The 260,879-nt window shown below is 34.9% G+C and overlaps 1 protein-coding gene across 3 annotated transcripts; it reads left to right on the top strand.

Moving 5' to 3' along the window:
- Window positions 1–30,450: 30,450 nt before the first annotated feature.
- LOC113520463 (somatostatin receptor type 2) lies at window positions 30,451–205,015 on the top strand. Of its 3 annotated transcripts, XM_052894893.1 has the most exons (8): window positions 30,451–30,688; window positions 76,464–76,516; window positions 104,353–104,382; window positions 154,344–154,389; window positions 187,847–187,935; window positions 191,627–191,666; window positions 201,844–201,898; window positions 203,239–205,015. In XM_052894893.1, exons 7-8 carry the CDS (start codon window positions 201,874–201,876, stop codon window positions 204,552–204,554), a joined length of 1,341 nt encoding a protein of 446 aa, XP_052750853.1. In that variant the 5' UTR covers window positions 30,451–30,688; window positions 76,464–76,516; window positions 104,353–104,382; window positions 154,344–154,389; window positions 187,847–187,935; window positions 191,627–191,666; window positions 201,844–201,873; the 3' UTR covers window positions 204,555–205,015. The 3 variants fall into 3 exon arrangements, with proteins under 3 accessions (XP_052750853.1, XP_052750851.1, XP_052750852.1); XM_052894891.1 differs by lacking the exon at window positions 187,847–187,935 and having other exon boundaries at window positions 30,452–30,688; XM_052894892.1 differs by lacking the exons at window positions 76,464–76,516; window positions 187,847–187,935 and having other exon boundaries at window positions 30,452–30,688.
- The last annotated feature ends 55,864 nt before the right edge of the window (window positions 205,016–260,879 follow it).

Raw genomic sequence — 260,879 nt, 5'->3', positions numbered from 1 at the left:
GAAGTAATTAGTTCTATTTAAATCTCAACAAAGCATTAATGAATCCTTAAATATTTTTATGTAGGAAGGAAACTAAAGAGAATTAGGTTCGAGAAAGCTTTGTTTCCAAATTACATTAATTATAACAGAAGATTAGCTACAGAAATCACGGTATCTATGTTGTACATTATTTTGTGAAAATTATTAGCAAAGTGTATACAAAATACAATTATATACAAAATATAATAAATAAATGGTCATACGGCATAGAATAGGCCATCCCTTCCTTTCCCGTAAGTGTCGTAAGAGACGACTAAAGACGGCCAGGTATGGGAAGCAGCGTCCCTCTTAAAATATTTCTAAAAGCTGCGGTTGCCATTCTGCATGCCAAGCGTGGCAAAAGCCGCCAAGGGGGAGGATTATGTTCAGTAGTGGATGGTAAGGGCTGTAACGATAATACAATATAATACAAAAGTAAAAAGATGATTTCTATTTTATAAAAGTGCTTTCCTACCTTTAACGAGCTGCCGGTCCGCCTCATGAAAAGTGGTAACTGTAGCCTGTAGACATGAAAACAAACAATCCTTGAAACAATACTGCATAGCATTGTTTTCTATAATATATACATACAGTTCTATGTAAGCAAATTTTATATTATTATTATTAATTTAGTTTTTTTATGCACCTTAGAATGACAAACAATCTGACAGCCCACCTGATGGAAAGTGGTAGCCGTCACCTATAGACATGAGTAGTACCATGGACATACTGAGTATACTGTTTCGCCCATGATACCTCTCATGCGTTGCCATTCCTGAGGACTCAGGTATTATTCCTCTGTACCTTGTAAATTTACCGTCATATCCCACCCTTCAAGCCGAAACACACCCATGCAAACACAACTTCTTCACAGTAGAAACACGATTGGGACAGAGGTGCCCAAGCAATCTTTTCTACAAAGACTCCCTCTGGTAAAATATTATATGAATATATCAAGTATTGGTTTATTTTTGCTTTATTCAATAATGCACCGCTTACCATATTTCTAGATTTGCCCAATGGCTGACTGGCAGAGAACACCGGCTGGTGTTAAGTCCGCCAAATGCACATAGAATTTTACTGTGCATTATAGTTTAAATAAATAAATAATCAGCGAATAATATGAACTGTATTTGGTTAGAAAAATAAAAAAAAATAGAGATTTCCTATCTATCAATGCGATAGGAAGTCAGGGCAAATCACTAGTCTTACATAAAAATAAAGATAAATTTATTTAACAAAGTATGTTTGTATTGGCACAGAATTTATCATTGCTTCCTACACTAGGCGGAGCCTGTCCTGTAGGAAGCAGTACTCGTGTTATCATGTACATGCATATAGATATTAAACATAGGCTTTTTAACAGTACTGACAATTGTGTAACTAATTTGTATAATGCAATCATTTCATTTAGATCTCACCACCAATACACATGTATAAATAAGTATTATGAATGTGTGTGTGTATACGTGTGAATATAATTTACAAACGTCGATATTAACAGCCAAAATCCAATTCTAGTTAGACGTCACGTCTGCCCAATAATTGTTCTGGCTAAGACGACATACCAACCGCCCCCACTCCGGCCCGGTCCGGCATTGTACCCACTACAGGCTTTCTTAATTAGTTATCTGCTTCTCTATTAAGACTATTTAAAGATGTCTAGTATATTTTTTATGCAACTTAGAATGGCAAACAAGCTGACGGCCCACCTGATGGAAAGTGGTAACCGTCGACTATAGACATGAGCAGTACCATAGACATAACAGAGTATACTGTTTTGTTCATGATACCCTTCATGCGTTGCCATTCCTGAGGACTCGGGTGTTATACTTCTGTACTCTGTAAATTCATTGTCATATCTCACCCTTCAAACCGAAACACAGCTATACTGAATGCTTCACGCTAGAAACATGAATGGGACAAGCATTGACATTTTTACATTAACTTCCTTCTGTCACTAGTAACAGAGTATACTGTTTCGCCCATGATTTTTGATGACGACTTTTGATGACTCATGATGACTTTTGTATGAAGTCACCCTGTGGTGATGGATGTCTTTTTTTATACAACTTAGAATGGCAAACAAGCTGACGGCCCACCTGATGGAAAGTGGTAACCGTCGCCTATAGACATGAGCAGTACTATAGACATAACAGAGTATACTGTTTCGTCCATAATACCCCCATGCGTTGCCATTCCTGAGGACTTAGGTTTTATTCCTCCGTACCCAGTAAATTCACGCCATATTCCACCCTTCAAACCGAAACACAGCCATGCAAACACAACTGCTTTACGGTTGAAACACGAATGGGACACAGGTGTCCAAGAAAATGACTTTAATACATCTCCCTCTGGTAAGGTTATACCGAGTATTGCTTCTAAATCGATATATTACCTCACGAAGTCATCTTTAATTGAAATCCCTAACAAATTCCTAGCGGATCCTTTAATTAATCAATCCCTTTAAAGTACCTCATCTATTTGTTAACTATGCAAATTTGGAGACCCAAGTCATCAGGGGCTATGCTTAAAAACAAAACTACCGAATTAATGGGATATATATATATATATATATATATATATATATATATATATATATATATATATATATATATATATATATATAAATTTATAAATCTTATTTTAAATTAAAAAAATATAACAAACACTAAAATAATTCGTATAATTAAATAGAACAATTTATACAAGATTTCTGTCTAACAATAATATGATAAAGGTATGATATTAATATATTCGGAGACGTGATCGAGCGCGCGTCTAACAACCAAATGGCCGATCCGCGCTTCTGTCTTCTCATGCTCTCCCCTAGGGGGGAGCCGGGGAAACCTGTCCGGGGTTTTTTACCCCTCTCAGGTGGTGTCGGTCCGCCGCCCATTAAAATGAGCGGGTCCTTGGGTTGAACCTTGGTTCTTAGTGTGCCGCCCCGTTCACTCTGCGCGGTCTTCGTCTGTGGCCGATCCGTTGGTTTCCGTCCATTTTTATAGTTGCGGCGAGCGGTGGAGAGTCTTAAGTAGAGGATACCGCTAACAATATATTTACTCATCTTCATGGTAAGGTTGCCTTGAAGAGATTTTTTCAGTGTGACCTTTTGTTATAATTGTGTTCTTACTATGTTTGCTACTGTAAAATGTAAGTATTTATATTTACGTATATTTAACTTTGATATAAATTTTAAATCACTTTGTCTCCTACAAAGTTTTTATATTAGACAGTAATTTTTTTGTCATGTTACGAGATATTTTTTATAAAATTTTAAATGACTTTATATTTGAAACGATCAAGAAAAGAAAGAGCATACGAGTTAGGCCAAATATATTTGAATCCATTCGAATCAGGAAGTCCGAGATAAATGACAATATTGAGGATCAAAAGATGGACCTCATAAAAATCGATCTTGCTCTTTCATGCGTATACCTATTGATGATGAAAAAAGAAAGACGGGACACAAATAAATATTTATTATCTTGTTTTTATTAAAAAAAAAAGTAAATTAAGAAAAATGTATTAACATTTTCCTGAATTAGCACTTGATTTTTTTAAACCTGCAAATGTGCAGTAGTTGACAGTTTTTACAAAAAGTAGATAGATCACGATCTGTTCCTTTTTGTACCGATAAATCGATTTACTTTAAAAAATCGATTCTTGATTAAATCCACTCGTCACCTGAAGCACTATTTCGTATTCATATAGATATTTTAAGTACATTAGCTGTGAATAATTGAAGAGCCAACATTATTAGGTTAATGTAGCGTCTTAAATAACTACGTAACTGAATTATTAAACAGCAATTACTTGAACGATTTGAGAATGCGTAATTTACACAAAACTACCTAGTCAACAAGTGTAAACGTATCAAAGAAATGACGCGGCTAAATAACGTTTTCAGACCTTTTTGGTTTATGCATCCATTTTCTGTGTCTTTCGCGTTAACGTCGCCATATAAAAACTGCCGATTCTCTATTCTATATATCATTTACTTGATCATAACTTGTATAACATTAACCGCTCTATCTTCATATACGCTGTATATTTGGATCCATATTAGAAATAATTCGCTTTCACTGTTTAGCAGTGTTACATCAACGCTAGCTTTTTTAGTGCTTTATTGGATCATTTTCGCGGACAGGATTGTAATTTTTAGAAATAATAAAATCCGTAAACTAATATCAGAATTGGAAACACTGTCCACTGTGTTAAATATAAAAGAGAGTGTTTTATCAAAATCGAAAATTCCTTATGTTTATTATTTAATATTTTTGTTTAGTTACCAAATTTGTACGTGTGTTGTACATTACAATGTTAATAACGATGTCACAGTCACTGTATACAGTTACATAAAGATGATGTGTGACTCGGAATTGATATGTTTGTCCTACATCGTGTCGATGCTGTGCGTTATTGTCGACGATCTAACCAGATACCTCGAGGATCTCAAGAACAGGAGACGTGTTGATATCGATGTTTACATTTGTTACAAGCGAGCGCGTCACATTTTGAAGAGGATTAACGGAATATGGCAGTTTCAGGTAGTGTTCTCTTTTAACTTTCTATTTTACTCTTGCATTCTTTTGCTGGCGCTGTGTAGTCTCGGGATAGAATGGCCTACTTTTTTTTTCCCTTGGGTGTTGTAAGAGGCGACTAAGGGAACTTAATGGTCTTACTTAAAATATCACTAGAGTCTAGAGTCTAGAGTCACCTGCGATTGCGGGAGGGGGGGGGGAAGGGATTGTTAGTAATGGAGACTGAGAAACCCATTGCTTGCAATATACCCGACCAGGTCGACCTCCTCGCGGTTCTCCCTGGAAACTATCACGGTTAATTCATTAATGAATTCATCATGATAGGCTAACTGGCCTGTTTTCATTCTCATCTATCACCGTTCACTGGTGCTCCGCCAGCGTATCCCGTTAGCGCAGGCGGGGTTACCATACCATTTTCACCCATAAAAAAAAGAACCTGCGATTGCTAACCCGCATACTATAGTGGCCTACCAAGGGTGGCAAATGTTTGCAAAATCTCCAATTAAGGGAAGGACAGCAGTGGACATTAATGCTTATGTATGATATATGGTTTTCTTCTGTCGTGGTTCTTTAGCAGTCATACGAAGGACAGTGTTCCTTGTACTTCTCTACATTACAATGAGGGGAAACATCTCTCATGGTGGAAACCATTTGATCTTCCTTTCTCACTACGTGTATGGCAAATAAGCTGACGGCTCACTTCATGGAAAGTGATAACCGTCGCCTATAGATATGAGCAGTACCATGGACATAACAGAGTATACTGTTTCGCTCATGATACCGCCCATGTGTTGCTATTCCTGAGGACTCAGGTGTTATTCCTCTGTACGCTGTAAATTCACGCCATATCCCACCCTTCAAACCGAAACACAACTGCTTCATGGTAGAAACACGAATGGGACAGAGGTACCCAAGCAATCGAGTTTTGTACAAAGTCTCCCTCTGGTAAATAGCGTACATGTCTAAATATGTCTATTTTTTGATATTTACCACATTTGTGGGTTGAAAGTTAAGAATATTTTGGACTTTTACCTTTAAGAGCTGACTAATCTTGGATTTTACTAGAACATTAATGACTTACCGTAGTTTAGGCTTTCATTTATTTATTTATTAAACTTTAATGTATCTAGACTTTATATACTATAAATATATACAAAATATATGTTTCTAATTATAACATAATTAATTAAAGACAACAGACAAAGAAAATAAAATTTTAAATAGTCTTTCATAAATAAACACACCTGCAATGCTGTTAGTGTTGTGGGTGATCATGGGCGGCGGTAGTCACTTACCATCAGGTGAGCCGCACGGTCGTTTGTCCCCTGTGTTGTAAAAAAAAAAATTAATACTAAGCTTAAAATTTCAGATTTTCATCAGTATAATATTCGAATACTACTTCGGTGTGAGAACGTTTATGAAGCTTCTATACGATTACACTACTACAAATGTAAGTTGTTTACTAAACATGCACCTGTAAGCTTTGCATGAAAGAGTAACAAATATCTGTTCATTCATCTATCGATCTACAAATATGAATAATTATGTAATCTATATATCTCGATAGGAGCCCTTATTCATAAGTCATTGAAAAAAAAAACAGTTTGCAAACAGTAATGATATATGCATGACCCTGTCGATGGTATAACCCTCCAATAAGGAGAAACCTATGTTCTGCAGTGGACAGTTAATCGTTGATATTTTTTTTTTATACAACTTAGAATGGCAAACAAGCTGACGGCCCACCTGATGGAAAGTGGTAACCGTCGCCTATAGACATGAGCAGTACCGTGGACATAACAGAGTATACTGTTTCGCGCATGATACCCCCCATGCGTTGCTATTCCTGAGGACTCAGGTGTTATTCCTCTGTACCCTGTAAATTCACGCCTGATATGATATGATTGCCGTATGATCTTGGCATAGAATAGGCCATCCCTTCCTTTCCCGTGGGTGTCGTAAGAGGCTACTAAGGGAGCTTAAAGTGGAGGGATGGGCAGCAGCGTCTCTTTCAAAACATCTCCAAATCCTAACTGCGGTTGTCAATTCGACTGTCAAGCGTGGCAACTACTGGCAAAACCCTCCAGCGAGGAGTTTTATGTTCAGCAGTGGACAGTTACAGGCTGATATGGTGATGAAGGTATAACTCTTGATGACGTGGCGTAGTGATAGAAGGTAGCTGTGGATATCATGATAAACAATTCCTCAGAAGTTGTGATTTCCTTTCAAGCCGTAGAATACAAAAGGGAGGCGAAGCTTCCTCTCTGATTCCGAGATTCGATAGTGCTTGGGATTGTCGTCACATCTTATTATAATTTCCGCTTTTACCATTTTCCAGTTTCAGCTCGGGGTACCGTTTGCAGTTATACTCAATACCTCATTAGCTATCCGTCACATCGGCGTCTCCATCCACTTGGGCGTGATAGGACATTGGGTTGTGACCCGTTTTGATCGAGTAGCCTTGCTGGCCACAATTATTAATGATATGGATCTTGGAGGTGAGAGTATTCTGAGTTTCTTTTCTATTATGCTCACGACATTATTCGCCTGGGTGCTTTTCATATTTTCTTCAGGATATGAAATGTTTTCTCAGAGTAAAAAGTACATCATATATTGACACTAGTCCTAAGTCACCATCGCACTAAATTGATACAATGGAATAATTTCTTGGGTGCATAAATACTTATTAGTTACTTTCACGTTCATAATATTTTCTTATATACTTATTGGTGGAAAGATGGACAACAGCGTCCCACTTAAAACATCATCAAAGCCTAACTGCGGTTTCCAACCCGCCTGCCAAGCGTGGCAACTACTGATAAAACCCCCCTAATGATGCCTATATTCAGCAGCGGACAGTTAACGACTAACACAATATCCCTCAGTGGAGAAATGTTGGTGGGCGTTAACGTTATAAGTGGAACTGGCCATAATGGAAAAATTGTCATAATATAACTTGAGAGGTAATTATACCTCTCAAGTTATATCACGAAAATTTTTGCTTTTCTGATTTGTGGAAATTCACCATGGAGACTTACATACTTTGAGAGAGACATGCAGGTGTTGTGCGACTCCCATCAGCTAAAACCCATTAGTCTCTGCGCCCGATGCTAGGTTTTTGTGAGAAATCTACCATGACTCTTACTGAATTACCTCCCTTTCCAGGTTTTCTTTACAGACTACAATATGGTTTTTGTAAAAAGGCAGTAATAACATTTATTAAGAACCAGCAATTCGTACATAATACTCTTAAATCGCGTGACACAAGCATACGGCTCTGATGGTAAAATGCTTTTATCCATTTATCAATGCTATATATTTTTTGCGTTGCAAGGAGTCAGTGGATGCAGGTGGCTCAGGACCGTTCTTTATGGCCGTCTATGGGGGAGGCTTATGTTCAGTAGTGAACGGATGATGATGAGACACTTTTTACCACCATAGTAGTTTAAAACATTTATTATTTCAGAGGAGACCCATCGTATCAGTTCCCAAGTGAAGACAATGTGCGCAGTAAATCCAGGCAGGCTACGTGCGATGGATACCTTCAAGATAGACGGGCTGTTACCCTTGCGGATGACTGAAGCCGTCGTCACTGCTGCCATACTAACACTACAGCTTAATATTAGCACTGTGTAGTTTCTCTTCATCCTGTAGGACTTTCCCATTTGGGATCGCCACGTCATGCCAGTAATATTGTTTTTGAAGAAAAGGCTATGAAATGAGTTTCTTGCTGAGGGTTTTCTAAGAGACTAAGGAGGTTCTTTTAAAGGGGTAAAGAGGCTTCGTCTGATTTAACAATGTGCGCGTTATGCCCCTGGTTGGGGGGGGGGGGGGGGTTGTTAGTAATGTGGACTAACAGTTTCATTGTTAGCAATGTGCCCTGTCAGATCGACTTCTACGTGGTCACCCCGGGAAACCGTGCTAAATGTATGGTGTATTTATCACGGTGGACTAATTGACCTGCCCTTATATTCTCACCTATCATCACTCACTGGTGCCCCGACAGCGTATACCATTGGAGCAGGCGGGGCTACTATTCCATTTATTTCATAAAAAAATTCCCCTGGTATTGCATCATCGAAATTACATGGGATGGAGGCATAATACCTTAGTCTCCGAGATTAATAACGGATTATGGCTACCATGAATGGGACAGTACGTTTTGAAATGTCCATGAATTATCTTGTATATATTCGACAGTTATCATTTCCCATCGAGAGTGCCATCAGCTTGTTTGGCATTCCCACAAAATTAGATGTTAAGTAACAATATTACAGTATTGATGCTGGTGATACGAAATAGAGTAATTTAAAAGTTTAAAATACAGTTTTCGTGGTGAGTAAATATCGCTTGAATCGTATATCGGGACAAGTACTTTTCTCAACTGGTACACACACACACATACCTACGACTACGTTTGCACAATAAACGGACGCTGCATCAAAGGCGGCAGGATGACATTTAAGGATGGATAATGGAACTTGAGTTGATGTATCTTTTGCTTGTAAGCAGAAAAAGCTGCTTGCAACAGAAGAGACATGTAGTCGGTTTTTTTTTTAGATTAAAAGTTTACAACGAAACGTGACTGTTGTTTTAATGTTTTTTTTTATACACATAAAAAAAAAAACAGATTTTTTTGCAATCGGCAATGAAATACTTATATATTATTTATTTATAGGATTACCAACATAAGATACAGCGAAAAATTTCAATACAATACACTGGTGGATTAGATCTAACTGTTCTTACATTTATAGGCAACCACAGCATGCCTTGGGTTTGATAAATATTAAAATGGAATTAAATTATTAAATGTCATTATATGAGTAAATATATTAACAATATAAGTAAATAATGAAAATTGTGATTAAATTATTTTAAATTATAAATAAATATAATGTAATAGCGAGGTTTCCAGAGGGAGACTTTGTACAATAGTCGATTGCTTGGGTATCTCTGTCCCATTCGTGTTTCCACCGTTTGACTGCATGGCTGTGTTTCGGTTTAAAAATATAGCAAAAAAGAATGACAAAATACCATATAATTGCATAACATGCCACAAAAAATTTAAACGAATTGGGAAAAACTTTCTTTTAGAATTCACTCATTCATTACCCATTCAAAGCAAATAAAGTATTCTACCTATTCCAAACATCGGAAAAAATATTTGAACTAAATAATTTTGTAAAGTAAATTCCATACGTTGTATACATACAATTCTGTCATTTTCCAGCTCGGAGGAGCAGCATAGAAATCCTCTATTATGTGTGACATGGCTCGCCGAAAGAAAAATAACAGTTTCTCCGTGGCCGTTCCGGCGTTGCGTTCTGAAATATACGAGTATTACTTTTTAAGCCGGCCTTACATTTTATGACATAAAATTGCGTCCATGCCGGATGTAGCGTCGAAGATGACAGCGCGCGATTTTAAATAGGAACTAGAATTATTTCTTTTTTAAGAATGGTAACGTTCCGTTACACAAACGTGTGATAACGTCATCACTTTGAATTACATAGATAAAGCATTGCGCCTTAAAAATGGATCAACTATTTGTCATCTAATTGTCAAATAGTTGACTCGTTTTTTTTTAAAATATATCTTGACGTATTATTTAATAAATAAAATGAATGTTTACGCATTTAAAAAGTTGCAGGAATTATAAGACAAAATAAATATAGAAGTTACAAAGGAATCATTCATAACTATTTATCACGTAAAGTTATATAAAAAAGTTGTCCCTTTTTCTTGAAGACAATCTAAGGTTACCACTTAAACTTTACATGGAACAAGGGGCAGAAAATGATAAAAATTTTAAGTGCCCTATACTAATTGATATGAAGAATGCTGGGACATGTCATGTTAGTTACAAATCTAGACGGAGCGTTGAATCTCAAAAAAAAAAAAAATTCGCAAAAACGCTCAACTAACTTTACACTGACGCATTATTATTTTATACTATACCAGAGTCTAAAAAAATTGTATTAGTATTTACTAATGAGTTTATCTTCTACAAATAAAAATCAAATACTTTCTCAGTATAATATTAGATTGGATTAAAAAAAACGTACACTTTTTTAATTTGATATTATTAATCTATACTAGTTAAAATAAAACTACAGGTTGTGTAATGAAAATAACTAATTATTTTTATTAATTACAAGATTAATATTAATTTATTTCATGGCTGCCTATAAATACCAGGTTTAAAAATAACTTGAGTCATATTTTTTTGATGTATTTCTAGAGAGAGGCTCATTATTAAATCTAGTTATTACTGTATGTCCTTGACGTAGCTACCCTGTACTAGTAGGCCGTTTCAAATTTGTAAAAGCTTATAATTAATGCCCTCTATTTAGAATAACAAAACTTTAGCGACAATGGCCGCCATGAATAAGAAATACTTGGGCTTTGTTGGGCTGCTTTAATATTTATTGTTATAAGTTTGGGTGTAATCAAATCTAAATAGTGTTTACCTACAAATTTTCCGACGGAAATGTTTTTCTTTTTTTTCTCTGCTCTTAATATTTTTTTTTCGCAATATTTATCTATTTATTATTTTATATTCATATTTAAATCTAAAATAATTTCAGACTGTGTTTTTTTTTTAATAAAACCGACTTTATTTGCGGTAAAACCATTAATTTTTGTTTAAAAACTAAACTACTGCGCCAATTGTGATAAAATATGTATAAGTCTAATGTGTAAGTAACTTACAGATAAAAAAAGAAACACACGGCATCGTGTGTCAAATAAGAAGTTAACTAACAATTGGCTGATTATTTTTATTTGTTACCCGATGCTTCTATTATATTTGTTCCAGACATATTCATAGTATGGCTGTGAAACCTTAAAACTGGACGGAACAGATACTAAAGCTTCATACACTAAATTGATATTTATATCGACTTAATTCTATTAGAAATTTAATCCATATTGACTTTTAGAATAAAGCTATCTCTGTGACTTTGAAGTTTTTTTTATACAACTTAGAATGGCAAACAAGCTGACGGCCCACCTGATGGAAAGTGGTAACCGTCGCCTATAGACATTGGCAGTACCATGGACATAACAGAGTATACTGTTTCGCCCATGATACCCCCTATGCGTTGCCATTCCTGAGGACTCAGGTGTTATTCCTCTGTACCCAGTAAATTCACGCCATATCCCACCCTTCAAACCGAAACTCAGCTATGCAAACATAACTGCTTCACGGTTGAAACACGAATGGGACAGAGGTGCCCAAGCAATCGACTTTTGTACGAAGTCTTAGTTTTAATTTCTTTCTTTCTTTCTTTACTTTAAACCTACTCGTATCTCCAAAGATACGAGTAGGTTTAAAGAAACGGCGTCGCAGAATTGGTCGCGCTGTATAGCCGTATTTCCAGTTTACGCCACGACTCTCTCAAATGTCAGTACCAGTTGTTGTCGCTAAACAACAATCATAAAGTTTTACTTCATGCTAATTAAACATTTTTAAAGGTCATAAAATTTTTTTTGTTACCAATAAAGTTCATTTTGTCCCAATTGGTGCATTGGTTACGGTTATATCGCCTAAGGACGAAAGAGAATGGATGATATTCGACTCTTAGAGCACTAAATGGGATGAAATATTTTAGATTTTAGGGTTTCATACCAAACAGGTATAAACTCAGAAGGAAATGGATAAACTTAGAGCCTTTGAAATGTGGTGCTGGAGAAGGATGGAGAAAATTAGCTGGAGGGATCGAATTAGTAATGAGGAGGTCCTGCTTTGGGTTAAGGAAAAAAGACAAATTATTAGAACTATTGAGTACAGAATGGGAAAAATGTTGGGACACTTGATACGACACGACGAACTTATGAACATTATAATAATAGTAAGATAGAAGGAAGGTGGGGAAGAGGGAGACCGAGACATAGTTACATCAGGCAGATCAAGGAAGGAGTAGGTGTCGTTTCGTATCAAGAGGTAAAGAGACTCGCTGAAAATCGTAGTGAGTGGCAAGAGCTCCACCGACAAGAGCGCAGCTCTTAAATAGGATAGATAGACCAAACAGGTATATAGGACCCCTTATGATGCGACATTGTCCATCTATATTTCAGCAACTACTAAAGCTATGGCTTAAAATATTTGGAATCATCATTGTCATATCGGCCTTTAACTGGACAGCAGCGTCCTTCTTAAAACATCACCAAAGGCCTAACTGCGGTTGCCAATCTGCATGCCAAATGTGCCAACTACTGGCGAATCCCCTCTCCCCTCTCCTATTAAAGGGAAGGTAATTGGATTTGCTATATGGTATAAATGAATGAATACTGAGAAAACATGTACACGAATATAAACGGAGAATCATGAGTGTTTGTATTCGGGGGGATTTGAACCCGCGACCATTGGAAGAAAAAGCTCATGTTGAACTCCTGCATCATGAAAGCATGAAAGACATCATAGATAAAAATTGTATGAGCATTGTAAAATTCAAAAATATACTTTAAATTATTCATTTTAGTGGTATTATTTATTTTGCGGGTGCTCTCGTTTCAGATTCTATCGAAGAAATCCGAGCAAAACTCTCTTCACAGCGGAGGGAGTACTTTGTTACTTCAACTGTATGAATATTATTATGTGTTACTAATATAACAAAGCAAAAAGTTTGTTTGTTTAAACGCACTAATTTCGGGAACTACCGGTCGGATTTGATTAAATCGTTTTGCATTTGATATCTTGAGAAAGGTTCGACCACAAGCGAAACCTCGGCTTACAGAAGTTAAATAATAATTGAATTTATTCATTCAATTTTTATTTCAAATCCGCCATTTTGGCGAACGCCACAAAATCTCAATTCTAAGATAGCTCTAAAGACTCTGATTAATGAACCAGATTCATTCTTACTCCTACATTCTTGTCAATTTAATTGTATTCCATTAGTTTAACATCCAAGATATATACCACAGTGGATGTATACAATTATTTTTCCCCTCAATGTTTGTATGGGAAATACACGTTTTAGAGATAGAGGCTAAACAAAGTATTGAAAAGTATAATTATACTAAAGTATACTGGTTCAATGTCGTGTTGTCCCGATATAGAACAGGGCATCTTTTCTTGCCTTTACTTTCGTGCGTGTCGTAATTGGCGACTAAGGGAACTTAATAGTCGAGGCAACAGCGTCCCTCTAAAAACATCACCTAAACTTAACTGTGATTGTCAGCTCGCCGGCCAAGTGTCGTAACTACTAGCAAATACATAGATACCCGCAACATAAGAAAAATTGCAGGCGTGTTGCCAGCTAAATACGGCGCAGGTAGAAGAGGAGGGCAGCGACAATAATAAAATAATATTAAGAGAGAGGCTTACCAGTATAATTTCATAAGACAATCACAATATAACAATATGTCAATCAAGAAGAAAAACAAAATTAATATCAAAGACATATTTATAATATAAAAATGTAAATCTAAAAAAGGTAAACTTGTATGAAAGGACGTCTGTCGCCAACACCAGCCTTATAAAAAGGAATTTGCTCTTTCCTTAAAAAATTCAATGTCAGTATTTAGTATTCAATTTACCAGTACTTTTTACCCGTTCCTTTGCTCCTCTAATCGGGGTATATTAATTGTCCGGGAGTAAGTGTAGCCCATATTGTTCTTTATCTTAAATACTATTTATACTACAAAATTTTACAATAACTGGTGAAGCCGTTAAAGCACCAGAAGATATTGAATAAATAACCTCACTTTAACATTTGTAATATTACTAGTGACCCGCCCCGGCTTCGCACGGGTGCACATTACATCACTTCACATTAGAAGCCTCTAAAATTATGAGTGTTTCTTTACTGTATTATGCATGTATTATACATATAAACAATCTTCTTGAATCACTCTATCTATTAAAAAAACCAAATCAAAATCTGTTGCGTAGTGTTAAAGATTTAAGCATATAAATAGGGATAGACAGACGGGAAACGATTTTGTTTTATACAATGTAGTGATGATACTATGACTGTCAAGCACTATTCGTAAAATACTCATTTTAACGCAAAAAAAAATAACTTACAAATTTAAGTTACCAGACTCTATACTATAATGTACTTTTGGCACAATTTACTATCATAACAACATCGGTAAAACGAGAGCTCTTTACATTATGTAAATTTTCGACTATTCAACACTAGGTTATAAATAAATATAAAATAGTAATAAAAAATTGAATTATTAGTAAATTCGTGTCAAGATTTGATAAACTGGATTAATAATACATTTATTTTAATTAATATTCAAGTCAGACAAACCTGTAATAAGTAATTACGGTTTAATTTATTTATCGTTTCACAATAGGACATTCATTACTATGAACTAAGTTTTACGTACATTAACAATCTCGTATTGATGTTCATTCGAGTTTATATCAATCGGACTCTCGAAGAAGGTACGATTTTCGGTATGTTATTAAGTTCAGAAAGATAGAGGGCAAAAGAGGAAGAGGAAGACCGAGGATTAACTACAAGAGACAGATAAAGGAAACACTAGGCGTCATATCGTATAGGGAGATAAAGGATATGGCCTGGGATAGAGCTGGCTGGAGGAGGATGCATGAATTAGTTGCACCGATAAGAGGAAACTCTTAAATGAAAAGAGAAGAGGTATTAAGTTACTACTTGTGTATCAAAGGATGATTCTACCACTTAATGTAAGTTACTAAAAGTTACCAACATGTGCTAAGACAAAATTTGCATGGTTTTAAATAAAGCACGAATTTAGTAATGCGTGCACATAATTAGTAAGTTATAAAATACATGTGTATATTTAAATATCTTTTTTTTTTGTTTGTATTGTATAATTTGTACCGGTGATGTGGTTGTGTCAATGTTGTTTATAATTTAACTTAATTAATAGATATAATGGTCAGCTCCACGTCTCGTCAATATTTGCATGTTTATATACTTTCTCTCTTTATATAGCAATCTGTAGGTAACGTTGTTGGTAGTACTATTAGTCACATTTAAATGTAATCTTATTATAATTATATATTGTATTACTGTTTGTTAACATTAATAAAATAAAAAAAAGCTGAATGTGTTACACTATTATTCGTCAACATCATTGTCAGCTTTTAACTGTCCACTGCTGAGCCTCCCCTAGGGGGGTTTTGCCAGCAGTTGTCACGCTTGACAGGCGGACTGGCAACCGCAGTTAGGCTTTGAAGATTTTTTCAGAGGGACGCTGCTGCCTCGATCATTAAGTTCCCTTAGTCGCCCCTTACAACACCCATGGGAAAGCAAGGGGTGGTCCATTCTGCGTCGGTACCATATGGCAAATATTCTAATTAATAAAGTTTGAAATTTGTTTGTTTAAATTTAAAATTTGTTTATACTATTCATATATTTTCACCTTAGTATCCTTTTGCATGAAAACGGAAATGGATCCATAAAATTTTGTACACAATTCAAAACGGAGCGGAACGAGAAATTATTTTGTACCGTTTTTCCCGCGTTACTCATAAGTATTATTTATTGCACGCTGTGTTGACGAGGGTCAGCCGTGCCGGAACTTTTTGGAAGGGAATTAATATAAAATTATTGTTGATCAAAAGATAGCACAGTATATTCGCTGGGGGAGATCACGGTTAGAAACTCAATAATAAAAATAATATGAAAAAGAAAGTGAGATATGAATTATGCAGTTCTTTATAAAATAACGTCTTTGCTTCTAGTGTTACTGTTTCCCGTGGCTTTCTCCGCATTAGTATGTATATACTATACCTTATGTGTTAAGTTAGGATGTAATCTACCCATGTACTAAATATCGTTCAAATCCGTTTAATTTTTTAAAAGGAATAGAACACTATCTTCATAAGAGGGAGACTTTGTACAAAAGTCGTTTGCTTGGACACCTCTGTTCCATTCGTGATTCTACCGTGAAGCAGTTGTGTTTGCATAGCTGTGTTTCGGTTTGAAGGGTGGGATATGGCGTGAATTTACAGGGTACAGAGGAATAACATCTTAGTCCTCAGGAATGGCAACGCATGGGGGGTATCATGGGCGAAACAGTATACTCTGTTATGTCCATGGTACTGCTCATGTCTATAGGCGACGGTTACCACTTTCCATCAGGTGGGCCGTCAGCTTGTTTGCCATTCTAAGTTGCATAAAAAAAAAATTCATACGGGAAAAGCAACGGAATACTGTTAGTTTTTATAAGTTATCACGATAGGCCTGGCGGGGTACCCTCTTTTGTACCTAGCCACTGGACACCAGTAGCGTGGGCACGGTCACAATTCCATTTTTATTCCTAACAAAAAAACAATTATCAGTTTCTCGGAAGGCTGGTGACGTCAACGGAAAACTAACGACGCGCGATGAACAGAGAGATATAGACTTTTCGTCTAGTCCTACATAACTACTTCGTCCAAAATGTCAACTCAGGGTTACCAGATGCGTTTTTTTTTTATTTTTACCCAAATTGCAAGTTTTTTTTTTTGTGTAAGTAAGTTGTATTTTTAAGAGCTGTGGATTTTTGTATAAAATAAATAAATAAATAAATTTCCTTTAATTATTATTATATCAATCATTGACTGTCCAATCTCTCTCACCTTTTACCAGAGGGAGACTTTTTACAGAGGAATAACACCTGAGTCTTCAGGAATGGCAACGCATGGGGGATATCATGGGCGAAACAGTATACTCTGTTATGTCCATGGTACTGCTCATGTCTATAGGCGACGATTACCACTTTCCATCAGGTGGGCCGTTAGCTTGTTTGCCATTCTAAGTTGTATAAAAAAAACCTTCTCTCCCATAAGGGGATTTTGCCAGTTTTCGTCACGCTTCACAGCATTGAGGGGCATTGACCTACCTTAAAATTAAAGGCCCCAACAAAATTAGACAGATTCTCTTTTTCGAAGTCACTCAATGGCTTCTGCCCTACCAAAAAGTTTTTGCCCTACCTTAAACATTGGTCTAGCTACGGCCCTGCTGTGCGGTTTACAACCACTGAAACTGTTTATAAAAATTAAACACTACACTTTTTTTGTACGAATTTTATATCTCCAAAATTATACGAACAGAATTTTTTTAACTAAAATTGAGGGAAAATAACCAGACTGGCAACACTGTGTCAACTATTAAGTACCTAACCTTTATGTCTGTCCGATACACACGACTGACTTACGCCAGCAGCTTAATCAATCATAAGGTTTTTTTGTTCTGATAGGTGAAAATGGTATGGTAACCCCGCCTGCGCTAACGGGATACGCTGGCGGAGCACCAGTGAAGGGTGATAGATGAGAATGAAAACAGGCCAGTTAGCCCATCATGATGAATTCATCAGGAATTAACCATGATAGTTTCCAGGGGGAACCACGAAGAGTTCTGGTTGGGTATATTGCTAGCAATGGGATTCTCAGTCTCCATTACTAACAATCCCTTTCCCCCTTCAATCATAAGGTTGTCATTATATTTAGATTTAGACGACACCAATCACAAATCATGTGAAATAGAAACCATAATGCATAGTTTTGTACATCAACCTTTAACTGTTCACTTCTGACCATAAGCTTTTTGAAGGGGGTTTTGCCAGTAATGCCAGAATTGGCAATCGCACTTAGTTTTTGATGATGTATTAAGAGGGACACCACTGCCCATCCCTCGCCCTCCCTTAGTCGCCTCTTATGACACACACAGGAAAGGAACGGGTGGCCTATTCTATGCTGGGAACACACGGCGTATTTCGTTTTATATCCATGTAACTCTTTTGGTGTTGCTGGTACTCAGGGCGGTAGTAATTTGCTATCACGTGAGCTGCATGTTCGTTTCACTGCATTATAAAATAAAAAAAAAAATCTTGGCTAATTCCTGTGGAATTCGTCGTGATGTGGCAAACAAGCATACGACCCGTCTGATGGCACTCTCTGTATTTGTATAAGCTTGATAATCATCCCTTTATACGTACTTATATTTAGGTACACGTTGTAATTCGAGTTGCTAACTTGAGTTTATATTAAAATAACTCAGTGGAACCACAAGAATCCCACCGAGTGAAACTTGCAAAACATCGAATTGATAAGAACTCGATTATAAACAAAGTTGTTGGTAAAACTGTCGGATCAATCGAATGTACTCAGTGAATATTGAGCGTTCATAAAACATTCTGAATTATTATTTTTTATATTCCCTTGTTTTAATATTGTAGATAGACTGGTATGGTGAAATGGTTTTTCTTTTCTTTTGCTGCAATTTTTTTTATACAACTTAGAATGGCACACAAGCTGACGGCCCACCTGATGGAAAGTGGTAACCGTCGCCTATAGACATGAGCAGTACCATGGACATAACGGAGTATACTGTTTCGTTTATGTTACCCCCCATGCGTTGCCATTCCTGAGGACTAAGATATTATTCCTCTGTACCTTGTAAATTCACGCCATATCCCACCCTTCAAACCGAAACACAGCCATGCAAACACAACTGTTTCACGGTAGAAACACGAATGGGACAGAGGTACCTAAGCAATCGACTTTTGTACAAAGTCTCCCTCTGCCCATCTATCGAGGTGTCACACTTATTTTTATATTAACAACTAGTTTTGACCGGCGACTTCGTCTGCGTAACGGAGATATGTTTATTGTTGAACATAGGCCTCCCCCTATAGGGGCTTCGCCAGTAGTTGTCAAGCTTGGCAGGGCAGGGCTCCCCTTTGGGGGTAGGGAGGAAGGTTTGCTAATAGTTTCCATGCTTGATAGTCGAAACATAAGCATACACGAACATATATATGGGATAGAAAAGGATCCATCCCATATAGTTTGTTTATACTAAAGTTCAAGTTTGGTTAAGCTGTTAAGGAGTTATAAGGTAACAAACAAACAAACTCACTTTTACATTTATAACATTAGTGAGTTTGAGAAGGATTAATGGTAGTTAATCTCCTCTCCATTTTAATAATCGTGGAACATCTTTATTTTACATTTATTTGGCTTCCTAATTGGCTATCAACGCACCGCCAAAACTATTGAGTTTAGAAAGCTGACACCTTAGACCATAAGTTTATTTTATAACACGAGAAGGATTCATACGCCACTTTAACTTACATAAATCTATGTTATGTTTTATTCAATCTATGTTAGCTGAACCTAAATCAGAAATTTTTTAACATCTCTGTAAATTATTGATGCCCATTAATTCTTATCTTTACGTGTCCAGGGAAAGTAGATAAAGTTTTGTTTGAGAAATCAGTTCAGGGTACGATACAGCTGATATACCTAATAATAATAAGAAAAAACTGTTTTGTTTGTTTTATACAACTTAGAATGGCAAACAAGCTGACGGCCCACCTGATGGAAAGTGGTAACCGTCGCCTATAGACATGAGCAGTACCATGGACATAACAGAGTATACTGTTTCGTCCATGATACCTCCCATGCGTTGCCATTCCTGAGGACTCAGGTGTTATTCCTTTGTACCCAGTAAATTCACGCCATATCCCACCCTTCAAACCGAAACACGGTCATGCAAACACAACTGCTTCACGGTTGAAACACGAATGGGACAGAGCCTGTCTGTCAAACAGAAATCCAGCCTCTAATGAAAGATTTTTAAAATTTTCAAATTATGTATACTTTTCTAGATGTTTAACATCTTGTCACAAGAGTAAGCTGCTACTTACAGTTATACAGCTCCCGACAGAAACACGGGTACTTAAGTTCGATGCTCGTGATAGTTACTCGATTAAGTTAAATGAGGACGCTACCTGAACAAGACATGTTTCAAATCTCAAACAGCCTTGTACTTTTAGTAAATACAATAATTCACGTATCTTCACGTTTTTTTTTTTTTACAACACAGGGGGCAAACGAGCATGCGGCTCACCTGATGGTAAGTGACTACCGCCGCCCATGATCACCCACAACACCAGCGGCATTGCAGGTGTGCTGCCGGCCTTTTAAAAAGGAATATACTCTTTTCTTGAAGGTTATGTTGTCGTATCGGTTCGGAAATACTGCTGCTGGAAGTTGATTCCAAAGAATGGTTGTGCGTGGTAGAAAGTGCCTTGAAAAACGCACGGTGGAAGACCGCCACTCGTCCAGATGATTGGGATGAAACTTTAGTTTGTGGCGGGTTGTACGGTGGTGAAAATCAGCAGCAGGTATCAATTCGTCAGGTCTCTTACAGGGCAAGCAAAGACGGAGCTGTGTGACAGTAACGTGAATTCAAAATTATAAGTGGAAAGTTCTACGGAATATAAAACAAAAAAAAAAGATTAAATATTCATATATATATATATATATATATATATATATACACACAGACAGTGAATTTACAGGGTACAGAGGAATGACACCCGAGTCCTTAAGAACAGCAATGCATGGGGGGGGGGGGGTCTCATGGGCGAAACATTATACCTACTCTGTTATGTCCATGGTACTGCTCATGTCTATAGGCGACGGTTACCACTTTCCATCAGGTGGGCCGTCAGCTTGTTTGCCATTCTAAGTTGTATAAACAAAATATAAGTACACAGTTCAAAATTAATAAGACAAGTCAATTTTACAAAATTATATATCATTATTACATTTAGATTTTAAATATATAAAAAAAAAAATATCAGTCAAAAATAAATGAACGATATCATAATTAAATAATATTAATAAATGTAAATAAATATTCATTTTGTTACGTTTCATCATTCAAGAGTTGTAATAGCATTTATCCATTAAGTTTTTTTTGTTAATTTTGAAATATGGTAGAAATACTAGTGAGACTGAGGTACTCCAGTACTTAGGTACCCAAAAAGATAATTCAACGTCTCCCTCTGGTAAAATGATGATATATTTTTAAGAAATTTAATATTATATTACATAATTTATGTAGAAAAAATAGTGTACGAGCTACTTTGAAAATATATTTCCATACAATATTCAGAGATGCTAGTATATTTTATTACTCGAATATTAAACAAATGACTCTCGCAGGCCCATTCCCTCGCAGCTGCGACCTAAAATAGTTATCGGCACTTTTTATATAGGCATAAAAAAGTTACAACGTTTTTTTATTAAATTTGCAAGCATTTCTGTACCGAATAGCGACACTGCGTCTGTAATATCAATCGTAGGGTCCTGTAAAGCTTCTACTCGTAATGCATTAGCTTGATTTGAAGATATAAAATGTAACGAACAGTACATTGTTATCCATCCATGCTACTGCTCGTGTCTATAGACGACGGTTACCACTTTCCATCAGGTGGGCCGTCAGCTTGTTTGCCATTCTAAGTTGTATATGCGTATCCCCCCATGCGTTCCCATTCCTGAGGACTCAGGTGTTATTCCTCTGTACCCTGTAAATTCATGCCATGTACTATTATATGCAAATAAAATATAATATGTATATATATATATATATATATATATATATATATATATATATATATATATATATTGATTTGTATGTTTGCATATTTATATTCGAAACGTGAACAATATTTGAACTGCCCAAACTTTTTGTTCAAATTGAGGCAATTTTGAATTAGCATCTGTTAACGCCCGTGTCCGCGAGCGCGACTGATTCAACTCCATCGGCTGATGCACAGTAACGATATCCGGCATTAACATATAGAGTGCTTTTAACGCAGTTAATTCACGCGGGGAAACCCGCTGTATACAACTTGTTATAGTGTAATCAAAAAGCTGTTAGTTTTTTTTACTTTGTACTATTTGTTTTACAAAAGTCGTCTACATGAAAGGATGAAAAGCAAAAAAAAGTAATTTTAAATATTTTCATGACTTTATCGCCTATTTGGAACGAAATTACAGCCGAGGACAACGGGCAAGAAATTCAGCTATCGCTTTTTTTAAAAGTTAAATTATATCATGGTGGTGTTCCACTTATATTTTTGCCATGAAACAGTTTTGTTTTCATGGCTGTTTTTCGGTTTCAATGGCAGGATATGGCAGTGAGTTTCCAGAGTATAAAGACAACGTTTTAATTCTCAAGCATGGGAACGCATTGAATTGTCTATAGGCGACGGTTACTACTTTCCATCAGGCGGGCCATCAGCTTGTTTGCCATTCTAAGTTGTATAAAAAAAAAGATATCATGGGTTGCACAGTATACTCAGTAACACCCATGATGCTGTTCATGTCTTAAGGCGATGGTTACCATTTTCCATTAGTTGGGCTGTCTGTTTGTTTGCCATTCAAAGTAGCATAAAAAAATAACAAAAATAAATGTTCGATCGTCTAGTTTAAAAATATCGGCTCTGGGTAATGTTGGTTTTTCGACATATGCTTGATACTGCCTTTGAATTCTCGATAGTTGCCTAATGTCAGTTGACAGACACAATTCTTCTGTTACTTTAGCCGATAAAATCACGAGTAAAGAGCGACCACTATGTTGTATTTTTTTACAACACAGGGGGCAAACGAGTATGCGGCTCACCTGATGGTAAGTGACTACCGCCGCCCATGGTCACCCACAACATCAACGGCATTGCAGGTGTGCTGCTGGCCTTTTAAAAAGGAATATGCTCTTTTCTTGAAGGTTATGTTGTCGTATCGGTTTGGAAATACTACTGCTGGAAGTTGATTCCAAAGAGTGGTTGTGCGTGGGAGAAAGTGCCTTGAAAAACGCACGCTGGAGGACCGCCATTCGTCCAGACGGTTGGGATAAAATTTTAGTTTATGGCGGGTTGTACGATGGTGAAAATCAGCAGCAGGTATCAATCGGAACAATTCCTCAGAGCACTTCCCATGATAAATTCGGTAGAAGATGCACAGAGATGCAACATCTCTACGCAGTTTCAGTGGGTCGAGTCGGTTTTAATTATAACTTAGTGTGTACTGGTATATGTTGAATGACCGGGATAAACATATTCGATGTCCTTTTTCATCCCAAATACTACGTACGTAAAATTTTCATAAGAATCGATTTTTTAATGTGTGTGAATGGAATGGTAGTCCCGCCTGCCCTATCGGTATACACTTAAGGTGCACATGTGAGAGATGATAAGTAAGAATGAGAGAAGAACCAGGTCAGTTTATTTTTTTTTATACAACTTAGAATGGCAAACAAGCTGACAACCCACCTGATGGAAAGTGGTAACCGTCGCCTATAGACATGAGTAGTACCATAAGACATAATACTAGATAATAGAGTATACTGTTTCGCCCATGATACACCCCATGCATTGCAATTCCTGAGGACTCAGGTGTTATTCCTCCGTACCCAGTAAATTCATGCCATATCCCACCCTTCAAACCGAAACACAGCCATGCAAACACAACTGCTTCACGGTAGAAACACGAATGGGACAGAGGTGTCCAAGCAATCAACTTTTGTATAGTCTCCTTCTGGTATATTGAGTAACAATGAGACTAATAGACCCCATTTCCCCACATAACGATCGGTTTTTTTAATGGATGCTTATAAAATGGTATCTCCGCAGTGAGAGATGATAGGTGACGATGACAGCAGATCAGTCAGCCCATCGTGACGAATTCCACTAAACTAACCACGATGATATCCAAGGGGAACAGCGTGGATATCGACCTGATAGGGTGTATTGCCAGCAATGGGCCAGTTAGACGCTATTACTAACAATCCTTTTCCCCCCATAACGATCGGTTGAGCAGTTAAAGTGGGCATGATGTAACAAACAAATAAACAGATTTTTCATTTGTTTATAACATTGTGTGGGGTAGTCAGGTTAAGAATTATATTATCTGAGATATCACTCGTAGTTCTATCTTCTTTTTTGACTTATTTATTTATTTATTCATTAGTACAAATATGTGTACATGGCGGACTTAATGCTAAAAGCATTCTCTCCCAGTCAACTATAGGGAAGTGTCAGAATACTCGAATGCGGTACTACTAATTATTGATATACATACATACTAAAATTACATATATAAACAAATAAATATATATAAATAACAAATATACTTACACATATATGACATATACTATATTATACACAAATTTGGGAATAATATAAAGCATTTACTGCTCGGATAAAGATAAAAAGTGAGCGTGAACGCTTTTTTTGAAAGACGGTTTAGTCGGTAGTCTCTTAATGGCATTATGACTTATTAGAGTCATTGTTTAGTCCTTCAACTATGTGAGAAACTATGCATCGACGATATTGGGATGTATTTTATACTAATATATTTTCTCTTTGTACTAATATTAAATCATATTTATTTTTACTCCACGCAACTACCTTTTACTTTGAATTGTCAATACTTTATTGGGTGGTGACCTGGTGTCTAAGATACAAGTTACGACTTAGTTTAGGCTCCAGATCTCCCACAAATTACGATACTTTTATTTTATATAAAGTAAATAAATAATCTATAACCTGACTCCCAGAACCGAGACAGACGACACGACCGAGAATCGAATCTGGTAACTTACGCAAAGCAACATTCCACTGCACCACGGTGTCAACGTATATACCGTCAACTAGCTATTTTGCGAGGCTTTGTCTGCGAGAAACAACTTAAATTCTATTATTATGGGAATTTTTGGAAAATACCAATGTAAATGTAAATTACATCGAAGTTTTAAATAGTGCTTATAATATAAAATTCTAACTGCAAGCAGACAAAGTCGCAGTCGACAGTTGTATTCGAAAATAACTGTAACATTAATAGAGCGAACTGCGAATCAAAACATCGGGGAATTATTATGGGAATTAGTCACGCGATCACCATAACGTTACGGTGCTTATAATTTATTTCATGTTATTTATTTTTCCTCTAACCTGTTATTTAAATGCCACGTTTATGTGGTTTACTGTATCGTCATCATCGTAGCTGCTCCCGTCACCATAGGTCTCTCCATAGACTGCCATAAGAAATGAATATGAGCTACCTGCATTTATTAACAATCTTTACAACATATTTTGTATCTGAATTGTGAATGGAATGGAAATGGAATGGAATGGAATGGAAATAAATTTGTATTTGCCAGAAACATTGTAGATCAGGTGTTGCATTTTTTTTTATAGGTGATAATGAAATAGTAACCCCACCCGCGCTATCGGTATAAACCGGCGGGGCACCAGTGAGGGGTGATAGATGAGGATGAAGCAAGTCAGTTAGCCCATCGTAACGAATTCAACAAGAATTGTTCACAATGGTTTCCAGGGGGAACCACGTGGATGTTGATCCGATAGGGCATATTGCTAGCAATGGGGCTGTCAAACTCTATTGCTAACATTCCTTCTCCCCCAGATGTTGCATTTGTCAAGTTTATAAAATGTCCGTATTGTTTCGCCACATCAAATGACATGTAATTATTAACTATTGAATTTACCAACAGATAGGTTATTTTATATAGCTAAATTATATATTTATTTAATTTTCGATTACTTACTACATAATACAATACATTTATGCTCTCATTCGCTTTAAAGGTGTTAATTAACCGACTTGAAAAAGGAGGTACTCCTCAATTTGGACGTATTTTTTGTGTTTGTTACTTCATAACTTCCTAATTTCTAAAATGATTTGGATGTTCTGTCCATATGTTATACTCTGTTACGTCCATGGTACTGCTCATGTCTAAAGGCGACGGTTACCACTTTCCATCAGATGGGCCGTCAGCTTGTTTGCCATTCTAAGTTGTATAAAACAAAATCTTAAATTATCTTAAGGGATGTACTTAAGATTGGTCCCATATAGATTTTATCAAAATAGATTCTGAAAATTAGTTTTTAAGTAAAAATAACTTGTTTTACTAGAATTAAAGTTGGTTTTTCTGTGGGATACATTTTTTTATTATGGATTACATAATTTCTTTAAGTGATAATTCCGTATTGGGCCACAACAGAATATCAGTGTTCTGCTCTTTTGAGGGTAAAGCAATAAGCTGATTTGTGACCATTTTGTATTACTATGGCACACGCATGAAAAAAACAAAGGAAATTGTTGTTTGCATGAAAAAAAAAGCAACAAAAAGCATAATATATAATTTTGCTTTTTGTTGCTTTTTTTTGTTTTTTATTCCTTTATCTCTTTTACTGTGTATTATGTGTACGTTTGCATTGTAATTTGTGTGCTGTAAGTAATGTAAATAAATTATCTATCTATCTATCTATTTGCAAGCCACAAATAAGGAATAGCTTGAGACTATATGTATTCGACTATGTATTTGCCGTATTTATAGTTTGTGTTGTTCCCTAAGATTATTGATTAATTTCTGTCAAATTCCTCACAATGGTCTGACATTATCCTAGCCTATGATCTCTCACAGCTACTTACCAGCGTAAACCAATAGCGAAGGCGGGATTACCGTTCCATTTTCAAATATTTAAAAACCGTCTTTAAAAAATTGTATGATAATTTAAATTTATACTTTTTGATAAATTACTTTTTTATAATTTGGCACTTTTTTAGGCGGGCCAGATGTGAATACACGTCTTTATGGGTCCGCTTGGCTGTTATTTAAAATTTATATGATTTTACACACAAAATCTGTACTATAATTTTATAAAGCTGAAGAGTTTGTTTGTTTGAACGCGCTAATCTCAGGAACTACTGGTTCGAATTGAAAAATTCTTCCCGTGTTGGATAGTCCACTTATCGAGGAAGGCTTTAGGCTATATAAAACCATGCTGCTACCAATAGGAGCGAAGTATCAGTGAAAAATGTTGCAAAAACGGGGAAAATTATTCATATCTGAGGGCTTCCGTTGCGTGCGCTGCGTAAACGGTTCAAGTTACCCAAAAAATATGTATGAAAGAATTATTCCTCTTTAAGTGATCTAAACATAGGCTATATATTATTGTTGACAATTCTATCTGCCCGTGCGAAGCCGGGCTGGATTACTAGTTACTAATAAACATAGTACTATTCTACACTAATATTATAAAGAGGAAAAATTTGTATTTTTGTGTGTATGTTTGTATTGAATAAACTCAAAGACTACTTTGTCGATTTCAAAAATTCTTTCACCATTAGAAAGCTACATTCACTCTGAGTAACATAGGCTATATTTATTGCTAGAAAAGATTAGGGGTCCTTACTAAAACTTTAGTAACGTAACTCAAGGTGTGAAAAAAAAATGCTATATCTTTCGTCGCGTGCGCTACGGAACCTAGTGGTGATTGAACAAAAGTATGTTCTACAATATTGAAGAAAATGTCAATAACTACATATATCTTCGCGATACTATATGTCCAACTATTATCGTTATGTCACAATAACCACTTTTTAAAATGTTGTAAAAATGTCCACCCGTGCGAAGCCGGGACGCGCCGCTAGTATTACATAAACTACTTACATAATTATATGTAACCTCGTCTATTGGAAATTTTTAATTACTTCGTTATAATAAATTTAAAATTAGAGTTTGAAACTCGATAATTACTCGCGACTGATGTTGTAAACATTTTCAGATAAATTTGTAAATTGTTACGCAGTTTTTGGGAATCAATTAGTATTTTAGAACTTTTTTGGAGACGGTAGATAGACGGTCTGTGTCTACCTACCGTCTTTTAAAGTCGAATAGTTTTGCAAGAAAATAACTAATTGAATTAAATATACATACTTACTAGTATATTAGAACAGAGAGTGTATGAGATGTACTATTTTAATGCTTTTAGTTACTTTTTATTTTGTTAAATATAATTGACCAGAGGGAGACTTTGTACAAAAGTCGATTGCTTGGGTACCTATGTCCCATTCGTGTTTCAACCGTGAAGCAATTGTATTTGCATGCCTGTTTCGATTTAAAGGGTGGGATATGGCAGTGAATTTACAGGGTACACAGGAATAACACCTGAGTCCTCAGGAATAGCAACGTATGGGGGGTATCGTGGGCGAAACAGTATACTCTGTTATGTCCACGGTACTGCTCATGTCTATAGGCGACGGTTACCACTTTCCGTCAGGTGGACCGTCAGCCTGTTTGCCATTCTAAGTAGTATAAAAAAAGAAAACTTACAGAGGTGAATTATGTGTATTGGCGACGGTTACCACTTTTCATCAGGTGGGCCGTCAGCTTCTAAGTTGCATAAAACATAATCTTACACTATTTAATAGGGCAAGTGTAAAAAAACTATAAAAAAATAGGTTGAAATGGGAGTCTATTTTCATAAAAGCCTATAAATTGGTTTCGAAATGGTATCGTACTCGTTCAACGTAATTAAAAAATACGAGACAAATTGGGAATATCCACATTTTAGAAGTTATTTAAGAGGAAAATTAATAAAGTTGCACGTTTACTCCACTTTTAGATCGCATTCCAAACAGGTGATGAAATAAAAAAAAAGAAACACGTATCATAAACGTGCATGCTTCAACACGAGATATAAACATGTCTGATGTACGTACTCGCTGAACTCTCATTAGCTCCACCATGTAAATGCAGTCTGTTTATCTGTCTGTCAATATCTCGACAGTTGAGCAAGAATGCGCGCGTACTGATACCAGCATACCATCGTTTGTTTGTCATTGAGTAAGTTTATAGGTATCTATGTTTTATTATTAAATAGATTTTGAATATATATTCCATTGTACTGATTTAAGTATTTCTTATTTTAACATTTATTATATAAGTAGGTAGGTATTATATGTATTTATAGTGTATGGATTTATGTAATATTTTATTATATATTTTAATATTTTATTTAACTGTATATTTGTTTATGTATTAATAGTTGTAGCACTTCAGCTGCCCGCTAACGAAATGCTTTCTTACTGTACTGGGTTGACTGGAAGAGATCTCTGTCAGAGATAAGTCCACCCTTGCTCACAATATTTATAAATACATTTTATATGTAATTTACAAGTGCAATAAAGAATATATATATATATATATATATATATATATAGTTATATTTAGATAGATAGATAATTTATTATTATGCATTATTTACAGAACACAAATTACATTGCGTACAACGCGGTTTCAGAGATGTTTCCTCCCACGAACACTCAGATTATGATGATGAGCTCCCTACCGAGGTTTTCCCAAGAGACTACAGCATGGGGTTCTTCAAAAGGGGGGGGGGGGTAAAAAGTTTCCTTGGGGGTCGGCAACGCGCGCGTAATATCTCTGGTATTGCAGGCGTTCATAGGCTACGGTAACCGCTTACCATCAGGTGGGCCGTATGCTTGTTTGCCAACTCAGTGGTATAAAACAAATTACAACAGACATAAATACACATACAGAAAAAACGAGATAAATATATATACAAAAAGATTCATAAAAGTGTGACATAATTTTATTTTATTTATAATTTTATTTATAAAAATAATATGTACTCACGTATGTTCTTTAATATCTTAAAATAGATATAAAGTACTTATTTCTATTTTCTATTTAACATATGATTATTACGTTTATTACTCTGGTTAACCCATTAAAACATCGTTTCTTAACCGTTTGGTCGCGACCTATAGGGGAGGGGGGTCGCATTTGTTATTAAAAGGGGGTCGTAGTCAGTTAAAAAATAATAAGACCTTGTTATTGAACTTCAACAACAAACTAAAATAGAAAAAATTGTTTTTAAACGTATAAATAAACTTTTAATTTAAACATTATTATAATTTCAAAGTGTCGAGGTCACAATAGTTTATTTATTTTTTTCGTGGGGTCGCGACATATAAAATGTTTGAGAAACAATGCATTACAGATTCGAGAGTATATTTTTTGAATTCATAGAGATTACTCCGAAATTGCTCAACCGAATTTACAGATATTTTATAAATGTACTACTCCAATTAGAGAGTTTGAATATTGTTTTATTTTGATGACAGAATCCTGTAGGTGGCGATACTGGGGAAAATAGTTTTCTGGGTCAATTAGTAAATATCTACATATGTATGTTTTTAGTAGCCATTTTTTTATATGTACATTTTTATTTTGCGCATTTGGCCTACACTTGTCATATAGGCCGTGTCGTGTAGGCGCCGGCTACGCTCCGCCACGCGCCTCTACACGAGGTGTATCAAGAACTCGCCTCGTAGCGGTCAGTCTACGCTTAGCGCTCGCGCGTACGACACGTGTCGCGCTGTACTACGGAAACTTTGTGAGTTCACGCGATCTCGTTCTAAACTTTAGTGAGTTCGATTATAAATTGGTTGGTTCGATTCTTAATTTGCGAATGGAGTTTGCGGTGTCTACAGAGTCGGGCCTGCTGTAACTGAAGTAAGTGTATACTTTAGACAGCTTGACGATGATTTGTGTATATTATTAATTTCGTTTAAAAATGTCTAGTTTTTTTGAAAAAATATATCAATTAATACGATCGATTCTAATGTACTATTCTTCACCTTTTAAATAAAAATTTCGGATTCTCTTAAATTATACTTCAGATTTGAAATAACAGCGAAATCCTTATTTCAAAGATTGGCATGTAAAGTTTTTTAAAGATTTGCATTCTAACTCTAGTACTTAATTGCTCTTAATACAACAGTTTCAATAAACTATCAAATTAAAATTTTTACTTTAGAAAATATTTTATTACAAAATCGACTGTAATGTGAGGTACTGAAGATCACAAATAATTATCACTGTGAAATATATCGCACGAGTGAAAAGTTCAGATGTTTCAAATACATGAAAATCATATAATAATAATCATAACCTTCAAGAAAAGAGTATATTCCTTTTTAAAAGGCCGGCAGCACACCTGCAATGCCACTGGTGTTGTGGGTGATCATGGGCGGCGGTAGTCACTTACCATCAGGTGAGCCGCATAAAAGCCACAAAAAATAACATAGCAACAGGTGCGAGCCTGTGAAATTATTCGTGAACAATTGTTATTTATTGTATTAAATTATTATTTTCCTTATCATTTGCATATGTATCTATCTACTTATTATACAAAAGCGAGAAAATATTGAATAAAAAACAAAAGAAATGAAATAATAAGTGCCTTCTTACTTCAGCCCATGATTAGTTTAAAAACGTTTAATTTATATCAGAATTAAAAAGCTTATCTGTATTTTTTTAATATTGTATTAAATTATGAAGTTTTCAACTAAATATATGTAACTATATTAATAAAGTGTAAATTTGTATTTTCTCCATTTAAAAATGCACTTTCACCTTATCGTACTAATGTTGATTATTGCTTTTATTAATAATTAGAATTATAAATAGAAGCAATATAAGGATATGTTAGGAGTTTAGAGAAGAAGATTTACAATTACATTGTATAAGATTTTTTTAAGAACCGTTTTTGATGATTATTTTTTAACTGAATGAATGCCTGTATTATTATACAGTATACAGTACTGTACGAGTAATTTAGTAAAATTTGTATGATATTTATTTTTTACTATTATTTTTACGTTACTTTTTTATATTAACTTTCTCAACTTATAATAGAATTGTTATAAATATTAATGATTTAATACAACTTTTGTTTAAGTCTACTAGTCTAATTTTTTTTTATACTACTTAGAATGGCAAACAAGTTGACGACTCACCTGATAGAAAGTGGTAATCGTCGCCTATAGACATGAGCAGTACCATGGACATAACAGAGTGTACTGCCCATGATACCCCCCATGCGTTGCCATTTCTGAGGACTCAGATGTTATTCCTCTGTACTCTGTAAATTCACGCCATATCTCACCCTTCAAACCGAAACACAGCCATGCAAACACAACTGCTGTACGGTTGAAACACGAATGGAACAGAGGTACCCAAGCAAACGACTTTTGTACAAAGTCTCCCTCTGGTATTACACAACCGTATTACAGTGATATTATAATACGGTTGTTTTGGTGGGAAAGGGATTGTTAGTAATGAGATTTAACAATCTCATTGCTAGCAATACATCCTACCAGGTCGACCTCCGCGCGGTTCTCCATGGAGACCATAGTGGTTAATTCTTGTTCAATTGGTCACTATGGATCAACTGTCATCGTCATCACCTGTCACCCTTCACTGGTGCCACGGCAGCGTATACCGATCGCGCAGGCGGGGTTACCTCTCCATCATTACCTAAAAAAAATTATAGTTTTTTAAATATATTTGAAAAACACAATTTTGTACACGACCGGGCCCAGTACAGGCGGGAGGTGCGTTTGTAATTTGCACACGTGTAGAGTGCTGATAGGTTATCTGCAATGTAATTAACGGCGGCTGTTTGCCGAGTCGATAATCTCTGTTCATATTAGTTCGCCCCGTGATGTTTGCGCCTTTTGCTATAGTTGACAATTGTATTATAATATTAATATAAGGGAAACTTCCATAAATGTTCCATATATATATATATATAAATACTAGCTGACTCGGCACACATTGTTTTACCATATACATTATTTCCAGAACTATATATGAAAATTTTATCGTACTATAATTATTATATTCGATTGCTATCTTGTAACCCTATTGTGGCATATTAAAAATCGCGATTAAAAAACAGGGGTTGATCGTAAAAGCGTGAAAATTTGAATTTGTATGTATTTTTAAATGCTAAGTTAAAAAAAAATTGTCAAAAAAATAAAAATAAAATATTTAGAGGTGGGTCACCCTTATCATTGAGGGGTATGAAAAAAAGATGTTGGCCGATTCTCAGACCTACCTGATATGCACACAAAATTTCATAAAAATCGGTGAAGCCGTTTCGGAGGAGTTTGGTAACAAACACTGTGACACGAGAATTTTATATATTAGATATTCTTTATTGCACTTGAACAATAGATACAGCGGTTAGTTCAACAACTTGTTAGCAAGGGCGGGCTTATGTCTAAAAGACATCTCTTGCAGCCAACCCAGTGCAGTTAGAGAGAAAATAATTAATTGGCGGGTAATCTGGTGCAGGAAATGTACAGGTAAAAATAATGTAAATAAATAAATGATAAATATTTTCTATTTATAATATATGCGTAACTATAATTTTACGAACTTACTATGTTATTTCTGACCATCGTTTCGTTTTCATCTGGAAGTTATCTGGCTCTTACCAGTAGAAGAACGCAGAGTAGGTTACCACACCATTTTTATATTAAAAAAAAAACAATTCTGTTTATAATTACTCCTCTCCATCCAAAGGTTGCCTGGAAGAGATCGCTCTTAGCGATAAGGCCGCCCATTGTTTTCTCATTGTGATTATTTCTTGTAATTGTTTATATTTATAATAAGTTTACTATTGTAATCTTTAAACGAGGAAACAATAAAGAGTATCAATTTACTATTTGTGACCCGTGGCTTTGTATTCAATTGCATAATATGATATATGGGCGTGCTGTTATTATCCCACCTATCCATCTAACGGCCATCTGGCGTTCGTGTGTTAGCGCATTCTTCGTTTGTGTTAATGCATCACGTGAAAACTACGTAACTGATTTTGTTGAAGTTTGAAACATTTTCGTAAGTAGGTGTACCTGCGTTAGTATTGCCACATTTAGTTTACAAATTAGTCGACATACTTGCAAAGTCTCTCTACATGTCTGTACTAATATTATAAAGAAAAAAGATTTGAAGTTTTGTGTGAATGCATGTTTGTAATGAATAAACTCATAAACTACTATGCCGATTTTGAAAATTCTTTTACCATTAGAAAGCTACATTTACCTTGAGTAGTCTATATTTATTGCTAGAAAAGATTAGGGATCCTTACCAAAATTTTAGTAACGTAACTCAAGGTGTAGAAAATGCTATCTTTCGTCGCGTGCGCTGCGAAAACTATTGGTGATAGAACAAATGTATGTTCTACAATATTGAAGAAAATATCAATAACTACAAAAAACTTCGCGATACCATATGTCTAACTATTATTGTTATGTCACAATAATTACTTTTTAAAATGTTGTAAAAATGTCCACCCGTGCGAAGCCGGGACGGATTGCTAGTTTATAATGTAAAGGCTATTCAAATTAGTTCTGATTTCTGGCCAATATAAACCATAAAATAGATTGTAGGCTTGCAGAAACAAATATTTGGATTAAAAAATAATATAAAAAAATATTCCAACACATTATTTTCATGTTAGGAAAATTATCAGATTTGCAGATTTTTTTTGTATTTGTAGATAGCAGGCCTTATAAATATAGGCCAAGAGTCACATGCGACCCTGGGGTCGTGCTTTGAACAACTCTGGTCTTAATAATTGAATAACTATACGTTTTTCAAGGCACTTTCTTCCACATACAACCACGCTTTGGAATCAACTTCCAGCAGCAGTATTTCCGAACCGATACGACAACATAACCTTCAAGAAAAGATTATATTCCTTTTTAAAAGGCCGGAGCTTATAGGCGGCGATAATCACTTACTATCAAGTGAGCCGCATGCTAGTTTACCCCCTGTGTTATATAAAAAAAGTCAGTTAAAAATTAAAACTTAATGAAAAAGGGGGATAGGAAAAAACCTCAAAATAATGATAGGGACAATAACGGGCCATTGTCCATTAAATAAACATTTATACACAATAGGAGCCACAGACAGCCCTCTATGTCGAGGCTGTTTCGACGCCGAAGAAACGGCTGCTCACGTAATCGTGGAACGTGAGGCTGTGGCCCATCAACGTTTAGAAATCCTCGGAACGGTGAGGTCGCTCCGTGAGGCCTGTGAAGAACCCAGGAAGCTTCTGCGCTTCTGGGCGGAGCTAGGTTGGCTGTACTAGCCACGACTCATACGCACAACGGCCCAAATGAGAGGCTAAGCGCGGAAAATAGTCTTTTTCACATTTACATTCACAAGGGGGATAGGATCTATATGGCGTAATAACTGAAAGCAGTAAATTATCTATTTATTATATATCTAATAATATCTACGAGTATATTCTAATAATTAAGATCATTGGGAACAAACATATTTACTATATTTTATTTATAACATTAAACAGAAAGTAAGATAAAATGTATTTAGTTGTAGAGTTGTGTTTAGTAGTACCTAGTAACGTATGCGCTCCATAAATTAATAAATTAATAACCTACTTCATAAAAATTAATACAGTAATAGTACATTACTGCAGCGGCCAGCAACTGAGGCATTGATGGACTAACGTGCAAATGTGGGTCGAGGCGTAGCCGAGGCACACATACGTGAGTCCATTAATGCCTAGTTGTGGCCAAGGCTTGTATAGTTTTTTTCTCAAACAATGCGCGGAAATCAAAAACACAATTTTACTTTTTAAGCTCAGTGACGAATAACGAACAATAATAATTTTTCAAACGCTATAATGTTCCCTTGTTTTTTTTTTTCAATAAACAGCTTTCTATTTTCAAGCCAGTTCGAAATTTAAATAAAACAATTTTATTAGTTACCTCCTTGCTAGCCATGTTTCGAAGTATAATGTCATTCTATTTTTAAATTACAGGACAGATATGAGTTTACATACTCGTAGTAATTTATCTGGCCGTAAAACACGACAGATATGGATTTTCATACAACTTTTGGCCGCTGCCCGCCTGCCAGTACGGCAATTTTGATTTATCTCGAAGAAGATTGTCAAAATAATGCTCACATTTCCAAGCATGTTTGAGAAAACAGTTTTTTCTTATTGTTAGGTAGGCAAAAGAGCAGACGGTCCACCTGATGGGAAGCGGCTACCGTCGACCGTAAACACCTACAACACGAGAGGAGTTGCTTGTGCGTTATTGTCCTTTTAAATGTTTGTAGGCACGTTTTTTGAAATTCGGGAGCTCATTCTAAAACCTAGATGTAGGAGGTAGAAATTAATAGGTAGTAGGAACAGTAGTACTATGGTAATCTATAAAAAGGGCTAGCTGCAATCGCCACTAAATTGCAGAGTTTACTGCAGAAGTATACCCTATCGACAGCAAAAATAACAGTTAAAATATACGATTGATATTTCTGCTTCTTTGCAACAATACGCAACAGGTGTCCGTCCTTGGTGCATAGGATACGGGGCAGTACCAACAGCATACTGGAAACAGTTACGAGATGACTGGACCGAGCGATATAATGATGAAATGATATATATATATAACGTTATAATCTTGGCCACAACAGAATATCAGTGCTTTGCTCTTTTGAGGGCAAAGCGATAAACTGAGTTGTGACCATTTTGTGTTACTATGGCACACGCATGTAAGAAGGAAATTGTTGTTTTATATATTTTGTATTTTTTTGTTGCTCTTTTTTTGGTTTTCATTCTTTTATCTTTTTTACTGTGTACGTCTGTATTATGTGTATGTTTGTATTGTAATTTGTATGCTGTAAGTAATGCAAATAAATTATCTATCTATCTATCGAATAATTATATTAAATTTTATATTATTTTAGCTTGACATTTTTATCTGTCTAAATGAGAACTCATCTTGTAACTCCAATACATTTTTCAATTAACATACAGTTTTTATGTTGGTTAACATATAACTTATATACTTGTACCAACAGACAATATGCTCTTATTGCTTTCAGTATGCTCCGTTGCTAGTTTGACAGCTTGGTTGGAAAACGTTTGACTGCGGTAAGGTTTTAATTTCAACAAACAAGAGCTATCTGAATGTTTCAAATTCAAAATCATTGTTACTTGTTTAATACTTCGATATAGAAAACTAATCGTCTGATAAGCAATGTTAGAGACTTTAGTTTTTTATCATAGAAACACTTGATAATAGAGGGCGCCATCGTAATCAAATTTTTTTGTACAACAAGAGTCAAGCATTTGCCCGTCTAACTGAAATTGGTTACCATATTATATGGACACTTGCAATACCAGGTGTTTTTTTTTTTTTTTTTGTTAGAATGAAATGGTAACCCCATCTCCGCTATCAGTTTAGGCTCGCGGTGGACCAGTGAGTGGTGACAGGTGAGGATGGAAGCAGATCAGTTAGTACATTGAGATGAATTCCACAAGAAATAACCACAATGGTTTTCAAGGGGAACCGCGTGAATGTCGACCAACATACACCCTGTATTGCTAGCAATTAGGTTGTTAGACATCATTATTAACTATCCCTTTCCCCCCAGTAATACCAGAGGTGTAAAAAGCGAGTAATTAATTGTGCGCGCAGCAACACTAAAGAAATCTTAACATAGGTACAATTTTTATCAAATATTCAAAGGTTATAAAAAATCCATTTTATTGAGCAATTCCGCCATTGTATTTATTCCTTTCTTAAAAACTCTATATCCTATAGATTACGATTTTATTATACTATAAAGTGTAACAAACAATTAAACACTTTTTTTAAAAAAAACATACTGTAGTCCATAGGGACCCATAGGGACCTTGGCACGGAGTCGCATTTGATAAAAAAAAAGGATAAACGGCTATAATACTTAAGGAGCTATTTAGTAGTAAAGAAACATTATACGTACTCTCTCTCTGAAACTGTCAAGGGCAAATATGCTAAAATATAAGCCAAAGTGATATTTATAACCTAGTGTTGAATAGTCGATGAGAAAATTTACATAATGTAAAGAGCTCTCGTTTTACCGATGTTGTTATGATAGTAAATTGTGCCAAAAGTACATTACAGTACAGAGTGTGGTAACTTAAACTGAAATAAAAAAAACTTAAAATAAATAACTTAAAATGAGTAACTTACTTTATGAATAGTGCTTGACATGACTGTCCGCCGGTTCGCATCTGTACTGCTCAGTTTGCTCCCACTTATCAGGCTATTTCTCTGCTCAATTCTCTGATTGCTCAGCAGCCAGATATTGACATATTTAATGACAAAATAGATGTATTTTTAAAATGTTGTACAAAATTTTTAAGTTTGTAAAATAAACCTATGGCTCACTACACGTTTTGGGAAACTGTAAGTGTGGTGAGTAATTTATAAATAAATAAACCACTACATAGTATAAAACAATGTCGTTTCCCGTCTGTCTGGCTCTAAAATCATGCTAAAATCTTTAAAAATACACAACGGATTTTGATGCGGTTTTTTTAATAGATAGAATGATTCAAGATAAAGGTTTATTTATATGTATGATACATGCATAATATAGTAGAGGAACACTGATAATTTTAAAGATTTCTAAAGCAATGTGCACCCGCGCGAAACCGGGGCTGGTCGCTAGTATGAAATAAAAGTAATATTCAGATAGTTCAGAAATTAAAGCCATGTTTTGATGGGAGTGTTAATTATGGAAAATGGATGGTTGGATGAAAGATGATATGCATGACTGATATGATGACATATGACTATCGCTTAACATCTATTCTGTATTGAATACGAGTGCTTACCCATCAGCATTGTCTTGCCTTTCCCCATTTATTTGGGGACGGCGCATAACTGAGTATACTGTTTCGCCCATGATACCCCCCCATGCGTTGCCATTCCTGAGGACTCAGGTGTTATTCCTCTGTACCCAGTAAATTCACGCCATATCCGAAACACAGCCATGCAAACACAATTGCTTCACGGTTGAAACACGAATGGGACAGAGGTACCTAAGCAATCGACTTTTGTACAAAGTCTCCCTCTGGTAATAATCAATCAGTAATTTTATCTACCCGTGCGTAACCGGGTCGGATCGCTAGATATAAATAAATAGGTAAGCATCAGATAATGATATTTTCTTTATTTTCAAAGAAACAATAACTGACAGTATAGAAAAAAAATAGACAATCTGTCATAGCGCGCTGCCGGTCTATTCATTCTGTCTTAAGCCTATTTGTTACTACACTGCTATTGCTAGCTCACTATAGAGTTATTTTCCCATCTAATTAATTAGTACTCGTAACAGTTGCTAACCTATTTTCACGGGGGGGGGGGGGCGAAGGGATTGTTAGCAATGGAGTTTGATAGCCCCATTGCAATATGCTCTATTAGGTTGACCTCCACGTGGTTCCCCCTGAAAACCATCGTGAAGAGTTCTTGTTGAATTCGTCACGATGGGCCAACTGACTTACCTTCATCCTCACCTGTCCCACTTCACTGTTACCCTGCCAGCGTATACTGATAGCGCTACCAGGCGTTACTATTTCATCTTTACTCATTAAAAAAAAACCTATATTCACTGACATATCCTAAGGATGGGGGGAAGGATTGTCAGTAATGGAGGCTGAGAATCCCATTGCTAGCAACATACCCAACCAGGTCGACCTCCTTGCGGTTCCCCCTGGAAACTATCATGGTTAATTCCTGATGAATTCATCATGATGGGCTACCTGGCCTGTTTTCATTCTCACCTATCATCCTTCACTGGTGTCCAGCCGGCGTATATCGATAGCGCGGGTGGGGTTACCACTCCATTATCACTCATTAAAAAGAACCTATATTCACTGACATAACTACTAAGGATGGAATATCAAAGCATCGCTTTAGAGATCAATATTTTACAGATTGGATGTGATTAAACTAAGTATAGTATAAAGGAAGACAAACTATTTATTTGCGAACATATTATTCCAATTTGCGAAGCTGAGGGGCGAGACTTTGTTATTATTATGAAGATATTTGTTACTTTATCATCATCATCATCATCATCATCATCATTTAACTGTCCACTGCTAAATATAAGCCTCCCACATAGACTACTATAGGGAACGACCCCGAGCTATCCAACTTCCATTGACTTCCTGCAATGCAGATCGTCGCTCCGCCTAGTGGAGTATCGTGCTGTACTGCATTTGGCTGTACGGTATCGCCACTCAAGAACATTTCTTTGCCATCGGTTCATCGAGCGATGTGACCAGCTCATTGCCACTTCAGCTTGCTTATCCTTCGGGGTATGTCGGTCACTTTTGTTCCTCTGCGGATATCCTTATTGTATCCTTAATGTATTCTATCGCTAGCTCGCTAAGTAACTTGAAGTTTTATCCATATCTCTCTCTCTCTTCAGTCGTACACTATGAGGCTCTCCTTCGCGAGTGAGGTCCTCACAATGCGTCTCCATCTAATTTTGCTCACAGCCAAGCGAGAGCATTCCACGAGACTTTTTCCATATGGGGAACCATGTCAAACCATGTTTCAGTTCCGTAGGTCATAACTGCCTATACTTTGTTTGTTACTTAATCACGATTAATCAAATGAATGGAGTATTAAATATAAATCCCAACCAATTTTTTTTTTATCTATGTATAATTACTAAACAGAGATGGAAAAGGAATGACATCACTGAGTAATGTATTGATTCCGTCGGAAATCCTCCAAATATCAAACGTCTATAGTAACAGAGTTACGAGCGAATAGTAACTTTATGGGAATAAAAGAGCTTCTTTTGGTTAATGTTTCCACGTTATTACGTCACTCGACATTCCGATTCACGCGCTGTAGTCTTGATTAATAATCGCTCGATATCGACTATAAATCGATTAGTACGACTTATCTTAAATTATGACTCACGTGAAGGGTGATAGATGAGAATGAAAACAGGCCAGTTAGTCCATCATGACGAATTCATCAGAAATTAACCATGATAGTTTCCAGGGGGAACCGCGAGGAGGTCGACCTGGTTGGGTATATTGCTAGCAATGGGATTCTCAGTCTCCATTACTAACAATCCCTTTCCCCCAATGTGGGTCAGTTATGAGGCAATATTTTATGTTTTCATCTGTATAATTTGTACTGTTCGAGGTAAGTTTCCTGGTGATTTATAATAGAGATTTAACACCTAGTACAGGCACCAGCTCCCACAAATAATATTGTTAAAATGTTTTGCAAGTTATAGATATTAAGTGCCTAATTGTTTGTGGTGAGAAATAATTTTTTATTTATTTATTCATTTAAGGAACACCAACAGCATATTGCATTATAACATATAGGTATAACAAACATTAAATATAATACAATATTAATGCACATGCCTATTATAGGTATTCACAGCATTCACTTTAACATAATTATACAGTGTAAGAAAATTAAGTAAATAATAAAAATAAACATGTAACCTAAGTTGTGAGCAATATCAGAAAATACGATTATGAGTGAATTGAATTAAAAAATATTAAAAAAAATAGATATATTATGATAATTAGAGTTAATTTTTATTAGATTGTAAAATATTAACGCATGAATCACGGCTTTGAAATGATGACACCTACACATATCGGACACGGAACGCAATTTACGATGACAGTAAACGTCATTAATTTTTTTTTCAGAACAAACACACCCCTTTCAATAAATTGACAAAATTAGCATGGGACCAACGTGGGTGGAAAGGTATCGATTCATTCAGTAAAGAATATCGATTCATAATTAATGAGGTAGAGATGTCACGTGATATATATATATATATATATATATATATATATATATATATATATGTGTGTGTGTATATATATATATATTTATTAGTAATGCGGACTACTAGTCCCATTGTTAGCAATATACCCTGTCAGGTTGACACCATGTGATCCTCCCTGGAAACCATCGTGCTGAATTCCAGGCGTATTCATCACGGTGGGCTACCTTTTCATTTTCACCTATCATTTCTCACTGGTACCGTCAGCATATACCGTTAGCGCAGGCGGGGTTACCATTCCATTATCATCCAATGAAAAAAAGCCTATTGGAAGGTTTTGGAAGTAGTTGTCACGCTTGGCGATTACTGTCGATTATTATTTTTTATTATTATATATATTTTATTATTATTATTATATAAAAAAATCTTGTATTTAGTGCAATCATAATTAACTTTTATTGCTGTATAGCGTGTACTATAAAAAAGAAATTATGACGTTTGCAGAATTCAAACAATGAAAATACAAAAAGACTGTATGATACTTGTTGTAGATTGCTGCATACTGCCAACATTGGAACAATTTCTTATTTAGAACTAATTGCAACTCGCGTGAATTCGAATAAGTATTACGTATGAATGTTAATCCGAAACGAGGTTATCCGTAAAGGGACCAAAGTCACCAATCGAAGGATAAGCAAGCTGAATTGGCAATGGGCTGGCCACATAGCTTGAATCGATAACCGATAAGGCAGAAAGGTTCTTGAGTTGCAATCCCGTATGGGCAAACATAGTGTAAGTCACCCCACTAAATGGAATGACGACCTCAAATGCATTGCAGGGAGTCAATGGATGCAGGTGGTTCAGGACCGTTTTTTATGGCGGTCTATGGCGGAGGTGAATGCTCAGCTGTGAACAGATAGTGGCTGAGACGATGTATTTAGATAGATAGATAGATAATTCATTTGCATTACTTACAGCACATAAATTACAACATATATTAATATAAATAAAAAGCGAGATAACATAATTTATTAAAAAAAAATACATAAAGCTAAATACAATTTTCGTTTGTGCGTGTGCCATAGCAATACAAAATGGTCACAACTCAGTTTATTGCTTCGCCCTCAAAAGAACAAAGCACAATTTGAGGAAAATTTAAACAAATCTCAATGCAATCAAACAATAAGTATCTGATCGATCAGTGGCTACCATCAGGGGTGGTTGTCTTATTTAAAAAAAATCCTTCGACTCTATATTCTTTAAAAAATCGTCGTGTCGTATAAAATTGAAAAGGGTGAAGGAGAAACGAACATTAATAGAAACTAATCCGCTTACAGAACCACAAATATCTTTACTGTTTATTATTTTACAGTTGTTTACATGGCTGTGTTTCGGTTTGAAGGGTGGCATATGGCAATGAATTTACAAGGTACAAGAGGAATAACACCTGAGTCCTCAGGAATTACAACGTGGATGGTATCATATATACGCGTCGATATCTCGATCCTGCTGCGAGAGGCATGGTCACGATATATCGTTACGTCAAACAAATACGAGTAAATAATAACGATAGGAATCCATTAATTAAATGGAAAGATAAACGCGACGATCTAATAAGTTTCACTATGCCTAATGACGCTGAAAGTGATTGAAAAAAATTGCCAACTGATAATATTTCATCTATAGCGTAATTTATTAAAGACGCTTTACCAGAGGGAGACTTTGTACAAAAGTCGATTGCTAGGGTACCTCTGTCCTATTCGTGTTTCTACCGTGAAGCAGTTGTGTTTGCATGGCTGTGTTTCGGTTTGAAGGGCGGGATATGGCAGTGAATTTACAGGGTATACAGAAATAACACCTGAGTCCTCAGGAATAGCACTGCATGGGGGGTATCATGGGCGAAACAGTATACTCTGTTATGTCCATGGTACTGCTCATGTCTATAGGCGACGGTTACCACTTTCCATCAGGTGGGCGGTCAGCTTGTTTGCCATTCTGTGTTGTATAAAGAAAAACTTTGTTATTATGTCTAACAACGTCCATAGATGTCCATATATGGTTAATGACGTCCATATTAATATTCACTTTTATTATAATTGAATGAAAGTGCAATGTTCAATGCAGGCGTCGTAACGCCCGGTGTACACGCGAGCTGGCCGGCTGGGGGTCGTCGTCCCGACACTAGCTCATCGCTGATTACATTTTTACGACTGTGTACACTGAGCTTAGAGTGTATTAGTTCCTGATCTAGGAATCGTGTTTTTTGCGTTTTGTTTACATTCTACTATTGGGTGACTAGGTTTCATACGACATTGGACCATAGAATATTGATGAGATATTTTTATTATTTTTATTGATTTTTTTGCTTTGCAAGAAAAAGCTGATAGTTCAATCAACATGGACGTAAGCCAAATCGTGGAACTTTGTGTGCTAAGAAAAATATCTACGTCAATTGTTTGCTATGAACCAGTTGTTTTGATTTAAAAACTAAACTACTGAACCGATTCTGATGAATTTTTTTTGTATCACTGAGGTGGCAAACAAGCATACGGCCACCTGATGGTAAGCGGTTACCGTAGCCTATGAACGCCTGCAATACCAGTGGTATTACGCGCGCGTTGCCGACCCTGAAGAAACCTCTATAGGACCAATCTGTAAGTACATATATCCTTTTAGATAAAGTGAATATTTGAAGACAGTTTAAAGTGACAGAACTATGAGGTAACAAATATATAAAATGAATGAATGTGGAATGAGCTATAAGGTTTCCCTAGAGACTAAAGTATGAGGTTTTTCGAAAAGGGTATTTTAAGGTTTCTTTAGAGTCGGCAACGCGCACATAATTTCATGTGGAGAGGGAAGGCTCTTCAAAAGGGACGTAAATAGGTTTCTTCAGGGTCGACATCGCGCGCGTAACACCTCTGGTATTGCAGGCGTTCATAGGCTACGGTAACCGCTTACCATCAGGTGGGCCGTACGCTTGTTTGCCACATCAGTGGTATAAAAAAAAAAAAGAAAATAATTATAATTGGACATTAGAAATAAAAAATACAATGTAAGACAAGAAGTCAACGACAGCAAACTCTAATACCATTTTACGTCTCACAGGACCACTAAATCTGAAACGAAAGTAATTGGCGAGTGGTCCTTGTAATTGGGATTAGCAAGATTTATGTTTTGCCGCCAGCAGTTTAGATATATATATTTGTAATGGGTTTGTAATAGATTGGAACGACACGTGACCCTGTTGCCATGGTGGAATATTAAATTTGATAACCCCAATGCGAGATTAATGATGATCCGGGATCGGGCCTCCAGTCAGTGGAAAAGATTCCAACTTATTGGAGAAATGATTGCAGTGAGCAAGATGGTGGCTCGTGGCAATATATTAAGATGGATTTTATACGAGGATAATTAGTAATTTAATAATAATAAATATTTCTTATTATTATTAACATTTTACCAGATGGAGACTTTGTACAAAAGTCGATTGCTTGGGTACCTTTGTCCTATTCGTGTTTCAACCGTGAAGCAGTTGTGTTTGCACGGCTGTGTTTCGGTTTGAAGGGTGGGATATGGCGTGAATTTACTGGGTATAGAGGAATAACACCTGAATCCTTAGGAATGGCAACGCATAGGAGGGATCATGGGCGAAACAGTACTGTTATGTCCATGGTACTACTCATGTCTGTAGGCGACGGTTACCACTTTCCATCAGGTGGTCCGTCAGCTTGTTTGCCATTCTAAGTTGTATAAAAGAAAATTGTTTGAGTAAAGTTAATAATGAGCATTTATGAATGGTAAATTTTTTATGAAACTACCGGAATGCAATTTCAGCTGGAATGAACGGTAAAGAAACACAGCTGTTGCTTTTTTTTTGTTCTAATAAAAGTAAAGTTTACAACAAACAAATTATGAATGGATAAAATGACTAATAATGAAACAAATTTCGTATATTTTTTTTTATATCACTGAGGTGGCAATTAAGCATACGGCCCACCTGATGGTAAGCAGTTACCGTAGCCTATGAATAATACCAGAAGTGTAATACTGTGTGCGCGTTGCCGACCCTGACGAAACATCTTTACCTCCCTTTTGAAAAACCCCGTGCTGTAGTCTCTTGGGAAAACCTCGGCAGGGAGCTCATTCCATAACCTGAGTGTTCGTGGGAGGAAACATCCCTGAAACTTCGTATAGATAAAAAGTAAAAGTAGTAAAAAACTTATAGACATGGGCAGTACCATGGACATAACAGAGTATACTGTCTCGCACATGTTACCTCCCATGCGTTGCCATTCCTGAGGACTCAGGTGTTATTCCTCTGTACCCTATAAATTCACTGCAATATCCCACCCTTCAAACCGAAACATAGCCATTCAAATACAACTACCGAATGACACTGAATATCTACACTCGCCTTTCTCCTGAGAGATGGCTATTATCAGCCACCTATTGCTATGGAGATTAAGTCTCTTGGTATACCAAGCCTATAGGCTTTTATCTCGAGTTTTCCTTTTACCGAGCTGTTTTCCTTACTCGCCTAATGCGACATCCCTGTGTATTGTGTAAGATGGATTGACATGCTATTATTCTTTTTCCGTCACTACACGGAAATTGTATTCATAGTTGGTTACTATTGTTTACTAGATAGATCCTTGGGCTTTTCTCGCTTGAATTCGGCTAAAAAGTACTCTATGTGTTAACTCAGGATATTGTTCACCCGTATATCAAATCCTTTAAGCTGTTTAAGCGTAATGAACAAACAAACATTCAAAAATATTTACAATCTTTTATAATCTTAGCAGGATAAAGGATAAACTCTTTTTGCTTTCTAATACGTTCTATCTGAGATAAGGGACTTTTTTTAATTGATGATAAGGGGGTGGTAACTATGTCTGTGCTAACGGTACACGCTGGCGAGGTACTAGAGTGGGATGATAGGTGGGAATGAAAAGGCAGGTCAGTTAGCCCATCGTGATGAATACACCTGGAATGCAGCACGATAGTTTCCAGAGGGGATCACGTGGAGGTCAACCTGACAGGGTATATTGTTAGCAATGGCAGTGGTTTACCGCAAAAAAGATGCCGTTTGTCGTATCTCCTCACTTTCAGGACACTTCCCTCGATAATAAGTCGAGTCTGGGGATTCTTGGCGTCGATATATCTAGCGACGTTCAGTTTTGCAGTCATCTGGAGGAAAAGCTAAGATAACTTCCAAAAAGTTGGGGATGCTCAATAGGGTGAGACGGTATTTCACGCCGGAAAACCGCCTGAAACTGTATAAAGCTCAAGTGAGGCCACACATGGAATACTGTTCTCACCTGTGGTTCACTCCTTCCGTTAGACTGCATTCAAAGTTGGGCAGCTCGAATTGTTGACGATCGGCGCCTTACTGTCCGGCTCGACCCACTGAAACTGCGTAGAGATGTTGCATCTCTGTGCATCTTCTACCGAATTTATCATGGGGAGTGCTCTGAAGAATTGTTCGGATTGATACCTGCTGCTGATTTTCACCATCGTACAACCCGCCATAAACTAAAATTTCATCCCAACCATCTGCACGAGTGGCGGTCCTCCACCGTGCGTTTTTCAAGGCACTTTCTCCTACAACCACTCTTTAGAATCAACTTCCAGCAGCCGCAAGTTCGTTGCCGGTTAGACCGTAAGTAACTACCGGCGCCCATGATCACCCACAACACTAACGGCATTGCAGGTGAGCTGTCGGCCTTTTAAAAAGGAATATGCTCTTTTGTTGAAGGTTTTGATATCGTATCGAATTTGTTTCTTTTCTTAACTCTAAAAAGGACTGCTTTATTACTAATTCCATTATCATCCATCAAAAAAAAAAACGCCATTTCTATCTTCGCCTATAATTCTCGTGTAACTGACATTTCACTACTATCTCTAAGGTTCGAGACAGCTCATCTAGTTACCTCTAGTTACAATAACTATACAAAGTTTCTCAAACTTTTTTTGTATTATGATTGGACTCTTGTTGAATAAGTATTATATAAATAAAACAAGCATTGCGTGCAGTTCAGTCATGCCCCTTAATCACTGATATTACAGTTAGATTGTAATTGCTCGTTGGGTGGACGACGACGGTGGGGTGGTGTGGTGGCGGGGTTCAGATCCTCGACAGCGACGTTTGCTCTATAATTTATAGCTGTTAATTGTCCAGTGTTGATTTGTATAAAGTCAATTATACTTAACATAAAAGGCTTTGTAATTGAATGGGCAAGTCCCATTTATATGTATAATTTGATTCAGTTTTATGTTTAATCTTAATGACAGTGTATGTAATTGATTTTTTTTCCCTATTTAATACACACACACACACACACACACACACACACACACACACACACACACACACACACACACACACACACACACACACACACATATATATATATATATATATATATATATATATATATATATATATATATATATATATATATATATATGTGTGTGTGTGTGTGTGTGTATTAAAAAAAATAATATTATATCAGCTATTAACTATCCTCTGGTTTCATTCCTTGACTATAGATGCTCTGTTCTATGAAGTATGAATAGTGAGAGATTTTAATCATATTTATAATGATATAGTAACTCTTTAGCTACAATTTGAGGTATTTTTTTTCGATATGTGAAAATGGTGTGGTAATCCCGCCTGCGCTAGCGGGATACGCTGGCGGAGCACCAGTGAAGAGTGATAGATGAGAATGAAAACAGGCCAGTTAGCCCATCATGATGAATTCATCAGGAATTAACCATGATAGTTTCCAGGGGGAACCGTGTGGAGGTCGACCTGATTGAGTATATTGCTAGCAATGGGATTCTTGGTCTCCATTACTAACAATCCCTTTCCCCCAATTTAAGGTATTTATTATACATGCTTATCCACGGAGTTTTAGAAAAAGTATTTATGAAATGGTTTTCTTAGGCGAGTTCCCACTGTGCGATGGTCAGAAATAACATTGTAAGTTCGTAAAATTATAGTTGTGCATATAAATAGAAAACATTTATCATTTATTTATTTACATTATTTTTACCTGTACATTTCCTGCACTAGATTACCCGCTAATTAATTATTTTGTCTCTAACTACACTGGGTTGACTGCAAGAGATGTCTTTTAGACATAAGCATATATTAGATATATTATATATAAATAGATTATTTTATTATTTTAGATATAATAAAATAATGCATTTATAAATGTTGTGAGCAAGGCTGGACTTATCTCTGACAGAGATCTCTTCCAGTCAACCCAATACAGTGAGAAAGCATTTCGTTAGCGGGCAGCTGAAGTGCTACAACTATTAATACGTAAAAAAATTTAGTTATAATATTTAAGAAAGATGGGAAACTCTACAAGTTTAAATGTCATAATGGATTAAGAATTTTTTTTGATGGGTGAAAATGGAACGGTAACCTCGCCTGTGTTAACGGCATACGCTGGTGGAGCACCTGTGAAGGGTGATAGATGAGAATGAAAACAGGCCAGTTAGCCCATCATGATGAATTTATCAGGAATTAACCATGACAGTTTCCAGGGGAATATTGCTAGCAATGGGATTCTTAGTCTCCATTACTAACAATCCCTTTCCCCCCGGATTAAGAAAATTGTGTAAGTATTACTCTATGAACTCAGGATCTTATTCTTTCTTTCTTTATTCTTTATTGTACACAAAAGGTTATTGAAATAGAAAAAACAAACATAATAATGCATAAAGGCGAGCTTATCTCCAAAAGAGATTTCCTCCGACAAACCCAATATGAGAAAAACTGACAGTTTATTAGTAGTTACAGTCATACATGTGTACCAATCGACTTAAATGTTATAGTTAAAGATAAATAAATAAAATGACCTTATCATCATATCAGCTGTTCTCTGTCATGAACAAAGGCTTCCTCCATAGACTGCCATAAGGAACTGCCTCCAGTCACCTGCATCCAATGACTCCCTGCAATGCATTTAAGGTCGTCGTTCCATCTAGTGGGATTCCGTTTCCGGTCTTTGGAAAGTAAGCATCACTGAGTTTCTATCCATAACAAATCATTTACTATAGTGGTCGTTTACCATCAAACAGGCCGTTTGCTTGTTTGCCACCTATGTGGTATAAAACAAAAATTATACATTTTCATTTGATAACCTCTGTGGCACACATTTTCGAGCAAACTTTTATAAATTGGCTTGGGTTTGGATGATCTGGTTTGTGCCCACAGATGTTCGTTGCTTGATTCTTCATAAAACAGGGTGTCATGTAGCTCGAGGATCAGCGGATTGGTGTGGTTGCATGGCTCCTTCAAACCGAAACACAGCCATGCAAATACAACTGCTTCACGGTTGAAACACGAATGGAACAGAGGTACAAAAACGTTTTTTGTGATTTTGTCTTCTTTCGTGATTCAGAGTCTTGGCTGAGTTGATGGAATTAAGGATTATCAAAACCATTCTATCCTTGATTGAAATAAATGATGCTGTAATAATGAATTTGGTGACGTCACTTTATTCCATTATATAGGGTCAGGGCAGCTTCTTGTCCTTTTCCATTTTTCCCCATTAGCCATAAGCTAATGATAGGCATAGCTGATAGTGAATAATGGGAAAACTGTTTGCTCTTCCTACGTATATTATTTTTCACAGAACATTTATATTGTTTTGCGGCTGTGTTTTTTTTTTGTATTTAGGGCCAAATTGTAAGAATAAAAATAATACTATAAAATTTTTTTTATTCAAGTAAACTTAGTTATAAGCATTTTTGATTAGTGTTTATTTTTATAAAACCATCGCCCTGTTCCGAATGCAATTTCAGCTGAGAAGAACGGGCAATAAACATAGCTGTCGCTACCTTTTATTATGAATTTAATAAATGTGACATTTTTTTACAACACAGGGGGCAAAAGAGCATGCGGCTCACCTGATGGTAAGTGACTGTTAAAGCATTAGCAATATGCCATAAATATTTTATATAGATGTTTTCACCGGGCCAGCCATTGGACGACAGTTGAGTTATTCATGAACAACCATCCGCAACATTAACCAGTCACAGGAGTCGTTCATCACGTGATCATGAGAACACCAATTAACGCAGGAGGAAATTACGCGATCTTTCAGTTTCTCAATTGTAACTTACTTGCCAACAAACTGCAATGTAATACGCATCATATTTTTAACTTTTCCTTATATTCAAATACGCTTCAAAATCGTTTATTTTCGAAAAACCCTGGTTAGTTATCGTTTCAAAGACTAGGTGTACTTATTTATCCAATATCAGTTTAAATAAACGCAGAACGCATATTATTAACATTGACAAAAACTATATTTACCGACCTACTTAACCTATGAATTGAAGGCGAGTTATTAGTTATATTATATTAGAAAAAATATGCATTATAATAGAAATTTTGTAGCCGATATCACAATTTCAGATCTCAAGAGAAAAGCTTTTAGACCGTCTTTACGTGACTTCCTCACAAAGCAATCAATTGACGCTCTTTACACAGATCGACAGCATTTTTATTAGTATTTATTTATTCCTTGGAAAATATACAGCCTAATTCAATCAACATATAGTCACGTTACACTTATGTCGAGCTGTAAATAGTTTTTTCTCAAACATGCTTGGAAATGTGAGCATTATTTTGACAATCTTCTTCGAGATAAATCAAAATTGCCGTACTGGCCAGATACATGCGGGCAGCGGCCGGCAAAAGTTGTATGAAAATCCATATCTGTCGTGTTTTGCGGCCAGATAAATTACTATGTAAACTTATATCTGTCCTGTAATTAAAAAATGGAATAACCTTTGACTTCGAAACATGGCTACCAAGGAGGTAACTAATACAAGGTTTTATTTAAATTTCGAACTGGCTTGCAAATAGAAAGCTGTTTATTGAAAAAAAAAAAACACAAACGAACATTATGGCGCGTGAAAAATTATTATTGTTCGTTATTCGTCATTGAACTTAAAAAGTAAATTGTGTTTTAGATTTCCGCGCATTGTTTGAGAAAAGTACTATACAAGCCTTGGCCACAACTAGGCATTGATGTACTCACGTATATGTGCTTCGGCTACGCCTCAGCCCACATTTGCACATTCGTCCATCTATGCTTCAGTTGCTGGCCGTTGCAGTAATGTACTATTACCATCAGTATTTTATAATTTACGGATGGAATTAAAATTACTCAACAGTGAATCTTATATGTAAAACTACTGCTCTCGGAACACCATAACGTCTCCAATGAGAATAATACGGGTAGTAAAAAGTACGTAAAGAAATATGTAAACTAACTTCCCTCCTTGATTGGCTAGCGAGGAAGTAACTTTGAATATATCTCGGGTGAACTAAAGTAAGTGGCGTCCTTTTATTTCGAGAATTCTCGCTAGAAAAATGAGGATGTTCGAGTGGGGTACATTCTTTTTATTTTTTTAAATAGTTATAGATAGCAAGAAAATTTACAAAACCAATGAATTTTAAAACAGTATTTTATTGTACTATATAAAGATAAAATCTGAATTTGGTAAAAGAATGGTTTTTTTTATGCAACTTAGAATGGCGAACAAGCTGACGGTCCACCTGATGGAATGTGGTAACCGTCGCCTATAGACATGAACAATACCATGGATATAACACAGTATACTGTTTCGTCCATAATACTCCCATGCGTTGCCATTTATGAGGACTAAGCTATTGTCTCTGTACTCTATAAATTAACTGTCATATCCCACCTTTTAAACTGAAACACAGCCATGCAAACACAACTGCTTTACAGTAGAAACACGAATGGGACAAAGGAGCCCAACCAAACGACTTTTGTGAAAAGTTTCTCTCTTGTATATCTGACATAACTCTATTTCATCATCATCATACCAGCCTTTAACTGTCCACTGCTGAACATAAACCTCCCCCTTGGGGGGTTTTGCCGGTAGTTGCCAGTAGTTAACAGGCGGATTGGCAACTGAAGTTAGGTTTTAGAGATGTTTTAAAAGGGACGCTGCTGCCCATCCCTCGCCCCCCCCCCCCTTAGTCGCGACATCCACGGGAAAGGAAGGGGTAGCCTATTCTATGCTGGGATCACAGGGCGATTTATTCAGTAATAAATCCAAGTAACGACGGTAGACTCGCGTCCCTGCCACGTTGGATTCTAATATGCTAGACGAAATGTGGTTATGTCGAGTTTTATTTTAACATTATTGTATTTATTATTAATATAATTTCATAAATTTATTGTTCATTACTGATGTTTACCTGTAGACTGCCCTGGGGAAAGGTCCTGAACTGTTTACATATATATAGACATAAAATGAGGGCATGTTTAATACGCGGTGCTCTTATTCGTCACTAGAAAGGTAGATTAGTTTTGGTTTAGTGAATACTCCAAAAATTTTCTTTTTTTTTGCAAAATCCGTACTTTTACCAATTCATATGGGTAAATTCTAAATTTACTGGTTAAACCTAAGATTAAATTTACCAATGTATGGGTTTTTTTAGTAACATATATACCTACTCAAGGTGTAGGCATAGATGAAACTAAACCTACGTCGGCGTCTTTTATATCCTAATGAATTTGCCAATAAAGTCTCTCAAACATAGTAAAATTGGAGTAAAGTTTAGAAACCCGTGGAAAAAGCAGATCGGCTCGTCAATGTACAGGAAGTTTATTACTGGTAACGACAGACAGGAAATTAAGTAAAGAGATATTGAGTTCTCTCTCTTTTATCCACTAGCTACTTATTGATTAAATGTGTTGCTATAATAACAATTTAAAATTTTCTTCTCAGAAAAAATATATCTGACTTAGATTGAAATAAAATTATTATTGATAAGTAATCACTACTGTTCTTATTTTGAATTTTAATTTGAGATTCGTCTGTACTTTAGGTTTAAAAAAAATTAATTTAGAATGCAGAATCGTATTTATAAGTAGATCCGGTTTTGCAACAAACAGTTTTTTCCTCTGTAAGAAAAATAGCAGCAATGTCTGTGGTTATTGTAAAAATTGAAAATTCGGTTAATAATTGACCATTATGGTCAATCGTGTCAAAAGATGAATGAAGTACTCTTTTTCTGATATTATCTATTCTTTAGACCTCGCCTTTCTCAAAGTGAGCGATAACGCCCTCTTGTGAACACTGCAGGTCCAAAAGGGGGGCGGTAAGAGACCCAGAAAAAAAATGGGGGCATTGCGTAGATGCTTGGGGGGTGATTTGTTGATCTTGAAGTAATAGGTGAAAAAATGGGGGCGCTCAATAATAACTTCTCAAAGTTGGCAGTAGACAAAATAAGTTTTGGAACCCCTGATTTGGACTATATAATATTGCGTATTAAGAAACATACATCACTTCTTATCTCAGCCAGTCAATATCAAGCGGTGTCAACTAAGCTAGTTGACTGCGGCCCGTGGGTCTCAAGTTTGAATATTAGCCAAAATTTTTGAATTTTCAAATTTGATTGACGGTTGTTTCATGCTTCGGAGGGTACATAAAGTCATCGTTCAACTATTATATAGGTCTTCATTTATAATGTATCTTCGAAACTCAGCCGTTGTTCTTTGTACGCACCCCAACGCTGCACGCGGTTGCGTGCTTGTCGACTACTATCGGCACCGCCGGTTCGCACCTGTACTGCTCAGTTTGCTCCCACTTATCAGGCTGCTCTGCTCAATTCTCTGATTGCTCAGCAGCCAGATATTGATATATTTAATGACAAAATAGATGTATTTTTAAAATGTTGTTCGAAATTTTTAAGTTTGTAAAATAAACCTATGGCTCACTAATTTATAAATAAATAAATAAAAGCATAAGATAAACATGATTAGTAGTAGTACTCGTAAATTCTCGGTGAAGTAAACGAAGTCGCGAGCACAGCTAGTTTAAACTATATATCTTAAAATTTCTCCGTGCAATAGAACAGCGGGTATACTCTAAGTGGGGCGATGTTACCCCCTCATTTAATAGCACGGTGATTAAGCACGGCCAACGTGTTGCTTTGTTTACACGCCGGCTCTTGACCTCGGAGCTCGGCTGCCTCGTAGAATATTCCAGAATACTGTTCATTATTAAACAAATGTACGGTACGGCATTACACGAAAACTATTTGTAGATCTTGTAACTTGGTTCGTATAAAGTTCAAGTCAGTATTTTTTTATAAAGTACCGTTTGTTTTTTACGCAACATAACTGGGAATACAGCTGTCACAAACAGCCCTCTATTCAGACCTTACAACACTCTAGATAGGGGGGGAAAGGGATTGTTAGTAATGGAGACTGAGAATCCCGTTGCTAGCAATATACCCTACCAGGTCGAGCTCCTCGCGGTTCCCCCTGGAAACTATCATGGTTAATTCCTGATGAATTCATCATGATGGGCTAACTGGCCTGTTTTCATTCTCATCTATCACCCTTCAATGGTGCTCCGCCAGCGTATCCCGTTAGCGCAGGCGGGGTTACCATACTATTTTCACCCATCAAAAAAAAACTCTTCAGAGAAATAGTGTATTCATCTGGAAATAAAATATTTAATTGAAAAAAAAAATCCTCCGATATGGTGCAAATCCCAAATCTCTTTCTTCTATCTAAATCTCTTGAATTTCTTCGGTTATATTATTGAAGACAAGAGCGTTTTTTTTCTTTTTTTTTATACAACTTAAAATGGCAAACAAGCTGACGGCCCACCTGATGGAAAGTGGTAACCATCGCCTATAGACATGAGCAGTACCATGGACATAACAGAATATACTGTTACGCCCATGATACCCCCATACGTTGCCATTCCTGAGGACTCAGATGTTATTCCTCTGTACCCTGTAAATTCACTGCCGTATCCCACCCTTCAAACCGAAACACAGCCATGCAAACACAACTGCTTCACGGTAGAAACACGAATGGGACAGAGGTACCCTAGCAATCGATTTTTTGTACAAAGTCTCCCTCTGGTAAAGCGTCTTTAATAAATTACGCTATAGATGAAGTATTATCAATTGGTAATTTTTTTCAATCACTTTCAGCGTCATTAGGCATAGTGAAACTTATTAGATCGTCGCGTTTATCTTTCCATTTAATTAATGGATTCCTATCGTTATTATTTACTTGTATTTGTTTGACGTAACGATATATCGTGACTATGCCTCTCGCAGCAGGATCGAGATATCGACGCGTTCAAACAAGTAATTAATCTTAATAAAAACGCGTTAATTATATGATGGAGGAACTATAGGCTTGCATTTTAGCAAATAAGAAGCGTCCTTAAGCTGTATGCTACCAATATCGGATGTAATCTATCTAAATAAGAATAAATCTCTAAATGTGTTGCTAAGTGTAAAACGAGAACGGCTGGAACAATCCGCTTAATTTTTTTTACAGATATTTGTTACAATTCGAAAGAAATTCTAATGACGAAGAAAATTGGAAAATTTCCTGGAACGTAAAAATCACACTTTTTTCTAATGCAAACTGTTTTTAATTACCAATTTTGATAGACCTATCTCTCTTTTTGCTTAAGAGTTTCCTCTTGTTGGTGCAACTAATTTATGCATTCTCTTCCAGCCAGTTCTCTTCCAGGCCATATTTTTGACCTCCCTATGTGACATGACACTAGTGTTTACTTTATCTGTCCCATGTAGTTATTGATCGGTTTTCCCCTTCCTCTTCTGCCTTTTTGAAATGTGGACATGGAGGAGAACGGAAAGGATAAGCTGGAAAGAAAAAGTAACGAATGGGGAAGTATTGAAAAGGGTAAATAAGAAACAAAGAATAATGAAAATAATACAGAATAGAAGAGGCTAAATACTGAGCCATCTTATTCGAAATGACGATTTTTATAAAGAGCATAGTAGAAGGAAACAAAATAGATACACCAAGAATACCTAATAAAACACAGTTACAAATTTTGGTTCAACTATATCCTTCGTTAACTTTGTGAGTTAGTTATCCTGGTAGTGTTAGAGATCAACAAACAAGTGAAAGTAAGGGGCATCGCCCAAAAATAAACCGGAGCTAATTTAGAGCATGTTTACCTAATAGAACTTTCAACACTGACATACGACGAGCAAACTGCAGAAGTGCAACTTGAATCCGTGAGAGTCAATCCCTAAATATTTCTAAGAGTAGACTTAAAGGGCATCTTATATTATCGTGTTATTGCTTATAAATAACATTTATATATATCGTGAGCAAGCCCACCCTTGCTCACAATATTGAATTAATCAATAATAAATTTCCAGTCCACACATATGTCTGAAAGAGATCTCTTCAACTCAGTCCAATACAGTTGAAAAGCATGTCGTTAGCGAGCAATTAAAGTGCACGAATGCTGTGCAAACAACTTTTAATACTCCGAAAACGAATAACTATTTATATTAATCAATACATAAGCTACCAATAAACAGTTGTCCAGATGGTTGGGATGAAATTTTAGTTTACGGCGGGTTGTACGATAGTGAAAATCAGAAGCAGGTATCAATCCGAACAATTCCTCCATGATATTATCCATGATAAATTCGGTAGAAGATGCACAGATTTTTGTAAAGCAAGGCGATCTACCCCTCACTACGCTACGGAGTTCGTCTTATAGCAATGTGGTATCTAAATATGATGTCTACAAATACTCCGTTGGTTTTGTTATTGAAACTTGTTGGTAACACGGATTATCCTCATGCTATTGGGTGATAAAGTGCGTTGACCTAAACTAACGTTCGGTGGATGCGGGCGAAAAACATAACCTACTTTATGTAGGGCGCCGTCTCAGGGTTGGAAAATGTGTTTGATAAAGTTATATTATTTTTTCATGTGGAAAATTATGGCGGTATCATTTTATTACATCAATATTACTGTTTTTCTTAGAATGATTCTTACTGTCTGTACGTCCATTCGAGGGTAAAGGTCTCTCTCGATGCTTTTAAATTATTATAATTTAGAACACCGATTAGTGTTTAGTATTTAGTGGGATAGCGTTGGTTGTATCGCAGATAATTGGAATTGTGTTCTACAAGGAAAAAAAAATTGATTTTAATTGTGGCCAAATCTGTTATTTTCATGAAAAACTAAATTACTGTACCAATTTCAATAAATTGTATATGGGACCAATCTGTAGGCATAATCAGATAAAAAAAGAATTTTCCAATTCGGTTTACAATTGATGGAGATATGAGGTAACAAATATTTAAAAAAAAAAAAACGATTTACATATCTATATAATATATAAAAATTAATGCCACTTTTCGTTGTAATTTTATAACTCAAGAACGTGCTCACCTATCCAAACCAAATGTTTAGGCTTTGTTCGGACTATTTAGTAGATGGTTTATGTGAAGTTCGCACAAAATCGGTCGAGCGGTTCTTCATTTATCACTTTTTTTTGTAACAAATGAATTCAATAAATGGCGGATCATTTTGTTAATGGGGATTTTTGTGTCAAATTCAAACTTTTTTCAGTGACAGTACACAGAACTAGACAGTACAAGCATGTCATTATGTCATTCATGCGGTCATTTAAATTTTTTTTTTTATTATTTCACTTTATACGTAGCGAAGCACATACTGGGCCGCTATATATATATATATATATATATATATATATATATATATATATATATATATATATATATATATATATACTACTAGCGGCCCAGTATATATATACTAAACAATAGATAGATGTACAATACAATTAGACGGAGAGAAAAATGGAGTAAAATGATAATGTTTTGGTACACAAAACACAAAAAAAAGAAGAAGAGGAAGACCACATAGAAGATGGGTAGATGACAGTACGGCTGTAGCAGGTGGAATTTGGATAAGAGCCGCTAGCAATAGAGATTATCGGAGGCAGTTGGCTGAGGCCGTTGCTAATAAACAAACAAACAACAGCAATTAAATCTATACTTATAATAAATTTGTAGAGGTCAATTCTGTACATGAAATATATTTACAAAATAACTAGTGATCGATACTGAAGCCAAAAATAAAATCATAAAATTTTTGTCTGTCTGTATGTTCGTTATGGAAACAAAAATTACTCGACGGATTTTAACGAAACTTGGTACAATTATTCTTCACACTCCTGGGCAGGTTATAGTATACTTTTCATCACGCTACGATCAATAGGAGCAGAGCAGTGAAGGGAAATGTTGGGAAAATGGGAGAAGTTACTCCATTTTTAAGCTTCCGTCGCGTGTGCAGCCATAATGGCCACTTTTAAAATGCAAAAATGTACACCGGTGCGAAGTTAGGACGGGCCGCTAGTAAATAATAAGTATATATATATATATATATATATATATATATATATATATATATATATATATATATATATATATATATATATATATATATATAATATTTAATTCAGAGGAGTATCTAGAGAAATAATTACACTAATGTGCAATTACGTCCGACCTATATCGCACGTGGCTCGGGGCGAGGGCGCGAGCGTGCGAGGGTGCCAGCATTTTTAATTTATCTAATAACATGTAATTAAAGGGTGTCTTTGTTACTGGATGATTTACTATCTACTAGGAGCAAATTGTCAGAAATTAATAAATAAATACCGAAGTGAATTTAAAATGTCCTGTTACAGTACATTTATTATTTATTTATTTATTTTTTATACGGTCAATTTTTAAGTGATAATTTATAAATACTTAATTTGTAAATAATAAAAAACTTAAAGGAAAACTGCTCGTGTACCTCTGACCTATTTGTGTTTCTGCCGTGTTTGTATGGCTGTGTTTCGATTTGAAGGGTTGGATATGGCAGTGATTTTACAGGGTACAGAGAAATAACGGCTGAGTTCTCAGATATGTATATGTCAGAAACAGTATACTCTGTTATGTGCATGGTACTGCTCATGTCTATAGGCGACGGTTACCACTTTCCATCAGGTAGGCCGTCAGCTTGTTTGTCATTCTAAGTTGTAAATAAAAAAAAACTTAATTAATGAACTACTAATAATAGCATTAACTTATATTACATACACATCCTTATCTGAATTACTTACCGCTATTGACAGCTTCTGCACTACATTTTATGGATCCAAATATATCCGATCGTGTTTACAAATATGTTTTTTCCATATTCCATTCAAAAAACGCGTCGACAGTCGACGAAATGCGTCGTCAATTTGTCAACGTCATCCGTACTCACCTACCGACCATCCATCAGGCTGTGTTCTTGAGCGAATCACCGCCCGGAGGTCTAACTATTGTTTTAATAATGCGATCGCTATTTGTTTTGTCTGCAGTGAAATTGCTTTTCTAATACATTTCTCTTTTAATCGTCCCCTCATTACCGAGGGTCGTGATTCGTTTTTAGATTGTCAAAGCTTTGCAGCCATTTGTTATGGCCAATAGAGAGGTATATTCAGTTTTTCCGATACTAGATAAGACCATACACTGTTACACAAAAAAATCGAAGTATGTCTATAGGCGACGGTTACCACTTTCCATCAGGTGGGACGTCAGCTTATTTGCCATTCTAAGTTGTATATATATAAGGGAGAATTAATGAGAGCCGCTGTTTTTTCTGATTTATTTCAATATATTTATTTTGCACAGTTGCAATGCACATTATAACATAATATCGTACAGGTATTATAAAACGAGTCGCATTACAATCGAGCCGTGTGGTCCCGGCATAAAATGGGCAGCTCCTTTCTTTCCCGTGGGCGTCGTAAGAGACGACTAAAATAACTTAATGGACGAGGGATGGACAGCAATGTCCCTCTTTAAACATCACCAGAGTCTAACAGCGGTTGCCAATCATTCTGTCAAGCGTGGCAACTATTGGTAAAACTCCCCTTATGGGGGAGGCCTATGTTCAGCAGAGGACATCATTATCATCACCGTTTCAGCCATTATCCGTCCATTGCTAGACATAAGCCTCCCCCATAGACTGTCATAAAGGACGGTCCTGAGCCACCTGCATCCACTGACTCCCTGCAATGCATTTCATGTCGTTACTGCATCTAGTGGGGAGGGGGGGGGTCGTCCTACACTGCGTTTACCCGTACATGGTCGCCACTCAAGAACTTTTCTAGATAGCAGTAGACAGTTAATGGCTAATAACTGATGATTACAAAATACATAACAATAATGATTATTGTTAATTTAATTTATTTGTTATTTTTATTAATAGGAGATGGAGAAAAAAAAAAAAGAAATACGAGATACAGCAGTTCATCCTTTAAATATTTAGCATTGGAATATGCTTTGTAAATTATCGGTCGATTTTCTAATTTAATCTTGTATTATTACAGACAATTAGATAACACATACGTATTTTTGTAAATAATGTAGTAAATTGAATTTTGAACGAAAAAATTTAATAAAAAAAAATATTTAACTCTGTGATTTTTTTATTGGAGTACATCTTTACGATTTTAAGATTTTATTTCGCAAAAAAACAGCTTTCCTCGTGCAAAAAATAATATAAACAACACAGTATGGGGTTCAATATGTCGATGGGAAAGAGTTAAATCGGTTCAACATTGACTTGCGTAATTGCGTAACATATAAAAAAAAGTACAAATTCAGAGCTTTAGATTGAGTTCACTTAAAAAATAAACTGTATTTTATTTTCTCAATATTTGCTAAATCGATGTGTCAATAAGAATCTTCTTGATAAATGTGTGTGCTCGCTTTTGTGACTATTTATAGAGACACGGAACTGATACGACGGAATAATCCCCAGGCCATTTCACAAGCTGTCGCTGTGAAATGGAACATAAATTTATATAATACAACATATAAGTGCAAACGTCTAAGCATTGACGCTATTGACGTTCGAAATGCAAAATTTGCATAAAGCACCATTTAGTAAATGTTAGAGGAGAACATAAAAACGAAAAGATAAAATAAGTGGTAACAAGTGTTTGTTACGGTTAAAAATATATCTAAAAAAAAAAAAAAACTTTATATTTTTGACCCGATTCCGATTCTGAATTTTCTTCGACTACGAAAAGAGTTTTAAAAGTGGACAGCATCGAGAATTTATAATTTAATGCACAATAAAAAGACCTTTTTTTCATATACAACTTAGAATGGCAAACAAGCTGACGGCCCACCTGATGGAAAGTGATAACCGTCGCCTATAGACATGAACAGTACCATGTACATAACAGAGTATACTGTTTCGCCCATGATATCCCCCATGCGTTGCCATTCCTGAGGACTCAGGTGTTATTTCTCTGTACCCAGTAAATTCATGCTATATCCCACCCTTCAAACCGACCACAGCCATGCAAACACAACTGCTTCACTATTAATCTATTACCTTAAAAATCCTATTATACGATTTTTCAAAGCCATGTTAAAGTAATTTTTGATTTTAATTCTGTACCAGAGCCTTGTAGAAAATACATTTAGGTTTCTGACACCCATCGTCGATTTTCTGTGCAACCATTGGTTTCTGAGATGTCGATGAACAAAGAGAAAATTATCCATTTTCATTCAAAGTGCTATAGCTCAGCGAGAAATAGTCGTATCGAGATAAAAACGAAAAACAAAAAACAAGATTAAAGCTAAATGAACAACCTATCTGATTCATAAGGTGGTTACGTTGGATTTTTTTAAAGTAAAAATAAGATGGAAAAATTTTAAGATTTTTTTTTTAATGATATTGAGATTGTGCGATAAGTGAACAATTTTTTTTTCAAAATCCAAAAATTAAAAACACCAAGCTTCAAATCGCTTTTTTTTACTCCAATATGATCATGTTTATCAAAGATACAAGTATTTGAAAAATAGCTTGCGCGTGTTTGTACCGTGATATTAAATAGCAGTATACAATATACCTTCTTCAAGAAATGATCTGTCAAATTTAAAAAAAGAATTTTACAAATTCGACAGGTAGTTCCACGATGAGCGCGTTCAAACTCTTCCGCTAATATCAATAACTTTTCAACTGTGTCATGCAAAATGGTGAAAAATCCACATCTGTGGCGTCCCGTGAGCCGACTTTACATAGGCTAGGTATTTTTAGCGTATAGGTTTGAAAAACCTGATTTTTCCGAAATCTAATTGGAATTATACAAAATTCAGATTAGATTTATATTCCAACTAGATTCCTTATGTAATTTCTTACACTACACTCGACTTGAATTGCATTGCAACTGTTCCATGAGAAAAAAAATGGGGTCACCTATAAATTACCTTTTTTTTTTTCAATTATTAAAAAACTAAGACCTTGCTGGATGTAAAATTATATATTTTTGTACAATATTATATACTTGATAAAATAAAAATAAAATGGCTTATGTTCTAATACATTTTTTTATACAGCACTTGTTTATAAACATGGACCAATAAAGTCCCTCTTCAATTGACACTTAAGTGGGTCTCCTATTTCATTATTTTACGTACATTCTTGGCGTTAGGGACAAGAGGTGGTTTGTTTACAATAATTTAAGCTTATAGCCAAGCTAGTTTAAACAAAACAGTATATATGACCTTATTATCTATATGTCTGCTGAGCGGACGCGACACAGAAGCGCATTTTTTGACACAGTTGAGAGGATATGTTAGTATAGACGTCGGTCAAAGTGGCGCTTGAAACATTTTGCCCTTGCAGCGTCGCCATGTTAAATTATACCAACATTTTCCTTACAAGCCGCGAGCTCCGTAACACAATAGGTTTTATTTTTACACCGCCGCTATTGTACGCTGTTGTGTTTTGTAACAGAAATTAAGAGGCAATTTGTATCTAATCCTTTGTTTGTATTGAGTGAAAAGATATGTTCTTAACGAGACGTAAAGATACGAGTATAATGAATTCTGTTTGTTAATATAGAATCATTCTGGTACATGCGTGAATTAAATCCATATATATATATATATATATATATATATATATATATATATATATATATATATATATATATATATATATATATATATATATAACTATCCCCTAGTAAATATAGACCTTTCCCATAAGGGGTTTTGCCTTGTCACTATTCTTGTTACTTATCACTATTGGCAGGCGCCATGGCAACTGGAGTTTGGTTTTGTTGGTGATGTTTTAAGAGGGACGCTGCTGCCCATCCCTCGATAATTGAGTTCCCTTAATAGTCTGTAACGACATAAACGGGAAAGTAAGGGGTGGCCCATTCCATGCCAAGACAATATGGTCAATATGTACATATATTAAAAATACCCTTTCACGCAAAAACTATTGGACAGATTTGAACAAAATTTGCTTCACCGGTAGGCTATATCTATATCCTACTTAGCAAATAGAATACGTTTTATATTGATTCACAGGGTTGAATTTGCAAGATGTAGTTAGTTTAAAATATGTTTTTTTCATGCAACTTATAATGGCAAATAAGCTGATAGACCAACTAATGGAAAGTGGTAACCGTCGCCTATAGACATGAGCAGTATCATGGACATAACAGAGTATACTGTTTCGCCCATGATACCCCCCATGCGTTGCCATTCCTGAGGACTCAGGTGTTATTCCTCTGTACCATCTAAAATAACTGCCATATCTTACACTTCAAACCGAAACACAACTGCTTCACGGTAGAAACACGAATAGGACAGAGGTGCCCAAGCAAACGACTTTTGGTACAAAGTCTTCCTCTGACATGTTGTATGTATGTCTGGTATGTCTACTTAGAACTTTGAAATAGTTATTAAAAAAAATGGACATAAAATATTATTGGGCTATTTAATTTTACAAGACGTAAATTTTCGATACAGCGTTCAGTAGATTCTTTGATATTTTCTGTCGATTTCGATGCGCTGTCTGCTGGCAGATTGCCAGTGTTTAATCTTGATTACGTAACATATTTCATCAAACTGCCAGCATGGTTTTTTCACTGATCGATGTAAAACTGATGGGCCTTTGATCGTGTTAACATTTTTCCTGTTGCACCGTTGTAACAAGATTGTTTTAAACTTACAATTCACGTGTTATTTCTCATTGTTCTTGGCGTTATTTTTTTTTATTTGTTAGACTTCGAAATTTAAAATAGAAATAACCGTCATGGATTAACAGTTATAAATTATTTCAAATATTCAATTATTGCTAGTAACAACAGTAAACGTTTTTTTGCGTATAAATAGAAATGAAAGGATAAGTGGCAAACCTGTCTTTTTGACAGGTGACTTGACAGGAAGAGAAAAAAACAATGGTTGAAACAAAAAACACCGTACATACTATATCATATATGTACGGTGAGGGAAATAATATGATTATAATCGGTTGGATTGATGTTTGTACCCTTATATTTCATGCATGTATGGTGTGGCATTATACTAGAATATTAATAGTGTTTGTATACCAAAACTCCGCCGTTTCTTTTGCACCTCATCTTCGCCGCGCGGTTTTCGCCGGTTTACCAACTCCAAAGATACAAATTATATATATATAAAAAAAACGTTAATAACAAGAAAGAACGTGAGTTTATAATTATTTATCAAGTTTATGAGTGTACTGGTTTACATTCGGCAGTGCACCGATTTTTTTTTTAATTCAGTATGTGAAGTTGCGTAAACAGAGAAAAATTAGCGATAGAGATTTAGATTAAAAAAAATCCATAAATATGTGTGTAAGGTTATGTTAATTTAGTGTATATTCTACGTACAAATATAAACTTGAATACTGCTTATTTGATTAGAATTATTTTGTTTAATTCCGCTACTATTAGTATGTCGCTACTCTAATATTTTGTTTAATTCCGCTACTATTAGTATGTCGTTACTCTAATATTTTGTTTACTACTTTAATATTTTGTTTAATTCTGCTACTATTAGTATGTCGCTACTCTAATATTTTGTTTAATTTCGCTACTATTAGTATGTCGTTACTCTAATATTTTGTTTACTACTTTAATATTTTGTTTAATTCCGCTACTATTAGTATGTCGCTACTCTAATATTTTGTTTAATTCCGCTACTATTAGTATGTCGCTACTCGAATATTTTGTTTACTACTTTAATATTTTGTTTAATTCTGCTACTATTAGTATGTCGCTACTTTAATATTTTGTTTAATTCCGCTACTATTAGTATGTCGCTACTCTAATATTTTGTTTAATTCCGCTACTATTAGTATGTCGCTACTCTAATATTTTGTTTAATTCCGCTACTATTAGTATGTCGCTACTCTAATATTTTGTTTAATTCCGCTACTATTAGTATGTCGCTACTCTAATATTTTGTTTACTACTTTAATATTTTGTTTAATTCCGCTACTATTAGTATGTCGCTACTCTAATATTTTGTTTACTACTTTAATATTTTATTTCGCTACTATTGCCAACACTAGTGGTGGTCAATCTTCGAGAGTTGGCAGTCACATACATACTATTGATTGCAGAATTAAACAAAATAATTACAATTAAAATAACCAGTGATATTGACTTCTGCAAAATATTATTTACTCCAATAAAACAAACTTTATTAAATTAAATGTCAAATGACAAGCATCAGTTCAACTTTGATACGGAAATAACGTGAAATCGTATGTGAATTTTGTCAAACGAGAAAAGACGATTTGGATTTGCGTGAATTTTACTTTTCGACCTCTCCTTGTCGTTTCATATTCAATCTGTAAATGTTTTCCTCTATCCTGGATGTTAAAGCCAATTCTATTTTATCCTTATTATGCGAATACGCAGAGAAATGTAAGCAGTTTTTGAAGTAGGCAATCTTTTGATAAAATCTAGTGGTGGGTATGTTCTTAGCGATATGATAGATTGGTCGTTGATTGTCTTACATGTATAAATATAAAAAATATCAATAAATATCTATCTATTTCGATAAGTTACCAAAGGAAGATTTTATACAAACGCCTTATTGATAAATGCATTCTTCTCGTGTTCTGATAGCTTTAAATTCCGCCACTGTTTTCTGTAGTTAAAAGACGTTTTAATGAAAATTAAATGAAAGATGAGCTAAAATATAAAATAATGCATCCGGGTTGCTCGCTTCCTTTTAGCCAGTACGTAAAGTTTCCAGCTGGTAACAGTAAAAACTATTTGTTTATTTTTTAACACCAGAGAATAGAGTTTACTTAATTTATCAAAATTATTACCAATTTTTATCCGATACGTCTTTTCACGTTGGTCTTATTTAATTTTGTGATAGTTGAAGTTGCCATTTTCTTATTGTTGCATTTTAAACTAAATAATTTACAACATAGATTATAATTTCCATGAGATATATTGTCGTTTACCTGTACGTGTGTGTGCGCGTATGTATGTATATATATGTTCACGAAGTAATAATAATAATAATAACTAATATAATAATAATTTATGTCAGGTAACATTCTAAGTACACCGCTCGGTCCACTTCCTACGGCCATTTCAAACAAACTATTAGACAACTAAACAAAACTATGTTGGCCTTGTTTCATAGAGAGGATGCCAGCGAGTACTTCTTTGTGTCTGGCGGAGTGCTCGGCCGCTAACGGTGCGGAACGGTCACCATCTATGTTTTTTGGCATACATCCAAACGTTCTATTCCTAAATATGGTAAGCTTTGTTTTAAACCGCTTGTATCAATATTATACTAACAAGTTTTTTAAAAGAAAAAAGGAAAGAAAGAAAAATATTTTATTTAATAACATTTTTTATTTAGTCAAATTTTCACCAGAGGGAGACTTTGTACAAAGGTCGTTTGCGTGGGTACCTCTGTCTTATTCGTGTTTCAACCGTGAAGCAGTTGTGTTTGCATGGCTATGTTTCGGTTTGAAGGGTGAGATATGGCGTGAATTTACAGGGTACAGAGGAATAACACCTAACTCCTCAGAAATGGCAACGCATGGGGGGTATCATGGGCGTAACAGTACACTTTGTTATGTCCATGGTATTGCTCATGTCTATAAGCGACGGTTACCACTTTCCATCAGGTGGGCCGTCACCTTGATTGCCATTCTAAGTTGTATAAAAAAAAAATTACTAACAAATTGGTGTTTATGTGTTATATGTGTATTTCTTATGTATTATTACTGTAAGGTAAAACACCGCAGTGAAAGCGTTTTATAAGGGAAAGATTCTGTTAGTCGAGGAGAACTAACCTGGTATCGATTTCGTGAGTTATCTCTGTTGTAGGTGAACGGCAGTTCTCTCCCAAATTGTATGTGTACACACAAATTCTAAAAGGTCCTTCAGGGCACATACAGTTTAAAATACACAAATTACATTTGTTGCACAGGAGCACGCGTCCGCGCACACGTCTCCGTTCAGTTGGTACTTTTTATTTTTTGAACTAAGGTGCGAGAAAATTAATATTGACGGACTCCAATATTGTAAAACAATCTGTGTTTTATTACAAAGAGATTTAGGCTTTATTTTTGATCAATTATGTATAATTATTTCAGTAAGTTAATATAATTATGTCACATATTTTTCACCACATCTGCCTTTCATACGCTTTCTGTTTTTACCTAATGGTTAGCTGGTAGAGAATGCCATATGGCATTAAGCTCCCCACTTGTACAAAGTTTTACTGTGCAATAAAGAATAAATAAATAAATAAAAATTGGGTTACTGTAGTCTCTAATAAATATATTATATTTGAACAAGTATCGCCATCGGATATCCAGTGAAGCTTGACATTTTCTAAAATGGCCAAAATATTAAAATAAATTAAAAAACGCATAGCTTCAATCGGGGCTTGTGCTAACGGTATACATTAGCGGGGTTGATAGGCAGGGATGATAGGCGAGGATGAGAAAGGCAGGTCAGTTAGCCTATTGTGATAAATACACCTGACATTCAGCACGATGGTTTCCAGGGAGGACCACGCGAAGGTCGAACTGACAGGGTATATTGTTGGAAATGGGAACGCTGGCATGCCCGCATTACTAACAATTCCTTCGCCCCCTCTATTGTCTATTTAAAAAGCTAGTTTTTTTTTATATAATTCGATAGTAGTTTAGTTTACCAACTACAGTACCTATATATTGGTGAATAATTCATAAGTTAACAATTTCCAAGTGCGCATCTACCATTATATAACATTCTTTTTATGTAAAAATAAGTAACGCAAGACTTTCTTTGTGCACAAGGAGTACCTATAATTGGATCAAGCTCCTTTGTGGCAATATTATACTCCGTGTTAAGTAATCCACTATGTTTTCTTTCCAACACTAGCTGTGTTTGTGTCTTCGTTGTGTTACTACTGATATACAGAGTTATGTGTCAAAGGACACTTCTAGTTCTACTACAGAGTAATGGTCAAACTTCATTGCTGACAATCCCTTTCTTCCCTTCCACTGCTCATTAGAGAAGGATAGAGGCTACTTTTATCGTGGTCGATTTTGCATTATATATAGAGGGAGACTTTGTAAAAAAGTCGATTGCTTGGGTACCTCTGTCCCATTCGTGTTTCAACCGTAAAGCAGTTGTGTTTGCATGGCTATGTTTCGGGTTGAAGGGTGGGATATGGAATTTACAGGGTACAGAGAAATAACACCTGAGTCCTCAGGAATGGCAACGCACGGGGGGTATCATGGGCGAAACAGTATACTTTGTTATGTCCATGGTACTGCTCATGTCTATAAGCGACGGTTACCACTTTCCATTAGGTGGGCCCTCAGTTTGTTTGCCATTCTAAGTTGTATTATATATATATATATATCGAACAGTTCACACTAACCTGCGTGTACTAGTGTTACGTACATAAATCGTCATCATTCTACGATTCTTTTGTACGGATATCTCTGCCATAACGGGTCACAGGCTCCCAATAGACTTGCACTTGCCTATCACAATTGGTTTAATTAACCGTGTGTACACATTGTTAATAGAAATCATGTATATTAACTGGTATTGAGGTGAAATCACTTGTGAAAATAATGAATCGTTAGCTGTATCCCGCGGATCCGTTCACGTGAATCAATCAATAGTTTAAAAAAAGTTAAAGTCTCCCTCTGGTTAAGGGCTTTGGCAGGAAGATCATTAACCAAACTGAGTGTTCGCGGGAGGAAGCTCATCTGAAACTGTACTGTGCGTGACCACTCTGAATCTAATGTATGAGGATAGATGCCTGCCGATGGCGAGCGGTACGATGGTAAATATATAATGCAAAATGAACAAATAAAATAATGTTAAAGTTTTGCTACGCAAATAAAAATGATAGGGGGAAAGGGATTGTTAGTAAGGGGGTGTAATAGATAGATAGATAGTTACTCTTTATTGTTTCCTCCAAAAGATTACAATAGTAAACTTATTATAGATACAAACAATTACAACAAATAATCACAGTGAGAAAACAATGGGCAACCTTATCGTAATGAAAACAATTTGGTGGGAGGCACGATGAAAAATTTTGTTAGTTCTAAATATGGGAGATGTGATACATATAATAATGGCCCCATTATTATTATTTTTTTACAACACAGGGGGCAAACGAGCATGCGGCTCACCTGGTGGTAAGTGACTACTTTCTTACCAATTATTATCAATGTAACCTATCAGGTCTATCTCGTTGTGATTCCCCCTGGAAACTATTGTGATTATGTCTTGTTGAATTCGTCCCAATGGGCTAACTGACCTGCTTTCATCCTCACCTATCATCTCTCACTGGTGTATACCGATAGCGCAGGCGGGGATACTATTCCATTATCACCCATAAAATGATAGTCCAACACGGAAACATTACGTTACGTTACATTACATTGCATTACACACTATCAACTCACAGTTTTTAGAAATTAGCCACTAGATTTATACGAGTTATTGCTAAATAATATAATACAAAATCGCTATACCGTATCTATCTGTTTATTAAACTATAGAGGTCAACGAACTCGGCTTGTGTTCAACACAGGGCAATGAACTTTTCAAATGATGTACTATGAAATTTATAACGTTCAAATTAAGTTCAGAATTGGTACAAGTCTTCGCAATTTGTCTTCGAATCTCTAAGGTTTCGCTATCGGGTTTATTCTCGGATGATACGCTTATTAAAGCTAATTATATTATTGTGGAGGTAACAGGATGATTGTAATTATAAGGGAAGCTTTTATTACCAAGAAAAGTAGACGTAGATACTAGAGGGAGACTTTGTACAAAAGTCGATTGCTTGGGTACCTCTGTCCCATTCGTGTTTCAACAGTAAAGCAGTTGTGTTTGCATGGCTGTGTTTCGGTTTGAAGGGTGGGATATGGCGTGAATTTACTGGGTAGAGAGGAATAACATTTGAGTCCTCAGGAATGGCAACGCATGGGGGGTATCATGGGCGAAACAGTATACACTGTTATGTCTACGGTACTGCTCATGTCTATAGGCGACGGTTACCACTTTCCATTAGGTGGGCCGTCAGCTTGCTTTCCATTCTAAGTTGTATAAAAAAAAAGTTACAGAGGTGCATAATTATAGCTTTTGTGAGAGCTTCAGTAAGAAAAGAGGTGGTCGTAAAAAGTCATTTTCTTTGCATAAATGACCTAATTATTATATGTTTTATTGCTTCGAAGTTAGATAGGTAAATGGTGCTCGCTGCAAACAGAATCGAGTTACGAAAGAGCAATCCGTTCGAGCAAATATTTGCTGCGTATGTCCGTTCGTCCGGTTTGGACGCTACAAGTAGAAAGGCTTGCATCGATGGGTCAGATATAGGGGTTCAAAGGACGTTATAAGTACATATATGTGATTCGTAAAATGCGATTTCATTCGTGATCACACACATCGATAAAGACTGTATATTTCGTAGATTTGTTTAACTAACGACCCGGCTTCGCATGGAAACATCCTTCTTAAAACATTCCCAAAAGTCAAACTGCGGTTGCCAATCCGCCTGCCAAGCGTAGCAACTACTGGCAATACTACCCTTATGGGGAAGGGATGGTTCATGTACAGCAGTGGACAGTTTGAAATAATAATAAAGATTCTGTCCGCATTGTACGCCGGTTTCTCTCTCTGGAGCTCTGAACCCTGGCCGTATGTGCTTATATATATATATATATATATATATATATATATATATATATATATATATATATATATATATATATATATATATATATATATATATAACTTATTCTGTAACTTTCTATATTTGTAAGCGATAAGATACTATTATTAGTGCAGCGTTCATTACACCAGCATCCAATCTCCTCCTACAAATATTTGAGCATATCCTAAACAAAGTCACGTGATTGCCTTCATTGGCTTACACGCACTGTTTGTGTGTTACACAAACCATTCTTTTCTATAATTAGAATTATATTATATATTAATGCGGTTCAACGGTGGGCCGCGTGGTCCCGGCATAGAATAGGCCACCATTTCCTGACCCGTTGGTGTCGTAAGAAGTGATTAAGTGAGAGCGAGGGATGGACAGTAGCGTCCCTTTTAAAATATCTCTAAAGCCTAACTGCGGTTGCCAATCCGCTTGCCAAACGTGGCAACTACTGGCAAAACCCCCAAGGGGTGTGGGTTATGTCCAGTAGTGACCACTTAACGGCTGGAATAATAATAGAATGGGTCCATACATATTTAAAACATCAAATATTTTTATATTAGAATACTTTTGTACATTCACTTTTAATATAGACATTTTTTTTATGGGTGAAAATGGTATGGTAACCCCGCCTGCGCTAACGGGATACGCTGGCGGAGCACCAGTGAAGGGTGATCGATGAGAATGAAAACAGGCCAGTTAGCCCATCATGATGAATTCATCAGGAATTAACCATGATAGTTTCCAGGGGGAACTGTGAGGAGGTCGACCTGGTTGGGTATATTGCTAGCAGTGGGATTCTCAGTCTCCATTACTAACAATCCCTTTCCCCCCTAATATAGACATTAGGTTACTTTTTGATGGAATTTGTTTCCAGTTAATCCTAAGAATCCAAAAACTATATTTATTATTATAAATCTAAATATGGCGTCGAATTAGGCCGCCGCTGGTACATTATACTGGGAACGATGTTTCAGACGAATACATGAATAGCCAAGTGCCGTGGCGGGGTAAGCTTCAATACGTGGCAAGTTTAGTGATATATTGTGACACACATGATTTGAATACGCCCGAATAAGTCAATACAAGCACCTAGTGTTGCTATTGGTTGGTATTCACTCGTAAGCCATTTTAAACCAACATGTCAGTGCCAATAAAACGCGACTCTAAAATAAGTTTTTGACAGTTTATGAGGGACATATTTATTTTATTTCATGGTGTCGGATATGGGTGACTTGGGACTGTTCCTCGTGGCGGTCTACGGCGAAGACTTATGTTTAGCAGTCTATTTTTTTTAATGGGTAAAAATGGCATGGTAATCCCGCTTGCGCTATAGGTATACACCGGCGAGGCACCAGGAAGGGATGATAAGTAATGATGAAGCAGGTCAGATAGCCCATCGTGACGAATTCAACGATAAATTCGTTACGATAGTTTCCAAGGGGAACTAAAACAATGTTGCTACACGTCTGTCTACATCACTATTTTATAATATTCTGCGACCTAACTATTGAATGTTGGGGGGAAGGGATTGTTAGTAATAAGGTAAGGAAGGTTAGTCCCGTTGCTATGAACGTACTCTATCAGGTCGACCTCCACGCGGTTCCATATGGAAACTATCGTGACAAATTTATCGTTGAATTCTTCATGATAGGCTAACTGACCTGCCTTTTAATCCTCACCTATCACCTCTCACTGGTGCCCCGCCAGTGTATACCGATAGCGCAGGCGGGGTCACCATGCCTTTTTCAACCATAAAAAAAAAACTGTCGATGTTCAATCGATGCTACCATTAAGGAATGCTGCCTAACACTATTAGATAGATAGATAGATAATTTATTTACATAACTTACAGCACACAAACAGTACAAGGCACAAAAGCAAAGTGAAAAAAGATAAAAAAAAACACATGTACAAAAAATACAAAAAAAAAAAATAAATAATCAAAAACAAAATCAGAATGCATAAAATTAGTAAAAATTTTTTTTTCTTCACGCGTGTGCCACAGTAATACAAAATGGCCACAACACAGCTTTTTGCTTTGCCCTAAAAAAGAGCAAAACACTGATATTCTGTTGTGTGTATTATTCCTGTTTAGATTATCACAGAGTTGTGTTAAATTTGGAGCCATTGACGCAACCATGTGTGTGCTGACGGTGTATTTACACGTGAAATATGTGGTAATCTCCATGACAATGCCAGCAATGTGATCTAAGATTAGCTGTCTGTCTGCCCTCTGTTATTGTTGGTGATGTACTTACTATAACTATACAAGTATTTCTCTATTAACTTTGTGTGTTACGACACAATGATAATACACGGCAAATTGTTACACCGTCTAACATTATAGTCGTTAACACCTTTTTTTAAACTTTTTTTTATATAACGTAGGAGCAAACGAGCATGTGTCTCGTCTGATGGTATATATATGTATGTGTCTATCTATTTCGCCGTCCATAGGCACCCGCAACTTCAAAGAAATCGCCGGTGTGCTGTCGGCCTTTTAAAAAGAAATATTCTCTTTTCCTAAAAGTTTTAATGTGAAGGTTCTCGAATTGTCTGTTTTATTTTTATTTATTTATTTATTCTTTAATGACATTAAAAAAAATGTTTGGTACAAAAGGCGGACTTAATACTATATATACTATATATAAAAGATGTCTCATCAAAATTTATAACTTTTTAATTATTATAGATGTGTGTATGTATGCGTGTGTATGTGTATGTGTGTGTGTATGTATATATGTGTATGTGTATATATATATATATATATGTATATATATATATATATATATACATATATATATATATGTGTATGTATGTATTTTGCATATATAAAAACCGATCATGACTTAACATAGATATAAATTTGATTATGTATTGACTGTAATTCAGCTGTACGTTTTCCAAAAAATAAATAAATATACAGCATTACCTTTGGCAATACAGAAATGTAATGATGTGGTGAAAAAATTAAAAATTGTTGTAGATGGTCATTGACAGTTTATTCTCTGTGATGTCCATGGTGCTGTATTTCTAAGGGTGACGCTTATCATTTATCATTAGGTGGGCCGTCAGCTTGTCTACCGTTCTAGGTAACATAATAAAAACATCCGATATCATAGTGTATTCTGTGATCTCCATCGTACTGCTCATGTCCATCATTATCATTATCCCAGCCGTGAACTGTCCACTGATGAACTTAGGCCTCCTTCATAAGGGGGGCGTTGCCAGTTGATGATGTTTTAAAAGGGATGCTGTTCCCCATCCTTCGACATTTAAGTTCCTTTAGTCGCCTCTTACGACCACCACAGTAAAGGAAAGGATGGCTCATTCTAAGCCGGGATCATACGGTGCATTATGTCTATAGGCGTCAACTTTTTTAATTAAGTAAGCCGTTAGCTAGTTTACCAAGTTTATTCAAAGTTGCATGAACATATTCAACAGAGACCACCAGAGGGAGACTTTGTACAAAATTTGATTGCTTAGGTACCTCTGTTCCATTCGTGTTTCAACCGTGAAGCAGTTGTGTTTGCATGGCTGTGTTTCGGTATGAAGGATGGGATATGGCGTGAATTTACAGGGTACAGAGGAATAATACCTGAGTTGTCAGGAATGGCAACGCATAGGGGGTATCATGAGTGAAACAGTATACTCTGTTATGTCCATGGTACTGCTCATGTCCATAGGCGAGGGTTACCACTTTCCATCAGGTGGGCCGTCAGCTTGTTTACCATTCTAAGTTGTATAAAAAAAAGACGGTCCAAATCTTAGACAAAAGGCAAAAGAATATATTTGTTAGTTCCCTTACGCTCTGTTACATGTCTATTCCTCTTATTACGCGAACATTCTCAAAAGCTTTTACCATTTTTTCTGTTAACGCCGTATAAAATATATTCAGAATATTATAAAATAACAGATTTTCCCTTTTATGCTTACGGAGTGAAGGAAAAAGTCAATCGTTCGGTATCTCGTATCTCAGTTTTTGTGATCTTTTATTTTTTCCGGTTGTCGCTCCACGCTCCGTCATATTTTTGTGAACACACTCGTTCCTTACACGCCCGCCTTCCTGTTCTATAGGTATACACCATTATGTCGTGAGTAAGCATCTTTGCAGAACCCAAATTGTGTACAGATGCTTTGCTAAAGGTACATTCACACACGGGCTTTTAACTTGTCACTTTAAGAGGATATGGACGGGGAATTTTGCGACGTTCCAAGAATTGAAAAGAAAGCGCAATGACTCATGATGAAATAAAGGTGGGATAAAATCAAAATCACACAAAAGAAAACATAAACTTACTTTATATTTGATGTATAGGTATGCGATATGATTTATATTTGATTTCATTTCGATTGAATAAAAGTAAGTCCTCTGTTTTGGGTTGGCTCTTTTTTAAAGTTACGCTGCCATGTTTCAGTGTACTCGTATCTATACAACGGGTTGTTTGTTTTGTTAATAGATGATAATGGAATAGTAACTTTGCCTGCGCTAATGGTATAAACTGGCGTGGCATTAGTGAGGGATGATACATGAGAATGAAAAGGCAGGTCAGTTAGCCTATCGTGATGAATACACTTGGAATTTTGCATGATGGTTTCCAGGGAGACTACGTGGAGGTCGACCTGTAAGAGTAAATTGTTACCAATGGGACTGGTAGTCTGTATTACTAACAAATCCATTCCCTCCTATTGTTATTATGTTAGGTTATATTAAGTACATGGTTCGTACGTAGTTAAGGCTCTGTGAAGTTACTTAATCATGTGCCTTTATTCCTGTAATCAAAAATGACTTGCGAGCGTGACTTTAGCTTTGAATAATATTTAAGAAAATTTTATTAAAAATATCGAAATAATCTACATATAAGGCGGTATAGAATTATTATTTTTTAAATATTTGTGTGTTTAAGTAAGGATATATTTTATTTTCAGGCTATCGAGGTTAACAATCTGTGATAATCTCTAGTGGAAGAGACGGATACACGGTGAGTACTTAGAGAATTATTATCTTTTTGTAATTAGTAATCAGGGCTACGTCTCTCGAGAACCATTTATCATCATATGATGATGAATGATTCTCTTAAACTAATAAAGGTTAATATATCGTCATAGTCGTACAATACTGACGGATCTTTATATGTAATATTCGTCAGATCCGTCAGTATTCTACGAATATGACGATATTGCAGTCCATCGCTGGGATGGAGGATTATTCACAGAAAGTGTATAGTGTATAATTACGTTGTGTTTCGAAAATTTAAAACGTTATTTCTATACCTTTAAATCAAATCATCATCGTTATCATTTCAGCTGTTATTGTCCACTGCTGGACATAGGCGTCTTCCATAAATTGCCATAAGGAACGGGAGTTCCTATGGCAGTTTACCATTAGGATTTTGCCAGTAATTGCCAAGCTTTGCAAACGGATTGGCAGCCGCAGTTTGGCTTTTGTTGATGTTTGATCATAAGCTTCTATAGTCAACTCTTACGACACCTACGAGAAAGCAAGGGATGACCTATTCTATGCCGGGACCAGACGGTAATCTTAGTATTCTTAGTAACGCGGTGGTAGTTCCATTGCTAGCAATATACTCTTTCAGGTCGACTTCCACGTGGTCTGGAAACCATCATGTCGAATTCCAGGCATATTCGTCACAGTATCTTAACTGACCTGCTTTTTCATTATCATCTGTCATCCTTCACTGGTGCCCCGCCAGTGTATACCGTTAACACAAGCAGGTTACCATTCCGTTATCATCTATAAAAAAATTAAAAATAAACCCAAAGCGACCAAAAAACAACTGTATATTTCATCGAACAATTGCTGTCCTTGAAAAAAATTGTCACGTACTTTTTATGCTAACTTTGTGAATAATGATTCATGACAAATCGCGCTTCAGCTCTCCTATCCCGCAGTATATAAATCATTCCGCCGTGTAACTGGCCGGTTATTAATTAGCTTAATTTGTCACAAAAATAATTATTCCCGCCATATTTCTTTGTTAATTTCAGTACAGTATAATGGTTTGTTTTACTACTTTATTATATTTCATCACGCAAATTTGAAATTTCCATTCTGTGCAGCGTAGGCTTATGGCTGTTACAATTTAAAATATTTTAAAACGATTTTTTTTTTCTTTTTTGTACTGACGTGGCTTAATTGCTTAATACGTTGGTTTTTTTAACTTTTAGGATCATGAATTGAAATGTGGCAATTTTTTTTCTTTTTTTTTTAAATTTGTTATGGCAGATAATCTGGCAGATGATTCCTCTTTTTTATCTATGGGCGATAGTTATTAGATAATTATAGATAACCCTGGCAACGCATGGGGCGTATCATGTATGTATGGGGCGAAACAGTATACTCTATTATGTCCATGGTACTGCTCATGTCTATAGGCGACGGTTACAACTTTCCATCAGGTGGGCCGACAGCTTGTTCGCCATTCTAAGTTTAAAAAAAAAGAACTATCGTAATTATGTATAGGTAATGTACCTCAAAGTGGATTTTCTTGTTACAAGAATAAAGCGACAAATGTCGTATCTATGTGGGTATCAAATTGACCCCTTTTGTTGGCTCGAACTTTCAGATCCATCATGTTGATGGATGTAAACATTATGGTCCCCTAATTTTCAAAGTAACCGAACTATCAAGCAATAAACTGTGATACGACATTTACTGACATTATAACATTTAAGAACGGCGCGAAGTCGAAATTATCAGAAGGTACGGTAGTGTTCTCGCCAAGTAAACACGGCTGTACTATCATTTTCTCAAAGCAACTCACGACACTTTTGACTGCCCTGTAACTCTTTGTAACTATAATTGTAAAATAATAATTTAATACAAAATCTACTATTTAATACAAAAACTAACAATGCATTTAAAAATTAAGTATTTTATTAGTACAGTCATTATAATTATTATAGAAATAAACGTGTCTTATATTGATACGGTCGCTAAAAATTTTGATAGATTATTAATCAGATAACAATTTATAACAAATTTGTTGAATAAGGGCTTCCATAGATACTAGCTACGGAAAATAATTGATTTGATTTTATATGTGATCTCACAAGTTTTCGTTGTCAAAATGCCAAGTCTCCTAAGTGCAGTTCACGTTGGGAGACTTGGCATTTTTTTACATTTTATCTTTTTGATGGAATTACATTTCTTCTAAGTAGCAAGAAACAAGGGTCAAAGAACTCAAAGAAGGTCAATAATTTGACATACAGGTATCTGTGGTACAGGATATAATGGTAGGTAGCTGCGAGTTCACAACTCGACTTATTTCACTGTACTGCCACAGAGTTTCGTAGGGTAGTAACAAATTACGCAGAATTACATTTTTTATGTTTATTTTTGTAATACATTTTTTTACAATAATCTATTATTATAATTTTCTATTTTTGTGTGTTAGTGAGTTCAATGGTAAATCTGTAAAGCATAAAAAAATTTGTTATTTTATTTATTTATTGATTAATACATATTTGTGTACACGGTGGACTTAATGCTTTTTTTATACCACTGAGGTGGTAAGTAATTACCGTACCCTATGAACGCCTGCAATACCAGAGGTATTACGCGCGCGTTGCCGACCCTGAAGAAACCACTTTACCCCCCTTTTGAAGAACCCCATGCTGTAGTCTCTTGGGAAAACCTCGGAGCTCATTCCACAACCTGAGTGTTCGTGGAAGGAAACATCTCTGGAACCGCGCAGTACGCGACCATTGATGCTGTAGGACTTGAGGATGAACTCCCTGTCGATGGCGAGCCGTACGATGGTAGAAAGTGGCTGTGGGCATCCTATTGAACAATTTCTCTGAGCACAATCCATTGTACAACGCTAAAAGCATTTTCTGTATATTATATATAGATAAGTAACTATAGATTTAATGTCGTTGCGCATCAAACCTATGTAACACTATTATTTTCACTGTCAACACGAGAGATACCGTGATTTGCCGTCAATAAATTAATTATCTGACAATGAGTTGCAAATTTTAATCAATTATGCGCTCGCACGTTGCCTAACCATTGTTTTGTGGTGTTCAACATTGAAATTGTCCATAAATTGATACAATATCGATTGTTCAACGAGATCCATACACTACATCCTTAATTTATCATTAACAATTAACTGTGATGTATTGAAAATTAACTGTGCAGAATATTTATTGGATATGTGTGGAAACTGTATGAAATTTGATGAATATTGCAACCCGTTTGAATATCGAATTTGAAAGTTTTATTATTGAGCTGCCCGCGTTTCTATTGTTTCGTGATTTTGCCCCATAAATACATATATGCGTAGGTGTATTTGAAATTGTGACATATGTTGTTATTGTCAGAGTTGTTTTTTGTTTATTAGCTGACACTTGCGGTTTTACGCGAATACGAGTATAGTCAACCGTGAAGCAGTTATGTTTGCATGGCTGTGTTTCGGTTTGAAGGGTGGGATATTGCAGTGAATTTACATGGTACAGAGGAATAACCTGAGTTCTCAGGAATGGCAACGCATGGGGCTATCATGGGCGAAACAGTATACTCTGTTATGTCCATGATACTGCTCCTGTCCATAGGCGACGGTTACCACTTTCCATCAGGTGGACCGTCAGCTTGTTTGCCATTCTAAGTCGTATAAAAAAAAACTAATTTAAAAAAATTCACGTTTTTATCTAAAGTTTAAATTTTTAAAAAGGAAATATGTATTTGATTATGGTTTGCAGTGGATAAACTAAAAAATACCAAAGTACTGTTGATATTAAAAAATCTCTCATACGTAGAAAGCTACGAGTAGTAACATGTACAGTATTATTTTATTTTTTTGTGAATCATTCTTTTTATATACAACATATAAAGAAGAAAGTAATGAAATAAAAAATGGCTATTTTACTACATAACCCTAAAATGTAGTCTTGAGTAATAACATATTGGAATTCCGAAGATGGCAGATAAAAGAAACGGACAAATACTAGAAAAAATACTATCGATCTTTATTCTGAGTAAATATAATTTTGAAAATCTTTTTACTTTTAATATTGTATAAAATATGACGTATTAACATAATAAAGTAATTAAATAAAAATAAAGGATTGTTAGTAATGGTGTCTAATTGATCCATTGCTAGCAATACACCCTATCTGGCCGACCTCCACGCGGTTCCCCCTGGAAACCGTCGTGGTTAATTATAGTGGAATTCGTCACGATGGGCTAACTGATCTGCCTTTTCATCCTCACCTGTCATCTCTTACAGATGTCCCGCCAACGTATCCCGATAGCGCAGGCAAGGTTACCATTTCATTATCATCCATTAAAAAAAAAACTAGGGTCGGGGGGGTCGTCTTACACTGCGTTTGCCTGTACAGGGTTGCCACGGTCAGATTTGTCACTGTTGTATAATTAGATATATCCTAAAATTTCTCTATTTTATATATTCTTTATTGCACTTGTAAGTTGCATATAAAATAATGTATTTATAAATGTTGTGAGCAAGGGTGGATAGAGACTTATCTCTGACAGAGATCTCTTCCAGTCAATCCAGTACAGTGAGAAAGCATTTCGTTAGCGGGCAGCTGAAGTGCTACAACTATTAATACATAAACAAATATATAGTTAAATAAAATATTAAAATATATAATAAAATATTACATAAATACATATAATAACTACCTACTTGTATAATAAATGTTAAAATAAATGAATATACTATTTACGTCAGAAATTTTATTTATTTTTTCTAGTTTAGTCAATCATTACAAAACCACGATAAAAATAGAATTCCCTCTCATTGAAGCGTCAGTCAACACTGCACAATAACAGTGATGGAATACTAAGCGGTTGTTTTGCACAAACGTCGCGATGGTGGCGTGACGGCCAGTAATAGAAATTACGTCTCATTGTCACTTTATAATTTAATTGTCTAGTGAATTTGTGTAGCAGGGAACTGTCTCCGATGCTATTAATTTTCATTAGAATTCTTTAAGCAAATAAATAGATAGATAGATAATTTATTTGCATTACTTCAAGCACACAAATATAAACATATATATAATAGTAAAAAGAGATAAAATAATGCATATAGAATTTATTTATTTGTTTATTTAAGGAACACAAACAGCATATTGCATTATAACATATAGGTATAACAAACATTAAATATAATACAATATTAATGCACACGCCTATTATAGGTATTCACAGCATTCACTTTAACATAGTTATACAGTGCGAGAAAATTAAGTAAATAATAAAAATAAACATGTAACCTAAGTTGTGAGCAATATCAGAAAATAAGATTATGAGTGAATTGAATTAAAAAAATATAAAAAAAATATATATTATGACAATTAGAGTTAATTTTCATAAGATTGTTGTACAAAGTGCTTCAGCAATTTATTCCTGTAGGAATTCGAAAATATAGTACAAAAATTATTCGCATATATTGTATTTGTAGGGGAGAAGGGATTGTTAGTAATGCGGAGGTTAGATCCCATTGCTATTAATATACCCTATCGTTGACCTCCACGCGGTTCCTCCTGGAAACCAACGTGATTAATTTATCGTTGAATTCGTCACGATGGGCTAACTGATTTGCCTTTTGATTCTTACCTATCATCCCTCACTGGTATACCGTTACCGTGTATACCGTTATATATATATATATATATAAAGATTTGTATTTTTATGGTATGTTCTAATGAATAAACTCAAAATCTACTATGCCGCTTTCAAAAATTCTTTCACCAATTAGAAAGCTACAAATAAGCTGACAGCCCACCTGATGAAAAGTGGTAACAGTCGCTTATGGATATGAGCAGTATCGTGGACATAATACACTATACTGTTTTACCCATGATACTCCCCCATGCGTTGCTATTTCTGAGGACTCAGGTGTTATTCCTCTGTACCCTGTAAATTCACGCCATATCCCACTCTTCAAACCGAAACACAGCCATGCAAACACAACTGTTTCACGGTTGAAACACGAATGGGACAAAGGTACCTAAGCAAACGAGTTTTGTACAAAGTCTCTCTCTAGTGAAATGGTACATACATAAATAAATACATAAAGTATTACTGTACAAAACAATGTATGTGTAAAAAAAACTGTGAAATATAACTAGTAAATGTATAAAGCAATTCAGCTAAATTAAGGTCACATTAAATCCGTCTAATGAACAACACGAGTCAAGTATTCAGTGGAAATAAGAGAATCAATCTTCGTACAGTTCTCCTCCAGAACGTGGAGGCGTCTTCAATTTCGGTTTATAACCGCCTTTGACTTGCCACGTACGAGTACAATTGCGCCAGTGTTGCCAAATGCTGTTTTCTATTTCTCCCCAAACATTTCTTATTTTCCAAAATGATACAATTACTTTCGCTTTTATTCAGCCTTCAACTTTTGTCTTTTACCGCTACTAGGAGCATTTAAAGAAAAAGTCTCCGCCCTGATCTTACCACTAGATGGCTATAAAGTCACTGAATCGTGCTAGTATAGAAAAAAAGTACGGAACAATCAGTAAATTGAAATTTATATTGTCTGCAAATATTATAATGTATAGGCGATTACCACTTTCCATTAGGTTGGCCGTTAGTTTATTTACCGTTATAATTTTTACAAAAAACAAAAAATAAACTCCCTTTTGTTCGCATAATATCACTAAAAGATTTAGTTGCAAGATGACACAACTTATTGCTAAGGTCTCCCTTGGCTTAAGCATCCAAATCTTTAAACAAAAAAATAACTATTGGACAATAGATACTAGCTGCTCACACCACAATAAGTGATCCGTTCGCCTGGAAACTTGCTCGGGGCGTTCGAATTAAATTCCGCAAATGACGGACTTAACAAGTAACAATTTAAGGGCTTCCTTTTGTAATAACATTGTTCTTTGAAAATCTCGTATCAAAATTTTGTTTGAAATAACATTTTGTTGTGAAACATTATTCGAATGTCGCTGGGGCTTCGTTTCTATCATTCAATGGTATTATTGAATTATATTTAGTAAATGATTTTTGAATTTATAGATAAATATTAAAGATAATTGGATCGGGTAAACCTTGGCGGTGTGGCTCATTAATATTGCCTCGCGTTTCGGTGGTTGCGGATTCAATCTTTGTACTATATAAATACAATATTTGGAATTCATTAGGGGGATAATTTTGTATTGCTATATGTTTGTAGTATGTAACGCCAGTGTCTCTCCCTGGCGCCCTGAACCTTGGCCGACTGTGCTTATGCCGGGGGTTAAATAAAAAAGTAATATATATATATATATATAATGTTGGAAAATGCTTAACTGGAATTTTAAAAAATATGTTTTTCTGAAATCGTAAGTTTATACACAATGTATTATTTTTACTACCAATTATTTTATCTTTAACATTCAGTTTTATACTATATATATATAATAAATACTAAATATAAACATAAATGAAACTATGTATATATATATATATATATATAGACATACGATCAAACTGTTTATAATTACTCCTCTCCATCCAAAGGTTGCCTGGAAGAGATCGCTCTTAGCGATAAGGTCGCCCATTGTTTTCTCACTGTGATTATTTCTTGTAATCGTTTTTATCTAGAATAAGTTTACTTCTATAATTCTTTGGGGGAAACAATAAAGAGTATCTATCTATCTATCTATCCAGTTCTATGGAATGCAACGAGTGGGGCACTATGGGCATCACATTACATTCTCCAATGTTCATGGTGCAATCCATGGTTGTCATTTTCCATCAGTTTTGTCGTTGTTTGCCATAATATGTTGCCATAAAAAAAGTTACAAAAACTATATTACTGTGTCACAGAAAATGCAGTTTACTTTCTCTGACATTTAAAACCGTTGCACGCTATTAGGTCATTGTAATAAATAACTATATAACTATAGCACTAATGTTGGTTGTCTGTGAACGTTGCAGTTTACCAGTAATAAAGTTCCAGGAAATATCTACAAGTTATTTATTATTGAATAGTTTAACTGCAGTCAGTGTCATGCCCCTTTCAATAGTTAAAGATTAATGTTACCTCGAGTGACTGTACATAGCAAAATAAGCTGTTTACCAGATAAAGATACCTTACCTTCATCTCCGTGTTACTATTTGCAGTATTTTTATAGTTATTGGTTTTTTTTATACTACTTAGAACAGTATACTCTGTTATGTCCACGGTACTGCTCATGTTTATAGGCGATGGTTACCACTTTCCATCAGGTAGGCCGTTAGCTTGTTTGCCATTCTAAATTGTGTAAAAAAAAAATTAATTGTTATAAATATAGTCTCAAAAATACACAAAATTTTTGGAAATAAAAGAAAAAAAAAAATCTTAAAGGTAGCGAGTTATTTGTACATTTTTTTCAATCAGGGTTATAGTATGTGTGTGTATATGTGTAAATATGGGATAGATAAAGTCCACGCAGTATCGCGATACCGTCATATTTCACTGAGCTTTGAAATTCAACCTGGCAGAGAGTAAGCCCAGCGTGCCTCTCTTGTTAGCAACACAGGGAGAGTCAGTCGGAAATTTAAAATTATAGCAATTAAAAAGCCGGTCAAGTGTGAGTCGGTCTCGCAAAACTAGGGTTCCGCACAATATCATCAAGTTTTTTTTTGTGAAATAATCACAAATTTAAAGTTTTCGGATTTTCCCTTTTGTTTGTGCTACATGATATTGCTTCTTTCCAAGTTTCATGATTCTAGGTTAATGGGAAGTACTCATAATATGTTTGATTCCCTTTGCCAATGTCAAAATATGCGATATAAATGTAAGTGATTCAAGAGAAAGGTTTATATGCATATTACATACTACATTATGCGAAGGGGGGAAGGGATTGTTAGTAATGGGGTCTAATGAACCCATTGCTAGCAATACACTATCAGGTCGACCTCGACGTGGTTCCCCCTGGAAACCATCGTGAACAATTCTTGTTGAATTCGTCACGATAGGCTAACTGACCTGCTTCATCCTCACCTATCATCCTTCACTGGTGCCCCGCCGGTGTATAACGATAGCGCGGGCGGGGTTACCATTCCATTATCAGCCATTAAAAAAAAAAAACTACATTTTGCGAAAAAACTATTGCATCAAACTGAAAAGTCTAACTTAAAATCTGTGTACATTAGATGACGTATCAAAATATTATATAACAAACTTGACGCGCCATCTATGTAGAAATGTTTTTTTTTTTAAATTAAGTCAATAACAGTATAGCATTGTTTATAAATATGATAAATTTTATTATTACTTACTTGCAACACTAAAGCATACGAAATTACGATAAAAAATGAGTAAACTATATAAAGAGATATAATAAGAAGGAATCTAATCAAATATTTAGTAGATTCAGGTGTTATTTTGCGAAAGTTCACCTTATTACGTCTAGTCTTGAAGGTGGTACGGTCAGCATCAGAAGTTAATTAACACATTAAAATTTTCAATACTCCAACACACTGTTGCTGCATTTTAATAAGCTAATTTTGTCTATTCCCCGAACTGTACTAAAAACTACTATAAAGTCGCTGGTTCTACCATTCCATCCAACTATCTTGGGGTCAAATTTTGCGGTGCCACGATTATTGTAAACTATTTAATGAATTCGGTTTACGTAGACGCTTATTATTCAGATTGCCGTACCTATGTTGTCTAGTTTATTTGTTTGTAAATTGTCACAATATTGTACACCGCTCTGCCCGCTGACATTGATGCTCCTTTCCACTTTGGGTGTTGCTGGAAGAGAACTCTTTTAGAGTTAAGCTCGCCTTTGTACATTTGATTACTTCTGTCATATTTTATTGTGTAATCGACGTGTACAATAAAGTAGTAAATAAAAAAAAATTTAAGATTTTTTTTTTATACAACTTAGAATGGCAAACAAGCTGACGGCCCACCTGATGGAAAGTGGTAACCGTCGCCTATAGACATGAGCAGTACCATGGACATAACAGACCATGGAAAATGTCCTACATGAATAAATGATTTTTGAATTTGAATTTGAATTTAGAGTATACTGTTTCGCCCATGATACCCTCCATGCGTTGCCATTCCTGAAGACTCAGGTGTTATTCCTCTGTACCCAGTAAATTCACGCTATATCTCACCCTTCAAACCGAAACACAGCCATGCAAACACAACTGCTTCACGGTAGAAACACGAATGGGACAGAGGTACCCAAGCAATTGTCTTTTGTACAAAGTCTAAAGGTCTAAGTTTGTTAATGTTATAAGTTTTCTCTCTTTATGACTCAAATGAGTTTTATTTTTAATTACATGTTCAAGTGTTGTTAAATATTAGTTATATTTTTTTTGTATACATTTATTTTCATACATACGTTATTTACCAATAATTATTGATGAAATGCCATACAAAAATATTATTGTAACTAATAACGGTAATCCTAAATAAATATAAAATGCTGTTATGTTTATTTAATCTTAATATATTGTTAAGAGATTTATTTATAAGTATGTACGATTCTTTAAACCATTTTTCAAACAAAATAAAGCTATTTGTATTTGATGGCTGTTTGGGTTTTTATAAATCTGAATATGTTAATTTTTTATATTGTCTGCGCAGTAACACTTTGCTATCAGTAAATTTCATTCATTCATTCATTCATTCATTCAGTAAGTATAAAAAAAGAACTCTTACATTTCTAAATCTCCTAAATATCGTTGCAAACATAAGAATTCAAACAACATTGTTAGAATTGGACGAAAGTATTAAAAAGTAAAAATTGGTTCAATATAATACGTCCGTCGTATGTCGTTGCTGACCGTACCTAGTACTTCGTTAAAATCCGCCACAATTAGTATGCGTGATCGCAAACGCGTGTGCTTGTAAACAAGTCTATTAAAATAAACACCTTTGACTAAAGAAAGACAAACCGCGCTCGCTATAATTTTGTTTTGCATTTGTGCGTATTGCGTACATTTGGTACATTAACACGGGGTTCGGGCTGTGAACTCCATTTCATGTTTTGTTAGCATGTAAATTGAGTTCATCGCTGTATTATGTATTTGATTGTGGCGATGCTCTTTTAGATCCACGCTCGGTACAAACCACAAGTCAACAACACGAACTACAAGTCATTTAGTACTTGTACAGGGGTTTATCATACCAGAGTGAAATTAAAGTTTTTTTTTCCAGTGAAACAGGAGGGAGTTTTGAATGATATTTATTTATTTATTTACTTTTCATTGTACACAAAGGATATTTATGGTAATTAACGCTCCTTTCCACTCAGGGTTTGCTGGAAGAGAACTCTTACAGAGTTAAACTCGCCTGTTGTACATCTTTATTTAACTACATGTAATTTTTTATGTATGTATAATATAGCCTTTATTCAACTTATTTCTTAACTTAGTACATTAAAACAAACACAAAATAAAAAAAAAACTTAAAATAACTTATTCTAATAATTGTTTCTTGGTTATTTTTTTAAGATCTGTTTGCCATTTGGTAAGGCCTCCTCCAACCGTTTCCACTCTCGCCTATCCTGAGCCACTCTGTCCCACATTTTTCCAGCCACTTCCCTGATGTCATCATCCCATCTTATGCAGGGTCTGCCTCTTGTCCGTTTGCCTTTCCTGGAATATTATTTTGTCAATTTCTTACTCCATTTGTCATCTCCTCTGATCATATGCCCTGTCCATCTCCATTTGAGTCTTTTTATTTTCATTATTGTTATATATTGGTGTACATTATATTTGGATGGAAAAACATAAGCAGGCAGAGTGTTACACTTCTTGGTCGTACGCATGATAAAGCAAGCCGCAAACGTTTTGTAGGCATGAAGCGTTTATAAATGGTATGTCTACGACGTAAGGATGGACGCTGTCGCCCCGACTAGTCGTTCAATCTCGAAAGTGTGAAGGAAGAATGCTAATAATTTGAAAACATCTAAAATAAAGCATCTTCTAGAAATTTAAACGGGAATTTAAATTATCTCTGACTGTATCAGGTAAGTATTGTAAACAATGAGCGATAAGGTCGCCCGTTGTTTTCTCATTGTGATTATTTCTTGTAATTGTTTATATTTATAATAAGTTTACTATTGTAATCTTTTGGAGGAAACAATAAAGAGTATCTATCTATCAGGGTTAAATCGTAATAGCGCGATCGAAGCCGCGGGAATCGGCGAGTAACAAACTCTATCACGCGAATGGAGACAAAACAGTGCGCGTGTTGTAAATCGTTTGTTTTCACTTATTTTATCGCAAATTTTTATTGGCAGTACCATCACGTACCATCGCAAGGTCCGGAGTGGCGAACAATGAAATATATCCATCCTTATTACTCCAATTCTCCTGTTACTCGAATGCCAGCGAAGAGATGTCTGTGCGTGTGAGACATTTGTTCTTTTAATTCATATTAGTTTACTTGTTTCATTAAAAATATAAGTTTGATGTTAATATTTCTATTTATTTGATTAATTGTATGGAAAAAATACAAAAATTAAAGTACATTTTCATAGCAATTTTCCTCTTTATAAGAATCTTTTTCAAACTTCATCGAATATTTAAAAGTTTCTAATAGGAATAGTTATAATGGCTTCGAAATATCGGGATCTAACAAATATGCAATCACGCTGAATGTCTCGTTCATTGAAGCTACAAAGTTGTAAATAGCAGTAATGTAAGTTTAAAACAGAATTTGTGTATGGCAACCATTTTTGTTATGCCACTTAGAATAGCAAACAAGCTGACGGCCCACCTGATGGAAAGTGGTAACCGTCGCCTATAGGCATGAGCAGTACCATGGACGTAACAGAGTATGCTGTTTCGCCCATGGTACTCCTCATGCGTTGCCATTCCTAAGGACTCAGGTGTTACTCCTCTGTACCCAGTAAATTCACGCTATATCCCACCCTTTAAACCGAAACACAGCCATGCAAACACAACTGCTTCACGGTAGAAACACGAATGGGACAGAGGTACCCAAGCAAACGACTTTTGTACAAAGTCTCTCTCTGGTAGAGTATAGTAACCATACGAGTATATCCCATTCAGCGCGTCTCAAGCGAATTCTAATCTGTTTTCTCCGCAAACAGAATGTCTTCTCTCTTCTTTCTCATTTCCTACCCAGTTATATATCAATATTTAAAAACGTTTAGTATTTAAGTAACATCATCATCTCTTATTTTTTACTACCTACCTTACCTACTGCCAACTTCATTTTTGTCTTTCTAAAGGTTTTTCATTCGCTTGTATTTCTTTTAATGATATTTGAAACCTTTGTCAGTCTTGTATCGATTTTGATATTTATTTAAGTTTTGTATTTATTTAGTTTTAAAAGGATTGAAATTTTAATATATCACTTCTTCTTATTGAAGTTTCATATTTTATTTATTTATTTATTTAAGGACAACCAACAAAGCATACATTTATATCTACATAAAATACATGATAATATGGTTACATTATAAAATGCTGCCTCAATTAAAGGCCGCCACGACACGCGTATACATAATATATAATTATTATTAAGAAAATTTATAAAAACTACAATACTAGTTATATAATAAATACTCTACAGTAATATTTTAAATTTCAAAGATTTGTACACTTATAATCTATACATATGTGCAATGATACATGCATGAATGAATTTAACAAAAGAATCTATACAAAGTTGATTTGAATTTCTTTAAGGTCGTGTTAATATCATTATTAATACATATTAGGCAATCGTGATTTATTCTAGTTTTGGCAAAATTTGTATTATATAATACTATAATAATATAAATGTAAACTGTATTTATCTATAACAAAAAAGCTGTCTATATATGTGCAGAACGGAAATTTCATGAACTTACAGTGTTTGTCGTTTCCAATAATTTTGTCAACTTAATTAAAAAAAAAAAAATTCGTTAGTTAAAAACGAACACGGTATTTAAAAACAAAAAAAATGTTACAGAAAAAGCGGAACGGAGAAAAATGTCACGTAACATATAAAAAATTATACAGTCAAATTGGGGACCTCCTATCTTTGATGTCGGTTGAAAACAGGGGATCAAACGCATTGCATAATTTCCCCCGAGTACAAACCTTATCAATGCCATGATTAGGGTAATTAATCTGCAAGATGTATTATGCATATTTTCATTTTAAAAAATAATATCTTAATCCCATTGGACACAGAGTTGTTTGTGCTACAAACAAAAGGATAAGATTAACGGATTATATTGTTTAATCCCTTTTAAGCGTGTTTTATTTACAGTATTTTGTTTTTTCTTTATTTTTAAACGTTACTTTGTCTACAATGAGATATATAATACACATTAATCGGGGGGAAGAGGGATTGTTAGCAATGGAGTTTGACAGTCCCATTGCTAGCAATATACCCTATTAGATCGACCTCCATGTGGTTCCCCCTGGAAACCATCGTGGTTAATTTTTGATAAATTCATCATTAAATCTACAAGAATTAACTATGATAGTTTCTAGAGGGAACCGCATGGAGGTCGACCTGAGAGGGTCTATTGCTAGCAACGGAGATATTAGACCTCATTACTAACAATCCCTTTCTCCCCGCAGCCTGAAGCTAGGCTACACGGACGCGTGCAACGAACCTAGATATTATTGGCAGATACCTTAATAGAATGCTAATTTTCAACCTTGAAGCAGTTGTGTTTGCATGGCTGTGTTTCTATTTTGAAGGGTGGGATATGGCGTGAATTTACTGGGTACAGAGGAATTACACCTGAGTCCTCAGGAATGGCAACGCATGAGGGGTATCATGGGCGAAACAGTATACTCTGTTATGTCCATGGTACTGCTCATGTCTATAGGCGACGGTTATCACTTTCCATCAGGTGGACCGTCAGCTTGTTTGCCATTCTAAGTTGTGTAAAAAAAAACATTAAAAATAGTCAAATCAGTCTAGCAGCTCGTAATCGATGGGCGGAATTAAATTTTCGTTTATTATTGTATGCAAAAAGATTTATTAAGCAAGCTTAAAATATTTTGTTAATCTCTAATTTGAATACATCCAAAATCAAATATATCAAATCGCAACTCCTCGTTTTGCCGGAATCAAATGCGCGTAATGCAGATTATACAAATCGTTGCCGTGATAAGTCTTAATAAATAATCATTTTAAAGCATTCTGCTAAAGGCCCTGAGCTGGGCTTCGTTTTCGATTAATTTTGTAATACGTAACATAATTTGTACATGCATTTTTTGTGCTGAGAACTGATAACAAGCTTACAAGCCTACCCGACATGAAATGATAGCTGCCATTTATAAATGGATTTTTTATTATTTAATCCTTACTAATAGTATAAATGTGAAAGTGAGTTTGTTTGTTTGATAACTTATAGCGCCTTAACGGCTTAACCAATCGCTATGAAATTCGATATTTACAATACGTGCTACGTTTGAATGAAAAAGGACATAGTCTAATTTTTATACCAGTACATAAACATTTCCCGCTTTAGGGGGGAAAGGAATTGTTAGTAATGGAGACTGAGAATCCCATTGCTAGCTATATATTGTAGGCGGGGTTACTATACCATTTTCACCCATCAAAAGAAACATTTCCCGCTCACGAGGACGAAGTTCCGGATCGAACTCACAATCTTTGAGCTCTCAAAGTAAGCTAATATACCACTAGGACACGATGCTTTTAGCAAGTATAGAAACCGTTCAAAAACCACTGTTAAATCGCGTCCGGTACTCACTTGGTCGATTTCTCATATCTATTTGGATAACGTATGTATTAGTGCTTTTAAATATAACACATTGTACCCTTCTCAAAGTCAAAATATGTTTGTACATACCTATGTATAGAAAATTATCGGTTTTTTTTTCAAGGCACTTAATACCAAGCGTGTTGACTTGACAGCTACTGTGCTCGATGGAGCCGCCAAGAATATTATGGGCTGTTAAAAACCATTCAATATTTTTAGCATTCCGCGCCATAATTGCTAAAACAGGATAAATAGAAACATTTCGTTGTCTGTCACAAACATTCTTCCTTTTACGTGAAAATGTTCAATATATAGCAAATATAATCGCAGAGAAACCTTAGGTATAATCAAGTTTTAGATTTGATCTAAAATTTCTCAGTACGAATGTTCTGCTAAAAACTTCGATCGGTTTTAATATAATAGATTTAAACTTGAGATAGGCAGGTGTTAAATAAACGTTTAGACGACTTACTACAAAAGCTGTTATATATCTTATTTTTAAAACTTATGTTAATTTTTTTATCATATATATATATATATATATATATATATATATATATATATATATATATATATATATATATATATATATATATATATATATATATATATATATATATATATATATATATATATGTATATATATGTATAAACTTTATTTAACCTAATTAATCACTTATTTATTTACATTTACAGATACAACAGCTACAATTAGGGGGGGAAGGGATTGTTAGTATTGGGGTCTAATTGACCCATTGCTAGCAATACACCTTATCAGGTCGACCTCCACGCGGTTTTCCTTGGAAACTGTCGTGGTTAATTCTAGTGGAATTCGTCACGATGGTCTAACTGACCTGTCTTTTCATTCTCACCTATCATCCTTCACTGGTGCCCCGTCCCGTTATCATTCCATTATCATCCATTAAAAAAGGAACAGGTATAGTTATAAAGGGTCTCGCCGGGTTTCCTTATGAAATCTACACTGGGATCTTTATTGACACTGGTACCTTTAATATATTGTTAGTTATTGGAAATAATGTTTGACCAATTATCAAACCCCTACATTTATCCGTTTTCGAAAAATGAGGGTAGTAACTCCAAACTTTAAACTTATTTTTCTACGAAACTATGATAGATATTTGAATAAAACCAAAGCGTCATCGAAGCTGCTATCTAGCTTTATATTATATATTTTTTATGTATTGTTTCATTATAAGGTTGCAAAAAAATATTGAAAAAACTAGAGGTGGTTTTAGTGGCTATTTCTTAAGGTACGCCGATCAAACAAAATACATATATTCAGTACATATCTAACTATAATACATAATAATTGCATACATCTAAGTAATGGGTGAAACATTTTTTTTATACAACTTAGAATGGCTAACAAGCTGACGGCCCACCTGATGGAAAGTGGTAACCGTCGCCTATAGACATGAGCAGTGTCATGGACATAACAGAGTATACTGTTTAGCCCATGACACCCCCATGCGTTGCCATTCCTGAGGACTCAGGTGTTATTTTGATGTTATATTTGAAAAAAAAAATGTATGTAAGTAGGCATAATATGGTAATATGAGCTAATAAACTCCCCTCTTCAGTTTTCCTCTTGCAATATAATATAATATGGACCAATTATCATATACATATATATATATAAATATATATATATATATATATAAATATATTTTTACTACGTTTTCTGAAAGTGCCTACAAATATTTAAAGGGCGTTATTTTTATTAATTTAAATATAGTAATACAGTACTTTGGAATTTCATTACTACATTCATCAAGTATTTTTTTCGTATTATTTCAGAAAAAAAAAACATTATCGTATTTAAAAAAGGATAGATTATATGAATTAAATATGAAATAAATTTAAATAAAATTTTTAAATTATATTTTGCCATGACTGAAGTTGATTTATTTTTATTGTCGATTTACGGCTACGGCTACCGTAACCGCGTAATCAGGTGGGCCGTATGCTTGTTTGCCACCTCAGTGGTATAAAAAAAAATTATGTACACCCATAAATCGTGTCTTTAATTGTGATTAATATTAACTAATTTCCATGCATATGGCTCAATCCCTTGAGACGTGTAAAACACTACACCGCACTAATTTGATGAGTTGGTACCTTTTTTCGTATTATAAACAGAGTAACTTACTATAAATACAAATATTAATAAAATAATAAATTAACTCTGTCTAGTCCTTAGGGATAAAGTCGTAAGAATATACATCCAACTACGTAAAACTAATTCATTCTAATCATCTTTAAGTAGATGGAATTTCTGCTATTACTTGTAGATTTTATTTATTTAATTTAATTTAATAACTTTATTGACTAAAATAAAATAAGGTATTAAATGCTATTTTTTTTATACCACTGAGTTGGCAAACAAGCATACGGCCCACCTGATGGTAAGTGGTTACCGTAGCATATGAACACCTGCCATACCAGAGGTATTACACGTGCGTCGCCGACCCTGAAGAAACCTCTTTACCCCCTTTTGAAGATTCTCTATTAGATGACCTACCTTCAACCAATAACCTTTGGGATGAACAGTGGATTACGAACGCGGTACTTCATTGTTGGGATAGGTAAAGAAAACAACTGTTAATAATGTATACCTATATACAATAAATAATATAGTCCTCAAGATACAGGTCTGGCCTAGTTTGGGGACTGATGGTAATGCAGATATTTCCTCGTTGTATATAAATTGTAAAAATTGTAAATTGTACCTTATGCAACTGTATCTTTCTTAATACATATATATATATATATATATATATATGAAATATAAGTAATATATAAATGAATAAAATATACTGTATATAAATATATAAAAAATATAGATTTATTAAAAAATCCAATAAAAAAATTTTGTTGGAAGCAAAAATGTATTTTTAAAACTTTATTTAATTATACAAAGCAATTTCCTTTCGAGTATTCGAAATGACTTCCTATTTACAACGAATTAATTTATAAGCTATTTAAAAATTTAATACATTTTGAATGGTTTCACAAAATGTGACATGATGACAACAAATGCAAATACTTCATGAGTTAAATAAATTACATAAAGATACAACAAGTAAATGAAGAAGATTTATTTATTTATTTATTTAAGGACAACCAACAGAGCATACATTTATATCTATTTAAAATTCATGATAATATGGTTACATTATAAAATGCTGCCTCGATTAAAGGCCGCCACGACACGCGTATACATAATATATAATTATTATTAAGAAAATTTATAAAAACTACAATACTAGTTATATAATAAATACTCTACAGTAATATTTTAAATTTCAAAGATTTGTACACTTATAATCTATACATATGTGCAATGATACATGCATGAATGAATTTAACAAAAGAAGATACAAAAAAGAAATGTATGGATGCGAAAAGCAGAGGATTGCACACGGTGAAAGATTTTGGGAACGGTCTATATCAAGCAGTGGATATAACAGGCTGAAATAAAGACGATGGTGTCAAGTATAGCGAGTGAATGATGACTAGTTTCTCATCATCATTACAATCTTCAGAATTCAAAAGACAATGATCTTGTAACTTTATTTTATACCTGTCACCACGAGTCTCTTAAGAGTAGACAGACGGAGCTGAGAATTAAAGATAATTTAGCCTTTCATACATTTCTTGTTTCATCCATTTTCATAACTGGTTACTTTTATGGAGACTGTTGATTCTATCATTTCTTTTATGGTACATAGAAAAAAAAGCTAGTGGCCCATCTGATGAAGGTGGTAATAGTAGTTTATAAACATAAAAAATCCTAAAGACATCAGAGAGAGAATACACTGTGATGCAATTATATCGTCACTGCTTTGCCAGTCCTGAGAACTATGGTGTTATGCCGCCGTACCCTGGATAGAAGCACAGCTCCAGCCATACCAGCTCACCAAGTACTTTGTCGCCTTGCGTTTAAACGATACCAATTTGTAAAATCAAGGTTAGTTTTGCCTTTACCATGACTGATGTTACTTTTCTGCTGAGCAAACTCAAAACAAAGCATGACAATAATGCTTAAGATTATTGTTACAATTTCCATCTATTTTCGAAAGCTGTTGATCAGTGTCATGAGTAGAATACTATGAATGGAAGAGAATAAAGGATACAGAAGAGAAGATTCTAGTTATTCCGTAACCGTGGAGGTCTTTGCGGACCGGAACGATTCTAACTGAAGCGAGGTACGGCGAGTGGGCCGGCAAATTGAAATGTTTGCTACACTAACTGCTTGCAACGATCCAGTGGGCTCGATGCGTGCCAGTTGGAAATATTGTTTTTCTTTTTACAACTAGTGACCTACACATATGACAGTAGTATTTGCAGGCGGGGTATCAGTGAGCTATAATAGAGGAGATCAGTTGGTCTAACGTGGTAAATTTTTTTTTATACAACACAGAATGGCAAACAAGCTGATGGCCTACCTAATAGAAAGTGGTAACCGTTGTCTATATACATGTGCACTACCAGTATACTGTTTCGCCCATGATACCCCCCACGCGTTGCCATCCCTAAGAACTCAGGTGTCATTCCTCTGTACCCTGTAAATTTACTGCCATATCCCATTCTTCAAACTGAAACACAGTTGTGCAAACACAACTGCTTCACGGTTGAAACATAAATTAGCCAAAGTTATTAACAGCTTCACTTGTCTTTAGACAATTAAAGATTGTGCCCCACAAAAACCCAATTACTACCTACTACCCGTGCGAAGTCGGTTCTATATATTGTGAAGAACGTAATATATTTTCAACCGACTCCAAAAACTAGGGGGTAATCAATTTGGTTGTATTTTTTTTATGTTTGTTATTTCATATTGACAGAGTGTTAGTTCTAAACCGACTTGGAAAATTATTTTTTAACTTAAAAGATACTTACAGACTCAGAAATTACTTACTAAATCAGAAGATTAGTTTTCAGATCGAAATAACTGCTTTTGTTAGAGTTAAAGTTGGCTTTTTTATGGGATCATCATCGTTATTATACCAGCCTTTAACTGTCCACTGCAGAACAGTAGTTGCCACGCTTGGCAGGCAGATTGGCAACCGCAGGCTTTGCAGATGTTTAAGAGGGACGTTGCTGCCCATCCTTCGCCAGTCGTTTTTTTTGTTAGCAACCTTTAATTATAAATAATTACATTTATTTTCTATTTTAGTTTTCCTTTATTCTTAACTCGTGACCAAAATAGATTTCAATGCAACTTATATAATTTAGAATGGTCATTCCTGAGGACACAGGTGTTATTCCTCTGTACCCTGTAAATTCACACCATATCCCACCCTTCAAACCGAAACACAGCCATGCAAATACAACTGCTTCACGGTAGAAATACGAATTGAGACAGAGGTACCCAAGCAATCGACTTTTGTACAAAGTCTCCCTCTAGTAATAATAATCTGTTTCTAAAGACTATTTCCAAATCCGATTGAGAACAATATAATAATTTACGTTGGAAACTACACAATTTCAATCAAGTTCATTACGCGCCGCTAATTCGAAATGTAATAACTCAGTGTATACTCGTATACTGCTTGTACTGGATTAACGACGAATTATGGCACAGACGTACTAGTATAATCCACTTTTGTTGTAAGGGATTTAATAATTATTTTTATTTCAAATATCTATGATTGAAATATAGTTTACTGAGTTATATTGAAAAATATCTAAATTCAGTTTTCACAGCAATAAAGTTAAATACTATTATATTTGTGATTGCATTGTTTTCTATTTTTTACACCAGAGGAAGACTTTGTACAAAAGTCGTTTGCTTGGACACCTCTGTCCCATTCGTGTTTCAACCGTGAAGCAGTTGTGTTTGCATGGCTGTGTTTCGGTTTGAAGGGTGGGATATGGCAGTAAATTTACAGGGTAACACTTGAGTCATCAAGAGTAGCGACGCATGGGAGGTATCATGGGCGAGACAGTATACTCTGTTATGTCCATGGTACTGCTCATGTCTATAGGCGACGGTTACCACTTTCATTCAGGTGGGCCGTCAGCTTGTTTACCATTCTAAGTTGCATAACAAAAATTGTTTTGTATATATGTACAATATTATATACATAATTTGAATATTAGATTTCTATATATGTCTATGATGTAATCCTGCAGAATATCAATACACTACATACTATATATTATAACTCTCTTTACCTGGGACACCATGGTTCATGGTAAAAAACAACGCTGTAGTATACTCAGTTTTTTCATTCCTGCTACTTTGTGAGTCGCATGATTCTATGATAAATTCTTTCTTTCCGTCTTTCTATTAAAAAACAATATTTTTAATCAACTTTGAAATGGAAATTTTTAATTTAACTGTATTTTTTGTATACGTGGTTATTTCCCAATTCAGAACTGATTTTTTTTATACCACTGAGGTGGCAAACAAGCATACGGTCCATCTGACGGTAAGTGGTTACCGTAGCCTATAAACACCTGCAATATCAGAGGTATTACGCGCGCGTTGCCGACCCTGAAGAAACTTCAGAACTTAATTTTATTATCTTGTATAAACGAAAATTTTTGTAAGTTATTTCTTTATTTATTAGTTTTCTTTATTTATATAATAGTAATGAAGAGACAAATGTTTTTGTTAAACAACTCCCTAATTTTGACAAACACTGTTTTGTTTCTGTTTCCATGTCTCTGCCAAAAACTTAATGTGATTGTTTAAGAAAATAAAAAAGAGGCAAATCAGCTGTTTTCAAATGACTAACAAACAGCATATAATATTTTTTATATACATTAAAAAGTTACATTTTATCCCTTCCAGCATTCGTAATTTCTTTTATTTTTATTCCTTTTTTAATATGGTATTAAATTTTTTCAATAATAAAAGCTGTATTTTAAATTAAATTTTTATATTTTTGTGTTCACAATTTGCTTGTGCGGATTTTCTAATAAAAGACTACGCGAACCTTTTGTACTTTTAAGTGACTTTCAAAAGAAGAGAGTTTTAAATTTGTCCGTTCTTTTTTTGTTTGTTTGTTACGCGATTATATCGCCAATTCTGAACCGTGTTTGATAATTCTTTTACTCAAATTACTCCAGATTTGGTCCCGTCATAAATTTATTACGATTGCAGAATTGGTATTTTTTTTGTAAAGTGAAGTTTTGATGGCTGCAAAGTAAAATTCATTTATAGAGAGAGAAATGAATCCTAAATTTTTTTTTATACAACTTAGAATGGCAAACAAGCTGACGGCCCACCTGATGGAAAGTGGTAACCGTTGCCTGTAGACATGAGCAGTACCATGGACATAACAGAGTATACTGTTTCGCCCATGATACCCCCATGCGTTGCCATTCTCTGTACCCAGTAAATTCACACCGTATCCCACCCTTCAAACCGAAACACAGCCATGCAAACACAACTGCTTCACGTTTGAAACACGAATAGAACAGAAATTCAAATATTTTATTATGCATTGGTGATTTTTTTAATTTAATAAAAAATTGAAAAGATCGACTTGAAAAGATTGACGAGCAAAATCGCTGTTTTATTACAGGGAGATGCCTAATTTTGCAAGAGTTCTTGCGCATTGGTGTGATTTAGACTCTTATTTATATATTCACAAGGTATATAATAGAGTAAGTAATGCACGATATAACGTGAACTATTCCTTCTAGCACACCGTAAATAATGGGCAGGTGAACACAATGAGTGTTTGCCACACAATTACGACAAACTCTGATGTTTGGCTTCTGATAAACCCGATTCTTGTCAATACGTAAGCATTGTAAATGTGTTAGCTGATGCTATCTCAATAAGATAAGTGTCATCTGTTTGCTCAGATCCTCTGTACTGTATACGAGTACATATTTGCCAACACCGCTGAAAAAAGCAATAATTCTGATGCATCTTTTTATATGTAATCGTAGTAGGCTTGGAATATTTCACATGGTGAAATGAAATATCATATGATATGTGAAATCATACGTCACAACTGTTACATTGCTTTGTATAAATGCTACAAATAACTCGTTAATGAAATTGCAGATAATCCCTATTGTTCGGATTTATTCGTGAGTTATCCGCTCAGTTAGTTTAGACACCCGAATAGGTCGCAAAGTATCTCTTAAAATTAATACCATAATTCACGTTTCACTTTCCAACATACAATCGATTGCGATATTAAGTTGCTGCGAGCATATATAAAAATAAAGTAGTTAAATTAAAAATAAAAACTTTTTTCATGCAACTTAGAATAGCAAAAAAGCCCACCTAAAGGAAAGTGGTAAATTTACGTGTTGACACCCGTAAATGGCTCAAATAAAGTGTATATCTATCTATATAATAATCATAAAACTAGATCCCTTTAATCCGCTCACTAATGCGCAGAGAACTTTCAACAGTAAAGAATACATTTTAGGCCTCCGCCTGCGATCTGTGTTTATTTGCATAAAGCGAATTTGATGGAAAAACAAGGGCACTGAGATGCCGAGATAGACGCCTATCAGACGGATATAACCGCGGGGCGTAATGGCATTTGGACTGTCGCTTATTATATTTTCACTATATAATATTCGTTAACAAATACGAGAGCTTTGCAGTTATCAACTCTATCACAACAGCAGAAGGACTATTTGTGTTTCTATGATTTGGGGACGGAACAGAATGACATTGAAATGGCAAAATTATAGGCGTACCTAATAACTTGTACTTAAGCTTAAGGAGCGGGCCTTTGAATTATAAATTTGACAAGTTTTCCTGTTATTTGAATAATTATAAACAAAACGGCAATTTCCTTATAAAATTTCACAATTCTATCTTCCAATTTATTTATACTAACGTTATAAAGAGGAGAGATTTATTCTTTTGTTTGTATTGAATTAAACATAAATAGTACTTAATTGACTTAAAAAAATTCATCCAATTGTAGAAAACTATATTACCAGAAATTAATTTACAGGATACAGAGGAATAACACCTGAGCCCTCACGAATGGCAACGCATGGGAGGTATCATGGGCGAAACAGTATACTCTGTTATGTCCATGGTACTGCTCATGTCTATAGGCGACGGTTACCACTTTCCATCAGGTGGGCCGTCAGTTTGTTTGCCATTTTCAATAGTATAAAAACAAATACTAGCTGTAACAACGACTTAGTTACTAAGAAAACAATATTGTATCACTCTATTATGTCCAATTGTTTTGACAATATTCTTTATCCACCCATATTAGTAGTGACACAGAAAAAGTAACTCTAGCCAGACAGACATCAAAATCATTAGACCTCCGACCAATCGAGATAAGTAACGCACTATTCTGGCATTATTACCTCTACCGACATTGTCCAGGATACCAGCATTTGTTGTAAATATTAAGATAGTCTTTATTATCATAGTGTAACATCTATTTGGGGTGGGCAGAGACTATAAACTGCAATTTGCTTCTATTTTGATAAGTCTGCCAAGCTTCTTCTATTTCTATACATCTGTAGAAAAATAATTATATATATATATATATATTTTTTTTTTTTTTTTTGTTCGTTATAATACAGTGGGCGTTCTAAAAAACAACAAAATCTAAAAAAACCTTAAAGTTTAGCTGATAAAATAGAGAAATAAAAATAAGAGAAAAAAAAAATTATAAAATCTTTTATACAACGTCCATAGTTTGGACGCGGTTTGGCAGCGGATAATTGACTAGGAAAATCTGTCAATTTTTCTATTTGCATAATCACTACCTTCCGCCTTCAGCTTGTTAATACCTTATTGTTCTTGTTACAAAAAAAAAAAATTGCAGCTCAAAACTTGCTAACATGAAAATAAAAAAGAGGCATTAAAACTGGAATTATCACAGCTCAGTGATGCGAAATTATCTATTGTCGTAAGATTTATACTGGCTGTTACTCGGAACAATGGAGGAGGGTGTTGCTTTAGAAAATTAATCACTAAGTGGCGAAATTGAAAGATAATATAATTTAAATTAAAACAACAGCAACTCGCTGTTGTTATGGACATAACAGAGTATACTGTTTCCCCCATGATACCCCCCATGCGTTGTCATTCCTGAGGACTCGGATGTTATTCCTCTGTACCCTGTAAATTTACGCCATATCCCACCCTTCAAACCGAAACACAGCCTTGCAAACACAACTGCTTCACGATAGAAACACGAATGGGACAGAGGTACCCAAGCAATCGACTTTTGTACAAAGTCTTCCTCTCCCTCTCCTTCCCTCATTTCCTCTACATTCATCAATCTTTTCATACACGCTCGTCGGTTACGGGTACTTTTAATTTGGCCCTTCTTCAGCACGTCGCCTATTTGGTTTACTGTGCTCATATATTTTTTTTTAATTTCGATTTTATCAACTTCACAGACAATTCCCCACAAGAGATTAATTATACAACTTGTTAATTTAATTAGATCGTTACCGAGGGACTGGGGGTTAACGACAAAAATAATACTGAGTCAGGAACCAGGTCATCCGTCATGGGACTTTCGCTTTCTTCTTTACAAAGTTCTGTAATTAATTACGGTGGTAGCAGATAATATTTCAGCACACATAATTGCCTTTTGGAGACAGTTTTATGATTTTAGACAAATCGTAGGTACACAGTTGTAGGTGGGCAAGGAAATGGCCAAGTTTGAGTTGAGTTTATACGTTGTGTTATATTATTTGAAGTGGATTCAGCGATTAAATGATGCTTTGCTAAAGAAACTTCTTTAACCAATATTAAAATATATTTAACTTTTATATAACTAATACATGACGGACTTAATACCGTAAATCTTTATTGGTTAACTATGGTTCAAGTAGAAAAGTTTGTTCAAGAAAAAATTGAAAAATAATGCTAACTGAAAAATTTTATTAAAATATTAAAAAAAAAATTAAATTTTAATAAGACATATATTTTAAAATATATACATATATTATTTAAATTATTGACATTTAATATGTATATATATATATATATATATATATATATATATATATATATATATATATATATATATATATATATATATATATACATAATAATATAATAAAAATATTTGTCATATCCGTCAGTATTCTCCAACTATGACGATATATGCGTGTGTATATTTTATATTATATTATCCATTATTTATATTATATTATTATTCATATTGTTAATATTTTTACTCATTTAATAATTTAATACTATTTTAATGTTTGTCAAATACAAGGCATGCTGTGGTCGCCTATAAATGTAAGAACGGTGAGATCTGAGCTGCCAGTGTATTGTATTAAAACTTAGCTTTATTGTAGCTGTATCTTATGTTGGTAATCCTATAAATAAATAAATAAATAAATATCAAATACATGGTAGTGTGTGTAACGTCTTTTTTTATCGATATAATGTATTTTTATGCGTAATAAAAAATATTTTTATTCTGTACTCTTTCTTTATATAAACTATAAGTACTTCATACTCCTTCGTTCGCGCAATTTTCGTAAAAAGGATTTTGCTTCACGTATTAATATATAGGTATATAAAGAGGTCTATCAAGATAGTAAAAGTTTGTACTCTCTATACTGTATTGGTATTTGTTCAAATGAAATTAGTGTCAAGAACTTCGGAATTATGTTTAGTGGTAGAGGCTTCGCAGACTATTCGCAAGGAACTTGTCGACTTCTCGTGTTGTGGTAAACGTAATTTTCAACTTGCTAACAATTTCTAGTCTTAGCAGGGAGAGTGTCTATGTACTATTTGTATGGTGTTTTTTTTTTATGGGTGAAAATGGTATGGTGACCCCGTTTGCGCTAATGGAATACGCTGGCGGAGCACCAATGAAGGGTGATAGATGAGAATGAAAACAGGCCAGTTAGCCCATCATGATGAATTCATCAGGAATTAACCATGATAGTTTCCAGGGGGAACCGCGAGGAGGTCGACCTGGTTGAGTATATTGCTAGCAATGGGATTTTTAGTCTCCATTACTAACAATCCCTTTCCCCCCTATTTGTATGGTTGTTTCATGATAGAATAACATGTTTGTCCACCATACGAACCCAGAGTATGAACACACCAAAAAAATCATCAGGTTTTTGAGAAGAATTAATTTATAAACTAATTTATACATTTTTGTTTCAGTTCGGTTCCTGATATATATAATACTTATATGTAAGTGTTGTTATTATTTTACTAAATCATCTTAGCTTGTACTTTCATCATCATCATCATACCAGCCGTTAACTATCTACTGCTGAAGTTGCTTTCCCCTGGCAAAATCCGCCGTCTTGCCAGTTTCTCTTGGCAACTGCAGTTAAACGTCAGTAATATTTTAGAAGGGATGCTGCTGAGTATTCTTTGACCATTAAATTCCCTTAGTCACCTCTTAAGGCATTCACGGAAAAGGAAGGGGGTGGCTAATTCTACGCCGAGACCACGCAGCTGACGGCTGACCTTGCACTATCATCATTCCAATCAACATCCGTCCACAGCTGGACGTAAGCCTCCCCCATAGACTGCCATAAACAACGGTCCTGAACCACCTGCATCTACTGACTACCTGCAATGCATTTCAGGTCGTTACTCAATTTAGTGGGGGGTCTTCCTACACTGCGTTTACCCGTACGCGGTTGCCACACAAGAACCTTTTTTCCCCATGCATTCCACATAGTGCAAGTGCACTTTATTTTGTTCCCTTTCTTATTATAATGATTTTTTGTAAACCAAAAACTATTGTTCAAAGATATCGATCGATCGAGGTAGTTATGTATACTAACATTAGATAACAGTCCAAAATTACCTTATTAAATATCAAGATATGACGGTTAATAAGTTAATTTAAGATAATCACGTTACGTATTACCTGTATATAATTTTACTACATAATTACCTCGACTTGATTGAATAACATTCATAGATGTTAATAGATAATCAGCAATAATTAGCTATATAGAATTACTCGGCATGTATAAGCATATATTAAATCTATAGAGAATAGGCATAGAGTTATCTATGTTTCTTTTTTTATACAACTTAGAATGGCAAACAAGTTGACGGCCCACCTGATGGAAAGTGGTAACCGTCGCCTATAGACATAAGCAGTACCATGGACATAACAGAGTATACTGTTTCGCCCACGATACCTCACATATTTGAGGACTCAGGTGTTATTCCTCTGTACCCTGTAAATTCACGCCATATCCCACCCTTTAAACCGAAACATAGCCATACAAACACAAGTGATTCACGGTAGAAACACGAATGGGGCAGATGTGCCAAGCAAACGACTTTTGTACAAAGTCTCCCTCTATTTAATTTTATTATATTAAGTAAAATACCTATGTTATTGTAAAACTAAGTAATACTTCTTTACATAAAACAATTAATTATCGCAACATCTCAGTTAAACTAACTGCAAACTCTTAATTAGTTAAAGTCCTCGGACGCTGATCGATTGTGTTCCAAGTCTCGCTGACCGCAAGCTGTCGATCAGTTGACACTTCGAGACAGAGAGACTTTGGTCCACTTTAAAGCAATTTGTCCAATTTACATAGTTTTCATTAATGATTTAGTTACTTATTTATTTAATACAAAAATACATAGCTCTTAAAAACACAACTTACATGCTATGTCTCTTATAAATACAAATAATAACGGATTTTATTTATACAAACTAAAATTATAATTCTAAAGCGAGGTAGGCAAGTTAGAGTGGGTGTATGCAAGTAATATATGTGTATGTATGAAAGAAACCATGTATAATAATAAGTGTCTATAAAATCAGGTTAATTAATATACAAAATAAATAAAATCCATGTTGCTACAGTTCAGATATTGATAGCAATGATTAAGTTATACAATTTCATGGTAACCGATTGTAAACGGATATAAATGTAAGTTATTTAAAGAAATACATACATATTTAAAAATATATATATCAGAATGCGTGCCCCTACCTCATTTCTGTCGTCAAAGTTACGTGGACTTAGTGGCCATAATTACAGCAGTCGAAATCTTGGCAATATATAAATTACTGTACCTTCATCATTTATAATACTTACAATGGTAAATAAACTGACTGACATCTGATGGAAAGTGGTAACCGTCGCTTGTAGACATAAACTGTATCATAGACATAACAGAGTATAGTGTTTCGTCTATGATGCCCTTCACGCGTTGCTATTCTTGAGGACTAGGATATTATGTATCTGTACCCTGTAATTTCAATTCTATATTTCATCCTTCAAATTGAATTATTTCACCAGAGAGAGACTTTGTTCAAAAGTCGATTGCTTGGGTACCTCTGTCTCATTCGTGTTTCTACCGTGAAGCAGCTGTGTTTGCATGGCTGTGTTTCTGTTTGAAGGGTGGGATATGGCGTGAATTTACAGGGTATAGAGGAATAACACCTGAATCCTCAGGAATGGCAACGCATGGGGGGTATCATGGGCGAAACAGTATACTTTGTTATACTTCTTTATCTCGTGGTATCGTTATTACTTCTTCAGGCGAGTTATATAAGACTCGACCAACGGCAATTAATTAAAAACTAAATGGGATTATTATTATCACTACATAGTATAAAATAAAGTCGCTGTCGCTGTCTGTCCGTCCTTATGTATGCTTAAATCTTTAAAACTACGCAATGGATTTTGAAGCCGCTTTTTAATGGATAGAGTGATTCAATAGGAAGGTTTATATGTACAATACACGCATAATATTGTAGAGAAACATTGATAAATTTAGAGGTCTCTTAAGGATAACCCACAATAACCATTTTTTATTCTTTACATTCTACGGGAAAAAATGACATATTTACGAAGTGATTTTAAGCAATACAGCATAAATTTTTATACAATTAAGTACCTTAAATACATTATCCATTCAATATAGATCAATATGGCAGTTACAGCATGTAATTTAAATGAATATTTCCGAAGATATTACAGATTTAAAATACAGGGACATAGTGGTGCGGCGGTAATGTATTGCACCCGTGCGAAGCCGGGGCGGGGCGCTAGTAACTATTAAAGAATACGGGGTAAATGCATTGAGGCAATAATTAAAATTGATTGGAGGTAACATGGTTTGCCTTTTGCCGACGGTTAGTTAAATGAAGCGATCCGTCGATCTTATATTAAATTAATTGTATCGACTCCTTTGATGTTGGTAAGTATTTTATCGTTTATGACGTGCTCTGTGGGGAAAGTATGTATTAATTACTTACTGCTAATTCTCATATCATATGACTTAATTAAAACGTTCATATTTGACAATGCGGTTACTGAGAGATTGTTCTTCTGTAAAATTGTATCCCCTTGAATCAAATTAATTATGGTTTTTTTTTTAACGCAATATTTGTATATATATATATATATATATATATATATATATATATATATATATATATATATATATATATATATATATATATATATATATATATATATATATATATATATATATATATATATATATATATATATATATATATATATATATATATATATATATATATATATATTTACTAGCTGACTTGGCAAACGTTGTTTTACCATATACGTCATTTCGAGCACTATACATGAAAATTTATCCTACTACAATTATTATATTGGATTGCCATCTTGCAACCTATAAATCTTACCTTATAAAAATCGCGATTAAAAAACAGAGGTTGATCATAAAAACGTGAAAATTTTAATTTGTATGTATTTTTCAATGCTAAATCATAACACAATACAAATGTAAAAATTTGTCAAATAAAATGTTTTGGGAAGGGTCACCCTTATCGTTGAGTGGTATGAAAAATAGATGTTGGCCGATTCTCAGAGCTACCCAATATGCACACTAAATTTCATAAAAATCGGTAAAGCCGTTTCGAAGGAGTTTTGTAACAAACACCGTGACACGAGAATTTTATATATTAGATATTCTTTATTGCACTTGAACAATAGATACAGCGGTTAGTTCAACAACTTGTTAGCAAGGGAGGGCTTATGTCTAAAAGACATCTCTTGCAGCCAACCCAGTGCAGTTAGAGAGAAAATAATTAATTGGCGGGTAATCTGGTGCAGGAAAGGTACAGGTAAAAATAATATGAATAAAAGAAACATACATAAATTGTACATAAATAAACAAATATATATGTACATATACATATGTATAAGTGCATATATGCAAATATACATATAAATAAATTTTTAGCTGAATGTCAGCATAAGGGAGACGCTTGCCACATATTTATTCGGGTTCCGTTTACTTAATCCTTCTGTTGTGCTTGCTAAAGGTGTGTTTCGGTTTGTAGGGTGGGATATGGCAGTGAAATTACACGGTACCGAAGTAAAACATTACTTCTTAGGAGTGAGAAATTTTGAGGGTCACCATATGTGTTATAATGTGTGTGTGTGCAACTTACCCAGTACTGTTGATGTTTATTGTTTAAAATTTCTAGTTCCATAATACATGTAACCCGAGTACCTTATATATATATATATATATATATATATATATATATATATATATATATATATATATATATATATATATATATATATATATATATATATATGGATGATAATGGAATGTAAATAAGGGGCACAGTTATATATATATATATATATAGTTTCCAGGGGGGACCACGTGGACGTCGACCTGCTAGGATATATTGCTAGCAATGGGACTGATAGTCTGCATTAGTAGCAATCCCTTTCCCCCACTTAATGTGGTCAATAAAGAATAAATAAACTTAGATTTATCCAATCTGCAAGGGCAAGCCAACACACACATGTCCAAACAGATGGTTTGTTTATAGACAGTATAGAAGAAAATATTACTGTAAAGTAAAAAATATAATGGATTTTATGAGATAAGTAAATATCTGTTTTCATTGTCGCCTTTTTGTAACGGTATTCTTTGCCATAACCTATAATGACTTGTTTTTATGTTAGCACATGAATTATTCATTCACTGTCATAGAATATGAAGTAGACTAATGAACAAGCTCAAATTTCATGGCGGACAAATTCATGAGATCATTAAATACTACATTCAATACAATGAATTTAAAATTTCATGAGTATTTATAATAATAATTTATTTTACCAGAGGGAGACTTTGTACAAAAGTCGATTGCTTAAATACCTCTGGTCCCATTCGTGTTTCAACGTTTTAGCTTATTTGCCATTCAAATTTGTATAAAAAATTATATTTATTTAGGTGGATACTTTTACCCAACATACTGTATATAACAATATATTGTTTATACTCTCCAGCCCGTAAACCGTGAAGGTACTGCAAAAATACATAACAAAGTAATTAGAGGCGTGAATTTCATGATTATGTACTAATGCAATTGTACAATAATAGCTCCTATAACTATTATTGAGAGGCGATAGTGGGACGAGCCGGGAAGAACAATCAAAATGCAAATTTGATGGTCACATAAGCACAGATAGTCAGTACGTAGATTCAAATAATTCTAGACAGATATGGTTCAGGGAATTCGAATTACCAATATAATTGGATATTGGCCTAACACTCGTATTGGGGGGGAAAAGGATTGTTAGCAATGGAGTTTGACAGCCCCATTGCTACCAATATACCTTATTAGGTCAACCTCCACGTGGTTCCCCCTTGGCAACCATCGTGTACAATTCTTGTTGAATTCGTCACGATGGGCTAACTGACCTACTTCATCCTCACCTATCATCCTTCACTGGTGCCCCGCCGGTGTATACCGATAGCGCGGGTGGGGTTACCATTCCATTATCATCCATTAAAAAGAAAACACTTGTATTGAAATTAGTACCAGTGACCCGATTCTTGTATACAAACCATAGTTGAAGTAGGAAAGTAGTTCGTGCGAAGTTCCATCTAAAGTTTGTTTTTACTTTGTTATCCGAGAAACAGAAACTATGTATTTCTAGTTATACACTTATTTCTAATTAGACACTCGATGATTTATTAATTGCAAATTGTCATGGAAATTAAAAAAAAAACGATCGTATTTTTACAAAGTTATAGTAAACTTAATTAATTACTCATTTCGCTTATTTACTCAATACCCAATATTGCTCTTACAATAGCTCCGGCATGGCTTATAAAGGGGGAGCAATCCTTGGCAATTTAGATATTTTACCAGAGGGAGACTTTGTACAAAAGTCGATTGCTTGGGTACCTCTGTCCCATTCGTGTTTCAACTGTGAAGCAGTTGTGTTTGCATGGCTGTATTTCGGTTTGAAGGGTGGGATATGGCGTGAATTTACAAGGTACAGAGGAATAACACCTGAGTCCTCAGGAATGGCAACGCATGGGGGATATCATGGGCGAAACAGTATACTCTGTTATGTCCATGGTACTGCTCATTTCTATAGGCGACGGTTACCACTTTCCATCAGGTGGATCGTCAGCTTGTTTGCCGTTTTAAGTTGAATAAAAAAAAATTGGGAAAAAATGCAAATTCTAATTTTGAAAATCTTTCAATCCTAACGTCATCGAAATCTTTTTGTATAAAAAATTAATTTACATTTTATATAATTTATCAACAGTTGATGTAATTATAAAATATGTTTAATATTTATATACATTAAATATAATGAACAATTATGTATTTATTTATGTAATATTGAAAGTCATTAAGTCACAAATAATTTATGGTTTTATGCACAAGCCTTCACGAATCACTATATTAGTTAACGATGTCTTCTGTCATGTTCGATTCCGTAACCATGCGTTGCCATTCCTAAGGTGTTATTCTTCATTATTATCATCCTTCAAAGATGAAAATAGGAATGGTTTGCAGTTTTCATTATAAGAATTAAATTACGTGAATATTAGTTTTCGTATATCTTAGTATCAGATATTATTCTCTAGACGTATCAATAATTACAATAGAACATTAATACTGAATATATAGTAACAGTATGTAACAATATACAGAAGCCAGTTTGTCTGAGTTCCACTATCACTTGCCATAAATTATCTTCCAATATAGTTAAAGTGTCAGACATAGTGTCAGTCAGTTGTACGTTATTTATAATATCTCTGCCTTATCTTGTGGAGTATAGAATTCTAGACATAAATTCAATCAAAGAAATCATTAATTTCTTTTTTTTTATTAGTAAAGCTAATAAATTAGTATTTGATATTCAGTTTTTCTATACAACTTAGAATGGCAAACAAGCTGACGGCCCACCTGATGGAAAGTGGTAGCCGCCGCCTATAGACATGAGCAGTGCATGAGTAGCATAGACATAACAGAGTATACAGTTTCGCCCATGATACCCCTCATGCGTTGCCATTCCTGAGGACTCAGATGTTATTCCTCTGTACCCTGTAAATTCGCGCCATAGTTCCCTGAAGAATCAGAGATAAGTCCACCCTTGCTAACAATATTTATAAATGCATTAACAATGTAATTTACAAATGCAAGATATAAGAATCAAATGAGAAAAGACTGTCCAAGTACACTTTTTTAGCTGTTTATTTACATAAAATCAAACTAAGTATTGTTAAAATTTAAGTTTTTCTATTCTACAACTCAAGTTGAGTGAATACAAACAGTGGCTCTCAAAAATAAACGGCGGCCGATACGAGGGCCTCTAACAAAATACCACTACCACGTATATTGCTTTGCAAACACTACACAAAAGCTTTTATTTTCTTGCCTTTATTTTTTTACAATTTCATTTGTCGCCCGCCAAAATAGTTGCTGTTACAAGTGTCAAATATTTTTGTAACTGTATATGTTTACCAATAGACATTACGTCGGTTTGAAACCACTCTGTAACGTTGTCACAGTATTTGAAACTCAATATCACTTGCGACAACGGCTTTTAAACCATACAGCGTATTGTCTATAAAAAAACAATGAATTTTACTATCCTTTATTTTATGCAACTTGGAATGGTAAACAAGCTGACAGCCCACCTGATGGAACATGAACAGTACCATGGACATATTTCATGGAATGTCCATACCACGTGACTGCTTTCTGTGTAGCTCCAATTATGAATCCATTAATAAAATTGCTTAAATTTACTAACTAAATAACGGAGATAATTAAAAAGTCTTATTATACCAGGGGCGCTTATTCTCACCCTGTTATAGCAATTTTCGCATTTTATTATAATTTTTGTTCTACAATTAATTGTTTTTTTAATTATTGAGTATATTTTTATAGTATATGGCCTGGGATAGAGCTGGCTGGAGGAAGATGCATGGATTGCTTGCACCGACAAGAGGAAACTCTTAAATGAAAATGAGTATATTTTTGTTGACAAAATATATGGATATCATTTGTTAATTCACTTACATACATTTTAAAGATAATACATACATACATATCTGTCACGAAAGGATCTGTCTGTCTGTATAAGTTTATCTGTCTGTCATATTTGTCTGTATTTTAAAGATAATATCTTTCTAAAACACTTATTAATATTTCACACGCTAGTATATTTTCATTCTATCCCCTACAGGATTATGGTACGACCTCCTAAGCTACCTTGACTTTCTAAATTCCACGTCAATGTTTATACTGGACTATGCTGGAGTATAAATCTTCTCTAAAGACTCGAAGTAACTCAAAATTTTTACTAATATTATAGGTGTGAAAGTATATAAGTCTATGTTTTTTATATACAACTTAGAATGGCAAACAAGCTGACGGCCCACCTGATAGAAAGTGGTAACCGTCGCCTATAGACATGAGCAGTACCATGAACATAACAGAGTATACTGTTTCGCCTATGATACCCTCCATGCGTTGCCATTCCTGAGGACTCAGGTGTTATTTCTCTGTACCCTGTAAATTCACACCATATCTCACCCTTTAAACCGAAACACAGCTATGCAAATACAACTGCTTTACGGTTGAAACACGAATGGGACAAAGGTACCCAAGTGTTTGTTTGTTTGTTACCTCTTAGTACCTTAACTATAAGATTTTTGGTATAAAAAGAGTTGTATGGGATGAAGAAGGATAAAGGTTACTTTTTATTCAGGTCAGGAAACATACCCTGGTCATGTGGAAGAAGTCGGAGGTAAAAGTTTATTTATTTCTTTATACTTTCATTTATATATTCATCCTCATGTAACTGAATTAAAAAAAATATATATTGTACTTGAATCTTTGATTAAATTCACTTATTATATTACAAGTAGGTACTTAGTAAGTAACACTGCGGAGTGAGGCCCTGGTGGCCTGTGATACAGGTATTCTTATACCTATCTCAGGCACCAGTCTCTCACAGTTATATTTATAATTTGATTACTTTAATATAAGCATGACTCATTGTATCTCACTGTAATGAATTGTGAAGAGAAAATAAATCTATTTATTATTATTATTTATAAAAATAAATCGCAGACAAACCAATTGATACAAAAACCAATTTAAGATGTACAATCTTTAATATTTACACGTCAATGGTCGCTAAAAATAATATAATATCTATTTTTAGAGACAAAGAAATTGCTTTCTCTTGAAAATTAGTTTTTGTAATGTAGAAATACATCGCAGCAGACGAAACTGGTCTGAAAAAAATATATTTAATGAAGTGACCACAGCGGTTAATGTATTAATGAAATGAAATGAAACAATTTGCCAGTGTCGTCACTTGTAGTTGCGCGAGGCAACTTCTATAAACAGCTGTTGAGACTTATTCATTTTATTAAGAAAAATCTAATTTACTTACAGTTAATTTACTTTTTCTTTTATTAATCAGCTCGCAGATTTCCTCTTTCCGTTATTTCTAGACATCAGACTAAGCGATTTTCAAAAGGGATATGTTATTGTAATCGTTGAATTTTTTTTACAACACAGTGGGCAAACGAGCATGCGGCTCACCTGATGGTAAGCGACTACCGCCGCCCATGATCGCCCACAACACCAGCGGCAATGCGGGTGTGCTGCCGGCCTTTTAAAAAGGAATATACTCTTTTCTTGAAGGTTATGTTGTTGTATCGACTCGGAAATACTGCTGCTGGAAGTTGATTCCAAAGAATGGTTGTGCGTGGAAGAAAGTGCCTTGAAAAACACACGGTGGAGGACCACCACTCTTCCAGATGATTGGGATCAAACTTTAGTTTGTGGCGGGTTGTACGGTGGTGAAAATCAGCAGCAGGTATCAATCCGAACAATTTCTCAGACTGTCGTGAGTTATACTGTGTTGTAGTTATTTATGTCAGCTTTACTCACGTTATAAGATGGTCAGTCACTAAACAAAATGGGATACGAATAACTAGATGGCGCTAGAGTCCAAATTTGTGAATTTTGTTGATTATTTTGTAATTAAAAATAAATTGATGCAAAATTTCCAAATTGGCGAGTGGTTTTATTTATTTTTTATCGATATAATAACAATTTATTATAATTTTTGTCTTTATTCTCTTGTATTGTACAACTTTGTAAAAAATCACATACTAGCAAGAGACATTGCGATTGTGTGGGTTATAATTCATTCAAGAAAAGAGAGAGAGTATTCTCTGTAATTTCACAATCTTACGTAATAATAAGAACTACTTGCTAACGTTTTCACTACTATATTATCAGCCTTTAACTGTCCACTGCTGAAGATAAACCTTGGGAAGTTTTGCCAGTAGCTGCCACGCTTGGCAGCCGGATTGACAACCGCAGTTAGGCTTTAGAGATGTTTAAAGAGGGACGCTGCTGTCCATACCTAGCCCTCCCTTAGTCGGCTTTTACGACACCCATGGAAAAGGAAGGAGTGGCCTATTCTATGCTGGGATTACACGACCACTACTATATCCCACCCTCCAAATGGAAACAGCTGTGCAAGTACGCTGCTTCAGAAGTAAAAATACGAATTAGACTTAGGTGCCCAAGCAGACGATTTTGAATTAAACTCCACTAGTAAAAATTATGCAAGAGTTATTTACTAATTGTGCCTAGTGTGGAAAAACCTATTATATCAGCATTATGCGCAGACAAAAGCAATTAGCCCCAGCACCCGAGATGGCATTGCGGCCTGGCATTACTTCGGCAGCATCGCCTTAATTACGTTTTTAAAGACCCTAACGCGGTTTCACTTTGAAATTTTTATATACTAAGCAATAAATGGGCTGAATACTATCATATATAATGACAAATGAGACCGAATATCGAGTTTTGATGTAGAGTATACATATTCTCTGAATTGCTTGAACCTAAATGGTCACGCACAGTGCGGTTTCAGAGATTTTTTTTTTATACCACTGAGGTGGCAAACAAGCATACGGCCCACCTGATGGTAAGCGGTTACCGTAGCCTATGAACGCCATATGCAATACCAGAGGTATTACGCGCGCGTTGCCGACCCTGAAGAAACCTCTTTACCCCCCTTTTGAAGAACCCCATGCTGTAGTCTCTCGGGAAAACCTCGGCAGGGAGCTCATTCCATAACCTGAGTGTTCGTGGGAGAAAGCATCTCTGAAACCGCGTTGTACGCGACCATTTAGGCTGTAAGGTATGAGGGTGAACTCCCTGTCGATGGCGAACTGTACGATGATAGAAAGTGGCCGTAGGCATCATATTGAATAATTCCTCTGAGCACAATCCGTTGTATAAGCGGTAGAACACGCAGAGTGAGGCAAAATCTCTCCTAAGACTTAAGGGTTCAATACCGCTTGCAAGCATGGGATCATCGACAATCCTCATAGCTCGTCGTTGCATCGAGTTAAAGGGTTCAAGCTGGTATCTAGGTGCTCCCGCCCATAAGTGACAGCAATACTCCATATGGGGCCGGATTTGCGATTTGTAAAGCATTAATCGCTGATCCGGCGTGAAGTAATGCTTCGCTCTATTGAGCACACCGAGTTTTTTGGATGCCAGCTTCACCTTATCTTCGAGATGGCCACGGAACTGTACGTCACTAGAGATGTCGATACCAAGGATCCCAATGCTTTTAGAGATGTTAAGAGACGTGCCTTGGAACTGTGGGGCCACAGCAAATGGGGTTTTCTTAGCGGTGAACGCTCAAGCTTGTGTCTTAGAGGGGTTAAATTGGACCAAGTTTTGTCGTCCCCAATCAGAGACTCCAGTTAGTGTTCTCTCGATTTCAGACACAAGCTGTTCACGATTGTTCTCCACGATGGAACGGGAGACATTGGTACGACCCGTATAAAGAGCATCCCCGAACCTTGTCACCTGCGAACACTTAGGCTCTGGATTGAGCTCCCTGCCGAGATTTTCTCTAATGACTACAGTATAGAGTTCTTAAAAAAGGGCATATCAAGGTCCAGGGTCGGTAACGCACACGTGACAACACTAGTGTTGCACTAAACGTGGCGTACTTTAGGCTGCAGTGTCTGTTTACTATCAGACGGGCTGCAAGCTTGTTTGCCACCTTTGTGGTATAAAAAAAATGCAAAAATTTTCCTATTTTTGGTAAAATTATCTACTTTTTGAATCGATACAAATCAGGGGACTCTGACATTTATGCATGTAAAAATCGACATTTAAAAAAGAAAAAAACCCGTAGGAGAAAATAATTTTCTTTTTTCTTGTACAACAAAGAACATTTTTTTTTTACGTGGCACACAGCTGTGTAGTTTATAATATAATACAAGTCTTGACAATGGGATTTGATTCGAACTGTTCGTCTTTCTATATTATATTTTGTATTATTCTTATTTACGGTCGACTGGTAGATAACGCCATATGGTGTTAGGTCCGTTTATACTATTTATGTATTCTCATTCATGTTTCTACCGTGAAGCAGTTGTGTTTGCATGGCTGTGTTTCGGTTTGAAGGGTGGGATGTGGCAGTGAATTTACAAGGTACAGAGAAATAACACCTGAGTCCTCAGGAATAGCAACGCATGGGGGGTATCATGGGCGAAACAATATACTCTGTTATGTCCATGGTACTGCTCATGTCTATAGGCGACGGTTACCACTAACCATCAGGTGGACCGTCAGTTTGTTTGCCATTCTATGTCGTATAAAAAAAAATATATTGAAGTTAATAAATAAACATCGATTAATAGATCATTTACATTATTTTACAAAAATTGATAAAAAAGAGGTCGAATAAGTCCATATTTTCAATATATTTACTTTTTTTTACGATACGACAACATAACCTTCAAGAAAAGAGCATATTCACTTTTAAAAGGCCGGCAGCACACCTGCAATGCCTTTAGTGTTGTGGGTGATCATGGGCGGCGGTAGTCACTTACCACCAGGTGAGCCGCATGCTCGTGTACCCCCTGTGTTGTTTAAAAAGAAAAGAAAAAAAACTTATGCTTTTTGCACCATTTAAAACATTAATAAGAAATGGTACAAAAGGCGACTTTATCGCAAAGCAATCTCTACCAGACTACCTTTGGATAGACGACTTAAAAAATAATACAAACTTTTTTACTTTAACATTTGTTAGTCGTAGTAACCTGAGATAAATGGGGGGAAAGGGATTGTTAGTAATGGAGACTGAAAATCCCATTGCTAGCAATAAACTCAACCAGGTCGACCTCCTTGTGGTTCCCCCTGGAAACTATCATGGTTAATTCCTGATGAATTCGTCATGATGGGCTAACTGGCCTGTTTTCATTCTCATCGATCACCCTTCACTGGTGCTCCGCCAGTATATCCCATTAGCGCAGGCGGGGTTACCATTTCATTTTCATCCACAAAAAAAAAAACCTGAGATAAATAACGCATAAAATATCGCATAAATCTCTGTCCGATCTTTTTTTTTAAATCTTCCAGGACACTTGGATCATAATTATATTCGGTCCATAGAGTCTTAATAATATTTATATTATTTTATATCTCTTTTCCCCTCCATTCCTTTACAACAGGGGAATCCAAATATCAATTATGATGTCTCAAACTTATGAGGTTTCAGCTTCTTTAACGGTTTTATTCTTATTTAAATCTTCAGAGGAGAAATTTCTGGAAATTATTTCCCATTCCTCTAAATCATACCAAGAATTGCTAACTATTGTTAGTATAATTATACTAATTGCCTTTACGCGCGCATCTTTGTATTTGATATCTCGCCTTTACGATGTTTGTCATTATTTCTGTATTATTCATCTTTGTATGTATTTATTCAAAACACAGAATATATGATAAAAAAAATTATAAAATATAACTTAATAACACATTATATTTATTTAATTTAATCATTTCACGTAATTATTTAGAACTAGCGGCCCGTCCCGACGTCGCACGGGTGGACATTTTTACATTTTAAAAAGTGACCGTTAAGGTTGCACACGCGATGGAAGTTTAAAAATGGAGTAATTTCTCCCGTTTTCCTAACATTTCCCTTCAATGCTCTGCTCCTATTGATCGTAGAGTGATGAAAAATATACTGTAACCTGCCCAGGAGTATGAAGAATAATTGTACCACGTTTCGTTAAAATCCGTCGAGTAGTTTTTGTTTCTATAATGAACATACAGACAGACAGACAAAAATTTTACTGATTGCATTTTTGGCATCAGTATCGATCACTAATCACCCCCTGATAGTTCTTTTGGAAATATATTTCATGTACAGAATTGACCTCTTTACAGATTTATTATATATTTATATATATAAAATATATATTATTATATATATAAAATATACATTTGTATAACTATTGTTATTGTATACAACGAGAGGAATAACGAGGAAAATCTCAAAGTAAACCCTTATAATACGTCCATTGTTGGGTTAGCAACTACATTCCAAGTGGATAAACTTAATTCCTTGGAGTTCTGTATTAACAATAGGCAGCGCCACGCAATCCTTCCTTTACAATAAAACTTGCACATATAAATTGATACAAACGGAATTACTTCATTCTCCAACACTACAGATTTAATCTTTCATCTGTAAAGTTTGCAAGTAGTTTGCAAGTGGTTTGCAAGTGGTTTGCAAGAGGTTTGCAAGTGGATAAACAAAGATTAAGGCGGCACTAACTTTCACTCGTCATTTCTCGTTAGCTGTAAGATATTTTTATTCAGGTGTAGTTTTTTTTTTAATATGATTTAATCGATTCAGAACGATTTTTTTTTTAATAAAATAATTAATATTTGCGTATAGAACTAAAGAGCTTTTCATCCAAAAAGCCGCATGTGGCTCGCGAGACGCAGGTCGCAGAGCCGAGTCATCTTTTTTTTTTATACTACTTAGAATGGCAAACAAGCTGACGGTCCACCTGATCGAAAGTGATAACCGTCGCCTATAGACATGAGCAGTACCATGGACATAACAGAGTATACTGTTTCGCCCATGATACCCCCCATGCATTGCCATTCCTGAGGACTCAGGTGTTAATCCTCTGTACTCAATAAATTCACGCCATACCCTATCCTTCATACCGAAACACAGCCATGAAAACAACTGCTTCACGATAGAAACACGAATAGGACAGAGGTGCCCAAGCAATCGACTTTTGTACAAAGTCTCCCTCTGGAAGGTTCTAAATTTGATGAAAGTTTATTAGGACTCCATTACCACACGGAGTATCTACTCCTAACAAACAATACATAATTTTATTAGAACTGTTGCATAAATACACGAATTATTCATAAACAAAAATTCAAATATATGCAGACGGGGTTGAATATTTCATAAGGATTATGTGGTTGTTACCATAGCGTAACAGTGGCTGAGTAAATATCCATATTACGAGTATATGCAATGCGAGCTACAGCCAGTGTGCAAACTTAGGGAGTGCATGCTATACGGGGTCCAATATGTTTGCATTCATAGTTTATTTACGTACCTACGTACCTACTATATATATATATATATACTGCATATCAGTATATTATACTTATAAATTGGCGAACATCATGGTTTTCTATATTTATTCTTATATATTTTGCTTCTCTAAAAACTATTGGCAAAATTAACACTGACCCGGGTAATCTTAATATTTTTACTTTAAAACTGTTCTTTTGTAATACAACACATTCATGCAGCACTACACATACAAATAATACACATTTTTTACACTAATTATTGCTATTATTCTAGTGAATTGACGTTTCAAATAAGCATTTCCATAGATTTTTTTGACGAATTATCCACTCTCCAAAAATGAACATAATATTGTCTGATACACAAATTGGGTATCTATAATTGGCCAATGTGTGGGTAAATGTAATATTTTTTAACCTTTCTAGGTATATGCTGTTGATTCTAAATGTAATATTAAAAAAATAAAATAAAACAAAACGTTGTGTTTCGTACATATTAGATTTAAAAGAGTTCTTTTTTTTTATACAACTTAGAATGGCAAACAAGCTGACGGCCTACCTGATGGAAAGTGGTAACCGTCGCCTATAAACATGAGCAGTACCATGGTAATAACAGAGTATACTGTTTCGCCCATGATACCCCCCATGCGTTGCCATTCCTGAGGACTCAGATGTTATTTCTCTGTACCCTGTAAATTCACGCCATAATGCAGTGTAGAACGACCCTGATGCAGGTGATTCAGGAGCGTTCCTATAAGAGATATAAGCTATAAGAGAGGCCTGTATTCAGCAGTGAACAGAAAATGGCTGAGATAATGATGATGATAACTTTAGCCTGATGAAGTGTGGAACGTCGCAATTCTCTGTCGATTTTTAAAAATATTTATTAAAAAACTTTTGTTTGAGCTCAGTATGTTCTCTTGTTGTCTTTCAAATGTTAATAACAAATGACAATAGCAGTAATATATTCCTACTGCTGGGGTGTTGGATCCATCCGTCCATGAGCCGAGTTCGGATCATTGGATTGCGGTTAGAGCTTAACTGATAACTAACTCTATTCAAGTCGCTGTAAACCCTTTGACTTTGTAACTGAAATATTAATTGTACTAATACACTATTTTTTTTTTTTTTATAAAACTTAGAATGGCAAACAAGCTGACGGCCCACCTGATGGAAAGTGGTAACCGTCGCCTATAGACATGAGCAGTACCATGGACATAACAGAGTATACTGTTTCGCCCATGATACCCCCATGCGTTGCCATTCTTGAGGACTCAGGTGTTATTCCTCTGTACCCAGTAAATTCACGCCATATCCCACCCTTCAAACCGAAACACAGCCATGCAAACACAACTGCTTCACGGTAGAAACACGAATGGGACAGAGGTACCCAAGCAATCGACTTTTGTACAAAGTCTCCCTCTGGTAAATAAATACTTACATCGTATTAATCTTATTAAGGTAACATTGTGAACATTTTTTAATGTCTGTTACTTAATCATGCTTTAATATCTTATTTATTTATTTATTCATTAGTACAAATATGTTACATGGCAGACTTCATGCTAAAAGCATTCTCTCCCAGTCAACCATAGGGAAGTGTCAGAATACTCGAATGCGGTACTAGTAATTATTGATATACATACATACTAAAATTACATATATAAACGAATAAATATATATGAATAACAAGTATACTTACACATATATGATATATACTATATTATACACGAAACTGAGAATAATATAAAGCACTTACTGCTCGGATAAAGTAAAAAAGTGAGTGTGAACGCTTTTTTTTATTCTTAGTAGATAATAAAATTTGATATATTGACAGACTAAATTTCTATATTAATAAATCAAATTTAATTCTGAATAGTAATAACATCGTAGAATAAATAATAAATTAGATTTATTTATGCCAAGGATTATAGTCGTGAGCATATTTATTTTATTTTAAATCGGTTTTAGTTAAAGATAAATTAACTATTGACCCATCAATAAATTATTTGTAAATACAGACAAATAACACATGCTGTAAAATACATTAGGATGGAAATTTCTTGTCGTTTTTCGAATCATGTTCTTTTTTTGTTGAAATTGTTTAGTTTTGTCGATAGAATACTCCATGCAAAGGAAGCTAACAATTTTGATTTCTGTATATACTTATTTTAATATTATTTTAATCCGCCACTTTGTTCGCGTGACCGGGATATATATACATACCATATATAAAAATAAAGATGGTATTATAAAATAATTATAAAATTTAAAAATATACTCTAAGCATCGATATTTCCGACACGATATAGTAACCTTCAAGAAAAGAACCTGTTTTAAAAGGCCGGCAACACTTCTGTAGTACCTCCGATGTTCCAGGTGCTCATGGGCATAAAAACCGTATGCTCGTTTGCTCTCTGTGTTATAAAAAAAAATATTTTTTATATTGTGAATGTTTATAAAAATGCGCCCCCTTTATAAATAAAAATAAATCCAAATTTAATTATAATTATATTATATATATATATATATATATATATATATATATATATATATATATATATATATATATATATATATATATATCTACTAATAATTCATTATGCTTTATATACAAACCCTATAGACACTTTCTACTTTCGGATTCTTAAGATTGGAAGAAATATCTTTAAAGGATAAATCCGCCTGTGTACATTTTGTTATAACCTAATATCTATTCTTTTTCAAGGCACTTTCTCCCACGCACAACCATTCTTTGGAATCAACTTCCAGCAGCAGTATTTCCGAACCGATACGACAACATAACCTTCAAGAAAAGAGCATATTCCTTTTTAAAAGGCCGGCAGCACACCTGCAATGCCGTAGGTGTTGTGGGTGACCATGGGCGGCGGTAGTCACTTACCATCAGGTGAGCCGCATGCTCGCTTGCCCCCTGTGTTGTAAAAAAAAAATTCTATAAGTGAATTTACAAAGGCATATAAATAAATAAATAAGTGAATAAATAATCCATTTAAAGATACAACTCCAAAATTATTCAAATTAATTGCCTTCTTATTGCAATACCAACGTGGGTGTCATTGTTTAAATATTCAACTGTAATGCTCATATAAAAAAATCATATAAAACACTTAGTTTACCGCGCTGCAGAACAAATCTAGGACTGCATCAACCTCTGGCCAGGATTAGTGCGTCATACAATGAAATTAATGTCAAATTACCTGAAATTGATATAGTGCATGATAATTCGAATTACTACAGGAATAAATTGCTGAAGCACTTTGTACAACAATCTTATGAAAATTAACTCTAATTGTCATAATATATATTTTCTTTAGTATTTTTTTAATTCAATTCATTCATAATCTTATTTTCTGATATTGCTCACAACTTAGGTTACATGTTTATTTTTATTATTTACTTCATTTTCTTGCACTGTATAACTATGTTAAAGTGAATGCTGTGAATACCTATAATAGGCGTGTGCATTAATATTGTATTATATTTAATGTTTGTTATACCTATATGTTATGATGCAATATGCTGTTGGTGTTCCTTAAATAAATAAATAAATAAAAAATAACTTACTTCGACTACTGCCGTTGATATTCAACTAGTGTTATGGATCGTATCTCAGCAGCCAATTATCTAGTTTACTGATTCAATTGCTAGAATTGTAGATATTTCTAGTTAGTTCAACAATAACCAGTGTCGCGACAAGTGACTTCTTGATTGGCAAATCACCTATTGTAGTAAGTGGACCAAAGGTTAGAGGTAGGTAATGTAAATAATGCTAAGTGTATTAAGGAAAATAACGATAATGTAAATTTATTTCAATTATATATAATATTATTACAAAGTACACTGGTGAACGACAAGATATCTTGTTGTTTTATTATTATTATTGAAAGACGTGCCTTTTCAGACGGAAAACCCTGTGACACTGCGACATTTACATGACCTTTTGTGCTCGCCCTTTTTAAAGTTCGTTTCTAATTCCTATCAATGATAGGAATTTTAGGATATTTTTTGTAGCGACGGTTTTTTATCTCCTCAGGATATAGAGTGTGTTTTCCAAAACCAGCCAGTGCGTGGGCCAGCCAGTCATAAACGATGTATCTCCTTTGGAAAACACACTCAGAGATATATCGTTTATGTGGCTACAGCCACAAATTGAATGCTGCGGCGTTTCTTCCTCATTGTGACAAAACTTGCAAAAATTTTTTTGGAAACACTTTTTTTGTAGTTCCATTTCATTGAAAATAATTTGGAAAGTAGCAGTGGGTAAAAGAAAAAAAACTTCTGCTTTAGAAGCGGAGATATGACAGCGTTGTATCAGTCTACTCGTAACCACGGTCGGTGTTACCCGCTCGAAACGTCGAAATAATTCAGGTATATTGTCATAGTAAATGACAAAATGACGAAATTTTGACATTTTTTATAAACCACAAAACATGCAGCGCAAAAATCTAAAAGTTAAGGTAGCCTTTAATCGCGTCTTCATCTGCGTGATCGGAAATGTTGATTGACCTAATAATTTATGTCTTTCTTCATTGCACATAATACGTGTATATCAAATTTCATAACAATTGGCTGATCATGCATGGGCTTTTTACGAATCATGTAATATTAGACGTATATATATTTAAACAAATCTGCATAATGTTAACAGACATTTAAAAGAGTAACTGTTAAGTATCTTGCGGGCTCTTCTCAACAGGTAACAACCATCCGAATTCTGCAGTAGATTTGTAAAAAATGACGATTTAAAAGTTCTTGTAAAAAAGTTTATTTGAATAAAGATAACTTGAATTTGATTTTACAGACATTTAACATTTTATCTTGTGTTAATTTTGTCACGACACAACTGTATCTTCAATTATATAGAGCCCAACAACCGAGCCCAACACGTCACTGACTTTCGTAGAAAACTGCCACCTAATTAGATGAATTGCAAACTCTTCACATCGTTTTAGGATACAATTAGAAATAGGAAAAGTAGCAATTTTAGGCCCCTTGTTAATGGTTCGGAACATCCGAATAATATAAAATTAGAGGGATCGTTTCCTAAAACGCACATCCGGGATCAGCAGTTTAACCTTTGCGATTATTCGGTGATTTTTCTTTATTTCGCCTCCAAAACTATTATTATAGATAGATAATTTATTTGCATTACTTACAGCACACAAACAGCAATAGAAATAAATGCACAGTGAAAAAAGATAAAAAAAGATACATGTACAAAAAATAAAAAAAAAAACAAAATTCATAAAATAAGTAACAATTTTGCCCTTCATGTGTGTGCCACAGTAACACAAAATGGTCACAATTCAGCTTATTGCTTTGCCCTAAAAAGAGGAAAACACTGATATTCTGTTGTGGCCAAAAGTGAAGTTATTTAAGACCTGTTTAGCATTTTATTAATATATATATATATATATATATATATATATATATATATATATATATATATATATATATATATATATATATATATATATATATATATATATATATATAATACGTGTAGTAAAATTAACAAATTGCTTTTTAAGCGATTTCCAAACGACTGCTTCGATCTCAATATATTTGATCTAATTGTGATTAGGTAAATACGAGTACGTCGCCAATTTTAATTTCAATCGATTTTATTCGAATTTTGAAATGTACTTTAGTACCACAACTTGATACTCGGTCGCGTACTCGTGTTCAGACTTCAGATAATAAAAACAAAGTGCGATGTAAGCAAAAATAAACTGTAAGTATTAATAGAACTGACGCTTATAATGTAATGTAAATAGGACTCTCTTTTTCGCGCTTAGCCTTTTATTTGGGCCGTTCTGCGTATAAGTGCGTATAAGCTAGTACAGCCAAATCAGCTCCGTCCAGAAGTACAGAAGCTTCCTGGGACCTTCACAGCCCTCATGGAGCAACCTCAACGTTGCGAGGATTTCTAAACGTCGATGGGCCACAGCTTCACATTCCAGGATTATGTGAGTAAACGACTAATCGTACTGCTCATGTCTATAGGCGACGATTACCACTTTCCATCAGGTGGGCCGTCAGCTTTTTTGCCATTCTAAGTTGTATAAAAAAAAAATTACTTACATTTGTGTCGACCTCTCGGTTTTATATTTTATATAGTTTAAAAAATGATCTATACACCTGGTGATGGTGTAAATTGTTAAGTTTCACAATTAGCTCTATACTGATGCCTCAAGGACCACTTTAACGCCGCGTGAGTGAGTAAACCTATAGCGAAGTCCTCGTATGTACTTTGACCTCTGAATGGATACTTATTCCTACGACAGTCGGCGGTAACATGCATCTTTACGACTCCAGCAGTACTGTCAACACTTAGTCTGTTATAGTCTAGCTTCCTTTGCAAGGGTTTATTACTAGAAACCAAAAAAGTTGAAATTCTTAATTCGACTTTTCTGGATAAATATGATATTCAAGATTTGTTTTATTCAGTTTACTTCTATCTTGTTTTTATACTATTTTAACCAAAAGTTCGTGCATTTAAAAAAAATCTATATTATTGTGTGTAGAGTGCTTTCATTTGCACACTTTTGTATTATTATTATTATTAGTATAAATAAATAAAATGGGAGAAAGAGATTGTTAGTAATGTAGTCTGAGAATCCTATTGCTGGCAATATACCCTGTCAGGTCGACACCATGTGGTCTTCCCTGGAAACTATCATGGTTAATTCCTGATGAATTCATCATGATGGGCTAACTGACCTGTTTTCATTTTCATCTATTACTCTTTAGTGGTTATCACAGGCGGGGTTACCATACTATTTTCACCCAAAAAAAAAAAAAACAATAAAATACCCTTAAATTACACAACGCCATCTAGCTCCAAACTAAACAAAGCTTGTAATATGCTTATTAGACAACTAATAGGAATACATATTTTTATTTCGTGAATATGTACATAGAAAACACACAGAGCAATATAAAAAGATGTTACTCATTAATACAGCTATAGGTATTTTTTTTGATGTGTGAAAATGGTACGGTAACCACGCCTGCGCTAACGGGATACGCTGGCGGAGCACCAGCGAAGGGTGATAGATGAGAATGAAAACAGGCCAGTTAGCCTATCATGATGAATTCATCAAGAATTAATCATGATAGTTTACAGGGGGAACCGCGAAGAGGTCGACTTGGTTGGGTATATTGCCAGCAGTGGGATTCTCAGTCTCCATTACTAACAATCCCTTTCCCCCCACAGATATAGGTATTCTACAGGACTTGAACTCATGACATTTGAAAGATAAGGCGATATGTTGAACCGCTATACCAGCACGGTCATAATTTTATAGCTCAAATAAATGTTCTCCTACTAAACAGCTTCAGTGACAGAAATTAGAAGCACTACAATTATTAAATATATAAATACTTCATACACAAGATCATACTTCGAGTCCCAGCCTGCTGTACTAAATTTACTATTTTAAGAATGTTGTAAGGCTTAATATAGTTTTATATTTTATTATTACAAATTAAGCTAAAAAAATGTTTTAACAAAATTTATAACTTTGTAATTATTGTTATTATTATTTTATATATTATATATATAACGACTGTGTAATTACGCAAATGTGAAAACTACAGGGACCACCAGAGGGACACTTTGTATAAAAGTCGTTTGCTTGTGCGCCTCTGTTTCATTCGTGTCTTTATTATGAAGCAGTTATGTTTGCATGGCTGTGTTTCGGTTTGAAGGGTGGGATATTGCGTGAATTTACATGGTACAGAGGAATAACACCTGAGTTCTCAGGAATGGCAACGCATGGGGGGTATCATGGATGAAACTGTATACTCTGTTATGTCCATGGTACTGCTCATGTCTATAGGCGACGGTTACCACTTTCCATCAGGTGGGCCGTCAGCTTGTTTACCATTTTAAGTTGAATAAAAAAAAACTATTTATAGCTCAACATAAATATAATTTGACTATGTATTGATTAATACAGGCTGTATGTTTTCATTAAAAATAAATAAAATAAATTAAAAACATATACAGTATATCCGAAAAATCGGCAAATATCCAAAAATACAATACACATTTTATAGTTTTAAACGTATCGTAAATATCTCACGGGCGTTTATCGTCGGTGCTGCGTGGCGCATCAAAAAGTCATATATCGCACAGATACCGGCCATTGTGGATATTGTCCAGAAATAAAGTTGGAATTCGCGTCGATTGTCCGTATAGAAATGTTTTATAACCTAAGGCCGAATGCGGACAGTCACGATGGCTGTCACGTAATGCTATCGTGAACTGCGACAGCGCTTACCTACTCGTGTTGCACGTAAAATAAATATGTTCACGGCTATAATAGCTAATAGTGTAGTCAGAGCATGTGTCGAATGATTCAAATTATAATAGAATAAAATAAACAATATTTATTGCCAGATAACACACTATACGAGTATAGCAGATTATACAGGAAAAGTTATAATAAATGTCTTAGGGAAAGAGATCTCGCTCAGCTGAGCCCGTGAGTTTCGTAAGAGGTGATTAAGGGAACATTACTCTGTTATGTCCATGGTACTGCTCATGTATATAGGCGACGGTTACCACTTTCCATCAGGTGGGCCGTCAGCTTGTTTGCAATTCTAAGTTGTATAAAAAAAAAAAAAAACATTATTATACCTCCTTATAACAATACAATACTTAACTCTTTAAAACCAGAATGTGAATTATACAAAAACCAAATCATCTTTATTTAAACAGAATTGTTTATAAGGTCATTTAAATAGTATTTTTTGTACAAAAGTCGATTGCTTGGGTACCTCTGTCCCATTCGTGTTTCAACCGTGAAGCAGTTGTGTTTGCATGGCTGTGTTTCGGTTTGAAGGGTGGGATATGGCGTGAATTTACAGGGTACAGAGGAATAACACCTGAGTCCTCAGGAATGGCAACGCATGGGGAGGTATCATGGGCGAAACAGTATACTCTGTTATGTCCATGGTACTGCTCGTGTCTATAGGCGACGGTTACCACTTTCCATCAGGTGGGCTGTCAGCTTGTTTGCTAAGTTGTATAAAAAAAAATTAAAACTACAAGTTACGGGTGAAGTACGATGGGATTTCTGAACGATGTTTCTACAATCTTATAAATATTTATTATTCCGGCGCTAGTCTAGATTGATACATACACATTAACTAGAAGGGAGCCTCGCATCCTTGTCCATGCGGAATCCTTTATTTCCTTTTTCCCGTAGGAATATCGTGTACGAGATAGATTTATGCACAGCCTATATCACTACGGGGTAGTTTAGATTTTAGTAATGGAATTTTAAAGTACAATTTTTCATGAATAAGTAAATTTTGCATCTGATACGCATCTATATATATATATATATATATATATATATATATATATATATATATCTCAAGTGCATTGCAGGGAGACAGTGGATACAGGTGGCTCGGGACCGTTCTTTATGGCGGTCTATGGGGGGGCTTATGTCCAGCAGTGGACGGGTAACGGCTGAAATGACGATGATGAAGTATTCCCACACAAAAAAGAAATAGTAACTATAATTAGTAACATTTTGAAAGTTATTTCAAAATGTTTTCGAATATAAATAAATAAAATATCCGTTTTAAAAAAAACTCTCTATAAATTTAAATAAAAAAAAAAACGACAAATGATACAAACTAAACAAAATCTAGATATAAATTTAGCTTTTTCTTGGTCAAAAATCAAAGAGAAACTATCTCTTTGATTTTTGACAGAATAAAAGGCGGGCGTCTGCCTAGTTTACGTGTTTATTCACAATTGAGCGAATGACGCCGTTTCTTTTTCGCCTGCGAGACGGTCATTGTCTTTGAATTATGATAGAGGACCAATTACTAAATGGAATGGGTACTGCGAGCCTATCCAATTATTTGTAATTGCGGTCGCCGCGCGTTCTTCTATAAAAAGAAGCCATTTTGTTCACAGATTCATTTTGATGAATGAAAGAGAAAGGGACCAAACATTTTAACATAAATCACTGTACTATCAAACTATAACCAGGGGCAAATTTGTCGAAATTTGGAAGTTAAACAATTGATTTTGGTAGATTAAAATTTAAAACTTCCTCAACTGTAAATGTAACAAAGATTCATACAAAACTTATTAAAAAAAAGAATGAAGACAGATTTTCATTTTTTGTTGCTTCGTTCTCGAATTTGTGTGTGATTTCATATTAATTTTGTGATCACTGAAGCAGCCATTTTCTTTATGGATGGCATTTATTCTGACGACGAAGCAAAAATAACTAGAAAATTCCACGTTCCAAATTCAAATACCTTCAATCTAATATGTTTACGAAATACGTTCAATGTACGATGAGATAGGTATTTTAAAGTTTACTAATTTTATATTGCTATTCTAATTTCAAATTAGCAAAGTATTATAATTAAAAGAGAATATTTTTTCATTAATTTAATTAATTTATTACTATTATTTGTTTATTAAAATTATTAAATAACTTCTGTTAATAAAATTTTATTATTTTAGAGTGAAAAAAATATTTTTGTCATTTATGTTTTCGATTACAATTTATCGTAATTACGTTTTGCTGTCACGGATAAAGAACCTTTTCTCTATCTTGAGTTTACAATATTTTATTACATTAAATGTCATTTTTTATTCGAATAAATTTTTTTTTTCAATTACCTTTTCACACTGTACTAATTACATTTTCTTATAAGGTGTTTGTTTATATTTAACAATATAATAATATGTATAAAAACAGTTAATAGCTTGTGTAATTAACGTGTTTTCTTTGAAATATACCCTTTAATTATATCATAATAAATTAGAAATTTGATATTTTAATATAGTTTATTAAGAATATATATATAGTATCAGTAATAATTAAGAATATATTACTTTATCATAAGTATAAACAGATTTGGTTGGACATCAGCGGTCTACCATAAAATGAAATTCCGAAATTTCGGACTCAATTTCGTATATTTTTTATACCAAAATCGGACCAATAAATGGAAATTTCAGCTCTCTACCTCCAACTCATAATTCTCTAATCCTATTCTTCCTCTTTCTTATTCTTTACTCTACTGAAACCTCCTTTTCCTACCTATTCTTCCTCTTTCTACTCCAAATCCTTTTCCGTGTAACATTTCGTTCGTCATACATCCTCTCATAAAAATTCCAAACGACATGTATTATGTAATTTTAACATCAAATTTGTGTTTCAAATTGTTGTTTGGCTCCGAAATTTCGGAAAACATTTCATGGTAGTCCTTCTGATTTTAAGGCGCGAAAGTAGTTATTGAATTCATAGTAGTGCCTATTCTACTTAGATGTTTATTCTTATAGTACCTAATATCTTGTTCGTGGGGGGAAAGGGATTGTTAGTAATGAGGATTCATTGCTAGCAATGTACCCTGTCAGGTCGACCTCCACGTGGTCCTCTCTGGAAACCATCGTGCTGAATTAAAGGTATAATCATCACGATGGGCTAACTGACCTGTCTTTTCATCCTCATCTGTCATCTCTCACTGGTGCTCTGCCAGCGCATACTGTTAGCGCAAACAAGGCTACCATTCCATTATCATCCACTAATAAAATATTATGTTCGTAGGGGGAAAAGGGATTGTTAGTAATGGAAACTGAGAATCCCATTGCTAACGATATACTCAACCAGGTCGACCTTCTCGCGGTTCCCCCTGGAAACTACCATGGTTAATTCCTGAAGAATTCATCATGATGGGCTAATTGGCCTGTTTTCATTCTCATCTATCACCCTTCACTGGTGCTCCGCCAGCGTATCCCGTTAGCGCAGGCGGGGTTACTATACCATTTTCACCCATAAAAAAATATCATGTTCGTACTTGAGTGTATGTGTATGTGCATGCGTGTATGTGTGCGTGCGTGTGTGTGTGTGTGCAAGCATAGCGCGTGTGTGCGTGTAAATTCTATTTAAAACATTCATCTATAAATTAAACTTAAAATATTTGAATTTTGAACAAAGAAATGTGTGTCAAAAATTACACTGACAAATAATGTATTACGAATACGCATTAAAATGGAGCTCTTCAATTATTCTGTAAGGGTAATAAAGGTCGTGACAGATCAAATGTGGAAACGAGTAAATACAGCTCAGTCGATATCAGGAATACAATGGGAGCTATTTGTGATAATGACACCGCCCCGGATGATGGCATTGTCCCCATAATTTGTCATCGTCACGTGCAAAAGACAACGTAATATGACTCTTAAATTTATGATATTAAGACGAATAGCACATTAAATGGTGCTCTGAAATTATATATTCCACTAGCAAAAATGGTGAGGTCACCAGAGGGAGACTTTATATAAAAGTTTGCTTGGGCACGTGTCCCATTTGTGTTGCTACCGTGAAGCAGTTGTTTTTGCATGACTGTGTTTCGGTTTGAAGGATGGGATACAGCAGTGAATTTACAGGGTACAGAGGAATAACACCTGAGTCCTCAGGAATGGCAACGCATGGGGTGTGTCATGGGCAAAACAGTATACTCTGTTATGTCTATGGCACTGCTCATGTCTATAGGTGACGGTTACTACTTTCTATCAGGTGGGCCGTCAGCTTGTTTGCTTTTCTGATTTGCATAAAAGAAGAAAAGAAAAAATGGTGTAGTAGAGTCCAGGTGGGCAACGATGAACTATGATTCGGAGATCCTATGGTTAACCTAAACCTCTTAGCTTAAACCTCTGATTTTTTTAATTATACAGGGTGCTTCAAAAAAATGTATACACACTTTAAACTATTGTAGTTTTCCCGCTCTACAAGGCTAATGTTATATTTCTTCAGTCAGATGGTGCCCCGCCGCACTATCACAGGGACGTACGAGCTTACCTGGATCAAAATTTGTCGGGCCAGTGGATAGGACGCAGGGGGCCAATCGAGTTTCCAGCACGCTCTCCAGACCTTACACCACTGGATTTCTTCTTGTGGGGCACAGTAAAAGATGAGGTGTACAAACGTAAACCACGTAACCTAGACATTCTTTGGAATGAGATTCAAGCAGTGTGTAGAGAAATCTCATTGGACGTTTTGATACGATGTACAGAATCAGTGGTGACTCGTACTCAGAATTGTATTGATGCTGCAGGTCACCAATTTGAACAGTATTAACATTTGTTATTTATGTTTCATTTACATTGGACTTTCAGCTTTCTATTTTCTTGAAATTTAACTTTGTAGAACGGTAAATAAATTTTCTATGGAAGTTCAAAGTGTGTATACATTTTTTTGAAGCAACCTGTATTTAGCTTTTTTTTTGGAATAGTGGGGGTCAGCTCACTTTTTGCTCAGAAATTGTGGAGGGAGGAATTGTTAGCAATGGAGTTTGACAGCCCCATTGCTAGCAATATGCCCTATTAGGTCGGCCTCCACGTGGTTCCCCCTGGAAACCGTCGTTAACAATTCTTGTTGAATTTGTCATGAGGGGCTAACTGACCTACTACTTCATCCTCACCTATCATCCCATGCTTCGGAATAAAATGTTTCCGTCATGTGCTTACCATTATTACATAAGAGACCTATCATTTATCACTGTTTTTTGTATAAAATAAAATAAAAAAATAAATAAATAAAAAATATACACAAAGTTACAAGGGAAACATTGCCCCGCCGGTGTATACCGTTAGCGCGGGTGGGGTTACCATTCCATTATCACCTATTAAAAAAAATGCTCAGAAATTACCACCGCCCATAGCCACTCGCAACGGCACAGAAATAGAAAAGACACCAATACAAACATGAACTAATATTACATAATATATATCCCAACCATCTGGAAGAACAGCCATCTTCCAGCGTGCGTTTCTCAAGGCACTTTCTTCCACGCACAACCATTCTTTGGAATCAACTTCCAGCAGCAGTATTTCCGAACCGATACGACAACATAACCTTCAAGAAAAGAGTATATTCCTTTTTAAAAGGCCGGCAGCACACCTGCAATGCCGCTGGTGTTGTGGGTGATCATGGGCGGCGGTAGTCACTTATCATCAGGTGAGCCGCATGCTCGTTTGCCCCCTGTGTTGTAAAAAAAAATAGAAGAATAATATGATAACAATGGAAAGAAAATGAGTTATATTGTTTTGACTCTATTTTTTTTTTTATTTTACTGTCATTATTATTATGTATGAATAAATGAATAAATAACAAATAATAACATTTGAATAATAATAATGGAATAACACCTGAGTCCTTAGGAATGGCAACGCGTGGGGGGTGTCATGGGCGAAACAGTATACTCTGTTATGTCCATGGTACTTGCTCATGTCTACAGGCAACGGTTAGCATTTTCCATCAGGTGGACCGTCAGCTTGTTTGCCATTCTAAGTTGTATAAAAAAAAAGCATGTATGTTTATGTAAGTGCGCGCGTGTGAACTTATGTTTACAGGTGTTTAAGAGTGTGTGTATACTAAAAACCTAAATTGCTTTTTTTTACCGAGTAACATATACTTGTATTAAGTAAAAGCGTGTCGGTTTGCCTGATGGTAAGTGAAGTATCGATAATTGATGATATAATTAAGTAGAACGGGAGATTAATTACATTTCACTACAAATACTCTGTGAGAGAGCGGAATTGGATCACCGCTTCATATAGTTATAGTGACTTGCATATCAACCTACCTTCTTATTATAAATTAATATTGTTTGACAAAATATTGACGCTGTACATAATTAGGTTCTGTTCATAACGAAATATGGCAATTATTTGTCAATTTACAATAATAAATCGACATTTTTTAATGTTTTTTAAAAAGTGCTCCACTAGTGAGCTATAATGTTAATCATACAATATATACACACTTACACTTTGTTACACTCTAGGTTTGTTGCACGCGTCCGTGTAGCCTAACTTCAGGCTGCAGCTGAAAATCAGTGCTTTGCTTTCAAGCAAAACTATCACTGAGCTGTAGCCTATTTGGGTCACTGCGACACACTTGGTGAAAACATATTTCCATACTTCATCTTTTGTTTTATATTTGAAAAAATGTAAATAATCTGATTGTATAAACTCATTTGTTAATTTACGTGTGTCATAAATGGCTCAAATAAAGTGTTTTCTATCTATCTATCTATACATATTAAATCTACCACTAAAAACTTTTCTACTACTTCATATATTGCTTAGGAATTTTCAACCGACTCCAAGAAGAAGTCCATAGTCTACAGTGTCCATTCACCATCAGGCGGGCTGTATGCTTGTTTGCCACATTTGTAGTATTAAAAAAAAGTTTTTAATTCGGTTGTATTTTCTAAACCGATTAGAAAAAAAATATTCTTCCTATCTGTAATATACTTATGGATTAGTACTTTAGAAATTTTATCAATATCAGTACAGTAGTTTAAATTTTTTTAAAATAACCGAGTTTGTAATAATTGAAGTCCGTTTTTTTAAAGAACACAATCTTGAATTGTTAAATTACATTTTTTGCCATAAGAATCAATTTTTTTAGTAACAGAACTATAATAATGTTATTATAAAATTAAAGTTTTAGTTTTCTAGCAAAGGACTTTTTAAATAACCGAACCATAAGTATTCGTATTTTTTTTGTGATAATTTCAGGTTTTTTACATTATTTAAAAGTGGAAAAATATTTTAACAAGTCTATCTTTTATGCAACTTAGAATGGCAAACAAGCTGACGGCCCAGTTAATGGAAAGTGGTAACCGTTCCCTATAGACATGAGCAGTACCATGGACGTAACAGAGTATGCTGTCTCGCCCATGATACCTCCCAAGCGTTACTATTTCTGAGGACTCAGGTGTTATTCCTCTGTACCCTGTTAATTCACTGTTATATCCCATCCTTCAAACTGAAACACAGCCATGCAAACACAACTGCTTCACGGTGGAAACAAGAATGGGACAAAGCAAACGACTTTTTTACAAAGTCTCTCTTTTACATGATTCGATTATAACAAGAATTACCAAATTGGTTTAACGCACAAAAATGAAATGTAATCGAATTGAAAACATTTTCCCGTTGGAAAACCACTTAAAAACAAATAAACAATATGAATACTCGTAGAAATCAAGACAAATAACTTTCCACTTAAATTATTTCACCGGAGAAATTAAATATTGGTATTTTATATTATTTTTCCAAAAATATATCCTTTGTACATGATCAAGTACTGTTATAATATCAACGGAACAATGTAATGGAAATTTATCGAAAACGAGTTGACGAGAGCAAGTAATCATGATTCTTTTGTAAATGTTTATATCTTTATTGCGCCAAAGGTAACTTGATATATTGTAACATGAATGTTTATATCAGACAATAGAACATTCTCTATGTACCTATTCAGCCTATATAACTTTTATTGTTTCCACGTTAGCTCTTAATTTTATTTATTTCCGCGTATTGTTTTTGTATTCTCTTGACGTGTATTATTACAATAATGTTAAGTACTTGTATATACATAAAAATATATACGGTTGTTTATTAAATATATTGTTGAAATAAATTTAATAATATTACATTACAGGTTATCTACAAAATATACTGTAAATACGAGTATGTGAGAATAAAATATATTTTTGGTCGTATGGTCCCGGCATAGAATAGGCTATCCCTTCCTATTCCATGGGTGTCGTAAGAGGCTACTAAGGGAGGGCGGGGGATAGGCAGCAGCGTCCCGCTTAAAACATCTTTAAAGACTGACTGCGATTGCCAATCCGCCTGCCAAGCGTGGCAACTACTAGCAAGACTCCCGTTATGGGGGAGGCTATATACATAATATATATAATATATCACTTATAATGACATCCCATATATAAAAATTCATCAATGTAGTTAAGCTTTCATTTGAAGAACATTGGATATTGAAGAACCCTTTCTCCTCCACAGTTGAGTAATTTATTTATTTATTTACAAGAAACATGGTAAGTTTATAGATGTTACAATAAGTATAAGTCCTCATATTTCGCCATAATTAGGCATGCAACTAACTGTCAAGTGTTTAATTACATTAAATAAGAAAAGAATAATCTCCCAAACTCCCACAAACTAGCTAGACACTATACACTAGTAGAAAATAACGGCCTTGTAAAGTGCAGTAGCAAGCTGCCTCCGCGCTAAGAGCTCGTTACCGCCGTCGCTGGAGACAACGAATGCAAACCCATAAACACTGGAACTTACTTAGTGCAGTAACCTACTTAGTGCAAATTATGAATTCACGAAAAATCTATGTATGAGCGCGACAATAATTTATTGCTCAATTTACGAACGAATTAACTCACAATCGTACATTCACCGAGAACTTGGCTCTCGGCCCGCGACGCTGCCGAGCAATATTTTACTGGTATAACAACACTACTCCAGTGTAATGTGCATTTTGCAGTTGGCGTGCAGTTACGTTAGTCATAAACGAGTCGTTTTTATCTCTGTGTTGTGGTTTCTTTGGTAATATGCCTTTTTTTCTTGCTGCCCAGCCGGATGCAATACAGCGTGTGTTAGCATAATTTTAATTTAATTAGTCAGACTATAGTTATCTTGCAGAAGTTCATTATATCAAGTGCTAGTTACGATTTTGTCCCAGAAACGTTGTGAGAGAAACTAAGGGCGATAATGTACTGTATTTATTTCAAACATATTATGTTATTGATTAAAAATAGTAACACGTATACAAATAATATGCGTGATTAAGAATAATTAAACTGTCTATATTTTTCTTTTTTATTCTCTTATTGATCATCACTGCTAAATGTGCTTTCTACTTGTTTATTGCTAGTGAGGTTTCATCCTAACTATCCAGAAAAGTGGCGGTCCTCCACCGTGCGTTTTTCAAGGCACTTCCTTCCAAGCATAACCGCTCTTTGTAATTAACTTCCAGCAGCAGTATTTCCGAACCGATACGATATCATAACCTTCAAGAAAAGAGCATATTCCTTTTTAAAAGGTCGGCAGCATATCTGCATGCTTCTCGTGTTGCAGGTGATCATGAACGGCGGTAGTCACTTACCATCAGGTGAGCCGCATACTTATTTACCCACCTGTGTTATATAGAAAAAAAAAGAAGTCTCACATTATTTTAGATTGATTCGAGTATTAAAAAAAAACTGGAAGTATCCAGACTTGGTAATATTTTTTTACGTTTGTTTTTTTACGCGATTTACCTCAAAATTAAAATATGTTAATACTATTTCAGGTTACTAAAGCCTCTTACTTCGTAAGAAAAACGTCGGATCTTGTCCTAAATAGTATGCTACTCTTAAAAATCTCATTTACCTAATGCCTATTAATTACTTTTAAATTCCAGAGGAAGGGAGAAACATCGATGTCCTATAATTATATAAAGGAAATCGTATTACTCCAGTTCCGTGTTATTAGAGGCTTCCTTTTGGACAGAGTTTAATAGTTAATCCATTATGAATAAGGAAATGTTTAATTAAACGAGATTTTTAAAAGTTATAACTTAAGTTTTATGATTAAATTCCTTGTCTAATCTAATAAGGCGCCTATCTACTCTTAGACATGATTTTACGAGATTTTGTTCAAATCTTTGGATGGGCAACAGACAATTCTAAGGTGGACACGCTTCATATGGTTCACGATTGTTAGATAAAGCAGACGCAAGAAGAGAATTTCTCTCCTTTATTGTACGCTTTGGCAGTGTGGTCCCGGCATAGAATAGACCACCCATTATTTTCCCGTTTGTGTCGTAAGAGGTGTCAAAGGGAACACATGGTGTAGGAATGGGCCGTAGCGTCCCTTTTAAAATATCTCTAAAGCTTTACTGCAGTTGTCAACCTGCCTGCCAAGTATGGTAACTACTGGCAAAACTTCCCTTAAGGTGATGTTCAGCAGTGGACAGTTAACGGCTGAAAATGTTAAAAAAATAAAAAAAAAAGGGACGAGATAGGCAGCAGTGTATTTCATTGAAAGAAACACAAACGAAACGAAAATAAAACAAATCTTTTTTTTTTTATTTCGCTTAAAAAGTAAAATACGATATTAAGATCAAAACTACTTTTTTTTAAACGGTTTTATTAAACGGTTTTATTTAGCTCAACCTGTACGGTATTTATTTATTTGGGTCAAAATTAGAAATTGGAATTTAAGCACCTTCCCGTTGTCAGATTGATCTGAAATTTGGTACACACATTTAATTTAGATGACAATACAATATAATAAAATCCATAACATTATAAATCTAAGATGGCCGCCGATACAAAATGGCGGATTACATATTTTCCTTAACCCCCTCAATATGGGTATCAAATGAAAGGGCTACACTAGTAAAACACGATGATTATGTCAAAATTTAAAATTCAAGATGGACGCCGTTCCAATATGGCGGACTAGGTACATATTTTTCCACAACCACCACAATATGGGTATCAAATAATAGGACTACACTGCGACATCTAGACACTAGACACTCGGACACTAGACACTCAGACGCTAGACCCTCAGACACTAGACACTCAGACACCCAGACCCTAGACACACAGACACTAGACACTCGGATACAAGACACTCAGACACTAGACACTCGGACACTAGACACTCAGACACTAGACACTCGGACACTAGACACTCAGACACTAGACACTCGGATACAAGACACTCAGACACTAGACACTCGACACTAGACACTCGACACTCAGACACTAGATACTCGACACTCGACACTCGACACTCGACACTTGACACTCGATACTCAGATACTCAGACACTAGACACTCAGACACTCCGATTTTCGGATACAAGACACTCAGACACTAGACTCTCAGACACTTGACACTCAGACACTAGATACTCGACACTCGACACTCGACACTCGACACTTGACACTCGATACTCAGATACTCAGACACTAGACACTCAGACACTCCGATTTTCGGATACAAGACACTCAGACACTAGACTCTCAGACACTTGACACTCAGACACCCAGACACTAGACACTCAGACACTAGACACTCAGATACTAGACACTCGAAACTCGACACTCGACACCACAATATGGGTATCAAATAATAGGACTACACTGCGACACTAAACACTAGACACTAGACAATCCGATTTTCGGATACAAGACACTCAGACACTAGACTCTCAGACACTTGACACTCAGACACCCAGACACTAGACACTCAGACACTAGACACTCAGATACTAGACACTCAGATACTAGACACTCGAAACTCGACACTCGACACTTGACACTCGACACTCGACACTCGACACTCGACACTCGACACTCGACACTCGACACTCGACACTCGACACTCGACACTTAGACACTGGACACTCAGACACCCAGACACTAGACACTCAGACACTAGACACTCGGATACAAGACACTCAGACACTAGACTCTCAGACACTTGACACTCAGACACCCAGACGTTAGACACTCAGACACTAGACACTCGACACTCGACACTCGACACTTGACACTCGGCACTCGACACTTAGACACTAAACACTAGACACTAGACACTCAGACACTCGACACTCAGACACTTGACACTCGGCACTCAGAGACTCGACACTTAGACACTAAACACTAGACACTAGACACTCAGACACTCGACACTCAGACACTAGACACTCGACACTCGACACTCAGATACTAAACACTAGACACTAGACACTCCGACACTCGGATACAAGACACTCAGACACTAGACTCTTAGACACTAGACACTCAGACACTAGACACTCGGATACAAGACACTCAGACACTAGACTCTCAGACACTTGACACTCAGACACCCAGACACTAGACACTCGACACTCGACACTCGATACTTGACACTTGACACTCGACACTCGACACTCGACACTCAACACTCAGACACTCAGACACTAGACACTCAGACACTCGACACTAGACACTCAGACACTCAGACACTCAGACACTCAGACACTCAGACACTCAGACACTAGACACTCCGACACTAGACACTCAGACACTAGACACTCAGACACTAGACAATCAGACACCCAGACACTAGACATACAGACACTAGACATTCGGATACAAGACACTCAGACACTAGACTCTCAGATACCCAGGCACTAGACACTCGGACACTCGGACACTCGACACTCGACACTCGACACTCGACACTCGACACTCGGCACTCGACACTTAGACACTAAACACTAGACACTAGACACTCAGACACTCAACACTCAGACACTTGACACTCGGCACTCGACACTTAGACACTAAACACTAGACACTAGACACTCAGACACTCGACACTCAGACACTAGACACTCGACACTCGACACTCAGATACTAAACACTAGACACTAGACACTCCGACACTCGGATACAAGACACTCAGACACTAGACTCTCAGACACTTGACACTCAGACACCCAGACACTAGACACTCAGACACTAGACACTCGGATACAAGACACTCAGACACTAGACTCTCAGACACTTGACACTCAGACACCCAGACACTAGACACTCTAACACTAGACACTCGACACTCGACACTCGACACTCGACACTTGACACTCGACACTCGACACTCAACACTCAGACACTCAGACACTAGACACTCAGACACTCGACACTAGACACTCAGACACTCAGACACTCAGACACTCAGACACTCAGACACTCAGACACTCAGACAGTAGACACTCAGACACTAGACACTCAGACACTAGACACTCAGACACTAGACAATCAGACACCCAGACACTAGACATACAGACACTAGACATTCGGATACAAGACACTCAGACACTAGACTCTCAGACACCCAGACACTAGATACTCGGACACTCGACACTCGACACTCGACACTCAGACACTAAACACTAGACACTCAGACACTCAGACACTAGACACACATCTCACCAGATGGATGATGATGATGTGGTCTTAGACGAAGCTTGTAGACTCGCGAATAGCCTATTCACAATTGCTTTAAATTAGTTGTGATTATTTTTATTAAACTTAAGATTGTGTGACATTAGAGGGGCAGATAAAAAAAATAGGTAATTAGATACCTCGTTAGTAAGCGGTAGTTATACTACCCAAGTTAAGGTAATAGGTTAAAACGTGCCGAGGACTGTATGGCATTAGGGTGGATAAAAATGTAATGTCGTACCTGATAAAAACGTAATCTTGCCCCTTTACTGGACTGCGGGGGGGGGGGGGGTCGACCGTCAAAATGCCCCTTAATCGTGGGAACAACATGGTAACAATAAACAAAAAATACCAACAAATATAAATAAGACTGAAGGCTTACCATCAGTATTTGAAATATTTGTAGGTGCAAAAGTAATGTTGCGGTCCAACATTGACGTTACAAAAGGATTGGTAAATGACGCTATAGGCCACATTACAGAAATTTTTTGACCTCAGTTCCGTCGAACCCAAATGTACGAAACAGATATATCATCAGTTTTAATTGACTTTGGCACAGACGGCATGCACGTTATTTACCCTAAAGCCATACAGTTTCCAGCAAAATTCAATTATGGTACGGCTGAAAAAAGGATGTTGCCCTTAGTTTTGTCATGAGCATTCACCGTCCATAAAATGCAGGGCAGCACCGTCGACCATGCAGTAGTATATTTGGGCTCAAAATGGTTTGAGGAAGGACAAGCTTACGTGGCTCTAAGTCGAGTCAAGTCTCTGGAAGGGCTATGTATTGAGGAATTAGATTGTACTAAATTATCAGGTAAGAAACCATGTAATAATGATGCACTGAATGAATTAAATAGAATGAGGAATATTCGGTAAACAATTTCACTAAATACTAAAAACAAGAAAATAAAAATCGGTAAAAAAACTTTTAAGTTAAACGGTTTTATTTTATGTGCACTGAAAACTACAAAATAAATAAATAGTTACTTACCTATCAACCTACGTAGGTGATCTCGGTCATTAATATCTCTGATGGTAGTGGTTGTCATAACATGAACCATGTCAGCGGCCGAAAGGCAGTTCATGAGAGAACACTAACACCAGGGTTTGCTTGGTAGGTAAACTAAGCAGCCCACACTATAACAAGTAGGTATTTTGACCTTCTAGTTCAGAAATATTTTAGTACTAGGCAGAATAGCTTTTAGGCATATTAGACTAAAATAAAAACGTGGGGCCCATTAACTATTTCTGTATTACTTTCTACTATACTAAGTGTGGATTGCATCGACTTATTATAATCGTCATCATCATCATCCTAGCGGTTTATCCCGGTCGCATCCGAAACCTCATAGCTCCGGAGTCCAGGGTCCGCTGAATCGACTTACTATAATCGTAACTGGAGGTTTTGATCATCAATAACCAGCCGTTACGGCTTCACCAGCGAACGCCGAGCTCATGATCTACCAAAGTATAAGATATGCTCTGCTATAGGTATGATTTCAGAGGGGCCCCACGTTTTTATTTTAGTCTAATATGCCTAAAAGCTATTCTGCCTAGTACTAAAATATTTCTGAACTAGAAGGTCAAAATACCTACTTGTTATAGTGTGGGCTGCTTAGTTTACCTACCAAGCAAACCCTGGTGTTAGTGTTCTCTCATGAACTGCCTTTCGGCCGCTGACATGGTTCATGTTATGACAACCACTACCATCAGAGATATTAATGACCGAGATCACCTACGTAGGTTGATAGGTAAGTAACTATTTATTTATTTTGTAGTTTTCAGTGCACATAAAATAAAACCGTTTAACTTAAAAGTTTTTTTACCGATTTTTATTTTTATTCAAATGAACACCGAATGTGAATTTATAATTATTTAGTATCAGTAGTGAGTAAACTGTAAGTTAATTTTTTTTAAACTGTGTGACTGCAACGAATATGACTGATTATTTATTAAAATTTTTGAGATACTAATATTATAAAATGGAAAGATTGTATTTTTCGTATATATATTTCATCATAGTTATATTAATAGAATTTATATATTTCGCTTAAAATTTCGTAATCATATTGAATTTTAAATATTACAAATAGTTTTTATTTTTATATAAAAAACAATACAACAATAAATTAAAGTTAATATAAAATTCCTTAAATACTAATACTAATTATAAGTAATCCCCCAACGCACCACACCGAGGCAGCGTACCCAAGACACTGGCAGCATTACCTCTTTGGATTGCCAAACTTATCTTTTGGGCAAAGTAGCTACCAGCTCTTGGGTCACCAGTAACCTCAATGAGGCCCGCTGCGATCGTCCGATAAAAATTCTTTGCATAGTTATATTAAATGTTCCTCAACATCTTATTGGATTAGAAGGTACGATAAAAAAACTAAACGGGCTGGCCTCATGTGTATTTTCTTTCTCTCTAATGTAAACCTGATTAAATTGCTCACTTGGTAGGTAGAGATAACGGTTCCTGTCCTTACATTATGGCTCTAATTTCGTCCAATTTCACAGTTCAGTTCATGTAAACACACATCGCTTCCGGAGTCTCTTGACTGTGATAGCTGAATAATGTATTGTAATGTTTGTAAATACAGCCTTACACATACATCAATAGCCAACAACTAAAAGTGTATAATCCGTATTGAGTTAAATGCTGTAACTATGGAAACAACAGTAATAATACTCACGTTGACCACTAGATGGAGATGTTATTTTAGTATCTGTGTACTACAACGCGATATTTTTTTTTGATGGGTGAAAATAGTATGGTAACCACGCCTGCGCTAACGGGATACGCTGGCGGAGCACCAGTGAAGGGTGATAGATGAGAATGAAAACAGGCCAGTTAGCCCATCATGATAAATTCATCAGGAATTAACCATGATAGTTTCCAGGGGGAACCGCGTGGAGGTTGACCTGGTTGGGTATATTGCTAGCAATGGGATTCTTAGTCTCCATTACTAACAATCCCTTTCCCCCCACAGCGCGATATTAAGATTTCTAACCTGTCTATATAAGCTTAAGAGTATATTGAATAATAAATTTCATCTGCTACAGTTCAAGGTTATATTTGTTTATTGAAACATAAATTAAAACGTACCTATACACGTGGATATGAATAAGAGTTTGTTCAAAGAGCTTTCAATTGATATTTATTAACTTTAATTATATATAAACAATAAACAGAAAATATACACAGCTGAATTTTTTTATGCAACTTAGAATGCTAAATAAGCTGACAGCCCACCTGAAGCAAAGTGGTAATCGTCGCTTATAGACACGAGCAGTACCATGGACATAACAAAGTATACTGTTTCGTCCATGATACTCTCCATGCTAATACTGAGGGCTTAGGTGTTATCCTTCTGTACCCTGTAAATTCACTGCCCTATCCTACCCTTTAAATCGAAACACAGCCATGCAAATAACTGCTTCACGATAGAAACAAGAATACGACAGAGATGCTTAAGCAAACGACTTTTCTACAAAGTCTCCCTCTAGTTGCAATTATTCGAGTGACGAAGACGTTAATTTAGTATAGTTATAAGTAGACACATCACAATATTATGTATTTTAAATTTTGCATACCCAATTGTGGTAAAATACATAGACTTATTATTATATTTGCATCTGTATACTTGCCATGTTTCATGCAAATTAATAGTCATTCATTCATTCATTGAAATAAAAGAAGAAATAATATTTAGTGAAATAATTTTCATTAGTTTTTAACAGTGATAATAACTACTTTCTACAAATTAAAAAATTAAAGGGGTCTCAATTCGGTTTTTTTTTAACGTTTGTTACCTCATAACTCCGTCAGTTGATAGTCAGCGCCTTACTGTCCGACTCGACCCACTGAAACTGCGCAGAGATGTTGCATCTCTGTGCATCTTCTACCGAATTTATCATGAAGAGTGCTCTGAGGAATTGTTCGGATTGATACCTGCTGCTGATTTTCACCACCGTACAACCCGCCACAAACTAAAGTTTCATCCCAATCATTTGGACGAGTGGCGGTCTTCCACCGTGCGTTTTTCAAGGCACTTTCTTCCACGCACAACCACTCTTTGGAATCAACTTCCAGCAGCAGTATTTCCGATATAACCGATACGACATCATAACCTTCAAGAAAAGAGTATATTCCTTTTTAAAATGCCGGCAGCACACGTGCAATGCACCTGGTGATCATGGGCGGCGGTAGTCACTTACCATCAAGTGAGCTGCATGCTCGTTTGCCCCTGTGTTGTAAAAAAAGTGGTAAACCGATTTGGAAAGTTTTTTTTTTATCTGAAAGGATATATTTACAAATTGTTCTTATAGAAACTTAATCAATATCGATTTAGTAGTTTAGTTTTTAAAACAAAATAACTGGTTTTACTACAATCAAGGTAGTTTTTTTTATGGAACGCAATCATTAATTATCTGGTAATTATAGTCAGTAATTTAAAAGTTGATACCAAAATATTAAGTTAAAAATCTGGTTATAATAATGAAATATTACTAGTAAGTACTTTATATTATTTTCAATTTCGTGTATAATATAGTATATTTTATATATGTGTAGGTATATTTGTTATTTATATATATATTTATTCGTATATATATGTAATTTTAGTATGTGTGTGTATCAGTAATTACTAGTACCGCATTCGAGTATTCTGACACTTCCCTATGGTTGATTGGGAGAGAACGCTTTTAGCATTAAGTCCGCCATGTACACATATTTGTACTAATGAATAAATAAATAAATATAGTTCATAATGGTAAATGATTAAATTAAATCAACAGTGGAGGTATGTGTCAACAAATCGGTGTTTATCTTTATTGATCGATATATTAGAGTTATCTCGCATATCTGCTGGCACCCACTTCATATACGCATCTCTAATTAAAAAGAGATATCTAATCGGAATGCAGGCATGGGGCATACAAAATATTAGACATATGTTTAGGGAAAAAAACACTTCATTCTATTTACTCTCTGTGAAGATAGTAAAGATAAAAACATGGTAAAGATGAAAATTCTTATCATAATTAATAAAGGCTTTTTTTTTACTATGAAAATCTCAGAAAATAAAGTTAAATTTTGAGTCAAGTCGCCTGGCAAGCATCGAAATAGTGGACCAATATTTTCCAGATAACTATATTCAACAGTGTGCCTTACATTGTATATGTATATATATATCTCTCAGTTTCTCTCTGCACGTGTGTAAGGCAGAGCGCGCGCGCGCGCGTGTGTTCGTGGGTGCGTGCGTGCGTGCGTGTGTGCGTGCGTGCGTGCGTGTATGCGTGCGTGCGTGCGTGCGAACGAGCGTGCGTACGTGCGTGCGTGCGTGCGTGGGTGTGTGCGTGCGTCCGTGCGTGTGTGCGTGCGTGTGTGTGTGCGTGTGTGCGTGTGTGCGTGTGTGCGTGTGTGCGTGTGTGCATGTGTGCATGTGTGCGTGTGTGTGTCTTCCTGTTTGTTTCAATTAATATTATAAAGATAATTTTTTCGTTTGCAACGGATAGAATATTTAATCGATATTAAAATTCTATATTACTATATTATATTAAACAAAAATGTGAAAAACTGGAGCCGGTCACTAGTGATGATAGTTCTAATAATTTGAAATGTGACATTAAGTGTTATACAAGAATTATTTTTAATAAACTTAAAAAACAAGGTATCAGTTAAATAATAAAATAATGCGTTTTCTTTGAAATAAAATCATTAGAACATACGCAAAAATTGATCGGTGGAAGACAAAGAAAATTTATTAGTTTATTTAGCTTATGAGTAGTATAACAAGCGCTGTTGATATTAATAACATATTGGCATTATATCTGGACGTCGTAAAATATAAATAAATATTTTATGTTTGGTTTTAGTGTCCAATACGACAGGGTTTCTTTTCATAGCGTTATTATCGTATAGTTATGAGCGATAGACTCTCACAGATTTTTTTACTGGAATAATATGTTGTGAAATATTGCGCGTCATAAGATGTATTATATAATACAATATTATGCAATGATGAGGAAGACCATACACACACGCACACACACACACACACAAGCACACACACGCATGCACGTACGCACGTTAACACGCACGCACACACACGCACGCACGCACGCATGCACGCACGCACTCACTCACGCACATCATACGTCCAATATACTGTGGAATGCACACGAATATGTTAACAATATATTATATGAAATATAGTTACATTTAGATAAAACTATCTTTACACAGAGATCACCAATATTTAATCAAGGAAATGCGTCATAAATTCCTAGAATATTTGTTTTATGTCGATTGAAGTATGTACTATATTATATTTGTGTTTTATTTCCATCGATAAAAAACTTATCCCGTTTGCGCCATGGTTTTGAAATTCAAACTTAACGTTTCGGTACGAGATAACTCGGCAGCTGGTGAACTAAGATAATATAATTTTCCGTTGTTCTTGAGAATATGCTTAACCTAACGGTTCTCAAAGTTTAAAGTTTACTAACCCGCTGAAAGTTTAAAAAGTTTATAGTTTATTCCGCACAAACTAGGTACTAATATTGGTAAATTCATACAATAAATTATTAGAAAGTAAGGTACATAGAGCCTAGATGGTTGCGTACAGCGCAGCTTCTTAGATATTTCCTCCCACGAACGCTCAGGTTATGGGATAAGCTGTCGAGGTTTTTTTTGTAATAGATGATAATGGAATGGTAACCCCGTCTGCACCATCGGTATACACTGGCGGGGCACCAGTAAGGGATGATAAATGAAGATAAAGCAGATCAGTTAGCCCACCGTGACAAATTCAATAATGAATCAATCACTATGGTTTCCATGGGGATCCGAGAGGTCGACTTGATAGGGTATATTGTTAATAATAGGGTTACTAATTCTTATTACTAACAATCTCTTCCCCCTTTGTCGAGGTTTAAATACAGTCTGTCAGATCGACCTCCTCTCGGTTCCTTTTGGAAACTATCGTGTTTATGGGGGAAAGGGGTTATTAGCAATGGAGTTTGACAGCCCCATTGTTAGTAATATGGCCTATTAGGTCGATCTCCACGTAGTTCCCTCTAGAAACCATCGTAAACAATTCTTTTTGAATTCGTCACGATGGGCTAACTGACCTACTTCATCCTCACCTATCATCCTTCACTGGTGCCCCGCTGGTGTATCCCGTTAGCGCAGGCGGGGTTACCATACCATTTTCACCCATCAAAAAAAAAATTATCGTGTTCAATTCTAAATGAATTCATCACAACGGGCTAACTGATCTGCCATTTTATCTTCGCCTGTCACCCCTCACTGATGCCACCGTTAGTGCATGCGGGATTACCATTCCATTATCATCTATTTAAAAAGAAATATAGCAGGTTGTTTTGTCTGATAATAATGATAGTAATCAATTTTCGAGTGTTGGCAGTCACCCACCTACTAATGGTAGCGGAATTAAACAAAATAATTGTAATAAACTAACCAGTGTTTACCAATTTTTTTTTATACAACTTAGAATGGCAAACAAGCTGACGGCCCACCTGATGGAAAGTGGTAACCGTCGCCTATAGACATGAGCAGTACCATGGACATAACAGAGTATACTGTTTCGCCCATGATACCCCCCGTGCGTTGCCATTCCTGAGGACTCAGATGTCATTCCTCTGTACCTAGTAAATTCACGCCATATCCCACCCTTCAAACCGAAACACAGCCATGCAAACACAACTGCTTCACGGTAGAAACACGAATGGGACAGAGGTACCCAAGCAATCGACTTTTGTACAAAGTCTCCCTCTGGTAAGTATGTACATATAAACGTAAATTGCAGTGTTTAATCACAAATTGCTATATAAACAGATTTGGTGTCTATTTTATTGCAATATGTAGAGTTTACGGTCTACCCTTCGTCAACATTGTTTACACGCACTTCAAAGCGAGGGCTATTTGTACAATTAAATTTTGAGGGTTGACAAATATTACCTTATTCATCAATCCGGCGACTACTAAACGATCCATCTCATTATCGGAACAATCCCAACTCAAACTTAATTTAAAGTTTCAAGTGTAATATGACCCCGACACGAGATCCCACTTTGAGAAACCACGACACGAAATCCATCATGTACAAAATATACCGTCGGTTTTATGATGTTGCCTATTTATATTTTTGTGTATTTTCAATTTTATTCGCCGCTATTTTACCTTCGATACATGGTATTCTACAGTCGTAAATATACGAGTGAAGGATACCATCTCTCTGTACAACGAATGTACGGATCTTATATTCTTGTTTCAACATTAAATCTTCATTGGCTCTGGTACATAAGAAAGGGATATATATTACTAGCTCTTGCCCGTGTATTCGCTCGCTCCCATGTAAACTGTCATCCTTAAAGGGGTGAATACTTCAAAAATGTATTATTCAATAAATATATTAAGTTTCGTTTTTAACTAAGAGCCTAAATTAAAAATTTCACTTGTCTAACTTCTAAACTGTTTTCTAGGGGTAGAATTTTCAAAATTCCTTGCGTATTGTTTACTTACGTTATATAAAAAAGTTCATATGTAAAATTTGAAAATTCTAGATCAAGGATTTCGGCTATGCGTTAATATATGTATGTTGCTAAGTCAATCAGCATACTCTTTTATATTTTACCAAAGGGAGACTTTATACAAAAGTCGATTGCTTGGGTACTGTCTGTGCTCTGTCCCATTCGTGTTTCAACCGTGAAGTAGTTGTGTTTGCATGACTGTGTTTCGGTTTTAAGGGTGGGATATGGCGTGAATTTACTGGGTACAGAGGAATAACACCTGAGTCCTGAGGAATGGCAACGCATGGGGGGTATTGATATACAATGATTTACAAGGTTTTTCTTTAATGAGTGATAATGGAATGGTAATCCCACCCGCGCTATCGGTATACACCGACAGGGCACCAGTGAAAGATGATAGATGAGGATGAAGTAGGTCAGTTAGCCCATCGTGACGAATTCAACAAGAATTGTTCACGATGGTTTCCAGGGGAACCACGTGGAGATCGACCTGATAGGGCATATTGCTAGCAATGGGGCTGTCAAACTCCATTGCTAACAATTCCTTTCCCCCCATAATTAATAACTTACATCACGTAATATAAGTTTTTATGTTGTGTAAAATAATAAATACTTGTTTCTCAATTATTAAATGTTTGAAGGAGTGTATATTACTCGCTTAAAGGATTTATAGCTGACTGTAAATTCTAGGCTTACGTACACTGGAATTTATTATAATTGTAATCACTTATGATAAATAAATAACTTAACAAAACAAATATAGGTTTACTATTCCATTTACATCCATTAATACAACCAAGCGATTCCCATAAAATTATCACTGACTCCATATTATTATCTGCATTTACTAAGAAAACCCCGATGAATGATGAGAATTAATTATGTTTACTCTGTGATTTATGGCTGTGTAATCTGTGTGCGTATATGTATATGTGTGTGTGTATCCATACAACATTGATATTGATTTATCTGCAGACCAAGTGAAATTAACTCGAGGTTCAAACTGTGTATTGTTTGCAACAATTCCCGTTTGAAGTATTCAACGAATCACTGAGTTTTTCCTGATAAATTATTCAATTAATTCAGTACAATTAATATTAAAAGGGGAAATAAAATAGGCATAGCCTCGATTGCTCCATTAAATCATGCCAATTCTATGCTTATATCTTACCTAAATATTTTATATTGTTGTTTGTTTGTCGAAAATGATTCGAGAGTTTAGAAGATACTCAATTTCTTAACAAAACGTTATCAAAATTGTTTTTGGTTACATGAAGAGATTAAGTCACAACTCTTAGTGATTTCATTACCATATTTATATACCATATGTATCGCCTCTAGCATGTTTACTACGCTATAAGGAGAAATAGAAATACATCATTGTTACACAGAGTTAGGACAAGCACCGACAGCATTCTAAAAGTAATAGGCGAGAAACATAACTTGCCAATAATTGGGCATTTCATTCAGATGTTGATCTAGTCGGTTGGGTCACATCTGAGTTTATGCTTGAATTAAATGTTTATTGCTTTTACTTTTTTACTAACATATTTTTTAAGAAAATTGTTACATTCAAACCGAAACACAGCTATGCAAACACAACTGCTTCACGGTAGAAACACGAATGGGACAGAGGTACCCAAGCAATCGACTTTTGTACAAAGTCTCCCTCTGGTTACATACATAGACATTACAAAAGCTAACTGTAAAAACAAATTGTAGTCACTAAAAAGGCTCGTACTCAGCATGCGTCGGGAGTCCTTACGATTCACCGACGCTGGTCTTCCGTAAGAGCCTATTTAAAGAGTGCTATGCGTAACAATGAAATTAAGCAAATATTCCTTTGTCTAGACTAGAATACAAATTGACACATTAAGTTTGGCTTCGTCGAATTAGAATTAATAACCTTTCAGGTCTATAAGACGGAGAAGAGCATTCTAATAGCTAGCGTTCTCTCTCTGTCTGGTATTTTCGTCACGATGGGATAAGTAACCTGATATCGTCGGGGGAAAGGGACTGTTAGCAATGGAGTTTAAAAGCCCCATTGATAGCAATATACCCTATCAGGTCGACCTCTACGTGGTTCCTCCTGGAAACCATTGTAAATAATTCTTGTTGAATTCATCACGATGGGCTTATTGACCTGCTTCATCCTCACATATCATCTTTCATTGGTGCTCCACCAGTGTATACCGTTAGCGCAGGTGGGGTAACCATTTCATTATCGCCTATTAAAAAAAATCTGATTACGTCCTCACCAATTGTAATTAACTGGTACTATCAGCGTATTCCGATAGCGCGAGAGGATTACTATAACATTTTCATCCTAAAAAAATATTTCATGTATGGTGGTGAATGCCAAGTGTAGCAAATACTACCAAAACCTTGGGCAAGCATATGTTCAGCAGTGGACAGTTATTGTCTGATATGGTATAATATGAATGGTAAGTAATGATGAGCCTTGACCGTTTTGTCTTTTGACTTCATTATTATTAATTATGAAGCTATTAGATTAGGTTTTTTTATACAACTTAGAACGGCAAACAAGCTGACGTCCTACCTGATGGAAAGTGGTAACCGTCGCCTATAGACATGAGCAGTACCATGGACATAACAGAGTATACTGTTTCGCCCATGATACCCCCATGCGTTGCCATTCCTGAGGACTCAGGTGTTATTGCTCCGTAAAAGGTAAGTTCCTCCGTAGGTATCATATCAACTTTTAATTGTCTGAACATAAGCCTCTTGAGTGGTTTTGCCAGTAGTTACCACGCTTGGCAGGCAGATTAGCAACTGCAGTTAGGCTTTAAAGATGCTTTAAGAGAGGCGCTATTGCTCATCTCTCGCGTTCCCTTAGTCGTCTCTTACGACAACCACGGGAAAGGAAGGGATGGCCTACTCTATGCCAAGACAACACGGCTATGTTTATATGAATTTGTTTTACAAATACACTCGTTTATATGAATAAGGGGGTTAAGATCTTTACTAAGATTATAAATGAGAAGCTGACCTATTTCATCATCACCTCTCGTATCTTCCCTCAACGGTTTCCCGCCATTGTGTGCCAATAGTGCAGGCGGGATCACTATTTCATTTTTACCCATTAAAATAAAAGTTTGGGGAGGGTCTAGGGAGAGGCTAATTTCAGTATATACTTGTCAGAATGAATTGCGTCGTAGCTGATGTGGCCGAATACCGATGATTAATCGAACGACTCGAGTTAAAAGTAGTCAATCGAATACAATCGCAGCAACATCTATCATTCGCCGGCACACAAATGGGCTGCGTTGACATGCTCTGTAGGAAATTGGGAAAGTTGGCTTTAGATTCGATTTAGGCTCTGCGGAGTCAGGTGACGTGGGTAATTCTGTTATAGTGACATGAATGTGCCCGAATAGGGTTTCTACTAAATAAATATCGTTGGAATTTTACGCTGTCAAGTTCCAAACTTAGCCAAGCTCTTATCATTGACAGAAATTTTTTATAAAGAATTTGATGAGATTCGAGAATTGATGGGCGTACTTAGTTGTTTTCTTAACACGTATACATTATGTTTATATTTAACCATAACTATAACCCCCATTGAGTGAGGGCATTACATAAGCAGTAAATTCCAGTACCTTTTTGAAACTCACGATCGTAACCTTCGATCCAGTAATATTCTCTAAATATCTTTCCACTCTCACTGTACTGGTTACGCTTCAAATTCTTTTCTCCTACATTCTTCACTATACTCGTCCATATGTCCTTAAAAATTATATCTTTATAAATTTGCTTTAAAAATATGTATAATTTTTATAAAACTCATGCTACTAGCAATAATTATGGACTAGAATGTATTTTTTAAATCAATGTTTTTTTTATACCACTGAGGTGGCACACAAGCATACGGCCCACCTGATGGTAAGCGGTTATCATAGTCTATGAACGTCGGATTGGTGTTTAAACGTAAATGTGTTTCTTTATATAATGTTTTTTTTTTTTTACAGGAACAAGGAGCAACGATCGTTTTCTATAAAAATTGCTCCAGCAAAGGTACGTTAAAAATATTTGAATATGTAAAAATATTTTATTATAAGTACTATAGTTATAATACGCTACGTTTACATTAGACAATTATTCATTGGGAATAATTTATATAGAAAAAATAAATAAATAAAAAAATTTCGTTAGCACACATTATATTTTATTATAATAACACCTGGTTTAATTTACGTTTAATTAAAACAAAAAGATCGACTAGTTTCGGAATCAATGCACAGTCGCTCATGACTAAGGATCACGAATTGATTTCAAAACTAGTCGAACTCTTTCGATCTAATTACACGTAAATTAAACCGGAAGATGTAATATCTTCCGATTAAAAAGTTTTAGTAAAATCGTAAATATAGAAAATATAATAATATGTCATTACTTTCTTTCCTGTCCATGACATTGTAACAGACAACTGGGGAAACAAAATAGTTCCAGAAAAGGAAAACTTTGGGCGGCGGTAGTCACCAGTTCACCAGAGGGAGACTTTGTACAAAAGTTGATTGCTTGGGTACCTCTGTCCCATTCGTGTTTCAACCGTGAAGCAGTTGTGTTTGCATGGCTGTGTTTCGGTTTGAAGGGTGAGACATGGCGTGAATTTACTGGGTACAGAGGAATAACACCTGAGTCCTCAGGAATGGCAACGCATAGGGGGTATCATGAGCGAAACAGTATACTCTGTTATGTCCATGGTACTGCTCATGTCTATAGGCGACGGTTACCACTTTCCATCAGGTGGGCCGTCAGTTTGTTTGCCATTCTAAGTTGTATAAAAAAAAAAGTCACTTACCATCAGATGAGCCGCGTGCTCGTCTGCCCCCTGTGTTGTAAGAAAAAACTTAACACTTCAGTTTTTAACAAATAACATATATTTCCTCTCCTCAACACACCGCACCGTTTATTTATAATAACATCCGAAACGGCATCAAATTTTATAGCTCTGCAGTTCAATTTGTTCAAAAATTCTGTGGTCCACATAAAACAGCCTAGTGAGGCGCACCGGCGCGGCGGTGCTCGTATTTATTCTGAAACGCCTACGAATCCCGGTATATCCCGCATAAGCGGTATAAATCCCGGCGCACGAAGCCACCGGGGTGTAGACTGTAGGTGGCATTTCATACCAACTGAATTCATAGAGAGGATGAAATGCCACTGACATAGAATTGGGACAGATCAAATTTAATAATAATATTCAATCGCGCCTGAAATAACAACAGATAAGCTGGTGAACATCAAATTTGCTATCTATATATAATAATTTCAAAATTTTAGTACGTACGTAGAATGTTCTCCGTTTAGATAATTTTTTTTTATACAACTTAGAATGGCAAACAAGCTGACGGCCCACCTTGATGGAAAGTGGTAACCGTCGCCTATAGACATGAGCACTACCATGGACATAATAGAGTATACTATTTCGCCCATGATACCACCCATGCGTTGCCATTCCTGAGGACTCAGGTGTTATTCCTCTGTACCCAGTAAATTCACGCTATATCTCACCCTTCAAACCGAAACACAGCCATGCAAACACAACTGCTTCATGGTTGAAACACGAATGGGACAGAGGTACCCAAGCAATCGACTTTTGTACAAAGTCTCCCTCTGGTATAATTCAGAGATGCAGCTTCCAATACTGGCGGTTTGAGATGTCAGTCAGAGGTTAAATTGGAAGGACATAAATTAAATTAGAGGACAAAAGGGGAAGTGGAAGACCGAGGAATAACTACATGGGACAAACAAAGGAAACACAAAGTATCATGTTGTACAGGGAAGTCAAACATATGGCCTTAGATAGAGCTGACTGGAAGAAAATGCATGAATTAGTAGCCTCGACAAGAGGAAACTTTTAAATGAAAAGAGAGCGAATGGAATGTTTTAAATTTAAAGCATTTAAAAATACTATATTATTAATCTATTTATGTCTATTATTTCTTTATGATCCAGTTACAAACGTCCATTTCAGAACAGAAACATTTTCTAAAGATTTCATTTTTAAATTATTCTTTCACAGATTGCTTAAATTAATATTATAATACATTTTTTAATCTTCAGATATTAGGTACTCTGAATTTTTAATCATTCCTCTCTATTATATGTACTACACTATACAGGGAAATATCAATTTATTAATTGGTTACATTCATATTTATTTATTTATTTGCATGCCACATGGTACAGTACATAAGACTACCCCGTAGAGATACTGCAATTTACAAAGGGAGAACCATCCCCTTTTACAACAGCTGAATGTTTTGTATAATGGTTTATTTATTCTTTTTGTTTGTAGATTTTAAATTTTAATACAACTACTTTGGGGGGAAAGGGATTGTTAGTAATGGAGTCTGAGAATCCCATTGCTAGCAATATACCCAACCAGGGCGACCTCTTCGCGGTTGCCCCTGGAAACTATCATGGTTAATTCCTGATAAATTCATCATGATGGGCTAACTGGCCTGTTTTCATTCTCATCTGTCATCCTTCACTGGTGCTCCGCCAGCGTATCCCGTTAGTGCAGGCGGGGTTACCATACCATTTTCAACCATCTAAATTTAAATTACCATTAAATACAACTACATATGAATATGTATTTTAAGCAGTTTTTTTTTTTTATTTTGTAGCTATTTTTCATCATCATATCAGCCTTAAACTGTCCGCTGCTGTATATAAGCCTCCCCCTTGGGGGGTTTTGCCAGTAGTTGCCACGCTTGGCAGGCGGACTGGCAACCGCAGTTAGACTTTAGGGATGTTTTAAGAGGGATGCTGCTGCCCTCCCTTAGTCGATTCTTACGACACCCTACGGGAAAGGAAGCTGGCTTATTCTATGCCGGGAATTTTTATGTATAATTATAGACTATTAGTTGCGTAGATGCATATCATCTAATATGTATTTTTAAAAGTACTTCATCAATCCGGATGAGTTTTATTCGGATGAAATACCACCAAAGTTACATTCTCATTTTGCACTCGAATGCAGTGCCCCGTCTGTACTGTACTGTAGAGATGTCACCTTAAAACACAGCGCATTTACCACACTGTCTTTAACTATTACGTCACAATTACTTGTCTCTACTTGTACTACCTTGTATACCAGAGGGAGACTTGTATACCAGAGGGAGACTTTGTACAAAAGTCGATTGCTTGAGTACCTCTGTCCCATTCGTGTTTCACCCGTAAAGTAGTTGTGTGTGCATGGCTGTGTTTCGGTTTAAAGGGTGGGATATGGCGTGAATTTACTGGGTATGGAGGAATAACATCTGAGTCCTCAGGAATGGCAACGCATGGAGGGTATCATGGACGAAACAGTATACTCTGTTATGTTCATGGTACTGCTCATGTCTATAGGCGATGGTTACCACTTTCGATCAGGTGGGCCATCAGCTTGTTTGCCATTCTAAGTTGTATAAAAAAAAATTATGGCAACTCGGTGTGTTTATTAAAATATAAAGTAGATCTTTACAACAAATGTTTACAAACCCGTAAATTCCCATTATTTATGGCTTTTGGTTAGCTCTAAAAGCTGCCCTTACTTCTAATGGGCATCTGTTTAAGGGACGGAAAGCTCCCCGGGATTAACTTCTCGATTTCCTTGGAATACCATTATTTGATCTTAAGTAGCGTTTTCTTATCTCTTAACTCTTCAACCAACTTCAAGTAAAGAGGCTCACAATTATAATGTATTTTTTGTGTGTAATTTATGCAATATCTTTGACAATTCAAAATCGATTTTCATGATTGTTTTTGTAATTCAAAATATTACTTTCATATTGCTCTTATTTTTACCAATTTAGTGGCGATTGTTGTAAATTTTTCAACTGTCTTCAAAAGACATCCGATTTAGAAAATTATTATCTGAAAGAGGTTCTCTTCTAAATAGGATAGCTAAAATCCTAGACTACTGCCATGAGAATCAAGAACATTCAGACTTATAAAGAAAACTCAACACATATTACCTGTAAACACGTTCGCCTCTCGCAGATGTTAGTTCCTGACTGATGGTGTTCCATCAACCCGCTATTTATTTGAGTTCTCGTCTCCCCCAACTGCTCTCGTCAGGTGCCCGCCTCTAAAGAGTTTGTCAAACTACGCGGAGATGTTACGGACATATTTCGCGATCTAATTTAACTAATACTAGAAATGTGGAAGTTTTTAAAGATGCTTAAATGTTTATCAATCAGCTTAGATTTAGTTTTTTTTTAAAGGAAAGTGGTAATAATAATGCATTGTTAGTACCATTTTCCATCAGGTGGGCCGTTAACTTGTTTGCCATTCTATATTGTGTAAAAAAAAAATTAAACACATTTTATGAGAAATATATTATTTATTAATATCATATTGAAATATAAACTAGTTGATAATATTTCGTTATAAAGTGATAGTTGTCTCGCGGGAACCATACGCTTAAATGTTAGAAGGGAAACACCCGCTTTCATGTGGCTGTGAGACAAATGTCGTAAACAAAATGGCCATTGTGGAGATTTATAAGGGAAAATTGTTAAAGTATTTGACCTGTTAAAGTATTGGATGTATCAATAAATATTTCTTTTTATACCTCTGAGGTGGCAAACAAGCATACGGTACCACCTGATGGTAAGCTGTTACCGTAGGAGGGAAACGGATTGTTAGTAATGGAGCCAAATAGCCCCATTACTAGAATACCCTATCTATATATAAAGGAAGACTGTGGAACTTCTAGTAGTAATAATAATGGTGAATCTACACAGTGTTGGCAGTCAAATATATACTAATGGTAGCGGAATTAAACAAAATAGTTCTATTTAAATAACCTGTGGCATGAGTCATGCCAACCAAAAACTGATTTTTTTCCCGGTTTGATGCCCTGTGTATAATAATAAACATTAAAAATTAAAGTAGTTTTTTTTAATGTTATCCTGGGGGCGGCCATACAGACTGGCACGCAGGCGGCCATATACCCAGGCACGGCCCTGGGCATGACATAAATAAATCATTGAAATTTGTCAATGATGTAATTTCATACTAGTATGAACTCATCTACTAATCTATCTATATAGCGTACACCAACTACCCCGTGCCTTTTATCTCAACGTTCTTCACCTAAAAGTGGTTTGAAAGAAATCTCTTCCAATCACTTCCAACGATTGCTTAGCTGTAAGGCCGTCTTTTGTATCACTTCTTATAAAAATTACTATACTTATTATGTATAAATATATACATACTGTGTGTGTGCGTGTGCGTGTGCGTGTGCGTGTGCGTGTGCGTGTGCGTGTGTGTGTGTGTGTGTGTGTGTGTGTGTGTTCATTGTAAATAAATTAATAATTTTAAACTTAAAATTGATAAAATACAGTTACAAATACCTTCTTACCGTTTTTATTAAAATGTTGTACTAATGAAGTTCCATCAAGCAGTTACAACGTAGACAGTGAACTATAAGTATATCTGATATAGAAATATAAATCATTCCAGCTATTAAGAGTAACTTGGAAAGAACTTAAACATTTGAAAGCGTATTAATTATATAAAGTAATTAATCTTTTTCATGATATGATTTGACCCCAACTGTATGTCAACGTTATAATTGAAGTAGACAAGGTGACATTTACGAAATGAGAGTATAATTAATAATAATAAAACATGTAATCTAATAAGTATAATATAATAAGTCGTTTGGTTGGGTACCTCTGTCACATTCGTGTTCCAACCGTGAAGTAATTGTGTTTACATGGCTGTGTTTCGGTTTGAAGGAACGGATATGGCGTGAATTTACTGGGTACAGAGGCATAACACCCGAGTCCTCAGGAATGGCAACGCATGGGGGGTATCATGAGCGAAACAGTATACTCTGTTATGTCCATGGTACTGCTCATGTCTATAGGCGACGGTTACCACTTTCCATTAGGTTGGCCGTCAGCTTGTTTGCCATTCTAAGTTGTATAAAAATACAACTTTCTTACATTTGTTAATATTGCGAGTCGAGGATTTTTTTATGTATAAAGCGCAAATTTAATAAACTAATGTTAGGTGAAGGTATCTTTTATTCTATTTCGTTTTAATTAAAGCTGCCTAAGCTCGGTGTTAATTATATTAGGACAAAGCTGTATATTTGTTTATTATATTATATTAGAGATTAATTAAGATTAGCAAACATTATTATATATATATAACAGACTGTTAGCGATGCGCTCATATGAGTTTTAATTAGTGGTGGATAATATATAGCAATATCTATATATTTTAGATGTCATATCTATATACCGGTCTAACAGTACCATGGACATAACAAAGTACACTGTTTCGCCCATGATACCCCCCATGCGTTGCCATTCCTGACGACTCAGGTGTTATTCCTCTGTACCCAGTAAATTCACGCCATATCCCACCCTTCAAACCGAAACACAGCCATGCAAACACAACTGCTTTACGGTTGAAACACGAATTATCTATTAACGCTCTTAACAAAGCTTATTACCTGTGGATTATTAAGTTACAATACATTAGGTATTATGTAAATATGCCAACAATTTCCTGAAAATACAAAGCCGTATGTGTGTGATCTAATCAGTACCGTCACGAGACATAATCTACGAAAGGTGAATATTTGATTCGGTTTTGTTTCATTTGAGAAAATGAAATTGTCATAATTCTATTACTCGCTTCAAAATGTTATTACAATCTGGAGTCCATTTTTTTTCCTTCTAACATTTATGGGCTGCTATTGTCTGAAGTTTTTTGTTTTTTATTTATTTTTATTTTATTATTTTTATTATGAGCACTTATAAGGGACTAGCTGTCTGTAATTTTGCACAGGTAGTGTCCTGCTTAGTTTTCAAGTTGAATTCTTTAAAAAAGATGTTAGCAGATGGTTACATTATAAAATAAACCCGTGTTCTACATAAATTGCAGCTTTCTAAATTTTGTAGTTTTTATAAGTACGGATCAAATTAAAGTACCCTGCTAATTGGCGCTAAAAGTGTAAATAGAATAGAGACTTTTTGAAATATAGATAATCATTTATTTGTTTACTACAAAACACCCATGTTTACAATATCAGCAAATGAATATAAGACATTTTTTTATACATCTTGGAATGGCAAACAAGCTGACGGCGCACCTGATGGAAAGTGGTAACCGTCGCCTGTAGACATGAGCAGTACCATGGACATAACAGAGTATACTGTTTCGCCCATGATACCCCCATGCGTTGCCATTCCTGAGGAGTCAGGTGTTATTCCTCTGTACATCTGTGTGTGTATGTGTGTATGTGTGTATATATATATATATATATATATATATACATATATATTAACATTATATATATACATTAACACAATTGCATTACGATTTTGTATTAACGTAAACATATGAAAGTTGTACAAATAAGAATGAAAATATTAAAAAGTATAAAAACATTATGACCACCAAAATGTAACCCAAAAATTCCCTGTATTTCCATAATTCATTCACAGTGTATTTAAAATAGGGTGCAGACATAATTGGAATTAACACAGAATAAATACGGTTATTCATTGATTCGCAGCGTGAAACCCAACCTCTTTTGGCCCAGAGATAAATTTGAGTCGACGCCTCCCGGCAAAGAGCCGGAAATAATTGAAGATATCCAATGAATACAATTTAAATGGTTGCGTGGGAATTTACCTAACTAATATCAGATTTGTTCTATTTATTTTATAGATGTAATTAATTAGATGATATTATTATGCACTTTAGAATGACAAATAAGCTGACGCCCTGCCTAATGGAAAGTGGTGGGGGGTAAGGGATTGTTAGTAATGGAGACTAAAAATCCAATTGCTAGCAATATACCCAACCAGGTCGACCTCCTCGTGGTTCCCCCTGGAAACTATCATGGTTAATTCCTGATGAATTCATCATGATGGGCTAACTGGCCTGTTTTCATTCTCATCGATCACCCTTCACTGGTGCCCTGCCTGCGTATTCCGTTAGCGCAGGCAGGGTTACCATTCCATTTTCATTCACCAAAAAAAAAAAAATGGAAAATGGTAACTGTTACTTCAACATTACATGGTCTCTCCATGCTATATTTTCGTGTATACATATTTGACATAGTTTATTTTCTATTCGTGGTATAGTTAATATTAAACCATTTATTAATCTAACTAATATTATAAAAGGGTAAGATTTTACTTTTGGTATGTATAATCATTTGTTTTTATTTGCTAACTAAACTAAAACTCAAAAAGGACTCGACCAATTTTAAAAATTATATCACTTACAATTTCTATAATGTATCTTAAGGTGTAAAAATAATGCCTGTTAAAGTTAATATTTATTTATTTTTTTATCTATCTACTCGTACGAAGCCGGGGCGAACCGCTAGTTGTATACTTATATATTATATTATATATATAATTTTATTAACCACTTGTTGTGTAAGTATATGGTTTAAAAGACTCACTATTTAATTTAGTTAAAACATTTTTTTTTCAATAAAATCAAGAGGTTAATTAATACGCGTATTTTTTTCTTTATTGTTAGCAAGGCTAAAGAGAAAACGAACCTTATAGAAAGCGGCTACCATCTCCCTTGAATACTTGCAACACGAGGGGAGTTTCCTGTGTATTGCCGACTATTTTCAATTGGATATTGACTAATTTTTTTTTATACAACTTAGAATGGCAATCAGGCTGATGGCCTACCTGATGGTAAGTGGTAACCGTCGTCTATAGACATGAGCAGTACCATGGACATAACAGAGTATACTGTTTCACCCATGATACTGAGGACTCAGGTGTTATTTCTCTGTACCCTGTAAACTCACTGCCATATTCCACCCTTCAAATCGAAATACAGCCATGCAAATACAACTGTTTCACGGTAGAAACCCGAATGGGACAGAGGTGCCCAAGCAAACGACTTTTGTACAAAGTCTCCCTCTAGTGGTCCCTGTAGTTTTCACATTTGCTTAATTACACATGTCTTCAAGGACATAACAGTTTATTGTTAAAATGTTAAATTTTATTTAAATGTTACATGAATATTAATTAATTACAATACAAGGTCACCTTTGTGACCCTGTATTGTTACTGATTACATTTGTTACTTTATCACTCAATTATACCATATGTGTAATTTGAAACGTCAATATTATGTAACGCGATTGCTGTTTTTGAACAGACACGGAGCCCAGCTGCAGTCTGTCTCTCTGTCAGTATGTTACTAGTCTCTTAGGCCAGGAATACGGTTGTATTTTTTTGTATATTACCTTGAACCGATTTTGATAGTTCTTTTTACGAACGATAATTCTGGTTAACTCGTTATTAATTTTATCATGATGAATGGTTTTTTATAGAACAACGTCTTAGATATATTACAAATTGCGTTCCAAAAAAACCGACTTTTATTTTGGTAAAACCGGTTATTATAAATTAAAAACTAAACTACTAAGTTAATAAACTAAAACATTTCTATGGGACCAATCTGTAAGTATATCCTTTCAGATAAAAAAAGAAATATCCAAATCGGTTTACAACTGACTGAGTTTAGAGGTAATACATATTAAACCTAAAAAAACATACAGACGCATTCAGAAACTCTTTCTTTTTTTATATTTAATTGATATTATATATATATATATATATATATATATATATATATAGTCTAATATTAAATAATAAAGACTCTTTTTAAACAGACCTGTTCTGATTAAGTAAAAATGTACAATAAATTTAAAGAAAATCAGCTAATGGTCTATTAAGGTCTCGTTCTCTTAACCTGATATCATCCTCATCTATCAACACCCACTGCTACCTTATCTGAAGTCGCAGAATACTGCTAGTTAAAAATAATACAATAACATAATACTCTCCAACTGTCTTCCCTCGGTTTCGCTTTAAACTCTTTTCTCCTACATTCTTCACGACTCTGGAACGCACTTCCTGATGACTTCCATTAAGAGACTACCGATTAAACCGTCTTTCAAAAAAAAACGTTCACGCTCACATTGTTACTTTATCCGAGCAGTAAGTACTTTATATTATTCTCAATTTCGTGTATAATATAGTATATGTCATATATGTGTAAGTATATTTGTTATTCATATATATTTATTTGTTTATATATGTAATTTTAGTATGTATGTATATCAATAATTAGTAGTACCGCATTCGAGTATTCTGACACTTTCCTATGGTTGACTGGGAGAGAACGCTTTTAGCATTAAGTCCGCCATGTACACATATTTGTACTAATAAATAAATAAAATAAAATAAATAATAAACCAATAAATTTTACTATAATAATTTGTCAAAATAATATACACTGACTAAACAGTATTTAATCTCTTGTGATGGAATTTTGTTAAAGACTGTTTAAATAAACAGTGTTTTAAATCTATTTTCTAGTAAGATAGATAGATACTGTCACCCGGAAAACGTGGCGTTCATCTCGAATAACAATATTAATAGGATTAATCGTTAAAATATTCAATCTATCTAAAATTGATTAGGTCGATATCGATACTAAATCTGTTTCGGATTTCCGTCCAACTCCCCGGTGATCAATGCCTAAATCAAACACGATTAATCCGAGAGACGGCAGTAAACTCCCGCCAACTGGTCCCTTCTGTTCGATCACGCTTGACAAATTTGATTAAGTCACTTTATAATTAGTTAATAAATACAAATACTAGAAATAATAATAATTGTTAAGATCCAATATTATTTCTTAAAATATATTTTTTTTATTGTAAGACCATAAACTAACAATGTAAATTTTATACATGGAAACACTGATTAATGTAGCATTGCAACACAGCGTTCTGTTTCCACGCTTTCCCTCCATCAACTTTTATACTGGGCATTGCGTATTTCTCATTTTTGTAAAATGAATAAATAAATTTAAAAAAATTCCGCGCATTTGATTCCAACAATAATAATAAATTTATTAGCATTTAAATAGTGTAGGTATCGGTGGTCTTATATTGCATAAAGTTTCGAGCCTATTAGCCATTAGAGAATAGCATGCAAATGTCACATTTTGGTAGAAACTGATTAATTTATACATCGACAACAACTATAGTAGATATTTATCTATTTTTTTTTAATACTTTAATTTTTTTGCAAACTAGAATGGCAAACAAGCTGACTTGATGGAAAGCGGTGACCGTCGCCTATAGACATTAGCAGTACCATGGACATATCAGAGTATAATGTTTCGCCCATGATTCCCCCCATGCGTTGCCATTCCTGAGGATTCAGGTGTATTCCTCTGTACTCTATAAATTCACTGCCATATCTCGTTCTTCAAACTGAAACACAGCCATGCAAACACAACTGCTTCACGATTGAAACACGAATGGGACAGAGGTGGCCAAGCAAACGACTTTTGTACAAAGTCTCCCTCAGGTGACTGCCAACACTCAATCTACGAATGCCATTTAAATAGCAGTCGAAGATTGATGGCTAATATAGAAGGTGGTGGAAATTCTGGTATTAATAGAGGCGGACAAATTTTAAATATTGTATATAAATATTAAACACATACCAATAGTAGCGAAATTAAAATAAAATCTAATTAAATAACCAACCTTGTATGTCCTTGCATGTTCATACCAAGACAAATTATTATATATTTATTTATTTATTACTTCTTCTTATTATTATTAATTATTACTTCCCAAAATTATTACTATCTTCTTGACCATGTGTCCATCTCTATGAACATAATAACCTAGTCCTCACAGCGTGGGGGAAAGAGATTGTTAGCAATGGAGTTCGACATTGTTAGCAATATATAATGATAATGATAGGGCATCAGGTCGACCTCCGCGTGGTTCCCCCTGGAAACAATCGTGAACAATTCTTGTTGAATTCGTCACGATGGGCTAACTGACCTGCTTCATCCTCACCTATCATCCTTCACTGGTGCCTCGCCGGTGTATACCAATAGCGACGTAAGATTGCCATTCCATTATCACCCATTAAAAAAAAACGTCCTCAAAGCGTCACAGTATATTCTGAGGTGTTCATGTTACTCTCTTATTATGACTATACATGTCCATTACTACTTTATAACAGTTTGTTAAACAGACACCACTAAATAGGCTGTTATTTTTTATTGTAACCGCAGCTAATCGATACATACACATAGATATGTGTCTACAAGTAATAATAAAATAATACTAGCCGACTCGGCAAACGTTGTTTTACCATATACGTTATTTCTAGAACTATACATGAAAATTTATCCTACTACAATTATTATATTCGCTTGCCATATTGCAACCCTGTTGCTAAATATAAAAAATCGCGATTAAAAAATAGGGGTTGATGGTAAAAGCATGAAAATTTGAATTTGTATGTATTTTTCAATGCTTAATCAATAAAATAAAATAAAAATTAAAAAAGAATTGTTAAAAAAATAAAAAAAAATATTTAGGGGTAAGTCACCCTTATCATTGAGGGGCATGAAAAATAGATGTTGGCCGATTCTCAGACCTACCCGATATGCACGCAAAATTTCATAAAAATCGGTAAAGCCGTTTCGGAGGAGTTGCGGGGCACCAGTGAAGGATGATAGGTGAGGATGAAGCAGGTCAGTTAGCCCATCGTGACGAATTCAACAAGAATTCTTCACGATGGTTTCCAGGGGGAACCACGTGGAGGTCGACCTGATAGTGTATTGCTAGCAATGAGTTCACTAGACCCCATTACTAAGAATCCCTTCCCCCCGAATTTTATATATTAGATTTACATTAAATTTATGTTAAACAAACTTTAATATGCTAAATAGGGATCATAAAGGACCAGTACATCGTTTAAATAACTGCTGTCCATCGTGAATATTCATGCTTGTGAAATGTATGAGTATTTACGATATATTAGAATAAACAATGCTGTGGTTTCAGGTGAGTAGTTTCAGAAAGGTCGTAATTTAATAGTTTTCGACCAATAATAATATTTATGAATTATAATTTGTTATTAAAACGCTTTGTTAGTTCATAGTTCAAAGGTTAGACGTTTAATTTCTGGGTTAAATAAGAATAATAATAATATATTTACCTAAATAAACAATATAATGCATACACAAATCATATACACTTTCTCCCACGCACAACCATTCTTTGGAATCAACTTCCAGTAGAAGTATTTCCGAACCGATACGACAACATAACCTTCAAGAAAAGAGTATATTCCTTTTTAAAAGGCCGGCAGCACACCTGCAATGCCGCTGGTGTTGTGGGTGATCATTGGCGGCGGTAGTCACTTACCATCAGGTGAGCCGCATGCTCGTTTGCCCCCTGTGTTGTAAAAAAAAATGTGGTCCGTCAGCTTGTTTGGCATTCTAAGTTGTATAAAAAAATCAATCTCAATATTAGTCTTATTCAGATCTGGCTTTAATAGTTATTTCTGACCTTTCTCGTATGACAGCAAGCCGACGTTCCCAGAAAAATAATCAGGTACAGTTAATTCAGCTATCAGTACACTGTGTGACGCTATTTATGCACAAATTCTGAGAATTATTCTTGAAGCAGGAAGTAATTTACGTGAACCAGTCGATAGTAAAGTTGATATTTCTAATGAAACCAATTTGGGATCAAATTCAACGACACTGCACTAAGTCTTCCATCGTCATTGTTGGAGCCAATTATTTCATTATAGCCAAAGTTTCAAACTTCAATAATTGCTTGAACCCTGTTTGTATTAGGATTTAATTATTGATGCGATGAATGGTTAACAATCATATATTTTCTTTTCACCGATTCGTAAATTTTATTATTCATTTTTGAAATTTAACTGCCATATTGTAAAATCATTTACCAAAATTTCTAACGTAGGTAGTGTGTTCACAGACTACCACTTATATATATATATATATATATATATATATATATATATATATATATATATATATATATATATATATATATATATATATATATATATATATACTTAAGCTACCAAGTAACTCTTCATGCTCTCTTACTGTAGGGTTTTTTTTAATGGATGATAATGAAATAGTAACCCCGAATGCGTTATCGATATATGCTGGCGGAGCAGCAGTGGAAGGTGATAAGTGAGGATGAAAGCAGGTCAGTCAGCCCATCGTAAAATATTTCATGAGAATTTACCACGATGGTTTCCAGGGGGAACCGCGTGGAGTTCGACCTGATAGGGTATATTGTTAGCAATGAGATTAATAATCCGCATTACTAACAATCCCTTTCCCTTCTTATTACAGAATTAGCTGGAAGAGACCTCTCTTAGAATATATATATAAATGTATCTATATCTATGTAATTTACAAGTGTTATAAAGTATATATGTGAAAAGGGTAAAAATGAACTTTTAGACTGAGATACATTTAACTTTAAACTTTCGTATTACATGATTTATGATTTATAAGAGACGTCAATTAACGTGATCATTTACGTAAACTATTTTAATGAAGGTGTAACCTAGTCGAAACATCAAGCTTACAGAGGTAAATTATTCTAGTTTACCAAAATAATTATATTATTCCCATCTCTTATAAGCCATAAAAAATATTTATTCTCATCTTACTCATTTTTGAACTGCAAAAAAAAAATCGTAAAATATTTATATTTAAAATTAGAACGCGGAATCGTGTGTAATCTACATAAATTTTGCTCCGCGAAAAGCAATTCGCTTGTAAACCATTTCAATAGTAGAAAGAATTATCAAAACCGGTCCAAAATTCGCGACGATACGCGATGTAGAAAAAAATACAGACGAATTGAAATCGAATTTGAGACGAAAGGATAAGACCCTTTGGAATGGCGCTTATAAAGAAAATCCAAACGCACACAATATCATCAGATTACGACATCGATACAAAAGAAAATAGGAAAAGTAAATATAATTTATTCTAAAGACATTTAACTATACTATTTAACTAAAACACACATTTAATAAATAAGTAAAACATAAATAGAGAAATAAAGAAATTCTAAATATAGTAAAAATTAAACGTCGGATCGTCGTCGTTCATTTTTCTTTTAAGAAAAATAAGTAAATAAAAAATATAAAATAGATATTTTTTTGTAGACAATTTATTATATAAACAAATAATAACAATATTAAATAAATAAGCAGCCGTGAAAGATTAAAAATATCTATCTATTCTCATCGTTGGATCTATTTCTAATGTATATCTCTTATCTTTCATCCTGTGTTTATTTTATATATTTATCACTGTTTTATATATTATTCTTATATATTTATACATTACATCTCTTGCACACACGTGTCCGTGAGTTACGTATTTAGGGCCTACTGAAAATCAGTGTCGTAGCTTCAGATTTGAAACTGCGACATATGCTGAGTTAGGTCCTTTGCACAAACACTGCTACATTCATTTTGTTATTTATATGTTTTTTCTTTTTATTCTAAATTAAAAGTAAAATAGTAATGTTATTATATAATTGTGTAGTCTTCATTATTATGTTGTTTTGTTATATGTAACATGTATAATTTATATTATTTTTCTTAAAGAGCGATTGTATTTAACTAATGATATTATTTAAATGAATGGCTTGTTTAGTGTATGTGTAAATAAATAAATAAAATAAATCTACGACCAATAAAATATAATACAATAAATACTATTATGATAAAAGATTATGTACCTACGGTAATAAATTATCCAGCAAAGAGAATTGGATTAAAGACAATTTTCTAATTAAACAATATTCATTTAATCAAAATAAATCTCCTAAAAGTCGATTACAGTCGTATCAGTATTGAATGACAAGTTATTTTTGAAACTTATTTTAGAAATAATAGAATTTCACCGTGCCTCCGATCAAACTGTTTATAATTACTCCTCTCCATCCAAAGGTTGCCTGGAAAAGATCGCTTTTAGCGATAAGGTCGCCCATTGTTTTCTTATTGTGATTATTTGTTGTAATTGTTTATATTCAAAATAAGTTTACTATTGTAATCTTTTGAAGGAAACAATAAAGAGTATCTATCTATCTATTTTGGAGACATCAGTTTGATATTGAAGAGCCATTTTCTATCTTTAAAATTAATTTTTCGTAGATTATAAGTACTCGAGTCTTATTGCAGTTACGTAGAAATGTAATCACGAAACCTTTTCCTTGGGTTTCGTAAGAGGCGACTAAGGGAGCTTATAGTGGAAGGATGGGCAGCAGCGTCCCTCTTAAAATATAACTAAAAGCCAAACTGCGGTTGCCGAACCTTATATCAAGCGTGGAAAGTATTGGCAAAACCTCTCTTATGGAGGAAACTGTATTCGACAGAGGGCTCTCCTCCTTCAGTCGTACACTCTTGACAGAGTGGTCGTGGTTTCAATAATGATAGTGGATCGTCGATGAGTCTCTCCTTCGCGATTGAGGTCCTCGCAATATGTCTCCATTTACTTCTGTTCGCCGCCGAGCGAGAGCATTCAACAATAGACTGCTGTGCGGTCGTTTTGGAGAGGTCAGAGGAGAGTATATATATATATATAAATATATATATATATATATATATATTTTCATTTATATTTATATATTTATTATAATCTTGTAGAAAGCGATAAGTATTTTTTTATAAAATTGCATGTTAAAAATAAAATGATTGGTAGTAAAAATAATTAATTGTGTATAAACTTACGATTTTAGATAAAAATATTTTTAAAAATTCCTTTGAACCTCTGTCCAACTATTCAAATAATAAATGTCTAGGGAAAAGAACTTTCAATGAAATATAAATAGTTTGTACAATATTATTTCTCAAATTATTAGATTGGAATTGTTTAAAATTTTATATTAAACAGAAGACAAAAGAAATACCCTATTCAGTTTCGCTTACTTTCATTTTTTCACGGAAAATAATTTAAATTGAGAATACGAGAAAGAATAATATGAGAATCCTTAATTCGAGACCACAGTTCATATTAAGAGATTGTGTCCTACAAAAAAGACGGCTTCAATTGTAATAATTAATTAAATTTAAAAACTAAACTACTAAACCGATTTTGATAAAATTTCTATGGGTTCAATTCGTAAGTATATCCCTTCAGATAATATAAAGAATTTTCAAATTGATTCACAACTGATAGAGTTGGGGGGAAAGGGCTTGTTAGTAATGGAGACTAAGAATCCCATTGCTAGTAATATACCCAAACAGGTCGACCTCCTCGCGGTTCCCCCCGGAAACTATCATGGTTAATTCCTAATGAATTCATCATGATGGCCTGTTTTCATTCTCATATATTACCCCTCACTGGTGCTCCGCCAGCGTATCCCGTTAGCGCAGGCGGGGTTACAATACCATTATCACACATCAAAAAAAAAACTTCTTTGTACTAGATTATAACACTACATAGTATAAAACAAAGTTGCTTCTCATCTGTCTGACCCTATGTATGCTTAAATCTTTAAAACAACGCAACGGATTTTAAAGCGGTTTTTTTAATAGATAGAGTGATTCAAGAGGAAGGTTTATATATATAATACATGCATAATATAGTAGGGAAACACTGATAATTTTAGAGGTTTCTAATGTGATGTGATGTGTATCCGTGCGAAGCCGGAGCGGGTCGCTATTTAGTCAAATAAAGAAATCGTTTAAATAAAGAAATGAATGAATTAATGTTTTTACTGCTTTTGTAACTTTTATATTTATTTAATTAATGATTTGAAGTTCACTTGAATGATACAGATCACATAATTCATCTACAAACTGAAGATGTTCTAATATTAAAAAGAGTGGGATGTGGCGTGAATTTACAGGGTACAGAGGAATAACATCTGAGTCCTTAGGAATGACAACGCATGGGGAGTATCATGGGCGAAACAGTATACTCTGTTATGTCCATGGTACTGCTCATGTCTATAGGCGACGGTTACTATTTTCAATCATTTTAAATTAATTCCTGAGTTGACCTGATAAGAAAACGAACAGAACTTTATTCAAATTCAAATTCAAATTCAAAAATCATTTATTCATGTAGGACATTTTAGCCGCTTATGAACGTCAAATTTTTACATTATAATTTTATATTTTCCCTACCGTCCAGTTCGGTATATAGATCCAATTGAGAAGAACTGGCAAGAAACTCAATTGAATTACTTTTTTTTTAAAGCCAGTTTATTTACAATGTATATTTATATAGGTGTCTATGTCTAACATTAAATGAAAATTCAGTGCATGAACAACTATTGCCATGCACACTCGTCATTCAAGTAATCGTTTAGTGAGTAATAGGCTTTGCTCAGTAAATATGATTTAACAGATGTTTTGAATTTATTTAAGGGTAATTCCAACATATCCTTTGGTATCTTATTGTAAATTTTTATTCCTATTCCCATAAAAGACCTATTAACTTTTTCTAAACGATACTTGGGGACAGCAAGTTTGTCTTTAAATCTAGTATTAATATTATGAATATTGCTGTTTTTTGGAAATAAGTCAAGATTTTTATGAACATATAGGATATTTGAATATATAAATTGAGAAGCAACGGTGAGAATATTTGCCTCTTTGAATTTCTCTCTTAATGAGTCACGACTCTTCATACAGTAGATCGCTCGAACGGCACGTTTTTGTAATATGAATATATTCTTAATATCTGCCGCTTTTCCCCATAGTAATATTCCATAAGAGAGTAAACTATGAAAATAACTAAAATAGACTAATCTAGCAGTATCAGTATCAGTGTACTGTCTAACTTTACGCACGGCAAAAGCTGCTGAACTTAGTTTCGCTGCAAGGCTTTGAATTTGTGCACCCCATTGTGTTTTATTATCTAGTGTGATTCCTAGAAAGACAGTAGATTCTATAAATTCGAGAGATTCGTCATTTAATTTAATATTGCAATTAATATTAAAACTTTTAGATAGAGAGAAATTAACACATTTTGTTTTTTTAGCGTTTAACATAAGATTGTTAGTTGTAAACCAGTGCAGGAGACGCCGCAAAGCACTATTTACATCGTCATAATTATTAGTCATTCTATTAACTTTAAAAATCAATGAAGTATCGTCTGCAAACAATACTATGCCGCATCTATCCTGCATGGCATATGGGAGATCATTAATGTAAACTAGGAATAAAAATGGACCGAGAATAGATCCTTGAGGTACACCCATTTGCACAAGTGACCCGTCAGACGTAGCGTTGCTAATCTTCACTTTCTGTATTCTATCAGATAGATAAGATTTTATTAAATTTAAAGCATTGTCTTTGACGCCATAAAAAGCAAGTTTTTTTAGCAATGTATTATGATCAACGCAATCAAAAGCCTTAGAAAGGTCACAAAAAACACCTATCACATCCATTTTAGTTTCCCATGCAGCAAATACGTGTCTAAGCAACTCTGCACCTGCGTCTGTAGTTGAACGACCTTTGGAAAAACCGAATTGACTATTGTGGATTAAATTATTTAAATTGAAATAACTGACAAGTTGCATAAGGATTATTTTTTCAAAAATTTTACTGAGTGCTGGGAGTATGGATATAGGTCTATAATTTATTGGGTCACTCCTATCTCCAGATTTAAAAAGCGGTATGATTTTACTAATTTTCATTATGTTAGGAAATTTACCTTCATCTATACATTTATTGAAAATAAAAGCAAGAGAGGGCGCAATAATTTCCATTATACTATCCAGTATTTTAACAGATATACCCCATAGATCCTCTGTTTTTTTATTATTAAGTTGTTTGAATATTTTCATTATTTCTACTGATGATGTATGTCTAAAGTTAAATACAGCTGATGACTTGCTAACATTGTCTGTTAGTAAAGTTTCAGCAGCAGACGGGGAAGATTTTAGAGCCTGTGTCGTAATTAATGGAATATTAGTAAAATAAGATTCGAATGTATGCGCGACCTCTGTGTCGGAATTTACCAATTTGTTATTAATATTTAAAGCTATTTAGCTATTTTGAAAATTAACTTTTCCAGTTTCGCTATTTATTACTTTCCAAGTGGCTTTTATTTTATCTTTAGATTTAGTTATTATTTTACCTAAATAGAGAGACTTAGCTGTATGACAAACCTTTTTAAATATTTTCGAATAAGATTTTACATGTTCATGAAATAAGGGATCGGATATATAGCTTTGTTTTTCGTAAAGTTCGTAAAGATTAGCCCTAGACTTATAAATACCAAACGTGGCCCAGTCACAAAACTTTGATTTTACACTAGTTGAAAATGTTTTTGTTTTAAATTCACTGCTAGCTTCATGTTCAATTAAATTAAAAATATGTTCACATACTCGTACAATGTCCGGGTCATATTGAGGTACTATGACACTAGATATTTTATGTTCAATTTTATTTTTAAAACGTGCCAAATTCTTTTGTGTTATTTGTCTGCATGTAATTGTTTGAGTCCCTTTAGATCCCTTAGTTTCAATTATAACTTTTTGTCCGTAATGATCAGATCCAAGACAGTCGAAATTAATTTTCACCTTTACTTCACAATTACAAAAAACATTATCTATACAAGTGGCAGAATTTCCTGCGACCCTAGTGGGTTCTAAAAAAAGATTGTGCAAATTAAATGATTTAAATAAGTTAATCAATCTTAAGCTTATTGAGCATTCCGATAATAAATCAACATTAAAATCGCCACATACAAATAATGTTTTATTCCTCCGTGCGACTCGTCTCAATGCTTCCTCCATAGCCAGTTCAAAAGAATCAAAACAAGCCGATGGCGGACGATAAACGCAAATTATTATACAAGTAACTAATTCTACGCAAGATAGTTCAATTGTTTGCTCAATAGAAATATTTACAATGTCTTGACGGTTTTTATATTCTACATCATTTTTTAAAATAATAATTGACCCGCCATGAATGGCATTGTTCCTAGCAAAAAAACTAGCTATATTATAATGTTCAAAAGGACAAATTATTTCATATTGTTTAAGCCAATGTTCTGTCAGACATAACACCCGTACATTGTTAGATTCTAAGAAAAGACTTAATTCTAATTCTTTGCTGGAGAAGCCACGAATATTTTGATGAATAATGACCATATCCTGTGGCTTAACCAATGTCGTAGATGTTAGTTTAAATTAACACATGTCACATTATTAGTATAATTACTAATATTACTAATTAAACCCGTTATACTACTTATAATGGGATCATAAATGTTATACGCTAGTAAACTAGCAATAGTCTTTTTTTGTTTTTTAGGAAGATAAAAATTACCTCCCGTCATATAATAATTTGTAACAAATTTGTTACTTTCAAAATAAAATATATCATTACAATGATATGTCATCGAATAAATTAAATTATTTATACTATAAATGAACTTATTCTGTTCATTAGTCAGGGATTGAGAGTAGGGAAATGCGCATAATAATATTTTACCTATTAATTTAATGTTCCCAAGAAACAAAACAGTTTTCGTTTAAAGTAACGTTTTAAGTAATCCAAGTTACTGACAAGTGACATCGGCAAAGTATATAAAAATGGGGAACGTCAATTATAATATTACAGAACTAACTGTATCCAATGATTTTTGCATGCATTAATTAAGCTATCTTTATGCGTAACTATAAACTAACTTTCATCATCATCATCATCACCATTTCAGCCATTTTCTGCCACTGCTGGACATAAACCTCTCCCAAAGATTGCCATAAGGAATGGTCCTGAGCCACCTGCATCCACTGACACCCTGCAATGCATTTCAGGTCATTACTTCATCTAGTGGGGGGGGGGGGGGGTCATCATACACTGCATTTGCCCATACGGGGTCGCCACTCAAGAACCTTTCTTTCCCATCGGTTGTCGGTTCTTCGAGCTATGTCTTTTTTATACAACTTAGAATGGCAAACAAGCTGACGGTTCACCTGATGGAAAGTGGTAACGTCGCCTATAGACAGATGTGATCGGGTCATTGCCACTTCATCTTGCTTATCCTTCGGGTTGTGTCAGTTGCTTTGGTTCTTTTGCGGATACCCTCGTTTCGAATTCTATCACGTTTTATATTTCCGAAATTTATTCCAAATCAAGAAGTTTAAATCTTAATTTATATAGTACTTACATGTATGACTGTAACTACTAATGAACTGTCAGTTTTCTCATATTGGGTTTGCTGGAAGAAATCTCTATTGGAGATAAGCTCGCCTTTGTGCACTATTATGTTTGTTTTTACATTTCAATAACCATTTGTGTACAATAAAGAATAAAGTAAATAAAGTAAAGTACTTTTTTGAGTGAAACTATATTTTTCTAAACGAAACGAGTTAAAATATTACAAAAATATCAACTAACTTAACAGCTAGACTGTGTTAGAGTTAGGAGTTCAAAGACTGCAATTTTATGATACGTACTTCATTATTAATAACTTCAATTTCGACCAATGTAAATAGAAAATTAAAAAAAAAAAGCAAAAATCGTTAAAAGATAAATCATATAGTAGTAGCTATTAATTGCACAACGGACAATAGTCCCTAAACGGTCTGCGGTGGCGATTGGAATTGCTTCTAGACTTACTGCATGTCCCAGTTGGGACCGCGCCGATTTATTGGACACGCTTGAAGAATGGTCTCATTACGGTTTGAAACAGTTACGAGTTAGTATGTTTAATAAGTACATTTTTTTTATCTTGTTCAGTATATTTTTGCAATAAAAACCTTTAAATATAAGTAAGTAATGGGGTACCATGGGCGAAACAGTATACTCTGTTATGTCCATAGTACTGCTCATGTCTATAGGCGACGGTTACCACTTTCCATCAGGTGGGCCATCAGCTTCTTTGCTATTCTAAGTTGTATAAATTTTTTTTTTATATTTTTTTGAGAGTTCTACAAGTATATATTTATTCACACGCACAAACACACCCACACGCACACGCACACGCACGCACACTCACGTGCGCGCTCACACACACACACACACACACACACACACACACACACACACACACACACACACACACACACACACACACACACACACACACACACACACACACACACACACACACACACTAATACAAATCATTATACATACTTATATTAAAATTGTATGTATCCAGTCACTGTAAAAGAAATATAAAAGTTACAATAGTGTATAAGTTATAAGGTAAGTGTAATAAGTTATATGTGTTTAATAGGTCCCTCAAATGGGGCTCGACCCATATGGGGACCATTGTTAAGCAATTTTGTAATTTACTGTTTTAAATAAAGATTTTTTTTTATACAACTTAGAATGGCAAACAAGCTGACGGCCCACCTGATGGAAAGTGGTAACCGTCGCCTATAGACATGAGCAGTACCATGGACATAACAGAGTATACTGTTTCACCCATGATACCCCCCATGCGTTGCCATTCCTGAGGACTCAGGTGTTATTTATTCCTCTGTACTCAGTAAATTCACGCCATATCCCACCCTTCTAACCGAAACATAGCCATGTAAACACAACTGCTTCACGGTTGAAATCCGAATGGGACAGAGGTACCCAAGCAATCGACTTTTGTACAAAGTCTCCCTCTGGAGATTAAAAGATTATTATTTGTTTGGTCTTTATGTTGATGCTTGCAGTACTTTGAAAAAGTAGTTGATCCAACTACGATATTTATTAATTGATATTTTTTCACTACACATTACCCCCTCATTTATGTGCATATTTTTCTATATTTGTTATTTTTATTTGTTACTAGAGGTCCCGGTGTACTCCGTGTCACGTAAAAACGCCATTTATTAATAAAAAAATTCTATAGTAGTAATTCCTATACAAATTTATATATTTTATTTATTTAATTTTTCAATTTACTAGCTCAAAAAAAGTTGGAAAGCCCTAAAATTCATAAGGGATTTACTAAGTTTTTTTCCCTTGAAACACCCTTTATATTACAGCAAACAATACAAAGAAAAAAACATATTCAAATTAGTGATGCAGTTTTGAGTTTTAGCAATACTAACAAACAACAATTGATTTATTAATGGACATTTGTTATATACAATATATATATATATATATATATATATATATATATATATATATATATATATATATATATATATATATATATATATATATATATATATATATATATATATATATATATTTCGCCACTATCAGCATCGTCTTATGAGTACATCCCGCATTCACTTTTATTATCTATATCTCTTATATATAAAATTCTCGTGTCACGGTGTTTGTTACCAAACTCCTCCGAAACGGCTTTACCGATTTTTATGAAATTTTGTGTGCATATTGGGTAGGTCTGAGAATCGGCCAACATCTATTTTTCATACCACTCAATGATAAGGGTGACTTACCCCTAAAATACATACAACCTCAAATTTTTACCGTTTTACGATCGACTCCTGTTTTTTAATCGCGATTTTTATATGTTGCAATATGGCAATCCAATATATTAATTGTAATACGATAAATTTTTATGTATAGTTCTAAAAATAATATATATGGTAAAACAACGTTTGCCGAGTCAGCTAATATCTTTGTATAATCCTTCTATAATCTTTTGAAGGAAACTGTAAAGAGTATCTATCTATCTATTATTTGGCTTCACTTTTATTGTATTAATACATATTCCAGACAGATTAACCTTCAAAGACCTCATAATAAAAATCGTCTTGGCAATAACGCCGGAGGCTGTGACAAAATTATTTGCAGAATGGACAGATAACTGGCAGAAATCATAATAGGAACATTTATTGGGCTTTTTCCTTAAATGGCATGCTTCGCAATATGAGATTTTGGAGACGTCTTTACAGAGCTCGCAACGACGAATCAGAGATAATGAAAATAGTAAAAATATATCTCCGACATTCAAAACTATCTAATCCAGAGATTGCTAAACTTTTAAGATAACGGAACGCCCAACAAATACCTGTTATTTTATGGAACCCCATATCAAATTATTACAAATCAAAAATACTGTAATTTTAATAAAAAACAAAAGCTTTTATTAGAAATACTTTAAAAGTATAGCACTTTGTAGTTTCTTTTAACTTTTAATGTGAAGAATGAATTTGTTTTACTGTATAAATAATTTCGTCGAACCCTGGCTACTTTTTACGGAACCCCCAGATTCTGAGAATCCCACTTCATAAATCGGAATATATTAGAATCTATTTCGAGCATTATGCTCGAATTTGATACTAATCTAACAAACATAGTATATATGATGACAGAGTAAGAATACAATATGACATCCCATATTTTGCAGTCCCAGTATGTTGCAAGAATTTACCAACATGACCAAAATGGGACCAAAACAAAATATACAAATGCAAAACGCGAAAATGTCGTGAGAAAACTGAACAAGAATAGGAAAATTTAAGATTTTGAAAAACTGTCTTGGATATGACTTTATTGCCAAGAGATATATGTACCATCATCGTCATATCAGCCTTTAACTGTCCACTGCTTAGCATAGGCCTCCCCCCTACATTGCCATAAAGAATAGTTCCAAATTACCTGTATATACACTCCTTGCAATGCATTTGAGGTCAATCTAGTGGGGGATCGTCTTATACTGCGTATGAGGTTGCCAGTCAAGAAACTTTCTTCGAGCTATGTAACCAGTCCATTGCCACTTCAGCTTGACAATCCTTTGTGCTATGTCGGTCACTTAGTATGTATGTTAATAGATATGTTGCTTCAAAGTTTATATAAGTGTATGAGGTAAACATGTTAAAACTATGTAACATAATAAAATACCATGTATGTACTAATACAAAATCTATTCAGAGGGCAGTCTACTCCAATAATTTGCAAGAATAATCACTGAATTGGAACTGCAACTCAAAGAGATCCGTGAAATATTATACATTAGTCAGGTCTACAGTAAACCAAACAACTCGACGCTAATGGAAAACTTTAGCGTCTCACCCGTCACCCGTATTAATCAAATTCACTGCGAATTAATCAGCGAGAAGGAAATTTTATCCGGAAAGTCATTCGCATCGGAGTTGGCTTCAATAAATTATTATGAACGGATTAGATTAATTCGAAGCCAATGTCAAATACAGATACAACAGTATTATCATTTATAATAATATTAAAATTTAAATACATACTGTGCCTACCCCAAAATTTATATAATTAGGATGTATATATATATTTATTTATTTATTTATTCTTTATTGTACAATAAAACTTTGTACAAATGCCGAGCTTAATGTCATATGGCATACCAGCTAACCTTTTTTTTAATGGATGATAATGGAATGGTACCCCACCCGTGCTATCGGTATACACCGGCGGGGCACCAGTGAAGGATGATAGGTCAGTTAGCCCATCGTGATGAATTCAACAAGAATTGTTCACGATGGTTTCCAGGGGGAACCACGTGGAGGTCGACCTAATAGGGCATATTGCTAGCAATGGGGCTGTCAAACTCCATTGCTAACAATCCCTTTTCTCCCACCAGCTAATCATTAGGTAAAAATAGAAAGCGTATGAAGGGCAGGTGTGGTGAAAAATATGTGACAATTGTAGTAACACATTAAAGCAAATACACAATACATAAGAAATGCACATATAATACATAAACATTACTTTTAATATATATGGATATACTAATACATAGAGATATAATAACTATTAAGTAACTTGTAACTAGAGCTGGTTTTGTTGACTCAATAAATAATTAAAAAGTCTTCATAATGATGTATCAACATCATTACCATTTCAGCCATTATCAGCCAGTAAAGCATTTGAGATCGTCACTCCATCTAGTGAGGAGTCGTCCTACACTATGTTTAAACAAAAACAAACGTTCTTCAATAATTTTTTGTTTTGTTTTTTGTTTTGTTGCTTTTTTTATTTTCATTCTTTTATCTCTTTTACTGTATATTATATATGTATGTATGTTTTTTTTTTTAATTGTAATTTGTGTGCTGTAAGTAATGTAAATAAATTATCTATCTACCTATCTAATACATTTTTTTTTACTTTTTTACATATTTACTGATATTACCGACTGGATAAGATTTTTTTTATTTTATATATTGACATTCAGTTTTGTTCGTTACGGTCGAATTCGTCTAAATTTTTATTTGTTCCTATGTCACGTGATTACATCACCAATTCTGAACCGATTTTCACAATTCTTTTTGCAACTTAGAATGACAAACAAGCTGATGGAAAATGGTAACCGTCACCTATAGACATGAGCAGTACCATGCATATAACAGAGTATACTGTTTCGCCCATGATATCTCCAATGCGTTGCCAGATTAGAGAAGTCGCGCCTCAGAATAGACGCCAATATTTGTTAAATTACAAAATAAACCATCGTATAGTATCTACAAAATAGTTCGATTTTTATCAATATGTTTACAATTAAATTTGTTTTTATTTTTTTAGCGGAGTAATTTTTATTTATTTTAGACTTCATTGTTCAATAAAATTTTGTACAAATACTCCTTTGAGACATCCTTTATTCACGAAAACTTTGTTTCTATTATGAAGACTGGCAAAGTTAGAATTTCATTACAAATTACTGACGTAATTAACTGTTAACCGTCTCTTATCCAATCCAGTTATTAGTTACCACGGAGCTTCTAAATATAGTAGTGTAGTTTAAATGTCAACATGGCAACTGTAATACTCGTACAGCTTGTTTGCAACTGGCGCCCCCAATGGACGGTTAGCTAATGATGGTAGTTATATCAAATATGGGTCGCTCATCATTAGTGGCTGTTGTTCATGAAACAAGTGATCGGTTATTAATCGTAGCGCATACATAATCATAATTCGATTACGATTATAAAATAAATAAGAAAATTGATCATTGTTTGAACGGTTTAAACGATGAATGTTGTATACAAATTATTAAAATATTGGTAGCGCTAATAATTGCAGTTGTTAAAATATAGCACTGTGAAACATGAAGGAGCATGCAGACGAAGCTATACTATCATAATCATATTTTGGCAAGGAGACTAAAAGAGCTGGTGAGTTACGAAGTGTTCGGCGAACATATTAAATTAAAAAATATTTGAATTTAGAACGCGGAATCTTTTTTTTTATAACACATGGGGTAAATGAGCATGCGGCTCACTTGATGGTAATCACTTACTTATTTTATTATTATCCCACTTATTCGCAACTTCAAGCCTGTTCGGTTAAATATTTATTCCTAAACATCAAAATATTGTAGCCAGTTCGATGCTCGTTTGATGGATGTCGGGGACCACCGACTTGGAAAATAACCCCCGTTCGTGACGAGAAGGCGAGAAACTCGATATTACTGCACTGATCCGATCAATTCTCACTTTGCTTCTGTATTGGGAAGCGCAAAAAGTGTACAAAATGTGTACGATATTTTCTGCTGTAAAATTTTCATGCAACTTGGTGTCAGTGAGTCGTGCTGATAACGTTTTTGTATTTTTCATTATACATTTTGTGAAATAACCTGCACAATGCTTCATTAAGCATGACTTTTTAATTCAACTTTTTAATACAAATAGAAATATGAAATATAAATAAATATTGAACACATAGGGGGTAACTAAGTAAAAGAAGTGTAAAAAGACTTCAAAAAGGTTGCTATAAATTCTTGTTGTATGTGTTATATATACTTACACTGTAATTATAAAAGTCGATTGCTTGGGTACCTCTGCCCCATTCGTGTTTGAACCGTGAAGCAGTTGTGTTTGCATGGCTGTGTTTCGGTTTGAAGGGTGGGATATGGCGTGAATTTACTGGGTACAGAGGAATAACACCTGAGTCCTCAGGAATGGTAACGCATGGGAGGTATCATGGGCGAAACAGTATACTCTGTCATGTCCATGGTACTGCTCATGTCTATAGGCGACGGTTACCACTTTACATCAGGTGGGCCGTCAGCTTGTTTGCCATTCTAAGTTGTAAAAAAAATGTTATTAAATAGAATTCTAATTTGCCAAATTTTAATGTAACTATATTAATTTCCAATATTAGTTATAATAAAAAAAAAAAAATGCTTCTAGCATTAAGTTTGGATTTATTAAAAGTAAATGTTTCGAGTTTCTCTTACGGATCAAAACCGAAACGAAATGCCTAAGGATCAAAATTATCGAGAAAATTCAACGAATTTGCAAGTTGAAGTGGTAATCAACGGTTGCAGCCTTGCTAACGTTGTTAACTTTGTTACAAATCTTTAACTGCCTTGATAACTGATCTTCACGAATTTTGGCATTTAAATAGTATTTTATATAGAGAAAGACAGGCTACCTTTTTATTCTGTTCACGTGGAAGAAGTCGCGGGCATAAATAAAATTTAATAAACTCATATTGCAGAAACGTTGGAGATACCACTGCGGAACTAATCTCATAACGCACATAACGGAAACCAACAAACCGCCAATAACTGGTTATAGTCAGAAAACCAGCACCATAGTGATGTCCCATATCAGCTAACTCGAGTACTGACTCGAGTACATAATAATACTGATTAGTACTCAGTACTAATTGGTATCAATGCCGCTGGTGTTGTGGGTGATCATGGGCGACGGTAGTCACTTACCATCAGGTAAGCTGCATGCACGTTTGCCCCCTGTCTTGTAAAAAAAAAGTATTCGAGTATTGAATACACAAGTATTTAATACTTGCTTTATTCCGCGGCTTCAATCAGAATCAGAGAATCACTACATGACGTTCTTATACTAAGTTGAGTTATAACCTACACGTGTACCAAATTTCATTCAAATCCATTTAGTAGATTTTGCGTGAAAGAGTAATTAACATCTATCTATACATTCATTGTTACACTTTCGCATTTATTATACAATATTAACACGAGTACGATACAGAATTCGGATACACGATATTCGAATAAAGGTACCAAGTACTTAAGGTATTCGAATACTAGTCGCGTCTTCAGAATAAGTTTTTTTTTGTTTATATGTCATCGTTTTATTATTATTTTTCCTGAATTACCACAGAAAAAAAAATATATTAGATGACTAAACATTCATTACCGTTATTAGAAGTATCGAAGCTTCTGTAATCAATTAAAAAACTACTTAAGTATTATGAATACTCGAATACCCATACGAATACTCGAATACTTATCTGACTCGTCCGACTCGGATTCCGAATTCTTTTTAACGATTACTAAACATTCGATTACCATAAAAGTTGGATTCGCCACATCACTCTGGCACCTTCCGTCCAAGCGTTGGGGAAACGACAAAAGTCATAAAGGAAAGTGGAATTTGCCGGAACTAAACCTGTTTCCCAAGTATTGCATGCTTTTAGTGGCGTGAATAAAATATTAGATCCGGGAACGGTTAGAGTGAAGCGGTGCACTGCGGGATTGCACTTGAATTTTTGGCGGGAACGAATCTTGGGTTAGAACGTATATTGCTTGGGGCTCAAGATCTTTTACTTCACTATTTTAGATAGAAGGCTAATGCTTTTTAGAACCTATTTTCCTGTCTGTTCAATGTGATTGAAGCCTTGAAGGGTCTTATCGATTGAAGAGTGCTTTTGGCTTGATATTTTCATATCATTCATACCAGCCGTTTACTATCCACTGTTGAACATTGGTCTTCTACATGAAGTAGTTGCCACATTTGGAAAGTGGGTTGGCAATCTCAGTTCGGCTGATGTTTTAAGAGAGACACTTCTGCTAATCACTCGATCATTGAGTTCCCTTCATCACTTTTTACGAACACCCACAGTAGAAGAGAGTGTCCCATTCTATGTCGGGATCGCATCGCAAATTTATTTATTTAAATATTAATATTTTCTATATAACTTTCTTCTCTGAAATTAGAAATATAAGAAAAAGTACGTTTTTATTTAATTTAAAACATTAGGAGGCAATTTTCTATGAAGTCCATTAATAACTGACTTATTTCATCTGAATTCTAACAAAAAGAATCCAACAAAACTAAGGATAAAATGAAATAAAATATACCAGAGGGAGACTTTGTACAAAAGTCGATTGCAGTTGTGTTTGCATGGCTGTGTTTCGGTTTGAAGGGTGGGATATGACGTGAATTTACAGGGTACAGAGGAATAACACCTGAGTCCTCAGGAATGACAACGCATGGGCGAAACAGTATACTCTGTTATGTCCATGATACTGCTTATGTTTATAGGCGATGGTTACCACTTTCCATCAGGTACGACGTTAGCTTGTTTGCCATTGTAAGTTGTATAAAAAAAGTCTTATTTTGTGCCAAAACGTTGTTGTACAGGAAAACAATCAACTATTTAAATTCCTACAAAATTCTTATGAGACTAACGCTAAGTAAGCTCTATCGATTCTAAAAAGATTATCAAAATCGGTTCTGATTTTGATATTAAAAAAAAAGCATATTAAGAAACTCTTTTCTTTGAAAGCTGCTTAAAAATAGATACCAACGACAACTATTCGGACAGAAGAAACCATGCGCCTCGTTCTAGTACAAGAGGAAAGATAAAACTATGTTATATATAGGTCGACTTTCCACTTGGGCGAATCTAAACATTTATTTACTCGCCTTGTATTAAATAGGATTCGGAATTCAAAATAACTCGGCTGTATAGTGGAACTTCGGCTGTCGCATCTGGAACATTCTCGTTAAACTCGCAAATGTGTGCAACGAGCGTTATCACGCACATGAGTTAAGTGTTGTGTATGGAATTGTTGAACTAGGTAATATATCGTTAGTTTTCAACTGGTTGCAAAAGGAGAACATTGCTCATCCAACCATAGTACTAGCATGTAACATAAACCATAGTGTGCCCCATATAGGCTGAAGTCGAAATCAAAGTATTGGGTATAAAATCGTTGAGCGTTACAATAAATCGATAAAATTTTTAATTGACTACAAAAGGAGATTATCAATTCGACCGTAATATACAGGTAAATTGCCGTATGGACCCGACATATAATATACAACTCGATGCCATGCCAGGCGACTAAGGGAGGGAGAGGGACGGGCAGCAGCGTCCCTCTTAAAACATCTTCAAAGGCGAACTGCGGTTGCCAATCCACCTGTCAAGTGTGACAACTATTAGAAAACCCCTCCAATAGGAAGGCTTATGTTCAGCAATGGACAGTAAAAGGCTGATATGGCTTCTAAGAAAATGTTTCTTAGTCGAAAAACTACTAATAATTTTGAGCTATATTCTTTATTAAAAGAGCTCGTAAAACCAATTATTAAATAGGTAATAGTCAAGTTAGTATAAAAGATTTTTTAAGCAACTTAAAATGGTAAAAAAACTGGCGGTCCACCTGAATGTGGTTATCATCGCCTATGGATATGAATAATAACATAAACACCATAGAATAAACTGTGGTGCTTTTGTTATGCCTCATACGTTGCAATTCCTGAGAACTTGCTTGGGTACCTCTGCCCCATTCGTGTTTCAACCGTGAAGCAGTTGTGTTTGCATGACTGTGTTTCGGTTTGAAGGGTGGGATATGGCGTGAATTTACTGGGTACAGAGGAGTAACACCTGAGTCCTCAGGAATGGCAACGCATGGGGGGTATCATGGGCGAAAAAGTATACTCTGTTATGTCCATGGTACTGCTCATGTCTATAGGCGACGGTTACCACTTTCCATCAGGTGGACCGTCAGCTTGTTTGCCATTCTAAGTTGTATAAAAAAAAAAAATTAAGATGTGCTTACCTTGTAATTTCAATATCATGTTACATTTTTCTAATCGAAAAACAACTGCTTGACAGAAATACGAGTGGAACAGAGATATCCAAGTCTCCTACTAGAAATTGTTAGTAATAGTGTCTAACTACCCCATTATGGGAGGAAGGGATTGTTAGTAATGCGGAGTATTAGTCCCATTGCTAGCAATATACCCCACCAAGTCGACCTCCACGTGTTTCCCACTGGAAACCATCGGGCTGAAGTCCAGGTGTATTCATCACTGTGGGTTAACTGACCTGCTTTCATCCTCACCTATTCACCTTTATGGTGCCTCGTCAGCGTATACCGTTTGCGCAGGCGGGGTTACCATTTCATTATCGTCCATTGAAAAAACTACCCCATTGCTAGCAATATATCCTAATTGCCTATCAGGTTGACTTCTACGTGGTCTCCTATAGTTATAGTTATTTCATTTTTAAATTCATCACGATGGACCAACTAACCTGCTTTCATCCTCACCTGTCATCTCTCACTGGAGCCCCACCAGAGCCATACCGATAGCGCAGGTGGGGTTACTATTTAATTTTCACCCCTTAAAAAAGGTTTTTCCCTTATATACATTACATATTATACTAAATATGTTTACATAGTTATGTAAATGAGTTGTTATCATTGACGGGCGAGTTACATGCACCGTCAGTTGTCGGTACAGATGTCATGTCACCCATACCCCACGGTATGGGTGACATGACATCTGTAACGAGGCGTCGCGCCATACGAGGCGTTTCCTATTTTAAGAATTGCTAATGACCTGTCTACGGGAATATTCATCCTTATTGATATTATTTTAGGGTATAAATCCGCTTATGATTTAACTTTATATGGGTAACGGTTTAATATACCGCAGCGCTTAATTAGAATACATTGTTTTTATTCCTAGGATAAGCAAGCCGAAGTGGCAATGGCCTGGTCACATAGCTCGATGAATCGACAACCGACGGGGAAGAAAGGTTCTTGAGTGACGACCACGTATGGGTAAACGTAGTGTAGGATGACCCCCCACTAGATGGAGTGACGACCTGAAATGTATTGCAGGAAATCAGTGGCTGCAGGTGGCTCAGGACCGTTCTTCATGGCAGTTTATGGGGGAGACTTATGTCCAGCAGTGGACTGATAATGGCTGAAATGATGATGATGGTTTTTATTCTTTAATATATCTATTAGAAAAACTAACGAATGTAGAAGTCCTGAAAAGAATGACACAAAATAAATAAATAAATAAATAAATAAATAAATAAATAAATAAATGAGTGAGAGACGAACATTAATTAAAACAATAGAGAATAGAAGAAAAAAGAAGGCAAAATGCTGGGCCATCTTCTACAACATGACGATTTTTTAAAATGCATAATAGAAGGAAAAATAGAGGGCAAAGGAGGCAGGGGAAGACATGGGACAGATAAAAGAAAAACAAGGTGTGATGTCGTATAGGGAGGACAAGGATATGGCCTGGGATAGAACTGGCTGGAAGAAGATGCATGAACTAGTTGCACTGACAAGAGGAAACTGTTAAATGAAAAGAAGAAGATTATATCTATTGATATTAGTCTGGATATTGTGTATATTTAATTATATATGTATATATTAATGAATAAAAGGTATGACTTGACCTCAATCTGACCATTCATAAGTCACTGGTACCTCGCCAGTGTATAAAATAGATACGACAACATAACCTTTAAGAAAAGAGCATATTGCTTTTTAAAAGGCCGGCAGCACACCTGCAATGCCGCTGGTGTTGTGGGTGACCATGGGCGGCGGTAGTCACTTACCATCAGGTGAGCCACATGCTCCTTTGCCCCCTGTGTTGTAAAAAAAAGATGGGATGGGTTATCATTTTCAATAAAAAAATACTGGAAGAACCTTTACATGGCAACCTTTTTTTCGTAAGAACAAGGACATTGGCTTACTATCACCTTGCTGAGTAGGCAGCCTAGTATAAAATTATATTTCTAGTGATAGTGCTTTATTATCTAATTGTTTTATCGACGCTCCTATCAGTCGTAGCGCTAACTTATAGTCTTTCTCGATAAATGGGCTATCCAAAACTAAAACAATTTTTCATGTTTTTTTAGTGGTTTTATTATATATATACTCGTATATATATATATATATATATATATATATATATATATATATATATATATATATATATATATATATATATATATATTTGCAATAACCTTGCTCTAAAGTTATCCACCCAGACGTTTAGTGGGTACGTAGATTAATCTACCTCATTTCAAATCACTGTTTCTCAATAAATTTGGTTGAATATGCAACTAATTGAAATTGAACCGTAAAATTATTATATCAAAGTTGGGTTTTGGGGATTTTTCAGTAGCATTTTAAGTGGTTTGTCTAAATGAATCCTATTACAATACTATAGAATTTATTTTTGGATGTGAGAACCGAACGACGATTTCAATAGAAGTTCTGAGTTGCATCCCTTGCAATAATATTATCAGAGACATTCGCTCGGGCGCGACTTATTGAATACCCTATCGTATCAGCTGGTTTTTTATGATTCCGCCCGAAATTATACGAAATGAACGAGATATATATATAAAAAAAAAATTGTCTCTCTGCTAAAACTATCCCCTGACCGTTTAGAGAGATCTGAGGAGAATGTATTCGCCCCTATTTTAACCCTCGCATCGTTTTTATATGAAAGAGTGTTATTATCTTTATTTTCCAGAGATTTTGCTTGCATAAATAATAATTTATTATATGTGAAAGATTATTTATTGAAAATAGTTCATTGGTTATTTTTAAGAAATAAAAATTTGCTATTGAAATTTTCACTCAATTTTTACACGACTACAGAAAAGAGGTAGTCTATTATTTTTCCGAGTTGATTTACGTGAACTGTGGAAGTGGGGTGACAGATATGTATGTATGTTGATTTGCGTATGTATTTGAATTTCTTTATTCTATCATAATTTCTAAATATCTGAACAGAGATTTAGATTTATTTTAGACTAATTGTATCTCTCTATTTCGTACATACATAATCCTATGTGCTAAATTGGAATATAGCTTTTGCGTGAAAGACAAACAAACTTCCATCCATCCATCTATCGTTACCAAATTTCCCATTTATTGTATGAGCAGGATTTAATGACGTATGCGGTCTCATTAAAATCCTTACATTATTGAAAACGATTGTATTGCATCGTTTTCAAATGCGATTTTTTTTTAATTATTACAATACTAGCTTTTATCCATGTCTATGTTAAAGTAGATAACCTCAATGGTAAAAAATATTATTTCTTTTTTATTATTGACAGCTTATTAATAAAAACCGATGTCTTTTTGCTGTTATATACTTGTATTATTTTATTAAGCTTTCTCCAACAATCTATGTGCCCGTGGTACTATGTATTAATAAAATTGTCTGCTTTTCGAGATAGTTATATCTATGGTCAATCTATTGCCAGTTCAGGTTACATTTAGAGCTATATAAATCGATGGTTCTACTACGGATATCCTCATTTTATATTCTATTACACAGCGATACTCGGCGTAGAAAAGCAGTCCTCAATACAGCTCAACTGAAAAACGCGGGATCACGATTCAATTTTGTAAAATCATCAGACGAAACATTATTATAAACTAAATAAACACTCTCATGAAGCGCTTCAAAAAAGTTAATCCTAAAAGTATTTGAAAAAATGCAAAATCACGTAACAAATTTTTATTTTGACAACAGCAATTTGTGCTACGCTGTTTTTGTAGTAACGAGAAATTTTTCGAGGGCATCCATAATAATATTCATGGTAAGCTGTACGCGGTATGGGATTTGCATGAGACGAAACGGCGGTGGCGTGAAAAATTACTTGACAAAAGCTCATTTTCATGGTGGTTTACCATCGGGATTAGATGAATTTTTATCACTACTTGTTAATGTTTTGGTTTGAATATGGGTTTGGTTCTTGGGATAACAAAATCATTTACTGGGTGCGAAAAAGCCACGTATATATAGTCTAATATTTCTTGCATTGCTTCAATGTATTAAAATGAATAATGGCTGATATCATAGCCATTGAGTTTTTTTTTTATACAACTTAAAATAGCAAACAAACTGACGGTCCACCTGATGGAAAGTGGTAACCGTCGCCTATAGACATGAGCAGTACCATGAACATAACGGAGTATACTGTTTCGCCCATGATACCCCCCGTGCGTTGCCATTCCTGAGGAGTAGGTGTTATTCCTCTGTACCCTGTAAATTCACGCCATATCCCACCTTTCAAACCGAAACACAGCAATGCAAACACAACTGTTTCACGGTTCAAACACGAATGGGACAGAGGTACACAAGCAATCGACTTTTGTACATAGGCCTCCCCCTTGGGATGTTTTGGCAGTAGTTATCACGCTTGGCAACGGATTAGCAACCGCAGTTAGGCTTTAGAGATGTTTTAAGAGGAACGCTGCTACCTATCCCTTGCTCTCACTTAGTCCCCTCCTTACTTATGACGCCGAGAAAGGAAGGGTTGGCCTATTCTATGCCGGAAACATATAGGAAAGATTAAGGAACATATAGGAGCAATGACTCTGTCATATGTTTCTTGTATTCTATAATTAGTGTACAGTAAAGTTTAAATAGAAATAAAAAATTCCACATAATTATAATTATATTTTTTCATTGTTTCAGTTGCTGATATGGTAACACTTCAAGCGGAATTTATTTACAGGTATATATACACACACATATATAATACTAATGCATTGTAGGGAGTCAGTGGATGCTGGTGGCTCAGGACTATGGTTATAGGACTATATTAGGTGATGATCATCACCATGGTCCTACTATATAAATGTTACTAATTCTACTACATAAATGTTAACGTTTGTAAAAATTTTAATGTTCGCTACTCAAACACGGTTTAATATCTAAACGTATTGGATTAAATATTTAAACAGGTTATATTCTAACTTATACATTGTAATACACGAGCAAAGCCAGGGGAACTAGTTCTAAATAAAATAATTATTTAGATAGGACTCAAATAGGATTCAAAAATTCGCCTGTGGTAGCATTCGCGACAACACGTGTTTATAATTCACTCCGTAAAAATAAATATATGTAGTGGGTTAAAGTTAATTATATATATATATATATATATATATATATATATATATATATATATATATATATATATATATATATATATATATATATATATATATATAGTGAGTTATATATACGTAAATCAAATAAATAATATAATAGTGTTGATGTTTATACCATTACTGGATTTATTGTAATAAATGATTTATTATTATTAGTATATAATTTAAAATTTTGCCTAAAAACAATGGCCTAACCGTGATGATTAAAAAAAGTGATAAAATTGGTTTAAAATTGGCATCATAATCGTGTAACAAAGCCACAAAAAAAACAAATTGAGAATTAATCCTACTTTTGAAATTCGTTTAAAAGTAATTGAAATTTGGATTGTGGATTTGAATCTATCTAGATAGTTCGTCGAATTTTTAAATTATTCTTAGGGTTTTATAGTACTATCGACGTCTATAAACTAAATTAGACTTAAGAATTTAAGGCAGACTGAGCCAGGCTTAGACGTTTGAAGATAATATACTCTATGTTCCATTTATACCTAATTTACGCAGGTTTAAGACTACACAGTATTGATTTAACGAGACATACAAAATTAATTAGTTAAATTATTCAAAATATTACATGAAAGCAAAACGTAAGGCCCAGATGTTTCATGCCTAGATGTCCCCCTAGACATAGTCTACTGAATAGTGCCCAGATTATGTACTTTTTTTTTATACCACTTAGATGGAAAACAAGCATACCTTACCTGATGGTAAGCGGTTACCGAAGCCTATGAACGCCTGCAATACCAAAGGTATTACGCGCGCATTGCCGACCCTGAAGAAACCTCTTTACCCCCCTTTTGAAGAACCCCATGCTGTAGTCTCTAGGGAAAACCTCGGCAGGGAGCTCATTCCATAACCTGAGTGTTCGTTCGTTAATATTAGCTTAAGTTCTCCTAAGTCTATTATATTTACAGGCGAAAATAAATACGTTGTTAAACTGCTACTTAAACTTGATTTAATGACTAGGTAAAGAGTTTGAATTTTTGAGTGTGACGTTACACATTATTATTATTTTTCCATATATGTTCAGTTAAATTTCAATAAAAGAAAAAAAGGAAACAATAGCTGAAAAAAAGCTTTAAAAATCTTTTTATTGTTTACTTTTACAAGTTGCAAACTTAACGTGTCTTTCGACATGGAATTTTGGTAGCAGCGCGTAGTTCTGATGTATGGCAGGATCAAGTTGTATCAAAGAGCATACTATAGTGGTTAGTTGTAAAAAGAATATCGAATCGTATGTTTAAACGAAATTAAAATACTAGTATTGAAATAGCTTGATACTTACAGGTATTGAGAAAAATCTAATTTATTCAATCAGGGGGGAAAGGGTTTATTAGTAAAGGGATCTAACCGCCCCATTGCTAGCAATACAACCTATCAGGTCGATCTCCACTTAGTCCCGTCTGGAAACCATCGTGGTTAATTCTAGTGGAATTCGTCACGATGGGCTAACTGACCTGCTTTCATCGTCACCTATCATCTCTCACTGGTGCCCCGCCGGTGTATAACGATAGCGCACGCGGGGTTACCATTCCATTATCACCCATTAAAAAAAATTACACAATGTTAAATGTTTTATAATCACACATTATATTTTAATGTAACAATTACCGGTTTAACTTACGTGTGATTGATTCGAAAATGCTCGACTAGTATCAGGATCAATTCGTGATCCTTAATCATGAGCGACTGTGACGCGAGCACGACCCTGACTGTGTGCCTCGGCCGCTATCTCAATTACTTAATCAATTGCTTATTCAATCGTGATTAAAAGAGATGGTATACATCTGTGGTTTTTTCAATGGGTGAAAATGGAATGGTAACGCTGTCTGTCCTATCGGTATACACTGGCGGGGCACCAGTCAGGGATGATAGGTGATGATGAAGGCAGATCAGTTGCCCAATCATGACGAAAGCTACAAGGTTTAACCGCGATGGTTTTTCTTTATGAACGATAATGGATAAATAAATAATAAATGTTAACAATATTATAGGAATAATATATTTGGTAAAAAATAGAGAGACGTAGACATAAATCATTGACTTGATTCATAGTCGTAGGTCGTGTATGAATTTGTTCGGTTCACACAAACAAAATTTGTAGATACAAGTATTTTTACTACACTCTAATGTTGCGACGTAGTTTCTTGATTACCAGTTATTTCATCACAGTAATATATAATAGTAAAAGAAAATTAATTATACTTATCAACACTATCTTTATTTACTCCTAAATTAGATTTATGAACATCAAAGAACTCCTTGCTAATATTAACGCATCTACAGATTGCTCTTATTTCATTCATTACTATATTATTTATATGACGCCGGTATTATATCTAAAATACTATTTTATGCGTAGTGTTGGTTGATTAAATATGTTTATCTAAAAATCCATATATATATATATATATATATATATATATATATATATATATATATATATATATATATATATATGTGTGTGTGGGTGTATGTATATAAATATAATAATGAGTAGGGATAATATTTATATTATTATATGTATAACATCTCCCATATTTAGAACTAACAAAATTTTTCATTGTGCCCCCGATCAAACTGTTTTTAATTACTCCTCTCCATCCAAAGGTTGCCTGGAAGAGAGTCGCTCTTAGCGATAAGGCTATATATATATATATATATAATAATCAGCTATATATATATATATATATATATATATATATATAATCAGCTGGTCAGTAGTCTTGCTAAAACTCAAAAAAGGCTTAACCGATTTGTATATATTTTTTTATTCTTTGTAATACAGGGGTGCTTTAAAATAAAATAAAAAACAAACCTGAAAGCTCTAGAATTTAGCTGAAAAATTGGAAATTTTAAATGATACGAAGTTCATCGGATCATGTAGTAATGTGATAAAAATATTGTATGTATACAGGGTAGGTATATATATATATATATATATATATATATATATATATATATATATATATATATATATATATATATATATATATATATATATATATATATATATATATTGGCGACAGACCTCTTTTTATATAATTTACCTTTTTAGCATTATATTTTTATATTATGAATATGTCTTTTTGATACTTATTTTGTTTTTCTATTTGAGTGACATAATATTATTGTTATATTGTAAGAAGTGTGTACGTCTAAGAAAATATATTGGTAAGCCTCTCTCTATATTATTATTTTATTATTGTTGCTGCCCTCCTCTTCTACCATCGCTTTCATTGGTCCTTCTCCCGGTAAAATTATTAGATATATATTTAAAAAAAAATTCGAAATTATAAAAATTTTTTCAAATGGTTCTCATAAGAGGTATGGCAGCGGCACAAAGCGCCCCAGCGGATTTAATCGTTCCTCCTTCAGAGGTATCCGCCGGCGTTTCTCATAATATTAATATTCCTAGTTCGCGTTATAGTCCACATCGCTCATCAACCTCTATTCAAACGCAACGACTTGCCGCGAAAGCATTACATGCACGTCGCTTAGCCGAATTAGAGGCCGATCTTGACCGCGCCGCAACTGAGCGGGAACGCGCTGCAGCTGAGCGGGAACGCGCTGCAGCTGAGCGGGAGCGTATTGTAGCGACTCTAGAACTAGAGGCTAAATTAGCGGCTATTGATGAGGCCGCCAGTACACACTCACAATCATCTAGAAACTCTAGACTAGAAAAATTGGTGACCTACACTAACAATTCTTTCTCTGAGAGACAGGTCAACTTGGTGCTGGCCACAGAACGCGAGCCCGTGGTCTCGCCTGGCGTTTGTGCCACCGGTATGGCTGGTGTCGCAACGCGCGAGCACGTGCCCTCTTTCGCGCCTGTTCAGTCGGCATTGGAGGCGCATACGGTACTGAAATTGGCCGAGCGCGCGCATGAATACTCGCCCGGCACCGCCGGCGTATCAGCCGCGGTGCGCGAGTGTGCGCCTGTTACCGCGCCGGCCCTAACTACCCTTGAAACTTCAAATGTCCACGACATGACATCCTCTCAGCACTACGGCTATGGAACGCAGCAGCCAGACGCTGTTGCTTCGTCGAGCTCTCTCTCTGCTCTCCCTGGAGCCGCTCGTGACGCTGTTATTTCTCTTCTGGCTTTGTCACAAGACCCAGAAGAGATCATGGCGGCTCTGCAAGAGCAATTTGGCCAGCCTGACCTTCTGATACGTCAACTAGTATCACAACCGAAAGGCTTGACCAAGCTGCTTGCATCTGACGGTGGTAAGGAACTACACCAGTTAGCTTGTGCGGTATACAATTGTGTCCACCCCATAAATATATTAGATTCTGTGAAGTTCCTCACCTCCCCAGAGTTGTTCAAATACGTCAACAATGGCGTATGTTATACCACCATCTTCCCAAAAGGTAAGGTAGTGTCATCTATCGTAGCTACTGACCTATTCAAAATTTCTGCTGTAAACGATAGATGGCATTGGGTTAAAAATAATATTTATTTTAGTGGAAATTTTTATCACGAGTTGCCTCGTAGCCGACCTAATTTTATCCAATGCCTTTCGATGCCACCAAGAGGTAAGAAAAAAGTAGAGGGTGAACTTGCCTCTATGACTGTGGCACACGTAGACAATTGGAGCTACAGACGGCTAACATGGCTACTCGATTTTCAACTTATATCGTGGAAGCACACCATCGAAAGTTTTTTGATATAGATGTCATTGGCACTACAAGCCAACGACACTAACATCTCCGGTGGTCGCGAATCCTAATCATTTCGATCGATGAATTCTGTTGATTAGGACAACTGTTCGTGCACATTATTGCCAAGAATTTTCATTTTTTATTAGAAAAGCCTCCAAATTTAAAAATTATAAAGCGCCGCCTCCGAGGATTCTTCCGAAATTTTGTCTCCTCTTTTAAATAAAGAAATTTCGGAGGCTGAAAAGCACTTTTTTACAGCAGGTCTTTTCTCAACCAATCAAGAAGGCTTAAAAACCTAATCTTGATGTTGGGAGAGGATGATTCTATCCATTTGAATCGAAGAATTTGTATAATTTTATTGTAAATGTTTAATATTTTGTTAATGTTTAATATTGTAGGTATAATTTTAGAACCTCCCATGCAGTGTTCTAACATCAGGTCTGTTGCCAAATAATGTAGTTTTTTGCATAGTTATAAAGCTTCTCCCGTCTGCGACACAATTTGGTGACCTTCTCGGTGATAAGTTATCGCATCATCGGCGTTCTTTTTTACCGGTCTCTATAACTTTGCCCCGGTGGAGGTTACTATTAGATGCAAGCGAGAAACGTGCTAGGTAGCTGTGTTTACATGTTTCACCGCCCGAGCTGTTTACCTGGAAATCATGAGATGCCTTTCAGTGGATGCTGTCGACATAATCTTCGAAGATTTATCGCCCGTCGAAGATTGTTTCCGAAACGGTTAACGGTTTTTGTCGGTGCAGCGAACCAACTTGCCAAGGTCTTTGTTTTTACAGCCAACAACAAGATTGATGAATGATGATTGAGTCCAACAGCACTATCAATGAGTGGCTCCTGGGGACGTCTTTTCAGATTTATCAAGGATAGTTTTTCCATAACTTTGCTACAGAAAGCACCAACGAAAGAAGTACACCTAATTCTACTACTAGAAGCAGAGGTGCTAATAAATCCACGTCCAGTCCCAGCAGATTTTGAGAAGCCGCCAGCTCTCACAGTGTTTCATTTGCTGTTGGATACTCCGTCGACTGAAGCTGTTCGCCCCATACCGACACAGATTTGTACCGTCACCACAACAACAAGATGGAAGTCCGATTGACATGGTGATATTGCTTTTGTCGCCTCCTTAGATTGGTGCTCTGCACCGGGGCGTGCCATGTTGGCGACAGACCTCTTTTTATATAATTTACCTTTTTAGCATTATATTTTTATATTATGAATATGTCTTTTTGATACTTATTTTGTTTTTCTATTTGAGTGACATAATATTATTGTTATATTGTAAGAAGTGTGTACGTCTAAGAAAATATATTGGTAAGCCTCTCTCTATATTATTATTTTATTATTGTCGCTGCCCTCCTCCCCTACCGCCGCCGTTTTCATATATATATATATATATATATATATATATATATATATATATATATATATATATATATATATATATATTTATGGGTGACAATGGAATGGTAACCCCGCCTGCGCTATCGGGATACGCTGGCGGAGCACCAGTGAAGTGTGATAGATGAGAATAAAAACAGGCCAGTTAGCCCATCATGATGAATTCATCAGGAATTAACCATGATAGTTTCCAGGGGGAACCACGAGGAGGTCGACCTGGTTGGGTATATTGCTGCAATGGGATTTTTAGTCTCCATTACTAACAATCCCTTTCCCCCCGGGTAGGTATAAATTGTATACGTAAAAAAAATGTGTGTATTTTTTATTTATTCTTTATTGACCACGTTACAAAAAAGGTTTGGTACAAAAGGCGGTATTAATATAGCTTGTATTATGCATAAACGAAAAATACAAACGAATTGAAAAAAAAGCTTTTTCCCTCTTTGAAAGCAGTTTGTTGTTTAAAAAAATCTCTTGATTACGAATTAAGATCATTTTAATTTGTGCAAAAATATTTTTAATGATAAATTTGAACAACAATAGATAAAGAAAATATAATATTTTTAAAAACGTGTTCTAATTTTGGAGCGTACGCGCAGTTTTCCGGCTTGTTTACCTATATATAATAAATACAAAGAATGGAATGTTTCAAGCGTGGTAGCACATAGAATAGACTGCTGCTAAATCTATCGACGATGGTGGATTGATGCTTCTTTAAACAACGTAATATTTTCTATGTGTCCATCCATAGTTTTAAAATAAACAAAGTAAATAATTATAAATTGAAAAACTACTGTCCATAGCGTAAATTACCATTTATGGTTGAGTAAGTAAGGTCGAGTTTTTTTTATACAACTTAAAATGGCAAACAAGCTGACGGCTCACCTGGTGGAAAGTGGTAACCGTCGCCTATAGACATGAGCAGTACCATGGACATAACAGAGTATACTATTTCGCCCATGATACCCCCCTGCGTTGCCATTCCTGAGGACACAGGTGTTATTCCTCTGTACCCAGTAAATTCACGCCATATCCCATCCTTCAAACCAAATACAGCTATGCAAACACAACTGCTTCACGGTAGAAACACGAATGGGACAGAGGTACCTAAGCAATCGACTTTTGTACAAAGTCTCCCTCTGGTAAATTTTTCTATAAAATACCGCAATTATGTATTTAGTGACGGCGAAATAAGTAAAATGAAGTCTGTGTGGTCCCGGTATAGAATAGGTCATCCGGTTCTTTCCCGTGGGTGTCGTAAGAAGCGACTAAGGGCGAGCGAGGGATGGGCAGCAGCGTCCCTCTTAAAATATCTGTCAAACTTAACAGCAGTTGCCAAACCACCTGCCAAGCGTGGCAACTACTGGCAAAACCCCCAAGAGGGAGGCTTATATTCAGCAGTGGACAGTTAAAGGATATGATGATGATGATAAGAAGTGAAATGAGTTTTCCTAGATCATATTTATATTTATATGAGATTTCCTAGATTTCATTAGTTTTATTCCTCGCCTGTACCGTATAATGGGGGAAAACTGTGATTGTTACAGCCTATGCTGTAAATACTATAAACGACGTAGTGAAGTAACTTGAAACAGTCATGCTCGCTATAGAGTTCATACTTGTGGCGACGTGGTGGGCCGAGTCGATGTGCTCCCTCTAATATGGTTGAATGCAATGATGGCTGGCTCATCCGTCATACTCGTGAACGGGTGCTATTTGCGGGGGCTGGTCTGTTTGGGTTACAAACATTAATTAGACTATTTGCTTTTGCAATAGCATATGCTGGTGGTCACTCTATTCTTCCAAATTTAAATATGAATCTATGTTATTGTAAACATGTATAACATTTATTTGAGTTCGAGCCGAGTTCCTTGACAGTTCGTCTCATTTCGAAATCATTCCGAACTGACGGTAGATTTGACATATCATAAGAGTCTGGAATAGACCTACATGAATAGAGATATTTTAAATTTGAATTTAGATCGTTTGGAAATTCGATAAATTTTAATTCAAACGTGTAACAGGGGAACACTTTATTTATTATAAAATTGTGTGTATTACAAGAAAACAGTATTATAATGATGTCACTGGAACACTCATCGCCTTACTACTATATCGTCCGTTAGTCGCGAACTTTCTGGAAGCGCGGGAGGCGCGCTCCTAGTCGGTCGCGCAGTTTCCGCGCGATACGCCTGCGCTGTACGTTTAGATGGGTCTCACGGCGTAGGTACTTACTATACCTACGTAAAATGTATACATTTCGATGTTACAAACGTCTATTTATCGCTAATGTTTCAATAATTTTGATTTGACTTGTTCGATGATGAATTCTGATAATAATATCTTGTTAACTGAAACTAATGATTGAAATTGATTATTGTCATGTCACGATATGACATTTAATTAACTGGACCATAATACCTGTCGACATCAAATATTCTTTGCTTGAGAAAATTTATTTTGTGTAACTTTACATAGTAAAGTAGCTGACCTGATGGATGTTGGTAACCATTACCTATAGACATGAATAGCATCGTGGACATTACAGGATACTTATCAACAAATCGCTTCCCTCTGCCTGTCCCTATGTATGCTTAGATCTTTAAAACTACGTAACGGATTTTGATATGTTTTTTTTAATAGATAGAGTGATTCAAGAGGAAGTTTTGTATGTATAATACATGCATAATACAGGAGAGAAACACTGAAAATTTTAGAGGTTTCTAATGTGCAGTGCTAGTTAGTTTTAGCGTTGCACCCGTGCGAAGCCGAGGCGGGTCACTAGTATATATATATATATATATATATTAGTAACTTAAAATATACATTTATATATTCACATTATTGTACGTATGCATATCTCTATATATATTTAAAAAAACGAACAGAGTTTTGTACCTCCAATCAAACTGTTTCCAATTACTCTTCTCCGTCTAAAGGTTGCTTGGAAGAGGTAGCTCTTAGCGATAAGGCCGCCCATTGTTTTCTTAGTATAACATTTTCTTGGAATTGTTTGTATTTATAACTATCGGCCCGTCCCGGCGTCGCACGGGTGGACATTTTTACATTTTAAAAAGTGGCCATTAAGGCTGCACACGCGACGGAAGCTTAAAAATGGAGTAACTTCTCCCGTTTTCCCAACATTTCCCTTCACTGCTCTGCACCTGCCCAGGAGTATGAAGAATAATTGTACCGAGTTTCGTTAAAATACGTCGAGTAGTTTTTGTTTCTATAACGAACATACAGACAGACAGAAAGACAAAAATTTTACCGATTGCGTTTTTGGCATCAGTATCGATCACTAATCACCCGCTGATAGTTATTTTGTAAATATATTTCATGTACAGAATTGACCTCTCTACAGATTTATTATAAGTATAAATAAGTTATAAGCGTTTATACTGTCTTATGGAGGAAACGATAAAGAGTATCTGTCTATCTACATATGATAGCTTTTGCCCACAACTTCGTCCACGTGATCACGATATGTATACTGACCAGAATAAAAAGTATCTATGTATCCTTCTTCATCCCATATTGTATGTGTGTGTATACCACATTTCATAGTGATTAGATAAGCCGTTAAGGAGCTATAAGATAACAAATAAACACACATTTAATAATCTTAATAAAGATATACAAGATTTTATTATTGTTTCAGATACCCTGCTGATGTCTTGGAGAAAAAGTTATGCAAATAACTATTTACAGACAATGTAAGTATATATATATATATATATATATATATATATATATATATATATATATATATATATATATATATATATATATATATATATATATATATATATATATATATATATATATATATATATATATATATATATATTTATATATATATATATACGACTTACAATGACAAATAAGCTGACGGCCCACCTGATGGAAAGTGGTAACCGTCGCCTATAGACATGAGTAGTATCATGGACATAACAGAGTATACTGTTTCACCAATGATACCCCCCATGCGTTGCCATTCCTGAGGATTCAGGTGTAATTCCTCTGTACCCAGTAAATTCACGCCATATCCCACCCATCAAACCGAAACACAGCCATGCAAACACAACTGCTTCACGGTAGAAACACGAATGGGACAGAGGTACCCAAGCATTCGACTTTTATACAAAGTCTCCCTCTGGTAATATATGATAGATATATATATATATATATATATATATATATATATATATATATAATCATCTTTCTACCCTTGTCCCAATTACTCGTATTTGGCGTCGGCGTAATATGATTTTATCCATATTACAAAAAGATTTGGTTTTTAGTTTTACGACCGGCCACCTGCCTGATGTCAACCCTCTGTGGGCCCCACAATGTGGCAATCATTGCCCCAAAGTGTAAGGCAATGATTGATCAGTCGCACAACGTTTGACTGCGGTCTGGGCACTCTAAGTTCGCAGTCCAGCCTAAACCATTATAGAGAGGAAAATCATTTTTAATAATGCTGGCTGCCAGTCCCGTTACTACCATTACTAGTAATATATCCTGTCAGATCGAGTTCCACGTGATTCCCCTTGGAAACCATCGTGCTGAATTCCAGGTTTATTCATCACCGGTTAACTGACCTGCCTTCTCATTCACACGTATGATTACTCACTGGTGCCCCGCCAGCGTATATCGTTAGCACAGGCGAAGTTACCATTCCTTTATCACTCTTTAAAAAAAAAACAGCAATAGTTAAAACATAGTCGTACTATATGCCAAATAAAATTATTGCCCCTAACGATTTACGATGTTAATTTGGATTACTGAACCAATAAAAATGTACGCTATTCTTGAAGACCTTAATAAATTTTTAAAACCCTTCTATTTGTCCATTTATAACAACCCAATAATGTCCAATAGCTAGTCCCTGCCCATATATCAAGGGGATATAACATTACTATTAACACGCTGGCCAAACAACTTGGAGCATTTCATTTAAACGAAATAAAGTCATAAAACAAATTCTAGTCCAATTTTCTTCTTCAATTTATTGTGTTTACATAAAGAATAAACGTGCTACATTTCTTTTCAGGTAAACGTCGTTTCTGTCTTGAAATCTTTCCTTCTTCAAGAAAACATATTTCTACAACAATGGACTTAGAAGAGGTGGAATTGTACGAAAATAGCAACTCCACTTACTACTTGAATGGAACATACAATGGCACATTCGAGAACTGTCCGAACAATAACCTGCCCATCGTGTACATTGTTACACAGGTGCTATACGCCCTGGTGTGCGTCGTGGGACTACTTGGCAATACACTGGTCATTTATGTCGTACTCCGATACTCAAAAATGCAAACTGTAACAAACATGTACATAGTGAACCTTGCAATCGCAGACGAATGCTTCTTGATTGGCATACCGTTCTTAATCATCACGATGTCTCTTCGCTCGTGGCCGTTTGGTCGCTTCATGTGCAAAGCTTACATGATATCAACAGGCATAAATCAATTCACCAGCAGCATATTTCTTTGTATAATGAGTGCTGACAGATACATAGCTGTGTGTCATCCGATAGCGGCACCTCAATTGCGGACGCCATTTGTCTCACGCGTCGTATCTGCCGCAGCATGGACCGCTTCCGCTCTCGTTATGACACCGATATTCATGTACACCACATTAATACCAACAGAAAATGGATTATCGTGTAATATTGTATGGCCAGAAAAAGAATCAAGTAAAGGGCAAACCACTTTTACATTATATTCCTTCGCGTTAGGGTTTGCCGTTCCATTGGCTCTTATCTTCGTTTTTTACTGTCTCGTCATTCGTAAACTGAAAACTGTGGGACCAAAGAATAAGTCGAAAGAAAAAAAAAGATCTCATAGAAAAGTGACCAAGCTCGTGCTGACTGTGATCGCTGTATATGTCTTATGCTGGTTGCCATACTGGGCCTTCCAGGTGTCACTCATATACTCTCCGCCTACCGAGTGCGCTAGTCGAATTACAATAACGGTCTTCCTGGTAGCAGCCTGTTTCAGCTATAGTAATTCGGCAATGAACCCTATTCTTTACGCTTTTCTGTCTGATAATTTTAAGAAGAGTTTTTTGAAAGCGTGCACATGCGCTGCAGGCAAAGATGTTAACGCTGCTCTTCACGTGGAAAACAGCGTTATACCACGGAAAAGGGGCGGAGGGGCTGCACGAGCTCAAGCCAGAGCCACAGCGGAGAAAGGAGGTTTATCCGTAGCAAATTGTGGCGTTGCAGGTGGGTCGCGATCAGAGGCTTCGACTGCGATGACGTCAAGGTCGATAGCAGCAAGTGAGGCTCTGCCACTTGAAGCTCGTCCGGCGACCCTCGCCCCCCTCATAGCGTCAAATGGCTTGTCTCATTCACGACTCTGAGTGGAGGCTTCGGGCCCTGGTTGCGAGCCCTCCAGCATGTTGCTGGAAGAAGATACTCTTATAGTGTCTATTGATTAAGACTGTCCAAATACAGATTAGGTAGCGTGGCTGACAGCTGAATGAGACACGAGCCCTGTCTCGCTCGAGCTGTCGGAGGTGTATCGTTGACTCGTAAATACCCGTTAAGCTCTAAACGATAAATTATTTCTGGTACGAAATTAGCAGTAATTTTAACGTTTGTCATGTTCTGTACAAAATTTATAAAATATATGGTTAATTCGGTCTAGGGTTGTAACAATGAATTTATTAAAATATAATTTTGTATCGCTTAGCGACTGTAAGTTAACTGTAAGTTTACTGTTTGTATACCAGTAATTATTGTGTAAAAATGTACATATCGTGTAAATATTCATACAAATTGTCATGATGTCGCAGTTGTAATAAAACGTTCGTGAAATGTGTATTTATTTTTCCCATCTCTGAAACGTGACTTGTTACATATTCTCATAAAGTTTTAACAATCCTACGAATACAAATTCAAATTCAAATTCAAATTCAAAAATCATTTATTCATGTAGGACATTTTAGCCGCTTATGAACGTCAAATTTTTACATTATAATTTTATATTTTCCCTACCGTCCAGTTCGGTATATAGATCCAATTGAGAAGAACTGGCAAGAAACTCAATTGAATTACTTTTTTTTTTAAAGCCAGTTTATTTACAATGTATATTTATATAGGTGTCTATGTCTAACATTAAATGAAAATTCAGTGCATGAACAACTATTGCCATGCACACTCGTCATTCAAGTAATCGTTTAGTGAGTAATAGGCTTTGCTCAGTAAATATGATTTAACAGATGTTTTGAATTTATTTAAGGGTAATTCCAACATATCCTTTGGTATCTTATTGTAAATTTTTATACCTATTCCCATAAAAGACCTATTAACTTTTTCTAAACGATACTTGGGGACAGCAAGTTTGTCTTTAAATCTAGTATTAATATTATGAATATTGCTGTTTTTTGGAAATAAGTCAAGATTTTTATGAACATATAGGATATTTGAATATATAAATTGAGAAGCAACGGTGAGAATATTTGCCTCTTTGAATTTCTCTCTTAATGAGTCACGACTCTTCATACAGTAGATCGCTCGAACGGCACGTTTTTGTAATATGAATATATTCTTAATATCTGCCGCTTTTCCCCATAGTAATATTCCATAAGAGAGTAAACTATGAAAATAACTAAAATAGACTAATCTAGCAGTATCAGTATCAGTGTACTGTCTAACCTTACGCACGGCAAAAGCTGCTGAACTTAGTTTCGCTGCAAGGCTTTGAATTTGTGCACCCCATTGTGTTTTATTATCTAGTGTGATTCCTAGAAAGACAGTAGATTCTATAAATTCGAGAGATTCGTCATTTAATTTAATATTGCAATTAGTATTAAAACTTTTAGACAGAGAGAAATTAACACATTTTGTTTTTTTAGCGTTTAACATAAGATTGTTAGTTGTAAACCAGTGCAGGAGACGCCGCAAAGCACTATTTACATCGTCATAATTATTAGTCATTCTATTAACTTTAAAAATCAATGAAGTATCATCTGCAAATAATACTATGCCGCATCTATCCTGCATGGCATATGGGAGATCATTAATGTAAACTAGGAATAAAAATGGACCGAGAATAGATCCTTGAGGTACACCCATTTGCACAAGTGACCCGTCAGACGTAGCGTTGCTAATCTTCACTTTCTGTATTCTATCAGATAGATAAGATTTTATTAAATTTAAAGCATTGTCTTTGACGCCATAAAAAGCAAGTTTTTTTAGCAATGTATTATGATCAACGCAATCAAAAGCCTTAGAAAGGTCACAAAAAACACCTATCACATCCATTTTAGTTTCCCATGCAGCAAATACGTGTCTAAGCAACTCTGCACCTGCGTCTGTAGTTGAACGACCTTTGGAAAAACCGAATTGACTATTGTGGATTAAATTATTTAAATTGAAATAACTGACAAGTTGCATAAGGATTATTTTTTCAAAAATTTTACTGAGTGCTGGGAGTATGGATATAGGTCTATAATTTATTGGGTCACTCCTATCTCCAGATTTAAAAAGCGGTATGATTTTACTAATTTTCATTATGTTAGGAAATTTACCTTCATCTATACATTTATTGAAAATAAAAGCAAGAGAGGGCGCAATAATTTCCATTATACTATCCAGTATTTTAACAGATATACCCCATAGATCCTCTGTTTTTTTATTATTAAGCTGTTTGAATATTTTCATTATTTCTACTGATGATGTATGTCTAAAGTTAAATACAGCTGATGACTTGCTAACATTGTCTGTTAGTAAAGTTTCAGCAGCAGACGGGGAAGATTTTAGAGCCTGTGTCGTAATTAATGGAATATTAGTAAAATAAGATTCGAATGTATGCGCGACCTCTGTGTCGGAATTTACCAATTTGTTATTAATATTTAAAGCTATTTTGCTATTTTGAAAATTAACTTTTCCAGTTTCGCTATTTATTACTTTCCAAGTGGCTTTTATTTTATCTTTAGATTTAGTTATTATTTTACCTAAATAGAGAGACTTAGCTGTATGACAAACCTTTTTAAATATTTTCGAATAAGATTTTACATGTTCATGAAATAAGGGATCGGATATATAGCTTCGTTTTTCGTAAAGTTCGTAAAGATTAGCCCTAGACTTATAAATACCAAACGTGGCCCAGTCACAAAACTTTGATTTTACACTAGTTGAAAATGTTTTTGTTTTAAATTCACTGCTAGCTTCATGTTCAATTAAATTAAAAATATGTTCACATACAATGTCCGGGTCATATTGAGGTACTATGACACTAGATATTTTATGTTCAATTTTATTTTTAAAACGTGCCAAATTCTTTTGTGTTATTTGTCTGCATGTAATTGTTTGAGTCCCTTTGGATCCCTTAGTTTCAATTATAACTTTTTGTCCGTAATGATCAGATCCAAGACAGTCGAAATTCATTTTCACCTTTACTTCACAATTACAAAAAACATTATCTATACAAGTGGCAGAATTTCCTGCGACCCTAGTGGGTTCTAAAAAAAGATTGTGCAAATTAAATGATTTAAATAAGTTAATCAATCTTAAGCTTATTGAGCATTCCGATAATAAATCAACATTAAAATCGCCACATACAAATAATGTTTTATTCCTCCGTGCGACTCGTCTCAATGCTTCCTCCATAGCCAGTTCAAAAGAATCAAAACAAGCCGATGGCGGACGATAAACGCAAATTATTATACAAGTAACAAATTCTACGCAAGATAGTTCAATTGTTTGCTCAATAGAAATATTTACAATGTCTTGACGGTTTTTATATTCTACATCATTTTTTAAAATAATAATTGACCCGCCATGAATGGCATTGTTCCTAGCAAAAAAACTAGCTATATTATAATGTTCAAAAGGACAAATTATTTCATATTGTTTAAGCCAATGTTCTGTCAGACATAACACCCGTACATTGTTAGATTCTAAGAAAAGACTTAATTCTAATTCTTTGCTGGAGAAGCCACGAATATTTTGATGAATAATGACCATATCCTGTGGCTTAACCAATGTCGTAGATGTTAGTTTAAATTAACACATGTCACATTATTAGTATAATTACTAATATTACTAATTAAACCCGTTATACTACTTATAATGGGATCATAAATGTTATACGCTAGTAAACTAGCAATAGTCTTTTTTTGTTTTTTAGGAAGATAAAAATTACCTCCCGTCATATAATAATTTGTAACAAATTTGTTACTTTCAAAATAAAATATATCATTACAATGATATGTCATCGAATTAATTAAATTATTTATACTATAAATGAACTTATTCTGTTCATTAGTCAGGGATTGAGAGTAGGGAAATGCGCATAATAATATTTTACCTATACCAAGCTCCACTATATTATATAATGATTTTATTAAATTAACTATATCAGATTTACGCATATGCAAACAATTCCCTAACGCTATTACTAGGGTCGTGTGAATATCATATTTTTCATTTACTATATTTTTTATAATCTTATATATACCTGATCCCGGAAAACAATTATTTATTACTTGTTGCGAGAGGCAGTTCGATAATAAACTACCTAAATCCTTGCCAAATTCATCTGAATAAACAATTGTTCTCCTGATGGTTTCATGTACAGTGCTGCATTTATTTACTTTTGTACTGTTTCGTGTGGGTAAACATGAAACGTCTGGCCTCGTGACGGATGAGATATCAATGTTCAACTGATTATGGTGGGACGGTTGGATATAGTTATCAGACTCTGGTGAATTACAGTGACATCTGTCCGTAAGAGAAACAAACCGCTCCATGTTGTAGTTACCTAATTTTATTAAATTATCCAACTGATCAGAATATTCATGTATTTCATTCTTAGCTGATTCGTATTTCAAAGATAAATTGGACAACGAGTTCTCTAATAGTTTAATTTTTTGTGATAATTCATCTATTTCTAAATCTTTGTTATATATTTTTTCTTTACAATTATTTAATTCTATTGATAAGTCAATTTTTTGCTTCCTAGTAATAATTGATTTTAAACACTTTTTATGACTTTTCACTAAATTTTCTGATTTTCGAATAAATTTATTTAATTTTACATATTTTTTTAACTTCTTACTACTATTAATACGTACTTTATTAGGACTATAGGAGCTTGGTGTATTTGTCAAATCTATGGTCACAAGGGGCAGAGCAGATGTTTGATCACTAGTAGTATTTAACATTTCTGTATACAGATCCATGGTCTTGTTATAACTACTCAACCGCCTGTGATCCAACAAAGATTTATTTTGTGATTGAATATTTAACAAGATAATGACAAAGTACGTAATATATTATTGGACGAATAATTTCATCATTATTCAGATCGAGTCCAATAATTTTACAGAGTGGTGGACTGGAAGGTGAAATGATGAAAATTTTGTAGGCACGTAACTATGTCACTAATATAATACAATTTTAACTGGACAACGTCTGTGCATGGGAGATATTCAATAAAAAAAAATATGTGATGTAAAAAAAAACTTAATAAAACTAATAGACGCCAAAATAATATTTTTTAAAACACTGTCAATCTGTCTGTCTGTTTGACGAGGTCATGCAAAAACTACTGCAACGAATTCTTTGAATTTTCACGGTTGTACTTCTGAAAGGTTAGCTTAGAAATTTGTGTATATATCATTTTGATACGACATTTAGAAAAGCAGGAAAATCAATCAAATAGAACACCTATTTAATTGATTTTGCTGCTTCTAAAATCCACGCATACGAAGTGGTGGACAAAGGCTAGTAGCACAATTTACTAATATAATATGCAAATAATATAATGCAAATAAAATAAAATGCAAACCAGACTGGTCTGAGATAACAGACAAGGAGCCTTGTCTGTTATCCTATGAACAAAATACAAGATATTCTATAATTATTAAATAGATCTATAAAGACGAGTTAATATCAACCAGTTGCCAACAGGAAGGATTAGAATTCCAACCTTGAATTACTTATACACAGTCAATTTATCAAAACTATTGGATTGAAAAATATGTATGAAAAATAGTATCAACCAATTACAAATGGAATTACCAAAACTGGTACATAATTGGCGACGTAATTATGTTACAAACCAGAATTACTAGCAGCAAAATTTGTATCTTCAATTTATACAATGTTCTCTGCCGTTGTTCTCTATAATGAAAAAGTTTTACGTCGTACGTCCAACTATGAGATCTTAAGTATCGCTGCATAAGCAAATTAAGGGACTCAATGGGGGTAGTCAATAAAGCCCTCCGAGGGTACAGCAATATTGCTACTGGCAGTATATTGAATTGGGCTGTGAAAGGTGGCCATCGATCATCGGTGACAATTCGGGCACATTTTATACATATATATAGTGACTGTGCAAAACTTTAACCTTTCAACAAGATCCTAATGTGAACTTTGTAAAATGGGTATTGTACAGTAACATAGCATCTGAAATGTATGTACATTGTAATAACTTGTAGATTTTGTTAAGAATGTTTTGGAATATTGCTATTTATATTTGGATGTAGCTAGTCGGTAATATATAAGCACATTATTTATATACAGTTATTGAGATGGCAATCAAGCATGCTGCTCGCCTAATGGTAGTCAATTAAGGGACCCAATAATTTTGTTTTTAAATAAAAAGGATGTGACGATCGCGTCGTCGACCCCGAAGTAATGTCTTCATTCCTGAAAACCCCATGCTGCAGTATGATGCTTGTGTGCACCAGATTAGAATATATTCCATTTATATGCAAATATTCTAATCTAGAAGTTACTGCATCTTATTCTAAACTACGTATCTAGGTAGCAAAGTTTGTTTGTACTCCTACAATATACATAACATAATTTTATACCTGTTTATTGTACTTTCAAAGCCACAATGCAACATATGGCATAATATTTCAAGATTTTTATTAATGGATTAAAATGGGATAGTTCCGAGCTATTCGTTTATACTGGTGGACATCGGGGATAGATAATAAATTAGGATGAAGTCTGATCAGTTGGCATATGAAATAATTACAATGCTTTTCAGCAAGAATTCTGGGGAGAACACAATCGAAGTGAATATACACATTGGACTAGTATAGGCGATATCGAAATGGGTGATGAAGTTTCTTCCGTTATCAATGTCCAGGGGAACAAATAAATAGATATCAGAGCAGTACTGGTATTACCCATGCATAACGGAAAGTGGTTCGGAAGAACTTTTGCTCTTTAATCTCTTAATATCTTTGAGAGTTTCACAAATTATTCAGTGCATAACATCACTCGTGTAGCCAATAAAGTTTTGACCTGAATAAATGAAGTTTTAACCCAAAGTTGACCTTTAGTGGCCTCTGATCTAACATTCCACGAATTACTCGCTTCCTTCAGGAGACGGCCTCTAATTTAGAATTATGTGAACGTTGTTTGAGGATGTAGTTATTTTGGATGTCCATTTTATTTGATCCTGTACCTAAATTACTAAAACAGAACCAGAATATTGCGGTTGTTTTTTGGAGCATGTTTATTCTCCACATTGGAGTTATGTTGCAAAAGTAAGCTTAGACAAAAAACGCTTGACTGCCGTCCGGGGATTCCAAGTTCAAATTTTTGCCTGAATTTCGAAATTTTTAAAAGCCATATTTAGATTTTTTTCCAATCAGATTATTTAACAAGTTACCCACTCATAAAAAAAATCACTGATAGTTTTAATACTTTCAAAGTTCAACTTAGAACTTCTTTGATGAAGGGACTTTTTTATACTTTGGACGAATTTAATAATTATGTATGAGTATTTGACAAGTAATTACAATTAATTGTTATTATCTATATATACATATATGTAAGTTAATCAATATTTTCTAATTGAATTTGTTATTTATTTCTTTATTGTCTTTTATAAAATATTGTAACATAATTGTATAAATGTTATTATATAAATGAATGAAATATGAATAATATAATATAATGATAATAATATAGCCTTTTTATTTCCTTATCCTTGTTTGCAGTACATATTGAGTATTATTTGTGTTTTGGTAAATTACAATAATATTTGATGTTAGTACTTGATTTGTAAGTTTTAAAAAACTTTTTTCCAATGTTCCTTTCTTTTGTTATTTGGTTGGATAGGAACCCTTTCTCGAGCATGGACCTCCTCCAGTTTGTTCCACTCTTGTCTGTCCTGTGCTCGTTTGATCCAGTTATTTCCTGACATGTCTTTAATGTCATCTATCTATCGTTTTTTAAATCTTCCTGGTTTTCTTTGGCCACATTGTCTTTTCCATCTTATAGCTTCAAGAGTTCATCGGGTAACCTTATTTAGATATCCGGCCCATTGCTATTTCAGTCTTAACTTTTATTTTATTTTTTTTTTTCTTATAATGTAATTGTTTATTTTTTGTATTTTCCTTATATTTAGACTGCTTCTCTCTAAGGATCGCTGGCATGCTTTTGTCAGATCATGTTTGGCACCTATAGTTATAATTGGCAACAAGCTGGTATTATGTATTATCTTATTTAAGATCAAAGAATCAAATCACTTTTAACAATTTCTTTCAATGCCCAAAATTTATTCCATGTCATACGTATTCTTCAGTCTACTTCTTCTTCTCAGTTATTGTTTTTTCATGACAATAGTTTATTTAAGTAGATATATCCCGATATATACTCTAAGGGACTATAGTTAAGATTAATTGGAATTTGTCTGCTGTTGGTCATAATTTTTATTTTGCTCTGGTTCACTTTTTGACCTATTTTTTTGATATATTGAATGTAAGTAATACATGATTATTTAAATATGATTCCGAATTGCAAATAAAGACGTCGTTCGGTCATCTTTGTGTGTGTCTCTGCCGTCAATAGTATCTAGGCCACCTTCTTTGGTCTAGATATTGTTGACGGCAGAGGAAGCAACTGTTATACGAGTAGTTAGTAGTAGTCTAAGTCTGATTTCCAAATTTAAAAGGAAAATTTAATGGCATAATTCTCATAGCAAAAAATATATTAGTATTTATGTACGCTATTACTCCTATTAATGTTATAAATGCAAAAGTTAGTAAAGGTGAGCGTATGTTTATTACTCTTTTACGCAAAAATCACTAAACTTCTGTACCGTTCTTGTTTTTACCATGAAGCAGTTGTGTTTGCATGGCTGTGTTTTGGTTTGAAAGGTGAATTTACAGAGTACAGAGGAATAACACCGGAGTACTCAGGAATGGCAAAGTATGGGAGGTATTATGGGCGAGACAGTATACTCTGTTATGTCCATGGTACTGCTCATGTCTATAGGCGACGGTTACCACTTTCCATCAGGTGGGCCGTCAGCTTGTTTGCCATTCTAAGTTGCATATAAAAACGGATTTTAAAAAAGATTTGGTACATAAATAGGTTATATCTTAACTTAGCATATAGGATACTTTATGTACTGATTCATGCAAGTGGAGCCACGTGAAACGGCTAGTATAAAAAAAAAACAAAAATTATTTATGTATTACAATATTTTTTATTTGTATTTATTAGTATTAAAGTCATATTTTTATTAATCAACTGCCCAGATCGAAATGCAATTTCAACTAATAAAAATGGACAAGAAATTGAGCTGAAGGGCTAGTTCCACTTGTACTATCAACTTTCCCCCCTGAGGAATAAGAATGGAGTTTGTTCTATCTATCCCTACTATTGTGTGACCGGTAGGGATAAATGGTATAAATATGCCACTTTTCTCTATCGATATTTTTTGATAATAAAAAGAACAGTCTGTTAGAAAATTAATAGTACAAAAAAGGGTACGAATGGACTAGAAGTTCAACTGCATATGATACGAGCAATAAACGATATACATTTACAAAATTCACATCAAATGATTGAATGAAATTGTTATTCATCGGATCCGGTGAAAGACGCTTTACGTAATAAAAACGTAGGATATTCATTTACAAATGAATCTATACTCTAACATTCATAGTGGACTGAAGATAAGGGAACAAACTAATAGTGCAGCCCATACAAATACAGGTGACATCTGTCACTAAGGTAGTCCCTAGAGGGCGCTACCAGAATTCCTGTTTCGGCCTCTATGTAATTCAAACTTTGAACCGTTTTCAAATAGTATCTTGAAGTATCCATGGAAAACGCAAAATCCAATGTATTTTTTTGTTATTATTGAGTATAAATTTTAAGTTAAGGCATAAGTTTTATTTATCGGGTAGGTCCCGGCATAGAATTGGCCGTAAGGCGTAATTTTATTACACTGTAGTAGGTTTTTTTTTGATGGGTGAAAATGGTATGGTAACCCCGCCTGCGCTAACGGGATACGCTGGCGGAGCACCAGTGAAGGGCGATAGATGAGAATGAAAACAGGCCAGTAAGCCCATCATGATGAATTCATTAGGAATTAACCATGATAGTTTCAATCCCTTTTCCCCCTACTGTAGTAGGTTAAACACAGTGAAGGACAACTAAACACAGCCGTGTAGGTCCCGGCATAGAATAGGCCGCGTCTTCCTTTCCCGTGGTTGTCGTAAGAGGCGACTAAGGGAATGTAATAGTCGAAGGATGGGCAGCTGTTTCTCTCTTAATATAAAATAAAATCCTAGCTGTGGTTGCAAACCTGTTTGCCAAGCATGGTGTCTACCACCAAAATTCCCCTTATGTGGGAGGTCTAAGGTCAGCGATGGACAATTAACAGCTGATATCGTCATAGTCGTAGAATACTGACGGATCTTTATATGTAATATTTGTCAGATCCGTCAGTATTCTACGACTATGACGATATGATGATGAAAAAATAGATAATTGAAAAATTTCATTAAAATCGTAAACAGATATTGACTTGGGATTTTTATATTGTTAACCGTTCGTGGAATGAGTTTGTAAAAAGTTTCAACCAATTCAACTGATCGATTATTTTTAAGTAGAAGCAATTATGTATTATTTGCTTCAGCATAAAAGTTAAGTGTTAATCTTTAACCCGATACGAAAAAATATATAAGATTAAATTTAACCAAACAGCTTAAATTCAATCTCGTTTTTATTAATCAGTCATATTGTTCAAATGTTTTAAACATCTTTCAAAATAATATTAGTAGAATTAGATACAAGAAATGGTAATTAATTATACTGTCCACTTGATGGAATCCTAATTTATTTACAGCTCGGAGTTCCGCGTCACGTGTACTTTCTACGTCTCGTAATATTCCCTCTGAGGAGTTACCAGACACGTTTCTCTCATCAGGAGCATAAACCTACCAAGACTAAATGATCATAAAACGACAACTTCGGTGACGTAGTGGCGAGCCGACGCTTTGCATAAATGAAGTCTCGGCTTTTATTTCCAGTCAGAATTTAAATACAAACTTTTCTGAATTGGCTCGGGTCTGGATGTTCTGGATTATGTCAGATGTCCGTTGTCTGTGTTATACACAAGGTATCTTAGTTTGAATACCAAGCGATTCTAGTCCGTCTTAAAGCACCGTAATTGTTGCTGTAACGGAGACGCCATTGATTGCCTACTTGGCTTGCTTGGTACAGAAACAAGACCAACTTCGAGTACTACTGCTGCCACCACCAATACCTCGTCAGGTCAGTAAAGTTACCTAGGTGTCGTTGCCGTGTGCTAGGAGAAAAAGGGCATTATATAACTACTAACACCGTTACAGTGGTTTCTATCTATGATTAGTGGTTTACAAATGGTGCCCACCGCCGCAATGGCGTGTGTGTATAATAATATTATTATTGAATTTACTATCGTCATATTTATACAATCTTCCTGTCCTAGTTGTGTACTTTGTTTTGCCTAAGAGATCTCAGGTTCGATTCTCGCTCAGATCGAGATAAGAATAAAAATTACTAAATTTAATTAATTTAATTCCAGGATTTATTTAAATCTTAGTGTTTTTTATGCCTGGTTGTCTGTAAGAGATTGCTTTTAGCGATAAGGCCGCCTTTTGTATATTCACATTCTGTATAAATACTCCTTGTATACATCTCTACTGTGCGCAATAAAGAGTTTATTATTATTATTATTTTAGACTTAGCGTATCCCGTTAGCGTAGGCGGGGTTACTATTCCATTTTTATCCAATAATAAAAAAAAAAATAAGTTATTTTTATGATAGTCATCTCTCAGCCTAGAAGGCGTGGCTAGTGGAAATGATTGAACAATGTGTTTTAATTAGCACTCGACAGCGCGCTGACACGCCGACACATTCATTCAGCTGTGTACAGTAATAGTCGACTGGAACTGGTAATGGAAAACTGAAAGGGTAAGCTGATTAAACTGTCAATTTTAACTTAGCACTTTCATATATTATTGTTGGTGAACTCTTTGATATCTTCTCTGAGACATTCTATATCTTGCCAATATGATAAAATTTGTTAACAGTACAGTTTCGCTCGCGGGAATCCGTCCTCAAGGAAATATCGAGTATTAAAACATTTTGTCTTTTACATTTCTGCTCCTAAGTTCTTATTTACTTTGAAGACGGTAAAAAAAGATATTTAGAAAATTTAAACTTTATCTAAGAAGACAAACTTTCATAGTGGCGTAAGATTATATGAAGGATAGCGGCAATAGTGCCATTTTAAAAAATACACACGATTATCGTAAAAAAAATAAACTGACAACTTTATGACTTAAAAGTTAACTAAAAAAAGATACTTCATTATGTAAATCTTATCTTATCTCATTATGTAAGTATTTTTTGGGACAAGCGGAAAAACTGGTTCATTGTACAATAAATGAAATCGATGTAAGTTTATGAAAAAACTTAATATGAATCCTTAGACAAATTAGTGGTTTTACAAACTTTTCTATTTATTTTTTCTTTATACATACTTGTACACAGAACTACAATTCAAATTAAAGGAAAAAGTATTTTATAAGCCTTAAAATTATTATTAAAATCGCAAACAAACTGTAGGCAAAAACAAAATAGTAGAATACACATAAAGTCAGTGTACGATCCCATGAATAGGACAATAGCGTGTAACGTTTACGTGTTGCCATTCCTAAATAATATAATTTCACTACCATGTATACAGGTATATTACTCATATCTATAGGCGGCAGTTACCACTTTCCATCAGGTGGGCCGTCAGCTTATACGTGTTGCTTCATGGCAGAAACACAGATGGAGAAAAATTAACGTGCGACTAAGAATCTACGATACATGTAGACGACTCTTGTATAAAGTTTTATTCTGACATTTTTTATCCCTAAACTTTTCTTATTAAATTATTTAAAAAAAATATTTAGAAATTATTCTAATAATTGTACTTATAAATCAGTCACGGAAAAGGTTTTCATTTCCTTCTAGCCAATATTTTTTTTCTGTTAAAATGAAAGATGCCTAATAGAATCAGTATTATTCGATTTACCTAGAAGAGTAGGGACTACAAAGCTTTTAAAATAGCAATAAAAAATTGATTTAGATTAAATAAAGGTTTAGTATTTTTCTGATAACTTTCATGCTAGTAGTTTTTGAAACAAAGAATCAAACAAAAAAATTAAAACAAGCACAATTTTGCAAAATGCACCTTGCAGTAATTAAATAATAAGATATCGATGGATATTTTGGGATCTGCCTTTTAATAAATTTAAAACTGTTATTAAAAAAAACAGTTATTGAACAAAGCCTATTACCAGAAGGAGACTTTGTATAAAAGTCGAATGCTTGGGTACCTCTGTCCCATTCGTGTTTCAACCATGAAGTAGTTGTATTTGCATGGCTGTGTTTCGGTTTGAAGGGTGGGATATGGCGTGAATTTACTGGGTGCAGAAAAATAACACCTGAGTCCTCAGGAATGGCAACGCATAAGGGGTATCATGGGCGAAACAGTATACTCTGTCATGTCCATGGTACTACTCATGTCTATAGGCGACGGTTACCACTTTCCATCAGGTGGGCCGTCAGTTAGTTTGCCATTCTAAGTTGAATAAAAAAAACACACAAACATACACTAAATGATTATTTGAATGACAAATGTGCATGATGTTAGTCGATCATGCACAGTCTTTTAAAGACCATGTAATTTTAGACATAGTACATTTAAATACATACACATAATGTTAACAGAGATTAAAAAGAGTAACTGTTGAGTTTCTTGCGGACTCTTCTCAACAGGTAACAACCTTCCGAACCCTGCAGTAGATTAAAAAACAATGACGATTTAAAAGTGCTTGTAAACAAGTCTATTTGATTAAGGATGATTCAAATTTTAATTTAAATATATAATTATAAAATGGCTACTTTAATCATAATAAAATCAAGGTAATGCCAACACGGGAATAAATCCTGTTCATTGCAAAAAGAATTATCAAAAACAATTCAAATTAAAGAGGATAATGTATTAAATCTCACTAGAGAGGGACTTTATATAAAAGTCGCCTGCTTTCTACTCCTGTTTTGCTACCTCTGTCCTACTTGTGTTTCTGTCCATAAATCTGGGATATTGTAATGATATTGGAGGACAGAGAGATATTATTACTTAATACTTAGGAATGGCAACGCATGAGAAGTTCCATGGGCATCGTTATGCTACCGTTATCAGCGATAATCATGTTTATAAGCGATAGTTACCACTTTTTATTAGTTGAGCAGTTTTGCCATTCCAATTTATATAAAAAAAAAGATGTTTTCTCATTGTTATTATTTTTTGTAATTGTTTATATTCATAATAAGTTTACTATTGTAATCTTTTGGAGGAAACAATAAAGAGTATCTATCTATCTATATACATAAAAAATTACTGTATCAATTGAGAATGTCTGCCTTTTTAAGTCTTTTAAAATATATGTACGTGTATTTATAAACTGCATTCTGATTCCCTTGCAACATATATAACATTTATATCTTGCGAAGAATCAGTCCACCATGCCGTCGTGTCGGGCGCCGCTGTCGCCACATCCGGGAACTGACCCGGCAATGCCCGGCATGGGGCTCGTGCTGGGCGACACACTAACAGGGCAACAATTAGCAAATTTTAGCGCTTATTTATTACTCCACTGTATATGGTTTAATGTTTTAATAGTTATTAAAAATGGAGGCAAATTTTATTCGGTTATATAACGGTTGCTTTTTTTTTTTTACAACACAAGGGGCAAACGAGCATGCGGCTCACCTGATGGTAAGTGACTACCGCCGTCCACGATCACCCACAACACCAACGGCATTGCAGGTGTGCTGCCGGCCTTTCTTGTTTATAAGTGACCTTTAAAAGATGGAAATTAGCATTGTATACTCTTTGCAGTCGATAGTATATTTAAACGATGGGCTTACAAAATACTGACTTCTGGATTTTACTAACTCATTGTTAATACATCTTTTGAATTATAATTACACGACCATGCGTTTATATAGATTTATTATACCTTAATTAATTTTCTTGTAATATTTTATATATTGATTTATTAAACGTATAATACTACCTCTTACCTGCAACTTTGTCCGAAAAAGAAATAGTAGTCCTTTTCTATTAAATATAGTATATCTATACCGAATTTCATACAGTTTAGTTAGGCTGTTATGAAAATAAACCAAATTCACTTTCACGATGATAATATTAATAAGGATATTTTAATAGTCAATAATAAACTCGTTTAAGTTTAAAATGACATAGTAGATGACTTAGGGTAGACATCCTATCAGAATTGGGAATTATATTTTTACTACGCATATAAAACAGGAGTTTCCGTAAAAATAAAATGTTTGTAAACCAATAAAAAATTCTGACGCCCCGAGATGAATGTCAATGAACTTTAACCTATAACTTTTCAAGAGATTGGATTTCTTACCCCGACAGCCTACAACAATACATCGTGCACTCTCTTTACAAGCTTCATAAGAAGTTCGAGTGAAATTAAAATTGTGCGTTAACTTTTTTAAATTATTCGATAACCATAATTCGATCTAAATTTAGAATTCCACTCACAGATATTTATTTAGATTGACGTCATAGCGGCATAAAATTTATATGCACTTTCTTGGTTCAGTGCAACAAATATAATAAAAATCATAGATTCTATATATGTATCTATTGAATAAAAAAGCGTTTGGAATTTAAATAAAAAAGTATAAATAATTATCAATAAAGTATGTTTTGTTGTTACCTCTTTATCTTGCTTTTATGTGATTAAGTTTAAGTAATTAATTATTTATTTGTTTTTGTACATGTTGTTTATCTTTATGACCTGTATCATTCTATGAAGGGAATAATAAAGATTTTTCATTCATTCATTAAAATTCAAGAAATAAAAATTGTATGTAAGGTTAGCACTCGATCCTCTCTGTCTACCCCGCAAGAGATTTGCTGTGAAGGTAGATAGATATATGCAACTAATTATCGTAGGGCAGAGTCAATTACTTGTTGCAGTAAATGTAAAATTACATCTCGTCATAGTCGTAGAATACTAACGGATCCATATATGTAATATTTGTCAGATCCGTCAGTATTCTACCACTATGACGATATCTTGTAATCATATTTTTATCAAATTTATAAGAACATTGTAACCAAACTTATTTAAATTGTATTGAGGTGAATGTGCTTTATTTTCATGGGAATTACTGAGCTTCCTATTAAGTCTTTTTTTTTTTTATTTAATGGAATCCGAATTTAATAATTTCGAACCGGAATTCGTGGATAAAATGTAAAATTTATACAGTCATTTCAAATTATAACGACCAATATTTAGATAATATGGAGTGCAAACACTTCAACACTTGAATAGTATCTCTGGAGAGCATTTCTTTTTTGGTTAAATAGCTTCAATTAAAAGATCATCTGATTAAATCATAAAGGAAATACAAAGTTTATCTTGAAATAATTAAGTATTCACGAGTGGGACAAAGTTGCACATTTGTCCAAAGTCTCCCTCTGATAATGTACACTGCAGTGGGATTACTGGTTTATTAATGTAACATATTCTAGGCATAATAATATATATATAAGAACCAAATGAAGTCTTTATACAAAAGTCGCCTGCATGCATAACTAATAACTCTATTTGGGTTTCTGCCGTGAAGCAGCTGTACTTGCATGGCTGTGTTTTGATTTAAATAATGAGATATGGCAGTGAAATTACAGGGTACGGAGATATAAGACCTTAGTCCTTAAGAATACATAAGGGTTTATAGTTGGCATAATATCATATCATATCTATCATAGAATACAAAGTTATATCGACTGTTACATAATATCACTGTGTATTCTACGATAATAAAATGGTACTATCACGGAATATATTGTGATACCGACTGTTACATGATATCACTGTGTATTCTATGATAATAAAATGGTACTATCACGGAATATATTGTGATACCGACTGTTACATGATATCACTGTGTGTTCTGTGATAATAAAATGGTACTATCACAGAATACATAGTGATACTGACTGTAACATGACATCACTCTGTATTCTGTGATAGTGCAATAGTACTATCACAGTATACACAGTTATGTCTATAGGCGATAGTAATCACTTTCCGTCAGGTAGGCCGTCAGATTTGCTTTTTTTTGTTTTTTATCCTAAGTTGTATAAAAATATTTAAGTTCTAGGTATAAACTGCATAGATATCTTAGCCCTTAAGTCCTGCATATATTTCATTGGATTAACATTAATTTTACAAGCTAGACGAGGGTTGTGCCTAGACACCTGACTCAGGCCGGATACCAGACGACAAAGATTAATACCGGCTGCACTTAACTTATAAGTTTTTTAACCTCAGCCCAGTGTTTATACGTTAATGCAACCGTGTTTTATATTAACTGACATTGGATTTTGTTTTCTACGTTTTTTTATATTAAGGTGCCTTATCGGTTACATTAGAAATATATGATATACATAGACTGTCATAAGGAACGGGACCGTTTCTTGTGACAGCCTATACAGGAGGTCTGTGTTCAGCACTGGTCAGACAATGGCTGATATGATGATGATGATGATTACATCAAAGTTTCAGATATACGTATACCAAAAATATTGCCCTTCTTTTTTCAAGTTGGTTAATGAATGATACAATAATTAGGACATTACAATGTACCAGAGACGGCGATCAACGCGATTTATCTATTGTTAAAAAATATAAATAAATTGTTGTAATTATACCTTTTTATTTAAAACACAATTAATATAATTTCTATCTACTAATTATGAGAACAAAGCAGAACAATAGATTTAATCGGAGTTCATTAAGGAAATATAAATAGACATTCAACGTACCTGCTAGAGATTTTCGCAAACATTTCTCATTTGATATTCATGGAACAAAAGTCGAAAAGTTTTCTCATTTAGTGTATGCCGTGAACATCACAATAGGCTGGACGGTACCAGATGAACCTATTCTAAGAATTGAGCTAACTTTTCAGAAGTAGCACTCTGAATCTCCTTTCGTTATTTTAGTTCAATTCTTGGACCATTTTCCATATACAAATTAATGAGACACGGTAAGAAGTAGTCACTGCGATCTAGGGTACCAAGATCGAATCCCAGCTTGAATATTGTTACCATCTTGAAAAGAAAAATATTTATTCAACACTTCTCTTAAATAGGTATACAGTTCATACAAAATATTTAATATTTCTAGGTTTGACCAATGGTTGACTGGTAGAGAACACCGTCCGGTGTTAACTCCGCCAAATGTACCTACATAAAATTTTACTGTGCATTAAAGTTTAAATAAATAAATAAATAAAAAGTGTGTACTATAAAAAATAAACAGAAATAACAAAATCAGTAAACTAACGTGTACTGCCTACTATTATTGTCCGTTTACCTTTTTTGGACTTCTTTTAATAATAGGAATCCTAAAAATAAAAAAAAGCAATGACAAATCATATCTTAATGCAGTCATCGCATGGATATTTTATCACTATTATTTAGGTTTGCCAAATTATTATTTACTATGCTTCGTAGACGTAATATAACTTACTATGTCAATCTCTATGCATTGTTGCACAATTTAGCAATTTTACTTTTTTTTATACAACTTAGAATGGCAAACAAGCTGACGATCCACCTGATGGAAAATGGTAACCGTCGCCTATAGACATCAGCAGTACCGTGGACATAACAGTGTATACTGTTTCACCAATGATACCCCCCATGCGTAGCCATTCCTGAGGACTCAGGTGTTATTCCACTGTACCCAGTAAATTCACGCCATATCCCACCCTTCAAACCGAAACACAGCCATGCAAACACAACTGCTTCACGGTTGAAACACGAATGGGACAGAGGTACCCAAGCAATCGAGTTTTGTACAAAGTCTCCCTCTGGAAAACAACATACAACAGATAACAATTAAAAAGTACATAGTTTTTTAGAGACATGCAAGACATAAAACAAAATATCCAACAACATGAATGAGATGCAGTTTAAAGTCAACAATGACAACTAAAACAATCGAATTGGACATTTTAAATATATATTATAATAAGTTAAAAGAAAAGTATTGATCTATTGTATAAAAAAAATATATATATATATATATATATATATATATATATATATATATATATATATATATATATATATATATATATATATATATATATATATATATATATATATACATATATATATACAATCACAAGAACGAAGAAGAGGCCACTCATCAAAAGAAGACACCACGCCGGCATACACAGACCACCAGTGTATGCCGGCTCAAGAACCCAGCGACCCGGAGGTAGTTGCCTCCGGAGATGCAGCCGGGGTAGAGGGGTTTACCCCGAGGCCCCTACCTCGCCCGCCTACACAACAAGGCGGGCAAGAAGACCTGTGATGATGATGATAAAGATACAAGCGACATTAAATATTTTGTTATAATAGTGATTTAAATTAGTGAATTGCATGATTATTTAAGACGACCCTCACGGGACTTGTCCTTATAATTTTTTTTTATAACACGGGGGCAAACGAGCATGTAACTCATTAAGTGATTACTGCTGCCCATGTTCACACGCAACACCAGAGGTAGGGGTGAAACGGATAGTTAGTAGTGGAGACTGGGAATCCCATTGCTAGCAATATACCCAAACAGGTCGACCTCCTCACGGTTCCCCCTGGAAACTATCATGGTTAATTTCTGATGAGTTTATCATGGCGGGCTGGCTGGCCTGTTTTCATTCTCATCTATCACCCTTTACTGGTGCTCCGCTAGCGTATTCCGTTAGCGCAGGTGGGGTTACCATACCATTTTCACCCATCGAAAAAAAAACACCAGAAGTATTGCAGGTGTGCTGCCGTCGTTTTAAAAAGGAATGCGCTCTTTTCTTGAAGTTTATGATATCGTATCGGTTTGAAAATACTGCTGCTGGAAGTTGATTCCAAAGAGTGGTTGTTATATTTAATATATAATATATATACTCGTATATATATATATATATATATATATATATATATATATATATATATATATATATATATATATATATATATATATATATACCTATATAGTATACCTTACCTATTATATTATAATAAATATATATACCGTCTCACTCTATCGAGCACTCCTAACGTTTTGGAGGCCATCTTAGCCTCTTCCTCCAGATGACCGCAAAACTGTACGTCGCTGGATACATCAATGCCAAGGACTCCTAGACTCGACTTATTATCAAGGGAAATGCCCTGAAAGTGAGAAGATACGATAAATTGCGTATTTTTTGCGGTGAAGTTGCAGACTTGTGTCTTCTTAGGGTTGAATTGGACAAGATTGTGTTCATCCCAGATCGAAACTTGATCGAGTGAAGTTTCGATTGTTTAATATTATTATTCCTAACTCATTTTTTAAACTGAATTTTGTTGAGTGTAAAAGTCGAAATCAATATCTACAGTTTTTCATGTTAGAATATTAAATATAGGAAATTCATTTTACTTTATTTGTCTAATATTACCGGCACCGTGTTTATAAATAAAGAATTTGAAAAAGGGCAACACAATTGAACTTCGTACCTGGCCAATAAGCAGGCATTGCGCACAAGCCGTGCGAGCTGCTAAATTTGGCGGGCACCTCGCCAACGAGGGTGAGATTTAGAGATTTGCATACGCGTCCAAGAGCGCGATAAATGTTTACAAAATCCCTTTGTCTGGTCGCTTTCATACCCTATTCGTTTCTCTTTGTTTTGCCATTTCTAAAATAGAAAACATGCTCGTATCTCTCTTCGTGTTGTGCTCGTGTTTTGCATAATTATGAGATTTGTTAAACATGTTTTTGCTATTTATATGTATAAAAAAATAACCAAATAATAAATAATAAATAATAAAGTGAGATTTTTAATTGTTTTACATTTATTACTCTATAATTTATTACTTTATAAAAAATTAAAAAACAATTTTTAATTTACCAGAGGGAGACTTTGTACAAAAGTCGTTTGCTTGTGCACCTCTGTCCCATTCGTGTTTCTACCGTGAAGTAGTTGTGTTTGTATGGCTGTGTTTCGGTTTGAAAGATGGGATATGACAGTGAATTTACAGGGTACATACGCAAATGATAGGTGAAAATGAAAGCAAGTCAGTTAGTCCATCGTGATAAATTCCACAAAAATTAATTCCAAGATGGTTTCCATTGAGAACGGCGTGAAGATCGACCTAATACTATATATTGCTAGCAATGGAGCTGCTAAATCCCCATTACTAACAATCCCTTTTCCCCAAGTTCAGCGGTTAGGTTAGGTTGTATTAGATTCTGTTCGCTTGGCTGGTTTTAGCTGGTAGGAGTCCAGCAGCTCCCATACATCTCCCCCGGGCCATATGGGTCTGTATGATGCAAAAAAAAGATTCGGACCGTAGTCAAGTATCGTCCAGCTGAGATCTGAGACCGCTACTCTAATTGCGGATTACCACCACTTGTTTACAGAATGTCGACTTCAATATTTTATCACAAGACACGACGTAAACAAAACAAGAAGCCGCAAATGCAGCATATCCAATAAGTGGCATGATCGATGGCCGCCTGTCTGGACGGTGTGGCGTGGACCAGCTGCGATCATACGACGGAATGCTGCTGTAAGCAGAATTGTTTTATTCGTACCCTTAACATACAGCTTTGTTTTGACGTTATTTGTTTTTTGAACGACCAAAAAGAGGGTTTTGATTTGTTTGTATCATATATAGTTGTGATATGTGATTACGTCGCCAATAACGAATTGATTTTTTTATTATTTCTTGCCAATACTTTTGTATTTCTATTCTTCTTTTCAAAATTTATGAGATCAAAGGCGTTGGCACACTTTACCAGAGGGAGACTTTGTACAAAAGTCGATTGCTTGGGTACCTCTGTCCCATTCGTGTTTCAACCGTGAAGCAGCTGTTTGCATGGCTGTGTTTCGGTTTGAAGGGTGGGATATGGCAGTGAATTTACAGGGTACAGAGGAATAACACCTGAGTCCTCAGGAATGGCAACGCATGGGGGGTATCATGGGCGAAACAGTATACTCTGTTATGTCCATAGTACTGCTCATGTCTATAGGCGACGGTTACCATTTTCCATCAGGTGGGCCGTCAGCTTGTTTGCCATTCTAAGATGTATAAAAAAAAACTCGGCTCATTCTACCTACCCCGGTAAAGACATGATCTTAGAAAAAGTCTACTGAAAGTGGTCAATTCACTATTTGGCTCTTTCTCCCAAGTGTTGTAAGTTCATTAACCTTTTACCTACATTTTTACAATGCGTTTGGATGCGTAAGTCAGCGGAAATCGGCGAATTACGCATACATCGATCAGAAGCCGCGCAAAGGCGCAGGGCACGGCGATGAATGGCCTAATGCCCACTGAGATTGATTTGTTGTGATTATTCCTGGCAATTTATACGATTTCGCCAACAACAGTGATTACGAACGACTATGATCGATTATGAACAACTGTATTTAGTTCCACAATAACGAATTTTGTTCTACCAAAAAAAAAAAACAAGCGATAATCTCAAATCTAGTTATTTTAATTTAAACTACTATACAAATTTTAATAAAATTTCTATTTCTATGTATTTATTTTTATTTACCAATCTGAAGTCTAAAAATATATAGTCGTACTTAGATAAAAAAGGATTTTCCGTGTCGGTTTAAAAAACATGCAGTTCTGAAGTAATAAACATAAATACAGGGGGGTAAGGGATTGTTAGTAATGGAGACTGAGAGTCCCATTACTGGTAATATACCCAACCAGGTCGACCTCCTCGCGGTTCCCCCTGGAAACTATCATGATTAATTCCAGATGAATTCATCATGATGGGCTAACTGGCCTGATTTCATCCTCATCGATCACCATTTACTGGTACCTTGCCTGCGTATCCCGTTAGCGCAAGCGGAGTTACCATTCCATTTTCATCCAATAAAAAAACATAAATACAACTAAATTGAGCACCTGTTCGCGCGTTTCTTTAATTTTATATATTTTTCGTAATAATATTATATATAAATTTATTCTTATTAATAATGATTTATATGCTAGTACAATAATAATAATAATAATCGGTAACTAGTGCTAAATTCATTCCCCTTGATCCTATCCTATCCAATCACCATCATCGTCTTTACCTCCGAGTTACAACAACCAATGAGGACGCTGGAACATTATAAGAAACTTCAGAGCTGTCTTCAATCTTAACCGTCAATGTGACCTCCGCAATTTACCTTCCTGATGCTCCTCAAACATTGCCTCTAAATTGCGTCCACCATGTACCCTCTTGTATAGGCATTCCGTCACCTGTAACCAATAGCGAGGACGGGATGCCTTACTGTACCGCAAACCATAAAAAAAGACCTGCGCAATCAAACGAGCAACTACGTATAAAAAATATTAATAACATTGTTGTGCTGTAAATGTGGTTGCCGCTTTCATAATTTGAAGTGCTGTGTTTGTAGACAATATTGTGTGTGTACATTGGTGATAAAGTGACGGAGGGAATCAAGGCGCCCGCACTAGACATCATATAATAGCCCACGACAAGACGGTGAGTCCTTACATCCTTTCATTATCCTCGTCACACCTAGATTTGTCTCCTATAAAACTCACCACCACCTCCTTTTTTTAAAGTATTGAATATACCTACTTGTATTTTAATTTAAAATACAAAGTCTTGGATTTAGTTTATATTAACAATAAGGAAAAAAACGAGATAATGGACAGCTTATAGCACCCCTCACCTAGGGAGAAGACAAGAGCTTTCGTAATCTTTGGAATATCAAATGCAAAGGTGACGTTATCCAGTTTCCATTGGATGGACCATAAGTTGATTTTTTTATTTTGATGGGTGAAAGTGGAATGGTAACCCCGCCTGCGCTAACGGAATACGCAGGCAGGGCACCAGTGAATGGTGATCGATGAGAATGAAAACAGGCCAGTTAGCCCATCATGATGAATTCCTTAAGAATTAACCATGATAGTTTCCAGGGGGAACCGCGAGGAGGTCGACCTGGTTGGGTAAATTGCTAGTAATGGGATTCACAGTCTCCATTACTAACAATCCTTTCTTATCCCCCTCCCCCATAAGTTGATTTACCTTGCTAACAATAAAAAAACCAACGCGAGTCAATTTATGAAGCAAGTAAAGTGAGGATATGTAGATAAATCCAATCAACATATTATATAAATTGCTTCCAAATTTATTTAAAAGATGTCTCTAAAATTAATTAATTAATTTTTGGCCGTTTTTTTGCCTATATCTATAATGAATGGTTGATGCAAATGGTTACCACTTTCTATCAGGTACACTGTCAGCTTATCTCCCATTCTGAGTTACATAAAAAATAGGCCACTTTTAGGTGGCTCATCAGGATAAAACATACACCACATTTAAAGATCAACCTTCAGAAATACAATTTTAAAAATCACATTCAACTTGGTGTGATAGTTTTCGCGTGGAGTCAGAACAAACATATAAGCAGACAGACAAAGTTTCTAAAAAATATTATTTTGACATCTATTGGTTTTATTGAGTCCATTTTTATTAATTTTTCTTAAATATCTATCATAGACAGACGTTGTGTATTAACAATTTTATTATTATATAATAATAAGATTTCCCGGTTTTTTTTTTACAACACATCAAACGAGCATGCGGCTCACCTGATGGTAAGTGGCTACCGCCGCCCATGATCATCCACAACACCAGCGGCATTGCAGATATGCTGCCGGCCTTTTAAAAAGGAATATATTCTTTTTTTAAAGGTTATGTTGTCGTATCGGTTCGGAAATACTGCTGCTGGAAGTCGATTCGAAAGAATGGTTGTGCGTGGAAGAAAGTGCCTTGAAAAACGCACGGTGGAAGACCGCCACTCGTCCAGATGATTGGGATGAAACTTTAGTTTGTGGCGGGTTGTACGGTGGTGAAAGTCAGCAGCAGGTATCAATCCGAACAATTCCTCAGAACACTTCCCATGATAAATTCGGTAGAAGATGCACAGAGATGCAACATCTCTGCGCAGTTTCAGTGGGTCAAGTCGGACAGTAAGGCGTTGACTATCAATAATTCGAGCCGCTCGACTTTGAATGCGGTCTAACGGAAGGAGTTGGTACTGTGGCGCTCCTGCCCATAGATATAGCAATTCGTTCGGATTATCGGGAGGAAATCCACAATTTCCCTATTCAAAGTTGAAAGACCTAAGGCGTTTGTATCCAGTCCTTTATGTCTCGCATGAATCATTATATTTATATCTGCTTTATAGTGGAGGATTTAGTTAAAAATAGTAACACATTGTCAAAGAAATCTCTTTTCTTCATTATACTGGAATCAAAGTGCTTCAAGTTGTTACAGTCCTAACAAAACAGTTTTACGTAATCACGTTATATTTTTTCACTAATGTTTTTGGAATACGTAACTGCCGTCATATAAATAGCTTTTAGTTCAAATGAATATTGAACGTTTATATGCATTTTTTTCAACCAAATTTAAAAAAAGGAGGTTCTTATTTCGGTTGTATTTTTTTATTACTTTCATCATCATTCATCATTTCAGCCATTATCCGTTCACTGCTGGACATAAGCCTCCCCCATAGACTGCCATTAAGAACGGTTCTGAGCCACCTGCATCCAATGACTGCCTGCAACGCATTTCGGGTCGTCACTCCATCTAGTGGAGGATTGTGCTACACTACGTTTACCCATACGAGGTTGCCCTCAAGAACCTTTCTTGAAGAAGAGTTATGTGATCAACCAATCGCTACTTCAGCTTGTTTATCCTTCGGGTTATGTTAGTTATTTTGGCTCTTTTGCGGATATCAACGCATGGGGGGTATCATGGGCGAAACAGTATACTCTGTTATGTCCATGGTACTGCTCATGTCTATAGGCGACGGTTACCATTTGCCATTCTAAGTTGTATAAAAAAAAGATCAGCAAAGCTCGAAATGTATCTGGACGTATTATTTAATAAATAAAATAAGTGATTACGCATTTAAAAAGATGCAGCAATTATAAGACAAAACAAATACAGAAGTTATAAAGGAATCACTCATAACTATTTATCACGCAAAATTGTATGAAAAACTTGAGCCGTTTAACTCGAAGCATTTCTATGGAGACACTCTATCTATATAATCTAAGCTTTCAAACTGAGAGAACTGAAAGTAAATCTAAGAGAATTAAAAATAACATTCATTTTGATCGAATTGTTATATTTTTATTCCAATTTTTTATCTTAGTTCCAACGTGGACTCCAATAGGCTGTAGGTAACAAATTAATTTACAGCGTTCGTAGAAATCACAATTACGAATATTGTGTTAACGTTTTCTCTTACAGATTGCCGACAAAAAAAAATGTCTTTCCATTATACAAATTGTTTTTAAGATCTATTAAATTATTTCGAGATGCCGGGATTTTTTTCTTTCTTGATCTAATAACAGTTCGTTCGTTACTGTTCATAAAATATTTTTAATGTTAAAGTAATAAAATTTTCTAAAAAAAAACCTATCAGTCTAAAGGTAGTTTATTTATATCTCGTCAAATATCAAGAATGATGGAACTGTAAACTCTTCGTAATTACTACTGTCTTATCAGCCTTTAACTGTCCACTGCTGAACATAAGCCTCCCCTTTGGGGGGTTTTTGCCAGTAATTTCTACGCTTGGCAGGCAGTTTGGCAACCGCAGTCAGGCTTTAAAGATATTTTAAAAGGGACGCTGCTGCCCATCCCTCGCCCACTCTTAGTCGGCTCTTATGATACCCCCTGGATAGAAAGGGGTGGTCTATTCTATGCCGAAACCACACGAATAGATTGTAAATATTCTTGTAAATATTACAATTGGTTATTCCAAATGTTAGTTAGTCAAATTGCGTTAGTTTCTATGCCTGAAATATGATTTTCAATTTGTTTTATACAACTTTTATACAACTTAGAATGGCAAACAAGCTAACGGCCCACCTGATGGAAAGTGGTAACCGTCGCCTATAGCCATGAGCAGTACCATGGACATACTGTTTCGCCCATGATACCTCCCAAACGTTGCCATTCCTAAGGACTCAAGTGTTGTTCCTCTGTACCCAGTAAATTCACGCCGTATCCCACCCTTCAAACCGAAACACAGCCATGCAAACACAACTGCTTCACGGTTGAAACACGAATGGGACAGAGGTACCCAAGCAATCGACTTTTGTACAAAGTCTCTCTCTGGTCAATTTTTATATAAAATGAAATGAAACGTAGCTATGATAGATGAAACACTAATCAGAGCCGAAGTCACGCGTACGTAAACATCATTTTTCCTCTGTCAAAACTTGGCAGACATATCGCTGTATTGACATATGTTTACAATAGTGCGACGCCATGTTTGACGTCTCGACATTGGTTTTTTGATAGGAAATTCCAATCTGATAATTGTAATTTTCCACTAATATTAGTTCTTTTTTTATGCAATTTACAATGGCAAACAAGCTGACGGTCCACCTGATGGAAAGTGGTAACCGTCGTCTATAGACATGAGCAGTACCATGGTCATAACAGAGTTTACTGTTTCGCCCATGATATCTGCGATGCGTTATCATCCTTGAGGATTAAAGTGTTATGCTTCTGTATCCTGTAAATTCACTGCCATATCCCACCCTTCAAAAAGAAATACAGCCATGCAAACAACTGCTTCACGGTAGGAACCCGAATGGGACAGAGATGCCCAAGTAAACGACTTTTGTACAGTCTCCCTCTAGTGAAATTAAGTAACAAATGGTTAAAACTAATTAAGTGGTAATGGTTAAATAAACATCAAAAAGCTTTGTCATCCTTGTTATCGTATCGTGTGTATGTTCCTAATAAGTGTTTTAGGGGGGAAGGGATTGTTAGTAATGCGAACTACCAGTTCCATTGCTAGCAATATACCCTGTCAGATCGACCTCCACGTGGTCCCCCCTGGAAACCATCGTGCTGAACTCCAGGTGTAATCATCACGATGAGCTAACTGGCCTGTCTTTTCATTCTCACCTATCATCCTTCACTGTTGTCCCGTCAGCGTATACCGTTAGCGCAGGCGAGGTTACCATTCCATTGTCATCCATTAAAAAAAAGTGTTTTTAATGGCAGTTTTAAATTTACTTTATATATATTATATTCTTTACAATATTCTACGCGTATCTTATTGTAAAATTTAATGCCCACTCCATAAAAGGTTTGTCAACAATTTCTGAATACCTATCATGTTACTGTAACTATAGAAATATATATTTTTTGTTAAATAAGTCATTTAAACATAATCATAGCAATCAAGACGTAGTCTTCAATTTCTTTATAAACGAAGTAAAATATCAAATTATCTCGAATTTGATATTTTGTTCGGCTCCAAAACGAATTAAATCTTGCTTTAACTTGATTAGTATCAATCAGAATTAATTAATTCTTTACCTTTCAACCCTTTCAAATATGAATAGTGTCAAAATAGAATAATATCAGATTGAATTCAAACAAGTCATCTTCCAATATATGAGGTTAGTTTCCATGTTTTTTTAACGGATGACAATGGAGTAGTAACCTCGCCTACGCTAACGGTATACGCTGGCGAGGCACTAGTGAAGGGTGATAGAAGAGGTTGAAGAGTCAGATCAGTTAGCCTCTTGTGATGAAAACAATAGGAATTCAGCACGATGATTTCCAGGGGAGACCACGTGGAGGTCGATCTGACAGGTTATATGGCTTTTGACTAGTAGTCCGCATTACTAAAAATCCCTTCCTCCCGTGTTAGGCCCATATTAATTTTATAACCATTAAAAGCGCTGTTTTTTAGAGGAAATTCCCATTTATATTTAAAACTTATTTATTTATTTAAACTTTAATGCACGGTGAAATTCTATGTGTATATGGCAAACTTAACTAATCAACCGTTGGGCAAATCGAAAAATAAGTAGGTGGTTCATTATTGAAGGTGGTTCGTTATAGGGAAAATATAACTATATATATATATATATATATATATATATATATATATATATATATATATATATATATATATAATAAAATATAATATACATATGTTAATTTTCAACCATATTATATAATTTGGATTTAATTGGATAATAACACCATTTTACTTATTTATTTTACACTTTATTGCATCATTTATATAATAGTAAATATATTTAATTATAATAAGAAATGCTACAAAAGGCGGCCTTATCGCTAAGCAGTCTCTTCCAGACAACCTTTTGGTAGAGGCCATTGAGAAAAGAAAGAAATAAAGAAAGAGTAGGTAGCGCAATATTATATATAAACAAATATATACATAAACATACACAAACTTAAAAGCACACTCTAAGCTACTGCACTACAACTACTACAAGCACTACTAAGCATGAAACATAATTTACGAGGTCAAATTCCCGTTCTCCAGTTATATTAACAGAACAGAACAGAACAGAACAGAACGGAGCGGACCGGAGCGGACCGGAGCGGAGTGGAGCGGACCGGACCGGAGCGGACCGGAGCGGAGCGGAGCGGACCGGAGCGGAGCGGACCGGAACGGAACGGAGCGGAGCGGAACGGAACGGAACGGAACGGAACGGAACGGAACCGAACCAAACAGAACAGAACAGAACAGCAAGCGCAATGTGAACAGCTGCACAGCGCTGGTTTTCAGCCAGTCACTCTCTTAACAAAACAACCAAAGAGCAGGGTACCACTGTAAATTACTTCTTACGAGAATTATTTCTCAATACTAATTAACAATACAAAACTCTACCGCCAACACAGAGATTTAATCCGCATCCTTGATGTATAAATAGCGATATTATTTCTCATCACCACTACGAAAAGGAAACGTGAAATAAAACTTATCCAGCCAAGCACAGCACTCCACTTCAGGAAAGTTGAAAGTGAATTAATTCCTGCAATCCAAATGGACGGCTTCGTCGAAACCGCCGGTGCAGCCAATTAGAAAATCGTGGACTACGTGATTAATCTACTGTTCATTACGATTGGTAACCACGATGGAGTAATCCATGGGATGTATGAAGCATTCAGGCATACTACTTCCACGTTATTGCTCTGAGAAGAATGAAGTTCGAAATAGATTTCTATTAATAAAACTTTATATTATAATATTCCGCGTTCACTTTGAAACTTTTCTTGTTACCTGTTAAATTTCTTTAACATTTTTTTATTTTATTTCTTATCTCGTAACTTGCAGTTAGTAAATAAGATGACTAGCTAATTGCATAATAAATAATATAATAAAAAATTAACAATATTTTAAGCGAATTCCAAACGAAGGTGGGTTTCGTCTGTGTTTTATCTAAACTTAATTCAGCAATAAATTGTGGTAGGAAAGAGCGGACTTTATGCTATAGGCATTCTCTGCTAGTTTGTTGTGGCTATGTTATGCAGTTACGTAGCAAATTTTGATGTATTTTTTGGACAGAGTTTACTTCTGTGATGAGTCCTATATTAATTTTATGACAGTTAAAGTCTTCATATCACTTGGCGAAAAAAAACTGCTTGTAGCGAAGTTAAGCTTTCTAACAACCTGTTCTGTGTTCTAAATTTAAATATATTCAATCTAATATATGTACGAAACATTTCGCTGTTGTTGAATTTGTTTTCAAACAAGAAAAGTGAGATCATTAATGTAAGTTAATATTATAAATAGGAAACATTTGTTTTGTTTATAATGGATAAACTCAAAATATATTATTTATTTACAGGTTTTCAATATTATTTCGTCAATCTAAGCTATAGCTATGTAGCTAATAAATGATAGTAATGATGTCATTAGAGACTAACCTTACCCCATATAAATACAGCATCGAGTTTCAAAAACGGGTCAACTTTTTGTCAGCAAATTGTAAAATTAGCTGACTCGTTTTTTTATCAGTGTTCTATACACTTACACACATAATGCATCTTGACGTATCTATATTTAATTATTTAATAAATAAAATGAGTTTTTACGCATTAAAAAATGCAATAATTATGAATCAAATTCAATATAGAAGGTATAAAGGTAACACTCATAACTATTTATCGCGCCAAATTGTATTTTTTTTTTTTTTTTTTTTTTTTTTTTTTTTTATGCAACTTAGAATGACAAACAAGCTGACGGCCCACCTGATGGAAAGTGGTAACCGTCGCCTATAGACATGAGCAGTACCATGGACATAGCAGACTATACTGTTTCACCCATGATACCCCCCATGGGTTGCCATTCCTGAGGACTCAGGTGTTATTCCTCTGTACCCAGTAAATTCACGCCATATCCCACCCTTCAAACCGAAACACAGTCATGCAAACACAACTGCTTCACGGTTGAAACACGAATGGGACAGAGGTGCCCAAGCAATCGACTTTTGTACAAAGTCTCCCTCTGGTATGAAAAAGTTGATCCGTTTTTCTCGAAGCGTTTGTATGAAGACACTCTATCTCTATTTATCTAAGCAAGTAACATGGGCTGTATTTTATTTTTAAAAGCACTGTTCAAAGCCGAGGCGGGTTGCTAGTTTATAATATTTTTTGCAAGATAGAAATTGCTGTTTTTTGCGGAGCCGAATTTTCTTGTTTATAACTGAAATTTTGACATCATAACAACTCTATTCCGTATAATTTAAGACTGTTACATCAAATTGTGCGTACAAATTCTCTATTTACGGCTGCCCAGTAAAAACCATGCAACTGTCACTCGTAATAGTAATAGAGTGGAGTTGGAAAGTGTGGCATATTGCTTCCAGCCTCTTTATCTTGAACCGCTTTATAATGGGAACAGCAGGAAGCCAATACAGGGCGGGTGTGGAAATTAACGAGTTGAATGAAATTAATGGCCTAGTGAGCGGCTCGGGGTGAATGATCCAAGAAGTGGGGCGTATTGGCAGGCGCACTTACGCACATCGCCGTCACACTAGGTAATGTTCGAGTTGTTTTCATTCGAACTCGATTTTATATGAACATTGTATAAGTTCACGAGCGAATCTATTATCTCGCACGCTTTAATGAAATGCCGCGGTGCGTATTCAGTGAATACAATTCATAATAATGCCAGGCGAAATAGGAATAATAATAGTGAAATCTATTCTTACTTACAAGAGAATTGTTTCTCACAATTTTAGCAATAAATCTTCTTGATACAAGGATTATTAAATGTGCGATAGAGAAACCGTGAAGCAGTTGTGTTTGCATGGCTGTGTTTCGGTTTGAAGGGTGGGATATGGCGTGAATTTACTGGGTACAGAGGAATAACACCCGAGTCCTCAGGAATGGCAACGCATGGGGGGTATCATGGGCGAAACAGTATACTCTGTTATGTCCGTGATACTGCTCATGTCTATAGGCGACGGTTACCACTTTCCATCAGGTTCTACTGTCTTTATAAGTTAAAACACAATCGTACTGTTCGTTAGTTAACTAATTTTTAGACCAAAATAACTGGTTTTTTTTTTACAATTGAAGTCGGCTTTTTTGGGAGACTCAACCTTTAATTTATACTTTATATATAAATCATCATCATCATACCAGCCTTTAACTGTCCACTGCTAAATGTAAGCCTATCCCTTGAAGGGTTTTGCCAGTAGTTGCCACGCTTGGCAGACGAATTGGCAACCGCAGTTTTGGAGGTGTTCTAAGAGGGACGCTGCTGTCCATCTCTCGCCCTCCCTTATCTATTATCTATCTATATATGGAATAATCTTCTCCTACGATACCTACGGGAAAGGAAAGGGTGGCCTATTCCATACCGGGTCCACACGGTTAATACAATACATGTGGGGGGAAAGGGATTGTTAGCAATGGAGTTTGACAGCCCCATTGTTAGCAATTTGCCCTATTAGCCTTTACGTGGTTCCCCCTGGAAACCTTCGTGAACAATTCTTGATGAATTCGTCACGATTGGCTAACTGACCTGCTTCATCCCCACCTATCATCCTTCACTGGTGCCCCGCCGGTGCATACCGATAGCGCGGGTGGGGTTACCGTTCCATTATCACCCATTAAAAAAATGCAATACATGTTCCTTTTTTATTTTTTGTGTATATCTGTCGTTGTTATTTGTGTGCTGTAAGCAATGTAAATATATTATCTATCTATATATGGAATAATAGATTCCAAAAATGGACAATAAATTTATTCATACTAATCAATTCAATCAAGAATTTTATACACCAGTAGCACTAAGTATAAACTTTACGTGCCAGTGCCTCATAACATGCAAATGGTACTGATGTAAGTAGGAAACGATATAAAATTGAAATTTTAAAATGAAAACCTTATTTCCTTGACCAAAGGTTCAGTTTTGTTAAATTTATTTATAGATTCTGCGGAGTGTTAGGCAGTCTGGATAGTTTCCGAGTTGAGAAGGGGCAATATCAGTTGGTAAAGGATCTTTACAAAGTTCGCTAGATTTTCGAATAGAATTAGGTGTTACAACCTATATTTGAGAAAGCGTTAAAGGACAATCTGTCGTTCTTCGTAATAGAATCGAATCTGTAAGTAATAAACTTGAATTAATTCATGAACAGATTTTATGATAGGTACCTTTGATATCTTGCTTCAGTCGTGAACAACACCGATGAACGACATTTCGTAAACATATTTCGTAGACAAATAAAATACATTTGAATTTAGAATGCAAAATATCCTTAGATTATATAGATAGAGCATCGAGTCTCAAAAACGGATTAACTTATTTTTATGCAACATAGAATGGCAAACAAGCTGATGGCCCATCTGCTAGAAAGTGGTAACCGTTGCCTATAGATATGAACAGTAGGAGTAGGACTCAGGTTTTACTTCTCTGTACCCTGTAAATTCACTGCCATATCTCACCCTTCAAATCAGAACACAGCCATGCAAACATAAGTGCTTCAAGGTAGAAACACGAATAGGACAAAGGTAGCCAAGAGAACGACTTTTGTACAAAGTCTCCCACTGGTAAATATTTTCCCCTTTATCTGGTTAACATTCATAATGTTAGTTAAATTGGATTGCGAAAAATGTCCATAATATCTCCGCGGAGTTTGACAAACTCTTTAGAGGCGGGCACCTGACGAGAGCAGTTGGGGGAGACGAGAACTCAAATAAATAGCGGGTTGATGGTACACCATCAGTCAGGAACTAACATCTGCGAGAGGCGAACGTGTTTACAGGTAATATGTGTTGAGTTTTCTTTATAAGTCTGAATGTTCTTGATTCTCATAGCAGTAGTCTAGGATTTTTGCTATCCTATTTAGAAGAGAACCTCATTCTAAAATTAAAATCAGATTTTCGTGCGAAAATTTAGATAAATACGAATATATAATATCTGTACCATGTAATTAAATAAAAAAAAAAACCTTAAACTATTCAATAAAAATCTATTTCTCAAACATGCTTGGAAATGTCAGCATTATTTTGACAATCTTCTTCGAGATAAATCAAAATTGCCGTACTGGCCAGATACAAGCGGGCAGCGGCCGGCAAAAGTTGTATGAAAATCTATATCTGTCGTGTTTTGCGGCCAGATAAATTACTATGTAAACTATATCTGTCCTGTAATTTAAAAATGGAATGACCTTATACTTCGAAACATGGCTACCAAGGATATAACTAATAAAAGGTTTTATTTAAATTTCGGACTGGTTTGTAAATAGAAAGCTGTTTATTGAAAAAAAAAAACAAAAGAACATTATGGCGTGTGAAAAATTATTATTGTTCGTTATTCGTCATTGAACTTAAAAAGTAAAATTGTGTTTTTGATTTCCACGCATTGTTTGTGAAAAGTACTATACAAGCCTTGGCTACAACTAGGCATTGATGGATTCACGTATGTGTGCCTCGGCTACGCCTCGGCCTACATTTGTACGTTCGTCCATCAATGCCTCAGTCGCTGGCCGCTGCAATAATGTACTATTTTTATTAGTTTTAAGGAGAGCTATAAAGTTTTATATTTTTTCTTTTAAGTCGTATTTTTAATTTAAGAAAGTGATAACACTTATGGTATACGCTGGCTGGTCACTAGTGAGAGATGATAGGTAAAAATGAAAAGGCAAGTCAGTTACTCCATCGTTATGAATACACCTGGAATTCATCATGATGATTTCCAGGCGAGACCACGTGGAGGTCGACCTGACAGGGCATATTGCTAGCAATAGGAATGATAGTCTACATGCATTACTAACAATCCTTTCCCCTCAATTTATCTGGGTTGTCTCGACTTCCACCCGTTACTACGACCGATGTAACCTGTTCAAAAATTTCAGATAACTCAGGTAAATTATAATAGTTTAGAATTTGTATCAAATATTAAATTAAATGTGTAATTTAATAATAATTTGAGTGTTTACCAATTATAATTATTTCAGGCATTGACTGTCCACTGCTGAATATAAGCCTTCCCCATAAGGGGAGCTTAGCCAGTAGTTGCCACGCTTGGCAGGCGGGTTAGCAACCGCAGTTAGGCTTTTAGAGATGTTTTAAGTGGTACGCTGCTGGTCATCCCTCGCCCTCCCTTAGTCGCCTCTTACGACACCCACGGAAAAGGTAAGGGCGGCTCATTTTATTCCGGGGCACACACACGACGAGTTTACGAATACTTACTAATAATTCAAGTAATAAATGTAACATTAAATGCATAATACATACAAGTACGTTTGCAAGCTACTGATTCGTATTTATAAGAAATTGAATTAATGAATGGCCATTTAGTAGTTCTGAAAGCAATAAAATTATCTATTTTACAATTCGAAATAGCCCCATCTACGGACATCAGGATGATCGATGTGCAAACCGTTTTACATATGTTTCTTTGGGGAAAATATTCAGTTTTACTGATAGAACATCACTTTAAAAGGATGCTAGAAGATGAAGAGTGCTCTAAGAAATTGTTCGGATTGATACCTGCTGCTAACTTTCACTACTGTACAACCCGCCATAAACTAGTTTCTTCCCAACCATCTGGACGAGTGGCGGTCTTCCATAGTGCATTTTTCAAGGCACTTTCTTCCACGCACAACCACTCTTTGGAATCAACTTCCAGCAGCAGTATTTCCGATTCGATACGACATACCTTTAAGAAAAGAGCATATACTTTTTTAAAAGGCCGGCAGCATACCTGCTATGCTTTTGGTGTTGTGGGTGATTATGGGCGGCGGTAGTCACTTATCATCAGGTGAGCCGCATGGTCACTTGCGCCCTGTGTTGTAAAGAAAAAATGTTAACGATTTTCTGTAGATTAGTATTATTATTATATTGGCATTTAATGATCTACTGCTAAACATCTGCCTTCCCCCTAAGGGGGATTTTGGTAGTCTAACTTGTTTGCTACTCTCTCTGGTAGGCACCGTCATAGGTAGCCTGTCTCAATAAAACTTAATGAAAATTGAAACAAATGAGTAAACGACACGACTAAGACAGTCTGCTGATATGCTAATATCCTGATGTGATTGGAAATCAAGCCGACTGTCTGTATGTCTGTCTTATTCTTTTGAAATATAACAAAATAATGTATGTCAAAATTGTTCATTTCGTTAAGGCTACAAAAAAACTATTATGGCGTATATTGTGTATATATTATATATGTATGTGTATGTATGTATGTATATATGTTTGTATTTGATAATATTTATATAATAGTGCGCCACCTACCCTTTGTTTTTCTTTCTTTTCTCAATGTCCTCTACCCAAAGGTTGTCTGGAAGAGATTGCTTAGCGATAAGGCCGCCTTTTGTATCACTTCTCATTAATATTTACTGTATTTGTTATTTTTCTTTTTACTTAGTGCAATAAAGTGTAAAATAAATAAATAAATAAATATTGTATGGATAGCATCTAAAACTATTTTAATATATAGATATTAATTATATGAAGTTTAAAACGCTATTACACGGATATAATAGTAACAACACTTCACATTGACACCACATTCTTTCTACATTGCACCCGTGCGAAACCGGGGCGGGTCGCTAGTGGATAATGTAAAGTCATATGATATAAAATTCTCAGGTTTGTCCACGTATCCCACTGAACAAAGTGTGTGTCACGAGCAAAGAAAATAAAACGTCACGAGTAAATAATTTGGAGCGCATTTTGTATACAAAGGTAAGATTAAGGCAACATATCATCCTGTTCCCGCAGATTTCACGACTTCCCGAGACACTCCCTCGTGTGAGTCGAAATATTTTATCGGTTTTAGTGTCATGTTTTATAGTTCAGTCTTGATATCGGAGTATAAAAACGGTTTAAGCTCACGGATATTGTTGGTTTAAACACTTTACGAGATCGTCATTTTATAGTCAGTTAGCCGGTATCAAAAATTCCGCTATAATTCTAATCTGAATGTTAAAAAAAAATATTTTCGATAAAATCCCGTGATACAAGTTCGCCTAGTGCGGGATTCAATGGACTCATGTTGTATATTTCTCGTATTTACACTTTATTGTACCATCTATAGAATAGTAAATACATTTAACTGTAATGAGAAATGATACAAAAGGCGGCCTTATCGCTAAGCAATCTCTTCCAGACAACCTTTGGGTAGAGGATATTGAGAAGAGAAAGAAAAACAAAGGGTAGGTGGCGCACTATTATATATAAACAAATATATACAAAGATATATTTAATAAATAAACAAAAATATTCATTGCTGAACATTGTCAATCTAATACATAAATATTGCTGTTTTAACCATTAAGAAAAAAACACTAAGAAATGTATAATATTTTGTTTAGCAAAATAAAAACTGTGAATATAATTGTAAGAAAATATCTCATCGATAAATCTATTATTAAGTTGACACCTTAGATTGAAAATAATGCAATTTAGAAAGCAGAGTTGTGTTTCTACAAATGACTGTTCTCACTTATTGTAAAGATTACAGTTTTTGGTCAACAAAAAAAAACTATTAAAGAGAAACGGTTCGTAAATGGTCGCCACCAAACTGAAGTACATCTTCCACAATTTCTAGGTTTCAGGTCGTTTATAAATTGATTTTTCTCCTTTATAAATGTGAACAGACCATTTCAGTCGCGACATAAAGGTTGTGTCTCAGAAAAAAAATTCAATTCTAACAAAACCAGATATTTTGAACGAAAAACTAAACTACTGGAACGATTTCGATAAAATTTGTATGGGATCAGTTTGTAAGTATGTCCTTTCAGATGATATAAATAATTTACGAATTCGTTCACAACTTATAAACGGAATTATAACAAACATAAAAAAAGAAAAAATACAATTGAATTGAAACCGTCGAGGATTTTTTTTTAAATAGCAGCTTCATTCGCAATAAAATTATATTGGGAATAACGTGGAAGTAAAGTATAATATTGTAAAAGAAGAAATCATTATTGAAATCAGTTCAGAACTGGCGATGTAACTGCGTAATATATTCATGAAATACAGATGAATAGATACCTTCTACTTAAAAAAAGTTTCTTAAAAAGACCTAAAAATAAAATGCTAAAAGAAAATCTGAATTGAATACTGTACAATATGGAATTGGTCGTATATAATATGTATAGAACTGAGAAAGCAGCCAATATTTATATAGTAAAAGTTAATTTCTAGAAAATATATAATAGAAATGAAAACGAAAGAGTTGATTTAGCTCGTCTGAAAAAGTCGATGTTTAAATAACATTGCCAGAATGAAGTACATTAAGTATATGTTAGGAAAGTAAATAAAATTTGTGAAACATTGTATGTAAATAGAAAGATCGTAGTCAGTAAAAATACAAAGTAAGAAACGTTTGATAAAATACTTTGTATTATTGCTTAAGTCTGCTATAAACTTATATAGGTATAATTTTTAAAGAGTGTATTTATTATTTGAATTGTAATATGGTATTTGAATTGTAATAATTTACATGGTACAGAGAAATAACATCTGAGTCCTCAGGAATAGCAACGCCTGAAGGATATCGTGGGCGAAACAGTATACTCTGTTATGTCCATGGTACTTATGTCTACAGGCGACGGTTACCACTTTCCATCCGGTGAGCCGTTAACTTATTTACCATTCTAAGTTGCATAAAAAAAAGTAGATATCTCTTAATTTATTTACCAATACTCTGAACCATTAAGCTACATACTTCTCATAACGAATCCCCCAATAACATACAAATACGAATGTACTATAAAGATTTGTTATGCAAACAAACATAATTGTTTGTATAACCTTTTACCTACACTTCTATCTATATTTTGAAGATGGTACTAATGCCTTTTCATTGATGTTAACATCGCTCCTACGGAATATTTTGTCCAATAATTTGGTGATTTTATCTTTTATTTCCATAACAAAGGGTTGGTACTCGTACGGTGCTTGTCTGTCAACTGTCGAGGTTCCCTGATTGCGCTGCACGGATTTCTATTCTTGACAAGTAGATATGATCTATAAGATTTCTATGTCTATTTATATTTTTATCCTTTTTATCAGAATCGAGTTATTTTCCTACGCCATTTTTTTATACTTGTAAACTACTTCTGTAGAGAAGAAAGTTGGAAATTACTTTGTCTGTATTTTTTTTACAATGTTTTTGTTAAGATTTCTTCAATAATTCAAACTGATTTTGGCAATTCTTTTTATAAGCTATAGAGTTTACTTTTCATAATCATTAATCCCATATCCATCTGGACGAGTGGCGGTCTCCCACCCTGCGCTTTTTTAGGCACTTTCTTCCACCCACAACCACTCTTTGGAATCAACTTCCAGCAGCAGTATTTCCGAACCGATACGACATCGTAACCTTAAAAAAAAGAGCATATTCCTTTTTAAAAGGCCGGCAGCTTATCTGCAATGCCGTTGGTGTTGTGGGTGATCATGGGCGGCGGTAGTCACTTACTTAGGTGAGCCGCAAGTTCGTATGCCCCCTGTGTTGTAAAAAAAAAAATGTGACACAGCTACTTTTTTTCAAATACCTGAATGCAGTATAGTATTCATTTTTGAAATACATGATTTTTAAATCAAATATTTTTAACATACGGCTACGAAACATATCATAGTTTAGCAATGTAAGTGCATTTACGATAGAAATTGCTATTTTTTTTGCAATACAATAACGCACTTGTGACACCCGCTAGTAATCATCTAGTCTGATATTAATTTTAAACGGTCGGCCTCGAAAATTCTTCGCCCATTAAATGGTTTACGCCTGCTATCAAGCTTAATGTAAGTCTTTGTACCTCGCATACTAAACAACCTCCGTCCTTTACGGGGCGTGTTATAAAAAACGATTTCTCGGATCCATCCTCCCGTTTACGGCCTCCTTTTCAATCGTAAAGAGCACGCGATTCGGACGAAATTAGGTGGCGCAGTAAAAAGTTTTTGTATGAAATTTGGCGCCGATCAGAGAGCGTCCCTTTATTTTGAACGCTTAAAATCTTCTGGCGATATCCAATACTTTCGAGTTTACGTCGGTCAGTGATCTTTCTCAATTTTACTCGTGCCAAGGAATCCGTATTTAGTACTAAATTTTCAATAACATTAGCTATATCAATGGAAAGTGATGCCATGCATATTGGAACAATAGGGAAAAAAACAAAACCATTAGCATCTATTTTGTAAAAGGAATTTACAACCTGAAACTGAAGTAATTTGAAGTGAAACTGAATATTTTTCTCAAAGAAATATGAATGCAAAAATGTCAAAAATTCAAATCTCTCGTGTTAATAGTCGTATTCAGATGTCTAAATTTTTTTACACTAGAAAAAGACTCTGTATAAAAGTCATTTTCTTGGGCACCTCTGTCCCGATTATGTTTCTGTTGTGAAGCAATTGTGTTAACATAGATGCGTTTCGTTTTAAAACGTGGTATGTAGCAGTGAAATTATTGAATTGCCATAATACCTTAGTCCTCTAGAATGGTAACATATGAAGAGTATCATGGGCGAGACTGTATACTTTGTTATGTCTATGGTACTGTTCATGTCTCCAGACTACGGTTGCTACTTTGCATTAGATGGGTCGTCAGCTTGTATGCCAACTTTTTTATACCACTGAGGTGGCAAACAAGCATACGGCGCACCTGATGGTAAGTGGTTACCGTAGCCTATGAACGCCTGCAATACCAGAGGTATTACGCGCGCGTTGCCGACCTTGAAGAAACTTTTTTACCCCCTTTTCAAGAATCCAATGCTGTAGTCTCTTGGGAAAACCTCGGCAGGGAGCTCATTCCATAACCTGAGTGTTTGTGAGAGAAAACATCTCTGAAACCACGTAGTTTAAAAAGTTTATAAATATTTGTTTATTAGTATGGGTTGCTAAAAATTTTCTATCCATTTTTGGTCCATTTGGTAAAAAAAAAAATGTTCGATTACACTTAAAACACAATGATTATCATTTTATTGCCAATATTTAATTTTATATTTTATGTAACTACTACATTCTGAATATGTAGTTTGCTTTTGATTCTGCCCACCACAGTAAGAGAGGGGCGTGATCTACACAAAGAAGCACAGCTTTTTTTAAAGTTCAACTCTGAATATTTTATCATTCCACAATTGATTATTCAAGGGGAATATTCCCAGCAATCCTATTTTGAATTGCAAAGTCTAATAACTAGAGAACAAGGGGTTTCATTTGTATTGGTTGCTTCCACAGCCCTTTGAAACTATTCAGCAGTTTGATTGCAGCTCTTTTGTGAAGCGATTAGTTGTAACTGAATGGAACCCGTAGTATAACATTGTTAGGTTAATCAAGGGCTTTAAATTTGATTTATTAGCTATATATGTAGATTTTTTAATTAATTGTGTATATATATTTCTGAAATCTAGTCAAACAAACAAGATGATGTTTTAGACAAAAAGGCTTCCTACATAATAAGGTATAAAATCATATTAGGTATAACAACAGCTTTGTATATTATCAGCTGCGGGAGAGTTTTTACAAAAGTCCATTGCTTGGGTACCTCTGATCCATTCGTGTTTCAACCGTGAAGCAGTTGTGTTTACATGGCTGTGTTTCGGTTTGAAGGGTGGGATATGGCGTGAATTTACTGGGTACAGAGGAATAACACCTGAGTCCTCAGGAATAGCAAGCTATGAGGGGTATCATGGGCGAAACAGTATACTCTGTTATGTCCATGGTAGTGCTCATGTCTATAGGCGACGGTTACCACTTTCCATCAGGTGGGCCGTCAGCTTGTTTGCCATTCTAAGTTGTATAAAAAAAAATATTATCAGCTCTCTTTCTCTCTGTCTTTCTCTGTCTTCCTTTCTCTTTCTCTCTTTGTGTAACTTACATATATTAAGTATATTAATAATTTATGGTACACAGTATCTTAACTCAATTTACATTTATTTATTATTTTTTTATTTCTAGTTATTCAATTAGAATTATTTTGTTCAATTCAGCTACCTAGTAGTATATGCGCGACTGCCAATGCTTGAAAATTTACCACTATTATTATTACCAGAAGTTCTTTAAAAACCTTCCATATTATCCATTAATCTTCGATTGCCATTTCATTCACGCATGTTCTGCGACACATTTTTCATTTCTAAATGAAGCATCTTCAGAAAGAAATAATAAATTGTTGCCCAGAGCCTAGTGTTAACCGTTCGGCGTCTTTGCAGTTTGGGTGCCGAACGGTAGCGGAATTGAACGAAATAACACTAATGAAATAACTAGTGATATGGACTTTCACAAAATAACATCTAGTTCAGTAAATACCATATTTTCGTTTAAGAAGCTTCTGATATCTATAAACCTATAGCCATGTTTTATTTGAATGCAAGTTGATATTCAGTACAATCATTTGTATCCATGTTTTTCAAGATTTATTAATTTAAATCCACGTCGACTAGTACACATCCAAAACAAAAGAAGTCATTTCTTTAAAATCCAAAGTGAACTTAAATATTAATGAACTTAAGTTTCATTTAATTACCAACAAAACTCATGTTCAAGCTACTTAATACTTGAGAGTAACAGCTAATATCAAGGCATCGTGAAGTCAAGACTATTAAAACGGCATCAAACAACCAGCGTATTGAAATCTCAACTCTATATATAAGACACACAGCATATAATTAGAAATTAGTATGGAAATGAACATACGGAAGTTCAGTGATAGTTTTGTGGCTTAATTCCTATTGAATGGTAATCCGTGTGGCGTCTTGTAAGATAGAAATCTCTATGGGAAGAAATAGGGCTGGCATTATTCTAAAATACTTTAATTAACAGGTAAGTTTTTGCTGTGTAAAAAAACGTAACAATCTTGAAACGTGATAAATTAATACGGAATCAAAACTGGAAACTAAAAAATGATTAATAAAAAAAATATGTAGAATGAAAAAAAATCACGTAATGCACTTATAAAATTGGATACGTATACAATTGTATTGAAAACCATCATGTTTTTGTATTTTTCAAAACATACTTGCGTATGTATACAGAAAGGAGTGTAGGAAAACATTTCAATTAGCACCAACCCTGTAACTATCAAAGGGAAGAACAAAAGTGAGGGGAACTTGCCTATTCGGCAACTATGCAGTGAAGAAGCCTTTTGAATGTTAATGTGCATGACCTCTGAAAGCGGAATATACCAGTCGAAGTTAACGGAGCACAATACAGACAAATAAGTTCTCATCCCATCCTCAAACGAGCCACAAACTATCATAATACTGATGAAAGTGGATATCATCCGATACGGGATACTTTTGTTTGTGTTACTAACTTGTTTGTTCACTTTGCAAATTGAAGTTTGGATGAAGTGTGTAAGTCGGGCGAAGTGCTTCAGCTTAGGCCGTAAATAGTGCATTTTAATGAAAAAACTTCTTTTAATGTACAGCCTCTTCTGCAATGTTGATTTTACCTTAAGAATTAAAAAGCCTATTAAACTTGAACGTTTGCTTACTTTTATAATCATGAATGCTGTTAAGAACTTTTTTCTTTTTTTTTATACAACTTAGAATGGCAAACAAACTGACGGCCCACCTAATGGAAAGTGGTAACCGTCGCTTATAGACATGAGCAGTACCATGGACATAACAGAGTATACTGTTTCGCCCATGATACCCCTCATGCGTTGGCATTCCTGATGACTCAGGTGTTATTCCTCTGTACCCAGTAAATTAATAAATAGTAAGATGTTTGTATTTTATTTTAATCAAGCTTAAATAGTTAATTTAAATGAAAAAGAATCATATGGGCTCAGTTTAGTTTTAGTTTAAGCCGGCCGTGTGATCCTGGCATGGAATAGATCACCCCTTTCTTTCCAATGGGTGTTCTAAGAGACGACTAAGGGAACTTAATTGTGTTAAGCAGAAGCGTTCCTCTTAAAATATCACCAAAACCTTAAGGTTGTCTTGAAAAGATTGCTCTCATCAATAAGGCCGCCTTACTGTACTTATACAACTGTATCGTTACATTTATTAATTGTATTGCTTATTTCCTATATTGTATAATGCAAATAAAGTATACTCATTCATTCATCCAATCAAAACCCACTGCTAAGCGTGGCATCTACTAGCAAAACTTCCAATGAGGAGGCCTATGTTCGGCAGTGGACGATTGACAGCTGATATCATCGTCATCAAAAAATAATCCAATCATGACAAAATTAATGAAGAAATAAATTCTATTGATTGCGAAAATAAAAATATATAAATCGATTCATGATTGCCATTAATATACATACGAAATAAAGAGCAAATTTGACAATTACCAAAGGGAGACTTTGTACAAAAGTCGATTGCTTGGGTACCTCTGTCCCATTCCTGTTTTAACCGTGAAGCAGTTGTGTTTGCATGGCTGTGTTTCGGTTTGAAGGGTGGGATATGGCGTGAATTTACTGGGTACAGAGGAATAACACCTGAGTTCACAGGGATGGCAACGCATGGGGGGTATCATGGGCGAAACAGTATACTCTGTTATGTCCATGACACTGCTTATGTCTATAGGCGACGGTTACCACTTTCCATCAGGTGGGCCGTCAGCCTGTTTGCCATTCCAAGTGGTATAAAAAAATTCTTCCTTTGTAGAATCATTTAAAAATACGTAAAGTTTATCGTAATTATCATTTTTATAATAATCCAATGAAATCTCACTGATAGATATAAGTCTCTCTTATATACGAGTAGGAAGACCATTAGTCTATTCATCATCATCATACCAGCCTTTAACTGTCCACTGCTGAACATAAGACTCCCCCTTGGGGAGTTTGCCAGTAGTGGGTTGGCAACCGCAGTTAGGCTTTTAGAGATATTTAATAGGGACACTGCTACCCATCCCTCGTCCGCCCTTAGTCGCCTCTTACGACATCCACGAGAAAAAAAGGGATGGCCTATTCTATGCCGGGACCTACACGGCGAACATTACGACGACATTATTTTTAATGTTTATAGTATTGAAGGTGGCTTGGTAGGCCGTTGTTATCAATTTGTAAAAAAATTTATAAAGTTAGTTAAAAATATAGTAAAATTCTTGTTTGCTATAGCCATACTAATTTTCTCTCACAAACAATACACCGCAATGTTTGTGAAATATTGCAGATTATAAACAAACAAATCCTATTATATAACAATTAGGAGTAATTTTTGTTTTTGTCTCTGTGTGAAAATAAACACCTGTACCTCTGGAAGCAGATTTGTGATACGCGTAAATAAGTTCGTATTTCCGGCTGGCCGCGCATCGGCCGGCCACGCGGAACACTTCGATAACGCTTTGTTCTTCCGTTGTCATATTTACATCCGATTCTGATTTATTGGTGTACAAATAGGAAACATGTTCAACCGTCCAAGATAAAGACCGACCTTCAGAGTCTTCAACAATTTATACTAATATTGAAAACAGGGACGATTTGATCGTTTCTTTGTTTGTTTGTAATGGATAAATTAAAAAACTTATTAACCGGTTTTAAAAATTCTTTTGCCTATATAAGGCTGCATTATCAGCGCGTGACACAGACTATATTTTTTTGAATTCTATATACCAGAGCTAAACCAGACCGGGTCGCTAGTGTTAATGTAAAAATATCTTTTTACAAAGGATTAATGAATAAGTATTTACAAAAAATATGTAAATTAGTAGACATATAATCGAATACAATGAAAACCTAATACTTAGATTTTAGAATTATTTATTTAGTATTTATCCATATCCTACGAAGGCTTGTACTATAAAACTGGTTACAGCTGTCAGTTTTTACAGACTGACAGACATTAGTAGTTTTTTATATATACTTCTATTAATTTGATTAAAAAAAAATTACAAAAAAAAAAGTACGAATATAATTATCAATATGCCTTAACTAGTTCTATTTAATAGCTTTTCTTACATGAATGATGTTATAAACAACTTGTGTGTTAATGCAGAATACAACAATTATGTTGTGTATTAAATTCGTTTTGGAAAGAAAAAAACATTTTTCCATTTATTAAATTTGACAATCTGAAATACTAGATTTATACATGTGTTTAATTTTTACAGTACAATTATTATTTATGTGAATGTTTATTTTGCACGACGCATACGAGCAACAGTGCTGCACTAAAAGCTTTCAACTTTATAATTGTTTTCTAAAGTCATTATTTTCACGTGGAATAGGAACATTAGCACTGAACTTTATAAAATTAACAATGTCGCAACTGTTACTGCTATTACATAGCTTTACTTCTAAACTCTATGATATATTATGTGCAGTATGAAAATAAAGTAGGTACAATAAAATATTTGAGTGTATACCACAAGGTACTATTTTAGGGCCCGTCCTACGTAACTATTTTGTTAACATTTTTCAAATAACATTGATTTTAATTAGAAGTTGAAGACATAACGAAATAATAAGTGTATTTTTTTTTATTTTCAATATAACATAAAATAATTATATTTACTAGAATCAAGAAAATATAATGAATGATGTAAAAATACAAAAATCTATTAGAGACAGAAAATAATTGGAAATATAACATCCCAATTACAAAGTACTTGTTCAACTTTTGGTTTATAGAAAATCTCTTTTAAGATATTTTTTCTTATTTATTAATTATTTTTCATTACAGTTGCTCTGATGTACTTATATATAAGCCTAAAAGATCTTTCTTTTTAAATGTTTTCATAGTACCTATTTTTTAAACAATCTTTCCTCTTAAATAATCACGCAAAATAGGTAAGTACATTAATTTTGAATATTTCCTTGAAATATAAGTCTAAAATCTCAATTTTGGATACTTAATAGGGCCTTAAATTGATTGAGGGTACTTTCATATTGAAGAAAGCAATTTTTTAATTACATAAATGAAATATATTATTGAAGTATATAATAAAATTGATGATAATTCATATCGCTTTGACGCCAATGCAATATGGAACAGTAATACAATTATTATTCTGATTTGATTGGATTTTGGCTTGGGAGCGCTGTTCGAACATTTCTATTGTATAGTTACGACTATAATCCTTAATGGTGTGGTTAGATGTATTTGTCGATTGTGGCCAATGAATCCAATCTCGTAGCAATTTTCACTCGGATTAACTTGGTTTGTTATCAGTAGTTTTTATCACTGGTGATTTTAGAGGCTAATTTAAAGTGTCTAAAGTTTTTAATGTCATGAGTCGTGACCCTTTGTGGTCAATATCGAATCAAGATCATCATCATTTCAGCCATTATCCGTCCACTGCTGGACATAAGCTTCCCTGCCTGCTGACTGCCATAAAGAACGGTCCTGAGCCACCTGCATCCACTGATTCCCTGCAATGTATTTCATGTCGTCACTCCATCTAGTGAGGGATCGTCCTACACTGCGTTTACCGGTACGCGATTGCGACTTAAGAACCTTTCTTCCCCATCGGTTGTCGGTTCTTCGAGCGATGTGACCAGCCCATTGCCACTTCAGCTTGCTTATCCTTTGGTCTATGTCGATTATTTTGGTTCTTTTGCAGATCTCTTAGTTTCGGATTTTATCACGCAAAGTGTCTCCGAGCATAGCTCTCTCCATAGCCAGCTAAGTAACTTGGATCACAATAATCTCAGTAAATCTAATAATCTTACTAATGTAACTAAATCATAACGAGGCAACATCTGTACATGAGAGATACGAGTAAATATATTATTAGAATGTAAGAAAAATTGATATAAGAAATCTTATAGAGGTCGAAATAATAATATTTAGAAATTTTGTCTATCTGTGTGTTTATGTGTTTGTTTCGCTATCACGTAAAAACTACTGTACGTAATTGGATGGATTATCACATTTATATTTCTAAATGTTTATCTTAAAATTTGCAGTATGTTTTACATTGATACCTTAACTAAAGGTCACTATTTTATTGATGTTTTTTACTTTTGAAATCCGCGCATATGAAGTAGCAGATAAAATGTTTTCTTTTTAAATAGTTTTTTTCTTTCCTTACAAATTAAGTTCTGACTCGTCCTATATCTGTGGCAGCTTGCTTGCATGCTATATTCATTTCTGGCTTGGAATACAAGATATGGAAATAAAATTATTAAACAGTTATTGAGAACAAAAAAAAAACTTTATCCATTTACAAGAGCACTTTGTTTGTAATTTGAAATGTGACAGATCTTAGATCTAATGAATTCAACATAGTTGATAGCACTATTCATCTGTCTGCCCTTGGATGGGCCTGCAAGGAGGCAATTTATAAACTAACTTCCAAAGTACTAGTAATTAATAGTAGCGTCTAAAAGTGGTACTGGACCGTATCTGATGTAAAACAATTATCGTATATAGATAATAAAAGAGAATATACTAGTTCTTGGAGTTCTAATACTGGCTGTTGACCAGAGGGAGACTTTGTACATTATTTTTTCTTGTAGCTTCTTTGAGCCTCAACGGTTTGACCAATCACTAAAATTTGGTATACAGGACATATCCTGGTCACATAGAGGAAGTTGCCGGTAAAAGATTATTTTTTATAACGCAAGAGGCAACGAGCATGCAGTTCAGCTTAGCCATATATTTGTATAATATAAAATCTTTTTGTCCTGAAATCGGTTTGAACATTTTACATTTCAATGATAACAATTGCGGACTAAGACTCGTCCGTAATAATTATTGGACACCAATAAATCCATACTATATATACGACGTACTTTAAAATGATATCACTTCCATAGATTCACAAAGGTTTTTTAAAGTACATTTTAAATTTGAAATTATTAACATTACATTAAAAGATGTCAAATTACAAAAAAAAAAACTTTTTTAAAAATATATTCTAGGGTTTCTTTCCAGCCTTTAAGCCAATACCACCATGTTTTTTATATTTTTGTGCACCTAATGCATAATGATAACCATCGCTAATAGACAGCAACTAAAAATATATTAAATTATCATAGCGATGCTCATGTTTTTTTTTTATACAACTTAAAATGGCAAACAAGCTGACGGCCCACCTGATGGAAAGTGGTAACCGTCGCCTATAGATATGAGCAGTACCATGGACATAACAGAGTATACTGTTTCGCCCATAATACCCCCCATGCGTTGCCATTCCTAAGGACCCAGGTGTTATTCCTCTGTACCCAGTAATGTCACGTCATATTCCACCCTTCAAACCGAAACACAGCCATGCAAACACAACTGCTTCACGGTTGAAACACAAATGGGACAGAGGTACCCAAGCAATCGACTTTTGTACAAAGTCTCCCTCTGGTACTCCTTATTGCCTTACCATACTTGAAGACTAAGATGTTATGCCTCTGTACCAAAATACCGTAACTTAACGTTACTTTACTATTGCAAAATGTCTAACGAAAAGCATCTGAGTATAACAAAATTCAAATATTAATATTAACGTTAAAGTGACATTAATTATACGTTAAAATTCGATAATAGTAAAGTACTTACTTACCGGCGACAGAACTAAACTAAGTTAGTGAGTAGAATTGAACTCTAAGAAATTATTGTACAGAATTACGTCTCTCGTTAAATAAATTACTGAGTACTTGTAAGTCTGAACACGCGTCCCAATAAAGTTAAAGAGGCTCACGCTAAAAATATTACCAATTGCACTAACGAAGTGTAGGTTTCGGTTATTTTTTGTCATTCTGACAGATTTTGTACACGTAGAGATATTATTAATTTTAAGTTACTTAAAAATAACTGTAATAAAGGAGTCGACTAAGGGAGGGCGAGCTAAAGCCTTACTGCGGTTGCCAAGCATGGCAACTAGTAGCAAAACCAAGGGGGAAGCTGTTCAGCAGTGGACAGTTAAAGGCTTTTATTTTATTCAACTTAGAATGGCAAACAAGCTGACGGCCCACCTGATGGAAAGTGGTTACCGTCGCCTATAGCCATGAGCAGTACCATGGACATAACAGAGTGTACTGTTTCGCTCATGATACCTCCCATGCGTTGCTATTCCCGAGGACTCAGGTGTTATTTCTCCGTAACCAGTAAATTAACGCCATACGTACACAACTGCTTTACGGTTGAAACACGAATGGGACAGAGCTACCCAAGCAATCGACTTTTGTACAAAGTCTCCCTCTTGTATGATATGATGATGATGATGATGATGATGATGATGAAAGGAAAAAAAAACACTTTTTTTATCTATCTACAAGCGATCTATCCCGATTTTGTTCAGATAGATAGATTTTAAAAGAAGACAGTTTTCAGTACTTATGTACTTTTTTATCACTCTTGTAGACGATGACGTCATTATTACAGGTTCTAAAAACCTCAGTGTCAACAGCCAGTATTAGAACTCCAACAACTAGTATATTCTCTTTTATTAACTTTATACGATAATTGTTCTCTACCGATTTATTTGTAATAGATTAAATTAAGTGAACTATATCAATCCCATGTAAATTTTGTGACAATTATGATAATGAGTATATTTTATTGTCAAAAATGTATAATTTTAAAAATCGTTGGTTGTTATATTGTTGGCTTTTTTATGGGTTAAAATGGTATGGTAACGGTAACTCCGCCTGCGCTAACGGGATACGCTGGCGGAGCACCAGTGAAGGGTGATAGATGAGAACGAAAACAGGCCAGTTAGCCCATCATGATATCATCAGGAATTAGTCATGATAGTTTCTAGGGGTAACCACGAGGAGGTCGACTTGGTAGGGTATATTGCTAGCAATGGGATTCTCAGTCTCCATTACTAACAATCCCATTTATCCCTAATTTTAATGGCTATAAATTTAAAAGAATAATTATCCAATTACGAACCAATATGTTCAGAATTGAAGACGTAATCGCATAACATACGTATAAAAAGATGCATACTAATTAAAAATCATCTCCTTTCGTACTGCTCCTAATAAAATGACAACAATAAAAACCTAGTGGTTTAGAAATTTGTCATGAACGTGTTCTGAAATTTTGAATACATTTTATTGAAGTAACTTTTGTTGTAAAATCCCAAGAATTTAACCACGGAATAATAAAATTAACTTTTCTATCAAACCGTCGTGTTTTAGCCCACTGGAGGTTGTAACACGACCTAAGAAATCTGAGTTTAATGACCTCGATAAAACGAGCGAAATCACCTATAAAATATGATGCGCCCAGCCTTGTAACGGACTAAAAGGGGAAGCGAATGGCCTTTTTAATAGTGGATACATTTAGAAAGATTTGACGACTGTATCCGTCCGAACTATTAATGGTTTATTAAGTAAAATATTCGATCTGTCTTCACACTATTTTTTGTAAGGAAAGTAACATTTTTTAATTAGAAAAGTATCATTTTTATACGGTACTGACGACTGTCAAATTAAGAGAAAACCACCTGTACTGCTATGGACATATGATGAGACGAGATAATGATCATGTGACTAAAAGAGTGATAGTAATGGTAGAAGGACTCTTTCCTTCTTCTTTGCCGTCGTCAACCACCAATGATCTGATTGTAAACCATAAAAGACGAACGTGAGCGAACAGAGAACCCATAACTGTACGTTGTGACACAGGACTACTAGGAAAGCAAACCCCAAATAAACTGGGATAATAGCCAGAAGAAAGAAGAACAAGATTAGCGCCTATCAGATACAGGCGTGAATTTACTGGGTACAGAGAAATAACACCTGAATCCTCAGGAATGGCAACGCATGGGGGGTAACATGGGCGAAACAGTATACTCTGTTATGTCCATGGTACTGCTCATGTCTATAGGCGACGGTTACCACTTTCCATCAGGTGGGCCGTCAGCTTGTTTGCCATTCTAAGTTGTATAAAAAAAACAAAAACACAATATTCAAGCGGTTACCGTTTTCAATAAACCCCTAAAACACGAGAGGTGTCACGTGGTCGCTGTCGAAACAAAAAAGGAAATTATTAACACATATGTATTTTGAAATATTCAGTGCTGTCTGCAACCTGTCCCAATCATCTGAACGAGTGGCGGTCTTCCACCGTGCGTTTTTCAAGGCACTTTCTTCCACGCACAACCACTCTTTGGAATCAACTTCCAGCAGCAGTATTTCCGAACCGATACGACAACATAACCTTCAAGAAAAGAGTATATCTTCCAGTGTCACTCTCTCCTGTTGTATGTGTACTTTTAAGTTTGTGTATGTTTATGTATGTATTTGTTTATGTATATATATGTATATACATATATATGTATATATCTTTGTATATATTTGTTTATATATAATAGTACTAATATAATAGTGCGCCACCTACCCTTTATTTTTCTTTGTTTTCTCAATGTTCTCTACCCAAAGGTTGTCTGGAAGAGATTGCTTAGCGATAAGACCGCCTTTTGTATCATTTCTTATTACAGTTAAATGTGTTTACTATTCTATAAATGGTGCAATAAAGTGTACATAAATAAATACATAAATATATTCCTTTTTAAAAGGCCGGCAACACACCTGCAAAGCCGCTGGTGTTGTGGGTGATCATGGGCGGCGGTAGTAACTTACCATCAGGTGAGCTGCATGCTTGATTGCCCACTGCGTTGTAAAAAAAAAAAACAAAAAGAATACGAGGTCATTCCAAATTCAAAGCGGAAGAAAACTTCTCTGAAATTACACAGTATGTAACCATTTCCAGGGCGTTGTGGTCGATTTGCTGTCGATGGTATATGGTTCTACTCTTACAGTAGAATATATTCAAGAGTAGAATGTAGCGATAGACATCATGTGAGACAGGCGTTCAAAATACAATCTATTATAGAATTGGTAAAAAACACAAAGAGACGTAGTAAACTCTTCTACAAGTCCAAGTATCGAGTATTGTATAAAGATTTATTTATTTATTTCTTATTGCATTCAATAATATAATTAGTAGATAACATTTCAACTTCAATTATGGACCCTGTCAGGCTTTACTTTTGATTTTGAGAATTCTGAGTCATATACAATAAGCGATACCTATTTTAAATAAGAATTTATCAAAGATTATTTAATTCATGTAAGTTACATTAAATGTAATCATAATTTTTATTCTATTGCTATTCTCTGACCACTGCTGACCACAGGCCTCCCCATTAACTGTTCCCGAGCTGTCTGCTTCCATTGATATTTCACATAAATATTTGCCGTCCAACCCTCCATCTAATTTATGGGTAAAGGTTCGTTTTATTCAGCACTGCCACACGAACCAAATAACTCTCTATAGAAACACCTCTAAAGAGTTGACCTGAGTAATGAAAGAGCCTTCAAACCTCACAAAATAAATTGATGACTAAAATTCAAATGTTTGACATTTGAATAACAGTACTTAATGTAAAAAGCTGTAGCTAGATGTTCCAGTACAATAATATTGAAAGGATTGAAGTGTTTTTCTTTCAAATCTCTGAGGCGAAAGCAGCAATACGACTTGCCTAATTGTAGGCAAGAAACTGTGGTGAAACGAGTCACTAATGTGAATGAGTTCAGTTTTATCCATTCGATTAAAGCTCACAACAAATTTTTATTAATTGTTTCATTTCAAGATATACTGAAAGCTATTTTAGATTTACAACAGCAGTATTTCCGAACCAATACGACAACATAACCTTCAAGAAAAGAGCATATTCCTTTTTAAAAGGCCGGCAGCACACCTGCAATGCCGCTGGTGTTGTGGGTAACCATGGGCGGCGGTAGTCACTTACCATCAGGTGAGCCGCATGCTCATTTGCCCCCTGTGTTGTAAAAAAAAAAGTTACACTTCAATAAATTGTGATGAAAAATTAATCTTTTTTTTATTAGACGCAGCAGCGTCCCTCTTAATACATCACCAAAAACCTAACTGCGGTTGCCAATCCACGTGCCAAACATGATAAATACTGACAAAACCCTTATGGAGCTAGTCTATGTTTAGCAGTGGTCAATCAATGGCTAATGTCACACGTCATCATGTGTGTTCCAAAAGTTGCCCGGAAGATATCACTCTTAGCAATAAAGCCACCCATTGTTTTCTCAGTGTAATCGTTCCTTGCAATTGCTTGTATTTGTAATTTATTTATTTACACTTGATTGCACCAAGTAAAAAGAGAAATAACAAATATAGTAAATATTAATGAGAAGTGATACAAAAGGCGGCCTTATCGCTGAGCAATCTCTTCCACACAACCTTTGGGTAGAGGACATTGAGAAAAAGACAAAGGGTAGGTGGCGCACTATTATATAAATATAAAATACATACAAATTTAAAAAGGAATATACTCTTTTCTTGAAGGTTATGTTGTCGTATCTATTCGGAAATACTACTGCTGGAAGTTGATTTCTTACTTTACTTGTGCATGCTAGAAAGTGCCTATTGAAATATGTTATTTATACTTATAATAAATCTGTAGAGAGGTCAATTCTGTACATGAAATATATTTACAAAATAACTATCAGGGGGTGATTATGATGTCAAAAATGCAATCAGTAAAATTTTTGTCTGTCTGTTCGTTATAGAAAGAAAAACTACTCGACGGATTTTAACGAAACTTGGTACAATTATTCTTCATGCTCCTGGGTAGGTTATATATAGATAGTTGGATAGATAAATACTCTTTATTGTTTCCTCCAAAAGATTACAATAGTAAACTTATTATAAATATAAACAATTACAAGAAATAATCACAATGAGAAAACAATGGGCGACGTTATCGCTAAGAGCGATCTCTTCCAGGCAACCTTTGGATGGAGAGGAGTAATTATAAACAGTTTGATCGGAGGCACGATGGAAAATTTTGTTAGTTCCAAATATGGGAGATGTGATACATATAATAATATAAATATTATCCCTACTCATTATTATATAGTTATAGTATATTTTTATCACTCTACGATCAATAGGAGCAGAGCAGTGAAGGGAAATGTTGGCAAAACGGGAGAAGTTACTCCATTTTTAAGCTTCCGTCGCGTGTGCAGCCTTAATGGCCACTTTTTAAAATGTAAAAATGTCCACCCGTGCGACGCCGGGACGGGCCGCTAGTTATTAATATTATATTACAATTATTAATAGTATAGTGATGTATCAAGTAGTTTTACGTAGAATATATTTATCTCTATGTTTATTAAATTGACATAAAATAAAAAAAAAAACGGTAAATACAGAGAAAATCGTAATTTCGGTTTTAACTCCAGTCCTCGATACACTTCTATATTGAACTAAAACCTACATGACACCTATGTACAACATTACGGTATTTTTTTTTTTATGGGTGAAAATGGAATGGCCTGCGCTAACAGGATACGCTGGCGGAGCATCAGTGAAGAGTGATAGATGAGAATAAAAACAGGCCAGTTAGCCCATCATGAAGAATTAACCATGATAGTTTCCAGGGGGAACCGCGAGGAGGTCGACCTGATTGGGTATATTGATAGCAATGGGATTCTCAGTCTCCATTACTAACAAACCCTTTCCCCCCACATTGCGGTATTATTCACGAGTATCCATATGTTAAATAAATTTGTTATTTTTTTTGTTTCATCTTGGTATGTAATATTATCGGACGATCAAAGGATTTTCGTTAAACGAAAGATATAAAAAAAAAGTTCGTGGAATTATTACATATTTACAAGATATTATTTCGAAACATAAATAAGCAAGCTGTTATAAAATGTTTCATAAATTCGACAGATGAGGGTTAGATACTATGATAAATTGATGTACAATCTGCCACTTATATTTCAAGTAGAATTTCGTGAATTACACTCAGCGATTTTAAGACGAAATATCTTTAATTGCGTACGTAAATTAATAAGAAGAAATAATTTATTATTACTATTAGAAAGTGATTTTAAAATACAAAGTTATTTTCTATTTTACAATTAGTATGTTAGATTCCTGGTATTCTTATAATACGAGCAAAATCGTGACTAAGTAGTCAGCTTTGTTTACGATTCATTGCTTCTAAACATTTTTACAAAATGTAATACCAATACAAAAATAGAGTAAGAAGGTTTCGACATGAAGCGTAACCATGAAAGTACAGACATTTGTCTGTAC

The sequence above is a fragment of the Galleria mellonella genome, unplaced genomic scaffold (assembly GCF_026898425.1).
Source record: "Galleria mellonella isolate WM207_F2 unplaced genomic scaffold, CSIRO_AGI_GalMel_v1 utg246, whole genome shotgun sequence".
Classification (NCBI taxonomy): domain Eukaryota; kingdom Metazoa; phylum Arthropoda; class Insecta; order Lepidoptera; family Pyralidae; genus Galleria; species Galleria mellonella.
The sequence above is the reverse complement of the archived record's forward strand: the minus strand, read 5'-3'. Positions and strand labels throughout refer to the sequence as shown.

What these genes read in the sequence shown, in the direction of transcription:
- LOC113520463 (XM_052894893.1), top strand. Translation starts at nt 201,874, where the DNA reads ATGCAAATAACTATTTACAGACAAT. An exon ending in AATAACTATTTACAGACAAT is followed by an intron (nt 201,899 to 203,238) that starts GTAAGTATATAT and finishes ATTTCTTTTCAG; the next exon opens with GTAAACGTCGTTTCTGTCTT.